General features: G+C 35.1%; 19 protein-coding genes across 33 annotated transcripts; 11 read left to right on the top strand and 8 right to left on the bottom strand.

Annotated features, from left to right (window-relative positions):
* Positions 1–6,009: 6,009 nt before the first annotated feature.
* LOC126975922 (uncharacterized) lies at positions 6,010–9,292 on the top strand. The gene is made up of 5 exons (XM_050824035.1): positions 6,010–6,844; positions 6,929–6,936; positions 7,080–7,157; positions 7,575–7,728; positions 9,105–9,292. Exons 1-5 carry the CDS (start codon positions 6,010–6,012, stop codon positions 9,266–9,268), a joined length of 1,239 nt encoding a protein of 412 aa, XP_050679992.1. The 3' UTR covers positions 9,269–9,292.
* A 2,472-nt stretch (positions 9,293–11,764) lies between these two features.
* Positions 11,765–42,747, top strand: LOC126975864 (calnexin). The gene is made up of 13 exons (XM_050823939.1): positions 11,765–11,983; positions 12,237–12,329; positions 13,726–13,890; positions 14,130–14,279; positions 25,569–25,777; positions 28,558–28,765; positions 29,569–29,689; positions 30,169–30,311; positions 32,299–32,415; positions 33,874–34,014; positions 36,766–36,888; positions 37,897–38,073; positions 39,813–42,747. The coding sequence occupies exons 2-13, from the start codon at positions 12,237–12,239 to the stop codon at positions 39,876–39,878; spliced, it is 1,713 nt and encodes a 570-aa protein (XP_050679896.1). The 5' UTR covers positions 11,765–11,983; the 3' UTR covers positions 39,879–42,747.
* A 1,857-nt stretch (positions 42,748–44,604) lies between these two features.
* LOC126975866 (arylsulfatase I) lies at positions 44,605–61,865 on the top strand. 5 transcript variants are annotated; one of them, XM_050823944.1, is made up of 12 exons: positions 44,605–44,723; positions 48,063–48,222; positions 49,714–49,873; positions 50,167–50,261; positions 50,574–50,641; positions 53,311–53,464; positions 54,380–54,537; positions 55,023–55,171; positions 55,556–55,698; positions 56,058–56,208; positions 56,949–57,065; positions 59,769–61,865. In XM_050823944.1, the coding sequence occupies exons 1-12, from the start codon at positions 44,637–44,639 to the stop codon at positions 59,947–59,949; spliced, it is 1,623 nt and encodes a 540-aa protein (XP_050679901.1). In that variant the 5' UTR covers positions 44,605–44,636; the 3' UTR covers positions 59,950–61,865. The 5 variants fall into 5 exon arrangements, 2 of the variants coding, with proteins under 2 accessions (XP_050679901.1, XP_050679903.1); XR_007731806.1 differs by lacking the exon at positions 59,769–61,865 and having other exon boundaries at positions 55,556–55,694; XR_007731808.1 differs by lacking the exons at positions 56,949–57,065; positions 59,769–61,865 and having other exon boundaries at positions 55,023–55,166; positions 55,556–55,694; positions 56,058–56,206.
* A 654-nt stretch (positions 61,866–62,519) lies between these two features.
* On the bottom strand, positions 62,520–76,433 carry LOC126975867 (uncharacterized). Of its 3 annotated transcripts, XM_050823947.1 has the most exons (9): positions 76,197–76,433; positions 75,810–76,070; positions 71,321–71,597; positions 69,867–70,039; positions 68,521–68,566; positions 68,328–68,430; positions 66,976–67,132; positions 65,160–65,320; positions 62,520–63,756 (listed from the first exon to the last, which is right to left on the bottom strand). In XM_050823947.1, exons 1-9 carry the CDS (start codon positions 76,233–76,235, stop codon positions 63,369–63,371), a joined length of 1,605 nt encoding a protein of 534 aa, XP_050679904.1. In that variant the 5' UTR covers positions 76,236–76,433; the 3' UTR covers positions 62,520–63,368. The 3 variants fall into 3 exon arrangements, with proteins under 3 accessions (XP_050679904.1, XP_050679906.1, XP_050679905.1); XM_050823949.1 differs by lacking the exon at positions 76,197–76,433 and having other exon boundaries at positions 71,321–71,584; positions 75,810–76,186; XM_050823948.1 differs by lacking the exon at positions 76,197–76,433 and having other exon boundaries at positions 75,810–76,183.
* Positions 76,434–79,750: 3,317 nt separating this feature from the next.
* Positions 79,751–87,860, top strand: LOC126975859 (tyrosine-protein phosphatase non-receptor type 11-like). Its single transcript, XM_050823933.1, has 2 exons — positions 79,751–80,069; positions 83,983–87,860. The coding sequence occupies exon 2, from the start codon at positions 84,088–84,090 to the stop codon at positions 85,957–85,959; it is 1,872 nt and encodes a 623-aa protein (XP_050679890.1). The 5' UTR covers positions 79,751–80,069; positions 83,983–84,087; the 3' UTR covers positions 85,960–87,860.
* An 11,670-nt stretch (positions 87,861–99,530) lies between these two features.
* Positions 99,531–101,338, bottom strand: LOC126975882 (protein yippee-like 5). Its single transcript, XM_050823976.1, has 3 exons — positions 101,167–101,338; positions 100,864–101,023; positions 99,531–100,384 (listed from the first exon to the last, which is right to left on the bottom strand). Exons 1-3 carry the CDS (start codon positions 101,282–101,284, stop codon positions 100,312–100,314), a joined length of 351 nt encoding a protein of 116 aa, XP_050679933.1. The 5' UTR covers positions 101,285–101,338; the 3' UTR covers positions 99,531–100,311.
* A 10,612-nt stretch (positions 101,339–111,950) lies between these two features.
* On the top strand, positions 111,951–128,872 carry LOC126975870 (TBC1 domain family member 19). Of its 3 annotated transcripts, XM_050823951.1 has the most exons (12): positions 111,951–112,120; positions 112,204–112,338; positions 116,084–116,258; positions 117,021–117,108; positions 118,105–118,165; positions 120,175–120,280; positions 121,567–121,694; positions 121,985–122,122; positions 123,123–123,285; positions 124,114–124,223; positions 126,254–126,345; positions 126,991–128,872. In XM_050823951.1, the coding sequence occupies exons 1-12, from the start codon at positions 112,019–112,021 to the stop codon at positions 127,244–127,246; spliced, it is 1,554 nt and encodes a 517-aa protein (XP_050679908.1). In that variant the 5' UTR covers positions 111,951–112,018; the 3' UTR covers positions 127,247–128,872. The 3 variants fall into 3 exon arrangements, with proteins under 3 accessions (XP_050679908.1, XP_050679911.1, XP_050679909.1); XM_050823952.1 differs by lacking the exons at positions 111,951–112,120; positions 112,204–112,338; positions 116,084–116,258 and having other exon boundaries at positions 120,161–120,280; XM_050823954.1 differs by lacking the exons at positions 121,567–121,694; positions 121,985–122,122; positions 123,123–123,285; ... (1 more) ...; positions 126,254–126,345; positions 126,991–128,872 and having other exon boundaries at positions 120,161–120,236.
* A 68-nt stretch (positions 128,873–128,940) lies between these two features.
* LOC126975863 (alkylated DNA repair protein alkB homolog 8) lies at positions 128,941–143,796 on the bottom strand. Of its 3 annotated transcripts, XM_050823937.1 has the most exons (9): positions 143,696–143,796; positions 143,515–143,613; positions 143,212–143,446; positions 142,827–143,141; positions 141,494–141,653; positions 134,618–134,858; positions 131,806–131,961; positions 130,032–130,196; positions 128,941–129,397 (listed from the first exon to the last, which is right to left on the bottom strand). In XM_050823937.1, the coding sequence occupies exons 3-9, from the start codon at positions 143,228–143,230 to the stop codon at positions 129,011–129,013; spliced, it is 1,443 nt and encodes a 480-aa protein (XP_050679894.1). In that variant the 5' UTR covers positions 143,231–143,446; positions 143,515–143,613; positions 143,696–143,796; the 3' UTR covers positions 128,941–129,010. The 3 variants fall into 3 exon arrangements, with proteins under 3 accessions (XP_050679894.1, XP_050679893.1, XP_050679895.1); XM_050823936.1 differs by having other exon boundaries at positions 143,525–143,774; XM_050823938.1 differs by lacking the exon at positions 128,941–129,397 and having other exon boundaries at positions 130,032–130,192; positions 143,525–143,777.
* LOC126975872 (acetyl-CoA acetyltransferase, mitochondrial-like) lies at positions 138,463–140,890 on the top strand. The gene is made up of 2 exons (XM_050823956.1): positions 138,463–138,655; positions 139,576–140,890. The coding sequence occupies exons 1-2, from the start codon at positions 138,485–138,487 to the stop codon at positions 140,590–140,592; spliced, it is 1,188 nt and encodes a 395-aa protein (XP_050679913.1). The 5' UTR covers positions 138,463–138,484; the 3' UTR covers positions 140,593–140,890.
* Positions 143,797–146,994: 3,198 nt separating the features above from the next.
* Positions 146,995–148,980, top strand: LOC126975871 (phosphatidylinositol N-acetylglucosaminyltransferase subunit A). The gene is made up of 3 exons (XM_050823955.1): positions 146,995–147,227; positions 147,268–147,304; positions 147,376–148,980. The coding sequence occupies exons 2-3, from the start codon at positions 147,296–147,298 to the stop codon at positions 148,672–148,674; spliced, it is 1,308 nt and encodes a 435-aa protein (XP_050679912.1). The 5' UTR covers positions 146,995–147,227; positions 147,268–147,295; the 3' UTR covers positions 148,675–148,980.
* A 92-nt stretch (positions 148,981–149,072) lies between these two features.
* On the bottom strand, positions 149,073–154,237 carry LOC126975879 (clathrin light chain). 2 transcript variants are annotated; one of them, XM_050823972.1, is made up of 6 exons: positions 153,931–154,237; positions 153,613–153,771; positions 153,261–153,372; positions 151,625–151,636; positions 150,603–150,788; positions 149,073–149,329 (listed from the first exon to the last, which is right to left on the bottom strand). In XM_050823972.1, exons 1-6 carry the CDS (start codon positions 154,091–154,093, stop codon positions 149,323–149,325), a joined length of 639 nt encoding a protein of 212 aa, XP_050679929.1. In that variant the 5' UTR covers positions 154,094–154,237; the 3' UTR covers positions 149,073–149,322. The 2 variants fall into 2 exon arrangements, with proteins under 2 accessions (XP_050679929.1, XP_050679930.1); XM_050823973.1 differs by lacking the exon at positions 151,625–151,636 and having other exon boundaries at positions 153,931–154,234.
* A 1,431-nt stretch (positions 154,238–155,668) lies between these two features.
* On the top strand, positions 155,669–160,797 carry LOC126975878 (growth arrest and DNA damage-inducible proteins-interacting protein 1). The gene is made up of 3 exons (XM_050823970.1): positions 155,669–156,209; positions 157,584–157,819; positions 160,491–160,797. The coding sequence occupies exons 1-3, from the start codon at positions 155,906–155,908 to the stop codon at positions 160,704–160,706; spliced, it is 756 nt and encodes a 251-aa protein (XP_050679927.1). The 5' UTR covers positions 155,669–155,905; the 3' UTR covers positions 160,707–160,797.
* Positions 160,798–162,058: 1,261 nt separating this feature from the next.
* LOC126975858 (protein Cep78 homolog) lies at positions 162,059–173,830 on the bottom strand. The gene is made up of 12 exons (XM_050823932.1): positions 173,471–173,830; positions 173,042–173,229; positions 168,804–168,980; positions 168,163–168,337; positions 167,319–167,494; positions 166,943–167,013; positions 165,509–165,598; positions 165,152–165,300; positions 164,508–164,664; positions 163,928–164,141; positions 163,154–163,252; positions 162,059–162,253 (listed from the first exon to the last, which is right to left on the bottom strand). Exons 1-12 carry the CDS (start codon positions 173,706–173,708, stop codon positions 162,116–162,118), a joined length of 1,872 nt encoding a protein of 623 aa, XP_050679889.1. The 5' UTR covers positions 173,709–173,830; the 3' UTR covers positions 162,059–162,115.
* A 3,048-nt stretch (positions 173,831–176,878) lies between these two features.
* On the bottom strand, positions 176,879–215,494 carry LOC126975865 (1-acylglycerol-3-phosphate O-acyltransferase Pnpla3-like). Of its 3 annotated transcripts, XM_050823941.1 has the most exons (12): positions 215,350–215,452; positions 214,768–215,247; positions 208,821–209,053; positions 208,170–208,358; positions 206,414–206,577; positions 205,782–205,881; positions 205,168–205,343; positions 200,477–200,581; positions 195,761–195,925; positions 186,320–186,449; positions 182,466–182,598; positions 176,879–181,995 (listed from the first exon to the last, which is right to left on the bottom strand). In XM_050823941.1, the coding sequence occupies exons 2-12, from the start codon at positions 214,925–214,927 to the stop codon at positions 181,850–181,852; spliced, it is 1,701 nt and encodes a 566-aa protein (XP_050679898.1). In that variant the 5' UTR covers positions 214,928–215,247; positions 215,350–215,452; the 3' UTR covers positions 176,879–181,849. The 3 variants fall into 3 exon arrangements, with proteins under 3 accessions (XP_050679898.1, XP_050679900.1, XP_050679899.1); XM_050823943.1 differs by lacking the exon at positions 214,768–215,247 and having other exon boundaries at positions 215,350–215,494; XM_050823942.1 differs by lacking the exons at positions 200,477–200,581; positions 215,350–215,452 and having other exon boundaries at positions 214,768–215,340.
* Positions 215,495–216,745: 1,251 nt separating this feature from the next.
* On the top strand, positions 216,746–218,023 carry LOC126975875 (nitric oxide synthase-interacting protein homolog). The gene is made up of 2 exons (XM_050823960.1): positions 216,746–217,553; positions 217,777–218,023. The coding sequence occupies exons 1-2, from the start codon at positions 216,871–216,873 to the stop codon at positions 217,961–217,963; spliced, it is 870 nt and encodes a 289-aa protein (XP_050679917.1). The 5' UTR covers positions 216,746–216,870; the 3' UTR covers positions 217,964–218,023.
* A 3,035-nt stretch (positions 218,024–221,058) lies between these two features.
* On the bottom strand, positions 221,059–229,373 carry LOC126975855 (uncharacterized). Its single transcript, XM_050823929.1, has 8 exons — positions 229,151–229,373; positions 228,685–229,076; positions 228,555–228,611; positions 227,060–227,185; positions 226,714–226,870; positions 226,175–226,294; positions 225,611–225,864; positions 221,059–222,170 (listed from the first exon to the last, which is right to left on the bottom strand). Exons 1-8 carry the CDS (start codon positions 229,232–229,234, stop codon positions 221,141–221,143), a joined length of 2,220 nt encoding a protein of 739 aa, XP_050679886.1. The 5' UTR covers positions 229,235–229,373; the 3' UTR covers positions 221,059–221,140.
* An 873-nt stretch (positions 229,374–230,246) lies between these two features.
* Positions 230,247–231,397, top strand: LOC126975881 (60S ribosomal protein L21). The gene is made up of 3 exons (XM_050823975.1): positions 230,247–230,383; positions 230,587–230,723; positions 231,024–231,397. Exons 2-3 carry the CDS (start codon positions 230,595–230,597, stop codon positions 231,372–231,374), a joined length of 480 nt encoding a protein of 159 aa, XP_050679932.1. The 5' UTR covers positions 230,247–230,383; positions 230,587–230,594; the 3' UTR covers positions 231,375–231,397.
* Positions 231,398–233,770: 2,373 nt separating this feature from the next.
* Positions 233,771–247,672, bottom strand: LOC126975873 (ubiquitin carboxyl-terminal hydrolase 46). Its single transcript, XM_050823957.1, has 8 exons — positions 247,408–247,672; positions 246,902–246,982; positions 245,899–246,115; positions 244,097–244,177; positions 239,490–239,695; positions 238,317–238,574; positions 237,022–237,165; positions 233,771–234,054 (listed from the first exon to the last, which is right to left on the bottom strand). The coding sequence occupies exons 1-8, from the start codon at positions 247,450–247,452 to the stop codon at positions 233,944–233,946; spliced, it is 1,143 nt and encodes a 380-aa protein (XP_050679914.1). The 5' UTR covers positions 247,453–247,672; the 3' UTR covers positions 233,771–233,943.
* Positions 247,673–250,888: 3,216 nt separating this feature from the next.
* Positions 250,889–270,033, top strand: LOC126975874 (calumenin-B). 2 transcript variants are annotated; one of them, XM_050823958.1, is made up of 7 exons: positions 250,889–251,058; positions 251,317–251,537; positions 256,092–256,251; positions 258,562–258,682; positions 260,604–260,725; positions 261,448–261,566; positions 267,300–270,033. In XM_050823958.1, the coding sequence occupies exons 2-7, from the start codon at positions 251,320–251,322 to the stop codon at positions 267,523–267,525; spliced, it is 966 nt and encodes a 321-aa protein (XP_050679915.1). In that variant the 5' UTR covers positions 250,889–251,058; positions 251,317–251,319; the 3' UTR covers positions 267,526–270,033. The 2 variants fall into 2 exon arrangements, with proteins under 2 accessions (XP_050679915.1, XP_050679916.1); XM_050823959.1 differs by lacking the exon at positions 250,889–251,058 and adding an exon at positions 251,067–251,231.
* Positions 270,034–278,547: the final 8,514 nt, after the last annotated feature.

The following is a 278,547-nucleotide window of genomic DNA, read 5'->3' as shown; positions in this document are numbered from 1 at the left end:
GGCTCCCACTGCACCGGACCGCTGGTCCAGCTGTACCAAATCCGACCATGTTTAGACTATAAGTTATGTCGTTTATTTGCATTAGGTACATTATTATATTGTTACTATTTTTATTTATTTTGACATAGTACAGGCTAATATGATTATTGATAGAATAAACAATTATATATATATACAACAACTTAAGAAATATTTTGAGTACTGACCTATTATTAAGAGTGTACACTTCCTTAACTCAGTCGTTAATCTTGTATGGCATTATAGCGTGGGGTTCATGTGGCTCATCTATATTAGACAAACTTAATAAGGCTCAATAACTTAACCTCAAAATTATCTTAAAAAAGAATCGCAGGTTTCCAACGGAAGAGTTATTTAAACTGAGTAAAGTACTAACTCCAAGAAAATTATATGTATGGCAGTTAGCAATATATATGGCAAAATATATTGATGACTTTCCACTTGAGCAAGTTCAGAGTCACCTTAGGCGAAGAAAACAAAGATGTGTGGTTCCACTGCGAACGTCTGGATTCGCAAAAAGACATTTTTCAGCTGCGGCGCCAAAATTATTCAACAACCTCCCTAGCGTTAGGAGGTAACTAATGTAATCCTATGTGCAAAAAAAATTAAAGTTGGATATGAAGAAATATTTGCTAGTCTGCTCTTTTGAAAACTTTAAATGTCTTTATGACAAGATTTGTTGATGCTAATGCTATTTCTATTTATCACGGACACTTTATCATATTTACTATGTACAAGTAACTATACTTCAAACTTCATACAATAACACTGTTGCACTAATATTACTTATATTTTATATATATTATTCTTTTTTTATAACTTTTCTTATTGTTTCTTATATATGTACGATAATCCAAATAAAACTAATAACAATTAAGTTTAGTTAGGTAAATAATTCATAAGATTAAAATTTTAGATTAAATTAGAAAACTTTAATATTTTATTTTTTAACAATTAGGCCGAGGACTTTTGGACAGCCCTAGCACAGGCTTAAGTCTAATTGGGCTGCCAGTTGCAATCACCAGCCTTAAGTTTTAGTCTAACGCTTTGGTCTATAAATTATGGTGTAAATGGTTTTCACTTTTTTAAGTCTCTAAATAAATAAATATATAAATAAAATATATAAAAGAAAGTTACTTGTTACTAGTATTAATGTAAGATTCCCATACAATTTAAGCTCGCACTAAATTTCCGATTATTTTATAAGGTTTAGGGTGACTTGCTGAGCTGAGATTTTATATTTCAAAATGCTGACAGATGCAGCTTCACAAATAAATGATCAATAGTTTCACATGCATTCTGTAAAAATCAGCTATTTTGACATACATTTATACATACATGCATACACATATGGGTATACCTACATATACATTTATTTATTTGGAAACATAAATACAAATCCTAATAATAAACGGTATTAATTATAATACAGACTGTCAGGTCAACGACCCAAGACCCAGCGCATACTTCGCGGGCGAGCGGTAAGCTTACTTCACCCCTTCTGAATCGCCAAGTCTACGATATAACTGCAACTTAAAGAATGTACAAAACTTGAACAATAAAAAGTGTGTGCGTGTGGGAAGTGAGTAAAATTTAACTTGCAAGATTTGATTACAGACAGAAAACGGGACAGGTGAAACCAAATAAAAATGCTCGACTTAATAATAAAAATTTAAAAAACCTGATAAAAAAAAATTAAAAAAAAACAAGACGTACCTTAGGCTCGAACCTGGGACCTTCTGCACAAAAAGCATACGTAATAACCGCTGTTCCACGGCAACTGTATAATGACTAGAGACCGGATTATATGCTACAAAAAATGCCCAAAATATGCATGCAAATATGCATGCAAATATGCAAGTAAAATAGCTAAAATATGCACGAAAGTCCACAAAAAGTGCCAAATTATGCATACAATTAAACAGGAAAAAATAAAAAGTCATATTTAAATATTTTTATTTTATTTTATAAAGGCTTGTACTGACAATCTTATTTGAGAAAAAACCTGTTACAAGATATACCTACTTATGTAACAATGAAATTTAAGATTCACCTTTAAAAATATGTACTACTAAGTACTGTTCTAAATGTTCTGTAGACAAATTGTGTCTACGATCGCTTGATAAATTTTTGTAAGCGGAAAAGGAGCATTCTACGTCTACTGAGGTTATTCGGCAGAATTTAAATTTGAATATGTTTCGGTGTACTATGAAAAGCATCGAAGGATGAGCGAGATCGAGCGTAAATATGCATAATTTTTTTTTTCTAAAATACGCAACTACAGCCGAAAAGGTACTAAATATGCAAAAGCATAAGCAATATGCATTTGCATATAATCCGGTCTCTAGACTAATGACCATGGCGAAATATCTATATACATCTAGTAAGTCTTAGGTTATTTTCGTTACGGAATTTCTGGATTCGGTCTCCACGCTCAAAGCCCACGATACAATGCTATGCAATAGCTTAAAAATGCCTTTATTAATATATAATATAATTAATATTATTTTATCAAGTGAGATTTTATATTTTGACATTATTATTCATCAGAATATAAACACCTAAACTTTTTACAGGTCAGGTCATCATCAGGTTCTTGATTTTTTCTTTTATTCTTATTTATTGATGAAAGAGTAAAATATTCCTGGGATTGCGCCTATTTATTTGACTGATTATTATTTTCATTATTTAATCTATTTATAATTCAGTTAATTGTCCATTCGCACATTTTAAATTTTTCACTCATTAATAAAGAAATTGATAAAAACAAATTGAAGGTTGAAATTTGACGTTGTTATTGAATATTAACAAATATGGCTGTATGGGGTCAAACCCTTTGCTAATCCTAATAATGGAAACGAAAAACAAAAACAAAATTAACGAATGTCAGAAATTTTCTGAAAACTTATAGCTGACCCAGCAAACGTTGTAGTGTCGATATTAAAATCGCAATAAGTAACTGTTGATCGTATTGTTGATGTGTTAAAATAGTAATGAAGTGGTATGTATTTTTTAATGTTGACTCATAATCAAAAAAATTAAAAAAAAAAATGGCGTGGGCTATCCTTAACATTTAGGGGGATGAAAAATAGATGTTGTCCGATTCTCAGACCTACCCAATATGCACTCAAAATTTCATGAGAATCGGTCAAGCCGTTTCGAAGGAGTTTAACTACAAAGACCGCGACATGAGAATTTTATATATTAGATTGCAATTGTAGTAATAGTAGTAATTTGAAATATTTTTAAAACCATTAAATTATAACGGCTTAAAAATTATTTCAATTGACTTTTGTACTGAGCGTTACTTCCGACAGAAAAAAAATCTGACTTAGGTACCCCGAAGTCGCGCCGAAGTTTTACTTCAAAAAAATAACTAATAGTACATCTGGATTCGAACCGGGGTCTTCTGCTTTACACACATATATATATATATATATATATATATATATACATTCCTTTAATATACCTTCCTTATAAGAATCGAATAAGAGTATATAAAGATATATACCTGCCTGTATTTATATATATATACAAGAATTGCTCGTTTAAAGATATATGATAAATGATATCTTTACATAGAAGGTAAACAAATTTATTTTCAAGAAGTAATACAAAATCCCTTCACAGAGTTTGATGAATCCAGGTTTCCAGAGTTCTAGAGTTCAGAATTTCCCTTAAGATGGCAGAAATCTACCTAGAGATAGCGAGAGTGATTCCTTAAATGTAATAAATATATCATACTAGCTGATGCCCGCGATTCTGTCCACGTAGATAAACGTATTTTAAAAATAATAAGTAAATTTGGAATAGAAGATTATCTCATCTCCTATTCCAGTTCCGGTTCCCGCTTTCACTCCCGTTCCCAACTTATTAGATGAATCTTATTTCAAGGAAGATTTCTATTGCAAACTAAACAACTATTGGAATAGTTATTGGTCATCGACGTGAATATCACAATTTCACTCAAATCCCGTCGGAACCATGCCTTTTTCCGGGATAAATGTAGCCTATTTCCTTTCCCAAGATCTAGTCTATCGACTATAAAGTCTACCAAATTTCATCAAAATCGATTCAGTAGCTCCGGCGTATAAGCGTAAAAGAGAAACTTACATACACATTTATAATATTAGTAGGGATTAATTCGAGTAATAAAGTCAAAATTCAAGGGTCTATTACGATAATAGGCGACGAAGCTCGTTTAATTTACTCATTATTGCAAATGATTCTCACACAATACTATGGTAATGGATTGTTATTTTATCATGAGTTAATATCACACGCTGCCATGTAACACATTTAATAAATGAAGGTTAGTTAATTGGCTTTAACATGCAAGTATTGAGTAATCTAGATCGAATAATATTTTTTTAAAAAATAAATAAGAAAATGTATATACGTATGTGTAGTTTTTTTTTTGTAAGTCAGTACCGAGTTAAGAATTTGCAGCTGATGCCTGCCTGCCTGGTTATTTGAAGGATGTTTAAAAAGTCCTGTACTATTTTGGCGTATATTGGTATCAAGTAGTAAGTACATATATATATCGATTTCCGGGAAATAAAAATATTAGAAAAAAGAGTAATAACGTACCTAATTATAAAAGTTTGGACAGTCTGCCTACGGCCATTTTCATTTTTCCGCGCCAACACTCCCATTTCATTATCATTCATGTTACCTGTGAAGGGCGCGCGGGCGGCCAGCGGGCGGGTGTAAAACAACGAAAATTTTGTATTATTAAATACTTAATTAATTATTATATCCAACAAAGCGTCTCTCAACCGCAGGTTCTACTCGAGTTGGACGTGTTTCGTGACTCTAAAAAAGGAAAACTATTAATAATAATAATTAAAATTATATAGAAAAATATATACTTAATTTTTTTTTAAATCATTTAATATTATAATTATTTTATTGTGATTTGGCAAAGTTATGTAGACAGTAATTGTTATACATATCAGACACGATACGCTTTAATATATAGGACTAGTTTTTTTGGATAAGATATGTAATATGTTGTACTTATTAAATAAATAAACTCTCCCTCAGCAATGCAACCCACGCTTAAGCCTCACAACTTACATTTCCTCCTTTACTCTGACTTGGAACCGGCACCATACAAACCCTATAAGACAGAGCAGGATATGGAGGCCGAATTAATAGAATTAATGCAATAAGGCCTATGCCCACGCAATTGATCCAAGTAGATATTATGTTCAATGTAAGATTTTTTCATTAAATCCTAGAACTTTCTAAAATTTCATCATTAGAAACAGATTAAAATAGATTCCAGCAATACTCAACACTCTTATGAGATCCCGTATGAGTTAAGGCGACACTAAATGCCGGCGACCTTGAGCGATGTGAGTTCACGGCTCATATGTAACAAAGCCAATATTTTCAAAATTCTTGCGTCGAAAATTTAACATTTAAACAGGCTCAAACAGTTTAATTGCTTTCAATCCTCATTATTGATTACTAATCTTAATAAATGTACCAACACAAAAAAGTAAAAGCTATAAGAACAACTTTTATGAGAGCAGTATACTAAACAAATGCATCATGCCGAGAAAAAACTTGTTTAACTGCAAACAAAACTGGTAATTCATAATAGCTCTGAAATGTTAATTTTAACTAACAGCAAGCATTAGCAACCTACAAGTGAGACTTAAGGGTATACCCTTAACTTGTAACAGGATAAAGTAGTGTTTATAGCTCCAAATGCTATATTTTCACCACAAAACTTGTCTATAAAACACCTTGTTTGCATGTTTTCTGCTTACTATTCGCCTTTAGGCACTCATTTCTGAAAAAAAAACATTTAATAAAGTACATGAAAGTGCTTCACACACGTCCATCAGCCATTGCTAATATAAATGGTATTCTATTAATAGATTCATCAAGACCCTTTTAAGTTTATTAAATTTTACGCCACATGTAGGTATAACGTATTTTATTTTCCTCAAACACAGTCGCAAATACAATCTAAAAAAAATGCTTCCAACGGAGTATTTATCGGAAGATATTTTAGAAGAAATCTATATTAAAACTTTCGCTCCTTTTCATTACGTTCAATTCATTTTCGGTACCTCTCGGGTAGATATAAGACATAACTTCGCCACGGTACCTAGTGTATTGCAAAGAATCTCTAGCATCGTATGGGCAATCGTAGTGTTCGTGTTATTACAATTTTTTCGGATTCATCATCTTGCAATATTTAATGAATTCTATGGAATATACGTATTGTATACTGTGACTGTAACTTTCTATTACATATTGTTTATAATAAATTTGATCCATGTAAGATTCATAAATTCTAAAGCAAGTCAAATATTTTTCGTAAGACTCCAAAAACTAGACCGTTTTATGAATATCCATAAAAATAAGAAAATCAATAGTTTTTTGTATGAAAGTAACGTGCTTACTGTCATGTTTACATGTATTGTGTTTATAGCGATGTTGTGTTCATCGACATACTATAAAAAGGATAGTTTCGAATACGGACATCTAGGACTTACTTACATGACTTCGATATTCTTATTGGAATGGTTGTATTGTGCGAACATACTTATATATTTTTTTCTGCGAGTGCGTTTTATTAACTCGATCATGGCAAATTATTTGAAGTTAAATGAAAATACGAAAACAACAATGCTAAAAGCTATACATTTCCCAACAAAGGATTTAATGGCTCATTTGGCTTCGTTGACACATGAATTTGAGGCCGATACAGTTGATGTTTACGTTAAGATGCTTTTTGACGCTTTCACACTTTTTCAGGAAAACTATAAATTCCAAGTTAGTTATATATTATTAAACATTTTACTAAGTAATTTCGGTTGATTACGAGGTAGGCGCTGCTTAATTGCCAATATAATATTGTAAAACAAATAAATAAAAAAATATCAAACAGATCTCAGAGTTACTCGATTTGGAGTTGAGAAAAATCCTGCGATATCTCACCATATAGGGGGTTCGAAAATTCTCAATAATGCCTCACGTAATTAATGGACGCTCCCTAATTTTTTTTTTTTACATTTTCAAATAATTCATTTATTTTTCAGATATTAATATTTTTCTGTCAATTTATTGGGATGTCCTTATTTTACTTTCAATTCACAATACTTGCGTTACAAAACAATGTAAGTGCAATTTAAAAATCTGTTACCGATATTTACTACCCACATACTTAGTTACCATTAAAATTGATATATTTTATATCCTAAATTCAAAATGTACAATAATTGAAATAAATTAAATTTGTTAAACGGAAATAAAAATAACAAGTGCGAGTCGAACTCGCCCACCTAGGGTTCCATACAATTTTTTTTTAATTAATTACATTTGTATATTTTTGGGATCTTTTCCCTATAGGTACTTGCAGTATAAAACCGTATTATTTACCAAATACTTTTCAAATTTGAATTTCGTTTAGTGCCGAAATTTATGTTTTTATGCGGCATAAACGGCCGATTCTTATAAATCTGTTTTGTCTTTTGAGGTACGGACACCAAAAATGTTTTTTTGCTACTATTATACTGAGTTGTCTGTTTTCTCAGACATTGGCGTGGGATGAACTTATTTCACAATCGACTATAATTGTATTAGAACTTAATGTTCTAATTATAATGTGTTTCCGATATGAAATATTAAACACAGAGTTGAAGGAAATGAAGCGCTTGTGTGTCAAGATTTTATCTAACAATTTAGAAGGTAATTTTTTTATTATATGGTTAGATGGAAACATTCTACTTTCGTTGAAGTGCTCACACAATGGATAAGATAAATAGATCAAAGAAGACAAAAACTGCTTTTTTAACTTTTCCGAATAGTGCTTTTCCATGATTTCCACCGCCAAGTTCTAGCATTCAGCTCCTACTTACACACCGCAAAGCAATTACCATCTTCACCATCGGAATGGTGCCTAGTCCTCCTCCACAACATGATTCTCAAGAACTATCTTCCTTGTGAGGTGTTTCTGCGAAAAAATTATAAGCGACGTCATTTTAGATTATTTTCTCTAATGACTAAACTTGTAAGGCGCGTAAATCGTTCTTAGATTATTATGATGCCTCTTATGATGGTGCTGTTTAACGTAATCAGCAATAAGTAATAAGTAATCACCGTTACTCGTGCTGGCTTTTACGATCTGTTGGAAAATGATAATTATGACATTTACCATCAATTTGGATCAGTTTTGTTAGGTACCTAAGAGATTTCTCGCGCAACGTGAAAACCGTATTGCCAAATATTCAAATAGAGATATAGGCCCGATGTGTTCTCAGCGTGATTAAAAATTGAAAATTGGATCGTCGATGGTATAGCCATGATTATGCCGACTGTAACAGATTTGCAGAGGTCGGGATCTTCAGTCCGTGTGCAGTTGATAGAAACAGTCGCTTAGGCAATCCTTGCTGTTGAGGATTTCATATTTCTAAAAAGTTGGTCAAGAGTCTCACTTATCGAGGTTTCTCTTCTTCTTTTATCTTCAGTTAGTCGTATCGCATGTCGCCTGTGCATCAATGATATTTATTCCTTGAAAGTTCCCGAAAAGTTTTGCGATACGAAACACGTAATAAAGACATATTACGTGTTTCGTTTCGCACTGAAATCGAAATGAAATCCAAGATGGCCGCCACGCTTCACTATCATTCCAACAATATGGGTGACGTGATTATCGTTTTCTGGAGACAACAAACTTGGCATCATATTTGAAATCCAATGTGGGCGCCACTCATAATAATCAGGAAACTGTCTTGAGGGATCTATTTTGCTGATTCCATTAAGCAAATTATTGATAGTTACCCATCTTTTACGTAAGAGTTAGCAGTTCCATATGTCATTCAAAATTTAATGCGGTATAATATTGTTATTATTTTGCACCATCTCTACTTTGATACCTCTCACAATTGTTGCAGTTACGGTAAGGACTCACTGTAAATGTGACGTAATATTTAGGATAACTGTAGTAAAAAGTAGGTACAAAATAAGTATTTATAGAACAATAAAAGCAGAGATTAACACTAACGATTGCAATTTTGTTTTAATAACTTTAACTGTTTTTAATCAGTATAATGTTTTATTCGCAGGATTGGCTAGGAAAAAGGCAAAACATATTTTAAAAATATTAGAGGAAAGTCCTCTTGTATTCTCTGTCTACGACATGTGGCACATGAATGCTGGCACTTTGATAAATATGATCAACATCGTTACTTCAATGGCAGTGGCTATATTGCAATTTGCTCTTCTTTAAGACAAAATTGTTTTATCTTCACCTATCCTACATTACGTTTTAAGATTTTTAAAATATAATTGTGAAAGTTTTCATGTTTTTGTCACTTAATCTTTCGTTCTTAGAAAACCTCATGGCTTTATAGTTAGTAAGCCATACCTCTAAGGTTTAAGGGTAGCCCTGGTTTTGTATAATGATTATGAATGTTGGTTTCCGAGTTTTCGACATCCATAGTCCAGGCTACAGGTCCTAGTTTGGGGCTAGATAATTTATGTTTGTTAAAAAAAAGACTTCTACCTCTTTGTTTTTGTAGGAACATAATGATTGATAAATAAATTTGCACAATTTGAATCATCTGTATTTGTTTACTTAAATGTATCACTTCGTTTTCATAAATATATCGCGGTTAAGTATACCTAGGCCATATTTCCTGGATCACCTATCCATCTATTTCTATGATTCCTAAACCTGCACACTGCTTTTATAGCATATTAAGCCTTTATAATCTATAGTGTGTCTAGTATTTATTTATACAGTTCATAGTAACCAGTTTGTATTGACTATTTAATTCCGCGGTCTTCCAGTGGGGGCGTCATAAATGGAGCATGGAAATACTTTAAGCCGGCTCAAATTCTAGCACTCTACAAAGCGCAGGTCCGGCCACTTGAAGTATAACTCATCTCTGGTGTGGCGCACCCCGGTATCAGCTCGACCCATTTGACCGCGTGCAACGCAGTGCTGCTTGAATTATTGGGGACCCAGTGCTCTATGAACGGCTGTATTACTTGGCGTTGCGTAGAGACGTCGCTTCATTCAATGTGTGCTTTCTACCACACTTATCACGTATCGCGTTTCGAAGAGTTGTTTCACCCGATTCCTGCCGCTGCACGAAACGCCACAAATTAGGATATCATCCCTACCATCTGGATGTGTGGCGGTCCACAGTGCGGTTTTCAAGGAGCTTTCTTCCACGCACTATAAAGCTGTGGAATGAGCTTCCTTGTGCGGTGTGTCCGGGACGATACGACATGGGTACCTTCAAAAATGCACGTACACCTTCCTCATAAGCCGGCAACGCTCCTGTGATCCCTCTGGTGTTGGAAGAGAATTAGGGTGGCGGTGATCACTTAACACCTGGTGACCTGTACGCTCCTTTGTCCTCCTTTTCCATAAAAAATACTCCTTCTCTATTAAGGCACAATAAAGGTTCTATTATTATCGGTTAGATATGTAAACTTTTAACATACTTATTACAAGCGGACCACTTGCTTCTCAGGCGTATGCTAATACATTATACAGGGTATGTATTGAAGAATATTGCTTGAACGCGAAGCTCGTGAACACCGGAGTTCCTCAACGCTATATTCAATCTACTACACTTTTTCTTCTGCATATTAATTTGGATGGCTCATGCATATAATATTGGTGACGCTGTAAATACCAGCAAGCAGGTCTCTCTTGAGCAATCTTCGCTTTAGGAGGTCGCTGAATGAGGTAATTTGAACATTAAACTAAGCAATCGTAGATTTAAGAATTTAAGGCGCTTATAACTAAAAATCTCATTCGTCGTATCACCGTTCTTCCATAACACTCCCCTTAATGCCTCACCTGGTATTGAAACACTGGGTCTCGAAATCACGAGCGACTGCCAATAACGCGGTTATCTCGGTCAAGTCAAATTGTTTTCGAAGAAGCTGCGGGTCATAAATAGAGCAAGGCATCACTTCAAGCCGGCCCACATTCTAGCGCTCTACAAACTCAAAACGCGCAAGCGTTAGTGTCCTGGGGGTTACAATAAGTTTCATTTTCCCCATTCCGCGACCTTCTCAAGGGATGACTCGAAAACACAAGTTACTTCCGGCACTGATCTACTATTTCCCCAGAAAGAAGATGTTTACGGAATCCCCAGAAATGTCATCTAGCATAGCAACGCTCGTCCAATATATAATTGATATATGTACAGAAGAAACATAGAAGGATATCTCCTTCTGTTGCGTTTGGGAATTCCAGCTTTCGAGGGGTTCAGGCAGGTTGCACACTATTTATGTTGATCAGTCATAAGACATTTCGTCTTACCAGTCGGTGTTTAATTTCTTTTTTCTTATTACAGGTTTTGAACATTTTATTGGTTCGTTCAAATAATATGAAACATGAAAACGTACTCTAGTCCAGAGACTTACTATACAGAAAAACTAATACATATACATCAAAAACGAATAATAGACTAATACAACATAATCCTTAAAGCTTACAAATACAATTTTAAAAGCTTGATGCTCGCTTGATGAATTAAGAAATTTGAAAACACGATTAATCAATTCAACCTTTCCCGCGCCTTTTACTTCTGACATTTATCATGAAATAACATTTGTTGCATGATGATTGGTTGTAATTTAAATGGGTAGCCATTCACAGATTACGGCTTATCAAGACGTATATCAAAACGACCAATGATAATTTTGTACAAAGTGTCAAACTCAAAGACAAGATCCTCTGTTTTAGACTCTAGTTGGCTAGTGGCTCATTGGCTAGTTGCGTTTTTACTTCAACCAAAGTCATATCACGCTCATTTCAATTTTCAGATTTCAAAAGTCGTAATTTTGTATTTTAGGTGACGGTGTCACGGTTATAATAAATTTTGTGATTCAATGAGGCTTTATAGTTTTTCCGGCGAATAATCAGTATAATATCTATGATCATATAAGATAAACACGGGTCTTTGGGGCAATCAACAAGGTATGGTACATGAATAAGAAACTGAACATAGTTACTTCTATATATTAAGTTTTACTTTGTTTTTAATTTCGATCGATTTAATCGAGCGTTTAATTTAATTTCATATACGTATATATTTGAAATAGACCGAAGGAAGAACAATAGTTCATAGGGTGACTGCGTGAATACTGTAAGGGGAAGTTACTGTTTAATTAAATTATGTTTCCGCTTTGTTTTGCTGGTGGTCAAGTTCTATGACTCTTTTATTTTATAGATGGCTCGCATTTGGTCGCTTCGACATTACTTCCTGTTGGCGTTTGCAGTGGTGTATATACAAGCAAATGAAGAGGATGGAATCACAGTTGAGGTTAGGATAGCCTGACCTACATATTACAAAGATCTTAGAATCTATTGAAATTACACTCAAAAGTTATTTATGACATGAAACCAGATTGATTTTGCTGATATTTGGTAGTAATCAATAGTTAAATTCTCACATAATATTTATAGTTTATTATCATAAAGGTTAGCTAATTAAAATCCTACACTACAGCAACATGTAAATATTCATGAAATTTGTTTTAAAAGTGTGGTGGATGCAGACCATAATATATTACTCAAAATGACATTTTTTTATTCATTAGCTATAAAATCAAATGTTATTGTAAATTATTGTATTTTTTTTTTGTATTTTATGGACTGGTATTAATTATAATTGGCAATACATGTCAAGACACATATTTGTTGCTTCTTCACGTAATTTATCATATACTTGTGGGTTGCAGAAGACAATAAATTTGTTAAAAATTACTATCACTGTTTAAATAGAGTAAGATAGCATTTTGGGCTGAAACTTTACAACCTACCAAATATATGTTACCTACTGTGACAATTTGATAAAGATATTTACAATTAGATATCACATTACTTGTTTAATGTAATAATCTTAATGATGACGACCTGAATAGCCGAGTGGTTTGCGGTCCTACCTACTAAGCTAGAGGTCCCGGGTTCGAATCCCAGTAAGTGCAAGCATTTATATAATGAATATGGATGTTTTTTTCCGAGTAATGAATGATTAAATGTATTTATATATGTTTAAGTAAGTATATTGTATTAAATATATCATTGTCTTGCAACCCATAACACAGGCTATATATGCCTAATTTGGGGCAAGATAATTTGTGTAAAAAGTGTGTCAATATTATTATTATTATTATTATCTTAAATATATTGATATATTCATGTTTGCTCCAATAAAATAGCTATTCTTTATGTAGTAGGTTGGGTGTGTATGTGGATAATTTTTCATTGTATAATAATTATTAATATCTTGTTTCTATTCCATTATATTGGTATTTATGAGAAATTATTTGTAACCGAGAATAAAAAATAAAAATAAATCATTTGTGTAAAATAGATAATTACTATAGTTTGTACTACTATAATAAAAAAAACAACACAAACAACAAGTCATTATTAAATTTACTATCGCTACACCATTTAACTGTTTTAATTGCTAACTTTAGCAATACATTAAATATTTGGTTATTATTATTATTATTATACATTAGGTATATTTATAAGATTATCTCAACCTTGAATTAACAGAATAAATTAGCAATAGACACAATGTTTTTTTATTAAAGCAATTATTGACTAAATAAAAAATAAACATCGAAACAGCAGTAAAACTAAAAATTAATATTGTTATTCAGAATTTACTATACATAAATATTAATATAAATTTATTTTACTAACAGACAATTGAAGATGATGTATATCAAACTCCTAACATAGACCCTAAAAAGGTGTACTTGGCGGAACATTTTGATGATGTATCAGCTTTCAATAAGAGATGGGTTAAATCAGAGGCCAAGAAACAGGGGGTGGATGAGAATATTGCTAAATATGATGGTAAATGGGAGGTAAGGTTACCACAATTATACTAACCCCCTTATTCATAATAGTCTGCTAACTTAAAGCATTGCTAATTCTCTCTCTGTCTAATATAGATATAGAAGAACAATAGAAGACTATTGACCTAAGTCAGAATGAGAAAAAACACTCCTTAGTGGCTGTTTTAAGTTAGCTGACCATAATGAATAAGGGGATAATTATTTAACTAAATAACTAAAACCATTTAATTAAATTTAAAACATTACAGATTCAAGCACCTTCCAGAAAATTACTGAAGAATGATCTTGGCCTGGTCTTGACAACGGAGGCTAAGCATGCAGCTATCGCAACACTACTAGACAAGCCGTTTGAGTTTATGGACCGGCCCTTGGTTGTGCAGTATGAAGTTACAATGCAGGTATGTTTTTGTTTCTTTTTGACATTTCATTAGTCTCTATAACCAGGCCCGTCTCACTCTCCATGTATGTATAGAAATCATAAGTACGTACGGCTGCCTCTGCAGAGTAGGCCAGCCAGTAGGGACTCACAAGTGATCAGTGACGTACACGCGAGCTTTGTTTAAAATTACGATTACATACCTATTTATTATTTATTTTTATATAATGACCTTATACTAGGTAGGGAAAGAAGTCAACCCTTATTTCGTCAGAAGAGGTAAGAGTCACGCGATAGAAAGAGAGGTTAACTTCTAGGTGAATAAAAATGTAGGGTGGTAGCGCTTTGCGATCTGAATTACACATTATTGTATGACCGCAAGAGTCCCTATTTCTTTAATTAATTTTGCAGAGTGTGACTTCCGTACTTGTACTATTGTAATATATTCTTTGCCATATTGTATACTTACAGAAAGTTGTTATAAATATACATTTCTAGGCAATTGGTATGGTATGGTACGGGCATAATATTCATTAACAATATAAATATATCATGTGATGCTTGTCAATGATAAAAACCTAAAATAACTAACTAACTTCATTCATGTAGGAATAGGAATGTCAAATGTTTTATTTTCTTTTTACTTCTACCGCCAAGGTTGAGCTTTAATGAGAAGAAGTGGCAAGAAACTATTTGCTCACTCTTTTGAATCAACATTTACACCTTTATCGTTTTACAAATCATTTCAATTACAATATGTGTAAAGTGATTCAACAAAAATACTCAAACGTCAAATAGTCAATGCCTTACACGAGTAAGTCAAAAAAAGAAAATGTAAATTATTTAATACAAAACTAAGAGTTATTGAGTACATTTTATTAGCGTTCATAAAAAAAACAGAACAACTTTAATTTTAAGAACATGAAGCAGTTTCTTGTAACTTGATCATTCTGCCATCACAAGTATATAGCGCCCGTTCACGAGCATGACGCAAGGACCAGCCATCGCCTCCCTCGACCATATTTTAGGGAAGTGAATGACCCCATGTCCCCGCCAATAATTGCAACACTAATATGTACCTATAACGCGAATACTTAGTTATGTCTTTTAAGGACGCGTTCTCAAAACAGAGAGGTATCGAATCGCACCACTACACTGACACCGCTCAAACACATACACGAACTTAAAGTTAATTGCAGGAATCAAATGAATTTGATACTTAAGCAAGTTTTTTTTGGTTTTTTTAAATACCTATGTATTTTTGATAATCGGTTGATGTATTCGTTTAGTAGTTAAATATTAGAACTTTAGATGGCAATTCTATCGCATAACGTCGTATGCAGTAAACGCAGTTTTTTTTAAAACTAAGATGGCCGCCGCGAAAAAATTATGATTTTCGTATCCGAGGTTATCGAGGGTGCAGAAAACGATTTTGGGATCATTTTTGAAATCCAAGATGGCCGCCGCGCAAAATTATGATTTCAACTATATGGGTATCGTATCCGAGGTAATCGAGGGTGCAGAGAACGATTTTGGGATCATTTTTGAAATCCAAGATGGCCGCCGCGCAAAACTATGATTTCAGCAATATGGGTATCGTATCCGAGGTTATCGAGGGTGCAGAGAACGATTTTGGAGTCTTTTTTTAAAATCCATGATGGCTGCTGCGTAAAATTATGATTTCAACATTATGGATATCGAATCCGAGGTTCTCGAGGGCGCACAGAACGAATTTGGGATCACTTTTGAAATACAAGATGGCCGCCGCGCAAAATTATGATTTCAACAATATGGATATCGTATCCAAGGTTTTCGAGAGTGCAGAGAACGAATTTGGGATCATTTTGTATATCCAAATTGGCTGCCGCGCAAAATTATGATTTAAACAATATGGAAATCGGATTCGAGGTTCTCGAGGGTGCAGAGAACGAATTTGGGATCATTTTTGAAGTGAAACTTCTTTGCCCGCATGAGGGTAAAATTGTTACGGATGAAACGGAATAAAGTGTCACGAGTATAAAAGACGTTTTTATCCAAGAAGAGGGGAGGGAGACTGAGTCTGATTGAGATAGAGTGAGAAAATGCGAATGTAGCATGAAGCAGACGGTACTGCTATGAAGTAAAACAACTTCACTACTAGCGTTGTATCATGCAGGTTTAGCGCGCGGCCGCGAGTAAGTAGAACATCTTCCCTACTAGCTTAGTATCGTGCAGGTTTAATGAGTAATAATGAATAGTAAAACATCTAATAATTTCTAATATTGACATAAATCAATTGGTTTAGAGAACAGATTAGGATAATTATTAATATAAACGAGATTTTAAAATTGGTTTTCACAAATAAGTTTCACTTCTGACATGTGTACTTTACACGCACGCCATTTTTGTGTTGTCTGGTGCTTTGGACGTAGCTTCCTCCCCAAGAACACCTCCCCTAAAAGTGGAGTTCAAAAAAATACTGGAGACTTACCTTGTGGGGTATCGTTGGATGGTTTGAAAGTTAGATTCAGGTTTGATACATGACATTTCCTTTGGTCTTTTGAAAATAATGCGGGATTAAGGAAGATATACGTTATGTGATATCTTATACCTTATGATTACAATATCTATTGAAATAACTCTTCTTGACATAATATGGTGGTTATAATTTATAAGAAGGGTAGAGGTTCTTGTGGTTAAAAAGGGGGTGATATTTTTTTGCATGTAGGGTATCATTAGATAGGTCTTTCAAAATCAAATTTTGAGATTTGATTTTTTAATTAGATTGGTGTTGGTAACGGAATGTGTTTTGTAAATATTGTGGGTGAAAAGTCAAAACGTAAATATTTTTATATTAGGGAGTGAAGAATTAATTTAGCATGTGGGATATTGTTAGACAGGCCTTTTAAAAATTAATATAATTTAAGTTTATGAATGAAAAAAAAACCATGAAAATGACACCCATGAAGAGAAGTTGGTAAAATTCATAGGCGTCATCTTGACATTCGATTTTGATCCGATATTCGATGTTGTTGACCCTGAAAACCATGAAAATGACACCCATGAAGAGAAGTTGGTAAATTTCATAGGCGCCATATTGGATTTCAATTTTGACTCGATATTCGTTATTGTTGACCCCGAAAACCATGAAAATGACACCCATGATGAGAAGTTGGTGAATTTCATAGGCGCCATTTTGACCCAATATTCGTTATTGTTGACCCCGAAAACCATGAAAATGACACCCATGATGAGAAGTTGGTGAATTTCATAGGCGCCATTTTGACCCAATATTCGTTATTGTTGACCCCGAAAACCATGAAAATGACACCCATGATGAGAAGTTGGTGAATTTTTCATAGGCTCCATTTTGACCCGATATTCGATATTGTTGACCCTGAAAACCATGAAAATGACACCGATGAAGAGAAGTTGGTAAATTTCATAGGCGCCATCTTGGATTTCGATTTAATATAATATAGACCTTATATTTAGAGATGAACTTATAAATCACTAATTCTACAAAAAAATACAGAAACATATTTTTTTGAAAATCTGACTGCGTACAAAATATGTAAAGTATCAAAGACGGTATTTTACGGACGGAGCTTATAAAAAATATTCATGTCCGTACAGCGATCTTTCCGAGTACGAGCTGCTGCTTACAACCGACACAGTGTCTACCCACGACGGCGGCCGAGTGCAGACTGACGTTGTTTCGTTAGATCTTTCTGTGCAATGCGTACGGAGTGATAAATAAAATAACCCTTAATACCACACTTTAAAGCTCATGCTTATCAGAAAAATATATGAATTTTAAACGATTAATTTTTATTATTTTCTGAGATTATTTATAATATATTTATTAATTTATTTCCCGTGTTTTTGAAAATATTATATGTGCTTTCCTTACGTAATTCTTAAGAGACAAAATTATGTAAGTAGTAGCAGAAAACTTATCCTCAATGAAGCCCCATTTCGTCAATTTTGTGTGAAGAGGTAACGGATAATCGTTTTTACGACATAAAAATATCAAAATTTCAACGCAAATATTTCCCGCTAATTGGAGATAAAGAAGTTATCTATTTGTAGCAATTTTTAGTTTTGTTAGATTTAGTTTCATTTCATCACAAATTCTACCGAAAAATATCTTATTTTTGTCGGATTCGTAAACGCGTCCTTAATCGAAGTTGCGTAGATCTGGTGGTCATGAGACAAATAATAGTAATTCTTTCTTCTGGCTTCCACCATCTCTTTCAATTCATTGTTATTCACCTGTGTGGTCTTCTCTCTTCTGTGGTCGGTCTTTCTTGTGGTTCGTTGTTCAACAAGTTTCCATGACGAAAGCGTTTAAACCAAAATCGCATGGTGCGTTTATTAGCAGACCCCTCTCCAAACAAAGTCGATGATCGAATGTTGCACATTTTTTAAAAGTAGAACTACGTACCATGTGAAAAAAGGATCACTCAAAAATTTCAAACCATGAAGGTTCTATGTCAACTTGAAGTACTTACCTATTACAATAAAAAGGCAATTTCATACTATAACCTCTATTATATTACAAGTGACTTAGTATTGTATATTTCTTCTTGAAAACCTAGTAGTAGATCATATAAAAATACACGAGTATTTATTTCAATTGATATTTCCGCTAGTTATATAGGGTTCGATATTAGATTAATTCGATCCTAAATATGTCGCAAGCGTCATAAAAATTCTTCCATTTTACAATATTTTTATGCTTCCTAAACCCACAGCCATTTTTTAGCCTTGCGCTAATTGGCTTATCGGATGATAACTTAACATGAAGTACGGAGAAACTGCGTTGTGAGTTGTGAAATACATTTTTACTAAATATTATGTACCTACTGTTACTCCAGTACTACATGTATTCGTATTATTTCACGGTTGTTAAGTTTTTAAGATGGTTTTTGTTACAAAATAAAGTATTTTGGACTCAATACAGTGTTTAATTAGGACCGTGTCATAACATCATTACTAGCGAGGTTGTTGGTGTGATTCGGTAATATTCTTGCTTAATTTGTGTCATAAATCAAATCAAATGTTAATTATTTATGTAGGTAAAAAAAATACACTTATGAACGCGCACTTAGCACTATATCCGTAAAGTGGAGGTTTAATTTTAACTTAGTTCTCGTTAATAAAGATTAATGAGAATTCTTTTGAATCAATCTCTACAGCTTCATTCATTTACAAAAAAAATAATTATAACATAGGTTACATAATATATGATATTATATTTATGCAAAAATACTCGTTTCAGATTATCTTAAGTGAAAAAATAATAGTAAAACAAAATCTTTAAAATGTGTTTTAGACTTTATATTGAGAACATTACATCAATTCACACAGACTTAATAAATAAAGATATTATTAAATATATTCTTCTACACTTTTCCTCATCAATTAATTAATTAATTTCGTATTTTTCAAAATGACTTCCTTAGAAGACAGGCGAACTCTAATCGATCTTATCTTTGTATTAAAACTTTTAAATGACAAGATTGACTGTCCTCAGCTTCTGAATAAAATTAATTTTCGTGTCCCTAGTAGATATCCCCGGAAGCAAATTGCTCCGCTAGTTCCACCGGTTCGAAGATGTATGTTTGGAGCGAACTCTCCTATTCCTAGGCTGTGCAAGATGGTAAACATATATAGCGATTACATCGATATTAATTTCACGACTTCTGTCTATACAGTTCGTAAATTATTTGTATGTATGTTTAGTGAATAAAATGTAGTCATAATAATTATGTTTCTTAGTTTTATAATATATATATAATAATCTTAAATAATAATAATTTCAAACAAAATCATTTAACCATTATTACTTGTTAGCGTATATTTTTTTTCCCTTAAACTAATATTTACTTTGTGAAAATTATTAAAGCATGTGGTAGATACCTGTAATTGTTTCTTACATTAAGCACATTATATTTAGTCTATATTATAAATATGTAACGCATCAATGTAAACAAATGTTGGTATTTCTAAATAAATAAATAAATAAAATCAATATACAATATAGTAATACCTAGCTGGTGAAAGATTGGTATCGAACGTAATGCGAACAATGGGTGTCCAGTTCGGTTCCTCGTTGTCTTTTGCTAATTAAGTAATTAATATAGGTGTAGGTGTTTGGATAAAAAGGCATTTATTTTCTCAAAATTGATTCCTTTAGAATTCTTTTTGATGTCATTTCTAATATACGAGATTCTACTACCGCTTCGGAAACAAATGGCGCTCTGAGAGCGAAGAAGCGGCGCAAGAAACTCTCCCAGCTTCCAGCAGGGAAGGACTTAAAGGATTTAATATTTTTTTCCAACAATGCATCAGTGTTGTTATAGGCGGTGATTGGTAGGTGGCCAACAATTGAGCCCATATCCGTCTTTGATAGCTGGCCAGATATTTTTTGAAGTGAATTGCTTTTATACAGATATTCGGGCCGCTCGTTAGTTATATCGTCGGGATATTCGTCGCTCAGTTACACGAGAACCTCCGATTTGTGACTGTTACACGATATATATAAGTATACAGGGTGGAATCTGTGGCATGCTCCCCAATACCAAAACGTAAACAGGTTTCGATTAGTTTTGATTCACCCATAGTATTTAATAGTAGTTGCGAAAGTAATTAATTGATACGCATGAAAATTATATTTTGTTGCCGCGGTAATATTGATTATAACATTCATATCGAGATGCTATAAAATTATTGTGTGAACGGTGGTTTGTTATCCGACGGAATTTATTTGTTAAATATTTCTATCAGCCGAAATAAGATAGGTAAATTTGCTTTTTATGGCAATAAATGAGTACCTAGGAGCACGGACTAGTAAAAAAAGAAGGACTCCGCGCCGTGATATTAGCAAGTGAAGCACTTTTATGCTAGTGTGTGTGCGGTTACGGGGTACCAGTTACACAATTTATTCTCCCTTAATCATATATCTACAAATACTTTTATACTTAGTTTTGTTTTTACACTTTTTCACAACGTACGACGGCATTTTTAAAATATTTTATTGCAACGCAAACTGATCTGTCACGACAAATCTCATTATGGCGGCCGATCGGCTTGTATTAGTGTAAGTGTGTATGCCTGAGGCTATGTATTTACACGTTTACCGGCTTGTTTTGGTGCCTCGCTGTTATGTAAAGTGACACGGAGTCCTTTTTTTACTTGTCCGTGCCTACGAGTAGATTATCTAATAAATCCAAATTATTGTCAAGCTTCATAGCCTACCCATAATAGTTTCGTTATACAATAAAAAACTAACTACAATAAATTGTAATAAAGGTTGGTATAATATATTATGACCCCGATGTGATGTCGACACTGCGCCCGTCACCCTATGACTACACAATACTCGAATAACATAAAAATCAGACACATATAGCAATAAGTGTAGATTATTTTTTATCTTCGGAATGTTTATATTAACCTCGTAATCAGATAGGTGATACTGTAAATATAATTATCGTTCAATACCTCCTCGGTAGCCGGTACGCACGCGAAACCGATTCTGGAGCCCTATTACCAAAATCGAAATACGAAGTTTCGGTTGACGGAACGGATTTTCCTATTACTAATACTATTAGTGTTTCGGATGCGAAGTTCGCGATTAGATATTTTGTCTTTCGTTCACCAGTGGGAGGCTCCTTTGCACAGGATGCCGGATTTATGGGTACCACAACGGCGCCTATTTCTGCCGTGAAGCAGAAATGTGTAAACATTTCTGTGTTTCGGACTGAAGAGCGCCGTAGCTAGTGAAATTCCTGGGCAAATGAGACTTAAAATCTTATGTCTCAAGGTGACGAGCGCAATTTTTCGCAACCGATCAGAATTTTTGGGATTTTCAAGAATCATGAGTGGCACTGCATTGTAATGGGCAGGGCGTATCAATTACCATCATCAAAACGTCATACTCGTCTCGTCCCGTATTTACATAAAAAATACCTTGTTACCAAATTCACTTGACATTTACTTTGTCGTTGTTCACCATTATTATGATCGCAACTACATCTTCACTTTTTATGGTTAAGTCTATGATTCCGAAAAGAAATACGCCTGTACTAGTCGGATCCGATAACTACTGGCAGTCCATAACGGAACGAATTTTTCTACAGTGATAGCACAGTGCAGTGCTCGCAGTGCATATCGGAACATATCCCAGATGTTCCAGATAACAAAAAGCAAAATGTAACGTCGGTGTTTCGTTTGTATGAATACAAATGTATGAATAATGAACGAATAATATGCCGCAGGACAAAGGTGACCTCTACTAGTCTGAGTGGAGATAACAAAATCAGATTCAAATAATTTCAATCTTGAATATCTGCAGAGCGTAGGAATTAACGTACCTCTATGACTTATGAGTATCCCTGTCTCAAATTTCAAATTTATAGAAACCAGACAGAAAAGACAGGACCTCGCTTTGGTATGTAACGTCATAAAAAAGTTATTTAGGTACCGATGGAGTTAATCTATTTGTAGGTCACTAACAAGGTTGTATGTACTACGAGAACGTAATGAACAAAGATAGAAAAAGATATCCTATCTTATCTTATATATATATATATAAAAATGAATTGCTGTTCGTTAGTCTCGCTAAAACTCGAGAACGGCTGGACCGATTTGGCTAATATTGGTCTTGAATTATTTATGGAAGTCCAGAGAAGGTAAAAGGTGAATAAATAGGAATATGCTGCTAAATTAAATAAAAACAAAATTTGTTTTTCCTTTAATGTGTCCATACATAATTTCTATGTGAGAATTTATTGACGCACGGTTTGACAGTTCTGCTGTGAAACAATTTCATTACGACAGCAATGTGCATATTTTACGAAGTAATTTTTGATGTTATGATATATTATTGATAAATTCATATAAAAACATTTTTTTATTTATTATATATACAGAACAACGTCTGTCGGGTCAGCTAGTTATTAAATAAAATAGTGCAATAAAGTTATACTTGGGACATTTTTGTTTTTTTATCCACATAATTATAACAGCCATTCAAATCCGAACTTTAGAACTGGTGCAACTTAGCGAAGTTCTTTGTTTTTTTTTTTAAATAGAATTTCATTACAATTAAACTTCTTAAGTAGCCTGAGGGCGGTTATTATACATCGTTAACATAACTTTGTTCTTAACATAGCGTTGGAAGATATCTTTAAGCTTTTGGACAGGAATGGACTGGGCATCAATATCAACGGCGAATACATCATTCACCTTCGTTTCGCAGACGATATCGTAATCATGGCACAGACCATAGAACACTTAAGCCATATGCTCGATGGCGTCAATACAGCTTCCCAAGGAGTGGGTCACTAAATGAACATGGACTCTTGTCCATGTCGCTCCTACTCCCGTAACAATTGGGAATTGTACTCTCGAAATTGTTGACGAGTACGTCTACCGTGGACAAATAATCCAGTTGGGCTGGTCCAATTTCGGGAAACAGGTCACTCGTCGAATCCAACTCGGATTGGCAGCGTTCGAGAATCTCTATAAAATGTTCTTGTTCCCTGGATCATGGCGATCATTAGGGGACCTCAGCTGTAATTATGTATTACCTAGAACTATAACATATAAGCCATTTCAGGGTCTACCATTAAAAGGAAAAGTCCACCAAACGTTCTCTCTCTCTTTTTTCCTTGGTTTTTAACCCTAGATCAAAATTATTTTCAAGTGAGATTAATATCGTCATTATCTGTGTCTGTCTTGCTTTTTATGATATTTTTTGTAGTGTCTAGTAGAGTACTTAAAAAAGTTCTAAACACTTCTTTATCATATAGGCCGCAAACAGAGACCTAGTATACAAATCCGACAGCAATAAGCGAAAAAAAATCAAAACATTCCGATACAGAATATTTCCTTGCCAAATTTATCACTTTTTAACCGACTTCAAAAAAGGAGCAGGTTCTCAATTCGTCGGTATGTTTTTTTTATGTTTGTTGTATGTGTCATCCAAGAAAGGTTTGTAACTATAATCGTAACTAGAATTAGATTCATTAATTAGATTGTGTAAAAATACGCAATTATTTTTATACCTTTTAGTGCATATTATATGTTCTATGGTTTTGGAAGTGTTTTTGAAGTCGGTTGTTTTTTTGTTAAAATTTTTTTTTAGATTTCGGCCATCTTTTGACAGATATTACTTATTTTATGGTGTATCGTTTTCAAACTTCAATATATAAAGCTTAAAAAAAGTTGTAGGCTACAAATAAATCATTATAGTTTGAAATTAACATTTTCAATCATACCAACACATTCCGTTATAAAAATTTCTCACGTCAGTATTGAGATGTGCTAAAATTTACGAGTGGTATATTGTGGGAATAGCATCCAGAAAAACACGTTCTGGCGGCTGTCCAGCTTTAGGATCGGAAACATTACGCCAGTGTACGGTTGAAGCGCGTCATTCTACGCACATCCATCTTCCTGTCCTGCTAAATATATACAATGACTTTTAAATAGTTTGCAAAACATTCGGAAAAGTTATGGAACGCAATTTATTGAGCGCTTCGAGTCGACACTATATGGGAATATTACATTAAACAAAATGTCACATGTAACACGTTGGTACCTCTTTTTTTATGAAAATAAGGAACGAGACGAGCAGGATGAGGTTGAGTTCAGGCGATGGTAATTGATACGCCTGCCCATTACAATGCAGTGCCGCTCAGGATTCTTGAATAACCCAAAAAAATCTGAGCGGCACTACAATTGCGCTCGTCACCTTGACACATCAGATGTTAAGACTCATTTGCCCAGGTGCCCTTCTGGCCGAAACACAGTAATGTACTGCTTCACGGCAGAAATAAGCGCTATTGTGGTAACCATAATCTAGCTGGCATCCTGTGCAAAGGAGCCTTCCATTGGTAAACGTTGGTACCTTGTATTCCACAAACGGACGATTCGTAAGTTCGATTCTTCTTGCCGAATTTGCAAAGTGGCCGTATGTGGATATCAAGCTAGAAGCGTATTCCCACCCCAAAGATCGGTAATGATTCTCTACGCCCCTTAGTATTGTAGATTTCAATGAACTGCGGTTTCCACTTGATCAAGGGCGTCAATTGCCCGTTTGCCTCTATTATAAATATCAAAAGGAAAAAAAAACCCTTGTTTAAAGGCTTGAATTGGTCTCGTGGTGTTCATGGTGACAAATCAAGTGAGCAGGCGACATATTGTTCGCAAACTTTTACATAAACATTTAACCCGCCCCTCTTGTTAGGCTGACTATAAAAACATTTAATGAAACTATATATTCTTAAGACAAAACAATGTTTGCTATCTTTTGTTGCAGGAAGGGCAGAACTGTGGCGGCGCGTACATAAAGCTGCTCTCGAAGGGCATCAAGAGCAAAGCTGACCTGAAACAGTTCTACGACCAGACGCCGTACACCATCATGTTCGGGCCAGACAAGTGTGGCAACGACAACAAGCTGCACTTTATATTCAGACACAAGAACCCCAAGAACGGGACTATTGAGGAGAAACATGCGAAGAAACCCACGTGAGTGTGGGGCCACCTTTTTATTGAAGTTATACTTCTTAAGTCGCGTTATGGAAAAATGATTAGAGTGAAATTTTAAGATGCGCGCTCATCACTTAATAATTAATATTGATATTGACACACTTTTTACACAAATTATCTTGCCCCAAGTTAGCATATATAGCCTGTGTTATGAGTTACAAGACAATGATATATTTAATACAATATACTTACTTTAACATACATAAATACATTTAAACATCCATGACTCGGAAACAAACATCCATATTCATCATATTAATGCTTGCACCTACCGGGATTTGAATCCGGGACCTCTAGCTTAGTAGGTAGGATCGCTAACCACTCGGCTATACAGTCGTCACTGTAACACTAAAGTAACAGGTTGGAGTTGTTTATTAAAATACGTTTACGTTTTAAACATTACGTTGCACGTGCACTACGACATTTAAAAATAAAAGTTTTCAGAAATTGTTTGACGTTTCGACATTAATTAATATTTTTGGTTTCTTGATCCATTATTAGGCCAGGCAAAGTGTTCTTTTTTATTTATTTGGGATAACAACAGCACTTAAAGTTACAGGTTACAGAATTTACTTATAATAACAGTCATCCACTTAAGATATACTTAAATAATTTGAGCAAAACACGCACAAAGTTAATTATAATGGTTTTCAAGAAGAATGTCTAACATAAATATCTTTGTTAAAATAAATTGTCTTAAAATTAGCAATGTGCCAATGTGACAAAATATTATAACATACATATAGATAAGAGACAATAAAAAGTGTGTGTATACTTATGTATGCACGCAACAAGTTATACTTCTTAAGCGTAACAAAACAAATCCTTAAAATTCGTCGTGCTATTCTACGTTTGTGGAAAGAACCATATTGTAAAAATCGTGATGAAAATTATTGGATACTAGCTGACCCGGCAAACGTTGTTTTGCCATATAAAGTATAATTCACGCGATAGTTTTATAAGTAATAAAATATTGCTTATATATATATTGTACATCATTTTGTTCTATTGTCAATAGTTTTTGCAGCGCACGCAAAAATAGTTTTCGATTTTACACCTTGTGCTACAAAATAGCAATTTTGTTACGGATACCTAACTTTGAAAAAAAAAACATAGCCTATAGCCTTCCTCGATAAATGGACTACCCAACACTGAAAGAATCATTCAAATCGGACCAGTAGTACCAGAGATTAGCGCGTTCAAACAAACACTGCAGCTTTATAATATTAGTATAGATTAACGAATACGGCTGTATTGGCTTGAACCCTTTGCCTGGCCTAATAATGGATGAAGAAACCAAAAAAAAAATAACTAATGCCGCAAACGTCAGAAAATTTCTGTCAACTTTTATTTTTAGATGTAGTTGTGCGCACGCAACGTAATAGTCAAAGTTCATCTTCAATAACATCAAAAAGGTACAAAACCTATTTAAATATTCTTTTACTGTATTTTGGATTGGTCTTGTTACCAAACTCTCTCTCTCTCTCTCTCTATAATAAATAAAAAAATCTCTAAATAAATGAAATAGACACTCAATGTAATTAATTTGTCAGAAATGTGTCAAATGTCATGTACCGTCCAGCGGCTAATACGCCAAAATGGCGGCAGCGTGCCGGTAAGCGGCTTTACTTGGTTACAGGTAAATAAAACCAGATTCGCTTACCGAGCAATTTATTGTCAAATTTTTTTTCGCGGCTGGCTTGTGGCACACAAATTTTTATGGTCGTGAGTAGGGCCTTAATATCTGCTTTTACTCTTGGCTTATGAGTACTCCCCTGTGCGTATGGCCGAAAATAAAGTTGAGATGGCCCGGGTCGGAGAAAGGGGTCACGCAGTGGACGCCACACGTGGTCAGCTACCGAAGCGGCGTTCCAGCTGCTTCTATCGGGATGAAGTTGCCGTAACTTGAGCGCTTGAGCTTTACTTCATATATTACTGCATATTTTGCTCCCTAATACGGTAGAAAACACACACTAATTTAAAAAAGAAAGAATTAGTTTAGTATAGCAATGCCGTGACTCTCATCTAGAACGATTCGAACACGACTCCGGCTCAAGGTGACCCGGGCGGGGCCGTTCGGACAACTTCAGTTACACGCTCGTTTTATATACTGATTAAATATAATCTGTGGCGTCTCCGTCGCTGCACCTATCGCTTGCGCCTACCGGTAATCTTTATCAATGACACTTAAGGTGTGTTGCTATTTGAGATAGGAAGAATGTATAATATTTTTTCAAATCACAATTCATAAGCTAATAAAATATAACTAATTAATAAAAAACGATAATTTATATATAATATTTTAAAATAGACAATGTATAGCGCATCGTTACAGTCAACAATTGTTAATTCTCAATGTTTAGAAGACATATTTTAATAACCAACTTCAACCTGTTACTTTTGTGTTGCAGTGATGCGCGCGCATCTTAAAATTTCATTTGTCATCATATTTTCGTAATGCGCCTAAAGAAGTATAACTTCAAAAATTATATAACATTTACAAAATATTTGATTAATAATAATGAGATAAGCTTGATGATGACAGATATACAAAGTGTATCTGATTGTTTCATCAATATATTCCATTTATATTTATATACTATCTACTTAAAATTACACCGAGTACTTACTACAGAAATTGATGAAGTTGAAATTGGCTTGTTTACTGATCAAAGCTAAAGTATCTCAAATGCTAAACCTAATACTACGGTGACATGTCCATCACAATCAAATTATAAGTGCATTATTTATTTTTGTAGGCTACGTCTAGATGATATCTACAAAGATAAAGAACCACATCTGTATACGCTCGTGGTTCGTCCGGACAACTCATTCACAATATATATCGACAACAAAGAAGCCAACTCTGGCTCCTTGTTGGAGGACTTCACCCCAGCAGTCAACCCTCCAGAGGAGATTGATGATCCCAATGACAAAAAGCCGGAAGATTGGGATGAGAGGGAAAAGGTTTGTTACTAGTATTTCTGTGACTTCACGTATCAGCTCTGGATATTCTTATTTTCTTTACAAAAAAGCACGTCAACACTTTATATAAATCATTATGGTAGACTTAAAATTAAATTATAAATTATTTATGGGACTGACAAAGGATTTGCTAGAATTTTTTGAGGTGGTCGCGAAATAAATATGATTGAAAAACACTGATTTAGAGCATGAATACCCACTGATCAATTGTAGACATAACCTTTGAGTATCTACGCAGCTCTTTGTAGTTTCCTCACAATATTTTAATTTACTGTCAGAGTGCCGAGTTAACTCCCATATTAAGGCGCGGACTGACTAGGATTGTAAACGCTACAACTAACCCAACCCAATAGGCATTTATTTTACTGATTTTATTTTGTTTATTCAAAATTATATTTTATTTATTATAGTTCTAGAAAAGTACTAATTTTATTAAATTCTTTAATAATAGAATGAAAGTATTTGGAGATTTTTTACTTCAAAGATTATTTTTGGGAAGCAACTTCCAAATTTTTTATTGGATATTTATTCTATTCGGTTCAAAATTTTCTTTTAATCCTTCTTTGTTCACTGTATTTTTGAGTCGGAATATTTTCATTGCGTTGTGTTGTTATGTTGTTAGAGAGTATCTGTAAGAAACCAATTTTTATGAATATTGAGGTATGACCGCGCCTTAATTCGGAAAACTGAAAGCCGATGCATCCTGGATGAGAACCAACGTCACTAGTCTTCGCACCACCAACGCGCAATAGCGACACTTATATAAATACTTTATATCATCACAGATTGTGGACCCTACAGCTACCAAGCCCGAGGATTGGGATGAGACTGCACCAGCACAGATTGTGGATCCCAATGCTGTCAAACCCGAAGGATGGCTTGATGATGAACCAGAAATGATACCTGGTAAATCTAATATATATATGTCTGTATGAGCTTTTCTATGTCAATTGGATGTTTCAGTTTAATGGTAACATGCACAACACACAATGTGTTGGTTCATGTTACCATTAAATACAAACCTGTTTTTTTATGGAAAAATTAAAAGAATGGAGGAGGAGTAACGAGCGCACGGGTCACCTGGTGTTAAGTGATCACCGCCGCCCACATTCTCTTGCAACACCAAGCAAGGAAGGTGTACGCGCTTTTTTTAAGGTACCATGTCGTATCGTCCCGGACACCGCACAAAGAAGTTCATTCCACAGCTTTGTAGTACGTGGAAAAAAGCTCGTTGAAAACCGCACTGTGGAGAACCGTCACACATCCAGATGGTAAACCTGTAGCTCTGTTCTTATCACGTAATTAAGTATATCAGCGATAGATTCCGTAGTGCTTAGAAATTCTGTTAAGTCCTGAGACGTTATAAGATGAAAAACAATTTCCAGACCCTGAAGCAGTGAAGCCTTCGGACTGGGAGGACGAGATGGACGGAGAGTGGGAGGCGCCGTTGATAGAAAATCCCAAGTGTAGCAGCGCCCCGGGCTGCGGGGAGTGGAAACCGCCCGTCATTCCTAACCCCAACTACAAGGTGAGACTTACATTTTCTACTACTAACCTCAATACGAGGGCGGCACTGAAAATTTCGAGAATCAAGGAAGTGACACAACATTACTATTTAAAAATGTATTTATTGCTTTTCGAAGTATTCTCCGCGAAATTTGACACATTTATCCATACGATGGAACCAATAATTGAAGCAACCATTCCATTCGGAAGTTGGGGTCTCCAAAATGGCCGTATTCTACTTTTAAAACCATGGAGTTTTCAATTAAAAAGATTTTAATGTGAAAGGAACAGTGGAAATATTCCCGATACTTTTAGTGCAGCCTATGTACCTGGTGTTAAACTTAGATATTTTTTTAGTTACCATTAGATAGAGCCTCTTGCGGCTAGACAACCGATGAAAACAGGCCAGGTTTATTACTTTAGTGTACGTGACAAGCTACACGTAAATAAGTGTATCCACTTCTTATAACATGATTACAATTGCCTAACTTATAATGTACATCATAGATAAACTATGTCCTATATCCTATGTCCTACTCTTGTAATGAGATATCAATCAGATATTTGTTATGTGACATAAAAAAATTACGTTATAGTAAAATTTATTAAATATGTCAATAGCCTGTGGATGATCGCATCATTCCCAATCTATGCTTTATATAGTTTTAAGCAAAATATTTGGAGCATTTAAAAATTTAGTAATATTATTGTTATTAATTATTTAAAATTATTTAGTATTATTAGTATCTCATAGTTATTTGGCAAAGTTATGTACACCGTAATTGTTATACATATCAGACACAATACCCTGTAATATATAAAACTAGTTGGTGAGGATAATATTATGTGTAATGTGGTTGTACTTATTAAATAAATAAAATAAATAAATATGCTTATAGTATGTTCATGTATCATAAAGAATGTATTCCATTTCTATCATAGCAACATTTACCATATATACTTTTTTGAGCAATTCTTTTGAATTTCGTCGATTGATGACACATAATCTGAATAAAACTCTAAGCAATTTTAAATTGAAGATCGGATATTGAGGTAAGAGGTTCCGGGTTCGAATCCCGGTAGGTGCAAACGTATATTAGAAATATAGATATTTGTTTATATTTTATGAATAACGTGCATACAAGCACTTATCATCTAATATATAAAATTCTCGTGTCACGGTGTGCGGGACCGAATTCCTCCGAAACGGCTTGACCGATTCTCATGAAATTTTGAGTGCATATGGGGTAGGTCTGAGAATCGGACAACATCTATTTTTCATCCCCCTAAATGTTAAGGGTGGTCCACACGAATTTTTATTTTTTTATTTTTTTTACATTTTTTTTTAAATTTGTAAAAAATACATACAACTTCAAATTTTCACCCATCTACGATCAACAGTTACTTTAATATAACGCAATACAACGTTTTCAGGGTCAGCTAGTATTATATATATCGTTCTCTTGCATCCATAGTACAGACTGTCTGGTTTGTGGAAAATTTTTCAGGGGGACTGCAGTTGAAAGTCAAGATAGTTTAATAAATTTGTCATATTTTTTTTTCAAATCAAATAAATCTCCCAATATGTAGTATAGTTACAATAGTACAGCAATACTTAATCTTAATATGTTAAAACTACAGTTGGGAGACAGGAGCTCAAACTAAGTAGAACCTGTCATAGCTGTCACTATGAAGTTTAGCGTCATTTATTGTCTTGGTACCTAATAATAATACCACCTGTATTTGCTATAGACAGTTAACAATTTGACAATTTACTGACAGTGACTCCTCTTTTTTTTTGGTATGTGTGGTTTTTTGTTTTTATCTCATGTAAAAGCACTGTTGCAATTTCACGCGTATTAATCCATTAAAAAGTGTTTTATTTAAATGTGTGACATTCGCGTTAATGATATTTTCTTTGATGTGTGTGTCAATATTTTTATATTGAATGCGGCCGTCAATCAAGCGAAGGGCCTCTGAATCGCTGGATAATAGTGCAATGTTTGCAGGGCGTGTGGCGCGCGCCGCTGATCACCAACCCCAACTACCGCGGCAAGTGGAGCCCGCGCCGTATTGCCAACCCGGACTACTTCAAGGACGACCATCCCTTCCGCATGACGCCCATTGTAAGTACCAAAAATATCAGATATTTTTAATACGCTTTATATTAGCTTCACCTGTATGTTTGTATGTTTGTAACCGACTTCTTTGGGCGCGATTTTGACCCACTTTAAACTTCTAGATTTCGTTCAAACTTTGTAGATTTATCGAGGACCGCTGACATTACACTAATTTGATAAAATTATTCAATTTGCAAAATATGATTTTTGTTAATTTATATAATTTTCATCTATAGTCGGTAAGGCAGGAATTGATGTTAAAGTACTTAATAGTTTTAAAAATACGCTTTTATAGAACATTTTACTAAAAAATGAAAAATAAATAATAGTTAAAAAAAACTAAAAAGCACGCTTTATATAAAATTCAACTACAAAATAGAAAATAAATTTAAACTGAAAATGATGTAAATAGTGTAAAAAATTATATTTTATTGTAAAAAAAGCGTGGGGTGCTTTTTAAGATATTATTAAAATAATAATTCTTCTACACCCCACGCTTTTTTTTAAACTATTATTTAACTTGGGATCGCTTATATATCAAAATCTGTCAGCGGGTTCTCACTTTTATGATGGAGAGGCAAGTCCAAAGTCCATATGATGGTAAGAGATATGCCCCTCCCTCTTCTTGAAAACCTAAAGTTCCAAGAAGAACCGCGAATAGAACTCATCACCTTTTAGACATAAAATGGTGAGGTATACATGTGGTGTTGCGAAGCTCTTATCTTCGAGGAATAAAGTCGTTTTTTGAGGTCTGTAAATCACCTTTAGTTACTTTGTGTTTTAATTCAAAATATGTACTTTCATTCAACAGTCCGAAATTGTAATAGTCCATGTTACTTTTGAGCTCAAATGAGAAGTGGTGATTTAATAATAATGATAACTTTCAATATTAATTCTTTTAGATTATTGTTGTGCATGTTAAATGCAAGTTATGGTACGAAGTTTTATTAACTCAAACTGAGTATAATTTCATAGCAAAAATATCTTTTGTCACATGTGAAGAGTGTACCTACTGTACTTATTACTTATACTAGGTAATTGAAAATATATATGGGTAGCTTAAAACTTGCATCTTTATTTAGGCAGCTTGCGAAGTTGAGATCAACTAGTCCCACATTATTATTAAAGTAAATTAACCGTACAGAGACAAAGCTTCATACAACCACGTGAAGTGGTAACATGTTATCATGATCATCATCATCAGATATTGCAACAATATTTTGTTTTGTTTATCTTATCTTTTTGTGACAGTCCTACCAAATAGGTAACAACTTTGCCCGCTCTTAAGAAGCTTAGGCTCTGTACCGTTTATTTACTCATGTGCTACTGGCATAGTGCTAGTCCATCCAAGCTATGCCTATTCTTGAGCAGAGGCGTGGACCGGCCATCGTTAGTCTAGCTATATTTAAGGGTAGGGCACTAGCTGCCATAAACAACAACATGTTCGTTAATCTTTCCCCGCAGACAGCGGTCGGGTTCGAGCTGTGGTCCATGTCTCCGGCGCTGCTGTTCGACAACCTGATCGTTACGGACGACGAGAACTTGGCTGCCGCCTGGGCCGCGCAGACCTTCGCCCTCAAACGAGACAGGATCTCCAGTCAAGCGGTCAGTACTAACATTTAACAACCTTCAACGTACCTACAAATTCAGATATTCCTGCTAATATTTTCGTAGAAAACACATCAATTGTATGGTGAATAATATTTTTATTACCACCATCAATTCGATAGCTGCTTCAGTTGACAATGTTTCGCCGAGGAACTCGACAATTACGACAATTTTCACCTTTCTGAATCTGCAACGCTTTTGTAATATCTCTGGTGTTGCAAGAGAATGTGGTCGGTAGTGATTAATCGTTCTTAAAAAAATATTAAAAATCATGATTTAAGCCGGATCCATAACAGGGGTCGGACCAAAGAAAGCTCCGGAACGAAAGGAAAAGAAAGTGTGCGGCGAGGCGAGTGAAAGAGATTGTTCCATGTGGACAAGACCTAATACAAACATAATGTATGTTTCTATACAGCGTGGAGCTGCAACGGCGACATTTAATAAACATACGAGTAGAGAAAACCTAATAATTCATATGAATGAAATGTATATAATTGAAATTTTGATTCTGATTGAGCTCTTAAGGGTTTTGCATCTAACACTACATAGTTTTTCCATCTTCAATGTTGTCAACTGACTAAGTTTATTTTACATTTTAACCATATTTTTATTAAAAAAAAAGAAGCCTATTCAGTTTGTTGCGCCCGACTTCTCAGGTCTGATTTATACCCTATTTTGAATTCGAATTCTAATATTTTTATTCAAAATAGTATGTGACATCACTTATTGAAAGTCAAAAGCTATCACCCATTCCAAAAAGAATGCCTCAGACCTGACAAGAATGGGCGCAACAAACTCAGCTAAAAATATTTGAATTTGATATTCATGGGTGACAATTTTTAATCTCTGTTATCTTGTTTAATGGTAGCAATAAATGAATTAATATAACATTAATGAATTTGCAGTAGAAGTAAAAGTTCATTAGCACTTTTAGTCTTATCAAAGTTAGTTAGTTTAGTCCTTTAAAATTAATATCTTCAACAAGTATTAAAATTGTTGAAAAAATATAGCAAACGGTGTGGGGACGATTATTGGCCGCGACGAATTACAAGCCGGGTTACTGGGCGTTGTACGCCTTATACTGCGCCATACCGGTCATCGCGTACGTCGTCTACTTGGTCAATCGTTCTAACGAGGTCCTATATCGATATAATCGCTTTGTTAATCTGTATGCTAGAGTATGTCAGACTATCGTAGGCTAGGGCGCAATATAATACCTCCTGTTTGTTTTGTAGCACATTTTTTTTAATTTAGTCCACAAAACTGACTACAATTGTATTAATTGCAAAGTAGTAAATATACAAAAATACTATTTATCAATTGAGTCGACTGGATGTGGACGTCTCTTGCGTGATTAATTGGTACAATAACTACAGCGCAACAAAACACGCTTGATAAAAACAGGACTTATACTAACAGCCACTAACAAGAATTAAAAAAAATATTAACAGATTACTTACTTGGTAACTTATCTACGCACTTAATTTGTTTTTTATTTTGGGTATATTGTCACAGAAGATATCTATGGCATCTCTGTAATAATTTGCAAAAAGTTGCTTTCTATATATACTACATATAGCACTAATAGGCCCTGTGCATTTATTATATCTTGGTCTTCATAGGTAATTACTCATACTTGCTTTATTAACCAGTATGCTAGTATAGAATAGCTTGGGTTTTGTATTATATCTTGTATTTAGTATATTTATGTATTACCAGGCTGCTGGCACATATCGCCCAACATCGCCCGTGTTGTGGGCTGCACAATTTATTTAAGTTCTTTTTGTACTCCTCTACTTTTCTCTGTCATTTATATACCCACGATTAGTTATATAAGTACATACATTACTGAGTCTTTGAAAAACTCTACACTCTATGGCTTAAAAAAGCATTATTTACGGTACTATAAAGTTGCCAAAAAAAGCACCGTTGTTTTGGTGCCACAGATAGGCAAATCTAGGTTGGGTATGTTCATAGACATATTAAGTAATACGCAGTACATACTATATTAGACTAAACATTTTAATGTCAACTTACAAAAAAAAAAACTTATTAATATTATTTGCCAAGATGCTGCTAGGTAGTTTGAAAATTTTTTCGTGTTAGCTGTATGGGTGGATCTTTGCCACTCCTTAAAGGAAAAATGAACCACTCAAAGATAAGTATGTAGAATGTATACAAATAAATTTTCCGCCCATTTAAGCGTCAAATCGAAAACTTGTGATATTTCTTATTTTAAAATAACCTAATCACAGAAAATTTATTTTATGCGAAACGTTGTATAACTAGGTCAAAAAACGCTTGTGGCGTCATTCAGTGTAATGTTCGCACGTTTATTTTTTGACCCTCATCATACAACTGTGGCATAAAATACTGTTAGAAGTCCTGCATAGGTAATTATACTCCCTTTGTTTATTATTACGTTATTACAGATTACTACTTGATAAAACGTTCTAATCCTGTCCTATTTAATTTTACTTGTTTTTCTCATAAAACAGAAAATATAATGTATATGTACAATATATTTACACTTTATGATGACTGTGTAACTTCGATGTATAAACTTTGTACTTAACTATAATTCATATTGCAACTAAATAAATTTCATTTCATTCCTTATTTATTTGCTCACGTGTATGCTAGTACAGAGGCTTAGCAATCTACTAGGTGCAACATCCTCCTGTATACATATTATGTTGTTTGTGCGTGTAGTATTAGTAGTGTGAGTAAGCTAGTAGTGTCTGACAGGAGTCCCTGGTGGAGCGCGGGCTCAAGTTCGCGGGGGAGAACCCCTGGGTGTACGCCGTGGTTATCATCGTGTCCTTCATCATGGTGGGAGTCATCGCCTACATGTGTTGCGGCCCGAGGACCGTGAGTATCTCACACTTTACTCTGTCCACCAGGTATCTCAATACGTACCTAATCTTTTTAACGTTCCTGAGGAGGAAATAAAACAATACTATCCAAATTACAAAGAGCGCCTAGCAAGTCATCCGAACCCATTGGCAGTGGAGTTATTAACTATACACCATTCAAAGACTCAAGCGAAACAGCATCGTCGAATTGAGCTTGATGTAAAGGGAAGAAAGGTCAATGGACCACTGTAAAAGGCATCTATTGTCTCAAAATTGATTCCTTTAGAATTATTTTTGATGTCATTTCTAATATACTAGATACTACTACCGCTTCGGAAACAAATGGCTCTCTGAGAGAGAAGACGCGGCGCATGAAACTCTCCCAGCATTGTTTTTTGCGCTCTTTATAATAAAATATATAATATTGTTCCCACAAGATTTTAGATATCCCAGCCTTGTGGTCATAGTTTGGGGACTGATTGTAGATATTAAAAAAAAACATTCCTAAGCTGTGATTAAGTGTATTTTGTTTCTGTTTTCATAACTGTTCACTTCATACGAACTGCGTATAAACCTCGTCTTCTGTATAGTCTGTTTAATATACGAGTATATCAGCCGTACAAATACACTTGGTATAAGGATATACCTTGCAATGCAAAATGTTGACTATATAGCTGACAACACTATCAATACAATGATAATTCTGAAGTTTTCCTAATATCAAGCAGCCTTGCAAATAAACGCGGTAAACGTTGTACGTCCGAATAAACCAGTCGTAATCAAAATGTCTACTTGTAAACATTTTGCATATTCTTGGCTTGTTCTCAGTTATAAATTTATACCAAATTTATATGTAACGCCGTACATCTTTAACCTCGCTTTAAATATCTCTGTTTTGTGACTGTTTTAAGTATATTATTCAATTAATTAGTTATTTATACCTACACATCTATCGATTTCTAGTACTAAACGTTGGCTCAGCCAGTATGAAGTCTGTGTAAACCAGCAACCATATTGTATACAGCCCGACGTCGACGCCGAGATAAAGAAAACTGACGCGGTGGTCGAGGACGACCCGCACCAGTCTGAGGGCGAGCAGCCGGGGGAGGGAGAGGGACAGGCCGAAGAACAGGAGGAGCGGGAGGGGAAACGTGGCAAGAGTGAGCTGGAAGGAGCCGACAGCGAGACTGAACCCGCTGAGGTTCGTGATTGATTGATAATATGTATTTTTTTTACGGAAAAGGAGGACAAACGAGCCTACGGATCACCTGGTGTTAAGTGATCACCGCCGCCCACATTCTCTTGCAACACCAGAGAAATCACAGGAGCGTTGCTGGCCTTTAAGGAAGGCGTACGCGCTTTTTTTGAAGCTACCCATGTCGTATCATCCCGGAAATTCCACAGCTTTGTAGTAAGTGGAAGAAAACTTGAAAAACCTTGTTATATATTATTGTTTATTAACGTTTACTGTAACGCTGTTGATTTCCAATAAATAAATAAATAAACCGCACTGTGGAGAACCGCCCCACATCCAGATCCAGGTGCGGATAATATCCTAACTCGTGGCGTGTCGTGCGAAGGTGGAATTCGGCGGCAGGAATCAGGTGAAACATGTAGCCGTCGATGGATGATCTGGGGGTTACTTTTCGAGTCAAGTGAAGGCTTACTTGTCTAAGGTCTCCTATTTTACTATGCGGTACGCGGTGTCTGGCGTTAGCGTCCACGTTCAATTCCGTAGCTTCTAACGTCTGGAAAGATAGACAAACCTATATTTTTAATAAAACGCTTTTCGAAGGTATAAAGCTATATAAGTTAAAACGTGTTTTAAGCCTATCGAACGTTCGATAAAATTCCTTATTCTTACTCGTGTGATAAATCTCCCATAACTAATACGTCTTTATAGTACGCTATGTTGCCATTTCATACAAAAAAAAAATAACTAAGATAATGAGGATCTGTCAATGGAAACAGACATATTTTCAATGTCAATGGTTTGTTAGTTGTCAAAATAAGCTCAAACTTCAAAAATCAAAGTTTTGAAGTCTGTCGGTTTTCAATCTATGACGGACGTAGATAGAGTATAAAGGTAGATGACGGATATCCAACAACCTTGAGCGGGAAGCTATTTAACTTCAAATACGAGACCGTTGATCGATGTCGGCCATGTTTTTTTGCGTTCGAGTGCTTAAAATAGGTTTATAGAAGGATCCTAGCTACTACAAGTCACGTCAGCTTTATCGAAGAGATAATGAGCGTTTTAGCTCTAATATGCGATTATGAATACTATTTTTAACAAGCGTATATTACCGATGTTTTAAATCTCCGCTAAGTCATTATGAACAAGACAGTTAGAATATGAAAATCACAGATATGTCTAAACTCCTCTTTGATATAGTTATTTTGATATATTTCATATCTGTTCCTAGGGCTGTCCGGTTTTCATGATATATTGGACAAATTAGTGTCGAAGATAATATCATTTTTATAATATAGGTTTTTTTTAAGTTTTTTCACTAAGTAGTTTTCATTCTAGATACCTACATAAATTTTGTCAGTAACTACGTTATTCCAAATTCTTTCAATAGATATCAAATGTTTGTCTTATTTCAGGAACTAATACCCGAAAAAGATTTTAAAAAGAAAAAAGATTAATTTAATTTTTTTTTTACAAATAAATAAATTTTTATTATGTTTTTATTGTTAGTAGTTTTCTTTCCCTTAGTTAATTATATTTATGTTAAGGTCAACTTGTTTATCATATTATTATGTTTTTCTTCCTCCTACTAAAGGCAACTCTTTGCTTAAAAGGAGACCCTAACACTGATATTGTATATTTTGTATTTTGTTGTAATAAATAAATCTTTGTATTTTTATTTATTAATTGATAATTTAATATAATTTTAATTTAAATTAAACTAACATAATAATTGTCTTTTGCAGCCAAAACAAGTTGACACTGAAGGTGCAGGCGACGGTCAAAGGAAGCGAAAGCCGAGGAAAGAGTAACTTTAATGATGTGTATATGATGTGTATAGCTGACTGGTTGATACTTGAACATAGCATTATATATAGTAATCTGTGCCAGTTTCAGTAACAAGCTATATGAATTGTGTTGTCTGTGTGTATCTCTGTTGTATTGTTTACATGAGTTTAATAGCTAGTATATTGCGAGTTAAAGTGCACGTTACTAGTTACCAGTGGCAGGCTCCTTTGCACAGGATGCCGACTAGATTATGGATACCACAACGGCGCCTATTTCTGCCGTGGAGCAGTAATGTGTAAACATTACTGTGTTTCGGTCTGTAGGGCGCCGTAGCTAGTGATATTACAGGGCAAATGAGACTTAACATCTTATGTCTCAAGGAGACGTCCTGAGCGTCATTGCACTGTAATGGGCAGGGCGTATCAATTACTATCAACTGAACGTCTTGCGTGTCTCGTCCCTTCTCGAGTTCTCTCGTAACTCAACATAAACGAATTGATAGTACCTTATATTGCGTTTTATAATAATATACATTTCAATTTCAGTTGCTAATCACAAAAGATAATTTTTTTTTATCCTTTCTGACAATCAGAAATGTATCCGGGACCAAAATATAAATGTGCCTTTTCAAACCCAGGAACAGACACCCATCAAGGTGTTGACCGCGCGTTGCTTTGCTTCACTTTACCCATTATTTTCTATAAGAATCATATACTAAGATGAGTAAAAAATTGCCATTAGTTGCTAAGCTCATGTAAACCATGCAATAAAGTGACAAGGAATTATGTATGTAGTGTGGTCGTGGTCTTTTACCCCCTTATTCATAATGGTCCGCTAACTTTAAACAGCCGCTAAGGAGTGTTTTTTCTCATTCTGATTTAGGTCAATAGAAGAAGACAGAGTGAGAATTAGCAATGCTTTAAGTTAGCAGACTATTATGAATAAGCGGGTAAGTTTTTACTTGCTAAACAGTTGTTTTAACTAAACATGTTTAATAATAGGGGGAAATAATTTATAATGTCTCAAAATTACTTCTTAACTATCTATTGTCTTAGTTTCGTTTCCAACAATATGATATTCTCAACAACCTTTTTTATTTATCTCTTAAGCAAAGTTAAAATTATAACTGGAGTTTAGTATAAATTTATTTTTCGACATTTAAATTGGATTGGGTTGAGTAAAAGTCTCCATTTACCGTCCGTTGACACGGTTATGACAGGTCACTATTAAAAAATAATAATTTTACCTTAGATTAAGGATTGGTCTCCGCTGCACTCCAACAAGATACCGCAGGCGAAGTCGCAAAATGCGGCAAGTAATACTACGCCCAAGTGGGCGTGCTCGAGCCAGTCTCGAACTATGTCTGACGTTGACGTGCCACATGTTCTGTTTAAACTTTGCTAATAATTGAAACGAAAATGCCGTTGTTGGTTGCGTAGTAAAACTTTGCTAAAATAATGCTACAATAAATAAGAAAGACACTGGGATATCATCAGTAAGTATTTTGTATTTATTAATTTCAATTTAAAATAACACGAAGCGTATGTTGCAAAATTTGAAAAATGCCATTGAGTGTCAAGATGCCACGCACACAAGCATCTAATAGTTGCCGTAATAAAAAGCTTTTGCTGTTAGGTTATGCGGTATCTAGTTGGAGCGCAGCGGAGACCAATCCTTAATCTAACAATTTTACTTTGTTCGTAAATTGTGTTTGTAAGTCGTGTGTAATAATCAGTAGTTGGTATCTCCTAGCGTGTGAGAACTGTGGCGTGGGCTATTAAGTGCTTTGTACATCATCGAGATGTTTTAAATTTATCTGTTTGGTTAGTGGAAATCTAGTGTATTTAAATATCATGATCAACGGGCAGACTGGCTTGCTATTATGTTTAACGTAAGAAATTGACGGTAAATTTATAAAACACGGTTATTGGCTTATGTAAGACTTTCGATGGTAGGTATACTTATGTACCAATATTGTGTACGAAGATGTGTTCCGACGATTAACTCTGTTATCGTATTAACTGTGTTACCAACAGGTTGCAAGTCAGATGCCTAAAATAATTTTGAGCAAATATTTATTTTGTTTTATAAATAAAAGAAAAAATTGAATACACTTTTCTTTTTCCAGGTATAGTGGGTATTATTTTTATTAGCTTCACCTGTATTTATGTTTGTTTGTAACCGACTCATTTGGGCGCGATTTTGACCCACTTTAAACGGCCAGATTTCTTTCAAAACTTTGTAGATTTATCGAGGTCCGATGACACTACATTAATTTGATAATATTATTCCATTTTTCAATTTGCAAAATAAGATTTTGTTAATTTGTATATTTTTTCTTTTATCGTCGATAAGGCAGGAATTGATCTTCATTTTAAATTTCTACCAAAGCGTGTTTGTAATTAAATTCGTATCAATCTTATGGAATGCTAATATTATTTTCAGTGAAATTTGTAATAATGTATAATTTAAATTACCTAGTCCATGTAATTAAAAAAAATTAACAATGATAATAGTGATATATTTTGTTCAATGTTCATATTTGCATAATTTAAGATTATTTTTTTTTTACACTTTAACTACTGGATGGCGATAATGATATTGTAAGCAGGCCGTTATGCCTGCATTTTCCTTAGTTTAATTATTGTTATTTAATTCCAATAAAGAGGTATTATTTTATTCATATGTGTTATTTCAAAGATTTAATAAGTTCGATTTTTATTAATCTGTTATTTTTAATGAACCGCTTGTATTTAAGAAAATTTACTTTTCGTGAAAATATTTAGTACACTAGGCATATTAAATTCTATCTTTAGATATGTATAATACTATGTACTTGTGTGGTGTACAAGATAATGGACTGTAATTTACAATAATAAATAATAAATTATTTATAGATTGTTTGTTTTTTCCTCTCGACCTCTCATCATATTTGTAAAGGAAAATGATCAAGAGTGGGGCTTTTAGGTTTTTAGTAAATTAATGTGTTGTTTACAAGAAGTTGCGAGTTATTTATAAATATTTAAAATCTATTATTGCTCGGTCTAAGGCATTTCTCTTCCGAATGGGTGGTAGGTTCTGTCAATAAGCTATTTCTACATTCAGTTTCAAGCGAGCATAATTAACCGCCAGCTCTTGATATACCTAGGTCTTCAGTTGGTCAACTACCGACAGTACGGCTTTGGCCATGGTCGGTCGGTAGGTGATCTTCTGGTATACCTAACACATAGATGGGCGGCGGCTATTGAAAGCAAGGGGGAAGGCCTGGCAGTTAGCCTGGATATAGCGAAGGCCTTCGTCGGCGATCGTGTAGGTCTGGCCATATATGCAGTATTGCTATTAAATCTGGTCAGGCGCACCCCAGTATGAGCTCGATCCATTTTACCACGTGCGACGCAGAGCAGCTCGAATTGTCGAGGACCCAGTGCTCTGTGAACGGCTGGATCACTCGGCGTTGCGTAGAGACGTCGCTTCAGTGTGTGTCTTCTACCGCATTGTGTGTGTAGAGACGTCGCTTCATTGTGTGTCTTCTACCGCGGGAGTGTTCTGAAGAGCTGTGTAACCTGATTCCCACCGCCGAATTCCACCTTCGCACGACACGCCACAAGTTAGGATATCATCCATATTGAAAACTGCTTAAGTGTTGCAATATTTTTATTGCGAAAATTGCTAAGTTTTCCAAAAATATGTGTCTCTTACCATGCCTGACGTAGGTATAGGTACCAGACGTGGAAGTTCTCTAAAATCACAAATAAAATCAGGACCTGTCAAAGGGGACCACAGAGGGTATGCTCAACATAATATAGTTAAAGTAAGACATACCTACTAATATCAGAAAAACCACCAATGCAACCGTCACTCTAACCTGTGCATTAAAACTAAAATGGAAATAGGCTGGCTGTGTCGCGAGATGTACAGACCAGAGATAGACTGCGAGAGTAACATGGTGAGCAGGCAAGAGAAGCCGAAACCAACCAGATGGGAAGCCAACCTCAGACGGACAGGTGGCCCAAACTGGATAGACGTAGCACACGATAGAGACGCATGGACATCTTTTGGGGGGGGCTTTAGCCAATCCGGGGTCCTTGCTAACTAAATCTACTTACAATATTTAAGAAACTTGGTAAAAGCAAGAAATAAATGGCTTATTTCTTTATATTTAACAACAGTTTCAGAAATATACACACGTACAAACAAAACACATTGTTATATACTTATATGACAGTGCATCAATAAATTACTGCAGATGAAATAACATTAAATGGTAAACCAATTTTATCTTTAGACTTAGATCTAAATCTTTAGATGACAAAGTATAAGTATCCATCCCTACTTTGTGGTACCTACCTACCTACGATATTTTTGTACCTATCTGGCTTATTAGTTTCCGATTGTTGCATTGTGATTGAAATCGATTCAGTTTGACATTATAAGATTTAAAATAATAGCTTACTGCTTTTACTTTCGGTTATTAATTCATTTAGGTATATGTAATGTATATGCTAATATAACATTTCACTTCCTTAGTAATTATCGTGGTATAACTCTACAAAATAAGTTCATTATTGTAAAACGCATCTGCAAAATAATCTTTGAGCTTCCGATATCACTTATGAATATGAGTTGTCTGACAGCCTAACCCGTATTTTTTGATAATGCTCTGACCGCGGACGCATAACCGTCGGCAGCTGACTAACTATAGCCACGTATCTATAGCTATACTTACACTCTATAGAACAGTCAATCAAATACAAATATCAAATAGTTGGTGCGGCGTCGCAATGGTGTTCGGATGGTTGTGTGTTCTGTTGTGTTTGTGTCAGACGAACGCGAAACCTAACATAATATTGATAATCGCTGATGACCTGGTACGTTACTTTATAACGCATTAATTAATAAAAATGAAAACAGTAGTCTTGCTATATTTTATCTTACGTCAGGGATAGGCGCAGAGAAAGTTTCCATAGTATATTATTATATCTATATGTAATAGAAATATTTACACTCAGATCTTTGGAAAATCAGATATTGTTGTTTGTTACGCCTAAGCTACTCACCAGGACATCACGAAATTTTGCAACACGAGAAGGATATACTAATATGGCAGGCGATGCTACGTAATTCAAAACTATGCCATTTTAAATAATCTTATTTCTAAGTAGGTAAATAGTTAGAAATCACGCACAGTACCCTTAATGCAATATTTATTCTAGCGATATAAGCATGCGATAAGCCTCTTACGTTCATTAAGCTATAAGAAAATATTTTTAAAATATTCCCTTCACCTGAAGTGGTTGTCGCGGTCAGAAGTATAAGGGTATTTTAAGCCTGGTTTTTTTATGTGAAGCATCTATTACATAGACCAGTACTCACCAGGACACACCGACCAGTTAGCAGCTGGTTTCCAGTAACGGAAAACGAAATGTCGCTCTCTCTGCTTTCACGTCCCCCGGGTGATCCATGGATTGACGTCATCTTTTAAAAGTTTAGTATAGCAATGATTTAAATTGAAAAAAATTATACTTGAAAAAAAATGATAATGTACTGTGGTAACGCTAGGTTGCTTACATAGGAAGAATAGAACAAATTATAGACTATAGAACGAATATGCAATAATTTTGAAAATTCAAAATGACCGCTGCACACAGTTATCATTGTAAAGTTTTTGGGGTGGAGAGCAACGAATTAGTGATGACTTTGAATTTCAAACCCACGAAAAAGTACTAAATGCACCTTACGAAGTTTTCACCCTAAAAAATGATATTAGACCATATCATAATATTTGGGTATATCAAAGATACCATTGGGTATGCCCAATGGTATCTTTTATATGTAAAATACTACCGGACACATCACGAAACCGTACACTAATGTATGTAACTCTTGCATATAATTGCACATAGGCATAGAAGCTTTCCTGTGCTTAACTTCTGATACTTTTTTGATGTCCAAATAGTATTTAGCACGTAAGTGCGACTGTCCAATGCATTTCGCTGCCTCAAATCGAATAGCAAATCAAACGCCAAATGCGGAACGCCCCAAGGTAAACATAAACATGGCCGCCCCAAGCATACCTGGAGGCGAGAAGTTACTGCAGAAACGATGACTATTGGGAATACCTGGAGTTCCAGAGCGGTGAGGATAGCGGAGCACTGTGGACGGTTCCTCTAGGGAAGTCTGGCCTTTAAAGTAGAACTAATCTCCAACATCACGGTCCATGCCACTTTGCAACAGCAGGTATGAATATCACTAGAGCGTAGGTAGACTTGAGGTCAGTACCTCATGTGTTATCTCAGTAGATAACACGCGGTTTTTGGGGATAGACCCGAAGGGTAACAAATACGGAGCCTATTACTTACACTTCGATGTATGTCCGTCCGTCTCTCTCTCTCTCTCTCTCCCTCTCTTTCTCATACTGTAATAGCACAGAGCAATATTTCCGAGTTCTGTGTTTATTAGATAGGTAAATAAAATCTTGACAGAGTATTTAAATACTACGTAGTTAAATATTATCTTTTCATTGGCCGATTTATTAATGTTTACATTGCGTTCATATAACTTTTATCACTCCACAACAATTTGAATAATATTTTTCAATTAATCGATATTTTTATAATCTGGATCAGTCAAGCCTTGGGTTTAATAAAGTTTAATTACTATGCAAAGTTTCAAAATGATATCAAAACTATTTATATTAATGCTGACGGGTTATATAAATGATTTAGAATCGACTTTGTAATTTTTTTCTATCGAGGTAATTCTATGACATCATGTTTTCACATGAGATAGTCACTAGATCATATCCTGAATTTAAACAGAAGTATAATATATATTTCATCGTCATTGATATAGAATTGTTGATACAGTTCGAAAGAAGCTTCTATGAGAGCTGAAGATTACCGCCTGGCATCCATTTTGTATGATACTCCGATTGTTAGCCTATGTATAGGTATGTATTTGTATAGGAATGTACCTTACTTGTTTTTGTTTTATCTCATAACATCAAGTTTCTTTAAAGTTTATAAACTCACCGCGGTATATCTAGTTAACAAGTACCATAAATTAAACCAGGTTGTCAATGATCCCGCAACCGAATGCGGATATTGTTATTTATAATACGTGCATGAATAATAAATTGCTAACGGCGCGACCCAAATATTTAATATGATCTAGTATGTTTATAATAAGCTAATATAAAATATTATAATATTATGTGCATTTTTCTGATTTGGTTATTATTTTTTGGATTCCTCTTTATTTGGTCTGCTGATATGTTCGATCTTTTGGTAAACAAATTTTAAATTATTAATTTAAACTCTTAAAGAGCCGAATTACGGTTAAAACTTAACTTATATATATTGTGTTATGGGTTCCAAGACAACGATATATTTAATACCATATACTTACTTAAACATACATAAATACATATAAACATTCATGACTCGGAAACAAACATCCATATTCATCATATAAATGCTTGCACCTACCGGGATTCGAACCCGGTACCTCTAGCTTAGTAGGTAGGATCGCTAACTACTCGACTATACAGGTCGTTGATAGACTTGTACTATAAGTACTTATCTTGCTAAAACTTCGTATGAGAATATATTTTCAAAAAATGAAAAAAAAATGCGCTCACGTTGATTGCTTATGGTTTCCGCATTTGCTGTCTCTTTTACCTCCTGGTGTGGAGGTGAAACGGATTAATACACGGTTAACGCACGTTCCCGCATCTACATATACGATCAGGATAAACTTGAATGCAAATCTAATCTTTTATTTAGGTACTTATATTCCAAATTTTTGATTAGAATAAAATAAAAATATACTAAATTTTAAATTAATTTCAAAAGAACAATTATTTCAAGTTTCAAATAGAGGATTCTAGGAGGAGATTCAGAACGTAGGTACTTATATCTAGATTTCGGTTCTATTATTTTCACCTTCCAAGCCTTGTTTTGTATTCCTAGACATGCGTGATAACTTTTGATTTGTCAATGAAGTGTGGGTACAGTAACAATAGATTCGTTTAATTTTTATATCTTGTAGGTACTTATCTTTGTTAGAGATGTTCTTCTGTCTTGCACGCTTTGTTTGTCTCTACGTTAGTAGGTATATTGTGTGTGTGTTTCTATCATTTGTCCGTTACGACACATAAAAATGCAATGTAGAGTCACAGGTGGGAAATTTTTGGTGTTATATTCCAGGGTTGGAACGACATAGGTTTCCATGGCTCCAACGAGCTCAGAACACCAAATATCGACGCGTTGGCCAGCTCCGGTCTATCGCTCCACAACTACTACGTGGCTCCCATCTGTACTCCGTCAAGAGCCTCGCTCATGACAGGCAAATATGGCATCCATACTGGTAATTACTTTCAAAGACAGTTTTCACGTAACGAGTTTTAGATCTACTTCTGGAATGCTTTGTATAAGACGTGTCAATCCGTAATCCGTGTCTTCATGACTGTGCATACAACAGCCAAAATACACTTGGTCACAGATTGTGTATTCGGAGGAATGGCTGGAGTAGTGTAATGTGAACGGGAGAGGAAGTCATTACCCAACGCGTGTAGACCATAACATGATCCAGTTATGAAAATGATTAAAAATGCATTGTCATGGGCACAGGGCAGTAAGCCAATATAAATACTATGGCACATTTTTTTTCATCAAAAATGCTCAAATCTTACATTGACAATCTTTCGGTTGAATTTGAGATAGCAAATTTAGAATTTAATTTTAAACTAACAAGAAAGTTAAATAAAAACGGAGTTTTTTGGGGTCAGATTTAGGGTTATCACTTTTGCGGAAACAAAAAGAACTTTGAACTGGATTTGGTTGATTTCAAGTGCTAGCCGTTGCACAGAAAAAAGTGTTTATAGTAGCATGGGTATGTCTCAAAAATGTATTAGATAGTATTCGAACTAATTGCAACAGTCCAGGGACACAGTACCTATCTAACTACAATATTATCGTCGAGTATATAGGGGGCTACCTTCACCTAAAGTACGTGGGCACGTTATTGAATTATTAATTGAACGATTTTTTCATCAACATCTATTGTTACTCGTATAAGGTCACTTTCGGATAATCTATGAACTGTGACGGCCATCGCGTTTAGTTATTCGATTGTGAAACTATGCTGCAGAAAAACAATAATATTTTAGTAAGTAACCATATCGACAGAATAAAATGAATCCGTAATCCAGATAATTTTATGAAATAGTAAGATAAACGCACTTTCCTTCAGAAGATCAGGTCCTTCTTTACACTCCCTACTCATATATAAAATATCCTATTAAACATAAGTAATTTTGTTACGTGATCAATGAAACGCGGTTACTTTGTAGAACAAGATGAAACACAAAAAGTTTATAATGTTGTTTCCACATTGTGGATTTAATCCTGAAATGACTATGAAGAGACGAACTTTTTAGCATTCTATGAGATTACTGTGTAAGTCCAGCACCAGTGCCCAAGACTTGAGTCTCAGATGTAGGTTTTATGAGCTGCCTGCTGCTTGCTTAGCCAAATTTTGTAAGGAATTTTTAATTGAATATATGTATATATTAATTTTGATTAATATATGTAAATTTTAGCAGTAGTTTGCAGTAATTTTAAATCTTACTAAATATTTATTTAACCTTGCACATTTGTTTGTGTGGTAAAGGTTACTATAACATTAATGACTTTCTTAATGATACCACAGATTGGGAATGGAGCGACCGCCCTCAGGCTATTAAATAATAAGTTTAATTGTACAATGTTACTTTGTAAATGTTACTTTAATTGTAAAACATATTTTTGATGAAAAAAAAATATTTTGAACAAAAATATTTGTATTTGAATTTGTCAGGCATGCAACATGGAGTCATATACGGCATGGAGCCCCGGGGACTTCCACTCTCGGAAACGATACTCCCGCAATATCTTAAGAAAGAAGGATACAGCACACACCTGGTGGGCAAATGGCACCTGGGCAGCTACAAGAAGAAATATCTTCCTTTAAACAGAGGGTAACTAAAATGGTACTTAAATAAAATATGTCGTCTCTATGAACATAAAATGGTCATATGATAACCACTGTCTGTGCATCACATCGTAAGTATCGTGTTAGAGTTATCAGCCTTTAATTCCTTTTGTTCATTTTTTTAACCGTACCAATACTAGTGTCTAATTAGCATTTTCTTTGTATTATGTACATACATCTATAATCTAATTTGAGTGAGTGCTTAGTGAAAGCCAACATAAATCTGGGACTTCGTAGCTCAATTTTGTTTTGTTTTTATTTGAGATGGTTTCGTTGTAGGTTCGACTCGCATCTTGGTTTCTGGACCGGTAAGATCGATATGTACGATCACACCACAGAGGAGAAGGGAGTCTGGGGATTCGACTTCAGACGAGGTATGTGTATTATTTAAGGTTAACGTTTATGGTTAAGAGATCTTAATATGCAGTCAGATTTTTTGAATTGGTCTGTTGGAGAATTATATACCTACTTTTCAAAAATCCTCTCTCAGGAGAAAAGTACCCGTTTAAGTTTGCCTTACACTAGTGAGCCGGCACAGAAATTAACAAGTCAACATGGAATGTCTCATGTATCTAATTATAATGGCGTAAAAACCAGAAAACACTGGATATGTAGCAGTGAATTTTGTATTATTATATATTCTTTGACACAGATTAAATGCCTCGTGCCTCATCTTAATGTTTTAGGATTTGCCGTGGCCCACGATTTGTTCGGTAAATATGCAACCGACGTCTACACAGAGGAAGCAGTAAAGGTTTGTAATTGGTTATAGTAGAGCATGTTAAAATTATTAAGCTGTCAATTATAAGAACAGCCTTGGGTGGGAAGCATACTAATAGGTTGTGTATCGCGGTGTCCCATATAAACGACGATATTTTAACAGTGCAGGATGAAGGTAAAGGATCCATTCTTACGCTGCTTGATTACACTCGTGCCTTTGAGACTATTAATACTTCTCTATTAATTGCAAAACTGACCTATTATGGATGTGTGGCCACATAGCAATAAAATGGTTTACTAGCTATTTATCTGATAGATCACAACAAGTTTATATGAAAAGTAATTGCTCTGGTAACTTCTATCTTTTCTCCTGTAAACCGGGGGGTACCACAAGGATCTATTTTAGGACCGTTGCTATTTATTATATACCTACAGTGCTGACTTTATTAAATCTATAAAATTCTGTAAATATCATTTATACGCGGTTAATCTTCAACTATATACTACTCTTTCAAACCTTGTGGAAAAAAAATGCCGTAGAAAAGATAAATCAGGACTTTGCAAATAGAATTATTCAAACAAAACAAATCTTATAACTATATTTACAATACTAGAACTACCTAAAATTAAAACTATCATTACGTGAAAGCGTACCAAGAATACTGGATAATAAGATAATCAGCACTTGAATCAAATATCGAACTGGTCAGACAGAAATTGTTTCGTTCCTAATCCATATAAGTCATCTTTCTTAATTATAGGCACTCAATTCTAATACAACTAAATGATCACAATCCTTGTTTAAAGATGCGCAAAGGAAATATAGTTCAAGTCAAACAACCCCGAAATTTAGGAGTACAGTTGGATAGTAAACTAAGGTTCGAGGATCACATTATTGAATAGTTATACATTGTTATTATAGTTTAAAAGTTTTTACCAAATTAGTACATATTTATGTGAAGATATTCGTATACATCTATGTGGCTCGCTTATTCTATCAAAACTTAATGACGGTGATCGAGGAATGTTTGCTAGCCCGTACAAAGTTAGTTATGCAGCGAGTACATAATGCTTGTGCTAGGTTTTGTTTTCCAATACCTCACATATCACCATTTATTTACAGTGCCAAGTTATTGAATATGCAATCACGCCGATCACTGCACCTTGCCTGTCTTTGGTATAATCACCGAACAACAGCCATCATATCTCTATGAAAAACTTAAATTCTCCCAACGTAACGTAAGATGTGCTTTATTAATATTTTGTCCCACACACAACACAGCCGCATTTCGTGGTAGTTTTCGGTACACAGCCAAAAAATGCTGGAATAATATACCACCTCCAATCAAAATCTCTTCATATGTCGCTGCTTTGAAAAAAATTCAAACGACACTTGCTAGAAGTTCAGATAAAAAGTTGAGCATCTTGCTCTGTTATTAAGATTTTATTTAACCTGATAAGCACTTACGGGATTTGTAGTTATTTGCTTTTATGTATAGAAACGTCATTGGGTTTCATAGTTGATTTATTGATGCCATAAGAATATATTTTGTTTTAAAGGTCAAAGCTATGACTTACCTATTATTTATTCCAACCTATTGTTATTTTATTTGTAAGAAAAACATTGCCGATTTCTTACCGATGTTATGATATATTGTTATGTTATTTTTATGTTCCTTAAATTGATAAGTAAGTTACTAACAGTTTTTTTTTGTATATATATGTATATAATTTTATTATTTTCATTGCCGCTGTTTATGGTAGCAGTAGACTTCGAGAGTTAAATATATAAATATTAAACTCTCGAAGTCTGTGTCTCGGTGTCTAGAGAATACCAGCGTTTGAATTCCCAACATAATGCTGACTAGACAACATGTTGGTTCTGTATTGACCATATTGTTATTAGTTATAAATAAAACTTCTGTAAAGTTTTTGAACCAAATAAACTTTTTAATTATTAATTATTATTGTTCTCTTTATTATAATTTCATCTTATATTATACATTTATATATATATTACAAATTTATAAAAAACAAAATTACAAATATAAATATAAAAAGTAGAGTCCCGCCGGCGTTGGTTCAGGACAATTCCGCCGGTGCAGGTGGTTAGGGCGACAGACTGAGGAATTTCCGCACGATGGGTGCCGTTCCCAAAATAGCTGCTTGTTATTATTATTATTATTAAAGATATAGGTTGATAGTTCGTAGTCTTTATTAATAAAATATCGCTCGTATTTTTTAATTATATAAGACGAAGCTTGTCACGCACATTTAAGTAGGCAATAAACCCGGCCTGTTTTTATCGGTTGTCTAACAGCAAGAGGCTCTATCTAGACGTATAAATTATCTAAGGTCTAGATAGACTATGATAGCTGAATACGTCGAAAAAAAATGGCGTCGAACTGCCCACGTTTATTTTCAGCAACGCACGCACACTAAAACAATAGTGTAGTTGCTTGTATCTTGCACACTAATGTAATAAAGCTGGCCTGTTTTCATGCGTTGCCTACATCAAGATTCTGTAATTATGTATCTATACCCTGCACTATGGAACATAGAAGGAACCTTGTCATATTACCTAAAGTCTGCATGACGTCAGCATTACAATCGTCAGTATACAAACTGCCTGCCTGGAGATCTCACGGTAATGGCCCCATCTGAACATGCGGAGATGCTATATATTGTTTGTTTTTGTTACAGATAATAAAAAGTCACAACACACTTAACCCACTGTTTCTAATGGTGGCACACTCCGCCGTGCACACTGGTAACCCCTACGAACCTATCCGTGCTCCTGAACCACGCGTCGCTGAGTTTGAGCATATCCAAGATCCTCAACGGCGGAAATTTGCTGGTGAGTGTAAATTCATTTATAGGTCCACCAAACATCAGAGAAACGTAACGACAATCTGACCTAGAAACAAAGTAAATTGATGTTCGTTCCATAGCTTGTACCTAATGACTGGCAGAAAATTAGGGCTATATATTTCACGGGCACAGCATGGCAGGGCAACCAGTCGCCGCTAACAATAAAATATATACAGCTCTATTGAGAGTTACTCACCTGTTGTCCGATTGGTTACGCAACCAATTTGGTGGCGCGACCAGCTCGGATTCGTGCACAGAATTCGCGCCACACCAAGTTGCTATAGAACTGTATGGTGTCTTACTCACACGGCCGCCAGTGATGCTCGCCTCCCATCTCGTTGCATGCAACACGTGTGCCTTGTTGTTTTTTTAATTGCATACGATAGATAATTTCGATACAGAAAAGTATCAAAATTCAATTATCAGATTATTCCGATAGAGTTTTAAAAATGAAATGCTAAGGCTAAATAAGGATGAACCCACTACTGTTTCCTTTTTCGCTTGAACTTTCTTTTTCTACAAACAGCACTAGTGCTATCTCTTGGAGGTACCTTTTGATACCGTCTCAGTGTGGTGTGGTGAATCTGGTGTCTAGATTGGTTGAATGCGCAACCAGTCGCGCCACCGTCATCACGGTGGGTGTCCTTAAACAAACCCAACTGATGAGCTACAATTTGAGAGTAACCTCGTTTGAAACACTGTGTTTTAAAGAATATAAGAAGAAATTTCTTTATTTTTTAATTTAAGGTGCTATCAGCCGTGATAAACCTAAGCTTATCGCGGGTTCAAATAGTTGAGATAATAAGGTGTCAGTCGAGACGGTCTGATTCATCAAATTTTTATTTCCTTCAGCTCTATTTTGTGCATTTATTTATGTTTCGTTTTTTTTTAAATATTTCAGCCGTGGTGAGCAAGATGGATGAATCTGTCGGTGCAATTGTTCAGTCACTTCAGGCTCGTGGCATGTTGCAGGACACCATTATTCTGTTCAGCACAGATAACGGCGGTCCAGCGGCGGGCTTCAACTCTAACGCAGCCTCCAACTATCCTCTTAGAGGAGTACGTTTTTATTTTTGAAAATTCAAATTCACATATTTTTATTCAAAAACGACCCGTTCGAAATAATGTGCCTCAGACCTGAGAAGAACGAGCTGAACAAGAACCTCAGCGGGCTTAAGTACTTATGCAATATGAAACAAACTTTAACATAATGGGGCTTAGAAATTATAGTCTCATAAATTTTCAGTCCTCGATGAAAAAACTAGATTTATTTACATGCTACCAACAACACAGTCCTTAATAGCTATAAGAGGAGAAAGGATGCCATCACAAGAACTCCTTTCCACTCGAAGTAACAATTCTGTCGGTGGTCTTTCCAAAATATACCTACCATAATCGCTGACAAAAGCTAATAATTATATAAAATTACAAAACTTACTCCATTAATAATTTAATAACATTTCTATCGATGTTATATTATTATAAAGTTTACAATGTGTCGTAGAAATGTCAATTATTGAATTATCTAAGCATAATATTATCAGGTAAAGAATACTCTATGGGAAGGCGGCGTTAGAGGGGTGGGTATTCTGTGGAGTCCGTTGTTGGCGAAGATTCCTCGTGTCGCTACCCAGAGGATCCACATCGTGGACTGGCTTCCGACGCTGCTGACTGCGGCTGGCGTTAATGTAAGGTAAACGTTGATCTTATTCGCTTAAACTCTTATTCATAATAGTCAACTTAAAGCATTGCTAATTCTCACTCTGTCTTCTTCTATTGACCTAAGTCAGAATGAGAAAAAACACTCCTTAGCGGCTGTTTAAAGTTAGCGGACCATTATGAATAAGGGGGTTAAAGTGTGCATTATTGGTTTGGCTTTATCCTAAACATTTGAAGATTTTCCTCGGTAATCGTTAGTTGCTGCTTAGTATATTTTATAGTGGGTATAAAAAACGTACAATCTATAATTATTTGGCTAATTTCTGTTTCTATATAAAATTCTAATAATATAAAATATAGCTTATTAGCAACGATGTGCGCCATTTTCTTCTCCAAAAGAAATCGTTATTTTCTTTAGTTCCTTGCTACAACTCGATGGTCTCGATCAATGGGCAACTTTGTCGAATGATTTGAAATCGCAGAGATCAACTGTACTTCACAATATCGATGACATATTCGGCAGCGCTTCGCTCACTGTAGACCAGTGGAAGATACATGTAGGTATGTTTGGACCAAATTCTGTTTCATCAATAGTAATACAAAGTAATGTAAATATAATTTTTCAAACCATTAATTTTGAAATCGGCAGAAATAACAATAACATAACTTTAAGTCGTAAGGTCAAGATTTCATCGTATCTGGTGATAGTGAACACGATTATTAATAATTAAGACTAAAATTTTAAGCTATGCGAATGCCCGCCGAAATAAAAATAGTCGAGAAGACTTTACGTTGTTTACCTTTTCGATTAGTACTCAATTGTCATAAACACCTTCAAGACACTTAAATGGTTTCACATGAAAAGCCTAGTGATATTAGCGATGTGAAATATTTCATCTACATAGTTATGCTTATTTTAGGAACAAACTACAATGGAGCCTGGGACGGTTGGTACGGACCAGAAGAACGCAAGGGCACATACAATGTAGAATCAGTAGTAAATTCAACAGCTGCTAAGGCTATACAGCAATTAAAATTAATGCCCAATCCACAAACCATAATAGAGCTCAGGTAAAAACTATATTAAGTAGTCTCGACGTAGAAACCGATGGTAGGGAAGACCGAGGGTAGTTTGAAACACAGGTGATTTGCACCAGTACCGATTTCAGGGAATTTAAAACCGTTAGCGATTTGGAAACGTCGCTTTTCAATCACATTCTTTTTGTGGCGTAAGTCACGCGGTTGTGGAGCCCTAAGTGAATACTTTTCCGGATTTTTGTCACATGGCACGCAGTTTTTAACGTTTTTTACGATGCCTATAATTTGATAAGGGGTTTGAATTTTGGTTTAAGTTACAAATGTTTCGAACGCTTATTAACTAGAGATTTCGGTGTTAATATATGTTTGGTATTTACTTCCTATTGTGGATTAAATAAAAATTGGGAGGTTTTTCTTATAGAGGAGAACAGCCTGTTTCAACTCTCCTCGATTTCAATTTTATCACACAATTTCCAGCTACAACCTGAACCAAGCTCTTTTCGTATTTGAAAATTTCATTTTAATAAATACCTCCAAATAATAATATATACTATAAGTCGCAAGTGTAAAGAATGGCCTATCGATTTGTACTAATATCATACGATTTCTGTCTGTACTATTTGGTGTATGAAACAAAATGTAAAAATTGTTTCAACTCCCCTCAGTCTCCCCTACATATCTATGGTTATAAAAATCGTGAATTAGATGCATCGACTATTATACCTATAGTTGTGCGCATTGTATTGAAATATATTAGTTGTATTGTTTTACAGAGATGCATCAAAGGTGATGTGTGGTAATGTGGAGCCAATATCATGTAAGCCGTTGATATCGCCGTGTCTCTTCAATATAGAACAAGATCCGTGTGAGAGGAGAAATCTAGCCAGTTTGTAAGTTTAATTTCCTTTTACACATGGACACTTGCACGTTTGTAATGTTTTATTTTATAAGTGATGCGAGCACCAACATGTGATACGCCCTGTCCATTACAATGTAGTGCCGCTCAGGATGATTGAACCCAAAAATTCTGAGCGAAATCCCACTAGCAAGCGGCGCTACGAAACAAAACATATTATCTAATGCTTGCACAGGACACGCACTGCTTCATGACAGACCTGGAATAAAAATCTGGATGACCGAGCTGTGATCGTCCTTGTTGATTCTCCCATGGTAATTATTGATAATGTTAGATTTACCTGACGTAGTTGTTAATGTAAACTTAATCTAAAAAAATGTTTTATCCGTTTATTTAAATGCGTTTTTTTTTTCAAAAATCATAGCTAACATTAAAATCTAGGTCTTATCTAAACATAGAATTTAATCCAAATAATTAGAACTGTTTCACTATAGTAAACTTACGGCACGAGTTAGTCGTTTAATTGTGTAAAATTAAAAATAAGAAGTAGGTACGTGAATTATTATCTTGGCGCGTTGTTGAGTGAAAGTTATTGGCAGACAGACGGAAAACAAAGCCAGTCTAGGTACTGGTTTCATTTGTTGGCAAAACTCCTAATACGATACGAATATCTTTACAAATATCTACCAATATTTCTCTGCCGCGTTCTTCTTGCAATACAATTACGATGTTTTTTTTTTATTATTGTAAGCCTAACTGTGATTAAGATCATCAAACATAAAGTCGATCGCCACCGTCACTTTCTTGCAACACCAGAACAATTACAGCATTCTTGCTGTACGTTAAGGTGCTTTTAGGTAGTCAGTCTTTAACTACAACAACTGAAAGAAAGTTATTCAAAAAGATCACTGCGCTCCTTATCTAGGTCGTGAGGTGATATAGCATAGCTTTTCACGTGATATAATATCGCTGTGGCGGGTTGACAACCTACGCTTCGAGTTCGAATTACGGCGCGGCGGCGTTCCTAATTCGTATTTTTTATGAAAATAAGGGACAAGATAAGTAGGACGTTCAGCTGATGGTAATTAATACGCCCTGCTCATTACAATGCAGTGCCACTCAGGATTATTGAAAAACACAAAAATTCTGATCGGCACTTCCATAGCGCTCGTCATCTAGAAAAATAAGATGTTAAGTCTCATTTGACCAGTAATTTCACTTACTACGGCGCCCTTCAGGCTTAAATACAATAAAGCTTACACATTACTGCTTCACGGCAGAAAAAGGCGCCATTGTGGTACCTACCCAGCAACCTGTGCCAAGGAGCCTCCCACTGGTAATCCGTGATTTTGTCTCTTTTATGTACTGTTATAAAGACAGACACAAAACAGACTTGATCACATTTTAAATAATTGAGATACCTGCTGGAATACAGGCCTTAAAATGTTCGGATGACAGTTGACACAACTCGCTCTTTCCACACCTACGAGCGTTGTAACTTAACCATTAACTTATTACTTATTACGGATACATTGCTCTCACCGCTTAATGACAAGATCTTATCTATCCATAGTTATGTCCAATACAGTTATAGTCCAATGCTATCTGTCAATACGTTATTGAAATGTAAGTAAGCGTAAAAGGATAGATTTGTTAACGTCTAGTAAGTTAAACTAAGGATAGGTAGGTTATTGAAAACGGCCGTTAATCACCAAAGTCGATGGTTAGTAAACTTTGACATTTATCTTTGACAATTTCTGTGCATTCTAAATGTCATTTTTTGTGAGTTTTGGAATCCAAAAATCAAACGTAAAGTCCTCGCTTAACGGCCGTTTTCAATAACCTATCCATCCTAAGTTTAACTTACTAGAGGTAGACAAATCTATCTTTTTACGCTCACTTACATTTCAATAACCTAGATAGGTTTAAGGTAAAGCATTGGACTATAACTATATTGGATATGGATAGATAAGATCTCGTCATTAAACGGTGATAGCAATATATCCGTAACTAGAGATGCGTTATTGAAAACGGCTGTAAATGAAAGATAAATAACTTACCGGAGCTTAGATTTAGGGCTATATTTAACTGATGACACCACGATGACGCGACCGTACTGGTTGTTTCCCGCTACCAACAAAATATATACAGCTCTATAGGAAGTTACTCAAACTGGTGTCCGTTTGGTGGCGCGACCAGCTCGGACGCGTCATGACTCTGGTGTCTAGTGTGGTAGCTTACGGACACTACAGTGGCGCAACTGGTTGTTCTACCATGGTGTTCCGGTGAAATACTGAAATATAGCTCTTTAAACGAGCTATCTTAATCTTTAAACGAACAATTCTTGTAATCTCGGAAACGGCTCCAACAAGGTTTAAAATTTAAAAAAATGTAGTTTTATCCGTATTTTAATGAGAAACAGCTACAATAACATTAGAATATAAAGGTAAATTTCGCCACTATATACAAGACTGTAATAGCTCAGATGTGACATTGGGTGATCCGGAAAGCGGAAAACCCGGGTTCGAATCCAAACGGGTTTTTTTTGTTCAAGTTTTGTACATTCTTAAAAATCCGAGCAAGGCTCGGTCGTCTGGATATTATTAATACTATTTACACTAAGACAATTTACTGATCCTTGAAACCATCGCACACCGACCTCACCCCTCAAGTTCGGCGGCTGAAATTCGTATGTTAGCTATACACACTAAACTAAACTCATTTATTTCTCTTGCAGAGAGTCGGAAGTATTAAACAGGCTTTTAGAAGAATTGGACAAATTAAACCGTACAGCTGTTCCGCCCAACAACAAAGAAATAGATTCCCGCGGCGATCCCAAGTACTGGGGGAGAACGTTCACCAATTTCGGGGACTACACACATCCGACAACGACCTGCTCAACTGACTGTTCCCTATGACCAGAAGCTCTGTGCTACTCTCTATATGTATACAGTATGCATTTTGATTTTTAGTTTATTAAGTCTATATCGTTTGTTACATAGGTTCTAATGTAAAACGGTAAATTCCGTCTGTGAAAAGGCATTTATTTTCTCAAAATTGATTCCTTTACAATTATTTTTGATATCATTTCTAATATATTAGACACTACTACTGCTTCGGAAACAAATGGCGCTCTGAGAGAGAAGAAGCGGCGCAAGAAACTCTCCCATAATTAATTTTTTGATCTCTTTTTAATGAAATATACAATATTGTACTGCCAATGTTATTGCTATAAAATAATCATAATCTAGTCCCAGGCTGTCCGATCACTTAGATATTCAGCTGTGGAGTTCCTACATCCTAATGTACGACAAAGCCATTTTCTAATAAAACTGTTCGATAGCTGGAGTGAACTGTATGTTTAGTTGGTTATAAAAAAAGATGGTGATTCGAATGAGAACCTGTCGGTCAATGCTAGGAAATGGTAAATAGAATACATCACTAACCTTGAACTCCCACTTAATTGCTCTGCTTTGGTTTTCTCGGAGGTGCACGGCACGCAATTGTCAAGACACAAAGGCTATTGGCGCGAGATATCCTGCTTTGGGAGGCATCCGGTGCGCGCGGGGCCGCGGTCGCCATTACATTGCAAGAAAGATGAGGGTATTCAGAAGGATGAATTTAAATCTACCCACCAAACCTTACAATGACTGAACATACCACCCACCGAAATCATTGTGATGATTTCCAATAAAAAATAAAATGATATAAATAAGTACTAAAATAAAACTAAAGAAATAATACTTTGTTATAGCATTAATTTAAGTAAGGAATAGGACAAAGTTTGTTAACTGGTCCTTGGAATTGATTGTTCTTAGAACGTAACTTTACCTTACGAACAATGCCATTAGAGCCTGGATGAACATGTTCTATTATAGCAAGTGGCCAATTACATAATGATATTTGATCATGTTTAATGAGAACTATATCTCCCTCTTTTAGATTAGGAGGTGATTGAAACCATTTTGCTCTCGGTTGTGTACAGTGTTGCTGTTGTTGTTGTTCAATTTTACAAAAAAATGTAGAAAGTTCTTCAAAAGTTAATGCCTTATCTCCGACAGAACGTCTAAGGTGTTTAGCCGACTTTATGCCCGCTTCCCAAAGTCCACGCATGTGCGGTGCAGGATGCTGGAAGGATTAAATTTCCACACGATTTGCTGCTGAGCAGAATAACTATTCATCAAAGTTTATTGGTTATTTTTGTTCCTTACTGAATTACTGGACATCGCTTAAAAGTTTATGTGCGCCAGTAAAGTAAAATGGTCTAATCCGGCCAAGAAAGCATTACACGACAGTGACGATTCTTCTACGACACTTCTAAATGTACTGCTTTTGTGGAAAAGCAAACAAAGAGTACTGAATAAGCCTTCCCTATCTTCGCATTTCTGAGTGAGCTTTCTTTAATATAAAACGGTCCTCCTAAGTCAACTCCAACATGATCAAAGACCTAATCGGATCAACCGGTGCGCGCGGGGCCGCGGTCGCCATTACATTGCAAGAAAGATGATGGTAGATTTAAATGATGAATTTAAATCTACCCTTAACCCTACCTTAAACCAAACCTTACAATGACCGCACAAAAACATTTAAATTTATTAATAGATAATGCCTGAACTGGGCTGGGGTTTTATTATAAAAGTGTATACATTTGCTCTTAAAGCTATATGTATCTTATGTACTCATATTACTTATGATCAAATTAAAGACAGTGACAACTGACAGTGGTTTTATAGTTATTGTCAGCTTCAGGGAACTGGTTCAAGTGCTATAGCAAAAATTGTCGTAAAGAACTGAGCATAATAAATGTGTGAAGAAATCCTTTAAAGAAAGAAACTTTTTTGTCTTTTTATTAACCTTATTATTAAACTATTGTAATTTGCGATGCAATGCATGCGTAATGAAAAACTTTCTTACATATTTTTATTTTCTCACTAGCTGACCCGTCAGACGTTATTTTATACAATATAAATAAAATACTATATTTTATGAATTTTTCAATAATATTTCATTCTTAAAATATGTTCTCTGTTGTTATAATGAAATTACTTCACAGCAGAACTGTCAAACCATGCGTTAATAAATCCTCTCTTATAAAATATGTCCATACAAAACAAATATTGGAAATAAAAATTATTATGGGTTCCAAATTGAAATAAAAACTATCCTATCTCTCAAGTTGTACTAAACTGCACTCCATGAAGTAATTCCCATTTAAATCTGTTCATTACTTTAGGAGTCCATCGCGGACAAACAACGTGTCACGCAATTTATATATATTAAGATATTTTGCATATTATTGATTCCACAAATGATTTAAGTTTTCTTTAGTGTTAATTCCGCCAATATTTGTCTTCAAAACAATTAACACTAAAGAAAACTTAAATCATTTGTGTAATTATGGATTTCCGCAAAGTAACGCCTAATTTAATATTTTTTTTTTTATTATTGGTTCCACTCAAATGATGTTTGAAAGCAATAAATAATAATACACTTTTATAAATATAGTTTATTGCACAAATCACATTAATTTTGGCATGCGGTGATCACATGCAGTCCAAACTCTTGTAGCACCTTCGATAAAACTAAACAACTTATCTGAAATATCTCTGATAGATCGTTTTGATAGACTAATACTTAGATCATTGATACGTCTAGATAGACTATGACAGCTGTGAAAACGTCGAAAAAATTGAATTTAGAACGAACCTCTATTTTGAGAAATTCATGCACACTAACACTAAGTGTCATACAAATCGCGAGTGTAAGACGTAGGTTGTAGTCACGCACACTAAACTAATATTCCTGGTCTGTTTTCATTGGTTGTCTCACAGCAAGAGACTATCTAGACGTAGATATTAACTAAGCACGAATACTAACACGAATGAGTCCAAAAAATAATTGCGAGAACATTAGTTGATATGACGTCATACCCATTTGTAAATTAATTGTAGTTATATTTAGCTGAATATAATATTATCTATTATAACAATTCAAAACATCATAAGGAATAAATGATATCTAAAACTTCTCCCTATTGAAAACCCTTAACCTTCCAAAATCGGGAAGTGCCCTTTGGCACACCATCTTTCATATACACCATTATCGAAAGTGCCATACGGCACACTGTGCCCTGACCAAATTCCGAAGCTCATTTTGTTTATAAGATAGTTTATTTGCATGGTCTTATAGCTTGTTTCAATAATTAATATCTTATATATTCTCTCATATTATCCTAATTATACGAAATCTATTAATAAACGTAAAATAATAAGCATTGACAGGCATACCGCGGCGCGGGGGCACTTGCCGATTAAGGAAGGAATAATTAATTTATAATTTAGATTTTAGGCTGTGCCCTGGCTCTCTTAGATTTAACCCCAGTCCTGCCTCTATCCTCCAACTTCCGTTTTGTTGGTGTTCGACATTCGGAAGCATCGTCATCTAAATTCATAGTCTTTATTGCTTCCCGATGCTCTTGCAGAGCGTCGCGAGTATTTGCGGAAGTATCAGTAACTTTAGGTATAACGCGACTGATACTTGTAGTGTTACGTAAGAATACTCGTTCTTCAGGAGTAAGAGCGTCAGTGACCGGGTCGGGAGCACTTTTTTGTGAAGCGAAACCCTCTGAAGCAAGTTGGTCCACCAGCGGTGAGCTGCCCGTACGGAAAAAGGATGGGAGGACCAACAACAAACAATCGCGTTGTATTTCTTGAGGTGATAAATCACTGTAATAAATGAACAAATATAAACTTAACATATACCTACATCATTTCTTAATTATTAACAATTTGTTATGTTTTTAAAGTGATAACCCTCACTTCTAGGACAAACAAATAAAATTCGAAAACAAAATTTTATGAACGATGCGGCACTATAACCCACGACCGTTCAGTGCGACTACGCTTCTAACTGAGCTAACCGTTCGAGTGACGTATCGTCATAAAATCTTGCATGCTTTGTTCAACTTTCAGGTTGTGGTTTCATCTACAGGATCTACTTTACAGTTGATAACCTGCTCAATCCTTATATTTGTTGAACGTTGAAACGAATGAAACGTTGGATGAGGGCAGCGCAGGACTGATCGTCGTGGAAATCTTTCGGGGAGGCCTTTGTCCAGCAGTGGACATCTTCTGGCGTGATCATGATGATAATACTCGTAAATAATCTTAAACAAATTTTATCATCAAAGGAACATTGTCATGTCAAATTATTATTTTTGCTAAGATTTTTTCGGTGTTATTACAAAAAAAATAAACATGGCTTAGACGCGTATTTTGTAAGACAGTGATCTAACTATAACAACGTCAGACCTTTCGGAGTTTATCTTTTTCTATTACAAAACAGTGTTTAGTTTGTGTTTAAGTAAAACGTCGTTAAGGACAACATCACAAAGTATATTGTCAGGTGTCATCTATCTGTCATCATATAATCTAACGGCCGTTTACAATAACGTTTCTCTAGTTACGGATAGATTGCTATCACATATCCATAGTTATGTCCAATGTAGATTGAGGATATAGTCCAATGCTATCTGTCGATAGGTTAAAGGAAAAGTTAGTAAGCGTTAAAGGATAGATTTGTCTACCACTAGTAAGTTAAAGTAAGGATAGATAGGTTATTGAGAACGGCCGTTAATCTTCCATATGAATATGATCTATCTGTTAGACACACCTTACAAGCTTCGACTCGTGTTTAATCAATAAAAAGCAATATATAACTATATCTGGTCGCTAACTATGGGCCTGATAAGAAAGGTCATTGTCACTCAGAGGGCAATGGAGAGGGCTATGCTCGGAGTTTCCCTGCGAGATCAGAATCAGAAACGAGAAGATCCGTAGGAGAACTCAAGTCACCGACATAGCCCAAATAATTGCGAAGCTGAAGTGGCAGTCAGGCAGGATGACAAGATGAAACGACGATTTCGTCAAGATCCCCGGAATACGTTGGATGAGGGCAACGCAGGACCGATCGTCTTCGGAGATCTTTGGGGGAGGCCTTTGTCCAGCAGTGGACGTCTTCCGGCTGATGATGAAGCAATATCTAAAGATTGTTGAACGGTAAACAACAGAAAGACAACACATGTTTAACCTTTTTGTAATACGTTAAAAATCTCACTAGGAATACTCACTCATCAGTGGGCTGCTGTTGAACAATACCGTGGGAGTACAACAGCTTCATGAGTTTAGTGGCGTTGTTGAGTGTGAAGTCGAACTTGCGGACCAAATCTCGTACGCTGACGGCCTGCACTTGACGGCATATATCCAATGTGCGACGAAATACACATAGGCTCTGCGGTTCGTGAAATTATGAGTGAGTGCGACATTAGCATCGCCCTGCGGTTTTACCTAAATTCATTCTCTGCTACCCCACAACATTGGAAATGAAATATAGTTTATTGTAATATACCAGTGGGGGCTCCTTTGCACAGGATGCCAGCTAGATTATGGGTACCACAACGGCGCCTATTTCTGCCGTGAAGCAGTGATGTGTAAACATTATTGTGTTTAAGTCAGAGAACCGTAGATAGTGAAATTTCTGGACAAATGACACTAAACATACCTATGTCTCAAGGTGCCGCTCAGAATTTTTGGGTTTTTCGAGAATCCTGAGATACTTCATTGGAATAGACGCAGGGCGTATCAATTATGTCACGGTCAAGCCGTTCTTAAGCTAATAAAGGACATACAGACAGACAGTCAAGTATAAAAAAATCGTAGAATCGGTGTCAGAATTTGGGTGATCGTATTGGTAATCGTCAACAAATTGTGATCCACAATTTATAGGGGAGGAGGTACGAGATGCGCTCGGCGTCTTTTGTTATTTATCCAAGGCTTTCGAAAGTGTTGTACATGAAACATTGGTCAGAAAACTTCACCATTACGGTATTATAAATAAAAGATTGAAGATGGTTGGACTCTACTAAAATTGTAGATCACAAAATGGTGGACGTGAATGTCAAGTGGTTCTCAAACATTGGGGGTTCTACAGGGTTCTATTTTAGAACCTTTTCTATTCATGATTTATATTAATGATCTCCCTTATCTAGCTTATAGATATCGAAATGTGTACTTGGCTGATAATACATCACTCATGTTTAAAGTAAAACGTTGTTTAAGAAATTAAAACGATGAAAACGAAGCTCAAAGTTAAACGAGTGAACGATCAAATTGATTGATTCAATCGAATGTACTGTTTAACATCGAGAAACTATAATATATAGATGACACCGCTGTTTTTCTTGGAATACGTTAAATGAACACACATTCTAGCGCTCTACAAAGCGCAGGTCCGGCCACATATGGAGCATTGCTGTCATCTCTGGCCTGGCGCATCACAGTATCAGCTCGATCCATTTAACCGTGTGCAACGCGGAGCAGCTTGAATTGTCGGGGACCCAGTGCTCTGTAAAGGGCTGGATCTCTTGGCGTTGCGTAGAGATGTCGCTTCATTGTGTGTCTTCTACCACATTTATCACGGGGAGTGTTCCGAAGAGCTGTTTCACCTGATTCCTGCTGCCGAATATCTAAAGCTTATCTACCTTCGATTTGATTCCCCCACGACACGTCACAAATTAGGATATCATCCCTACCATCTAGATGTATGGCGGTCCTCCAAAGTGCGGTTTTAAGGGGGTGCTTTCTTCAACGTACTACAAAGCTGCGGAATGAGCTGTTTCCGGGACGATACGAGAAGGGTACCTTTAAAAATAGCGCCTACAAACAAAGGCCGGCAACGCTCCTGTGATTCTTCTGGTGTTGCAAGAGAATATTTGTGTCCTGTCAACTAGGTACAGCACATAAATTGTAGAGTAAGTGCATAAAACAGATGCTCGTCTTGGTGCTTTAGAGCGAAACTAGCGCGGTATAAGTGGAAGGGCGGGGTAGCATCAAATAAGTCGCAGTGCCGTTTAAAACATAAAAATCCAATATTATTTCACTGTATACCTCTCTGTTGCGAGCGCTGAGCGGAACTAGTCTGGCGTCAGTGGGAATGCGCGTTTTATCATTATCGTAGCACTTGATGCAACAATGGTTAGTGGTGGCAGGAACATCTTCGTCCAATATGCCGTAACACACGGCGTGCTGTTTTAACTTGCAGTATCTGCCCGTTAAATTGGCTCACTTTAACTACGTCATTTCTAAAGCTTTTATAAGTATTATTCATTAGCTATTCATCAAAAAATCTAAAATCGGCTGGCCGTATCAGTCGTCACGCCAGCATTAATGAAGTCATCCGCAGGGCATTTGCCGCTCTTAATATACCAGCTGTTTTAGAGCCAAATGGTATTATCCGCTGCGATGGCAAGCGTCCTGATGGAATGACGCTGGTGGCTTGGGCATGGGGAAGGGCGCTGGGGTGTGGTACGCGACTATCGTTGTCACTCTGGCTCCTTCTCATGTCCAAGTTATGTCAGTTGGTGCTGGGGCTGCTGCTTCGACTGCCGAAGACGGCAAGCGTCGCAAATATTATGTTAGTCTCGGCGCGGAGAATGTTCAAAATACTATCTTCGCGCTTCAATAAGGCTACTGGAAACCCAAGCGCTGTAAGCTATCTCGGTCAACAACGTATCAGCCTAGCTATTCAACGCGGAAATGCTGCCAGTATTCTAGGTACACTTCCACGTAATGATAGTTTAAATTTTATGTAGTCATAGTATTTTAAATGTAGTTATAAGATTTGTTTTGTTTGAATAAATAATTATCACTTGGCTGGAACTACTTTAAGCTTTAAGTATATGCTGGGTCCACACTCCAATTACCAACGGCCAAAGCCTTTTAAGAAACAAATGAGGTGTGTAGGGAGAGAAGAAAAGGGCGAGCTTTTGCTTGAATTGGTTCGCTGTTTGTAGGGTTACGTACTTTAAAAGGAAAAAACGGAACCCACATAGGATTACTATTGTCGCATCGTATTGAGTTAAAATCAAAGTTGGAATCATTTATAGGGTACTATGGTGGTATACCAAAAAAAGACAGTCAATTTTGAATTAAGTTAACAGTGTCATGTATATCCAATGGTGTTTATGTATAGAACGTCATTAGGGGTATCGTATGAAAACGTTTCGTTGGCAAAAACTTAAGCAGATTATTAAGAATTTTTACGATGTTTTCGATTTATGACGAAGAATGAAAGAACATTTTCTCTTCATTATAGGTCGGACTCGCACTTGTCTGTGTATGGACAAGGGAAAGGTACCCACATACTATCTTCTTAGTTCCTATGCTTGAATGATACATTGGTGGTTTCAGTTCGCCGTTGTTTTCGCTATATGCTTAAATGTTAATGAAACGAGACTTACTGGCAAGTTAGAAGTTCGGTGAGGGTCATTGATTCATACATCTCGTATTTATTACACGTACAACACACCTCGGTGCCGTACCCTGTGGGCTGCGTCGCAGGCTCTGGACATACAAACAATGAGACAACGGATATTTTACATATTATTGACCTTCATAAGAAAATAAAACGTGTTGGGGCAAAACTAAACTTACCACCAATATTCGAATTGCTCGATAGCATTGCAGGGTCTTCAGAGGCCTGGAAAAACATTGAAATGTTACTAATGAAGCCACTGCACTGGGTGTAATCTTAAGTGTGTGTGACCAGGCCATTATTTATTTATTTATTTAGTTATGAACTACCAACAGAATTACATTAACATTAAACAAGTCTTAGGTGCAAGGGATACACATAATTATATTTATAGGCAGTTACAGCATGTAAAAAGTAAAAGCTAAATAAAGTTATGTAAATGTTAAATTTATACAATGAAAGGTACCAAATACCAAAAATAAAATCACACAACATCACAATTTTAATATCTACGATTCTGCAGCGGTAGATATCAATCTACCGCTGCAGAATCGAATGTCTTAATTAATTTATCTTTAAATTTTTAAGACACTCGTTCTTACATCACTATTACAGATATCAAAAAATCTCTAAACTGATATCGAAAGTACGGTACCTAATCAGTAAAATTACATCAATAACTTTTTAAAAATAAAACGAGAAATATCTAGAATTTAGATCACTCCCATACATTTAGTATAGTGACGAGTTGACGACCCATAGAGCCTAGTGGTTAGTGACCCTGCCTGCTGAGTTAGAAGTCCCGGATTCGAATCCCGGTAGGTTTTTTTATATAAGAGGGGGCAAACGGGCAAGAGGCTCACGGGATGGGAAGAGGTGAGGCTACCGCCCATGGACATCCGAAACAACAGGAGACACCTGCTGTATGCTTTTTTCTTGAAGGTCCCTAAGTCGTATCTGTTCGGAAAAAACCGCAGCCGGTAATTGATTCCACAATGTGGCTGTGCGAGGCAAGAAGTTTCTTGCAAAACACGCGGTTGTGGAATGCCAGACGTCACCATGTTGCGGGTGGTAATTTGCACGTAATATCAATCAATGGTGATGGAATTTGGCTGCTGGAATCAACCAGAACTGCTCCTCTGAGCACTCCACGTGATAAATGCGGTAGAAGATGCAGAGACAACCCAACATCTCTACGCAATGCAATGACAAAGAATCAAGCCGATCGGAGATGGCTTGATCGTCGATGATTCGAGCCGTTTTTTGTTGTATGCGGTCAATTATTGGAAGAAGCTGGTACTAGGGAGCACCCACCCAGAGGTGAGAACAGTACCTTCTCCATGTGAGGCCGAATTTGGGCCTTATTAAGTTGCAGGCGGCGGCTTATAGCAAAGTACAGTTTCGCCTTACTTTTAAATTAACTGAACGCGAAATTTAATATTATTAAATGTGTTTTTTATGTGTGACTGTTGTTATTATGTGCCGGTGAAGGCTGAGATAATAATTAAATTGTGAAATAGCTTACGATAGCCTGGTCACTAGAGTGGACGGCCGCCCTGAAGTAGTTATGCGCGACCAGTCGGTGAAATGGCGTCTCCACGCAGCCCAGCCGAGTGGTCATCGCCAGGGTGAAGGCCAGGGGGTCCTCGGGTTCGGTAGCTTTCTGGTAGCCGGGAGCTTGGTAATCCAATGGCGCGCCTAGTATCAAGTACAAAATGTATTTTTCGCAATATTTTGTAATATGGCTAATAATTTATCTACTGTTAGAGAGTGAAATAAAAATAGTGTATTCTTATGATGACAGGATATAAATGTATAACTTTAGTCTTCCTTAGTCAGTCTTAAACTCGCGTTACACAGCCGAGCGTGACGGCTCAGTCTCATTCAACACCTACAATCAACGAGCGACGTTATTATTCATTATTTAACTGCATATATTAATTTATTAAGTACCCACAGAGACAATTTTGTATTTACAACTGCAGCTGAGAGTATTACATAGGACTACCTACATTGTAAATGTCCTACAGAATCAGTATAAAGTGTAGCTTTAAGATTTTAATTTATTCTTATTCAAGCAAGTTAACAAGCGCTACCGACGTCATGACCTGCAATAAGATATCCCAATTAATAATTACAGTGTATTATATTATGTAAAAAAAAAATTACCTACTTAAAAATTTCACCCTCTTCGTCCTTCTTGCAGTGTTCTATTGTTTGTAAATAAAATAATCACTCTGTAGATAAAGCAACAATACTTGTAGTGTTAATATTGAGGGTATTTGTAAGTTATTTAGTTTGTAATGTTGTTCATAAAATTTCTTAGCACCTAAATGTTTATGCCTTTGTTTTGTTTTTTTTTCTGTATAAATAATATTTGTATGTAGTTTTAAGTTGTTTCATTTTTCTTTAAACATAAGTAATTTAATTTAAGTAGTTAATTAAGTATTAAACTTTAAATTTAAATAATATTATATGTCTTCCGACGACCTTATTGTACACGGTAAAACTCAAGTGAGTTTATGTATGTACAATAATTGTGTTACCTTTAATATGTATTTTGTTAATAAGAAATAAATAAATAAATAACTAAGTCATTATAGTGTTAGTAATGTTATTTTATATAAATATTATCACTGATTAGAAATAACTATAATAGCATATAATATTCAGAACTTTAGTTAACTTGAATCGTGTAATAGTTGGCACTACAGCTGTGCCAACTAGCAGTTTGTAGCATCATCACGGTAGACGGTCGTGCCCTATATAAGCCACAGCGCTATGTTTGAGTATATATACTTATTGTAAATTGGGGAATCTATGCCCTAATTGTCAGTGATTATTGTAATTCTAGGTGGAAACTTTAAAATACAGATATAACAGTTTTATTATGAGCGTTTAAATCACCAACCCCTTCTACACTTATAAGTACCTGTTCTTTACAAGAACATGTTTAAAAAAGTTGATTGCAAAACTTACTATCATTGTAGTACAGCCTTAAGCCGACCTCGTAGTCGGGCCTCATGTCTGGACACGAGCTCATCACAGCGACGCACGACTTGATCAAGAAGTGCGTCTTCTCGCGAATGTTTTGAAAGCTGTACTTGCTGCTGCGCGAGGTATTGTCGCGAAAGTTGGATTGCACGCTCATGGCCGCTCCCTCGTCCTCCTTGTACGTATACTCGAAGATGTGATGCTCTACGAGGCTCTCCAAACTGCTCTCGCCGTCGTAGAAGCACAGCACTAGTTGTTGCAACTGAAATATTTTAGCCTATTTCTCGACTTAGTGCATAATTGGTCGGAGATCTTGTGTTCCCAACATCTTCACATTCTACACTTATATACATTATACATCCTTCATTTGTGATTTCAAACTTGGGGCCGTAAAATCCTCGAATGGCGACCACGTACCGGAAGACGTAGTTCTGGTTTCGGTATTGTTCGCAGAATACACATAATTAATATTCTTTTTAAATGTATAGTTTAACTTTTTTTATCTACACCCATGCTTTAAATCATCTAATAAAGATTCTAAAACAGTTAGCTTATTTACAATACTACGAATACATAAAATTAAAACTATCATTACGTGGAAGCGTACCAAGAATACTGGCAGCATTACCGCGTTGGATAGCAAGGCTGATCCGTTGACCGAAATAGCTGCCAGCGCTTGGGTTTCCAGTAGCCTTATTGAGGCGCGAAGATAGTATTTTGAACATTCTCCGCGCCTCTGGGCCCCACGGGCCAAGTGTCTCGACAAAATGTATAGTTTATACTTTAGATATTATAATTTGTATTTTATTTCTTTTATATATATAACATTTTTTGACCTCAATTAATAAATAAGTAAATAACAAGTTCACATCAGTTTTTAATAAACATAAAAAGCCAAAAAAAGTAAAAAAAATATGTTGAGATTTGCGACCCACGCATAAGAAACCGCTTATCAGTAATCAATAGAGAAAAGAATCAAAGGTCCGTATTCCAGAAGTTTCAATTCGTAGGTAACCACAGTTATGAAGTCTGACAAAATACACAATCACGGATTACCAACGTATTGAGTCGGTTGGAATACGGTCCTAAAATGGAGGCTTGTACTTACAATCACAGCAGTAAGTAAAATAAAGCGAAACCAAACTTTCACCTAAAATTCCACTCTTTAATTGACCTAAATATTTAAATAATTGATTTACGGCCGTTTTCAATAACCTATCTATTCTTGGTTTTACTTACTAGAGGTAGACAAATCTATCCTTTTACGCTTACTTACATTTCAACAACCTATCGACAGATAACATTGGATTATACCTATATTGGACATAACATTAAACGGTGATAGCAATATATCCGTAACTAGAGACACGTTATTGAAAACGGGCTTTAGTGTATTGTGTGGGAGGAGGTGGGAGATATCTTTGCACAGTATCTGACAGCTAGGTGCCATGAAGTAGCGATGGGTCGTCGTATTCCGCGTGAACGAAACTAAACCGTTCATTATCTTTCATCGACTAGTTCAAGTCGTGGACTGTAGTCACTTACCTGTATAAATATGGTATTTAATACTAGACAGGCTGTTCCATATATTTGACGGCAAATTTTTTGTGCCTTTTTGAAGCGCCTCTCGCGAGCGTCCAGAGAACTAATTTTGACGTATAATACAAATGGTATCACTGACTTGTATAAATACCACTGAACAGGCTGTTTCATATATTTGACGGCAATTTTTTTGTGCCTTATTTGAAGCGCCTCTCGCGAGCGTCCAGAGAACTAATTTTGACGCATAATACAAATGGCTGCAAAGGAACGTACAATACTCTGAAGTATTTTTGCATTTTGAATTGATTTCGTTCTCTTTCCATGCTATTACTTTAACGTAATAAAGTAAACATATTTTGTGAATAGTTTCCCAACATCTACCGATGTTTGCTGAGGTTGAGATCACTAGTTTTAGTACCACAGACTCTCGCTACATGGCCAACAGCGCCAAAATTTCGAATATCAAACAGGCACAAAAGCACTTTGACAGCCGCCAGTCCAGTGGTATATAGTAGAGGTCAGTGACTGTAGTTCATTCTTGCTACCAACTTCAATGTAGAATGTAGATTGTTGACGCAAGACAGACTATTACGCGAAAACCGAAACTTTCACCTAAAATTCCACTCTTTAATTGACCTAAATATTTAAATAATTGACTTACGGCCGTTTTCAATAACCTATCTATCCTTAGTATAGCTTACTAGAGGTAGTCAAATCTATCCTTTTACGCTTACTTACATTTCAATAATTTATCGACAGATAGCATTGGACTATTGGCCGTTTTCAATAACGTGTCTCTAGTTACGGATACATTGCTGTCACCGTTTAATGACAAGATCTTATCTATCCATAGTTATGTCCAATATAGTTTGAGTCCAATGCTTTATGTCGATAGATTATTGAAATTTAAGTAAGCGTAAAAGGATAGATTTGTCTACTTCTAGTAAGTTAAACTAAGGATAGGTTATTGAAAACGGTCGTATAACTGTATTGGAAATAACTATAAAACGGCCGTTAGACAATGAATTGAACTAGTCCATTTAAAATACGTGAACTTGTTGATTGAACTGGTCCGCTGGTCCGGTCATTCAACGCCCATCGCTACCATGAAGCAGTAATGCCAATGAATATGTTATACATAAGTATTGTATATCGGTTAGAAGTGCGCCGTAGCTAGTGAAATTAGTGGGCTAATGAGCCTTAACATCTTGTGTAAATGTTACGAGCGCAATTGTGATGTCGCAATGAATTTTGGGTTCAATCATGAATCCAGAACGGCACTGTATTGTAATGGGCAGGGCGTAACACTCAGCAATGTCAAAGAATACATAGGTTATAGTTGCCAACGTACTACGTCTATACAGGATGGTTTTTTGAGAAGGGCTTGTGATGGCCAAGTCGGAAACTACGAAACTTAGAGGGAAGTCGTGAAAGGAGTCATGCCCTCGATTTATAAGAAACCAGAAACTAGGTTTTTACCTAACTAATAAGTTGCTCAAAATGGTATTTGTAGTGCTACCCGCGGCGATGCTCATAACACTGATGTTTCCGAAAATTGTAATTAATAACATCATTAATGTAAATATATTTAAACTCCTGTTTTTAACGCTTTATCCCTAAACATACTCACCATAATATTTTCACTCATACTCAAACCAAAAGAAAAGTCTAACCTCCCCCCTCCCTAATTTGTTAATGGGGGGAAACGCCTACAATTTGGTTCTGGCACTCGCTGCCGCGCGTTGTTTTAACTGTTCTAACATAACCTAACCTAACCAATTTTAATGAATTGTAGTTGATAAAATACTTGTGGTAATGTTATTTGAATACCGCCAAACCAAGTACCATTTCCTCGGCTAACATTAGATTTGACTCTGCATGCTTTTTTACTGCATATAAAAGAGCCCAGTCCTATTGGATGAATATACAATCGTCATTGGTTTTTTATGATAGTTATAATTTTTTTTTCATGGAATCATTCCTTTGCTTTCAGCAAGGGCAAGAGCTTGCTCGCGCGTACCCAATCGCTGATAGGTCCATTATGAATAAAAAGAAATCTAAACAAAAAAGATATGACTTTGAATAATAGTATAAACGATGGTTATGTTGAGAAAATATAGGAAAACAAATAAAAGCATAATAGATAATTATTGCTACTGACATTATGAACTTGAATGCTTCGGAATTATTAACATTTGAGACAATTTAATTAGGAATTGTGATTTTTAGGGTGAAAAATGTTAGGAAGAACATTTTCGGATTTCTAATTATTGGAGTTGAAATTTTAGGTGAACTTTGGCGCACCCAAGTTTTATTCCGTGCAAAAAGAATAAAACAGAAAATTTGGTATTTCCTTTCATTTTTAGTACTATATATCTTAACAAAGATTGATCCTTGTCAGGAGCTCCATTTGTTCAATAATGCAGGATGTAATTTTTTTTGAAAAATAACTTGGGTCGATTTCCGTCTAAAGTTCAAGAAATTCTAAAAAACCATATATGCAGTTATTGGTTTCTTATAAATCGAGGGCATGACTCCTTTCACGACTATCCTCTTAAGTCTCGTAGTTGCCGACTTGGCCATCAATACCTTTCTCAAAAAACCAACCTGTATACGTGCTTTTGTTACTAGCTCATAACCGATAATGTCTATTTTTCAATCAGATTTTTCATATAGAAAGTCCCTACCTACTGTATTTTGTGAGTAACAAAATATGATGAGCGAAGCCATAGAAATCGAAATAAACAAATAATAGATAATAGATTTATTGAACGACGGCGAACACGCAAGATTCTATTCTCTATTGACTCGGCTTATAGAAAACGCATTACCAATAGTTATACTGTTATAATATAAACAGCTCTTTGATGAAGTAGTAGGGCAAATTACTATGAATTTTGTTCTAATATGATAAATGTACAAAGATACTCACATATTTTTTATCAAAAGCTTCAAATGCTTGTGTTAGTGCTGTGCTTAGAAACTGGGCAGACTCATCTGTACATTTTTTCTTTAATATATACAACTTTGCCCCTGCAAATTTTTCCGTCGTAAAACTGTCTTCCGGGAACACATTTCTCAAATATGTTATTGTACTAACAGCCACAGTGGTCAATTGTTTCATAAATATTACAGAGCTTGTATAGTTTTCGGTTATTTGAGTTGGAAACACCTTAGCCCATTCTCTTACTGCCTGAAATTTCGATAAATTATTTATGTATCTAAGAATTTATTTATTTTTTTATTACAATAAGAATCTTTAGTGATTTCTGCAGATTTAACAAAAAATCACTATGTATCCTATAATGAAATACTTCACTTGAGAAGTATGGTTAATAGTATTCATAGCTGTCATCATGGCCGTATAAAAATTGTTAGCAAACACAGTGTAACAGAGTTTTTCACAATTTTAGTCACTGACGCGTATATTAGTATAGAATTTTCCCGCCTTTTATTACATCACCCGTAGTTCGCCATAAAGTTGTTGTTGTTGTAATTCCATTCGTCCTTTCTAGGACAGGCAAAGGTCGGTATCATGCAGCCTATTAAATCGTACTGAATTTTCTGTGCTAATAATGTCTTTTAAAGACAAAGCCTATTCATATATTTTAAAATATTATTTTTGAAGTTATACTTCTTTAGGCGCGTTATGAAAAAGAAGTGAGAGTGAAATTTTAAGATGCGCGCGCATCACTGTAACACAAAAGTAACATTCAAAGAGAATTTAAACACTACGTTCAGTATCATTGATTGAAGTTGGTCCTCAAAATTTCTGACGTTTTCGTCATTCCTTATTTTTTTGGTTTCTTCGTCCATTATTAGGCCAGGCAAAGGGTTCAAGACCATACAGCCGTATTCATTATTTATTAATTAATTGTCAAAGCGACCTTTGCAAGATTTCTACAAAATTATTCTTTCTAAAAACGTAGAATAGCTCGAGGAACAAGTCATTTTAATTATTTCTGCTTCGTTAGGCCAAAGAAGTATAACTTCTTGCGTGCATACATAAGTACACACACAATTTTTTTTTTCATTATAATCGTTATAATGATTCATCTGAATGATTGACAGCAACAACAACTTTCGGATGCGCTTTGTGTTATTTCTTAAATGTAAAGTATGATTTATCGATTCAGTTTGATGTATTAAGCATATACAATGTGACTAAACAATTTTTTAATAACTTGTTGATACTTACTTCAATATTTACTTAACATACAAATAGGCGTTTGATATTTTTTACATTCCACCAGGTGAGCCACTTGCCCGTTTGCCCCCTCTTATATGAGAGAAATATTTAGTGACATAATAATTCTCGAAATATTATTTACTAAAATATTTTACTGGCTAGATTAAAATGACAATGATTCTTTTTTTAATTTTGACACTTACTCGCATAGAGGTACTAACAAATGACGCATTAATATCAATAGATGTCTAGTTTTGATAATTTTACGTAAGAAATTTTAAAAACTATATAAAATGCTGGGTCCTGATGGCACAACATATCAGAACGATGTATCAGTGAAAGACGAAGAAGATACAAGTTTTCAAAAAAGTAAAAGAATACCCATCGAAGGCACTAGTGGCATGGAATTAAATTCTCTAAAGAGTTCGAGGAATTGGAAAAAATCAATAACTAAATTTTTTCGTAACCAACTTCGTTCTACCAGGTCTAATGATGTAAGCTTGTTTTATTATTTAAATACATAATATTTTTACAATGACCAATCAGATTTATATTTAAAAAAATATATAATATTGTTGGTGTGCGTTATTATCATCAAAGTTTGACATTATGATAGAGCCATTTTCACCTTTGGATGCTGCAGCATTTGGTAGGAATCCACAACTCCCACTTTGTCAGGATTTTCAGCCATGTAGTTCCCTTCTATATTGTTTCCGTTTCCCTTTAAACTATCTTTATTTAACTCTGTGTGATAAGTTTTAGCAGCTGGTAAAAGCAATATAATATTAAACAAAATCTTATATTTTTAGGGTGACAGGCCTAGCGGCAGCAACGAAAAATTTGAAGAAAAAAACATAGCTCCTGAGCAGAAATGGCAATCTTTAGGGAAAGTTTTTAGACGACAAAGTTTCGTGGATAACTGGCAGAGATCACCAGGCCAGGCTGGAGAAACGTCGTCACAAAACAAACGCTTTGGTGTTCGTAAAGTTATTTCAAGCTACTTTGGAAAATCCCAAAAGTCATCTACGCCACCTACTGAAAATTAACTTTAGCTAATTAGGAAATTGTGGAAATAAAGATAATTGAAGTGATGTTTGCTTTGTAATTAATCTTGCAACAATTTAATTATTAATCTTACAACAATTTAAATAAAGAAATCTTGCAGTGCTAATAAATAATTATTAGCACTGCAAGATTATGCATTATTGCTTCGTAATATTTTTTTGTCATTTGAAAAACAACGTACAAGTCGTACTTTATAGTAGGCTACAATGCATTTGAACATACCATCATCGAATCAAGTGTCCTATAATTGCATCAATAAATAAAATTGATAATTTTATAAAAACAAATTGAACAATAAAAAAGTGGAATGGAACGGGAATCAACTACCTACCGTTTATAATTTTGGCTCTAGCATTACTTCTAAGTATCTATTTTCATTATTTTGTTACTTCGATCACAGGCTTCATTTAAATAATATAAAAAAAATTGTACTTCGATCTCAGGCTTCATTAAAATAATAATAAAAAATCCAATTCCCTTCTTTAATTTTGAACTTTACCTAAGCATTGCTATAAACGATCACTTATTGTTATATTGACTTTACAAGAAATCAAATTCAGTAGCATTTAAGTCCCGGAGCTTGCACTTGAATGTGTGTCAATCAGAATTAGAATGTATGTTGGTATGCATGCTGCATAGTTCGCACAAGTGCACTGATGCGGAGTGTTTTCCAATAGTGGAAAATGTATATTTAATGCGGCGTAATATACCCCCATGTCGTCATTACATCCGACTGAAAAAAACACCAGTAGATTATTTAAATCTTACTCAGGATATAGTCCTATTGTTAGTAAAGCAACTTGGATCACCGATCTCAAGAACGGTTTGAAATCTATAAATATTAAAGTTATAACGTCAATGCCATCAATATTGGATCACGAAGTATAATAATAATATATATACGATATATTAATCAGTTTAAAAGTAACATTCGAATTTACTTAATTCTAATAATTAGTTTAGAGTTATAACGTGCACGTGCACAACTCACAACTATTATTATTTATTAAGTCCCTGAATCCGGACCATTAAATTGTATTAGTGTACGTGAATTATACATCAATAAAAAGACGTGCCAAAAACTTCTTATATGATGATATTTTAGGTCAGCTTCCTTTTTAAACGTCTGTGCCACAGACTTTTACTCTAACGAGGTCTGTGCTCTTTTGTAAAGAGTACGTTGGGATTTACTTTTTTTATGTGGTGCAGTAGTTCTTTTACTCGTTCTAAAACCTTGTTAATTAATAAAGTTATAATGTCTATCGTGTATGTTTTTAAAATTATATATTGAAATAAGCCTCATTGAATAAGTGTATCTAATATACAGCGGTATACAACGATACAAACAAATTATCTCAATTTTATAGATTTGATATTAAGGCCATTTCTAAGAGCCTTTTTGAACCATTAAACGTAATTAGGTGGCTGACTTCTGATTATTATGAACCCAGAACCATTTTTTTTGGTTCTGTTCGTCCATCTGGACAGGCAAAGGGGTCAAAAGCCCATACAGCCCATACGGCGTTATCTACGTCAATGTCATGTTATTGACTGTTTCTAACTTTGACAGTATACGTTTCTTTTGTCAAACTATCACAGTCAATCTGAATTCTGACGTTACAAAACGAAAGTAGTGCTAGTGACATTTCTAGAGCCTAAACTTATCTGCAGGGTTAAAATTTAATTTCCTTTTTCTTATACACCTCCGTTTTATTTTAATTTTCCGTTTTAGCCTTTTATGAAAAGTATTGTGTTATATTATTATTTCTTTCCACATCTTTATGCACATTATACTTCGGTTGACATCGCGTGAATACGCCCTTGAAAATAGTGATACATACAAAAAGTCTAAAGTCAGCATAGCAACAACACTTCAATACGTTTTATTACTATTTTAAGGAATACAGGATTGGTCACTCCATGTGTGCCTTGTTTGAGGTAAGCACCTACCTCATGACTTCGGTTTGACAGTAAATTTTTAAAAGATGCCTACTAAAAGATTAATTTATCAATTTAATGCAATAATTAACACTCATACCATTGTTTGCTTATTGATATTCAACTAAAACGTACCTATTAATTCTGCTATGTATATTATTTATGTTATATATATATCTCTTGCAGCTTAGTTCATTTGAAGTTATGATTTGATAAGTGCAACTATTTGATTGCTTAGTAAGTCTCTGAGAAAATAACCTGATAAATTTGCATTGTTAGAAAATAACAATTATTTTAAATCATCTTCAGTGCTATGTTACATACCACCTGGTAATTTATGTTGAGTGGCTGTCTTATTTGATTGAAGTTGAATTTTTATAATAACCTGGATTATAATATAGTACTTTATGTAATACTACTTTCCTTGTTGTACACATTATATAGCACAGATGTAATTTACAGTCTATAACCTGCACAACCACAATAATGATTGTTTTTAGAAATTGATCTGAGATGTCTTTCTTTCGTATGTAATAATGTTAAGATTAGGAACAGGTAAACTAGTTGGAAGTATAATTGAATCATACAAATCCTCCATTGTTCATAAATATTGGTAAAATGTTAATTTATATACAATTATTACTAGACTCCAGATTATTGAATGAAATTACAGGTTTTAAAGCCTTTTTTACACTATGTTGTGATAAATTGATCAACTAATGGACAAAACTTTAAGGGCAACACCAATTTTGTTATTTGAGAATCTAATGTTTTGTTTGTTTCTTTATAAAAAGCTGTGATAGAGAACACATCATATTTACTTCAATTTATTATCTTTTATGCATTGTCAAAGGAATTTAAAGATGACCACACAAAAAATAAAGTCATTAAGAACAGATATTTCCTTGAAATAAGTTTATATACTATAGTGTATAGTTATAAAATGAATTGACACATTATAGAAAATAAAATTAGTGTTAACACATCTAAGTTAAGTTAAGACCATTACTATTGAAATATTATAAGAACCTGAACCTATAATAAACAACTAATCAATATATTTATTGATGTAGGTGTTACTTTGCGGAAATCCATAATTATACAAATGATTTGAGTTTTCTTTAGTGTTAATTCCGCCAATATTTGTCCGCCAAAATCTTATGCCAGATTTTGGCGAGACAACACGTCCTGAAGATGCCTCGTGTAGAGGCGAAACACGTGTCAAATTGTTTAAAGACAAATATTAGCGGAATTAACACTAAAGAAAACTCAAATTATTTGTATATTCAATATATTATAATACACATATCCATACAAGAATTACACTTCAAACTGCCCTCATTTGCTTAAATATGTAGTTATAATCACTATAAACATCCATTAATGCAAATTAAACCTTTCTGCCTTAGTTATTCAATTGAATAACATATGACCCACAGTACTAGAATACTTAGGAAAGCTGGTAAGTTAGTGACTAGAGTCATTCCACATAGCACATTATTTCAAAAAAATTGCTTCCGGATGGGCATGAAAATTCACATTAAGACCCCTGATTCATTTAAGTTGTTACCTTTTTCAAGATTTAAAGTATCCTTACACAGTTGGCTTCTTCAAAACACATTTTATTCTATAGAAGAGTTTTTTCACCCCATAGAGTAAAGGATTTTGACATTGCATTCTAAGTGGATTATTCTTATCTTGACTCAAATAAATTTTTAATATTATATCAAATTATAATTTTGTGTAAATATAAAATAAATTAATATATATTGTAATAAAACTTATGCCCAACACCAAGTTTGCATGCTATTGGTAATGGCTAAATAGAAGATACTTTAAGCTATTGTAAGACCAAATTTATACCAACCTATTTAATAGCAAATAAATGAATATGAATAACAAAATGTCAAAAACATACCTGCATTGTAACTTCATACTGCACAGCCAAGGGCCGGTCCATAAACTCAAATGGTTTGTCTAGTAGTGTTGCAAATTTGTACCACCATATTTAATAGCAAATAAATAAATATGAATAAAACTATCTAAAAAAACAATGAAGTTTTACAAGCAAAGTGTTTATTCTATAAACACCTTTGCAAAAAAAATGGGCAATTGATTTACTCGAATAGTTTTAGTATTAACAGTTGTAAAAGAGATTTGATGCAACAAAATAAAGTAAATAGTTTTCTTATATCTTGATTTGTTTTGGTTTTTAAGATGTTACTCATTTTGACAAAAAATAAGGTAACTTCTATTGTCTTTCTCCTTTATTTACTAGAAGTTACAAATAATAAATTAATATGGAGTATGGCCTCCACTGTCTGAAATAACTGCCACAATTCTTTGTGGAATGCTTTGGACATGGTTTTTGTGAGTTCTTGGGGAATATGCTCCTATGTTAGTTCTGTGGAGCTAGGTGTACAGCTCTAACACATTGTTCTATAAAGTCCCATATCTATGGGATTTTCTATTGAGCTATTGACTTCATGGTGGATGCCAACTTCTCTTAAGTATGCATCTACCTCACTCGAGCATTGTGATCCATAAACACAGCAACACTTCCTGTTACAAGTAATGCTGGTTGAACATGAGAAATTAGGAGTTCTGAGTTGTAGTGTTGTGCATTAGAGAGCCATTATGTACCTAACATAACTGTGTATAATCTTCAGTTTTCTTTTTACATCAATTAATGAATATTATAAAAAACCCTTTTTATTTATTAATGAAACATTAATCATCTAAAAACACAGATTGCGAGCAAATACTTGAATTGAATAAAATATTTATAAATAACTTTGAAAATTACTGGCATAAACAATAAAATTTGGAACATTTTATTTTATTTGCCAGTACTTTTTAATGTGTAGACATTTGTAATTGTTTAAATCCTCCTCTACTGTCTTGACTTACCTCTTTTGATAATGTGTAATAAATTCTTGATTATCTTGCCATTTTAATACACTTTTGTCATCTTAAAACTTTTATTGAAGTAGGGTAGCGTTACTTTGCAGAAATCCATAATTATATAAATGATCTGAGTTTTCTTTAGTGTTAATTCCGCCAATATTTGTCCTTAAACAATTCGACACGTGTTTCGCCTCTACACAACACATCCTCAGGACTTGTTGTCTCACCAAAATCTGGCACGAGACAACACGTCCTGAGGATGCCTTAAATGCCCTATTTATATCTTAAAACTTGTACAAATTTGATCGTAGACTTACACATAATATCGTATCAAATAACAGTGGGAGGCACCTTTGCACAGGATGCCGGCTAGATTATGGGTACCACAACGGCGCCTATTTCTGCCGTGAAGCAGTAATGTGTAAACATTACTGTGTTTCGGCCTGAAGGGCGCCGTAGCTAGTGAAATTACTGGGCAAATGAGATTTAAGATCGTATGTCTCAAGGTGACGAGCGCAGTTGTAGTGAATTCCGCTCAGAATTATTTGTTTTCCAAGAAACCTGAGCGGCACTGCATTGTAATGGGCAGGCGTATCAATTACAATCAGCTGAACGTCCTGTTCGTCTTGTCCCTTAGTTTCATAAAAAAAAACCGCCCACAATCTCTTGCAACACCAGAGGAATCACAGGAGCGTTGCCGGCCTTTAAGGAAGGTGTACGCGCTTTTTTTGAAGGTACCCATGTCGTATCGTCCCGGAAACACCGCACAAGGAAGCTCATTCCACAGTTTTGTAGTACGTGGAAGAAAGCTCCTTGAAAACCGCACTGTGGAGGACCGCCACCATCCATTTTTCCACCGGCTTTGCCATTTGCTTGACTCACATCTCTTGTCTCCTAACTGTGACCAAACTCACAACTGATATTGGTGGATAGTTTCAAGGACCATGTTTGACTTAATTGCACACATCCGAATCTAATCTTACATTTAGTTTTCTTATCTTTTCAGATGTTGGTTGATGGTGCAAGGCAATATATAAACAGTGAAGTTAATATATGATAGCTGTGAACTATTGTAAGTTTCCAGATTCTTACTTACTGTATATATATTAAGATGATAACCCGGAGATGGTTCCATCCTTCTTTGAATGGCGTGGACGCAGAAAAACTGCTTTTAGAACGTGGTCGAGACGGTTACTTTATTGCTAGACCAAGTATGAGCAATAAGGGAGACTTTACTTTGTCTGTGAGAAGGGGCACGGAGGTGACTCATATAAAGATACAAAACAATGGTGAGTTTCTTGATCTCTATGGAGGTGAAAAATTTGCCACCTTATCAGAACTTGTTCAATTTTACATGGACAACCAAGGTCAGTTGCGCGAAAAGAATGGCAGCATTATTAGATTAAAAACACCATTGAACTGCGCGGATCCTACTACAGAGCGCTGGTACCACGGGCAGCTGACCGCCAAAGATGCGGAACGCATGATGCTTGAAAATGGCCGCAGTGGATCTTTTCTTGTGAGAGAATCGCAAAGGCAGCCCGGTGATTTTGTGCTCTCTGTGCGAACGAGGGACAGGGTTACACATGTTATAGTAAGGCGAAAGGACAATAAATACGACGTTGGTGGCGGTCTGCAGTTTGATGATCTTGTTAGTCTCGTAGAACATTATCGCAACTACCCTCTGGTCGAGACGACCGGAGACGTCCTCAGACTTATTCAACCATTTAATGCCACTCGCATTCAAGTGCAGCATTTCCACACGCGTGTCAAACAACTTCAAAAGGAAAATGAGGGTCCAATTGAAAGTATGGCTTATAAACAGGGATTTTGGGAAGAATTTGAAACATTACAGATGATGGAGAACTTACAATTGTTCGACCGAATGGAAGGTTCTAAACCAGAGAATATAAGAAAGAATAGATACAAAAACATTATTCCTTTCGACCATACTCGTGTTATCTTGAAAGACATCCCCTCAGACGCTCCACCAGGCTCCGATTATATTAACGCGAATTACATTCGATCTGATTTCATCGATACCACAGCAGACGCACACGATTCGAACGATACTTACGAGAACACTAAACCAAATGGCTCTTCAAAATGTAAAGACAAATCTATTCACACTCCCGTTATTGTTACTGAAGAAACTCCAAGCGAGACAGGGAAAACAAACGGAAACGGAACTTATAAATCACCCAAATTGGATCAATCTGTATTGCGTCCAATTCCGCACCCGATTAACACGTTAGAGAAAAAGAAGAAAAAACTCGTTAATGGTGATCCTGATAGTGTTTACAGCAAACTATATATTGCAACTCAAGGTTGCCTTTCAACAACAATTTATCAGTTCTGGTCAATGATTTGGCAGGAGGATGTACGTATAATAATCATGACGACTAAGGAGATTGAACGCGGCAAAGTGAAATGCGAACGCTACTGGCCTGAACTCAATAAAACAGAAGTTATTAAAAAATATACAATATACAATGAATCGGAATCATCAACTCAAGACTACACATTACGACGATTTCTTGTCACTAAAAAAGATGAGCAGGATGTGAAGAGAACAATTTATCACTTCCACTTTACTGCATGGCCTGATCATGGAGTGCCGTCTGAGCCGGGGCGCGTCTTAAATATTTTGCTGGACGTAAACTTCAGGCTGCAACAAATAATGACTGGACCGGAGCCCCCAGCGCAGGCTGTGGTCTGTGTCCATTGTTCTGCGGGTATTGGTCGGACCGGCACATTTATTGTCATTGATATGTTATTGGACCAAATAAGAAAAGAAGGGTTTGATTGCGAGATAGACGTGCACCGAACTGTCCAGATGGTAAGAGATCAGCGTTCTGGCATGGTGCAGAACGAAGCCCAGTACAAATTTATTTATATGGCGTTGTTAGAATTTATTGAAACAGAAAAGCAGCGGGTTGGATTAGTTGCGCCAGAACCGGCGCCCGATTCACCGCGTATATGATGTAAATATACATTTAGAGTAGGTCATGTTAATGCTATGAAAAGTTTAATTATTCGAAAGTATAAGAAGCTGTCTCATACAGGTCCAAGGCGCTAATATAAAAGAATAATTTGTAGCTATTTGAGGGTATGTTCCGATATGCACTGCACAGTACTATCACTGTAGAAAAATTCGTTCCGCTATGGACTGCCAGTATACTGCCGCAGTCGACTACGGAAATATATGACGTCATAATTCGCCGCCATATTCTACTGTGAGCACTGGCGTTTTCGAGGTAAGGTACTCGCAGTACTTTGATCACGTGATTAGTCAAAACCACTCGAGTGCCTAATGTTTTATAAACAATCCCTACAGTTTAATCCCAAATATTTTTAATTTGACAGTACTCCAACAACAGTTTTTTTAATGAACTAGAAAACTTTAATACACTCATTTGAATGCTGCGTCAACAAATGCGGCTGACAGTATATGGGATTGCGTTCCGTTTTAAACAGTAACCAGTATAACTGGCTATAAAGGAACAGCTTCACAGTATACTAAAATGACGTCACACTGTACAGTGGTCGCAGTGCATATCGGTACATACCCTGAATCTATAGTAGAGATGCTTTGTTTTATGTTAATGTCATAAGTTGATTGATACTTATAATCTAAATAATATGTATTTTCACAATGCTATGTTAAATTTAATACTTATTATTATTATTACTAATACTAAATTACACCTAACAATACTAAAATGGTTAATAGGTAAATCCACTGTAATAATGAATTAGTTATTTAATATGGTGAAGCACTGAATAGTTGTGTAGAGATTGTTTCAAATTAAGCTATTTTATAATGTTTTTATTTTGTTATAAATAAGAATATTAATGAATTCGAAATGCATTATAAATACTTTGTACCTAATACATTACATTAGGAGAGAAGAAGTGTGTCGGTGATTGTTATATAAAATATTGAAACCTGGTGATAAAGTTTCAAATTATTGCTTTAATGAATAATATGAAGTTGTGAGGTTGGCTTCAAAGTGATCTCGAATTGCTTCTTGAATTAGAGAGAGTATATTTTTTTTTATATTTTTTAAAGTCCCGTAACAAGGAGGTAGAAAATAAATTTGTTTATTCCAAGACGTTCAAATTCGACAATTAATAAATACCTCATCTAATAATCCTTAAAATTGTTAATATATAATGTAGTGTTTAGATATATTATATATAGAGCTTTTTATCATAAGTATAGTATTATATAATATTTTTTTATAAAAAAACGATTCGGCGTTTTCAGTAATGGGGTTTCAAATTATTTTATTTTATGCCAAAAGATGTGAATTTTGTTTTGTAAATTTTAGTACCTACTAATTTTTGTTCATTTTGATATTGTTTATTGTATTATGTTTATGTAACTATTTATATCGAAGTTAAATAAGGTGCTGTTAAATAAAACAACACCCAGCTAGGGTGGCGGTGCATTAGAAAGAAATATTTTATTTCTATTAAGTACATATTATAAAGTGGCAATACTTCTGAGTGTTATATGGTGAATATCGCAACTCGCGACCTGTTTGTAAATATTATTTTATTTATTGATATACATAATAAATTGATAACGATTATTGTAATACTAGTGCCTTTCAATAATTTCATTTTATTTGCTATTTAGAAATATTTATAATACACGGATGAAATTAATGTTTAATACCGATAATGTTATATTAAAATTCACTTTTCAATTTAATAAGTTGTTGGGATTTTGTTCACGTGATATTCCAAAATGTAGGAAAGCTGAGCTTGAGTTTTTTAAGTGTAACTCCAATTTTAAATCATTTTTGTTATCGTCAAATGTTATATTATGTTGTGTTATATAATATAATAAATAATAAAATGTGATACATACTGTAATGGTTGTATTTTTTATTTAACAGTTTTCAAAGCAGGTATAATTATGATTATTGTTGGCAATAATCTAATATATAAAATTCTCATGTCGCGGTGTTTGTAGTTAAACTCCTTGGATCGGACAACATCTATTTTTCATCCCCCTAAATGTTAAGGGTGGTCCACGCCTTTTTTTTTTAAATTAGTTTATGAGTCAGCATTAAAAAATACATACCTACACATTAAAATTTTTACTCATCTACGATCAACAGTTACTTTTGTATCGCGATTTTAATATCGGCAATACAACGTTTGCTGGTTCTGATAGTTTATTCTATAAAAAATACATTATTGACTGGAAACTAGCAAATGTTGCTACACAAGCTGCTACACTAATCTACTAACAGCAATCTACGTCTTGTAATTAAAAGTTTTTAGTTCATATAAGTTTCTGTATAGGGTATACAGTACTCGGTAACTGGGGCAAAAGGTATCCACAGTGTATCTCTATCGCGGTCGATCCAGATACATGGTTGGGATCCCTCCGGAATGTGTGGCCTGTCCAGCTCCAGCGGCTACGTTTAATCTGTTGGTCGATTGGGACTTCATGACAGCGTTGCCAAAGATGATCGTTGAAAACTAGGGCCAGTGAATACCGAGAGGATATTGAGAACGCCGCGGTTAAAGTAAATCTGAATTTAAGGAGAGATGGACTTTGTAACGTTTCACACCCATACACCAATACGGTCTTTATATTGATCGTATTTTAATAAATTCAATTATTTTTATTCACAAATTTTTGAACGATGCGGGACTCGATTTTTTTTATCTTTATTCATACCAGGATATGATATCACTTATTGAAAGTAAAAAACCATCCATTAGAAAAACTATGCCTTAGACCTTAGAACGGACGCAAGAAATTAGCGGGCTTCTTTTTTTTTTCATAAAAAATATGGTTACTATGTAATATCGTACCTTATGGTTTTTAAGAGGATAAATACCCTGAATAATCGAACCTCCTTGGAAGCACATGCTTCATTCACCCCAATACTATGATAAGAGAGCATGAATGAAAAGTTCGATGCTAGTGGGACAAGGTAAGTATGTCAGGACTCAGAACCGTGGTAAATGGAATTCTGTAATCCCTAGATAAATTCCTACTCAGTTGGGAGACAAGCGTGATTGTACCTATGAATGTAATCCCAGTTGTGACGAAAAATATTACACGTTATTTGATATCCTCGCGCGTTGAAATGAGAACAAGCCATCTTCCGATGACGTCAGGACCAGACAGGCACTTTAAATATCCCCTTTGCATATCATGCGAAATGTATTCGAAGCAGTAGCAGAAAAAATGTGCCACCTATACGTTATTTTTGTTGGGAATTGGATAAAAATATGTTCGCAAACGTGCAGCTGTCATATTTGTATAATATACCTACTACTCACAATATAATTGATATTTTTGTATCAGGTAGGCTTAAATTCAAAGAACCGCTCATACTACTGACGGCCCGAATTTTTAAAATTTTTTTCACGGTCGTTATTATTAACTACTAAGATCTTCTATCAGAATGAAAACCAAACGTTTTGTTACATTATGCTACGTCCATAATTGAGAAAAAAATATGTTTTTTATTTCAAATATGTAGGGGAGACCGAGGGTAGTTGACAACCATTTTCACATTTTGTGTCATATAGGTACAAAATGCTATAGACAGATATCGTATGATGTTAATACAAATCGATAGGTCATTCTTTACTTTTATTTATTTATAATCGACACACCAACAAGCTATTCTAAACTAAACAAAAATAAGAAAAATATAAAACGAACATTATGAACAGAATAGTTTTCTTACAGGTATGTACAGCTCTGTTGTATTATTAAAGATAATGTTAGTACAAAAAACGCAAAGTAATTTAAAGATTAATAAATGTTAAAAATACACATTATCTCTTATGTTGAATATGAGTAAAGCGAACAGACCATATATATAATTAAAAACTATTATAAATAACACTGTTGCAAAGTCTTTTTAATTGTAGCACCGACATCCCAAACATATCCATGGAGTCTAAATTATTATTAAGGAGCTCATTAAATGATCTCATAGAGCGCTGCAGTGGAGAGTGAAGACCAATATTAGTTCTCGGAATAGCAAGATGAAAGAATTCACGATTAATAAGCCTTGCACCGGGGCGGGGTATATTGAAATCAATTTGTCGTAATATTTCTGGGGCACTAACAATACCATTACATAATTTAAATAAAAATAGCAAATCTTGAATACGACGACGATTTTCGAGAGATTTTAATTTAAAAATATTTAGCCTGTGGCTGTATGGTAAACATGAACCGCTATGTTTTGTGTCTTTGTATACCAGAAATCGAGTAAAAGACCGTTGTATTTTTTCCAACCTATCAACATGAATTTTGTAAAAGGGGTTCCAAATCACACAAGCATATTCCAAATGCGACCGAACAAATGCATTGTATAAACACATGACAGAATTAATCTGTTTAAAATCTTTTGAAGTACGCTTAATAAACCCAACCATTTTCGTCGCCTTTCCAACAACTTCATCTATATGTGGTTTGAATGAAAGTCTAGTGTCAATTAAAATTCCTAGATCTCTGGCAGTATTTACTTCATTGATGGCAAGGTCATTAACGAAATATGTTGTGGATATTACATTTTTCTTCCGCGTGATTTTAATATGAACACATTTATGAGCGTTGAGGATCATTTTGTTACTTCGGACCCAGTCACTAACAGCGTAAAGATCTTCTTGTAACAACGCTCCATCATTATGCGACTTAATTAATCTGTACAACTTTAAATCATCAGTATACAGTACCGCCTTGCTATGATTCACAACCGATATTACGTCATTAATAAAAACGACAAACAGCAAGGCCCTAAGAGAGAACCTTGGGGAACGCCAGAAAATGTGGTGTAACACGTGGAGGTATAACCATTCGTGATGACTCTTTGAGACCTACCACTTAGGTACGACTTAAACCAAGATAATAGGGGGTTAGAGATACCGTAGTTGAAAAGCTTAGTCAGGAGTAGGTTATGGTTACGACTTTATCAAACGCACTACTGAGATCCGTGTAAATGACATCCGTTTGAATACCACTGTCGACGCTTTCAGCTAGGTTATTAACAAAACTCATAAGATTTGTCACAGTAGATTTGCCACCAACAAAACCATGCTGAGTGTTAGAAATAAGTTCTTTAAAATGCCAAATCATTAATTTATGTAGAAATCTTTCAAAGACTTTCGGAAATATAGATAATAGAGAAATGGGGCGATAATTAGAAACATCAGATTTATCTCCTTTCTTAAATATTGGTACGACAGCTAATTTCCACTTAGTGGGAAAAGAAGATGTTAATAAGGAATGTGAAAATATAATTTTTAGTGGAAGGGCTAGTTGTTTTGCACATTTTTTTATGAATATTGGTGGGATACCGTCAGGGCCAGCCCCCTTTGAAGGATCGAGAGACAAAAGGGTTTTAATAATCACGTGTTCATTGATATATATATTACTCAAAGTGGAGTGCCCGTGAGCTGTATTTACACAATCATAAGAGACATTAATAGGGGTACCTTGATAAAGGGAGGAGAAATAACCGGCGAATAGGTTGACTATATCTTCACCTGTGTCAGCCGTCATATTATTGTAACTCATTTTGCTGGGAAGCGATGATGAAGAGCTCTTACGATTTTTGACAAATGACCAAAATCTACGAAGATTACCATGAATACCACTCTCAATATCCCTAATGTATTGTTTGTAACAAGCTTAGCTTAGCTTATCAACTCGGTCTTTAAGAATTTTGTATTCAAACAGATCTCTTGGATTTTTATATTTTTTAAATCGTTTTCTTAATTTTTCCTTTTCGTTTAACATACGAATAAGGGGCTTAGAGAACCAGATGGGAAATTTATAATTCTTATGAATCGACTTAGGTACAGTCTTTCTATAATATTCTGAATAGATTTGTAGAATTGATCCACCATCGTATTGGTATTATCACAATTCTCCAGTTCAGTTTGCCAGTCTACTTTGTCTAATTCAGTAATTACGTAATCATAGTCTGCCTTCCGGAAGCTATAGGTAGCGAAAGGAACTGCTTTTAAGTTCGAGTGGCAGACTATATCAAAATTTATAAGTAGAGACGGGTGATGTATATCAATTTTTGATAAAGGTTCTTCTGGACAACTAACTTTACCCCCCTTAAAATTACAGAGAATTAGGTCAAGAATTCGATCGTTAAAGTTTTTGTGATTAATTTGCATTAGATTATTTTCTGATAAGAAGTCTACAAAACTGTAACCTATGTTGCTATCATAGTTAGAAGGAATTAATTGCGGATATGTTTCGGAGTCGGTGCTCATAGACCATTTCAAAGAGCTAAGATTAAAGTGTAGTAGATTAAATTGTAGTCCCCAATTACATTAGTTTTATTATTAGAAGAGTTTAAAACATTAGAAACACTGTCGAGAAAGTTATCCAATTGTGGTAAAGTTAAGGGAGGCGGTAAATATACACCACAGATGTTGATAAATCTTGAATTTGTATCAGTTCTAACTTTCAATATAATCCAAAGGTCCTCGTTGTCACTTTCCCAAGAAATTTGCCTATATGATGGTATTGATTTGGAAACTGCTATCAAAACCCCGCCGCCATCCTCACGATTTGATTGCGTTTTATTGCGGTCACGTCTGTATATATTGTAATAGGAATTCAATATCTCGCCATCAAAAATAGAATCGTTTAACCATGTTTCCGTTGCAATAATCACGTCATATGTACATTTTAAGCTATTAAAATAGAGGTCGACAAGCTTAGATCTTATTCCTCGAAAGTTTTGGTAGTAAATTGATATATTATTGAGTTTCAGGGTCCCACAATGCAAGTCCATACAAGTTAATTTAATTTGGATAAAGAATCCTCACAAGATATATGAACAATGGGTGACGTGTCGTTCTTTCTCACAAAAATTCTTCCGTTTCTAATCCAAACCCACTTAAAACCTCGCTCACGCGCGAGTATTCGGGTTTGCGAGTGGAGTTCCTTGTAGTATGGTGAGAGGTGTTCAGATAGCCGATACCGGGCCCCCGTAGCCAATACTCTTGGAATTAAGTTTGTTTTCATAATTATTTTTGTTGTAGTTCGCTACTGCAGTAATGACTATATCACGATGCTTAGTGCTGCTTAGTTTTAGTACTATAGAACGAGGTCGGGTATTATTTGGGTCTATCTTTCTGACTCGAGGTATTCCAACGATATCGGATTCTTTAAGCGGGCAGGAAACAACTTTAAAAATTTGTGTTGAGACGTTCAAAAGATTTTCTGATTTACTTTCAGGTAAACCACAGATTTTAATATTGGTTTCTCGATTGTGTTGTTCTATTGAAGCGATACGAGTGGAAAGGTCAGTGACAGTCCGTTTTAGGATAGAATTTTCCTTATCTAGGGAAGAAACTGTGGCGTATGTCGACTTGAGTTCAGCTTTTAGAGTGTCGTATTCCTTTGCAAAAAAGGATATTGATTCCTTTAAGTCTCGTAACTCCGAAAGCTCTCTCCTAAATTCCTCAAGTTGACTGCGCAGTATGTTTGAGATGGAATCCCGTACAGCAATATTAACTTGGCTATTGATGGCTTCAAGTACGGATTTCTCAATCCTCGGCAAAGGCTGAATGCTTTCAAGTGAACGCACGGGTGTGTTAGCGTTGTCTCCTCTGCGTTCAGACGAACGGCAAGAAGGGCATTTCCAGGACGCTTTTGACTGCTTTTTAAAATTGTCCAGAGAAATATTTAAGCAGCTATAGTGGTATTTGAAACTACAATCTCCACAAGACTTAATTCATTCAATAATTAACTCTCTAGGAATAATATTTCCCTTGCCCGCTTCACATTGATGACCCATTTGGAAATCAATAAATATTGTTATATATACCTTTAGTTTTTACAGGTGTGGCGCGTCAATCTTCAATGTCAAGTCCAATTTTGTAATGAGGGTAGATAAAAATTAAATAAAAACCTATGATCTTATTTTCACAGAATTAGTCAGAATATCACTATTTTTCACATCAATAACAATTGTTCAAGTAAAACAATACAGTTATTTCACTTTTATAACGTTTCTGTAGTAAATAAACCACTATTAACATAGAATAGACTTTAAAACTTCGGTAGCACAATAGCATGCATTTGCCAAAAGAAGCCAAGATTTACATTTGTGAATGACTAACATAAATATAATGAAAGCATTAAATATTGTGGTGAATAATCGACTTAACCGTAACAAGTCACCTTGTTTCAACTCCCCTCATACCGAGGTTAGATGAAACTCTATATATCTCTCTGTATTTATTAAAATTAAACTTTTCAAGTACGAAACACACTTTGTTCAGGTTGTAACTCAAAGCTGCGTCACAGACACTTTTCAGTCGCAAAGTTACTTCTTCTGCTGCGAGATTACATATTTCGCGGTTCTCCATAGCCATCGCTCTGTCAGTCTTTCTTTTATAATTATAAAGAAAGAAAGTAGGCATTCTTAAACAAATGCCGCCTATGTTATAACTTATAAATATAATACCTACCCATTTTGAATAAGGGAGTATAATATCACAGCAAATCTGTATTGCCAGCACTTACGCTAGCCAACTTTACAGTGAGAGGGAAAATAAATGTGTAAAGACTGCATAGTGTTTTTCAGATATACCGATTTTCATATCGGAAAACCTCACACCGAAAGGAGCCAGGCTGTATTTTCTAGCTAGAGATTTAAAATTGTCACATAAATATAAATATTGCTGGACAAACTTCGGAAAAGTATTCCTTCGCCGGGATGATAATTCGCAGATTATTACAGTGAACAGTGAGTCTCAAGTACAACAATTACGTAATACATGACTATATATAGAGTTTACTAAAATATTTTTAAGCTACCTATTTCGACTTTACTTAAATTATAATACGTTACTTTTGTTACTTTCAATCCACATTACATACACACCCTTAATACTTACACACAACTTAACTAACACTCAATACTATATTACACTAAATACTGATAGTCTTTATACACGGGCTTTTTATTTAGCATATTGTATAGTTAAATGCCTTATTATTTTTACTCAACAATGTAAATCGGTACTGTCTGGAGGCACTCACATAGCTTTCTCGCACTGCTGCAACTTTGCTATGGAATTTATGGAAGGTTCTAAAATGAATATTATTTTTCTATATACATGTACATTTTATATGCATGTAACCCTTGAAAATAGAGACGCGCTTCTAGGACGTATTATTTATATGACCTTTAATAATGGTTGAGTCCTTAAAAACTATAAAAGAAATAGACACTTTAGAACTAGCGCGGTCTGTTGAGTGTGATCCCATTAAACTTAGTAACTACATAAATGTGAAGCAGAGTGATCTGACTATTGTTTCTCAAAATATACGAAATATCTACTCTAACTTTGACGACTTCTTATTAACTGTGTCTCACTTCAATTTTGATCCAGATATACTTGTTTTAACAGAATGCAGACTGAGTACTAACAAGCCCATACCTCAACTTCCTAATTACGACTCTTACTTCACTACTCAACAACTGAATCAAAATGATGGGGTTACCGTCTATATAAAGTCATCCATAAAAGCTAAAGTAAAGGAGATAAGATTGACACATGCGTCTTGTATACAAATTGATATTTTAAATAACTCATTACTATGTATCTATCGTTCCCCATCAATATCGAACATTGAACCGTTTTTAAATTCGTTATGCTGTCAGCTTAGTAAAATTAAAACAAAAAACAACATAGTTATTACCGGAGACTTGAATATAAATCTTATACCAAAAAACGATCTCTCTCAAGAATACAGGAATAGAGTAAATTATCTCAATACACTCTCAGATTATGGGATACTTCCAGGTCACACGCTGGGAACTAGGGAAAATTCATGCTTGGATCATATTATGTTAAAAATAAATAAACAAAAAATCTCAGCTTTTATCGCCATATTACATACAACTACAACGGACCACTACACTACATTTTTATGCCTGTCTAAAATTAAACATTTTATGAGAGCCAATAAGATAAAAAGTACAATAGACTATGAAAAGGCTCGAAATTATTTACAAGACTTAGGATTACTTGAATTATTTAACTGCACTGATCCGAATGTGTTGAGTGAGCAGCTACTGCAAAAATTATCAGATTCTATAAAAAATAATATTGTAACACTAAAAATACCAAAGAGCAAACGAATTATTAAGCCGTGGATTACTCCCGGTATTCTTAGATGTATAAATAACAGAAATAAATTACAAATGCAGTCAAAACATGATCCTCATAACGAAATATTAAAAATAACATATAGTAGATACAGAAACTATGTAAATAACTTAATAAAAAAACTAAAAAGGCAATACGAAAGAGATCTCATTGCAAAATCTGTCGCTAACAATAAATTACTCTGGAGAAATATAAAAAACATCACATACTCAAGTAAAACTAAATCTAAGAGCACAGAGTTACTAAACACCAAATCTTCACCTTATGAATCAGCAAATTTCGTAAACAAGTTCTTTGCAGACATTGGTAAGCAACTTGCAGAACATATAGATCCTACGCCATTGCACATTTTCAATAATCTAATTAATAATACAGTCACTCAATTAAACTCTTTCGTACTTCTTGAAACAGACCTTAACGAAGTAGATATTGTGTTAAAGAGTCTTAAAACGAACAGTACTCCTGGGTGGGATGGGATCCCAACTAAGTATTTAAAGTATGTAAAGAATGATATTGTACCAATTATAACCCATCTTGCAAATCTTTGCTTTAGTAAGGGAATCTTCCCTTCCTCCTTAAAACAGTCAATTATTACCCCAGTATACAAGAATGGAGACAGAAATGACGTTAATAATTACAGACCTATATCTATCTTGCCTTGCATTTCTAAAATTTTAGAAAAGCTAATAAATTCTCGCCTTCTTAACTTTCTTAACAGATTTAATATAATATCTCCCTCGCAATTTGGATTCAGAAAAGGTATATCCACAGAAGACGCTGTAACTGCGCTATCTTCATTAGTAACCGAACATCTTGATCAAAATTCAAAGTGTATAACAGTATTTCTAGACTTAAAAAAAGCCTTTGACACGGTTTCTGTCCCTATTCTTGTGAACAAGCTGGAAAATATTGGAATCAGAGGTATGCCTTTAACTCTTTTTAAAGATTATCTTTCTCAAAGAAAACAAAAAGTAAAATTAGAACAGTATTCCAGCGAAGCTACAGAGGTAACATATGATGTACCTCAGGGCAGCATATTAGGCCCTACTTTATTCCTAATATATATAAACGAACTGTGCAATCTTACAATCGATAATGCTAAAATTTTTTCGTACGCTGATGATACAGCCGTTGTCTTTTCTGGAAGTACCTGGGCAGATGTAAAAAATAGCGCTGAAAAAGGAATGGCTCAAATTTCTGCTTGGCTGAAGTCTAATTTACTATCATTAAATACTTCTAAAACAAATTATATATGCTTCAGTATTTATAATAATAATCAGCCCGATGGCAACTTTAATCTGAAAGTTCATAACTGTAAACTTAGCAAACATAATAACTGTAACTGTTCCCAAATCAATAAAGTAGATAATTTTTTGAAATTATCTAGCCTCTGATCAAGTATGACTCCTAGATATTTGTATCTAGGAGTCATACTTGATCAGAGGCTCTCCTGGTACCCTCACCTTGAGCAACTGGCTGAAAGAGTCAGAAAATTAATATGGGTTTTTCGCTCGCTGAGGTACGTGGTCCCAAAGAATGACAAATCTGAGAACGATAGTGATTCCTCTAACACTCTGCTAAAGAGAATATATACTGCACTAGTTGAATCCATCCTAACCTACTGCATTCCAGTGTGGGGAGGTGCTGCAAAAATAAAGTTTTTAGACATTGAGCGCTCGCAACGAGCATTGATTAAGGCCATGTATTTCAAACGTTACAGATATTCTACAGAACAACTTTACCTTGAGTGCGGTTTACTCTCTGTGAGGAAACTGTTTCTGAAATATGTTTTAATCAAAAAACATAAAGAAGTACCATATCTCGTAAATAATAAACAAAGTAGGAGGCAACCTAACGTAACTAAAGTCCCTCGAACAAAAACAAAGTTTGCTAGCGCACAATACAATAGTCTCTCAGCTCAAATTTACAATAAAATAAATAAAAAACTACATATCCACTCAAAACAATATAACGATTGTAAAAAAATCGTAGAGAAGTGGTTAAAGTCTCTCGACTATGAGGCAACGGAGATTTTACTTAAACAACTTAAATAATGTACAGAGTAAAATAACTTATCCAATGTTTACATAGATCAGACAGAAAATATTCCACACGCACTTAACATATATACACGCACACAACACTCACAAAAACACACAGTATCGCACGCACACACACACTCACACATAGTTACACATAATTATCATTCATGTTTATAATAATAAAAAGTGACTTACATGTTCGATAAGAATTAAAAATCGTAATTGTAAATCTTTGTCGCTGTAATTGTTAAGGTGTTCAAAGGTAACTTTCCAAATATTTAAATTGTTAATTTATATTCATTTCATAACCTTTTTAAATTTATATTCATTTCATAACTTTATTATTATTTCACCACCATGTCAATAAAACTTTTGTTAAATATAACACATTGCTGAATTGGAAGAGCGGAGACACCTGGTACAGGCATTATTTGCTTAAAAGGTGACTCCGGCCACTAGCTGCTGTAAACTATGATTTTAAGAGAAATAAATTATTATTATTATTATATTATTATTTTTACCTTAGATTATTTATACGTCTAGACAGAGCCTCTTGCTGCTAGACACCCGATGAAAACATGCCAGGTTTATTACAAACGCGTTATTATATATAACAAGGTCCCCTCTTCCAACTAGGAATGTACTTGATTTTCGGTCGCCAAATAGTTGGAATATACTAAAGATAATCTTCAGAACTAAAAGTATTCCTACATCTTCGGGCCGGCAACGCTCCTGTGATTCTTCTGGTATTGCAAGAGAATGTAAGTGGTGGTGATCACTTAACGCTAGGTACCCGTACGCTCGTTTGTCCTCCTCTCCATAAAAAAATAATAAAAGTGAGTAGCTACTTATAATATGTCTACAATATAAACAAATAATATAATGACAGAGATCACTTTTAAATTGTGTGTTCTCCACATCTATCACATCCAATGAGCTATTTGACCTAATACTTGCCATAGAATTCCAGTATACTATATATATACCATCATCCCCAAATAAGGTAAGTGGTGTGCATCCACAGACTCCAAAGTATAGTTCTCTTCTCTTCACCTTACAGCCAAACTGTCCAACACACTTCCTCAATCCATTTCCAGATTGATATGTCATGAGTATCTGCACACCCACTTTTTAAAACCACAAGGCTCATAATATGGTAACACAAGAGCATCGTGGTGACCGAGAGGTAAGCAAAAGTCTTGTTGATCTCCAAGTCAATATCTTTTAGATAGCTCAGATTCAATTCATGATTTGAAACTAATATGTAAAATAATTCAATAAATGTTGCTTAAGTACAAAAGGATGAAGGAATAAAAAATTTATAGAACATTACCATTAAATTTATTTATTTCTAAAGATCCAATATCATAATGTTACTGTGACAATGTATGCCTACATCTTATTATTATATTAATTGCTTCAGTTGTAATTCATCCAATGAATGTATAAATATAAATAACTTTTGCTTCATGTCCCTTTGCCTAAGTCTTAACTGTATTGGGATAAGACTACAGAAAGAGGGCAATCATAGAACAGTCATGGTTTGAACCATTATTCTAGCCATCTTTCAGTATTTGTTAAATTCCAGTTGTTTTATAACAATTTCATTTACTTTTCATATGATTTAATTTTGTTTTTAATAGTGAAACTGATTTGCTTTTTCCATGTAGAACATAATAAGAAGCAATGAATTGACCATCATCAAAAAGAAATATGATTTTTTATTAAGACAGAAAAACACAACACCATTTCATGATATTGCTTTGCTTACAATTTAGACATCAAATAATGTATCTAATACTATATTCGAAATTGCGAGAAGACCTTCACGATATTTAATTAATTAATTGTAACACAATTATATTGAAAGAAGAAGGCAACACTCCTTTTATTATCAGGTTTGAGGCATATTTTATCAAATGGGTAGTAGTTTTTGATGTTGTTCAAATCAAGAAGGGATTTTAAATCCTAATTTGAACATAAGAATTATTTTTGAATTTAGTAGCAATAGAGAAATATGTTTATTATTTGAAGTTATGCCTGCAGGTAGGTATAATATTTATTTATAATATTAAGCAAGGACTAGGAGCTAACATAAGTTATTGGGCAACCTCAATACCCTCTGACTCATTAACTAAAGCTCTCTCTAATATCACTCTTCCTTCCTTGTATCTGTAAAATAAACAAAAACTTCAGGATTTCATAAAAATATAAAATTATAGGACTAATAAAAAATGTGTATAATAACAATAAAAATATTACAATCAATAAATAAGTATAAGTAATACACCTTCCTTAAAGGTCGGCAACACTCCTGTGATTTGTCTGGTGTTGCAAGAGATTGTGGGTGGAGGTGATCACTTAACACCAGGAGTTTGTCCTCCTATTCCATAAAAAAGTGTTTTCACAACACAAAGGGTTATTTATTTATTTATTCAATGAACAAAATTATCTTAATATATATAATAATAGAGACAAACTCGCAAAACCTCTAAGGTTTATGTGCGAGTGGTAAGTCCGCATTACAAAAATTGTTAGTGTTAGTAATTTGATAAGCTTTTGTATTTTAGCCAGAGCATTGAGCAAACTTATAAAATACTATAACACTAACTTGCTAAAACCCACTACCAGTTCTTAGTATTGGTACTTGCCTTTGATTTTCTTCAGTAGCAAATTCATATACCCATCCCAATTTTGTAGAGCAATTTTTGCAAGAAACATCTCGAACCATATGTCTTCCAGTCAACATAACACGATCTTGTACTTCAGAATATACTAGGTTTACTACTTTGTGAAAAAGAAAAGCTCGTCCTGCCGAATATTAATTGAATAGTTATATTAGTCCATGTCTAGACTAATAAATATTTATCGAACTTCTAAAATCCGTTAGTTAAAAAAAGGGCAGTATTATAAAGAAATTAAGTATTTTCAAGAAATCTTTAGGAAGCGCTTACCTGTAGCACCAGTGAATCTAGTGCTTATGAGTTCAGAGCGGTTTGTAAGAACAACATCACACGCTGCACAAGAAAATAACCGTGTACCACCAATATGGTCAAGGAATATTTTCCCCATAGTCTGGTTTTTATTATTTTCTATTTTCAAACAAAGAACCAGCTGTGAGTTGTGACAACATTCATTTTTTTTTAATTTATTAACGGCTTTAGACACAAGTCTTATGCCATATCAACATTCAATGTTTATCAAAACCACAGAGTACCTTTGTTTAAACCAGTTATCAAATTACGTTCCAATTTAGGGAAATCAAACAACTCGTAACAAGATCAAACTAATTGTTGGGAGACGATAAGTCTGCAAAATTTTGACGTTTGGTTAAGTTGTCATCATAAAACATCATTTATCAGAGCATAGATAACCCTCTTTAATAGTAATAGAAATATTAGATTAGATTTGCTAGAACAATATCGATAGCTTCGAGCGAGCTTGTCGTTCAAATGGCGTTGAGGCGCGGCTCCGATTCAGATAACGTTCTAGGGAAATTAGAGGAGAATGCGAATCTAGAGCTAAACGTGCATAGAATCAGAACTTACCCTCAACGATTTTGAAATTGCATGAATTGCACCGTAGAACATTTCATAATTCACTTAATAATTTTTCAATATAGATCAACAAACTCGGAAGCTGACATGGCCGGGAATACAAAGTTTATTTTTCATCGTTATTATGAACTAGCTCGTGAATGCGGACTATCTCGCCATTTTGTAACGTTGTATTTACATTACATACGTTATTTTACATAAACTAATGAAATAAAAATAAACTAATAACATAAAATAATAAAACTAATAAATAATAAAACGTAAACACTTTTGTGCGCGAGCGTAGGCGAGTTTTTTTGCTGTTCATAAAAAATGCATGGCTCGCTCGCGTCACCCGTCGCCCGGCTATCGCCATACCACGGCTGCGCTCGGTAATAGCAACACGTCATTATATTATGTGCAGTGACTTATCACGTTTGCCGTAAAATACCTAGTTATATATTTTTTTTAATCACCGGTTGTCTTAACATAATATAAAAATAAGTTTCAAGGATTATCGTCACCCCGATAGGGTAAGTGTTGGACACGTGTTAATATTATTTGAGTAATTGTAAAACTTTGAAGTAGTTATTTAAAATGTAGTATTTTAGCAAACATTTAATTTTCTTTTCAAAATTAATTATTCTTTCTTTGCTTTCGCTTTCTTTTCTTTTTTTTTATTATTGTAACTCCGTTCTGATTGTGAACAACTACACCTCCTGCTTACGGCTTCACCCTTAATGATAGACACGGACGCACGTGGTTCACAATCAGCGGAGACATAAGAATGTGGTCTTAACTGTGGACATCATTCACAGGGTTCCAGGATAAGATTTTGGAACGTTAAAAGATATAATTCCACCAAGTTCCGGTGATTAGTTACCCGGACACCGAGTATCGGGAATCACCTGTGACACGTCGAGTCATAACCTCCAGCTGAGGGGCCTGCACCGGCGTCTTCAACGTCAGGGGAGTACCGAGCTACAAGGACAAACTAGATCAACCAACAATACACCCTACGACCCTTGCTCAAATTGTATTTTAATTATTTTTAAATAAACATGATTTAAAGGCCGGTACGGGTAGTTTCATTTAAGCCCCCCGTAACCGTAGCATTGGCGCCCAACGTGGGGCGGTTGGTCTAGTTTTTCTGAGTAGAAGTAGTTGTGTGTATGTGTTTTTTTTTTAATTTTTGTAAAACGTTTTTTTTTGGTTGCCAGTAACTAAAGTGTACTCCAAATTCTTTATTTATTTGTGTCAAATTATTCTAAAACATCAATGTGTTAGAATTTATTATTTTAGGTATCATTTAATTACCTACTTGTAATAATAAATGTTACAGCAATAACTACACTTTAAGTGACTCATTTCTTTGTTCAAACTTTGTATAGAAACCGGTCGCTTCGTTATCGCATAAGTACAAAAAATGTTTGTGCTAAGCCGTGTATAGTCGAGCACAAAAGTGCTCGGTTTTAATATTTATTTTTTGTGTTCTGATTTTTTTTTGTTTTAATTGGGTAGTACACATTAGTTACAAATTACTTTTAACGCTTTTTCTGCTTGTTTTCGTAAAGTATATTTTTTTTTCTCAGCTTAATTTTTTTTCTTTATTTGCCAACCATAACGTTGCTTAGTTAATTTTATTTTGTAACGGAACGGAGTAGGGCATTCGTAACCTTGTCCAACATTTATTTTATTGCGGTTTTTAATATTTTTTTTAGTTGATTTTTTTGTATATATTTTTTTTTTATATTGATTTTTTTTTATTATTGATTTTTTTTTTATCTTAAAATATAATGGCGTATCCAGTTAAATTCCTGTCACTGCAAAAATCAGAATTAGAATACGAGGTTCTCATTAGAGGTACTTCTCCTGCTTCCACATTACAAGAGCTCCGAAAGCAGATTTGTAAGCTGGGACCATTATTTCCTTCTGAAGACATTTTAGAAAGCTCATTACCTATTTCTGACGACCTTAAAGGAGCTACTGACGTACTGGCTAAAATCAAATCACTTTTAGAATCACCATTAGATAGGAACTTGTTATTGCGAATCGAGAATCTTTTAAATCACCTTTATCATCGGCTTAACCGTATTACTTATGACAGTAAGACGCAGCAATTATACGAAACTTGCGTAAATGAATTTAAAACATTGTTCAATTTTTATAATTCGGTGAAAGACAATGGAAAGGACAAATTGATAGCGTCATCATCTAAAGCCGACTCTCAACAGTGTGCTTCACCGCTCAATGTAAGCGTCTCGTGTAGTCGAGATCTCACAAATGACGTATTAAAGATAAAATTTGACGGCAAATCATGTGTTCGGTCTTTTATTGAACGCATCACAGAGCTAAGCAAAGCTAGAGATATTCCCAGTGCCAAACTTTTATCTTTAGCAACGGAAATATTTACTGGCGATGCTCTTCATTGGTTCCGTAGTATTCGACATAACATAGCAAGTTGGGAAGAACTTATTTTGCACCTTAAAGCAGACTTCGATAGGGTAGATTATGATTATCGGCTGCTTGCTGAAATACGAGCTAGGACACAGGGTGAAACAGAAAACATCATAGTTTACCTTTCAATTATGTCTGGGCTTTTTTCAAGGTTAACAAAAAATTTGTCTGATGAGGACAAGCTAGAAATTATTCTACATAATATCAGACCTTGTTACGCAGCCACCCTCTCTTCGCATCCTCATATTAAGGACTAGGACACCCTAAAATCTCTGTGTCGCAATTATGAGAATGTCCAAGCTCGTCTTTTAAATTTTCGTGAGCCGCCTACACAGACGTCAGATACCATCGCGCCTGACTTTGCTTACGTTAGACCATCTCAAAATTTTAAAACTAATTTTCAACAATATAAATTTAATAATAATCAAAATACAAATAACAACAGTTCTTTTAAAAATCAAACTAATCATATTATAAAAACTAATGAAAGTAAAATTAATAAAAGTTATATTGCTAATAATAATAATGTACATGCTATACAAACTTCTTCCAGTAAAACCTTTTACTGTCCTAGGTGTCGTAACAATACGCACAATTTACGGCAATGCAAGGCAGATAAAAATAAAATCCTTTGTTTTATTTGTGGACATGATGGTTTTAAGACTCCTGATTGCCCTAATTGCAACAAAGAAAAGCTTAATAGTTCAAAAAACTAATAAGACTGCAGAATCGTATAACCAATCAACGTACTTCTAATTTTGATAAAAATGATTGGCAGAAATGGCTAGAAACCATAAAGTTTTATTACAAAACATATAAAATTAATACAATTCTGCAGCGAGAACCAGTTAATGATTCTAGGCCTTATGCTTCTATAAAAATTAATAAATTAAAATTATTCGGCCTCTTAGATTCTGGATCCGCTGTTACTGTCCTTGGTAACAATAGTTATAAGATGTTGGAAAAAGAGGTGGTCAAAAAATGCCTAGCATTGGATATATGGACCTACCTATTTCCTTCGAAAATGAAATCAACATGATTACCGCTGTTATTGTTCCAGACGTTAAAATTGATGTCATACTAGGGGTTGACTTCTGGCGCAAATTTAATATTTTCCCGAAACATTTTAAAAGCATAACTTTTTCCAATACCCTTATTTCAAACGCAAGTCTTGATTCTGACCTTGCATCCTTCATACAAGCATACGATCATCTGTCGCAGACTGAAAAATCTATAGCAGACAATATTATTGCAAAATTTAATGACATCTCTACCGAGTCTAAAGGTTTGGGCGAGACAAAGTTGATCACTCACCACATTGACACCGGTGATGCACAGCCCATTCGACACCGCTATTATCGGCTCTCTCCCGAAAAACAGCGCATTCTTGTCGAACAGGTCGATCAAATGCTAGGTCTTGACGTTATCGAGCCCTGCGAAAGCGCTTGGTCATCTCCTGTTCTTATAGTAACCAAAAAGAACGGCCAACCTCGTTTTTGTCTCGATAGCCGTAAACTAAACTCTGTAACCAAACGCGACGCGTATAATTTACCTTACGTATCAGAGATTTTAGATAATCTTCGGGATGCTCGTTATTTATCAAGTCTTGACTTATCTAAGGCATTCTGGCAAATCCCAATAGCTACCGAAGAGCGGGACAAAACGGCGTTTTACGTGCCAGGCCGTGGTACTTTCCGTTTCAAACGTACTGCATTCGGACTGACAAATGCACCTGCCACTCAGCAGAGATTAGTTGATTTGCTGTTCAGGGAGTTTGACCTCAAAGTCTTTGCTTATTTAGATGACATTATTATCGTCTCAAATGACTTCAAATCCCACGTTTCTCTTTTACTGCGTGTGGTAGAAAAGTTAAAGCAGGCAAACCTCACCATTAACTTGGAAAAATGCCAGTTCTTTCGGAGTCAACTTAGGTATCTTGGATACGTTGTTGATAGTTGTGGATTACGTACTGATCCAGAGAAAGTGCAAGCTATCCTCACTTACCCGACACCTTCTTGTCGGAAAGATATTAAGCGCTTTCTCGGAACAGCCACATGGTATCGGCGTTTTGTTCCCAACTTTAGCACAATAGCAGGTCCTCTTAATAAGTTGACTTCAAGCAAGAAGGGTTCACCACCATTCATCTGGTCGGCGGAGGCTGATGCAGCTTTTAAGAAGCTGAAGGAATGTTTGGTTTCCGCTCCTGTTCTATCCTGTCCTGACTACAACAAGCCATTTGAGGTGCATACCGATGCCAGTAACTATGGTGTGGGAGCTATGCTAACACAAACCATAGACGGTAAGGAGCACCCCATAGCTTATATGAGCAAGTCGTTGTCAGCGGCAGAGAAAAATTACAGCATTACAGAGCGGGAAACTTTAGCTGTATTAGTTGCTCTTGAACACTGGAGATGTTATTTAGAGAACGGTAGACCGTTCACTGTCTATACAGACCACAGCGCCTTAAAATGGTTCCTGTCTCTAAATAACCCTACGGGTAGGCTAGCTCGCTGGGGTGTTCGACTGTCCGCGTTTAACTTTGAACTTAAGCATCGTCGCGGCGTCGACAATGTCATCCCAGATGCCCTTTCAAGAGCTCTTCCTGTCAATGCAATAAATATTTCAGGATCCTATTCCACAACCACAGATTCTTGGTACAAAAATATTTTTAATAATTGCATTAATAAACCTCAAAATTTACCTAATTTTTTCATTAAAAATAATAGTTTATTTCGGCTTTCTAAAGATAAATATCATAATTTAAATTCAGAATTTTCATGGAAAGAGGTAGTTCCAAGTGAGTTAAGAGATCAAGTAATCAACGAAAACCACTCTGACCCTAAAGCTGGACATCTTGGTGTCTTCAAAATGTACCGTCGACTTGCGTTACGCTATTTCTGGCCAGGCATGCATCAGGATGTAGTGAAATTCGTTGGTTCCTGTACTAAGTGCCTCTCGTACAAAGCTCAGAACCATTTAACATTAGGAGAAATGGGTCGCCCTAAGCAATGTAGCCGACCATTTCAAATGATTTCTATTGACCTAATGGGTCCTCTACCTGTCAGTAGAAAACAACATAGTTATATTTTAGTAGTCACGTGTTGTTTTTCAAAATTTTGTCTGATCTTCCCTTTAAGGGCTGCAACATCTACAGCTGTCACTAAGATTCTAGAAGACTCAGTTATTTTAGTTCACGGAGTCCCTCAAACCATCTTCTTGGACAATGGCAGTCAGTTTATTAGTAAAATCACCGAATCACTTTTTAAACAATATAACATTCCCAATATATTTTATACCCCTAAATACACACCTCAAGTGAACAGTGTCGAACGTTACAACCGGACAATTATAACTTGTATTTCTACATTTGTGGAGGATGACCATCGCACTTGGGACACTTTTATTCCCAAGGTACAGTTCGCTATTAACAATTCGGTGAATGAAGCAACTGGTTTTACCCCTTCATTTTTAGTATTCGGAAGAGAGTTAGTCACCTGTGGTACACACTACGTTGATAACGACCTGGGAGACGAAGTTTTATTTTTACCCAGAGATTTGTATGCTGACAATTTGGGTTGCCTTTCCAATTTATTTGGAGTCGTTCAGGCAAAACTCTGGCATGCACACCTCAAAAACTCGTCACATTATAATCTTCGTAGAAAAGCCTCTGAATTTAACGTAGGGGATATAGTTATGAAACGAGCTTACGTTTTAAGTGACAAGGACAAATATTTTAGTAAAAAGTTAGCACCAAAATTTATTAAATGTCGTGTTTTGGAAAAAAAAATCTCCCTTAGTATATGTTTTAGCAGATATGTCAGGAAAGAATCTAGGTACCTGGCATATCAAAGATTTAAAATTAATAGGATTAAATAAATAATTTAGTTTTTTTTTTACTCAAGAGGATTTTATTTTAATAATAAAATCCTTTCGTAGCGAGGGGGGTATTGTAACGTTGTATTTACATTACATACGTTATTTTACATAAACTAATGAAATAAAAATAAACTAATAACATAAAATAATAAAACTAATAAATAATAAAACGTAAACACTTTTGTGCGCGAGCGTAGGCGAGTTTTTTTGCTGTTCATAAAAAATGCATGGCTCGCTCGCGTCACCCGTCGCCCGGCTATCGCCATACCACGGCTGCGCTCGGTAATAGCAACACGTCATTATATTATGTGCAGTGACTTATCACGTTTGCCGTAAAATACCTAGTTATATAATTTTTTTAATCACCGGTTGTCTTAACATAATATAAAAATAAGTTTCAAGGATTATCGTCACCCCGATAGGGTAAGTGTTGGACACGTGTTAATACTATTTGAGTAATTGTAAAACTTTGAAGTAGTTATTTAAAATGTAGTATTTTAGCAAACATTTTATTTTCTTTTCAAAATTAATTATTCTTTCTTTGCTTTTGCTTTCTTTTCTTTTTTTTTATTATTGTAACTCCGTTCTGATTGTGAACAACTACACCTCCTGCTTACGGCTTCACCCTTAATGATAGACACGGACGCACGTGGTTCACAATCAGCGGAGACATAAGAATGTGGTCTTAACTGTGGACATCATTCACAGGGTTCCAGGATAAGATTTTGGAACGTTAAAAGATATAATTCCACCAAGTTCCGGTGATTAGTTACCCGGACACCGAGTATCGGGAATCACCTGTGACACGTCGAGTCATAACCTCCAGCTGAGGGGCCTGCACCGGCGTCTTCAACGTCAGGGGAGTACCGAGCTACAAGGACAAACTAGATCAACCAACAATACACCCTACGACCCTTGCTCAAATTGTATTTTAATTATTTTTAAATAAACATGATTTAAAGGCCGGTACGGGTAGTTTCATTTAAGCCCCCCGTAACCGTACTGTATATAGGGTGTATTGGAGGCTCCTTTACACAGGATGCCCGACAGATTATGGGTACAACGGCACCTATTTCTCCCGTGAAGCCGTAATATGTAAGCATCTAATAATTTTTACCAGTGGGAGGCTATTTTGCACAGGATGCCGGCTGGATTATGGGTACCACAACGGCGCCTATTTCTGCCGTGAAGCATTCATGTGTAAACATTATTGTGCTTCGGTCTGAAGAGCACCGATTTAATGAGGGTGAGCTGTCACGTTCGTCGATGTTACTCTCGTTTGGATAAAAACTTGGGGCCTTAATTCTGGGTCTGGTCCCCAAGTTGCTTGTCCAGACGCGTTCATGGAATTAGCTCTCTCACTAACCATCTACACAACATCCGATGGATCTATGTCTCAAACTGTAGACAGTTGAAAGAAGCGATATCTGCACTATCGCCTAAACAGACACGATATCGGAATCATGGTGGGCACCCTCGGGTCATACATCACTAAATAAGCGCCTTTCCATAATCGGCATAACGGACAGCTCTAAGTGCAGAGTATGTCTGGCTGAGGACGAAACGGTGACTCACATAATCCTGGAATGTGCAGGAGTAGCCTACCAACAGTCAAAAACTCTTGTCTGGCGCATCCCAGTGTCAGCTCGATCAATCCAGCACCTGGAATTGTCGGGGACCCAGTGCTCTGTGAACGGCTGGATCACTTGGCATTGCGTAGAGACGTTGCTTAATTGTGAGTATTTTACCGAATTTATTACTGGGAGTGTTCCGAAGAGCTGTTTCACCAGATTCCTACTGCCGTTTTCTACCTTCGCACGCCACAAATTAGGATATCATCGTCTCCATCTGGATGTGTGGCGGTCTTCCATAGTGCGGTTTACAAGGAGCTTTCTTTCTACGTACTACAAAGCTGTGAAATGAGCTTCCTTGTGTGGTGTTTCCGTGACGATACGACATTGGTACCTTCAAAAAAAAGCGCGTTTACCTTCCTTAAAGGCCAGCAACGCTCCTGTGATTCCTCTGGTATTGCAAGAGAATGTGGGTGGCGGTGATCACTAAACACCAGGTGACACGTAGGTATGGTCGTTTGTTTCAATAAAAAAATCAATCCAGTGCAAAGCTTCCGAACCTTCAGGTGAATATTAATAATGATCTATTGAAACACGCGCGTGGAGCATACATTGCTTGTTGCTAGATTATCACCCCAGTAGGCTTAGCCAATTCAAGGTTTTTTTTAATTAATTAAATTGCGAGTGTTACACATTTGTTTAAATCAAATATTCTTAAAGGATTAATAGTGTTCCAATCCTGCAAAAGGTCACAAACAATGAAAATGTAACTATATCGCTCGTGAATTTCGAAAATCAAGATAACACAGCGCAATATTATCATTGCAACATTATGAATATCGTTTTATACGTTCCGGGGTTTAGCAGAGATTGAATTTGGGATCAGTTTTGAAATTCGAATTTCCCTTCCGCATAAATTATCATTGCACAATTAATATGGATATTGTTTCCAACTTAGTTAATAATAATAATTACTTTATCACTGCCTCTAATTATTAAGTCACTACTGAGCACAACAATTTGTTTCTCAAAAAAGCATTTTTGATGAGTTTATGGTGGGAACTAGGTAGTTAGGTCTGATATGTTCCCTTCGCGGCATAGTTCGTTCGATACCCTGGAAAGTTAAAAGTTAAATAAGCTGTCAGATTACATTTTGACAAAGTTTTTATAAATAATACTAGCTGACCCAGCAAACGTTGTATTGCCGATATTAAAATCGCGATACAAAAGTAACTGTTGATCGTAGATGGGTAAAAATTTGAAGTTGTATGTATTTTTTAATGCTCACTCATAATCAAACAAATTAAAAAAAATATCAAAAAAATTAAAAAAAATAAATTCGTGTGGACCACCCTTAACATTTAGGGGGATGAAAAATAGATGTTGTCCGATTCTCAGACCTACCCAATATGCACTCAAAATTTCATGAGAATCGGTCAAGCCGTTTCGGAGGAGTTCAATGTTTAACACCATGACACGAGAATTTTATAAATTAGATTTGAAACTGATCAGTGTTAATGCACTAACATCTGTACATATTTGTGAATAAGAACACATAGGGTATGTTCCGATATGCACTGCGAGCACTGCACAGTGCTATCACTGTAGAAAAATTCGTTCCGTTATGGACTGCCAGTATACTGCCGCAGTACCCTAGGGAAGTATATGACGTCATAAATCGCCGCCAAATTCTACTGTGAGCACTGGCGTTTTCGAGGTAAGGCACTCACAGTACTTTGATCACGTGATCAATCAAAACCACTCGAGTGTCTAACCGTTTTATAAATAATACCCAAATATTTTATTTTGATAGTGCTCCAACAACAGTTTTTTTATTGAACTAGAAAACTTTTATACAGTCATTTGAATGCTGCGTCAAAAACAGCATACGGGATTGCGTTCCGTTTTATATAGTAACCAGTATAACTGGCTATAAAGGAACGGCTTCACAGTATACTAAATTGACGTCACACTGTACAGTGGTCACAGTGCATATCGGAACATACCCTAAGTAGATGTGTAGCTACTGTAAGCTTATAGAAACGTAACGAACGGCTAAACAAATTATTACTATTATTTTAATTATCAATTATTATGTTCTCGTGTAAGCGACTATGATTGAGTAAATAGGTATTTAGATCGCGTATTTAAAAAAAACCAGAAGCAGGTGATCATATTTGCCTCACCGTACCTGTTATACATTACCAACCACGTTCCAACCCACAGAGTAGGAAAATAGCATTGATGACATAGTTATTGATTGGTATCTTGTTATTACTATGGCAACAATGTAACATTCTTCCACGAACTAAAACATAAATAAACATCCTTTACAATAATTGGGTATTTAAATTGAAAAATATACAATGGATAATTTAGAAGAAGATGCTATTCATCATACTGCAATTAAATTGGCAGAAGAAATTAAAAACCTATCCATTTACAAATCATTTTATAGCGATGTTCAAGTGAGCATCCTACAATAAGCAAGTAACTAACAATTAATAAATAACTACGATTAATTCAAATTGGATGGCTTTTTTATTTACAGAAATTAGTTTCATGTCCAAATGTCACAAAGGAAGATTTTAGACAAACTTTGCAACAAGCAATGAAGGAAAAGGGTCTTGACACAAAATTAAGAAATACAGTGTTCCACTGGGTGCGAACTCAGAATAAACAGAATGTAAGTTTACACTTGACATAAATATCTGTTTGACACTTGAGATCTTATTCATATTACTGTTAGGAGTTGGGTTCCAGAGATGAGACTAGATAGATCGGTGGGCGCGGTACATGCTGAAAACTTGAAAAAAATGCCGTCCAAGGGATCTTCAGGAGTCGTCTCCAACACCACATCTCTAAGGCATCAATTTTACGGCGGTCTTGAAGTCTAGGGGACCAGGTTTCAGCCCCGTAGAGGAAGATGGAAACACAAGACACCTCACAAGTCGAACCTTGGTTTTGGTGATCCTTCTGTCCTTCCAGATCTTATTGAGCTTCTCTACCGCAGATCTGGTTATAGCACATCGCTTTCGGATTTCCAGCTCGCAACCTCCGGTATTGGAGATAGTAGAACCAAGATAGGTGTAGGTTGGCACCACCTCACAGTTGGCAATGTGTTTAAATTCTACCCTGTTGTTATTTACGCGGTCTACTATCATCATCTTGGTTTTAACTCTGTTGATGGCCAGTCCGAATTCAAAGCTGGTTATTTCCAAACCTTTTCCGACAGATATGCCTTTATCCCAGTCCTCGAGAACAATCCGCATTATGTGCTCGGTGTAAATGTTAAATAGTAAAGGTGAAAGAATACACCCCTGTCGAACGCCACCCTCTGTTTTGAAATTTGTCGAGTCTATTTCGTCCACCCGAACAGCTGCTGTACCATCTATGTATAATCTTTTGACGAGTTGTATCAAATGCAGAGGTACTCCCATTTGTGATGGTACGTGCCAAAGTTTTGTCCATTTAACAGTATCAAATGCTTTCCGAAAATCAACAAAGCAGATGTATAGAGGGGTATTGAACTCCCTAGCTTTCTCTGTGATTTGACGGATCACAAGTATTTGCTCTCGTGTTCCCCTACCTTTAACGAAACCAGCTTGTTCGGGTGCGATTTGATGTGACAAATAGACCTGAAGTCTTGTATTCAAGATGTGAAATAGTACCTTGCTGGCATGGGATATAAGAGAAATCAGTCTATAGTTATTGCATTTTTTCGTAGAGCCTTTCTTATGCAGCGGAATGAATAAGGAATGCGACCATTCTATTGGCTAACACCCTGTTTCCCAAATTTTGCAGCAGATGGTGTGTAAGATCTCAACTCCCGTTTCTCCCATGGCCTTATTGCTCTTAAGACGCAGGACTGCAGCACGTACTTCATCTTTCAATATTGTGACCTATATAGTTTCCTATAATAAAAACGTTTTTTTTAATGTACTGGAACTTTTAAGCGTTCTATTTTTGTACTAAATATAATCAAAATTGAATAGCTAGGCATGACAGCGTGACTTTGCTTGGACTTCCATTCGAACTTTCATCCCCTTTTTCAAACCCACACATGTCAAAATTTAATTTTTTTTTATTTCTTATCAAGTGCCTAAATACAAATTTCATAGTGTCACCTTCGATAGTGACCAACTTCGATACAAAATCGGTTCAGTGGCTTAGTCGTGAAAGCGTAAAACAAACTTACATTCACATTTATAATATAAGTGTGGTTTTAGTAATGTAGGTACACATTCAGCGGTGGATTTACACTAGGGGCAGTTGGGGCAAGTGCCCAGGGCGGCAAAATTTTGAAAGTGTAAGTATTTTTTTTTGATGAGTCTTATCAAGATTGCTCATTATAATTTATTAATTTTGTTTAATCGACCAATTCGCAATTCAAAAAGTCAGACGTGTTTGCCTGTGAAAAAATTGACGTAACATAATTATGAGTCACCCTTAGTGCCAAATTTATAATTGTTAGAAAAAAACAAATATTTATTCATGTTTTTAGAATATATTACATATTATAAAGTTTCTACAAAAAATATGTTATTTTAGTTTTGAAAAATAAAATATATAAGCTATAAGTTTATGTAAAATTCCAGTATTGGGGCGGATTTTTTTCCGGTGCCCAGGGGCGGCATTAAGTTTAAATCCACCCCTGTACACATTTATTTTGTTGGTTTGTCTGTACTACTTCTTTTTAGATACTTTAGATTGGCGAGCTAAAAGGCTACCCATACAGAATACGCCAGTTTTGGGTGATGTCAGCTTTTTTTATGGAATAGGAGGACAAACGAGCGTACATGTCACCTGGTGTTAAGCGATCACCGCCGCCCACATTCTCTTGCAACACCAGTGGAATCACAGGAGCGTTACCAGCCTTTAAGGACGGTGTACGCGCTTTTTTCGAAGGTACTCATGTCGTATCGTCCCGGAAACACCGCACAAGGAAGCTCATTCCACAGATTTGTAGTACGTGTAAGAAAGCTCCTTGAAAACCTCACTGTGGAGGCCCGCTACACATCCAGATGGTGGGGATGATATTCTAACTTATGGCGTGTGCGAAGGTGGAATTCAGCGGCATGAATCAGGTTAAAGCTTTCAGCTTCCCTTGATAACTTCAGCAGCCATTTTTACCACAAACTCGTGCGTACCTCGCCGGGTGGTCGTCGCTCTCTTATGCCTGAAGTAAAGTTTAGGCATACACTTGTTCGGCGAGCTCTGTTTTCATGCGGATCGGATGGCATTTCTCCATCGTGACAATAACTTGTGCTCATGAGTTGGCTCCACTCTAACGCTAATGTTAACCTTTATATATTATACTCATACTAAAAAAGAGTAGACCCGGACACATGGAAGTCAACAGGCCTATTGCTTTAACCTCCTAGCTCTCTAAAATTCAACTGAAAATAATGATTTAGAATTTCATCAATGCGCTTTTTAAATTGGTTACAGTTTCTTTGACTAGGAATAAATACTTGTGCAAGATGTTCTTTAAACTCACTGGATTACTTATTGTGAAAAGTAATAACTCACTTTGTACTTTTCGCAATAAGTAATCCATGGACTCGTATTGCCGTAAATCGATTCCAATTGGACAGTCGCGTATCTGAACCATTGTTGTTATGCTCAACGGGGGTAAGTTTTGTTCTTTTGCCTATTCGAAAATCATGTGCATTTTTACAATCTTTGCATTCTCTTAAATGGATCACAATAGTTTTGAAGAAGTGGTCTTTCATGTTACAAAATGGCCTTGCTAGTTAAGGTTTACTGGTAAGCCTTGGCTTTAATAATTGCTTGTCCATCGGTTATTTTTAATGTTTTTCCATAACTCTTCTATTTAGAGGGAGTCCATAACTTGTATGATTCTTTTTAATATATCAGCTAGGATGAATTTTATGCATTACAGTTTGCTGAAGTTTCTCGAAATTCGTGTTACGTAACTCGTAATGCCTATATTTCTTCTTTTCTTTATGATTCAGGAAGACATCTGACCTAGGTTGTTCGTTTTTCAATTTCGTAGCCATGGTTAATTTTGAATAAGTATAATTTTATGTTTTTTTTAAATTGCTGCATAAAGATGATTGTGTAACAATCTGTCATTGAAAAATCCTTGTCCAGTGTTGACCTGGAGCTCTTGCTGTGGTAATATCATTCGAAGGCGTTTCGTTGGTTTCGTAGGTATTTCGGAAACATAGGTTTTGCAGAAGACTGTGGTCAGGGCTGATTGATGATTGATTATTGATTGTCCACTCGTTTTTCCTCCTTTCCCATAAAAGAAATCGTCTCAAAGTGCTCGTCTGTATAATGTGGTCATGGAGGCATATATTTACTACGAAACTCTTAATCATTCATACTCAGTACTACTGAAGTCATTACAGGCAAAATCTGCAATTCACACCAAATAATATTATAATTTTTATTAACAATTTCAGAAATTGGATCCACTCACATCGCTCACCAAGGCGAGTGTTCAGTGGGAGAAAAGGATACATAAGTCATTAAATTCCATGTGTTCAGATTTAGAGACGTCTTTGGCGAAATTTCGGTTTCAATCTGAGCTTGAAGAATTGGCGGAAAAGTGGAATGAGCTCAGTACCTACAATTTAGGTATTTTTGCTTTAATTAAACATCTTTTATAATTCATATATAACAGACCAGACCCTTACGTTTCGAATCAAGCATCATCAAACCCCGACATTTCTGTTGTTACTTTACGGTATCGTTATCTAAGTAGGAAAGTATTTACCTCGGAGATATGGAGAGTAAAGTCAGAGATTAAATACACAGGCACATACATATACCGAACCTCTCCGATCTAGGTAGGTGTAGTAGGCGCTGATTATAAGACGGCAACCTTCATGCGCTTCTTCTGGCGTTGCATGAAGACATGGGCATACTCACGCATTTGCTTGTCTAGTCGTCAAAAATATACAATATATGCCGGGCTGCAAGAGTTTTTGTTTTTTTTCTTTATGAAAATAAGGAACGAGACGAGCAGGACACCCAGCTGATGGTAATTGATACGCTCTACCCATAACAATGCAGATTCTTGAAAAACTTAAAAAATTCTAGCGGCACTACAATAATTGCGTTCGTCACCTTGAGACATTAGATTTTAAGTCTCATTTGCCCAGTAATTTCACTAGCAACGGAGCCGTTCATTCATTTACACATTACTGTTTCACGGCAGAAATAGGCGCCGTTGTGGTACCCAAAATCTAATCGGAATCCTATGCAAAGGAGCTTCTGAGCTGAGAAATGATGTGATGTGAAGTTTTGAACGATCTCACTTGTTTTCGTAATAAAGGCCTGTATGTGTCCTATACGTAGCGTAAGCTATATGAGCATTATAAATTTGCTTGCTTCCAGATTTATCTAAATACAGACCAGTCTACGCACCGAAAGATTTTTTAGAAGTTCTCATAACATTATCCGGATATGTACCATTTACGAAAGAGTAAGAAACCTTACTTTACAAATTTTTATTTATTCTGAGGGTATGTAAATGTAGATTTACTGCAAATATTTATAGTAGTAGTGTGGTTGTGATCACGATCGAATAAATTTTACGATCAGGTTGGGATTTCACTGAAGAGGCCTGGTAAAAAGTGTCGAAAAATTAGGGAACTATTTCTTGACCGTGGTAAATTGAGTTCTTGTCGTATTCTCCTTTTCCCTTCGACGACACGAGAAGGACATCTCATACAGTAAGATAGAAAGGGAAAGCGAATATATTGTTACTGTGACCGAGTTTAACGCGTGTGCGTGTGTATTGACCAATCAAAATTCGACATGCATTATCGGTCTGTCAGTTCGAGTATACGTCTGTCAATGGGACGACGTATAGCTTACCAGCGATAGAAGTTTGTATGGAAATTGCAATTCACGCGTCCCAATATAAGGCGATAAGAATGACTTATCGGGTATATGGGCACAACTTCAGATTATTGACAGCTAATTACTGACAGTAGAAGGTAGTAATTTATCTCTATCTGTACATAGTATATTGGGAACGGCCGTAAGTCTATTGTCAGGATAATATTTGGCACCCGAAATCAGTTTCAACAGTCTCAGCGCGCAATCAATTGGATCGAACTGGGCTGGACCAAAGCGTGGTCTAAGCCAGTAAGAAACTAATTGAATTGGTATGGTCACCACACAAAAGATGAGAGCCCTCAGGCAGATAGAAGTAATGTTAACGTAATCTATCTTATATATATAAAAGAGAATGTATGTTTGTATGTTCCCTAATAACTCCTAAACTACTCGACCGATCTCAATGAAATCTTTTGTAATAGATTCGTTGAAGCTCAAGGAAGGTTTACATATATAATTTATATGGCAAAACAACGTTTGCCGCCAGGTCAGCTAGTATATTATACTTTTCAATCCTTACGAATTTTCTCTTAAATAAAGAACCTATCACGGATAAATTATTAAGATTATTTTTCAGGGACGAACCGAAATGGGAATTTGCTCATCTACCTCTACAAGTAAAAACACTTGATCAGTTGGTAGGTATGTTAAGCTGCTTATCAAGTTACTCACACCATGTTCTATAAGCCGGGTGGTGAAAGTTCACGATCCTTTCGGAGTACCACATATATTTCAAACTTTTAGGGAATTATTTACCTAAAGAACATATAACCAAAATTCTTTTTCACTTATTTAATGGCCAGACGACTTAACCGTGTTACATTTTATAGCTAATCTCTTATGCTTAGCAGCTTACCAATACTGTACGTATTTGACAATTCGATAGTTGATTAACAAGTGTGTACCTAATTGTAACCGTATATTAGGTTTGAGAATAAGTTACATTTTCATTGTTATTTATTTAATACCGTTTCGTGACCTTTTGCAGGATTTCGTTTTCAGTGGAACCATTTTAATCCTTTAAGAATTTTTAAATTTTTTACTTAAGTAAATGTGTAACACTCGCAATTGAATTAATAAAAAAAAATTGAATTGGCTAAGCCTACTGGAGTGATAATCTAGCAACAAGCAATGTATGGGCTACGCGCGTGTTTTAATAGATCATTATTGACGTAGGTAAATATTGTGCCAAATGCAAAAGATTAGGATATTGGACTATAGGTAGGTACACCTGAAGGTTCGGAGGCTTTACACTCGATGGATTTTTTTATGGAAACAAACGAGAGTACTTACGGGTCATCTGGTGTTAAGTGATCATCGCCGCCCACATTCTCTTGCAACACCAGCGGAATCACAAGAGCGTTGCCGGCCTTTATACGAAGGAAGGTGTACGCGCTTTGTGCTGTGGAATGAGCTCATTCCACAGCTTTGTGGTATGTGGAAGAAAGTTCCTCGAAAACCGCACTGTGGAGGAACGCCACACATCCAGATGGTTGTTATCCGAATTTGTGGCGTGTCGTGCGAAGATGGAATTCGGCTGCAGGATGATGGCAGCGAAAAGGTACCGGATGATCAGAAACGTAACGGAGGAGAGTATTTGGCTGTATCACTCTTGACAAAACCTAATTATGTATGGATATGGCTTTGAACTTGAATGAAAAAACCAATCAGCGGGATGGCCTGTTGAAGAGTAGCCTAAAGTTAAGAATACTTAGTCGAAGGAAGATAATTATTGCTTCTTTTTTCAACAAATCGAGATATTACACTATAGTACCTAACGGTTAAACACCAAAGAACAGTCACTGCTGATTGGTAGGTCTGAACGTGCTAGCCCAGTTTTTGAAAAATTTGCGGATAACGTCTACGCAGTCAAGTTTTCCTTAACCACGACAACGCTTCCTCATATTCTGCAAGGGAACGAATGTGTTTTTGAAAGCTTCTAGAAGCTAGTGCTGCTAGCATAGAACTAATGGCGCATTGACCATAGCTTCAGTCGTACCATAGGTGCGTTCCTCGTAGCATGTGATTTTTTACTTCCAAAAGTTAAATAGAAGCTAAGCTAATACAATTTAAAAGCCCTTAAGAGGCGGTGATTGCGTGCCATAAGGTCATTCAAGACGTCTCTCAGGAAGACTGGAACAACTGAAAGAATGCGAAAGTGTATAAATTGCGAAGGAATATACTTACACCAAAAAACAATCATTATATGTCATAAGCATAATATATTGGAATCATCATTTATCCAGTCATAGTTCAAACAGTTATTTTCAAATAAGGACCCATGTAGTAGTAAAACATTTAAAATCAAACACACCGCCGATTATTGAAATTCTACCCCAAGCCAAAGATAGCGTATTTAAGTAGGTAACAAGTAGTACCTGAAGGTACTGAGGTAAAAAATTTACATAATAATATTGCGCTTAGGCAAAAAATCTATTCTGGATGGGTTGTTAAATAAAGCACAGTTGCAAGCCTCTAAAGAGCCATTGACGTTCTTTCGGAAGTGTAATTGAGAGAGGGAGGCAAAGAAGTAGGTGAACAATTTTACTCACACACTAGCCACTTTTTAGCCACTCACACACCAAAAGTACAATCGTTTTGTACTTCTCTGCGAGCCTTTAAATCGTATATAGATTGTCTGTTTCAGAGAAAAATTTATATAGAATGGTCGAACGGAGAGCCGTTATTAGGAGTCAGTCCGAACATGCCTAGCCAAGTGAACGACTTTCCCACACTGGAAGCCGAGAGAATAGGTAATAGTGTTATCTGATTTACTTAAAGTAGGTCTGGAAAGACAGGTTATAATACTTCCCCATGGAACTTGATTTTAAAATATTATGAGTGGCATTTAGACACAAAATAGACTTTTTAGACTTCACAAATTTCAGTATAATCTGTCCTATTATCCAAGTATGTTAATACTTATTCAACGACCATAATTAATGTAATATCCCGTAATATCGTAGCACTAGGTCATTCAAAACCGAACTTTCGAAACGAGTTTTAAGTACCTAAAGGCAAAGAATATGTTATAGGTGAAGGTAAGCCTAACAGAAAGTGATCCCCATTTGAAACCGATGATAAATAACATGAAACTTTAAATCTGTAAAATTATTAAAACTATTAAAAATCGATTAAACGTCAAATAAATTTTACCATCAATATAATTTGATTAATTTTAAAGGTGGCATTCGGGCTAATGGCTCACCTAGTGGGAACTTCGTAATATATTTTAAATATGAAAGGTCTTGAAACCTAACCTACCTATGCTCTTAGCTTGATTGAATTGTATGTGGTCAGCGATGATTCGTCACAATTCGTCATTCGATCTTAGCGCGTAGAGGAGGCAGCGAAGTGATATCAAATCGAGGCGTTCCGACAAAAGCTAGACATTTTCGCAGTAAACGCACAAGCGTATCTTCTTGGGATTTCACTGAACTTAACTTCCTCCTTCTCCTCCTTAGTCGTTCACTCTTGACTGAGTGGTCGTGGTTGCATGATGAGACTGTAGGTACACACCAAGACGTATCTGTGGTGGATGATGCAGCCCTCGCAATGCGCCTCCACTTGCCACGATCTTCAGCGTTACGAGAACATTGGACTATGGTGGTTTGTGTAGCAGCCTTTATCAGGTCTGTCCAACGCGTAGGTGACCAACCTCGTGACCTGCCTTCCACTCGTCCTTGGACAACGAGTCGTTTCATGGAGTTTTGGTTTCGTGTAACGTGCCCAAAGTACTTGAGGATTCGTATTTGTACAGTCGACGATAATCTCTCCTTCACCTTGAGTTTTTCCAATATCGAAACATTGGTCCGAAACGCAGTCCAAGGAATTCGCAGCAGTCGCCACCAGCACCACATTTCTAGTGCGTCGATTTTGCGTTGGTCTTTCAGGCGCACCGTCCACGTTTCTGCACCATATAAGAAGAAGAAGCTTCTCATCAGGCGAACTAAACTTAGCCAGCCCCGATTCCGAAATTTGATAGCACAATCTTGACTTCAGACACAACTTTATACCGTTCTAACAAATAAATTTATAGGTCTAGGCGAGAGAGTAGCAGCGCTGGGTTATGCTCCGGTCATTCAGGAGTATCTCAAGAGGGGAAGTCCGCAATGTCTGAGAGCGAAGCTGTGGGCACAAGTGCTCGGCGCTGAGGTTTCAGCACAGGTAACATCATCGATATAGCGCGTAATAACTGCCAAAGAGCTTATGCTGTTGTAAGAATAGTCAGAATTCAGGTTTTCAAAACTAAATCGAACTCAAAGTAGATTAGTATGTGAATTATTAGAAGAAAAAATAACGCTCAACCTTTGTACTGGCGAAAAATATCTTAACCAACAACGAGCTCCAATACTAAGACTGGCCGTAAAAGATTCACTCAATACTCGTCTTTTTTCAGTGCAAAAAGATTTCATTGATTGATTCAAGAAAACAATATTCATTGGTGTTTTTTATAGCAAATATCCTACTTCAATCAACTAAAGCGGAGCGTACTGGAGGTGGACCTGATGATAGACAAGCTGATCTTCAAAGACGTCCAACTAACCGCCTCCAACGATGACCAGTACTTCGTTTTCGAAGATCTGCTCTACCAGGTAAACAAATTAATATCACATCCAAAAGGTGCAGTGTTTTGAGAAGACTTATGATAATCAAAAATTACATTGTAATGAGATGTGGTCAGCCGATAACTTTGAGACGGAGAATCTCGACTTTTTTATAAGAAAAAGTTAGGAGACCAACAAAACGTTCACCTAGTACACATACGCTCTACCAATTGTAATGGGCACTAAGTGGCCGAACCAAAAATTCTAAATGACATCACAATTGTGCTCGTCATTGAGACATAAGATGCTAAGTCACATTATCCCAGTAATGCATTAGATGAGGCGCTCTTTAAATTGAAAGATAATATTGCTTGAACATTACTTCACAGGAGAATAAGCCGCCAACTGGTATTGACTAGGAAAAAGAGTTCCTTCTTTGGCATCTAAATACTTCTTCTTATTCTATATACTTCTTGAACGTCAAAGACTGCCACCCATTCGAAAACGTATGCTTCTGACCTGAGAAGAACGGGCGCAAGAAACTCAGCACTTACTAAGGCATAACAACTTTGTTTGTTCCCGGTGATAACATGAATATCACAGTTCCTAGCATATTCACTATGTGCTTATGGGCATACATTACATTATCAAGAATTTATTGAGATGCAACAGTTAAAATGTTTATTTCTTTAAAAAATCTCCTAATGATTCTTTAGGACCTATGTTATAAATAGCGCGAATAGCCTTCTTCTGTAGCACATGTATTACTATGAAAAAAGCTTAGGTAGCACCGTATCGATATCAGTTGATATAGTATGATTTAAATATTTTAAAGACATGTTCATTGACAGTTTTCATAATATCTAAGGCCTGCATTGTGGAAGCTGTGTCACTACGTAATAAACTTTCGCGCATCTTGGTTTCACAGCGGAATGTAAAGAAGAAATCGCTTAATCCAGACGTGAATAATTCTGTTCAAGCAGTGTTCAGGAATGCAGATTTAATATGCGTTAATTTTAAGTCGAGTGTTTGAATATATGAGTAATAGGTGATGCTGTGCTTCTCCCGCGACTGTGAGGTTATGCAGCAGCTCCGAGGGAGTACAGGCACGCCGCTCACGGTCGCGATCAAGGGTCGTCAGACCAGCGCCGACAGCGTCACCGTGTTCCCGCCTAGTGGCATCATACCCTTCCACGGCTTCACCATGTATGGTGAGAACTAAGTAGCTAATCATGTCCGATATTATGTTTATGTATAATTTTTTAGGGGCATTCAATAAATTAAATCACTCTTTAAGGGGGAGGAGGGAGGCTAACCAAATTCGACATAGTGTGCAGGGACAGCGGGGATGAAAAGCTGTGTGACGTCACATGCTAAAATCTAAAATGTTAAAACTCGAAAGTTATATGTAAAGCAAACATTACTAGCTCGATCTTTACTTATAAGGCTTATGTAGGTTTAAGTCGTCGGTGAGTACCAGCCCGCTGTCAAAATTTTAAAAATAGCTATAATCGTTTCGCTATGCACGACAGCAGGGAAAAATTTGTGACATTCTGTGACAAACACGGGAAGGAGGGTTTTTGTTCAAATTTCTTGTGGCGTAATTTCTAGATAGCCCTTATAACTGTGTTGTGTGAATTGTACATAAATCACTCTGGTAAATTTTGCACTCAAGAAATTTTCACTTCAGAGCAACCAAGTTAATCATTGACTGTTTATGTAGGAGTGGGTTTCATTTCTTAGTACTACCCAATTCCTGATACCTAAACTTAATACTGTTCAGAACGGTTCAGTGTCTAAACGAAATTATTGTCGTTACAGTAGGCCAGCTCCAACTTTATAAAACTGTTGACTTTTGTGTTGGAAATTTCGTATTGCCAAAATCTAGATTAGAAACCTCAAGGCAAATTATACGTAAGCGTGGCCTCTGTGGTTACGAACATCTGAGGATGTGCAATAATTGCAGAAAAGAATTATTTCACACCACCTTTACTAGGACGAGGTAGAGTGAAGTGAAATAAAGATGTTCATTATTCCAGCAACCCCGTTCTGCTATCTGTACGATGACCCGGTGCAACTGTACTTTATGTTCCGCGCGTTCTACTTGCGTTACTGGCATCGGCTGCATTACATCTCTACACATCCTCAGGTAAGCTGTTAGAAAGTTTTCATTAGGCTCAGGATCACGCCAACGACGACCCGTTTGGGCGGAGCAATATCCCAAACAACGCGCCCGCAATTGTCCATTATGTCAAACTTATTTGATTTTTTTATAACTTTTAAAACGTTCGCTTATTAGAGAAATAAAATAGCAATTTTCTCTTGTTAGAGCGATATAAATATGACCATTATTTTAAAAGCAGTAGCAAATTTAATGTTAAAGACAGCTTCATTTCAATAATTTTTATTAAATGTTATTTTACGTTGTACAAAATTTTTAAATGTCGGATTAGAGATTACATGTCAGCACCTAACACATATTTTTTACAATCTTCCAGCTTACTCATAGGCCCTCAAAGATGATTATTTCACGATACCAAACGCCTTATGCCATTATCCTTAAACGATTTGACCATTATAAAGGTATGTGAAATAATTGATAATAACTTGATTTTGGGTATCACGCATCTAATCGCTACCAAAAAAATTGAAACCTGCAAACTGATTTATTTTATTTCCGTATTAACGGTTTTTTGATCAGTTTCCACCGTTTTATAAATATTTCTTTATAAATATTACATACAAATTGAAACGCAATCGTAATCTTAAACGTAAATCATAACTGGTTGCGCCACAATTGTCTATTCTCTTTGTTATAATTTTATTTGTTATGGCAAACTATAGTGCCGATAGTTCCTGTAGGAATAGAGTGATACCTATAGACGAGACATGCATTGGTATCTGCGGGCCTACCATGAACTCTTATTGCGATTCAATTGACAACCTAATATCAACTGCTTTGCTATTTCGTACCACGCCGTGATTAGAGCTATCTAATTTAGGTTGACGTCAAATCAACTGAGTAAATCGCAATGATGTCAATTGAATCGCAAACTGATTAAGTTCGTTCATTCATTCGTACCATGAGGTAACATTTCAACTGGATAGCTTATGTGTCAAAGTGAGCGATTCGAAAAATGTTGCTACTTCCTTAGAGGAAAGTGAATCGTGTTGTTAATAACTTTTAATAAATTGTGAAAACATACAGAAAAGGAAAATTTTATTGATGAAAGATGAGATGAGAATACTTGATTGGACTTTTTTGTAAAACAAAATACTGAAAATAATACCGAAAATAAAAATACCTAAGGACAGTAAGGGTTCGGGCTATAGACTGTTCAAGAACTAATTAAAAAAATGTTCTCTGTGCTCCTGTCAAATATAACATCAATGGAGGTGCGTTCATAACTCGTTATTTTTACGAAAACACCTAAGCAAACATTTAATTTGTAATTTAAAGAACTATATAATTTATATTTATATTACTTTTATATAATATGTACAAAAAAGGGCTTAATGTTTTATAATTTGACGATTTTAAAATGTATTTTTAGTAATTTCTACATAAAAAGCCGCTAAAATCATATCATTTTAGGTTTGAAACGCAACGCATATGGTTCGAGTAAGAGAGACAAACTTATGCAACGATTGTAGAGCGTCATCTCTTTCTCACACCGCGGACCACAGACAAATTTATTTCGTTCATTCTTCCTAAACGATCCAAACGCCATCCAGTAAAAGGCACTTCATGATACGAATTTTAGCCATTCAGTTTAGGTACCTAAAATGAACTGCATCGGAATCGCATTACTTATTAAAAGTTGATGGTAGGCCGTCTGATTGGCTAAACTGATGCTATTGCATAATGACTGGTGTAAAGTAATGTGGAAAATATATCAATCAAGGTCACGACTAGCTTTATAAGTTGGTGCTGCTATTATGCGTTATTTTGCTATATCTATGATAATCTACTTACCTACTAATATTATAAATAGGAAATATTTGTTTTTTTTATATAGATATTTATTTTTGTTTGTAACGAATATACCTACCCAAAAATGAATTTTGAATTGTTTGCCTGGAGCTGCCAAAACGGCAGCTAACCCTAGGGTTTCCAGAACATTCCTTTTTCTAGAATATGTAGGGCACATTTCAAAGTTGTCTTTGTTTAATGTCCAGGGTATTGTGTCGTTGTGTTTGCTGTACGAACGACTGTTGGAGTCGAACGAACCGCTTCTGTGGATTCACTTTAGAAATATCAACGTCAATCCGTAAGTTTCACAATATCGTTTTGTACGTTCATGTCAATTCCTGCATAAAGACTTATTTTTTTACAACATAAAAAGCTTACCGCCATAGTCGCACCTATAATTTATGGCCAACTAAACAATGCAAATATTTTGCAATACATAGAAAGAAAAAAGGTGGTGTGGCGAATTTGGTGTCTGTATAGTTCTAGTATCATGTCCATAACACCACGGTGTCCCTGTGAAATATAGCACTTAGGCAAAAAGCGTGAAAACAGGCCAGGTTTATTTACTATATTTATTACTTTAGTGATTTTTTTTATGGAAATAAGGACCGAGTCGAGCAGGAAATTCAGCTAATGGTAATTAATATGCACTGCCCATAACAATGTAGTGCCGCTCAGGATTCGTGAAAAACCCAATAATTCTGAGCGGAACTACAATTGCGCTCGTCACCTGGAGACATAAGATGTTACGTGTACATGACGAGCTACGTCTTACATTCGCGATATACACTGTATGTCACTTTGTTGTGCGTTACTGCAAATAGAGGTTAACAGTTCGTAGCTATTTTTTCGACGTGTTCACAGTGTATGTAGATATATAAATTATCCAAGACATTAATTTTAACAATAGTTTTAATATCAATGTTCTCGGACTATATTTCAGAATAAGAGTTGTGTTCAAGTGGATAATACGTGCGTTTAGCGGTCATCTGCCTCCCGAGCAGCTGCTTCTCCTGTGGGACTCTATCCTGGGCTACGACTGCCTGGAGATCTTGCCGTTACTGTCCCTCGCGATACTCAGCTTCCGCAAGGAGAACATCTTCCAAGTGAACACCCTGCAGAACGTGGACGCCGTGCTTGCCGACCTGTCCACTATCTCAGTGATACCACTACTGCAGCTGGCTTTGATGAAACCCTAATTCATTACCTACAATACTCGCCAAATAGAAAAGGAAAACAGCTGATTAGTAGTGATGGGCCGAATGCGGTTTAAACCGACTACGAACTTCGGCCAAACATTAGGTAAAATCAAAAAGTGTGTGTGTACTTATGTATGCACCCAAGAAGTTATACTTCTTATGCCTAACTAAGCAAAAATCATCAAAATGATTTATTTCTCGTGCTATTTTACGTTTTTAGATAGAACAATTTTGTAAAAATCTTGCAAAACGCCTTTGACAATTAATTATTAAATAATGAATACGGCTCTATGGACTTGAACCCTTTGCCGAATGACGCAAACGTCAGAAAATTTTAGGAACCAACTTCAACCTGTTACTTTTATGTTACAGAGATGCGCGCGCATCTTAAAATTTCACTCTCATAATTTTTTCATAACGCGCCTAAAGAAGTAAAACTTCAAAAATTTTGCCGAATTTCGGTTTTTGTTTACATTTAACATATAACGTGTTCTCAGGTGTTTTAACGAGGTTTAATTTAAGAAATATTTGTATTTTCTTGTTGCAAGTGTTAAAGAGCTTTTTTTATATAACACATTTTTGGGTCAATTATTTTGAATCTAAAAATTTCAGATATTTCGTTTTAAATTTTATTGTAGGTACTTACCGAATAAGCCGAACGCCGAAGTTCTGTTCAAGCTGCCACAGTTTGGTTACACTGAATGTAAAACGAAGTTCGGGCCATCCCTACTAATTTGTGATGAGTCGCGCCAATAAACATTTAGAGGTGCACAGTTCGCCGCTATTTTTCCAACGTGTTCACAGCTGTCACAGTCTATCTAGACGTATAAATTATCTAAGTATAATATGTATTGTGATAGTGGCATTGGAAGTATACATTTTCAGCCGTTCATTGCAGTTTAAGGTTGGACGTACTGTGAAGGTTTAGTATTATCAAATAGTATTCGTTGCCCTTTGGGTATGGAACTCTAAAATAGAAAGACTAAAGGGAATTAAATTAAATATTCCATAAAGATTTTATACTCAGTATAACGTCTACCGACCTCTAGGTATATACGAGTATATCATCTACTCCATTTTTTTAATTTATAAAAAAATATGTCTAAATATGGTTACAAGACAGCATGTTCGCGTTTCCTTTCATTCGACGATGACATGTTTCTTATATGTGTAGTCAAATTAAAGATGTTTTGTTTTGATCTTTAAGAAGCGTCAGTTTTTTTTATATACTATATATCACATATTTAGGTCTTGAACACATGTAAAAAACGATGTCGAAAGAAAACGAGATAAAAGTCTCCTTCTCTTTCACTCTACTCGCATAAGATAAGACAAAGAGTCTTACGATCCAAAGCTTTTTTTTATCCGTCGTTAGCTGTATGTAGACCCGGCTATGGACATAGTTCTTTCACGAAAAAAGTGAACTGTTTATTTCTACATAACGTCATTACAGATTGTTCGCGACAGAAGAGATAGCAAGAGTACCCTCTGTCCTTCTCTACAAATGTTTATGTTTTGATATGTTACTGTTTGTGTTACATAGTTGTCCTCGTGTTATCATTTTGTAGAGATTTATATATATTTTTTTATTTGTACTTGTTTTATTACAATAAAGGATCACAATTATATCGTTTTTATTTATGCCGAACAAATACTCCATTGCGTTTGTTTGGCACATTGAAACAATTTTCAAATCAGCACCAAGTATTTATTATTTCAATATAAAAATATATACATTATTTTTTACACTTTACAGGTTTCTTACTAGGGTTTTGTACAAATAACACACCAATTACCTTCTTCGTAGAAACTTCTATCCACCGCCAGTCCTTCGCTCTCACACAAACTATCCAACTCTCCCTCCTCGAAGACATGATAATACCTGAGAAAGGTTCCTTCGTCGTCGCCCAACTTCTCATTGGTCACTTTCCGGCATTTCCAGGGCACCAGCACGTCGTTGTGTTTGAACTGCGTCCTGTTCTCGTGTACGGGCAGGTTGAGACCGCCGACAGTAGTGACAGTCTGGTCTGAGTGCCCGCTGCGGCAGATGTAGTTGGAGTTGGTTTGGTCCTTGGCCCAGACTGTAACAAGAGCTTTGCCCCCGGAGCGGAGTACACGAGCTATGGTTGCGATCGCCTGTTGTCTTCTTTTCTGTAAGCAGGTAAGCGATACGATTTAGGGGCCTTCAAGTCTAGAGCAGATTTTAAAGCTCCGCATCGCATTTCTTGAGCTTTCCGAGGGGAAAAAAACTTCATCTTTAGCCAACGATTGATAAAATTACAAAGTATTTATCGCTACGTTTATTAAACAACGACGTAGCTTATTTTATAACGAACGCGCCGGTATAAGTAACATGCGTATATTCCTCATAGTTTGTGAAGATTTGTTTATATTGTAACCGGACCCACTCAAGTGCCTGTGAGATGTGCGCGGCCGCAGTTGCGCCATTTTGAATTCTACGTGCGACCCGGTTCAGGGGATATAGCACATTGGAGAATTTGAATTTGAAGAGTACGAGATCTAATGTGGAAAAAAGTCCAATGTGGTAGTCCAAACCGCCTATATAGAGTTTTAGACTCTGGGCCCCTTCGACAAAAAAAAAACTATTACGATCCTACTGAGGGATGAGATGGAATGTCACGTTAGTCTAGACCTGCTAGCAGTCTGGTTGGCAGGAGGGAGGCTCACCTGGCAGGAGGGAGCTCACTTGACAGGAGCGAGCTCACTTGGCAGGAGCGAGGCCCACCTGGCAGGAGGGAGGCTGACCTGGCCGGAGGAAGCTCACCTGGCTGCAGAAGTGGTGCACGACAGCGACACAGATCACGACGTCGGCGCACAGAGCCCGCAGCCCCGCGTGCAGCAGGTCGAGGCGCACGCACTGCGCCGTGGGGACATCGCGCACGTGGCCCAGGCACTCCCACAACAAGCCCTCGCTCCTCTCCCCGGCTATCTGATCCATTGCATATCAAATTTCAATTCTCTGCTCATGTAGGATAAAAATAATATATTATGACACAAGTGAGCTAAGCTGCTCACTATACACGAGGCTGTGGGTTGCAGCCCGAGCTGCAGGCGAGGGCGTAAATCAGTTAACTGGCTAAGTTGCTCACAAATCAAAATATGTAGATGATTGATTACATATTATAGCCATACAGCCTACTTCGGAATTATAAATTTAGTGATAAACTGCATAATATATTTATATAACAAAATTTTTTGTATAATAAATATGATAAAAATAAATGTTTTTTCGTCTTAATTATGGACACACGTATTCCAAAAATGTAAATAGATTTAGCGACATAAAACCTTTTTTACTTAAAAAATATACAAATGCACTCTTGCTTGCTTGTGCTTAACTTTGTAGGGAATATTCTATTATACACTAGTGTATAATATTATGATGCACATGTGTGTTATAGTTCAGGTTATGGCCCTAAGAACGATGTTATAAGGCTGACTTTACGAGCAAGTGTGTTGAAAATACACTTACGGTAAAATGTATAGTTTACGAACCTTACATAGACCAGTCTCTCGTGCATATTTAAGAGAAGTGAACGACCCGCCCCACGACGCCGCTACAAACGCTGACATTTAAGACAACATTAGCACAAATCAAACATTATATTTTGCTTAGTACCTACTTGCAAAGTTGCAACTGATATATCCACCTAATTATGATAACCATGTATCATTGTCAGTACATAAGTATTTAAATATAACATTATATAAAAAGCACGACAGAACTGATAAAAAATTTTAAACTTGTAATTGTCTGCGCGACATCATAATACGAGGGGCACACTGAAATGATCGGGAATAGAATATTGAGTTATATTGAGTTACAATAAAACCGATGATGCTGAACTCAGAAAAAATAACCCGAAACTTCGCATCATCTTACATCACGATAATGCGGGCTCCCATACGGCTCGGAAGACAAATGATTTTTTGAAGCAGGAAAACGTTGAGCTGATGGGCCATCCTCCGTACAGTCCTGAGATTGACCTGAGCCCAAACGATTTCTTTACAATCCCTAGAATGAAATATTTATTACGCGGTCAACGGTTTGAAGACTGAAGAAGAGAGGAAGAAGACAGCTGTAGAAGCCTACAAATCAGCCATTTTGTCAACATCAACTTCAAACTGGAATTACTGTTTTAATGATTGGTTTGCACGAATGGAAAAGTGCATTAAGTTTAACGGAGAATACTTCGAAAAACGATAAAATACAATTTAGCTATACCGTGCATGTGGTTTTTCTTATTCCCGATAATTTCAGTGTGCCCCTCGTACAAACGGTTCTTTTGATTGATGATTTTTATAGTGTCTAGACCAGATTTTACTATGACGTCACAAAGATGGCGAACAGTCCACATTTGAGCGCCCGCGGATTAAATAGTTTAAAGATTTAAATGCAACAATTTTTTTTGAATATAACACTAACAGGTTCATGAATATTAACACTGAACATATACCAGGAAAATTTATTTTATTAATAATTTATATCTATCTATCTCAGTGTCTTTTACAGCTGTAAATCCCCGTTTTGCACCGACCTGTATGATGTCAGATCTGTTGAGGATGTTCTTCCCGTTCCCCGCGCCCAGGTCGAGCACCACAGAGCCGGGCTGCACCTGAGACATGAACTCCACAACCTTCGGCCACGGCTTGTGTCTTGTCTTGCTGAAGTGGCATGCGATTTTTTCGTACACCTAGAAATATATTGATATGCTATGAGCTACTGCATAAAATTATAACAATATTAAAATTAGTGCGCACTTTTACAAAGTTATAAACGATAATGAAATTCTGCAATAGCAGACAATATATTTCTTAATGATACCACAGATTGAGAATGGAGTCATCGCCCTCAGGCTATTAAATAATAAGTTTAATTGTACAATACTACTTTGTAAACATATTTATTCAATGAAAAAAAGAAAAGCCCGCTGAGTTTGTTGCGCCCATTCTTCTCAGGTCTGAGGCATTCATTTTGGAATGGATGGTAGTTTTTTGACTTTCAATAAGTGATGTCACATCCTATTTTGAATAAAAATATTTGAATTTGAATAATAGTAGGTACAATTGCAGAAGGCTCACTCCGCAAAATAAATGAAAGAAATAGGGACTCTTTTTGGGATATAATAAGTTCCAATTTAGATCGCACAGCGCTAATAACCAACATTTATAATCGCGTGACTCTTACTTCTTCTTACGACGTTAGGGTTGTATACTTTAAAAAATAATTTAATCTGAATATTTATTTAATAATAAGAAATAACATCATAATGAAGCCTGGCAAATCCTTGTGTCTACATTTTATTTAAATGAAATTTGTATTGTTAGTACGTATTATGAGTTTATCCTCCTCTTCAATAAAAAAGAAAAAGAAACCTTTTTTTTTATGGAATAGGAGTACAAACGAGCGTACGGGTCACCTGGTGTTAGGTGATCACCGCCGCCCACATTCTCTTGCAACACCAGAGGAATCACAAGAGCGTTGCCGGCCTTTAAGGAAGGTGTACGCGCTTTTTTTGAAGGTACCCATGTCGTATCGTCCCGGAAACACCGCACAAGCAAGCTCGTTCCACAGCTTAGTAGTACGTGGAAGAAAGCTCCTTGAAAACCGCACTGTGGAGGACCGCCACACATCCAGATGGTGGGGATGATATCCTAATTTGTGGCGTGTCGTGCGAAGGTGGAAGGTGGTAGCTTCAGATAACCTAAGTAAACAAAGTGTATATACTTGTAACTCGGGTAAGTTTTCCTCTGATTGGTCGCACTCGTGTATAGTCGATTAGGGCTGTCTTTTCACGAACGAGCGTTAAGTACATTGTTTTTAATGAAAATCAGGGACGACACGAGCCGGATGTTCAGCTGATGGTAATTGATATGCACTACCCATAACAATGCAGCGCTGCTCAGGATTCTTGAAAGACTCAAAAATTCTGAGCGGGACTATAACTGCGCTCGTCACCTTGAGGTCTACTCGCAAAATCGACAACGATACATACGGAACGATACGATAATACTCCGAATATATCCCAACTACCCTACTCTAACAAATGTTCGAATTCCTTATCGTTTATCGTTACCATAGACTAATATTTAGATTTTTTACGATGTTAGTGTGAATGAAATATGTTCAAACCTAAACATTACCTGTGCTACGTCGCTGTTTAGTGTCAAAAGTCAAAACATACTTTAGGCGCTAAGGACCATGCCAGACTCTGCACCACCAATTTGGTATCATTAACACATAAATGTTAAAAAATATGTAATGAATATAATATGACCATTTAAAATTGAATAAATAATACAAAACCCGCGGATAATAAAATGTAAAAAAAAGTAACTCAACCCTTCTCGTCGACTTCCTATTTCTCAGGCGGCCATTTGCATTATTTCTACGCATAAACGATCAACGAAATGACTTATATGACTTAGTAGTAAAAGAATCCTGTTGAATAGTAAATCACATATAATTATTTCAATTATATTTATAAAGTAAGTATGTATATTTTATGGCAAATATATCTATACAACTTGAAACGATATTAGCATCGACAGCCTAGAAGGTGTCGTTGAGATTATCGTAAAAGTGACGTAATGTTTCGTTCGTTCAATCATCGTTTCGACATTGAATACGATGTAACTAAGCTAGCTACGGCGCCCTTCCGACAGAAACACAGTAATGTTTACATAACTGTTTCACGGCAGATGTGGCGCTGTTGTGGTACCTATAATCTAGCCGACCGCCTATGCAAAGGAGCCTCCCCACTGGTAAAAGGTACCTACATGGACGAACGTGACCACAAAATAAAGAGAGAAAATACTTCCTCCTCAAACTCGAATATTTTTATTTAAAATTTTATCACTTATTGAAGGTCAAAAACTACCACCCATTCCAAAAAGTAGGTATGCCTCAGAACTGAGAAGAGCGGGTATAACGCAAGTAACTCAGCGGGTGTTTTTTTTTAATATGGTAACAATGTAATATTGTACAATAGAACCTATTATTAAGTAGCCTGAGGGCGGTCGCTCCATTCCCAATTTGTGGTGGTATCATTAAGAAAGTTAAACAATTTGTTATGTTATTAAAGTGATAACCTTCAATTTTACATAATAAAATTTTAAAACAAAATTTTATGAACGATTTTATGAAGCCACAACCTGAGAGTTGCAAAGCATACAAGATTTTATGACGATACGTCACTCGATCGGTTAGCACATTTGGAAGAGCACTCGCACGGAACGCGAGAGGTGGTGGGTTCGAGTCGCGCATCGTTCATAAAATTTAAGAAATATATGTTTATAGTAACCTCAGTAAAAGTAATTGATTAATGCTTGACTAAAATATACCCTTACTTGATGCACATGTAGCTCCTCTAATTGTGCTGCAACGTCTGTTTCCGAGGTTCGCGAATCACACAGCGTCTCATAGCGACACTCGCACGGGCCCTGCCGGGTTTCTCTGAACGTGAGAGAGACCCTAGTGGCTCTCTCTACTGTGTCGCTCGTGGCCACACGGACTCTTGCTCCGTTCTCAGTTCGCTCTTGGATAACGGGGTCCCAAGTACGGGGCTGAATGCCATGTTGCCAGTCGTATCTACAAGCATTTAATAAACACATAAAACCAATCCCTTTAATAAATAAAGAAATTAATAATAAATATATTTCGTTTATTTCAAAGATTACATATTCATTTTTTAGTCGTTGAGACTTCCCAGTAAGTTGTCTTAGGACACTTGTATTGGGAATATCTCGCAACTTCCTTAGCAGATACATTTTATTTAGTAAACAATATAGAAATAAACAGAAATTATTAAAAACCAAATTTTACAATTTACATTTAATTGTGTATGTGTGTGTGTGTGTGTGTGTGTGTGTGTGTGTGTGAGTGAGTGTGTTCATGTGGGTTTGAATTGGACCTTTAATTGGGTCCATCTATACAATGTGTGTATTTGTCATTACTTTTAGGGACATGAACTATAAAAGAAAATTAACCAGCTGGAAGCGGGTCACTGCTTAGTTCTTATTAAATACATTTCTAATAGTAATTAGGAACATAGTCAATTTCCGCATTGGAAATATTGTGGTTTATGAGATATAGGTAACCTGCTGGAATGCTGATCGACGCAGACATCCTTAGTAAAGACATTCCTATATTTTATATACCATTATTAATAATAAAACTTATACTTAGTCTGGCCATAAAGACTGTTACAATTAAAAATAAACAAAATATTACATTTGAATTTGGAATCTGTCATTTTTATAATATGATTATTCATTGGGTTTTCGCATTTTGGCGCCAATACATTGTACAATAATTTGCGATATTAAAAAGGAGTGGAGTGACAAAGAGAACAAGAGAGAAAAAGAATCGGTGTGACAGAAAAATAAAATACAAAATACCTTGTCAGAGTTTGTTCATATTAAGTTTCCAGAGCTCTACCGCAAAGCCATAAATGCCGTAATTGAGAACACTGATGGGAAACGAAACCACGGAGGGGCCCTACCAGATGAATCAAGTGAAAGGCCTAAATACTATGGACAGGCACCGATGAGGCAGATCAGAAGAAAATGTCAGCACTAGCATACTCAGCCGACGACGACCACGTTACTCAATCATGAGGGAACGATCGCAGACAGCGATAAGTAAGTAGTCAAATAATTGTACTTTCTTAAATTGTTATTTGCAACCGTGTGTTACCTGTTTAGTAATGGTTTTAATAGTAATAGTTATAACTTATATAGTTACTAGCTGACCCGACAGACATTGTTCTGTAGATAATTAACAATACTGTTTTATAGGAATTTGTCAATATTATTTTAAAACATCAAGAATTATTTCGTAAAAAATGCTCCCTGTTGTTATAATGAAATTGTTTCACAGCAGAACTGTCAAACCGTGCGTCACTAACTTCCCTCATAGAAAATATGTCCATACAAAACAAATATTGAAAATAAAAATAATTATGGGTCCCAATTCGAAATAAAAACTATCCTATCTCTCAAGTTGGACTAAACTGCACTCCGTGAAGTAATCCCCATTAAAATCCGTTCATTAATTTAGGAGTATATCGAAGACAAACAACGTGTCACGTTATTTATATATATTAAGATTTGTGTATCTTAAATTAAGCATCTGGTTGGTAAGCGTAAATAAATAAAGATCTATTAAATAAAATTCTCATGTTTGTAGTTAATCTCCTCCGAAACGGCTTTACCGATTTGCATGACCTTTTTTTGTGCATATTGGATAGGTCTGAGAATCGAACATCTATTTTTCATCCCTCTAAATGTTAAGGGTAGTCCACCCCTATTTTTTTTTTATTTTTTGATAAATTATTTTTTTATGATACAACATTAAAAAATACAAACAACCCTTAATTTTCAACCCTCTACGATCAACACCTATTTTTGTATCGCATTTTTATAATATTCTATTCCATCCACAGAGTTCGATAAATTTTATGTATCTACGATATATTCGGTAGGTCTGAGAATCTTAATTATTGAATTTCTTTTTAATTACTTTATATGGAAATACAACGTTTGCTGGGTCAGCTAATAATATAATATTGATACACTTTCATACAAATTATCTTGTCCCAAACTAGACATAGCCTGTGCTATGGGTTGCAAGACAATGATATATTTAATACAAATCCTTACTTAAACATAGATAAATACATATAAACATCCATGATTCAGAAACAAACATCCATATTCATGTATAATGCAGTGTCTGTAGTTATGTACACAGACAGTGTGTATGTAACTTACATAATATAAATGTGTATTTAATCTAACTAGTGACAAATAGATACCTACAACGTGGTATTATCTAAACGATTCATTTTATGTGCATGTGTTAAGTGCACTCCAGTTGCTAGGGTTGTTACTTCAATTGAAACTGGACAAACCTACAAATATGGCGCCCAAACTATATGAGTATCCAAATCTGTGATACACCTAGCTGTCAAGAGGTATGGGCAGATCGGACAGTTTACGAGACTAGAAGGACAGGGTAATAAACGGATAACTGTGACCAGAGATGACCGTTTTGTCAGTGTGCCTATAAACAGATCCTTCAATTCTACTAAGGTAAAACGAAACTCCAATAAGTTCGAGGCATAAAATCTTGAGAAGAAGACAGAAATCAGCTGGAATATACTCACACTTACCTACCAGAGGCCCCCCTCTTGCCACATGCCATCGAGTAGCTCGTTTTGATTACTCGCAATCATGAAAATAGGTAAGACGAATCTTGGAGTCAAGTTCTATTCACGGATGAGTCCAGATTTTGTTTAATGCCAGAATCCAGATAATGATAGAAGGAATATAGTGTGGAGACGCCTGGGAAAGAGGTATACACAGTGCAACATCATTGGAAAAGAGGCATATGGTGGAGGGGAGGTAATGGTATGGGGAGGTATTTGTATGGGGGGACGTAGCGAACTCTGCATAATTAAGAATGGGACATTAACGGCGGCACGATAAACTTGTAATACCATTAGCCCTTTTGATAAAGGATGGTTTTGCTTTTATGCATGATAAAGCACGACTCCATACTGCAGCTTGAGTCTCGTGCCAGAGCTTGGCGAGTTAACATCTCCTGAGGGTGCCTCGTAGAGGCGAAACATGTGTCGGATTGTTTGAAGAATTGGCGGAATTAACATTAAAGAATTATTAAACTCAAATTAAGTCCAACTTATTGGAGTTTCGTTCTTACCTCAGTAGAAGTCAAGGATCTGTTTATAAGCACACTAATAAAACGGTCATCTCTGGTCACAGTTATCAGTTTACGTCCCTGTCCTTCTAGTCTCGTAAACTGTCCGGTCTGCCCTTACCTCTTGACAGCTAGGTGTATCACAGATTTGGATACTCATAAAGTTTGGGGGCCATATTTGTAGGTTTGTCCAGTTTCAATTGAAGTTACAACCCTAGCAACTGGAGTGCACTTAATTGGATAACTTATGAGGAACCAAGATGGTCTTTTTTTTAAATAACGACAGTTCCGCGCGTCAAAATAAAACCTATAGAATTTTGGAGAAAATGCAAAAGAAATAAGTGCGCTCATATTTAAAACAACTGAATGTTCATCCTTAGAGTTAAGAGTTATATAAGCATACCTACGTACGAGAATCAAATGTTAACTGCGTCGTTATACTGTCGTATCAATTACAAATCAGTACATAGATAGATGTTAATTGGACCACATGTAACATGGAGTTCAAATCTGTTTCGATAAATGAAGTTGTGATAGTATCCGCTGTGAGGACGCCTATAGGATCGTTCGGGGGAGCTCTGTCGAGTTTATCAGCGACGAAGCTGGGTGCTATTGCTGTTGAAGCAGCTGTCGAAAGAGCTGGCATACCCAAGGAAGAAATCAAAGAGGTATTTATAGGTATAGCGCTATCGCATGGTATAAGGATCCACTTAGTAATAGTTTGTACGTCTACTGACTGTCGTACCGTTTATATGAAAAAGATATATTCAGACCTCCATAAAAATAGCATAACATAATGAATATAATAATATCATCTGTAACATACACAAATAAAACAGAAAAAAATATTTTATGATTGATGCGGGACTCGAACCCGCGACCTCTCGCGTTCCGTGCGAGCGCTCTTTCCAACAGAGCCAACCGTGCGCAATATTTACATATTAGGAAATTGACTTGAGATGTCGCTCTTGCAAATCTAAATAATTTGTTATGTTGTAACCCTCACTTCTGGAGTTGAGCAGGTTATCAACAGTATAATAGATCCTGTAGACGAAGCCACAACCTGAGAGTTGAATAAAGCATACAAGATTTTATAAACGATACGTCACCTGAACGGTTGGCGCAGTTGGAAAGAGCGCTCACACGGAACGCGAGAGGTCGCGGGTTCGAGTGTCGAACTCTAGGGCGAGGGGAACAAGTCCGGCCTATGTGTCATGGTCGTAAATGAACTGGTTAATCCCTTCATGGAAAACACTGCTTTTATTGGTATAAAACGTTTAACTTAACAGTTATTTTACATATTGGTTCACAAATTGGTTCTAAACGTAGGTGATAGGTACTCATAACTCTCTGAAGGTAATTTTTTACCCTCTCTTTCTCAAGATTAAAAATCGCATAGGTATTAGTGCTCCATCACCTTACAGATATTATATTAAGAATATCTTGTAGAAATATGCTGCTACTGTAAATAATTATATAAAAAGTGGCAGTGACTTCTTTGCCACTTGTACTCATTAAGGCTATCTTATGTAAAAGTAAATATAGGACTTTGACATTCATAAATGTTATTTTCTGATTTATATTTCAGGCTATAATTGGCAACGTGTGCTCCGCGAACCTCGGTCAGGCACCAGCCCGACAAGCAGTAATATTTGCCGGACTGCCGAGCTCTACAATATGCTCCACTATAAACAAGGTATGTTCGTCCGGAATGAAGGCTGTCATCTTCGCAATCCAAACGCTACAAGTTGGCGCCCATGACGTGGTACTAGCTGGAGGAATGGAATCCATGTCCAACATTCCCTTTTACCTAAAAAGAGGTAAAATTCCTTACGGAGGAACAGCACTCCTCGATGGGATTCTTCAGGATGGTTTAACTGACGTGTACAACCAGTACCACATGGGCGACTGCGCTGAGAACGCAGTAAAGAAATTCAATTTTTCGAGAGAAGAGCAGGATGAACATGCCATGAACAGTTACCGGAAGACGGCAGCGGCTTATGAGGCGAACGTGTTTTTTAAAGAACTCGTCGCGGTAAGTGTGCCTCAGAAGAAAGGTCCACCTATTCTAGTCACGGAAGATGAAGAATACAAAAATATAGATTTCGAAAAGTTCACAAAATTATCGCCAGCGTTCCAAAAAGACGGTACAATCACTGCAGGGAATTCGTCTCCATTGAACGACGGCGGGGCTGCCGTTGTTCTAATGACAGCCGAAGCAGCAAATAGGACGAAAACAAAACCACTCGCTAGAGTTATTGGCTATGCAGATGGTGAGAGGGATCCTATCGACTTTACACTAGCTCCGGCTGTAGCAATAACAAATTTACTAGAGAAGACTGGGGTGAACAAACATGATATAGCTCTCTGGGAGATAAACGAGCCATTTAGTATGGTGACGATGGCGAACCAGAGGCTATTAGGAATAGATCCAGCAAAGATCAATATTCATGGTAGTGCAGTAAGCATGGGCCATCCTATTGGAATGTCTGGAACTCGGCTGATAGCTCATTTATGTCATGTCTTGAATAAATGCGAGTTGGGTGTAGCGACAACTTGCAATGGAGGAGGAGGGGCGTCTTGTATCATGATTGAGAAGCTTTAAAATAATCAGTCATTTGATCGACTCATATATGAAATATTTAAATAATTAAATGTTTATGCTATTATTATACCTGACTTCTATTAGGTATTGACTTAGAAATAGAACTACAGAAGTACTTACTTCATTATACAGTTTATTGTGGTACATAAACAAACCTTTTACAATTAGGTAAATGGACAGTAACATAAAGCTAATTATACAAGCTTCAGGCCGCGACTCCGCGAGGCTTCTAATAGTCCGCGCTCCAATCTACACTATATCTTTATAAAGAGGTCTAATATTGTTTGCAAAATTTTATGTTGATTAGTTAAGTCATGAAGGGGCAACTAACGAACTACATCATAATATATGATCACAATTATCTGTGGTTATCAATGACGATAATATTACGGCAATACACATATTACGACACATCATTTGCAGTCTGATATCGGAATGGTAAAAGTGTGCATAAAGACATTGTAAGCACACTTTTCTCCTTTGTCGTGTGTCAACTGTCCAAATTGGGTTCTAAAGTCAACATAGTATGAAACCTGAACTGATTAAATATGTTTAACATTGCTGCTTAGTGTTTGTTGAACATGAATATTTTAAGCAACTGGAATTGGTAAATACGACTAATGTATAGATATAGCAGTCAAAACTTATTACGGTGTAATTTGTGGCATGTCCCTTCCATATTTCGGCTTTATTTTTATGTGTGATTTATTTATATGTATAGAATTCATTTGTGGTAATAATTGTAGGATTTTAAAACAATGTAATATTATTTGACATGCACCAATACTTGGTATTATTAAGGTGTATTTAAATCCAAAAAAATAGTAAATAGTTTTCTAAATTTCTTAAATATTAATCAATAATTTGCATTAACTAAATGGTAAAAATGCATCACACATACCTTGCTTCTCCTTGCATTATAAGCATTGACCTTCTTGGAACAACTATGGGTATGTAACTGCCAGAGTGATGTCTCCAATCCATTACAATTGTCGAGCCCAAAGACAGTGATATTATAGTGTTACCAAAAGGGCTATGTTTATCTACATGTGATGGGATACCTGACAAAGAGTTAATAATAAATATTTATAAATGGAAAATATATATAAAAAATTTATTTAATGCCCACAACTTCATTTCCATGAAATTTCAATTTACACCATATTCTGCCATTATATTATTTAATATGTTTAAGTTAAATACAAGTATATACACCATTATTACAAACAACTAAAAAAACTGGTTTATTGGTGACAATAATTCAGTGAAAATAATAATGATGACAAAAATTATGTCACAAAAATAACAGATCATTAATTAATTAAATTCACAATTTTATGCGTAAAATGCTTTTTATGGTTCCATTTTTGCCATTTGGCTATGGATGGATTTGTCATATCTGTCTGTCTGTATGTCACAGCATTTTTTTTCCGAAACTATAAGAACTATGCTGTTGAAACTTGGTAAGTAGATGTATTCTGTGAACCACATTAAGATTTTCACACCCTAATAAATAAAAAAAACAATAAGTTTTGGGGGTTACAATGCTTAGAACTGAAACTCAAAAAACTTTTCCTTTAAAGATCAACAATCAATGGTACAATGTGACAATTGCCCAACAGAGACCCCAGCCCATTCAAACACTTAGGGATTAAAACAAGTTTTTATTTACAAGCTTAATACAATAGCATATCAAGTTTTAACACACATATGTTTCCATTTAGCTATAAATGTCTTTTTACTACTATTAAAATAGGTAATAAGATGTCAACATTGTTAAGAAGGTAGTAAGCCTTTAGCCTACGCACCTTCTTGGTAAACTAACGTTATAATTGTCAAGTGTTTATGTGTTGACATCTGTCTGAAAAGAATTATGTTTCGATTCCGTATTTGTTTCATATTGTAATTATATTATAAATATAATATACTTGTGTTTACTTCCACATCAGTTCAGTATTCGTTAATAAACATGACTATCCTCAATGAAATGAAAAGGAAAGTAAATAATAGCTGATTGAAATCAATCTTTTGAAACAATTTGTTGTTTTTCTAGTAATAACCCTCACTTCTGCGATTCAATACACACGGAATGCGAAAGGTTGCGGATTCACTTCCAGTATTGTCCATAAATTTTGTTTTAAAATTTAAATTCTGCAATCTTATTAAATCAATCTTTATTAATATTGCCAGTTCTAAACTATTTCTGACAACATTATTTTAATATTAGCACTTACCCTGTCCTGGTTCATATTTATTAACAGTTAATTGATCTGGAATATTTACAATAAGACCTTTTTCTTTTAGTCTCTCCCATAGAATACTACATTCTTCTGGTATTTTATTTTCTAACGGTGCTTTTAAGTCAACATCATTGGTACCATACCGAAATTCAAAGCCATAATGTTTGACATTACGATTTTTTAGATTACACTCATCAACCCAATCAAATAATTTTAAGAATTGTATCTCCTCTTCAATAGAAATAAAGTCATGCAAAATATGTAATTCACTCGGCAAATCTGTTATGTATATTGTTTCATCACTTGGTACTAAAAATATTATTAAAAATTAATATTAAATATTATTAGAACACATTATTACAATATTTAGATACTTTACCTTTTGTCACATAGCTCATATAAATTATTATACCATTTTGAGTTGCTTTACCATTGTACGTATCGAAAAACAATTTTGAATGTTCGATACTACCAAATATTGCAAAAGAATGTGACTCTCCTTTTTCAGCAATATACTTTGAGAGATTAACATTGGGTAACTTTTCCAGTATTATTTCTTGTAGTTCATTTTTTGTAAATCCTGTTGCTTGCCCAACATTGCACAGTACTATTTCCTAAAACAAATATTTTAATATGCAATCGTACGCATAAAATCAAATATTTCAAATGATTCAATAAATACCTTAACTTACTGTTGTAGGTTCATCAATGCATGCAACATTCTTATGTTCTTTTAACCTAACAGCAAACCTCCTGCACTTACGTACTATACGTTTGGCATCTGCATTCATTTTTATAGATCAAATAATATCAATTTAAGTATATATTTTAAACTTTTTAAATCGAATAATAAAAGTAATAACCTAAAAAGTTTGGTCCCTTGGATTCGATCGACTTATTCGATTGTATTCGATAGTCGATACCGATAGACGACTATTTATATTTTTTATTTAATTATTGTCGACATTTTGGCATTTCACTGTTTTGACACAACAGCTGTTTCATTTTTTTTTTAATTAACCCATCCATTATAATCTAACAGCATGTATATTTGTTTCAGGTATAATAAGAAAATAAATCTGTTTTGATTCTGGGCACCGGTCATTACTATAATCACTTATAAAATCGTTTACACCGATCAAATGACACACTCTAAGCTTGTTGGTCTACTGAAACGTGACATTGGCGAGTTGTGGTGCCCCTTCCACAGAAGCCACTAGAAAGAATAGAATAGAATAGAACCCATTATAGGCAGGCTATAGTCGTTTGGCCTTAACAAGTCATAGCCATAGATTTTCTATCCCACAGTCGTAGCAATTAGCAATGCCAATCATCGAACAAGAGATTGCATGTGTCAGTGTGAAATGTTTATATATGCATTGTAAGTGTTGGGTCACTAATGCTGGATATGTATTGTAACCGATCAAAATAGCGACACACCATAAATCAAATCAAATCAAAATAATTTTATTCATGTAGGTCACGGAAATGCCACTTATGAATGGCAAGAAACTCATTGCCACTCTTTCGAAAAAAAAAAATAGATTTTCACCGTTTTACAAATAATTTCAATTACAATATAATATCTACCCAAAATATGATTTTTCTTAGAAAAACATACGTTTTTTTTACTTTACTTCACATTCTTGTGCACAACGCCCACAAAGTAATGAAATTTGTGGCGTTTTTGTCATTTTATATGAACTGCCGGGAAATTTATCTTTTCTTAGTTATTTAAAGTTTTTGCAAAATAATCTCCCGAACTTAAAGGAAGAAGTGCCTGAGGAGGTAAGGGAATCCCATTGGCTACAGAATGCTGGCTGCCCTGCACATTATGGTACAAACGTCCGTAAATTAAATACAAAACAAAATATTTTCGTTGGACGTCAGGAAATCGAGCGGGCCGGATGGCATTTCTCCAATCGTGCTTAGAACGTGTGCCCCTGAGTTGACGCCGGTGCTAACGCGTTTATTCCGGCACTCATATTCAAAAGGCGTAGTCCCTTACTCATGGAAGTCCACCCTTGTCCATCCGATCTAAAAAAAAGGAGACAGTTCGGGTCCGGCAAACTACAGGACTATTGCTATTACCTCCCTGCTCTCCAAAATCACGGAGAGCATAATTAACCACCAGCTCTTGGTATACCTAGAAGATTACCAGTTGATTAACGACCGACAGTACAGCTATCGCCGTGGTCAGTCGGCAGGCGGTCTTCAAGTATACCTAACACATAGATGGGCGGCGGCTATTGAAAGATAGGAGCAAGGCCTGGCAGTTAGCCTGGATATAGCGAAGGCCTTTGATCGTGTATGGCACAAGGTGCTCCTCTCAATACTTCCATCAGTTGGGCTTCCCGAGAGTTTATGCAAGTGGACCTCCAGCTTGTCCAATTTAACCCCCAGAAGACTCAAGTTTGCGCGTTTACCACAAAAAAAACCCATGTCGTATCACCGCTCATCGACAACACTTCCCATAGAGCCTCGCCTAGTATTGGAATACTGGGTCTCAAAATCTCGAGCGATTGCCAATTCCGTGGCCATCTGGAGGGCAAAGCCAGAGCGCGGCAATACTTCAAGCCGGACCACATTCTAGCGCTCTACAAAGCGCAGGTCCGGCCACACTTGGAGCATTGCTATCATCTCGTGTCTGGCACACCGCAGTATCAGCTTGATCCATTTGACCGTGTGCAACGTACAGCAGCTTGAATTGTCGTGAACCCAGTGCTCTGTGAACGGCTGGATCACTTGGCGTTGCGTAGAGACGTCGCTTCATTGTGTCTTCTACCGCATTTATCACGGGGAGTGTTCCGAAAAGCTGTTTAACCTGATTCCTGTCGCTGAATTCCACCTTCGCACGACACGCCACAAGTTAGGATATCATCTCCACCATCTGGATGTGTGGCGGTCCTCCACAGTGGAGCTTCCTTTCACGTACTACAAACGCTTCAAAAACGCGTACACCTTCCTTTAAAGCCGGCAATGCTCCTGTGATTACTCTGGATTTGCAAGAGAATGTGGGCGGTGGTGATCCCTTAGCACCAGGTGACCTGTACGCTCGTTTGTCCGCCTTTTCCATAAAATAACAAAAAAAACAAATTTTAGACTGTTGATCAAAACGCATAGTTGTTTCTATAATGCTACACTTATAATACCTATTTAATATAAACTTTCCAGGCGTAAGTAATATAGTAAATATAGTTTTGAACGCGTACGCAGTCCTTGTTACAAATTCTACGTGTGTAAACGATGAGTATGGAAAACATTGTGAAGAATAAAAAACACAAAAAATATTGTATCAGTATATGAATTATTCCAGAAACTATAAAAAGTGAAGTTGAAAAAGATTACTTTTTGTTAGTTTTTTCTTTGTTTAGATGTAAACATCTAAACATGCATCCCGGGCTCCGGTCCTCGCTATTAAACTATGCGAAACATAGCGACACAAGGCCGCTACTTCACGCCGGTATTCTGTGCGAGTGTGTTAGTTAACCTGGACGAGTCTGTGACTCTCCCACTTCTAAAAAGAAAAATTATAACGCAAAAATATACTTTGTTGATGAGGAACGTAGGGTATGTTTCGATATGCACTGCGACCACTGCAACTGTACAGTGTGACGACAATTTAGTATACTGTGGTGCCGTTCCTTCATAGCCAGTTATACTGGTTACTATTTAAAACGGAACGCAATGCCGTATACTGTCAGCCGCATTTTTTGACGCAGCATTCAAATGAGTGTATTAAAATTATCTAGTTCAAAAAACTTTTGTTGGACTACTGTCAAATTAAAAATATTTCATTAATATTTTAGGCACTCTAGTGGTTTTGACTGATCACGTGATCAAAGTACTCCGAGTACCTTACCTCGAAAATGACGACTGAATGAATTTATGACGTCATATATCTCCTTAGGGTACTGCGGCAGTATACTGGAAGTCCATAACGGAACGATTTTTTCTACAGTGATAGCACTGTGCAGTGCTCGCAGTGAATATCGCAACATACCCGTGGTGTTTAAATTCTCTTTGGTTGATAATTGACATTTGACGATTATTCTTTGATTGACAATTTAACACTTGAAATGGGAAGTAGGAACATTTTATCAAAGAGTATAATAATATCATTTTATGTATGTACCTACATACTATTAAAAGTGCTCAAATAAAAAAAAACTGCGGAATAGTAAAGTCAAATAAAAGTTATAAATATTTATTGGATCACTTAGCGATACTTCTTTGAATAACATAAAACGATGATCGCCTTATGTTAGGGAAAGTGAGGTTTTTAGGGAAAAGGGATGTAAATTCAGAATAGTGAGAATGTTTAAAACATTAAACAAATTAAATATATAAACTTGCAATTCATATGGGCAACCATATGATCTTTCTGATTTTTCTCTTATTTCACAAAAATTCAAATTCTGCTACCCTAATTACAACAAAATTTCAAAAATTAAATACAACTCATGGAAAGTGTAAGTATCTCCATTATAATGAAGTGTTTATAATTTTATTTTGATCATTTAAGTTGATGCTGTTATTTTAGGATCCAGTAATACACCGAACCCGACACATAATATGTATGGCTTCGGACTTCTTCTACCCGAACACAGGTGGTGTAGAAGAACACATATACAACCTATCACAATGTCTTATTAAACGTGGTCATAAAGTAATTGTGATAACTCACTGTTATGGCGAAAGGGTTGGAATACGGTACTTGACAAGTGGTCTTAAAGTATATTATTTACCTATCAAAGTATTTTATTCACAATGTGCTTTGCCTACAATGATTTGTAACATAGCCATTGTTAGGTATATATTAATAAGAGAATGCATTGAAATTGTGCATGGCCATTCTGCATTTAGTGTATTAGCCCATGAAGTTTCCATTATTGGAAAGCTAATGGGCTTAAAAACAGTATTCACAGATCACAGTCTATTTGGATTTGCCGATATGTCAGCAGTACTAACAAATAAATATCTGCAGATGTGTTTGTGTGAGTGTGATCATTGTATTTGTGTGTCCCACACTGGCAAGGAGAACACTGTTCTGAGAGCAAAAGTAAGGGCCCACAAAGTGTCTGTTATACCAAATGCAGTTGATGCATACACATTTACACCAGATCCTAAAAAAAGAGATTCTAATGTTGTCACAATTATAATAGTATCAAGGCTTGTCTATAGAAAAGGAGTGGATTTGATGGCAGCTGTTATTACTGATATGTGTCCAAGGTATCCTAACCTAAGGTTTATAATTGGGGGTGATGGACCAAAAATGTGGTTACTGCAAGAAGTCAGGGAGAGAAAAGGTTTCCAACACTGTGTATCACTTCTTGGTAGTCTCAAGCATTCTGAAGTGAGAGATGTTTTAGTAAAGGGTGATATATTTCTTAATACATCACTCACTGAGGCATACTGTATGGCCATTGTGGAGGCCGCCTCATGCGGTCTGAAGGTTGTTTCTACAAGTGTGGGTGGCATACCTGAAGTGTTGCCAGAAAACATGATTTACTTGACAGAACCAAATATTGACAGCATTGTCAAGGGTGTAGAGCTAGCTATGAATGATTTGAAGAATGGCAAAATTGTTTGCCCATTTGAATGTAATAGGATGGTAAGAAAAATGTACAACTGGATGGACATCTCAAGAAGAACAGAAATAGTCTACAACAGAATTTTAGTTAATACTAACAAACCATTGGGTTTACAACTTAGGAACTACTTAACTTGTGGTGTATGGCCTTTTCTTTTAGTCATAAGTTTAATGTATTTGTTATTGCAGTTAGCTGAACGAGTTTATAAGAGAAAAAATATAGACATTGCTAAAGATTTAAAATTATGACTAAACCATCTATGTGATAGCAATATTGAAGCTATTTATATTAAACCACTTACAAATTATCACATATCAATTTTGATGACCCCTATAGCATGTAGTAGGAGCAATCATTTATTTGATGAATATGAATGTTTGTTTCAAAGTCATGGATGTTTATTTGTATTTATATTGTATTAAATATATCATTGTCTTGCCGCCCATAGTACAGGCTATTGCTAGTTTGGGGCAAGATAACTTGTGTAAGAGTGTTTCTATATCAAACTTGTTAGCTATATTGAGTAAAAAAATAGAATTATTTTTTTCTGTTAACCCTACTTTTATGAGTCGTTTAATAGGTAATAAATGTTTTACTGCATAACTTAATCAGAGAAACATGAAGTACCATCAAAAAATAAAACATGTATGTTGGAATGATTTAATACTAATTGTTAGAATAAAAAAGTTTTCATGTAACATTGCAATGTTAACAATAAGTTTCTTTATCATATTATGAACCAATAACATTCTGTTAGGCAATAAATTTAACATTAAATACTATAATCACTTCTATATATAAATATTTTACTATTATATAAATGAACAATTTATTTAAATAAATGTGATTTCAATTGTATGGTTTAAGAACATTAATTCTTCATATTACTTCTGAGTTCAGGCCCTGAAAATATTCAATAAATTATTAAACAATTTGCAAACAATTAATATAGATAGATAAAGGTGTAATAAATCAAAATATATTTAAATATGTAACAAACAAACAATATAATTCGATTTTAGATGTGACCTATAAAAGTTCATGTAAACTCTTTACTCATGGTCTAAATTATAACTAGCCACTATATTTTACTGGGTGGCTGAGAAGTTGACGTCCAAAGCTAAAATTTGAATTTGGCTCATTTTATTGGCCAATGTTCTGGGAAGTTTTTAAAAATAGTTAGAAGCCATAGCCTGGAGCAGTTATCTTGAACTTACAACTCAATACTAAACTAGTACTGCATTGTCTAAACTATTCATAGTTTCTTATGTGGTTATTGCAACTGTAGTTAATAATTATCAACAATAAAATTAACTAAAAGTGTTCAAAAAAATTAGAAAAAAGTCCTAAGCCACAATTATGTGAAAAAAGCGGATAAAAGGGGAAAAAAATTATTATCTCCTAAACTACGCAAAAACGTAGAACATAGGGGTGATTCGGATACTCATCACCATGAGGCTTACAAATTTTAGTTTTGGACATCAACTTCTCAGCCAACCTGTATAGAGCAAATTGTTGAGAAATTAAAAAAACAAAAGGAGTTTCTCTTAGTAATTCTTACTAAAGTGGTCAAGAGTTAAGGTATAACCACCAAAGTTACGAAGAAGTTTCTTCACTGTCTGATCACAGAATATACATTTTAAATGGTTTTTCTTTCTTCTAAGACTTCAACATAAACAGAGATTTCAAATCTTTTAAAGTGAGTTTATGAGTTATGTTGAACATTAAGGAATAAGTCATCTAAAGATAAATTCTCTTTCATTCTTTGGTTAGTTGCTGAACATGGCAAGAAATGTGTCGCGTTTTCGAGGAACTTCTTGCCTCGTACACCCACTTCGTCGAATTAAATACCAGTTGCTTTTCCCAAACCGATTCAACTTAGGGACTTTAAAGCTTAGAGGATACTCCCAACTTAAAGTCCGGCAACAAATCTCTTGACCACTGCTGTTATGGATCTCCATGTCTGTTGCCTCACTACTTCCTATCACAATATGAATATCATGCCCATTTGCCCCCTCTTATAAAAAAAAAATAAATACACAGAAGAGCATTAAATTATTAATAGTGATACACAGAGTGAAAAAATGTTGTTCACATTATTGAGATAATTTGTTGTAGTGGCCCATAGACAAGTCATTTCAAATCAAAGTATGATAGGAATATAACTATTACTTACACTTTAGGTCGTGGTGGGTAGTTGGGGCGGACACCAGACTGTTTTAGCTGCAGAACAATAGACCTGAGTCGCGCGACATCGCGGCCGCGTCTGGGACCGAAGTCGCACAGTTCCGCGACTCGCGTCCACTCGCTACCGTCTTCTACAGTGCTCTCAGAACCACGGGCGAGAGCCTTTTCGGCATTTCTGATTGCAAATTATCAACATATTATTAGCTGAACCAGGGCAATTTTGTAGTACCAGCTATGAATACAGAAAATGAACCATCCATCCTAAATGTCATGGGAATTGGTTTACTTAACCAATTATAAAAGTATAATAAAACAAGGAACAGATTTTTTTTTTATTGAAATACTTAAAAAAACTTCAGAAACTCTAATATAGACAGTTGCATGATTCAGTCTGACTGGGACAGACAAGAAGGACCATTACCCAATATACATATAGATTTTGGATATTTTGCAACACTAAGCAAGTGTGGTTAACTTAAAAGCTTGCAAGCAAATAAAAACTGGGGACTGGCAACATACATAATATATTGTTGACATTTATCTAATTAAACTATAAACAGTAGTTATTTGTGTGTGTTTCACAAAAATATTCATTAGAATGTTTCTATGAAATACAAATCTTACCACTAATGTTCATTTTAATTTAACACTGTGCTAGACATTGTATAATTGAAAAGAGCACAAAAAAAGAATACTGAGAGGATTTCTTGTGCTGCTTCTTCTCTCTCCGAGCGCCATTTGCTTCCGAAGTGGTAGTAGTTTCTAGTATATTAGCAATGACAACAAAAAGAATTGTAAAGGAATCAATTTTGAGAAAATAAATTCCTTTTAAACATTTCTCAATACTGTTATGTTAGGTGAATCAGAATATTACGTATTTTTGTATGTAGCATAATTTGTTACAAGAACAAACACTCCCACAACCATGTTCCCATTCTAGTATACAAAATCCCAATTTTATACCATCACCTTACAGTTGTTAGTAGAATATATTTTGTGAAAAATACTCACTTAGCAGACTCCCTGAGTGCATAGAAAAGAAAACATATTATGTTATACAATTTACAATAAATAAGTGTATGTAATAGATATAAATAGATAACAGTAAAGCAATTGTGTAGCAAATAAACTGAACTATAGAATACATGCATGTGAAATAAGAATAAAATTATTTTTATAAAATTACTAGCTGACCCCACGGGCATTGTTCTGTTCATATTAAAAAAACACTCTTGAGGGTGGAATTTTGTAAAATTAGCTTAGCTGATCTCTACTTGGCGAAAGGAATATTCCTACCGAATTTCAAGTCTCTATGCCTAATGATTCCAGAGATATCGTGATGAGTGACTATATATGTGGAAATCTCATATATATATATCATATATTAATATTCTCAATACTAAATTTTAAACAACACAATGCACAAATCCTATAGATTTATAAAGCCTACTTGACAGCAGCAATTAGCAGAGATAAAGTAATTGAAATCCGTGTACAACTAAAATTATATTGATAGAAATATTAAGATTATAAGCTATTATTCTTTTATAATATCAAGTTACCCAGAAGGACCACTACATTAATTAGCACAAATTTTGTTATTCATGCACTATACAATAAAAAATTATATTGCAATTGAAACCATGCACGTGAATATTAAAAATTTACTATCAATTGTTACATGCAATTCATCCAGTACATTACTAGATTACATCTACAATAATCTCCCCTATAATGTGGTATCCTTATAACATGTTTTCATATAATGCAATGCCAATTGTACATTTGCCACATACATATTTCTGTACTGTGCAATTTATAATGATTTGTACAGTTCATAATTAGCTTCACACACCTTTATGTGTGTGTCAATTGTGTTATTACAAAATTATGTTATTTCATTAAATTTGTGTATTATAAACCTTAATAAAATAGTAAAACTAGGCAAACAAGGTGAAAAACTTTGTTACGAATTGTGATTATTTATTATTTTGATGAATCATTTAGTCGTAAAAACATGTTATACAGGAATATCCCATATCATGTGTTATATAACACAGGAAAACTAATGCCTTTTTTGGGATAATTAACTGTACTTTATTTTCTGTTTCAGTCAGTTAATTCAACACATAATTATAAGCTATTTATAACTGTATAAATATATAAATACAAAATACAAATATTTATTTATTACAACAAAATACAATCAGTGTTGGGGTCTCCTTTTAAGCAAAGAGTTGCCTGTAGTAGGAGGCCCCGCTCTTCCATAGCAAAAACATAATAATAAGGTGTAATAATAAACAAGTTAACTAACTAAGGGAAAGAAATCTACTAACAATAATAACATACTAAAAATTGATTTATTTGTAATCTAAACTTAATGTGCTGTGTGTGTGTGGGTGTGTGTATGTATGTATGTTAACGAGTGTGTGATTGTATGTAATGGTGAGTGTGTGTTAGTTTGAAAGAAAACTTAAAGATTTAGTACCTAACTATAAAAAATAATTAAAATAAAATATATTTGTATATGACTATGTTATATAACCTGTAGTAGCAGAAAATGTGGTAATCCTATATCCTAGTGGTATGCAAGTTTGACAGTACTGTTATTTGGTTAATTTATTTGATTGAAGAAAAATATAAGTACCTGTTGGCTGCTTTAGTTTTCGCTATTTGTTCCTCATGAGTTTTGTACCAGTCTTCTAATTCTTTCTTTGCAATTTTAAGCATCTCTTGTTTCTTCCTTTCTTCCTCTGCATCTGTAATATATTTTCTTTAAAGAATGTGATGCAGTTGCAATTCTATAGTGCAATCTGACTTACAATAACTAGTTCAATTGGATTCTAGTAAATTTAATATAGGTAATGAATACAGGTTAAATTAAAAATACAGATAAAAGAATTATAATCAAACCAAGAGTCAATTCATCAACTATCCTGCTTAGTTTGTTTTCTCCACCCCAAAAATTTGTATGACTTTCAGTGAAGAGGGGTCTATACCTTTCTCTTCTAGTCTTTTCTTCTGCTCTTCTCTCCACAGTTTGATTTTCTCTGGTTCCTCTCTTTCTTGTCTGAACACTGATGGTGCAGGAGCCGGAGTGGTTGTAGGTTCATCATCCAAGAGACCATTTGCTTCAAATGCTGCTGCACTTGGAACTTCTATAAGTTTAATATATTATTATTATTTAAACCAATAGCCCCTACAACATTTATTGACAGCGTACAGTAATGGTTAGGATAATTTCCTTAAAATGGGAACTTTGTTTTGTTTCTTTTTATAATGATCACATTCATAGTATTAATGTTAATAATATTTACCGACAAAGTCTTCGAAACCATTGGAAGCTGTGGACAAAGCAATGGGGGGCGTAGCAGTTTCTAAGTCATCTTCAAGACCAGCTAATTGGTTTTGTTCTCTAGCTAAAAACTCTGCTGCTGGGTCTACATCTGGTTGCACGAAGTGGTCACCAAAATCATCCATGTTTCTAGGATATAGTAAATCAATAACAATTTATTCGACAAGACTTGTAAGTTATGTTAATTTTTATTGACAAGAATGCAAATTGCAAAAACTGGAAAGTGATTGAATAGTTAATACAAATTTCATAGTCTATTCGACAACTGTTGACAAATGACAATCAGACAGTTAACCACAGCTTAAACAGCTTACAAGTATGACCACATTTGCTGCGTCATACCCGTAAGACGACGGTTACACATTCAGTATGGCATCCGTTCATTCTTCAGTCTTACATAAAACAGATTATGTACGCGCAACATAATGAAAGTATAAGGGCGATTTCTTTTATTTTCGTTCTTTAATGTTTAATTTAAAAGAAAACGTTATCAGTCTTAAGAAAGCACTCATAAAATTTAAAAATAATAAGCAGTTCAGATATAATTGTCGTGTTCGAAAATAAATGAAAGGTCTTCATGAGCATACCTATAAAAAATAATAATCACTATTGCTTTTCTTATAATTTCGTGTTTTTAGAGTTCCGGGCCTCAAAACGGAACCCTTATAGGTTCAGTTTGTTGTCCGTCAATCTGTCTGTTTGTCAAAACCCTTTATCTCGGGAACGCGGAGAGGTATCGAGTTGAAATTAAAATGATATACCTACTCAGGTCTAAAGTCTCTTGAAGCTATGAAAAAAATCTAACTTTTAAGGTAACGTAAAAAAATGCGACCGTTTACACACGTACTAAAAACAAAACTACAAAAAACACGTACCTACAAATTTGTATGGAAACCGCGGTGGGCAAGTCCAACTCACACTAATAATCCGGTTTTTATCACATTATACATTATTATATACTCTTAATTTATTATATTGTTTTCTTAATTCGTATCTATCCATACTTTGTTTATAGATACTGTCATTATGCCTATTAAACGAATGTTGAAAAGCATAAACGCTATAGGGAAAAATTTAAAAATAATGCGTAAAAGAAGGAAATACGAAAATAATATAGTTAAAGTAAAGACAAAAAAGATTTGACGGAAGAAGAAAAAAGAAGCAGTGGCGAACATAAAAACAAAAAGAGAAAAAAATATGATATTTTGAAAGATAGATAACGCCAACTTAAAAAATGTTGTAGAGATTTACTATAATTCAAATAAGTATTTTAAATTCTAATGTTTTGTTAACAAGACTTTGTAATTTCCGTCGTGTTTCATGTTTTTTGTAAACATTATATTATACTTACAATATTTTGGTTATTTGTCAAAGTACTAAGATTTTTGTAGTTTTTAGTATGACAGATTAAACCAAATATATAATTTTTAATGGAAGTTTTGAAATAGCTAAACTACTATCGTGAGTAAAAAAAATTTCATTTTAAAAAGTTACAAAATGGAACTGTAAACATCTCTCTTAAAACAATAAAATAATAATATGTCCGTTAAAAATTAATACTTTGAATTTCTGCTTTTAATAAATATGCATGGGTAATGGCTCTGCCTTTCCAGAAGAAAAAAGTAATAATTTAATGGTTCTGAGCACAGATTACAGAGTTAGATAACTTAAAAAATCTGACATCTGTGTTTCATAATTTCACTTTGAAACATAACCTAAAATAACAAAATCTTATTATTTATATCTAAATATTTGCTTATACTTATGAACTTAATAGTTAGTAGATAAGTTAGTCTTAGTACTAAGGTTCGTTAGAGTAATAGTGTTTTGTGTATATAGTGGTACTGAAAAACTAATAAAAGCGAGAACCTTAAAAAAATCAAAATTTAAGACAATAATTTTAGTTATAAAGTGATATTTAGATTGAAACATTAAATATGAATTTGTGCTTGAGACGAAACCTGTTAAGGCCTAGTCTTAAAAATATATTACGTTCAGCAACTACAACGCCTGAAATAGACACAAGCGATCAAGTTGTAATTGTTGATGATACTGAAGACACACTTGCTAGAGAATTAGAAATAGAGAAAAAGAGAAATATATCTCGTTTAGCTCCTGCCCATTTCAATGTTATGAATAACAGGCGGCCATATGAAGAACCTAAGATCATAGCTCATTTAACTGTCAAATATAACCGAAAAATGTATGGAAAATATGGAATTACAAGTGGTGTGAATCCAAGTAAGTTAATTTTTTTTTGCATTCTTCTCATGTACTTCGAGTACACCACAGTTTTGATAAATGGATTTTTGTTCCTACTATTCTACTGTTGTGTGTGTTGGTAGCAGTAGGTATACAAACTAGAAATTAATGTGAAAATGGCAACATAACAAATATTTAAATTTAAACATTATCAAGCGTGTTTCTTCTGTATAGTATAGTAGACTTCTTACATGCTAAATTTTATCTATCTTTTCCATATTTACTAAAATCAACATATTATATAAAATGATGATACAAATGGTACAAATATTAATTAATTATTATAATTTATTATGCAATTATTTGTGTAAATTTTAATTAATTAATAAATAATACCTGCAGCAGTATTTGATAATTTTTTTGTAGGTTTATTTATGCATTAATAAATAATAGTTATGGTACATCCATTGGGTAAAGGTGGTATTAAAGTATCAAGTAGTATTTTTAATAGGTAGTTGTAACTTATTTTTTCATTCAAGTCAGATAAAAATAACCAAAACAAACAAACAAAAATATCTATAAACAATTTTTCAAGTTTGTGACTATGAGAAACCCAAATAAGTAAATTCATGCATCTTTTCCTGCATTTATTTATTCAGTACACTACTATAGTGTTATTGCAGAATTGAATTTTGCAGAATACATCAATTTGAATTGCACATCTACTACACAACTCAAACGACAAGTTTAAACATGCAGTTCCTATAATTTAACCTTCCGATATTGGCAGTGCCTGAGGGCACTAGATTTTTCAGACACACGAAAAACCGAGAGTGTCGTACATCACATTATTCCTTCACCAAGTTTTGACACTTACTTGTTTATAAGATGGTTTATTTTGGTCTTGGAGCTTGTTTCAATAGCTTTCAGATACATTCACTCAAATCATCAAAATTATTAGCTATCTATTAATACACATTGACAGATCGCTGAGCGAGCCCCTAAATTACGTCTATCTGAGGTGAGGCGGAAAACCGCTCGATTATAGTTTTCCGGAACGGAAAGGTTAACAACATGGCAATACTGGTCCTGGGAGTCTGTGGCGCTAGTGCTATTTGGTTCCAATTACCAATATGTTATTGATTTTTAATATTATATGAATGTTTATTCAACACGGTTATTGTGAAAGAAAACACAGTGAAATTTGTACTAGGTTGATATGATGAAGACTGACTAGGATGTACATGCTCAAAGGAGGGTTAAACCCAAGACTATTTTTAGCAGAATAGGCGCATAATATACTTTGCCAACATCTATGTCAAGTTGTGGCATGTAATAACTTGATTAATACTTAAAATATTTTGCAGTTTAACATGTGCCTAACATATACAGTATTTTATTTTTAATCTCAAGGTATTTGCTGGCCCTCAAAAACAGACATCCAGGAAATACAAGAATATGAGGCTGTTGCATTTCCTTATTCAATACCAGATATGATGCATGCTGCTGCACAGAAGAGAAAAGATGAAATATTGAGGATAGCACAGAGAGACAAAGAAGTGGCTGCTAAGTTTGAAAAGTTAGATCAATGGAAGAAAGAGCTAAATGCTAAGATAGCCAAGAAAGCTGCTGAAGTGGAAGCTGTCAAGGTGAGTTTTTAATTTTATGTTTAAACTCTATCATAATTATTCTCCATCTGAGAGAGTGTTACCTAAACCTAAAATTTGAGAAATTGCTTATATTACTGTAATACATACAAATTATAGGCCTCAAAATAATGATTAATTGCTCAAAGTTTGAAGAGAGTTCTTTATAATCTATATATATATGATTGTTTGAAATTGGAACAAACTTTAACCTTAGAGCAACACGGTCTTTTAAAAGGATCATCCACTGATACAAACCTAAATATTTGTCCTGTCCATACGTCAAAACCAGACCAAAGTAAATGCTTCGATAGAATTGACCACTTACTACTATTGTGTAAGTTGCAGTCTATAGGTAGTCATTGTAACCTGTACAGACTGTTGTATTGCAAGGCTACATGTTGTTAAGAATACTGATCATATCAGGAGGTTCTCAAGGATCTCTACCAAGTCCCCTACTCTTTAATATATCTAATATATAAAATTCTGATGTTGCGGTGTTTGTAGATAAACTTCTTCGAAACTTCTATATTGGGTATTTGACATTTATTTTTCATCCCCCTAAATGTTAAGGGTAGTCCACTGCAATTTTTTTTTAATTTTTTTTAAATCTGTTTTATTATTGATCAGCATTAAAAAATACATACAACTTCAAATTTTCACCCATCTACAATCAACAGTTACTTTTGTATCGCAATTTTAATATCGGCAATACAACGTTTGCTGGGTCAGCTAGTTTTATATATAAATGATTCCTCATGCTTTATTAATTCAATAATAGATCATATTATAATATGCTGATGATATGAAGATAATATCTCTTGTCAGTTCACTTTAATGTGCACATCACTTTCAGGATGAACTCGATAGATTTGAACATTATTGTTTAGATAATAAATAAGATTTAAATGTGATTAATTGTTATATGTAAATTATATCCTAGAAAATTTAATCCCATCACATTTGATTATAAATTATAAAATCATTTCTAAAAAGAGTACACTCAAGTTGCTACCTTCTTCAATGAACACATTAACTTTATCATAAATAAGGCACCCAAATTCTTAGGTTTCATCAAATTCAAAAACTCTTTATTAAGTAGGTCACGGAAATGACAATTATAAATGTCAAAAAACAAAAATATTTTTTCTTATTGAATTTACCTCTACTTCGTAAAGGGTTGAGCTGATGAGAAGAAGTAGCAAGATACTCATTGCCACAACAAGTAAACATTTTAATTGTTTTACAAATCATTTCAATTACAATATATGCAAAGTGACGCAACAAAAATACTGAAATGTCAAAAACTGAAAGGCTTACACAAGTAAGTTAAAAAAGAAAAAAAGTAAATTAATACTTATAAACACAAGAGTTATTGAGTATAGTAGATGCATCAATCCACATATACCGTAAATAAATAGAGGCATTATGTGAGCATTGCATAAAATAAAATATATAATAATTTTAACTTTAAAGGAAATAATAATAAAAAAAAAAAAAAACACATCAAGCAGGTCCCGGTAACAAGATCATCCAGCCACCATCTTGAGTTATGTCTTCCGAATTTAACTCCATTAAAGCCCTAAAAATACTTTTTCTCAAACATGCTTGGAAATTGAGCATTATTCTGACAACCTTCTTCGAGGTAAATCGAAATTGCTGTACTGGCCAAATACAAGTGAACAGTGACCTGCAAAAGTCATATGAAAAACCATATCTGTCCTGGGTTTGGGGCCAAATAAATTACATATTAAAATCATATCTGTAGTGTATATTGTGGATTCCTAAATTGCAGGTTAATTTTGTCCCCTTTTCTTGTTGATATGAGTTTTCCACATAAGCTAGGTGAACACTTAGTTATCTATCGCAAGTGGTGTGAGAAAGTTTAACTTTTGGGCTTATACCTTTTTGCAGAGTGAAAGATATATGGCTGGATTTTGAAGCACTTGCCTTATTTTCCACTTTGTCAACCATGTTTTGGTGGCCTTTAACTGGTTTTGTATTTGGGACCTTACCTGAATCGGGCCCTTTTTGCAGGAGGGGAAGGCATTATCATCACCGAATGTAGCTACGCTCACCTTAAGATAGTTGTCAAAGATTGCTTGTGATGATGTTATACAGGACGGGTCCAAGTACAGATCCTTGTAGCACCCCTGCTAGGATTTTGTGGAATTATGATCTCGGTTGGCCTTGTTTCACTTTAAAGTGTGAAAAAGGTCAACCAGAACAATTAATGTTATAAACCATATTAGGAATAAACCACATTTTCTTTCTGTACAAGGAAATTTTAATTTCAAGTTTGGATTAGCTGTAAATATATAAACAAAAGCAAAAACGTCTCGAAAGTAATTTACCTGTAGACTATTTTATCTTACTTATATCTTATTTATATTAATTGTTGTGCCCGCTACTTTGTTTAGTATGGATTTACATATTATACATAATATCCGTGAACGTGAGCCAGGTTAAACGCCTGTTTATTCCTTAGTATTACAATTTACATAATTATCTGGTGTTTATGAATTGTGCACGTTGTAGACTGATTGAAAAACAACCTGGCTACATGAACTCCAATCTTTGCAAATGTATGTCTACAATCTATAGTTCTGTTAATATGTAATAAAAGAATCTACTTCTATAGTGATAGTAACATTGGAAAAAATTATATTTACAGCAAAAGAAAGAGCGCCTCATAGAAGAAGTACGTAGACACTTCGGATTTAAATTAGATCCCAAAGATGAGAGATTCCAAGAGATGTTGGCAAAGAAAGAAAAGGAACAGAAGAAGAAAGAAAAGCTGGCTCGTCAAGAGGCAAAAGAAAAAATAATGTTTGCCAAGCTACAGCAACAGAATGCCGACTCAGAAAATGCAAGCAAAAAGAGTAATTGATAATGAAATGTAGCAGTAGTGTCTTAGATGAAGTATAAGGTATTGTTTTTCATATAATACGTTCTATAAATTAATAAATGATAACACAGTATGAGTATTTGATTTTTCAAATCTAGAATCTGTAAAAATCTCGCACCAACGTAGTTTTCTTTAAATTTCGGCAATCGGCAATTTCGTAATGAAAACCCCATGTAATATTCATAAACCTCCCCGAACTCGGAATACTGAAATCTAATACAACATCGATACTTTGCTGTCAAAAGTGAAATAAAATGCTTTTTTTACTTATTGCCGCGTTCGTCGACTTTGCTTTTTTTAAACAAATAAAGGGTCCGCTAAACTCACAAAAAATAGAACATTCTTCTAATCACTCAACTAAACTGATTGTTAATTAAAAAACAAACAAACAAAGCTGTGGAATGAGCTTCCTTGTGCGGTGTTTCCGAAACGATGCGACATGGGTACCTTCAAAAAAAGCACGTACACCTTCTTAAAGGCCGGCAACGCTCTTGTGATTCCTCTCGTATTGCAAGAAAATGTGGGCCGCGGTGATCACTTAATACCAGGTGACCCGTACGCTCATTTGTCCTCCTTTTCCATAAACAACACGGGCAAGAGGCTCCCGTGATGGGAAGTTGTGAAAATACCGCCCATAGACATTCGCAATACCAGGAGTCAAGAGATGCGTTGCCGGCGTTTAAGTTGGGGAGTATGCTCTAAGTTAAGGTCCATAAGTCGTTCGGGAATACTGCAGCCGGTAATTTATTCTACAAAGTGGCTGAGCGAAGCAAGAAGTTTCTCGCAAAAACGAGCGGTTAATAATAATCACATGCACTAGTTCTAATCAAAATGGAAATTGGGCTTGAAACTGTAAGTATAGTTTATCAGTTAACGGCCGTTCCCAATATACTATCTACAGATAGAGATAGATTACTACCTTCTACTGTCAGTAATTAGCTGTCAATAATCTGAAGCTTTCCCAATATACCCGATAAGTCATTCTTATCGCCTTTTATTGGGACGCGTGTATTGCTATTTCCATACAAAATTCTATCGCTGGCAAGCTATACGTCGTCCCATTGACAGACGGCGTGTACGGATAAGGTGAGTTACCGTCGATAAGTTTATTAGAACACAAAAGTCAGCGATAGTTACGATTTTTATCTCAAGTAAGAGATAGATTGAATATTTGGAATGGCCATAAAACTGCAAGTTTAGCATTGCTTCAGGTTGCAATTCATGAATTTGTCTATCTGCTTGGTATCTGGAAGAAGAATATTCGAAAACCCCTGAGTGTACTATTCCTGTTTTAAATAAATTATTATAAACAATCTACAATAAAACAATCAGCAGATACTCAACTGTCATCTTGATCACAAAACGTTTAACAAATAAATAATTAAAAAAAATCACGGATCTTCATCTGACGAGGAATAGAGCGCGTCCCTGGGGTTGATGGGTTTCCTTATGCGGGGCGAACAAACTAGAGTATCTGAAGAATCACTCACTACTCTGCTCGGAGAACTAGACCCTTCATGTATATTTTCCTGAAAATAAATTATAGCTCAAACTTCGTTATTATCTGTAGCATAGTCTATGGAATTAGTTTGACTAAAATAAAAATTTGACAGCTACCAGCAAGAAACCGTTCTATATTTTTTAAACATGCTCATCTAAGTGCCAAAAAATATGCCATCGCCTATGGATGCCTATTGATTTAGCCTGGGTAACCGACCATCAATCAAAAGAATTACAATCTAGCTCCTGTGACGTAAGAGTCAATAATAAGGCCTGGCACGCATTGCGAATTTTTAACCGCCCAGAAGTTCTTTGTCGGATTTCGCAATCCGCTGAACTGCGTTAAAAATTCCACAAATTCCAAAATTTTAGTCACATTGTACCCAGTCTAGACGCATGTCTATGGTCAGCAGAAAATAACTAAAAAAGACGACACCAATATTGGATGATGGAAAAATTTACCTTATTTAGAAACCTTTATTTTAACATATTTCATTAAATATAGCGTACCCGACCAAGCTGGTTTAAAAATTTAATAAAATCTCTATTAAATATTTATTTCAATAAAGCAGATTATCTCTAGATATTATAATTTTTATAAATCTATATTGTCTGTGCATATATATTTTTGTGTATCGTAGGAAAGGTATGGCGGCGCATTCAATAAAATTAGGAAAAAAAAAAACAAATTTTTTATATGTTTGAAAATAAATGGGCAAATGTAGTTTCATTAATATTATAAAGCATATATTTTTTGTTTGTTTATTATTTGCTTATTACCTTCGACGTTTAGGGAAATAATTCTTTATTCACATTCACATAATATAATAGCCAGATATTATATGAGGGAACTTGTATCGAAGATTTTATTCGATCGATACATATATTATCTAATATAAAAGAAAATTCACATTTTTCATCTAGCTTACCTTCTTCAAATCCTGCCCTGATAAAATTCCTTTTAAAATGTTTTCTTGTGCGTGCGCATTGTGAGTGTCACCCATTTGCCGTTCTATCATTTGTGGTTTCTGAAAATTTTCATAATTGCTTGAAAAGCAAACTGCTGCTTAAAGACATGTGCACATTGAGAATAAGTAATGTAAGTAATCTACTGTGAACTGTGACGGTTTCTTTGAAACAGTATAGAATATATATTATTCTTCTAATTAGAAATAAGATATCTTCGCTAAGTGACACAAATTTCTCTTTACTACTTCTTGCGAAATTTCATAAATCTATATACTTAGTTTTGATTATTTTTTTTTATAATAATATTGACACACTTTTTACACAAATTATCTTGCCCCAAATTGAGCATAATATAGCCTGTGTTATGGGTTGCAAGACAACGATATATTTAATACAATATACTTAAAAATACATAAATACATATTATAAACATACATAAATACATTTAAACATCCATGACTCGGAAACAAACATCCATATTCATCATATAAATGCTTGCACCAACCGGGATTCGAGCCCGGGACCTCTAGCTTAGTAGGTAGGATCGCTAACCACTCGGCTATACAGGTCGCCGATTTGTCTGTGCGATAGATCTTTTGTTCGTCGAGTTCGACGCGAAACGACGCGACTTAAGAAAAAAATATACTTATACGACGAAATGTTGCTAAAAGAGCTTATTCATTTCTGCTGAATAATTTTATGACTAGGATTTATTAAAGGATATACCAACTGACCACTTTATTTGTCGCCGTGAGGTATTGTATCTCGTTAAGAACGTGCTCAGATTTCGTGGCCTTGTTTTTCCTTCTCTTGTCAGCCAGCTTCATGTGCGAGCTCTTGGCTCTCTTGGGCACGATGCTCACGTGCGGTTCGCTTGCGTCTTCCACTTCACTGACTTCGGGTGATGTTGATGATTTCTCATCAACCTGCTTCTCTTTTGTACATTGCCTGCGATTTATAGCATTTATCATGATCTCGTTGCTCAAAGAGGGAATGGATAATACTCTATAATTGATCCCATACCTCTATATACAAAATGCATTTTCTTTAAAGTATTTAAGAATTACATATTCTATAAGCCTTGAAACGCGTAGGTGGCACGTTTCGGTCTATGAATATTCAACCAACCAACTAAAGTCTAAACGAACGTAAAACAGATATTCCACAGTGTTTTGTATAGGAAACATATTTATTTATTTAAATAAATAAACGTATTCAGAATTTTTTGTGGAAAGTGAAATTAATAGTAAAGTTGCCGAGTTATGTGAGCATTATTTACTTAATAAAGTCGTTTTATAATATTTTATTACTCACCCTTGACACTGGTTATTCTTTATAAAAGCGTATATATCCTTGAACGCCTGCTGTATGTAGGACAGTGTGTTCTGGTCGATGGGCACAGAGCTGGTTGATCCTGAACTGCTCGAAAAGTCGCCGGACCTTGAACTCGCTTGGAATGATTGATCCGAACCTGTGGAACAATCCATCGGGAATTGGTTCCACTAACAATTGCATGGCAAAAGAATACGAAGGAAACACCACACATGGTGGGAAAACAATATATAATTTCCAAGTTTTTTCATCAATGTTTCCATGACAAATCGTACTTGAAGAACCTGGAAGTAATTTGATGCAGTATTTTTATTATTAATACTTGTAAAGAATTAAATCATTCCAATTATCTGTCATGTTTTTATTAGGAGGGGTTTTGCTATAATTGCCACGCTTGGTTGGCGAGTTGGCGATCGCAGTTGATGATGATGAACTCTCGAAAAAAGGCCTTTTTCCAGCAGTGTACGTGTTCCGGCTATTCTTAACATTATCATTTTATTTATATCATAATTGTAATAAAAGACTGAGATGCCCTATCTTCAGATTAGTATCTTTCGATAGTCTTCCAGTGTATGAATCTATTGGTGGTAATTTTAGTAATTCTTGATATATCGCGAGGAAAGTACCGGAAGAGCCAGCCGCGTTAACCCAAAGCTGCATCTGCTGGTGTTTGAGTTCTTTCATCTGCTCCACGAGCTGCTGGTTGAGCTCCTCCAACTGCTGGCGGTGCGATATCTCCTCCTGAAGCTGTTCCTCCAACTCTTCCGCGTAATTCCTGGACATTATCTTAGGTTGAAAAATAAATTCACACAAGAACAAGTATCTTATGCACCTAATAAGAGTAGGTACTTTAAGTTACGGGTCATACTTATTATAGGTATTTTATGGTACCATACCATGCAGTGGAATTCATCTGCAAACTGGAACTACTATAAGAGCATTCAATTGACATGTTAATAATTATTAATAGATATAACACTCACTTTTCTTTCTTGACTACGCCAGATTTATTAGTGAATTTATTCAGCGCAATTCGCATATTCGACGGAGCTCGTTCCTTTACGATTCCGTTTCTGGAAATAAATTTTGGAGATGTATAGACCAAAAGTTGTCAATGAAATCAATTCTATTCAAATAATATAATTGAAATTATTTAAAACCTTAACCTAGATTATCTTGTAGTGGCAAAGGTTTCGCAATTACAAATAGACGTCGATTCAAATTTATCAGTAGGTATCAAATGTAAGGCGAATACTACTTCAAGACACCGTCTGCAACTACAGGTATGCCGGATACCTAAGCAAAAATTTGCGCGGGCGCTCCCCAGAACCAGCTTCTTCCATTTGGCCGTATACGAAAGCGACTTGTATCATCGACCGTGCGTTCTGTGAAACACTTCTTGCCTCGAACAGACACTTTATGGAATCAATTTTAGTATCGCCTGCAGTTTTCTCAAACCGATACGATCTAGGGACCTTCAAGATTAGAGCATGTTCCCCACTTTAAGGCATACATCTCTCGACCCCTGGTGTTGCAGATGTCCATGTAGGGTTGCCTCACAACTTCCCATCACGGGTCTCTTGACCGTTTGCCGCCTCTTATATAAAAAAAAATAAGTGGGAGGAAATTTATAGTGAAATATAGATACTTTCTACCAGTTCAGTTATTAAATAATATCTTTGCTTTTACCCAATGACGTTCTATACATATAGACAATGCACCTCACAAAATCAAAGCCGAAATATGGCACATGCCACAAATGACACCATAATTACCTTCGACTGCTATGTCTATACATTTCTGATTGTGTCCTTTCATCTGTCCCATTCTGACAAGCGGGTCTTGTCAATAATATTGTACCATATTTAATGAAAAAATTTTCGTTTTATTAAATTACTTCCGCTTTTTGCATATCAATCTTATATTTGAGTCGTTAATGTTTAATATATTTTAAGTACTTTTTATAGCACACTTAGGCTTGTTGATGACACACAGTTGACACACGACTAAAGAGAAAAGTGTGCTTACATTGTCTTTAAACACACTTTTGCCGTACCGTTATCAGACTGGGATTGATATGTCCATATGTATAGAACGTCCTTGCTTTTTATTACACTCGAAGGATAAATTAATTCAATTTTTATTTTAGAAAATCATGAAAACAATATAAATTAATAAATCACGGTGTTTAACTAGTTTTCGAAATAATTTTTAAGAACCACAGTCTACAAATTCTGGCTTTAGATTTTGCTCCTACACTTGTTCACAAGTTACAGACTTGTTGATAATAATATCAAAAATAAATCTTCCAAGGAACCCCACAGATCAAAGAAGATCGAAAATGGTGAGCCCAAATATAACAAAGTTGGGAAATATGATCTAAAAACAATTGTCACAATATTTATGTAAGCACTTACTTAGTTGCTACAGATTTAACAGATCTGCCATCCGCTGAAGTGCCACTGTGACTTGACGAGAGCCAGGCGTACTACAAAATAAGCGTCAAATTATTAATCTATTAAATTGTCGCAAAAGATAGAGAGTTTACTGACAGTAAAATATTAAGAAGAAGAGCAGAAAAATATAAAGAACAATATTACACCTAGCACAAATTAATAAATTAAATTTCTAAGTTTTATTTATCAATGTCATAAGAAAGAGAATGTTTGATAATTGGCAGATAAATAAATTCAGTATTAAAAATGTTAATTAGTTGTTTTTCTATGTTATTTAGGAAAAAACAGTAACAGTGATCTCGTTATGTCAAATGCAATAAAGCGGAACATTATTTACCAGATCACTAGGACCTCTCTCGTTGTCTCTTAGAGAAGATCGCAGCTGTGCCAGGTGCTCATTAGATATGGAATTGTGTCGCAAGTCGAGGACCACCAGCGTTGTGTTCGACTTCATTATCTGGAGCGCCGCGTTCCCGGCCTCGTCTGACAACCCACAGTTCTGAAGATCTAAAGCTAAAGGAAAAATACATGTAAAAGTCCACGGACTAGTAAAAAAATAAGGACTCCGTGTTACCTTACATAACCAGCACCAAAACAAGCGGATGAACGTGTAAATACATAGCCCCACGCACACACACTACTACTGGCCGATAGGCGGCCATTATGAGAATTGTCATCGTCTGTGACAGATCAGTTTGCGTCTCAATAAAATATTTTAAAAATGCCGTCGTGTGTTGTGAAAAATTGTATTAACGATACTCTTATAAGTATTTGTGGCCATATATGATTATTAAGGGAGAAAAAAATGTGTAACTAGTATCCCCCGTAACCACACACACGCTAGCATAACTGCTATTATGTTAGCAAGTGCTAATATCACGGCGCGGAGTCCTTCTTTTTTTACTCGTCCGTGGTAAAAGCCATGACAAATTGATCACAACACAACTATCGAGAATGGGTTGAAAATATATTGTGTACCAGAGGGATAGTACCTACCCCTTTAAGTTTTAAGACCCCGGAATTCGTAGTAGCACACGAACATTGAACGTTGTTTCCGAAGTGCCACAGTACTTCTAGAATGTTCGCGTCATGTCTAATGTCAGCAGCTGGCTTCGTAGTGTGTAAACTATTGCTCGCTGTGGCGATGACTTATATTACGCGAATATTGTACAAAGCGAAACCTTTGATCCACAAGTCATCAGCCAACACTTCCAGTATGTTCGCGGCGCCGACGTCACCAATCTGTACGTTACCACACAGCGTAATGCGTCGCAGTCCCGCCATCGTATCCAACTCTGGTAGCCGATACCGTAAGGTATGCACCCAGTTTTCGCTGTAGCGGTGGATCTTTTGATACTAAAACACGAGAGTCATTGGTAGTTAAAATGCAGGTTAGTATAGGTAGTATTTAGGGAAAAAAAATAATCTCCAAAAATTTCTATTATTATAATTGACCCCTTTTTCCCTCTCAAACACACACACACCCTCTCTCCCTCTTATGCATACACACATATTTACCTCTATACTTTCATTTTTATAGCTTTTTAGTCACTGTGTAAGAGTGACTCTTGAGAATCCTGGTGACCAGTAATACAGGTATTTTATTTTCTACCACAGGTAGCAGCAATACGCGACCAAAACTTTAGTATCCCCTGTATTTTTTATGCTTTCGTTGTATTGTAATTTTGGTTGTTGGTGAGAAAATAACGTTATTATTATTATTTAAAAAAAAATTGAGCAAACGAATACATTTATCTGCACGCAATCCGAATTGGATTTTTGGAATTCGATTTAGTAGCTTCAGATAATGGATGGATTTTACCTTAACCAGCTCCGCAATGTAGCCGACGCCTAGTGGCGTGAGTTCGCAGCCGCTCAAGTCCAGGGTGAGGATGTTGGGCAGACAGCGCACGGCGTTGCACACAGCCTGGCAGCCAGCGTCGCCGATGAGGCAGCGTGGCAAGTAGAGATGTTGCAACGAGTTGTTCAATAATATTGTCTGATACAGAGAGACGAACTAAAGTCCGTATACCAGGGGTGTCAATACGCAATCCGTGATTAAGTATATCTTGTCACTTTTATGCAGGGCCAGGAAGACAGTAACAAAACAGATCACTGATTACGTATTGAGATATTATTGGAATACGGACGTAAGTTGAATGATAATCTTGAAAAACACAAAAATTCTAAACGGCACTTCAATTATTGCGCTCGTCACCTTGAGACATAAGATGTTAAGTCTCAATTGCCCAGTAATTTCACTGGCTACGGCGCCCTTCAGACCGAAATACAGTAATGTGTAAACATTACTGTATTTCACGGCAGAAATAGTCGCAGAAACTAGCCGGCATACTGTGCAAAGGAGCCTCCCACAGATGAAAAAAAATACTCACTGGACTAAATTGTCCTCACTCCACTGGAAGAGATCGGTAGGACCTACTATACTACTTCTCCGAAAATAATAATACTTCTCCGAAATCCCGATTATCACGACCAAAGACCTTAACTCTTCACCAAAAGCAGCACATGATATGCTTAAATTACACGTACCAGTATTTTCCACTGATTTGAAATTTAAGTATGTTACAGGTAGCGCTATAATAAAAATCTTCAAATCAATTAACCTAAAAAATACAAAAGACCTATGGGGCCATTCGACTAATATTGTAAAATACATACTTGACATTATAGCACCTTAATTAGCAATAATATTTAATGAATGCATAGATGAGGGTGTGTTCCCTGACCTCATGAAATACAGCAAAGTTATACCTTTGTTTAAATCGGGCAGTTCTTTTGACCCTGCTAATTTCAGACCTATTTCAGTGCTGCCTGTTTTTAGTAAAATTTTTAAAAAACTTTTGCTTCAACATCTACAAATGCATTTTTGTAAATTAATGAACAAACATCAATTTGGTTTCACTAGGGGCTAATCAACAATTAATGCGGGTACTAGACTCATTGAGCACATCTTTGACGCCTGGGAAGAGTCACAAGATGCATTGGGCATTTTTTGTGATTTGCCCAAAGCATTTGACTGCTTCCACCATGAAACTTTACTCCTAAAACTAAAGCATTATGGAGTGAAAAATAGAGCCCTAAATCTGTTAATGCCATATTTAAGCGAAAGAGTTCAGATAGTCGATGTAAATGGCAAACGGTCTTCGGGTAAACCTGTGGGAATAGGTGTTCCACAGGGTTATATTCTCGCTCCTTTCTTGTTTCTTATATATTAGCGATCTACCGTTTGTGGTAGATGATAGCCATGAGATTGTATTGTTTGCTGATGATACTTCACTTATTTTTAAAGTGAAGCGATGTGCAAATATTGATGACAAGGTGCAAAATGCACTCTCAAAGATAGTGCGTTGGTTTGAGACGAATAATGTGCACTTAAACAGTAAAAAAACAAAGTGTTTGCGGTTCATTACACCAAACACAGCGGAGGTACAAACCAACGTACTTATAAATCCCAGAGATTGAAACTTGTGGACACTACGGTCTTCTTGGGTATCACGTTAGATAAAAAGCTTCAGTGGGGTCCACATATTGCCCATCTAGCAGATAGACTCAGCTCTGCGGCATATGCAGTTAGAAAGATTAGAGAGTACACGAATGTTGCGACCGCTAGATTAGTGTACTTCAGTTATTTTCACAGCATCATGACGTACGGTATTTTACTACGGGGTCATGCTGCTGACATTGATATAGTGTTTGCTCTGCAAAAGAGAGCTGTTCGTGCTATATATCAGCTTGATTATAGACAGTCTCTCAAAGAAAAATATAAAGAAATAAATATTATGACTGTTCATTGTCAGTACATTTATGAAAATTTAATATATGTTCACAAAAATCGTCACCTTTTTGCTCTTAATAGTGATTTTCATTATTATAACACTAAAAATAAGGGATTGCTTGAAACTAATTCTAGTAGGCTTCATAAGATACATAATAGCTTTAAGGGTAAATGTATACACTTCTATAATAAAGTCCCAGCCACTGTTCAGGCATTATCTATAAATAAATTTAAATGTTTTATAAAAAAATGGCTCTGTCGTAAATCCTATTACTCCACTGCTGAATATCTAAATGATCGGACAGCCTGGGACTAGATTGTGATTATTTTATAGCGATAGAAATGACTGTACAATATTGTATATATATTATAATTATATTATATTGTATAATATTGCGCTCTATATATATTGTATATATACTAGTCAAAACAAAATAAGGGCCACCACATTTTTACAGTATTCTCATGAATTCTTGAGGTTTAAAGGTTGATCAATGTTTCAGTTGGATAAATTGATTGATTTTTTATTGTAGACAGCATAAAATAATGATGCATTCCATTAAAAAAAGAAATTTGCTCCACTTTTTCTAAAAATTGACATTTTTGCAAAAATAATTAGTGAGGAAAAAAATTCTGTAAAAAAAAAACAAAATGTTTCTTGATTTATGACTTTCCTCAATATCTAGTATACCGTCCTCGATTACTAATGCACTCTTGAAGCCTAGAAGGTACATTCTCCACCAGGTGAACCACTGTTTCTTGAGGAATTTGTTCACAGCTTGATTTCAGAACGTTTATTAGCTGTCTTTCATTGTGCACGGGTTGGTTTGTGCTTTGAACACTGCATTTCAGTAAATCCCACATGTGTTTAATGGGATTTAGATCCGGACTGTTTGCAGGCCAGGCCAACACCTGTATACCAGCCTCCTCTAGGGCTTCTCTGGTGGCCCTAGCTGTATGAGCGCGAGCATTATCGTGCATCAGATAGAATCTTGCGCCGATTCTATGTGCATATGAGACCACATGGGGTCTTATGACCTCCTTGATGTAACGTTGAGCTGTTATTGTGCCTTCGTTTAGAATTACCAGCTCGGTTCTGCCTGACATAGAGATTCCTCCCCATACCATAACATTGGGGCCCCCAAATCTGTCACTTTCATGGATGCAAGCATCCGAAAATCACTCACCTTCACGCCTCCAGACCCTAATGCGACGGTCATCACTAAAAAAATTAACTTTGCACTCATCCGTAAACAATACAGCCCTCCAATCATTCATATCCCACGCCAGATGCTGCCTTGCGAATGATAATCGGTTTGCACGATGTGCACTTGTTAATGGTATCCGCACTACACGTCTCCTGGAGAACTGCTGGTCTTCGTGTAAACGATTTCTAATAGTTTGATCACTAACACGTGTACCGGTCGCCTGCTGCAAACGGTTTTGTAACGAACGGGCTGTTATACAGCGTTATCTACGCGCAGTCAAGCGCACGTAGCGGCCCTCCTGTGCTGTAGTTGCTCGAACTCTGCCAGATCCCCGTCTCCTGGTTAGTCTCCCAGTCTCTTGAAAACGATTCAAAGCATTCTGGATCGCTCGCCGGGAAAAACCCAACTGCAACGCCACAGAACGCTGCGAATGGCCTTCTTGAAGCAATGTTACGGCCCTAGTTACGGTTGGCAAGTCCATATGACTTCGAATTCTCGACATAACTTTTTTAAAATGTTAATTCAGCCACTAGTCAAACGAAACTTACAGTGTTCCTGAGAGAATCGTCAATTTGACTGAGTTGAAATCCGTCTTAAAATCGGGTGGAATCAAGTGGTTGCAATAAATTATCTAAAACTACCCACTTCAAACAATTATGCGGGTGGAATGCTCAAAAAAAGTGTGTAAACAAATAAGGTAACACCACAATAAAGTATCAGCTACTTGAGAATGCATAAAAAATAAATTATCGCTAGCGAGGCCAAAAAAATCAAGTGGCCCTTATTTTGTTTTGACTAGTATATATAGAGCGCAAAAAAAGAATGCTGGGAGAGTTTCTTGCGCCGCTTGTTCTCTCTCAGAGCGCCATTTGTTTCCGAAGCGGTAGTAGTATCTAGTAGTTATTAGAAATGACATCAAAAAGAATTCTAAAGGAATCAATTTTGAGAAAATAAATGCCTTTATGCCTTGATAGCTGCATACTAGTTCTTCCAAACTTGACGTTCTACTATCACTATACTTGTCTAAGATGTTAGTTCAAATAATACTAAACGTACCTCACAAATAGGATTCAAGTACGGTATCTTCATGGGAAGTCCTTCGAGCATCAAAGACGACAGTAACGTGGTATTCACCAGCAGCTGCGAGATAGCTTCCACCAGGTTGTTTAACATAAAGTTGGTCAGAATAACAGATCGCTTGTTTACAGTCTTCGCTAATCGCTCGCAGTCTATTTGTTCCAATACTGTGGTTCACATGTTCAATCATTATTTCGCTTCACTTGGTAAGTATTAAATAATGAAACGGACTATTTGCGGAATTATATATTTGATTCGTATCTAATACTTATTATTTATCATAATGAATGATATTATCAACGGAAATATAAATCTATGTCCATTTTTTAAAACAAGCAGTCGAGAGAGTCTACTTACTCAGTTAACTTATATGAATGTCTACGGAGTATAAATTGGAAGACGACTTACCAGTTTTAACTTGCTGACGACATTTTATCGACACTGAATGAAGGCTGAGATCACAACTCAAAGCATTAAGAATAGGGGGCCAATCAACATACTTTATTCTATCAACTATAAAGTCCAAAACTTTTCCATTTTTAGAAGGTATTACGCTGGTCAACGGGGTGAGGTTTTGCAGTTTACAACATTTTAAATAACACTGATGAAAGATACGACTGCTTTTCACCTCCCCTTTGCCAACCATTGTTTTAAAAATACATGAATTAATAATAATAGCGCCCTTTACTGTATTTCGAAGGTTCCACGCGATTGATAAATAATATTTATTAACAAATATGAGTATACGATGTGATCAGAAATTCCTATGATATGTATGTTTGAAATTAGATCTAATAGACATTGTCATTTATTTTGTAGCTTTGGCATAGTAATTAAAACTATAAAAAGTTTGTAATGCCTTTCTCACTATGGCACGTATTCAAGATGGTATCTCTATATGTTTTCTACGTCAAATCAATTCAAACACATCTATCATATGTCACTAAAAAGTTGTTTGAAAAGTACAACGGATAGTATTTAAAAGTGCTTTTAAACCCACTTGAGACACTCTGATGTAGGGATGAATTTCCGTATCTCATGATTACGCTCCACTATTAAGATAATATTCTAACCCCTTTAACACGTAACTTTGAGTTAACAAAAAATCAATCCGAAATGTTCAACAAAGCTTCAATGTTTCCTTTGGTTCATTCTTTTTGCACAACATCTTCGGCGACGATTATTTACCATCAAGTTGTCCATTTATTCCATCGCCCTACGATCTCAGTAAAAAAGCTTAAATCGTCCTATTATTTTTTGCCCTAAGTGCGAGTGATGATGTGAGTCGGGCTACCGAAATACTTACCCAATTTGTGTGCATTGGATGATTTCAATATTTCAGTATTTACTTTGTCCCAATAAAGCATAGTTACATTTTATATCATACACAAGCAATCTCGCATTTCAAGGTCAATTAAAGATCAAGTGATTCTTAGTCTTTCGGAATGAATATCTCAAATTATTCAGTTTTGTTTTTGAAGGAACATATAAAGTGGAATATAAAACCATAAACCAATTATAGTCACTGAAAATGACATAAAAATGTTCATCTCATATATTTTAAAATGTAACGATTTTCTTCTTCTTTTTCGCGTGCCTCTCCGACCAGCGAAAGTTGGCAGTCAGCTTTGTAATATTAACTTTTTTTTTTTAATTTTAAATTTTCGGTCAATGATTTATTATGACTTTCGTTGTGGGCTTTCTCAACAATAAAGCTATGATAGGCTGCGATTAGCATTTTTTAATGAAGCCCCATCTCGTGCCATTATTTATAAATGGTTTAATGAGTTTAAACGTGGACGTAGCAATCTCAATGATGATCCGCGTGAGGGACGTCCTTTAACAGCGACTACTGAAGATCACATCAGTGCTGTACGACGCATGATAGAGGAACATAAGAGAGTGACCTATCAGCAGATATGGGCAAACCTAGGCATTGGTATGAGTCAAGTTCAAAAAATATTAAACGAACATTCAGGCGGCAGTAAGCGTTCTACCAGTTGGATTCCCCATACTTTAACCGACGACCAGAAACACCTTCGCATGGACTGGTGTCGCCAAATGTTAGAAGTTCAACGGCGGTAATTCAAATGCTGTATTTGACATCGTCACAGGTGATGAAAGCTGGATATTGCTACGAACCCGAATCCAAAAGACAATTAGCTTAGTGAGTGTTTCCTTTCGAGGATCGGCCAACTAAGAAAGAAAGAAGTCAAGGAAAAAAGATCATTGCCTCATTCTTTGATCGGAAAGGTCATTTCGCGACAGTTGTGCTAGAAGATGGAAGGACAGTTACTGCAGACTGGTATGTCAATCGCTGTTTGCCTGTTGCCTTAGAAAAAATTCGACAGCAGAGCACTCGAATCAGGATCCTCCTTCACCACGACAATGCTTCAGCGCAGTCCGCAAAACGGACTGTTGAATATTAGACTATGGCAGGTGTCGAGATAATGAGTCATCCTCCATACAGTCCTGACCTAGCGCCCTGCGACTTTTATTCCCAAGAACTAAAGATAAAATTCGAGGTATTCGCTTTACGAGCCCTGAAGATGCGGTGAAAGCGTACGAAAATGCCATAGAAGAAACTCCTAAGGAAGAATGGGCCCACTGCTTTTCTCAGTGGTTCCATCGAATGCGACGATGTGTAGAGAGGAACGGAGATTACTTCAAAAAACAATAAAAGTATTGGCAACTTTCCACATTAATCTTGCCTGCCTTTTTTGCCTGCTACTGTAATGTCAAAGTCGTCAATCTTATTCTTTGACTAGCTGACCCGGCAAACATTGTTTTGCCCTATAAATTATTTTTAGAGTTTAGTCGTTTCTGGGACATTGCAACAATACTTTTATTTATCTAAAATTAACTTAGCCTAAGTTACTCCTTATTACATCAGCTACCTGCCAATAAAAGTCCCGTCAAAATGAGTCCAGCTATTTCAGAGATTAGCCGGATCAAACAGACAAATATTGTAAAAATGTTTTTTTCGTGTATGTACCCTATATATATTCATATACATGTAGTTAAAAACGGTTATTTCAATATTACAAAGAGACACTCCAATTTTATTTATATGTATCTATAGATATGACCATGAGTTTCGTCTTTGAGATGTTGTAACGGTTTTAACACGACAAAATTGAGTGTATTATAAAACACAATATAATTTATGCATTGTCTTCTATGTTTCGATAGCTTTCAGACACATTCACTGAAATCATCCTAACTATAAGATTTCTTTTACGACACGTTAAATAATAATATTCTTAGTATTTTACGTTTCTTTTCTCTTTCTTCCTCGTACTACAACGCTGTGGAATGAGCTTCCTTGTGCGGTGATTCCGGGACGATACGACATGGGTACCTTCAAAAAAAGCGCGTACACCTTCCTTAGAGGCCGGCAACGCTCCTGTGGTTCTTCTGGTGTTGCAAGAGAATATGGGCGGCGGTGATCACATAACATCAGATGTCCTCCGCTTTTATAAAAAATATGATACTTTCGAGCGTAAAAATCGTTCGGAAATCAACGGAATTGAGTTTTAGAAAGATCGATTTTGCGAAGGGTTAAATTCCGTACAATCTCCGTGTTTTTTGACCTGTTGTATATTAATGAATTGTACATTTCATAATAAATAAATTGAAAAGAAAACTTAATAAATAATAATAGCATTTTCTTGAAGGTAGCAATAAGGTGTGAGTGAGAAAGAATGAAAGAATTTCTCTATCGAATCAGTAGTCGCCGCTGGTTGATGAGAGATATTATAATTAGAATTACTCGATTAATATCTAATTTTAGGTCAAAGTAAATAAAACAATCCAAAATTTCCCAAACTTTTATTTAAAAATTTGTGACATCTTTCACCGCCACTATATAAAATATAAGGTACAGCAATAGACGAATCTGATTATTGGTTATAAAAATATCTATCTAGGTACTAAGGTCACATTTGGTCCATTTTACAATGGTAGCCAAATGGCCAATTTCTTACAACGAAGTAAAATATTACCACGAAACAGTAACAAAAAGGTTTAACACATTTCACTGTAATACTCATCAGGGTCGTAGGATCACAGCCAACAGTACAAACTACAACAAACGTAAATCCTTCTACACCACAGCTGAATATCTAAGTGATCGGACAACCTGGGACTAGATTATGACTTTATAGCAATAGCAATGACAGTACAATATTGTTTCATTAAAAGGAGCGCAAAAAAAGAATGCTGCGAGAGTTTCTTGCGCAGCTTTTTCTCTCTCAGAGCGCCATTTGTTTCCTAAGTAGTAGTATCTAGTATATTAGAAATGACATCAAAAGGAATTTTAAAGGAATCAATGTTGAAAAAATATATGCCCTTTTTGACTTTTACAAAAACAGGTATTGCTCTTATGTTATCTATGCATTACCCGTCGGAAATTTATGTGGATCTTGATGCAATGTATATCCCCCCCCCCCGTCGCATCTCGAACTCTCACGTGCACGTCGCACCCCCTTAAGTACAGTCGGCAACGAAAGCAGACGCAAGCTAACGCGAGCATACTTCCGTTAATTTTGAAGTTAATAAAGTTTATTTGATATCATTGTTGATTGTTAAACTTATTTGTTATACAATGGGTGAAAATTCTTCGTAAACCTAGTAATTACTATAAATATGTACGTTTTTCTCAAGTAATTAAGTCAAATAGCAGGTAAAATAAAATTATGCGGTGATAAAATTGAACTTTTGTAGTGAATTCATATAGATATCTGATTTTGTTGGTGCACCGACATTAAGACATAAATCGACAGGGCTACGGATATTTCCGACGGGATATACAACAGGACTCTTAGCTTCTCGTATCTGTAACTCGAAAAGGCTAATCACGTACGCCGCGTATTAATTTTCGTCGTAATGAAGGAAAATCACAGCTGTTTGGTCTAAAATATTTGCAACGTAATCCTTTTTGTTATCATTCCGCAGCAATAATATATTAACAAAATATCACATAAAATATTGAACTAACACAAACTCTAAACTACAATTTCAACAATAAATACTTTACGATTTTTTTTTAATTTTCTATTACTTTAACTAAGCGACACTAAAACACTGTTATCGTGTGAAATACAACAAAGTAAGATACAACAATATAATAGATTAACTATACATTTTTCACGTTTAAAATAATTCGTGTGGACCACAAGAGAAATTCGTTTTACATTCTGTTCGTTCTGCAAGGTTCTAGAATGTGCTACTAATCAAATTGATTTCCTATGTTTTTATTATATGACCAATACGAAGGATGTAAGTTTTAGATAATAATTTATACGTCTAGAAAGAGGCTAGGCCAGGCTAGGAATATTAGTTTAGTGTGTTAAAATAGAGGTTAGTTCCCGTTACGTTAATTTACTAGCTAAAATAACTTTTGTTTTATTTAAAATTATATTTAGCGTGACGTCACCAAATGGCCCAACGGAAGACCAGCGTTGGTTTTCACACCAGCAAACATGCTGAGTTGAGACCATTTTTGAAATGCATAGGTAGTATTAACCTGTCAAATTTTGTTTGTTTATATTTTGTATCCTTTATAAGTTATATTTTAAGTTATTTGTATATTTATGTGTACTATACGTTTCAAATAGAAAATTTTTCATTTCATAAAGTACAAATGATTTGAGTTTTCTTTCTCAGGTCTACACCTCTACTCTACACTATCTGGCACGAGACTAAGACTCAGTCTCGTGCCAGATTTTGGCGAGACAACACGTTCTGAGGATGCAGTAAAACACGTGTCGAATTGTTTAAAGATAAATATTGGCGGAATTTACACTAAAGTAAACTCAAATCATTTGTATAATTATGGATTTCCGCAAAGTAACGCCTAATTCAATAAATTTTCATTTTATAAAGTCTATTTTTTCGACATTTTCACAGCTGTCATAGTCTAAATGATCTAAGTATGTAAGTCAACTAGTCTTGCATTAAGGCTCGCTTGCTTTAAAGTAGAGGGCAGTAAGTGTTTATAACTAGATCACCTAAGTAATATAGTATAGTGATAATCGTCGTTGATTTAAATGTTTTTAAACTTATCTACTTTACTTCTATACATGTCCAAAAAAAATATATTAGTATCATTTTTTTTTATAAAAACAATTTTATGCAAACCGGCTGGCATGTGATGAGAAGTGGTGATTCAACCGTCCATGGACTCCGCAAAACCAAGAGAAGTGTTACCGACCTTAAGGTATCGGTGCGAGATATTTGCAGCCGGTAAGTGATTCCAAAAATTAGCTGTGGGACGCAAAAAGTTTGTCGCAAAAATCTCGCGGTTGTAGAATGCAAGACGTCAACATGATGCGAGAGGAATTATTGTGGACTTTGACGTCACGGCCGGTCGCGGAATTCGGATACGACTTCCTTTTATTATTTCGTCATTGCATACAATATATATTGAGCCATACAAAATATATTTATCTGGTATATAGATAGAAAAAGAATAAAGAAACAGACGTGAGTTTAAGATAGAAATATAGTTAGAAAATGGAGGACTAAAGAATTTTGTTTTTATCAAAAATCTTATAAGCGCGTAAATTATTTAATATTATTTTTCAATACCGTCAAACTGTTTAATAATAAAAAGTTACAATTCTCTTTTATATATAAAAAATAATAAAATAATATGCTTCAGCCGAAGACTGTATGTTATAATTGCGCATGTGTAAAGCAACACTTTTTTTTTCAGGCACAAAGTTTGACATTAACAACTCCCTACAAAGAGAGCTATTATGATGAACATACATTTAATGCACATAAAATAATATAATATCATGATATGCAGGATGACCTACGTGCACACGAGTATCGTATACTATTTTTCCGATTAAGTTGCGCAAAGTTCGACCGCTATAATTATTTTCAAACATTCCCGCACGGTCACCACATTCCCGCACCCTCAGCTACATTCCTGCACGCTCTTGACAACGTGTGAGAAACTGGTACTTTGCGAACGCAAGTGCATGCGCAAAATCGAACTTTGCGCAAAATAATAGGAAAAATAAATAAATACAAAAGTAGAACGTATCAATATACTTTGTTTTGGATAAAATGTACATTAATCATTATAATTATTTATACAGACTGAGGTGAGAGTAAGGTACTTAATAGTTGAACAAATTTCCCTATAAAAAATGAAATACCGCACTCAATGACTATTTCGTAGGTTAAGCGCAAGCGCCGACAGGTGCGCGTATCTGCCTTCCCGCTTTCACGTCACGTCATGAGTTCATGCGGTGACCACGCGTTGCGTAGTTTTACCTTTAAGTTTACTAAGTAGTCTATTCATATTTATTTATTGTTAATGATTTTTTTTTTCTTCGTATTTAATAACACAAAATTTAAATTCTGTAAATATTGCCTTAACATAACACATTACACCTAATCCCTGTGTATAAACGTAGATTATTTTCGTCTATTATTATAATATATATACGGAATATATAAAGAATAGGGGCTATACATGAATTACTTTAAATATTAGCACCCTTATGGAGCGCTTAGACTCCGACGCAGATGACCAGCAGGACGAATACAATAACGTACACACTAGATAATAGACTTTTATTGCCTTTAACATACCGGGGGTGATCCAGTAATGATGATGAAATGACATGATGAAGAACAGTTATAGAGGTATATTGTGATATAAAAAGTAGTCAAGTGAGCGTAAAATGAATACATAAATTAGTATAATCTATATATACATATATCTATATATAGATTATCTATACTATAATCTTTTGAATACATAAAGGTTTTCCGTACATCTAGCCATCTTTATTTCAGCCGTCTTAAACAGGTCCACATAATATAACGAACGATGGCAAAAGAAAGCTATGGAATGGATGAGAAAAAGTTTTGTTTGACGTAAATTTTTTCTAATGACAATGAAAAGTCGCTTGTCTGTGTAGCGCTTATTATTTTTGGCACAAAATTTTTAATGAAACCTAAAATTCTGTACAAAACGATTTCGATTAACAGTAAAAAAACATTGTATCGTTCATAGAGTAACTATCTATTTGATCTAGCCGCAAAATCAAGAATCATACGATATTTCAACAAACACCTGTTTCGCGTAAATATAGCCCGGATGTCATGGATGTGTGGTTTAGTTAAATAAACCAGCAATTTAGGTTAATTATATAATTCAGAAAAAAAAATCAAAGTATTATTTAATTCTAAAACATAAAAAACAGCTTCTCCTTCCTTCTCTCGTCCTGTCGTCATAATATGATGGTGGATAAGTCCAAAGTTTCAATCTTGAAAAATATGTATTCATTTGAGGTCCCAATACTCAAACATCTTAATAATATTCACTGTCTATTCTTACTCCCTATGTTAGAAAGAGATCGCATTAGACTCGAATGGTCACCAAGTACAGCTTCGACTTTTGTTATGCTTCTCGGTCATTTTATAATTTCTCTAATAATAACTCGTCACATTGGACAACTCTATATATATATATTTGGAAATATATAGAGTTGTTAGTATTACTAGTGCAACAAAGTTTTTTCACTTGACTAATGTAGCTATCATTCTATGTACATATATGTTTGTTTCTTTGTTGCGGTCTAAAGACAAAACGCGTCGGCTAATTTTGAGCATACTTACGTCAATCTAACTGTCTTAATGCTTTGAATATTTTTATTTAAGATATTTTTTCAACGACAAGGCGTACATTATTTTACTTCCAAGGTGCATAACATGAATCGTAGTTACTGTAAGAAACTATGCCGCCTCACTCAGTCTCTGCTGCTACTCGGCGTAAGAGAAGGAGATGGGTCGATCTGCCTCGGGCTGGTCTCCGTCGCTGCTCGACCCGATGGAGTAGGACTTCTTCCGGATCCATTCACTTTCGGGATCCGAGAATATGTTGCGATCCTCAAGGTCTATTTCATCATCTGTGACAAAGGGTTTCTTACAGGTCCTCATATTGAGTAAACAACAACGTTAATTAATTAGCTTATCAGAAGATATAAATGGAAGTAGTAATAAAATATCCTATAAATAAAACTAAAGTGTCGGTAATAAATATGTATTGTTTACTTATAGCAGATATTTTTTTATTATTATAATATTATTTTCATTTATACGTCTAGATAGACTATGACAGCTGTGAAAAAGTCGAAAAAAGTTGAGTTTAGAATAAACCTCTAATTCGAGCGATTCACGCACACTAACACAAACTGTCATACAAATCGTAAAAGACATAGCTTGTCACGCACACTAAACTAATATTCCTGGCCTGTTTTTATCGGTTGTCTAACAGCAAGAGACTCTATCTAGACGTATAAATTGTCTATGGTTCAGACTGAGATCCCCTCGCAGGACGCCTTGAGCGGGTTTTAGTGGATTGAACGAAATACTATACCATCAACGGCGACGAGGTCGGCAGCCCACTCGTCGTTGTCAAACTCCAGCTGCCGGTTGAGGTCGCGCTCGGCAGGCGACTGCACCGCGTCAGTGTCTGCTTCTGTGACGTCGTAGATCTCCGTTAGCTTCATCTGCAACCAGATATCAATAAAATAAGCCAAATAATAGCATAAGTTGTATAAGAAAAACCCTGACCTTCTGAAATTCTGACCGGCACTACAATTGCTCTCGTCACCTTGAGACATAAGATGTTAAGTCTCATTTGCCCAGTAATTTCACTAGCTACGGCGCCCTTCACACCGAAACACAATACTGCTTCAAACAGAAAAAAAACCGCCGTTGAGGTACACATAATCTAGGCGGCATTCTGTGCAAAGGGTTGATGAGACCAAAAAAAATTACCAAAATAATCTTTGTACAGAATTAGATTAAAATTCATATTGATAACTGCTCAATCGATTTCTTATAACAAATGCATCATCATCATCAGCCGAAAGACGTCCACTGCTGGACATAGGGAGGCCCTTAGATCGCCATGACGATCAGTCTTCCGCTGCCCTCGACCAACTTATACCGGCGATCTCAACCTATTCGTCGGTCTATCTTTATAACATCACTAGCTGACGCTGCAAACGTTGTATTGCCGATATTAAAATCGCGATACAAAAGTAACTGTTGATCGTAGATGGGTGAAAATATGAAGTTGTATGTATTTAAAAAAAAAGGCGTGGACCACCCCTAACATTTAGGGGGATGAAAAATAGATGTTGTTTCTCAGACCTACCCAATATGCACTCAAAATTTCATGAATATCGGTCCAGCCGCTTCGAAGGAGTTTAACTACAAACACCGCGACATGAGAATTCTATATAACATAATTTATAACATATGCATTACGATTCAAAATACCGATAACAATGAGTACTCAAACTTGTGTGATGAAACAATGAAAATACCTAGATATAAAAATAGATACATAATATTTCATATGATTTTATAACCACAGACAATAACGACTATGTATGCGAAAAAATATGCATATTAGTTTTTCCATAATTACCCCATTAGTCAGTTATTTATTTCATAATTTGCAAATTATTCAATTTCAGATTAGCAAGTGCACACTGACATAAATTAACATAATTATTAATAATATATTATAAATAATTAGGTATCTTACAATACAATTACTCACAAAGAAACCGCACATACGATACGGTCATAGATCATAATTGACTAAGAGAGCGAAGTACGAAACAATTTTTCAGTGTTGGTCGATAGCTCTTTGTAGCAAATCAAAGGTCGCACAATCAATGTTTACCTCCGTCATTGTAAACAACTTATTAAACATTTATGAAGTAAACAATGTGATTCAAGATTCGCAACATAGTTGAGTATTTAAAAATAAAATACATAAGAAAATCACAGTGAAAAATAACATTATCTCGTAACATTATTTTGAGAACACGGACGAGTAAAAAAATAAGGACTCCTTGTCACCTTACATAACAGTGAGGCACCAAAACAAGCCGGTAAACGTGTGAATACATAGCCCCACGCATACACTTATACTAATACAAGCCGATCGGCCGCCATTATGAGATTTGCAATCGTCTGTGACAGATTAGTTTGCGTCGCAATAAAAAAATTTAAAAATGCCATTGTGCGTTGTGAAAAAGTGTAAAAACAATAATATAAAGGTATTTGTGGATATATCATTGTCTGTCAAAAATTGTGTAACTGGTATATCCTGTAACCGCACACACACTAGCATAAAGGTGCTTCACTTGCTAATATCACGGCGCGGAGTCCATCTTATTTTACTAGTCCGTGTTTGAGAATTGTTATTTCACAGTAAAATGCTCTAGGACAATAAATAGTTTTGTCTTTCAAATATTCAAATTCAAAAAAATCTTTATTCACTCTAAAACTATATAAATTATTTAGTGCAAGTCAGGATGAAGTACAAAAGTTACAATAGCATTCAAATGAGTATAAAATTATTCATTAACAATAAATTTAAAAATATTAATCCCAACTATCTTTATCATTTAAATAATCTTTGACATTATAATAGGCCTTAGATGTTAATTTATTTTTTACGATACATTTAAATTTTTTAAGTGGTAATATTTTAATATCAATTGGAAGTTTATTATAAAATATAACACAGTCCACGTTAAAAGATTTAGCAATTTTACGGAGCCTAGTAGATGGAATTGCGGGTTTATGTTTGTTGCGAGTATTGACATTATGTACATCACTATTCTTTCTAAATTGGTTAATAATATGTTTATGAGCGTACAGAAGGTTCTCGTATACTGGCAGTATACTGTCATAATAAATAATATACTTTCTTTCAATTCTTCCCAACACAGAAGGTCGCGGGGTCGTCACTTGAGATTCATAGAAAATATGTCCCGATCTTACACTTCTAACAACAGCTGGTCACTGATAAGCTGTTTGTCGAGTACTCTTATCACTTTCCTACATTAAAACATATAATAATGTATGTAAGCAAACCATATAACATAATAAAACTAGCTGACCCGGCAAAAGTTGTATTCAATAATTAAAATTTTTGGGGTATAAAATATAGACGACGACCGGTTCTCAGACCTACCAAATATATCGTACATAAAATTTATCATACTACAATAATCATTATATTCGATTGCCATCTTGCAACTCTATTGCGTATCTGTGGATGGAAATAGGTGTTGATCGTAGACGGGTGAAAATTTGAAGTTGTATGTATTTTTTAATGTTGATTCATAATAAAATATAAAATTAAAAAAATGTCAAAAAATATGAAATATATTTAGGGACCCTATATATATTGGGTGACCCTTATCATTTAGGGGAATGAAAAATGGATATTGGCCAATTCTCAGATCTACCCGAGATACACACAAATTTTCAAACAAATTGGTGGCCGTTTCGGACGAGTTTGATTTTTATAGATATGATATGTAGTTAGCATCGATCACAATTTATTTTGTAATATATTTTGTTATTACTAAATTTATCGTGTATACAGCTTCTATCTAAGTTCGTTATGAAGAACGCTTCTTCACAAGTTGCAAGCATGATGTTGGTTGTGGAATGGTGTTACTGAGTTTCTGGTGTTACCAATAACAACCCCAAGGTTATGGCATATGTGGATTGAAGGAAAATCCATGGATTTATTACTCCCCCAACACATGACTTTATCTTGGATGTACGTAAGAACTAAGTTTTCCCAACTTTACTAAATGAATATTGAATGTGAAGTGTCAATAAATAGCTTACTATCTAGCCACACAAGACACGTGACGTTTGACGTAATATAAGAAAGAGGGTAGAAGAAGAAAATAATTCGTTGAAAATTTACAAATACAGAGGTAAGTATAATAATTAACTATCCAGTACTAAATAATTAAATATACAGTTGTGCAATGATATGGGTAATTTATTTATAGGTACAAAATTTATCTATAATATTATATTACAAATGCCGCATCGATATGTTTATCTGAAGGGTTGGGTAAAAATAAAAGCATACAAACACAACTAGGTACTTACGAAATACAAAGAAAAAAAGTATTTCTCTCATTAGAGAGAAATTGTTAAATTTCTACCACAATAATATAAAATAACAGATTTGGGTGAAAAAAGAAGTGTCATGAGTACTCTACGCCTCGGACGTGGATAAAGAAGCTAATGATGGGGGATAAAAGAAGGAAACTAGATTTGTCTTTATAATAAAACATATTATTTCCGCCTACCATCTGAGAATTTTTTAATGAATTTATAAATACTACCACTGTAGAAGTCACATTAGCAGTACAACAATACTGAAGTAACACTTACCTTGTTATCACCGTCTAGATAGTAGTAAGCCAGAAGGGCATCGTTGTGGTTAGTCACGTTGAGGATGTGTTCGAAAGTGTCCGACTCGGAGGGTCCATCGCCGTAGGTAATGCGGAGTTCACTCGCCCTTCTGCCGACAGAAATAACATACAATTCATCCCATGAATATATGCATAAATTTTAAAAATATATTATTCACCTTTAGTCCTCATAATGGTCTGAATAACAATAAAAGCAAACAATTAGTATCTATTATGACAGCAAATGGCTGCCTAGTTAACTGATACGGCGTAGGAGTCTAAGTATGAATTTCCGTCTGTAAGTTCTTTCCTATAACGAACTGAAGCTGCCCTAACAGGTTTTAACTCAAGGATAGATAGGGAGATATAGTTGTGGATATTTAGGGCGAGCAACACAAGCAGAGAAGGTGAATGATGACGTTTATCGTAAGGGCCCATTTAAGCCTACATCTGAGTTAAGTCTTGGTCGCTATTCCACGCGATGAATGGTGAACCTATGAGAGAAAAACTGTAAACACTAGACGTACCTACACAACAAATTCAACAGTCACCCTCGATGTTTCGAGCGATCCTAGCTACGAAGGTTCTCCGACAAAGGAATAATACAGAAGAGCGGCTAATAAGTCGGAGGCATTAGCAACATTAAATTGTCAAAAAATCATGCTATTCCTTTTAATGTGGTTTTTGCGGAAGGGCCACCACAATTTAGCCAAGGTCAGTTTGAGGTAGGCCACCAAGTATTTTGTTTTTATACACCACGATTTTATTTTTAATAAACTTGAGAAACAAATAAATATAATGCGTTTTAGTAAGACTAGAAAATTAAACATTACATACATATTTTATTGTGAGGAGTGTTACGTAGGGTTCAAGGGTTCAAATGAGAGTACGTGTAATTGAGATGATTCAAAGAGGTTGTGATGGTGAGAAAGTAGAAATAGTAGTAGGTAACTATGAAGCATACTAGGACTATATACTATTATTGTTAGAATGAGGATAAGTTTACTAGTGGGAGGCTCCTTAGCACAGGATGCCGGCTAGATTATGGGCGTCTTTTTCCGCCGTGAAGCACTAATGTGAAAGCATTATTGTGTTACGGTCTGAAGGGCGCCGTAGCTAGTGAAATTACTAGGCAAATGAGACTTAACATATTATGTCTCAAGTTGACGAGTGCAGTTGTAGTGGCGCTCAGAATTTTAGAGTTTTTTCAATAATCCTGAGTGGCATTGCATTGTAATAAGCAGGGTGTATCAATTACTATCAGCTGAACGTCCTGCTCGTCTCGTCCGTTATTCTCATTAAAAAAAAGTACTCTATTTTCTATTATCATTTAGGTAAGCCTTTTAAAGAATATAAATGTATTATCTGAATTAGGATTATCAAAGTTGTTATAAAAGGCTTTTAACATGTATCCCAGCGGTGCTATACGGTACCGCATCGAAATTCGAAATCAATATCTTAGGGTGAAACAATGAGTGAATGACTTATAATATTCGTTATATCTATCATATATCATACGATGCATTAAACCTAAGGTCACGTGTTCGCACCCAAGTTTCAGCTATCGGTTATCATAGTATAATTTGCGTCATTTGTGATTATTTCTCTCAATAATAATATCCTCGTGTAAAATCGTAAACAATATGGTGTGTATTAGAGAGGTGGTCGTTAAATCAATAAATTGTTTTTATGAACAGTTTTATATTGGTTAGTGAATTAACTGTTTTTCTTCAACGAAAAAACCTGTTGAAAATACTAAGCTAATAAATTCAATCAACGTCTTCGCCCGTAACTCGCAATAAATGAAGCATAATTCCGACCCTTTTGCACCTATCCCTTTCTCGCGAAAACAGCGTAAGTCAAAACAGTTGACGAAGCTGCAAACGAAAACGTTGACTTGATATTGTATTTAAGGAATAGCTATTACGTATAAATTAAATTTAGCAATGTTATTAATATAATATGAACCTAATAAAAACCTAAATTATTAATAAATTAATTAACCGATTATTATTGAAAACCCGTTGACCATTTAACAGTTGTTTCAACCTGCTGACCATTGACAAAAAACAGTTAAATTAAACTAATTTAAAAACCTTCAATGACACACCTCTAGTGTATTATGAGATGTTTGCGGTAAAAGTCAAAAAGGTATAGGTAATAAATAATTTACACAAATCGGTATATTTACTACTTACTAGCCAAGTCAATGACCACTGGTGACTGAAATATCGCTATCAGTTGAATTATTGTTCGCAAAATGTTAATCAAATTGTTGTTGTTAAGCAAACACGAAGTGACCCCAGAGCCGTTCCCAATATTCAGTCTATCTCTTACTTGAGATAAAAATCGTAACTATCGTTGACTTTTCTGTCCCAACAAACTTATCGACGGTAACTCACCCTATCCGTAGACGCTATCTGTCAATGGGACGACGTATAGCTTACCAGCGATAGAAGTTTGTATGGAAATTACAATTCACGCGTGCCAATATAAGGCGATAAGAATGACTTATCGGGTACATTGGGACAGCTAATTACTGACAGTAGGAGGTAGTAATTTATCTCTATCTGTAGATAGTATATTGGGAACTGCCTTTAGTCAATTAATGTCAAAAGCTTCATACAAAATTACCACTTTTCGTTTATTTTTTATTCCTCTTGTCCTTTGCGATTTTTTTCAATTTTCCGTTTTGCAGCATTTAGTGGAGTAGCATAAGTAGAAATATTCAAATCAGTCAGCAAATTAGTTTTATATAATAACAATTATTGTATGAATTGTCATATGTAACGAAATATCGTTGACAGCATTATTTGTATTACGAATATATAGGTGTTTCTAAGTCAAAAAAATAAGGTTCCCGATAAGTAATCACCAACATATCATATACCTAAGCTATGCTCTCACGTCCCGCGCGCCCGCAGACACTGTTTTGGCGCCAAACCCGGCGCGGCCACTTGAGACGCTATAGCCACTTGTGTTTACATTAGCCGAGGCATCATTACGCAGTTTATGTTACGGGTTGCTAGATAACCAAGCTTGGTAATTGTAAACAAAAAACGTTTTTTGTGATAGATTCCTGCTGTGAATCAGTGTTGTTATGGATATATAATTTCGGATCCGGATATAGATATTGGTAAAATATAATATCGGTTTCGGTTACGGTTATGGATATTAAATTATTTCGGATTATCCGATAGTTTCGGTTACGGATATTATTTTTTTAAGGAAATGAAAAATGAAATACAAATAAGATTATATTCGACTTTAATTGTACCTTGTGTAAAGTATAACCCGTACGAATTAGCTGTGCACCTCGCGCTGTGACGTCATTAGGTAGCGGGAGAGTGTGTGTGTGTCGCATTCCAGCGGAGTGCACAGGTAATTTGTAGTATTTAGTTAGACTTCCGCTCTATCCGAAACTATCCAAAACTTTTATTTCGGATTCGGTTACGGTTACGGATATTTTTTTATTTCAGATATCCGTTAGTTTCGTTTAAGGGTATGGATATCCATAACGACACTGATGTGAATGACGCCGCTCTTTCAGAGTTGTACGAGGAATTGTGACTACTTTGCTAAACAAAATAAAAATATTGCAATTGAATTCTTTGTATTATTTTTACTTAAATGGAAACTTTATAATATGGTCTTACGATTTAATTAAAAAGAAAAAACAATTTCACAAAATAAAGTTCCCGTTGTATGCTAAAGAATTTTTCTTTAGCATACAAGGCCGCCGCCTGCTAAATTCAAATATATCATAATATATATAAATTACGTGACACGTTGTTTGTCCGCTATGGACTCCCTAAACTAATGAACGGATTTTAATGGGGATTACTTCATCGAGTGCAGTTTTGTCCAACTTGAGAGATAGGATAGTTTTTATTTCGATTTGAGACCCCTAATTATTTTAAATTCCAATATTTGTTTTGTATGGACATAATTTCTATGAGAGAATTTATTGACGCACGGTTTGACAGTTCTGCTGTGAAACAATTTCATTGTAGTTAACAACAGGGAGCAATGATGTTCTGTACATAATATAGAACGTCATTGACAGGGAGCATATTTTACAAAATAATACTTGGTGTTATGAAATATTATTGACAAATACATAAAAAAAAAACAGTATTTTTTATTATGCACAGAACAACGTCTGTCGGATCAGCTAGTACTAATATATTTTGTCTTCAAAAGCTCTGCGATTTGTTTTATGGCTCTTAGAACCAAGATCGAACACCGAAACACGCTGAATCTTATGGTATAAGTATTATAGACGACCTGTATAGCCGAGTGGTTAGCGATCCTACCTAAGCTAGAGGTCCCGGGTTCGAATCCCGGTAGGTGCAAGCATTTATATGATGAATATGGATGTTTGTTTCCGAGTATTGGAGTTTAAATGTATTTATATGAATTTATGTATGTTTAAGTAAGTATATTGTATTAAATATGTCATTGTCTTGTAACCCATAACACAGGCTATATATGCTTAACTTGGGGCAAGATAATTTGTGTAAAAAAAGTGTCAATATTATTATTATTATATTATAAGTATTATTTTGTTCGGTGCATAATTTTCGCAGTATAACCGAAGGAAAAAACCGACTCTATATAGTTGCAATGAGAATACACGCGCGTTGAAATGTGCCATAAAGAGCCACCATTCAGTGTTCGATATCCACAGTACGTTACTAATTGCACAAAACAAACAACACTATCGAGAATGATATGAACAAAGGCGGTTCCCAATTAATATGCCCGCATCGAACAACAAGAAATGTGATATCGTATCGGCGTACGTCCATCATGTCGTCGTAACTGTGCCAACTTATCGTGTTGCTGTGACCAGCTGTGCGCGTGACGACATCAGGCGCTGGACAAAAGACTCAGGGTACGTTTTCGAATAACAAAGATCAAAATAAAATTATAAAAAAAAAACAGGCTGCATTTTGGAATGGTTAGGGAATAATTTAGCACGAATTGATTTTTTTATCAGTAGAAAAGTACTAGCATTTATGTGATTAAATACAATATTCATTGCTTTAACTGACGCATGGAACCAGGGCTGTGATCTGCCACCGATTGGTACTACAGAGCTTGGTATAAAAATATCCCTGCCCTGCATCGGCTACTGCAACGGCGCAGGCACTGGGATCATCCAAAGGGAAACAAACCTTGCCCCGAGGGTAGAATGCAAAAGTATTTGTAGTACCTTGAGCTATCGTGTTCGCAACAACATATTTACGAATAATAATTAATCCGCCTTATATAATATGTTTTTGTTACAATATGAAGGTTATAATCGTTAGATTATTATATTCATATTACTCAATAACGTTTGATGTTATATCTCTAAGAAATCACAATCAATACCGAACACTCTCGAATCAAGATTATGGAGGCTAATAGAATATACATAATAATATATACAAGGATATATTAAACTTTTGCACTTCACAATTGATTTAAAGGAACTGTTTATTTTTTTTATGGTAACATCGAGGGTTTTATATGGGATTAATTAAACGAGTGTAGGTATCACACAGCTGATCGCTATGGTTCAGCCGTACCAAATCCGATCATGTGTTTGGGCTATAAAAATGGTAGCCCCCGCCTCACCCCGTGGTATGTCACAGCTAGGCCCTGACTTATTTATTCTTCCAGTAAACTAAAGTCGTTTCAAAACGATTTCATAGTCTTCATCTATTCCGTCTCTTTCTCACACAGTTATCTTACTTTCACACAGGGTTCGTCTATTACGGCAGTAACTTTTCTTATGGTCACATCGACGCGGCATGGATATATGATTTTATATGGGATTAATTAAAAGAGTGTAGGTATCACACAGCTGAAGCTACCAGACAGCTTTGTTACAGCCGAACCAAATCCGATCATGTTTGGGCTATAAAAATAGAACCCCCGCCTCACCCCGTGGTATGTCACAGCAAGCGCCGGCGGAGTCCTCGGCATGCCTTTGCCAACTGCAGTACTTACGTCACGGTATCCCGCCGCTGGAGTCCGTGGCGCGTTTTTCAATGCCTTGGAACGAAATCCGTTTCGATGCCACGGAATCATTTTAACGCAATTTTTTATCGTATCTATACCTATACGTTTGAATGTTCATTGATAAACATTTGAATCCCTTGCCATGCCTTCCAGATCTGCGCAGGCCTTAAGAGTAAGCAGAAAGCACGCAAACATGGTGTTTTTAGACAAGTTTTGTGGTGAAAGTATAGCATTTCGAGCTATGAAGTATGAACCCTACTTAATACTGTTACACATATCCTTAAGTCTTATTTGTAGGTTGCTAATGCTTGCTGTTGGTTATAGTTAACACTGCCGAGCCTTTTTGAACTACCACATTTCATTATAGTTAAACAAGTTTTTTGGCATGGCGTGACGCATTTTTTTGGTACTTCTCTCAGAAAAGTTATTCTTATAGCTTGTACTTTTTTGTGTAGGTTCATTTATTCAGATTAGTAGTGAATTACGAGGATTGTAAGCATATAAACTGTTTTCCACACAAGAATTTTGAAAATATTGGCTTTGATACATAGATGGCGGGTCGGCAGCCGTGAACTCATATCGCTCAAGGTCGCTCGCATTTAGTGTCGCCTTAAGTCTCACTTGCCCAGTAATTTCACTAGCTACTACTGCTTCACGCCAGAAATATCTTTGTAATATTTGTAGTATAAATATTTTTATTCAAAGTAGTACTATACGATATCACTTATTGAAAGTCAAAAACTACCACCCATACGAAAGAAACTCAGCGGGCTTTTAAAAAAAGTAATTTACGTTATAGTAAAATTTTACCACACAAACGTTTATCACAAGTCTTTTGAATTTCGTAATAATAAAATGAATCAACTCGGTCAACAAACTTTTATCCTTATGACATTGAGATGGAGCACACTATCCAATGTCGCCAGCCATGTCCCGGTAGTAATACAATCTTGCGATAAAGGTTTTACATTACATTGATATAAAGTATACGGAAAAAACAATGACTCTAAAATTATAATTTTCCATCTTCCAATTGATTTCTTCGCATATAATGTTCGTATCAACTTTTAGTGCTATCGGATTGGTTTAACGAATCACATCCACGTTATATACCGTCCATTTTATTTGTAAAAGTTTAACGCTTTGACTTATTCAAAATATACGTAATACCAGAGACATGAAGCGAAATTATTAGCACTACATGGCTTTACGCTACGGGTGACACCCCTGTCGTATGGCAGATCAAGCAACTCCACACTTAGTGCGAGACTTGTGACTCGGGTGTAGGTTTTTTGACCCCCTTTAGATGTACATCGGTCCTCACCTTAACTGCTCAATTTGGTAAGAACCGCTTAGTTCAACTTTAGATGTTCAGTCTAGAGAAGAACTAACCGCAGTTCCCGGCAGATAATTGAGAATATAGATACGAGTTTGCATATATTTAAAATTATTTTGAGTATTTAACACTACTTTGTATTTATTGATATAATTTTATACATAAAAGTTTTCATTCCCTTATAAAGTCAGAATAACGTAAACAATTTTTTTTTACCACCTCGATGAAAAGCTCACGTATAGTCCCAGGTACGATGGAGAAAAGTGGCCCAATCTCTCCCGGCAAGACGACTTTTGTCCCTAGTACCAGGGACTAATAGCGAGCTTTTTATATCCAGGTGGGAAAAAAACGTATACACAAAACACCACGTGAGATAAGTAGGACATTGCCACCCGCAATTGTCAATATTCCGCAGGTGAGAATGACTACTTTTCTCCCTTGCTCACCAATTAATATACTGTTTTTGCAGTGTCATTCATACTATACGAGCTATTATTATAAATGCCGCTAGTGTGTACGGAGCTTTATGCTTATTACTTAGTATTCTTGACAACAGCCGTGTGGAATAGTTAGTATCTCATACATAGATGCAATTAAATAGTGATACGGTTATCGTTGTATTGTGAAGGTCAAAGCGATTAGATTATCAGATTTTAAATACGTCAACCCGGACTCAGCTGTTAATAATTATCATGACATTAATATAAGCATGGACGAAATTGTATGCTTTATATGCTGCGTAAACATTAACCCCCTTATTCATAATGGTCCGCTAACTTTAAACAGCCGCTAAGGAGTGTTTTTTCTCATTCTGACTTAGGTCAATAGAAGAAGACAGAGTGCGAATTAGCAATGCTTTAAGTTAACAGACTATTATGAATAAGGGGATTAATTAAAAACCGTGCAAGCGCCAAAATCGCTAGCCATAAAGGACGAAGATTACCGAATCCAGCCGAGCGGTTTGTACCTATGCTCGGGGCGGGAGGGGATTGGAAGGAAGTATACTCAACATATGTTCAAATATACTACTGCTTGGTGAAACAAGACGACCTCATAAATACACAGTATTTTTAAGTTGAACAAGAATTTCATTTTTGCAACAACCAAATTTATGTGTAGACTAATGTAGACATTAATTAACATACCATTGTTTAATGATTATAATTATAGTAATGTAACTCTGAAATCGCGAAAGTCAACTTACCCAGATAAACCCTTTAGGGGTTTTCGTGGTATGCAGATGTTGAAATTTTAATGTATGATTTTTTTGAACAATAAATGTATAAAAATATGTTTTGTATAACAATGCGTTCAGAATGTTATTGCGCCAGCCATAATACTTAAAATTCATACATTTAAAACGAAGCGGGGGAAAAAAGCGACCACCTAAAGTGCTCTTAATTACATGTCACATATTATGCTCGGCCCTCCAACGAGACCATACAATACAAAAAAAAAACTGCGACCTGCGATGGAAGAATTATGTTGAAAATCAGAAAAATTCAAAAGATTAGAAGTGACAGCATTAGGAAAAGGACAAAAATTATAGATGCTTTTGAGTACGCTGTAACACAAAAGTGGCGCCGGGCAGGTCAAGTGGCGAAATTCATGGACAAAATATGGACAGTAGAAACGACAATTTGGGAAGGACGATCTGGCAAAAGAAAAAGAGGCCGCCCAAGATGGGTAGATGAAATAATATAAATGTTATTATTAAATATAGAAAGCAGGAAAAGAATGGAGAGGAAAAGCATAGAAGAGGGATACATGGAGTAAGCTGGATGAGGTCTATACCCAGAGTGGGGTTCCAATAACATAACTTTTATATTATACGCGTAGTCTTAAGATAATATTATGTATTCAAAGATTCTTGGAATCAATAAAAGGCTTATTATTTTTATGCTCAGGTAAACTGCGCTCCACTTTCATGCACAAACACAGTCGGCAATTCCGCCGCATGTCACTGTGTACCCTTGTAAAACTTCGCTTCAATCCACAAGGAGCCCTATGCTATAAGGATCTAAAATGTCATGTCCTTTGTCTGTTGTTCGAAGCTATTCCGTTTTTGCTTACCGTTTGTCGAGTCGGTATTCGTCGTGGTCCATAGTCATCTTGTAGTAGACACGTGCCACTTCGGAGCGGTCGTGCGCAGAGTACAGGAATGCGTGAAGTTGCGCCAACACCCGCCAGCTAAGCCGCCACAGGGACTTGCTCATCTTCGGCGTGCAAGCTACGAATCTAAATGAAATTTATAAGTTTTAGTTATCATGGCTCATCTTACTGTTTATTTTTTTATTTACTAAGCAAATGCGCAAACAGAATATTTAAAACATAGCACATCTGGCGTGTAGATCCTACCTACCTACGCACACTTATTGTAGTGAATGTTGTGCGTGGCAGAAGAAGGCGTTGATTGGTAGAATGAAATCTTTCGTGTCGGTGACAGAAAAATATCTGACTCACTCTGTTTTAGGGAGTGTGGTATGCTCAATCGCAATGATTATTTGTAATAACTAAAATAAACAATCAATAGGATTGGCAGTGAATAATATTTTTTCAATACTATATTATTATTTAAATGTAAAAAATAGCGGATACTAAATAATGAATGGTATATGCAAGAGAAACGAAAAAAGAGTTCTACGAACACAAATGGGCCCTTAATAGATAAGAGCTAAAATGTTAAACACCTTTACTACTTATTTAATTAAAATAATAATGACAAAAAAAACTGTTTTTTGACCTTTAAAATTCTGCTTTTGGAAAAGATTATAATTTTCATAGGGTATATTATATTCAGTATTTGCTAAAAAATAAAAAAAATTGTTCTAATCAGAAGTTTTATATTATGATAGGTACCTAAATTTATTACTTTTAAATTGTTCATTTTGGTAGAAAGGAAGAGTATTGTGAAAACGTAACAGCATGCAACTATTCGAAACAATGTTATCAACGTTTCAGAACTACGTATTACAAAATTGAAGTGCGCATTGGAAAACTTTATCCAAACCGGCTTTATCAAACAACATAAATTGTACATATTATTACAAACGCAACAAATAATATCGGCAACGTACTAACTCAGTATTTTATTTGATTTTTGAAGTGAAACTTCTTTAGAATCGTTGTGATTTGAAAATCGATGAAACGAAACAGCGAGACGATAGAGACACAAACAGGTAAATGTATAGGATTCAGCGGGCGAGAGAATGAGATAGAATACATTAAACGTTCTCGGTCTCTAAAAATGATTTACCTTAATATATTCTGACGTCATGAGCGCGACGTACTACATACACAGCAAACTTCCATTCATCATCACTTACGGCCGTTCCCAATATAATTTCTACAGATAGAGATAAATTACTACCTTCTACTGTCAGTAATTAGCTGTCAATAATCTGAAGCTGTCCCAATATACCCGATAAGTCATTCTTATCGCCTTATATTGGGACGCGTAAATTGAAATTTCCATACAAACTTCTATCGCTGGTAAGCTATACGTCGTCCCATTGACAGACAGCGTGTAAGGTGAGTTACCGTCGATAAGTTTATTGGAACAGAAAAGTCAATGATAGTTACGATTTTTATCTCAAGTAAGAGATAGACTGAATATTGGGAACGGCCGTTAAAAACATAATGTCACTTTACTAATTATATTACTAAAATATTATTTCAGATAAAAACTTAATTAATCCAATATTAAAACTTAATTGACTTAATAAATCAAATTATTGCTATGACACTAGAATAAATTGTAGTAATGGCAGCCGTGATTAAAGATAATACTTTAAAATATTCAGTGGAAATATTAATAAAATATTTATGTATGTATACGAAAACATGACGCAGGCAAAACGAGTTAATGATCGTGACCTCCCGGATCATTTGATATAAAGTTTTTGCACTGTTTATCTGTCAAAAATAAAATTAATGTACAAATAATCTATAGTAATCTTATTACATACGATAATACGAGTAATGCATGGCAATAAATTAGAAATTAATTGTAAAACTTTGGCGTCTACGTTTAATAAACAATATATCCTATTATATGGAAATATCTTTAGTGTAATTTGTATATGTTAACTTTATTAAGAGGTGAAGTACTATTATTCTATATACAGTTTAAATTTACATACACGTCAAGTGATTTTCTTTGGTCCGAGACGGTATACCAAACAGTTCCTTCTTTACTCTGGAGTTTGGACAGTCTCCTTGTGACTAAGGATCAAATACGATACTCTATTTACATTTTGTCAATATTAGAGTTACAAGACCAAAAAATTACATACTTCCTAATTCATAACTATTCTTTTCCTTCTGTAAGCAAATTTCAAACCAATTAAAAGCTTTTTATAAAACTTTCGAGAATACTATTCTACATTAAAAACATACTCGAAAGACTTGAAAGACACTTATATTGATCCATTTCTATGTAAAAAAATTCTTTAAAAATGTAAATTAGAAAAAGAAAAAGATACAAACATTACTATGTACCATGGACAAAATTAATTCATAAGCCACTTTGCTGATAATTCTTTTAAAATCATAATAACATTTCGGTTTATATTTGCACAAACAAGATTGCATAACAATTGGTGGACTTTCACCCCCTTATTCATGATGGTCCGCTAACTTTAAACAGCCGCTAAGGAATGTTTTTTTTCATTCTGACTTAGGTCAATAGAAGAAGACAGAGTGAGAATTAGCAATGCTTTAAGTTAGCAGACTATTATGAATAAGGGGGTAAGTGTGTGGGGGTAAACTGATAGTTATAATAACAGTTTCTTAGGAATTTTATGTTGAAGCGAATTTTCGACCTACATGTTTATAATTACTGTAGAAATTTGACATTAAGGTGGATTCAATTTCGTCGATATTACTTTAATAATAGGTTTTACCAGATAGGTGGGGACCACAGCGCCTCCTTTTTCTGCCGTGAAGCAGTAATGTTCAAGCATTATTGTGTTTAGCTTTGAAGGGCGCCCAAGCTAGTGATACTACTGGGTTTATGAGAATTAACATCACATATCACAAAGTGATGATTGAGATATCGCACAGACATTTGGGTTCAAACACCACTGTGACTATTTCTCATAAAACAAAGCCAGCCTCCAAAGCAAGGTTCACACAATTTAATTTTGCAGTAACATCATTATCTGCAATTAGATAATTCATTAGAAAAACAGGAAGTGATATGAAGTGTGGGCCACGTTATCAACAGGCAGGGTTTTAATGTACATTATTGATAATTAGCTTTTCAACGATGTATTTACTTAGAGCATCTGTGATATTAAACTGCACCGCGGGCTCTTTTTAGAAAAAACCAAAATTTAGGATTTAGCGTTATTGAGGTTTTTTAAAGTTTATGTATATCTATGTTAATATACAAACATTTAAAACATAATTATTACTATTAAACTCATTGCTAATGAATACTTGTAAAAGGTTTTAAATTTCAGCCAAACTGCAAGGTTAAATTTTAGTTGTCAAGCGGTATGAGTCGCTTTTCTACCCACCATTTGAGCGAATCAATATTAATTGCCTTTAACAAGAGTTTAGTACGCAATGTCGGTACATAAGCTTATTTTGGTCCTCCGAGCCGGTTCAATGTGAGTATTTGAAAAACCTTTATTGTGTGTGAGCTATCGCTGTAATACTAATAACTAAGTCGTAACCGTACTTAAACCAAAATAATCTTGACCTCAAAAATGAAATACGTCATCACAGAAACGAACAACAACCGATGTATCGTGATAGCGATTTGGTGATATCACGAAATGTTACACCATTCGGAGATACGCATTTAAACTGACGGTAATAAATAGATTAACATGTTGAATATTTCTTGCTCAATATGAGTAAATGTATTGTGATAGGGTCAAATAAATGATTGTTTGATTTCGTTTGCGTTTGTCGATGTTATATCATCGATAACTAAAATTAACTACATTCACAAATGTGAGCAGTTTTCGGCATAACTTTGTGACTGTCAGCAGAAAAAACAAAACTTCATTGACGTCTGATATGAAAACGTCGGAAAAAGCATACATATAGAGAGAGATGAATAAAGTTGTTAACTATTATCTATCTATTTACACTTTAAGCCACCGCCCGCAACTACATAAGTCACATATGCTGCCTCGCATGGCGTACATACTGTTCAACTCTGGGCAGGGTCTCTCTCCCTGGTACAAGCTTCTTACATTTAACCGCTTAGAACGAAGAGGCACGAATAATCGATGATAAAGTCATTTCCTAAAGGAGTGATTTATAGGTGAGCAGATACATAGGTATCTCTGCGTCGTCTACCAACAGTAGAATTCTACCAAGTACCGCCGATGTCAAAATGAAACAATTCACTCGCATCAAGTCTATGTCTGTTATTCCAATAGAAACTCCTTGCCTTTCACAGCCTTTGAGGAATCATTCTGAATTCCTTATATGCCTTCAAACTTAAAGTATAATATTCCCACTTCAAATGCCGGCAACGAATCTCCCGAATGTCCAAGTCCGGCTTGTTTTTACTATCCACCAGGTGAGCAACTTGCTGTTGGCAAATTAAACAAAATAGTTACCCAAGAAAATCTACTTTGCAATACTATACTGCCAGCACAAATGACGTACATTACTTACCATATCGCTGCAGGACTAAACAAATCCAGGAGAAACACACCTAGAATCGGCTAATGAACGAACACTCCCCTCAAGCATTTCATTATCAGCAAACAAGCTGACACACACACACAGACACACATGACCTCCACCAGCGACGGAAACACTAACCTAGATATGGTATTGTTGTGTCGGACACACCTCTTTCTAACCACGCGGACATTGCCCACCACTGCGAACTGATGCGAATGCGACTCTACCTTATCACCGACACAGCTAAAAACCGATAATTAATTAATGATACATTTGTTTTAGACCCAAGGTTTAATTTTGACATGGGTACCGTCAAAACTTGTGCGTATACCTACTACCTACCTTAAAAGCTCTTGTGATTCCTCTGGTGTAGTAAGAGAGTATCGGCGGTATACATCTCATACTTACGACCTTGTGAAGGGTCGTTTTTCCTCCTTTCCATAATAAAAAATTATACAGTTGTCTTAAAAATGCTAGGCAATTTGAGCATTATTTAGACAACCTCCTTAGAGCTAAATCGAAATTGCTGTACCTACTGCCAAATACATGCGAGCAGCCGACGACAAAACTGTATTTCTTTTTCATGAAAATAAGCGACGAGACGAGCAGGACGTTCGGCTGATGGCGATTGATACGCCCTGCCCATTACAATACAGTGCCGTTCAGGATTATTGAAAAACCCATAAATTCTGAGCGGCACTATATTTGCGCTCATCACCTTGAGACATAAAATGTTAAGTCTCATTTACCCAGTAATTTCACTAGCTACGGCGCCCTTCAGACCGAAACACAACAATGTTTACTCATTACTGCTTCACGACAGAAATAGGCGTCGTTGTGGTACCCATAATCTAGTCTAGGCTGTGCAAAGGATCTTCCCACTGGTATATAAAAATGGAACGAAATTTTACATCGAATCATGGCAACCAAGGAGGTAACATATCTTAAAGGTTTCATTTAAATTTCAAACTGGCTTGCAAATGGTAAGATAGGTATACTTATAAAAAAAATTGTGTGTTTAAAGTACACATGTCAGAAGTGAAACTTCTTTGGAAAACTATTTTATATTAATTATCCTAATCTGTTCTCTAAACCAAATGTTTTTTGTCAATATAAGTAATTATTAGATGTTCTACTTGCTTGCGGCCATGCGCTAAACCTGCACGATACAACGCTAGTAGTGAAGATGTTCTACTTTTTCGCGGCCGCGTGCTAAACCTGCACGATACAACGCTAGGAGTGAAGATGTTCTACTTACTCGCATCGCACCTCGGATACGATATCAATATTGTTGAAATCATAATTTTGCGCGACGGCCATCTTGGATTTCAATAATGATCCCACATTCGTTCTCTGCACCACCGAGAACCTCGAATACGATATCCATATTGTTGAAATCGTAATTTTGCGCGGCGCCCATCTTGTATTTAAAAAAACCAAAACGGCGCGTAACCGTGACGATTTGCTATAAAATTTCTTTCATATGTCGATAAAGAAGTTTCACTTCAAAGAAGGGAAAAGGTATTTTTTATTATTCTTCGTCATAAATCGAAAACTATATCATCATCATAAAAACTATTAAAAATATTTTTAAGCCTATACGAATGAGCCGTTTCAGACGATATCCCACATGATACGGTAAACTTAATTCAATTGAATTTTGGCCGCACGCCGTTCCTCCGTCCGTTTTTTATGATTTAATTACAAAATAGTGTTTACTTGCCAAATTTCACAGTTCTAGGTCAACGGAAAATCGAAATACAAAATTGCAAAGATTACTTCAGAGCGGCAAACAAAACGCAGCAGTGCATAGTACCTGTTAAGTGTTGTAAGATATACGACTTAAAATAACAATCGATTATGATTTCTCGTTTGTCCATCATGTTGAAACCGACATTGTATAGGTTTATTATATCTTTATCTCTATCTATCTATATATATGATAAAAACAGAGATTTGGTCATTCCCTAAGTGAGTTGTTCAAATCACGGAAGATGTTAAAATAACAACAGAATTTTATCATTTCTCTAAACAAATCTGGTGATTTGATCAAATACCAGAATTGATTCCGTGAAATGACGAAAAAAACATGACAGTTCTTGTTTTGGTAGCGTCCGCGCACGCTAGTCAATAAACCTATTGGGATAATGTTAGAGCGGCGGCAAGATAAGGAAATACCGTATGGACTCTAGAAATGACAGAAGAGGCTATAACAGCAATTGAACAATTTAAATCAGCTGCAGTAATGAAAGTAAAGAGAACAAACATATTACTACGGAAATAAATATGATGTAATAGTAAGTAGGTACTACAAAATATTTAATTTTGAAAAGAAAGTGTTCTTCTGACTCTGTGGTTAAAATAGTGCCTCCAGATGAATATTATGTTATACTTAGTGAGACTCACCAATCGACGGGCCACGGCGGCAGAGATAAAATGCTGTAAAATTTAAATCCACAAATTTAATTCCCACTTCTGTTTTATTGAAATTTTTGAAACTGTGTACGGTGTGTCAATACTAAAAAGAAATTCCCAAGAAAAGGTATCGTTGTTTGTACAATTGTATCTAGTGATTTTAACCACCGCGGTCAGGCTGATTAACTTACAGTCAATACCCGACAAAAGTTATAAATGGCTTTTACATTACCAGGATCACGCAACAAAATTCAGTTTTCTCCGACTAATGATTTCAAAAAGAGCGGCTGAAGTAGCAATCGTAAAAATTTTCCTGGAAATTGGTTGTCCTCATATTCTACAACGTTGCTTAAATGATAAAAAATATGTCTAAGTCTTACCGGATAATTCTTTTAAAATATACCAAAGAATAGATTTTTTGTCATTTCACGGAACCAATTCTGGTATTTGATCAAATCACTAGATTTGTTTAGAGAAATGATAAAATTCTGTTGTTATTTTAAAATCATCCGTGATTCGATCAAATCACCTAGAGAATTGACAAAATCTCTATTTTTATCATATCCCTGCGACATATATATAATGAAAATGGTCTTTGTTTGAAGATCAATCACGCCTAAAACACTGATGGTATCGACATGAAACTACCACCATTCGATGCGAAATTTAACCTAGATGGTTTATGGAACTCGTCGAATGTTAAAACGCCATTTAAGTTTATATTACTCTCTCTACACGTCTCGTCCCTTATTTTCATAAAAAAAAACCTTCTACTGTAGACCTATTGTAATGAAGCGGACTTGTCAATGGACGAGTATCGCACAAGCCAAATTCATTCGAGATATATGTCGTCCTAGACAGAGTTTGAACTCATCGCACGACGAGAACGCATTATTACGATCGTGACCTCTTCGGGCGACACCTTATAATTCATTTTTATTTTTTACTTTTTAGTTAATTACCTCGATTTAAAGCAAGCATATTTAGAAGTCGGCAATTTTTTGTAAACACATATTGTTATTAGCGATAATATACACACGCCCAAATAACAAAATAAAATTCATAATAGTTCAACAAACATATAATTGGCTAGTACACAACGTTTTGTCAACAAAGCAATCCCTATCGCGCATTTAAATAAAATAATAAGCATAGTAAACATTTAACTGTATCTCTCGTTTGTGACACCAATAACATATAAATACTCTTTATCAATTAAATAGTGTCCGAGTTTGTAATAAAGGACTACATAAACTAATTGTGCTAGACCGATAACCTTAGAAATATTTTTTTAACGGAATCGAGCGCAGGAAACCCAAGAAACACCACGACAGGAATTATGGAACTTTTCTATCACAAATAAAATTTGAAGACAAAATATTATGAACGATGTGAGACTCAAACCTGCGACCTCTCGCGTTCCGTGCGAGTGCTCTTCCAACTGAGCTAACTGTTCGAGTAAGTATCGTTGATATAATCTTGTATATTTTGTTCAACTCTCAGGTTGTGGCTTAATCTACAGGATCTTCTTTACTTATAGTTGATAACCTGCTCAACCCCAATATTTGCATATTAGGAAATTGACTTGAGATGTCGCTCTTGCAAATCTAAACAATTTGTTATGTTTTAGCCACAACCTGAGAGTTGAACAAAGCATACAAGATTTTGTGACGATACGTCACTCGAACGGTTAGCTCAGTTGGAAGAGCACTCGCACGGAACGCGAGAGGTCGTAGGTTCGAGTCCAGCATCGTTCATAAAATTTTGTTTTCAAATTTTATTTGTGTATTAATCCTAGAAGTGGGGGTTATCACTTTGAAAACTTTTCTATCGTATCATGGAGCGTGCTTAACTGAACAAGGTCTTCAAGAAACTTAGCACTTGACAATGGCATCTTTCTTCCAGTTTACGAGGCCGATTATGACGATTCTATCTAACAAGGGGCTCTTATTCGCCCATAAGAACTCATTGTTACGCGGTTGACCGTAACAGTGGAATAATGGTCGTACCGTATACCCCAGTGGTTAATGACCCTGCCTACTGAGCTAGAGGTCCCGGGTTCGAATCCAGGTAGGTGCAGAAATTTATATAATGAATATGAATGTTTGTTTCCGAGTCATGGATATTTATTTGTATTTATGTATGTTTAAGTAAGTATATTGTATTAAATATATAGTTGTCTTGTACAGCTTGGTGCAAGATAATTTGTGTAAGAGTGTGTCACTTTTGTCAAAAACAATCGATGTAGAGAGGATTAGATAATGAAGTGAGAAAGGTCGGCCTTCAGCCTAAATTGAATTAAAAGGAAAGTATTATTTAGAAACAAGAATAAAAAGAGCTAAAAGAGAAGAGGAATATTTTGTTGTACAACAATCCCAAGTGTGAAGGAGGGTCTCATACGTCAAAGTACTCACTTGGTGAATGTAGCGTAGAGCAGGTCGACTGGCAACGTGTACGGCAGGGCTAGAAGGGAGACGTATCGCACGGCGCGTCGCTGAAGCACCCAGTTGACGAGGCCGCTGTTGGCAGACTCTATGGCGTTTTGGAAGATAGTCATGACAGTGTCCGGCAGATCATCTACCAACGCATCCTGCACATAAAACCAAATCATTTTCGATGTTTCTTATAAACTGTATTAACTGATCATAAAATAAAATTAAGAATTATTGAGTGAAAAAAAAAACGAAGAAGGTATTCAACAAAATATTCCAATCTATTTATTTTACGGATATTTTACGGTAAAAATATAAATTTGTGCTATATCAACCGTTAAAAATAAAATGTGGATGATTATTAAAAAATAATCTTGCTTGAAAGATCACCACCGTCGCACCCCGCGCCCCCCGCCTTGTCCAGCCGCGCACTACGAGCTCAAATCCGCAGAATGAGACGGGACGTTATCGCGAACCTAGTCGGTACCCACACCGATAATGCTTCAGAAAAACCGTAACAACAAATAGGTTGAGAATGTCTCACGAAAGTTAAAAAAATTGAATCTTGCTTTATTGAAATCGCTGGAAACACATACCTCTCTATGAGCCTTGCACTCCTCACATTCGGGATCATAATCGTATGGTGTGTCGTTGAGAACATCTTGTAATTGGTATGTAGTCTGTACCGCGAGGCACCTGTTAAGTAAATGCATTTATATCTTATAAACATACAAACACAATATCATAAAATGTTTCGCCTGAATCTGCCGCCGAATTCCACCATCGCACGACACGCCACAAATTAGGATATCATCCCCACTATCTGGATGTGTGGCGGTCCTCCACAGTGCGGTTTTCAATGAGCTTTCTTCCACGTACTACTAAGCTGTCGAATGAGCTTCCTTATGCGGTGTTTCCGGGACGATACGACATGGGTAGCTTCAAAAAAATGCGTACACCTTCCTTAAAGGCCGTCAATGCTCCTGTCATTCCTCTGGTGTTGCAAGAGAATGTGGTCGGTGGTGATCACTTAACACCAAGTGACCCGTACGCTCGTTTGTCCTCCTTTTCCTTAAAAAAAAATCAGCCAATAGAATTTTGAGTTTTTAATCCTGAGCTCATTGTATTGTACAGGCCGCAGGGCGTATAACTAAGCATCAGAACGTCTTGCTCGTCTCACTTGACTTCCTAACATATGAAAATAAAAGTGTAAAATATTAGTTCTCACCTTGTGCAGGTAATCATATTGTTTCGGTGGAGAAATCTCAGCGCATCATCGAAGCCCTGCTTGCACATGTTGCTAAGTACTTCGGGCTTCGGCGGGAACAAGATTCGGGCAAAACGGTTCATGTTCTGCTTGGATAGCTCTATGCTGGTGTTTGCCAGGTTCACCTATTTAAAATTTTAGTATAATGTCCAGCTATATGTTTTTGTTTCTATCACAATGAGTGCGAATTAATATAATTTGATACATTTCAAAATATTTATAGAAACAAGGACAAAATGCAACAAATCCGCGAAAAAATTGAGACGTAGATAACGCGTGTCTAATGAATTCTGATGTCATAGATTCACCTAACTCTGGTCACCCTGTTACGTTTAAAATTGACACCACTTTTGAAAATATTTAAAATGTAGTTACGACACAGGTGATGAACTGGGAATTAACAACAAAACAGTTTTGGCCCATTTGTAAAAAGCTAGGTACACAAAAAAGCTCGATATTAGGATACCACACGAGCTGAAATAAATTTAGTGAACCATGTTAGGGACATTTGCGATTTTTTATAGAGACGCAATGGAAGCTGAAATTAACTTTGGCCACATCTCCAGAAATGAAGGATCGATTGAGCGGTTGGTAGCGCAGGACCTGGTGGAGGGGAAAAGAGCGAGATGCTGGAAGGACCCACGCGATGGACGGATTTAATCAAAGCAGTGACCCACAGAAATGTGATGAATTGCTCCTGCAATACTATAAACCGCCAAAAGTAGAAAGAAGACCAACGACGACTAATGTCGCATTATCTTACTGGCCACGACCAGCCTGACAAAGTGAATGATTGAGTAGAAGAATTGAAAAAGTGAGTCACGTACGACAAGAACGTCCGAAAATTTCTTGGTCAAAGGTCTGTCAGGTAACAGAGACTATGGCAAAACCCAGGTTAACTCGCAATAAGTTAATGCTGTGTGTATTATAGTGGGATTGAAAGGGTATTGTTAATTATGAGTTTTTACCGCAGGACAGCACCATCAATTTAAATCTTTACTATTACTTACTGATGAGAATAAAGCAAGAAGTTGGGAGAAAGCGGAATTGGTCAATAGAAAAGGTGTGTCTTTCATCATGTAACGCGGAAAACCACAAAATTCTTCAGCCACTGACCAAAAACTAAAAGAGTTTAGCTTGAAGGTGTTAATGCATACGCTATAAAGACAGATTTACACCTGTTTCGGTCTTTTCACAATTCTTTAAGCAGTGTCTTAAGTTAACATTAAGAGAGGGCTGCTAAAACTATTAGTCGCTTTTATCCCAAAAATTCCACAGCAATGGGATCATTACATACAAGTTTGAAAATGACACAAGTAAGTAATATACTAAATGTTTTTCAATGACAAGGGACGAGACAAGGACGTAAGCTGATGGTAATTGATACGCCCTGCACATTACAATACAGTGCGGCTCAGGATTCAAAGACCCAAAAATTCTGAGCGGCACTACAATTGCCCCAAGCCCCTTTATTATGCATTTTCACAGAATCTGAACAATTATGACATAACAATTTTCGGTCCTGTTAATTCGATACGAAACATTAGATATTGAGTAGAATCTTCATTTTCTTACACCTTTCTAAGAGTCCAGCAACGTTCCTGTGAATTTACAAGAAAAATTGGGCTGCGGTGATCACTTAACGTCAGATGACCCGTATAGTGGTCCTAATCTTCAATAAACTAGGAACAGTTATGCCTACTAAATTAATACTCACGTGAAACAATTGCGAGCTAAGATCCCTGGGGCAGATATCGCTCTCGCCACAGAACGGGCTGACCGTTATCGTGTTCTCATCCAGGACGGGCAGGTTGTCGCTGAAGCCGCCATCCATGTACCGAATACCGTGGAAGCGGGGAGGCAACATGCCGGAGAATACCGGCACAAAACATGTCGCGAGGAGAGCCTGTACATTATAAATTGCATTAAACTCCAACACAAAAAAGAAAACTCTTTATTACTATTTATCATACTTATTAATATATACATAATAGTAAATGTTAATTTCTTTATAGTGGTAAACCTAGCCGAGAGAAAACCATTGCTTTGGTTTAAAGACCTTAGTGATTTTTTTTTCGAATCTAGTTGTGCATACTTTTGAATAAACTTGGAGTATTTAATGGATTTAAGCTTCTTTTGACAGTTACCGTAAACGATAAGAATGAATTTTTCATAATGTGTACATGCAATTTAAAAACTATGTTTGTCGATAAATCTTGGTCAACTGACAACTTTTGCTAACTATTTATTCAGATATGTTATAGAAGTGTTTTAAATATTGTTTATAAATATGTGTTTTTAATTGAACATAATAATATTGTGGTGGATATAAAATACATATTTGCGTCGTTACATAAATATATCTTACCTGCAACAAATCTTCTCTAGTTGCAAATTCCGATACAATAATGTTCTTGCCGTCGTATACCCTTGTGAGTGATATATGTAATCTGCCACTGACAATTTTATGTGCGTCTAGCGGCAGATGCTTTTCCATTCCAGCTAAGAGTACATTTTGTATGTTGAACGAGGGACTGAAAGGCCCCAGGGACCCTGCCCTCGCTTCACCAACTATCCTCAAGACATCACTTGTGATCTCTCCTAAAACAATTCAAATCAATAAATTATAAGTATTTAGTATAATATTATTGAATGTTATTTGTCTACACAGTGTTACATTTGGTGTTACAATAGTGAATTAAAGTGTCTTAATTCAAAATTTTCGTTGTTTGTCGCCGCCCACACACCCTTTGCAGGTAAGGGAATGAAATGGGTGTGTGGGTGGGGAAAAATAAAAATGACCGCTGGCAGAGCTGTCCAAACTTTTATAATTGGGTAAGTTGTGACTCTTTTTTTCACTTTTTTTTAATGTGCTTATTTCCTAAGAATCAATTAGTATAAGTTCTCACTACTTTATAAAAATATACGCCTTAAGATATAGTGCACGATTTCTTAACACCCTGTATAGAAAGTGGAAACCAATGAATAATCTACAGTTCAGTTAAATTAATCGACCCACCTTGGAAAAAGGTTTGTAATTCGTGTTTATATGTTTATATACATTTATGTGTACTTAATATATTTGTTACATCAGAATAACTAATAAATTTGGAAATAAATTATTTTAGGTGAGACACATTTGTAATAACAAATGATGAAGTCCATGAAAAAGTTTATAGGCACACAGAGCAAATTTGTTGTTTTTAATAACCAACTAAGCAAATGCCTACAGAAAGATATTTTATAGGTAAAATAAAATTGATGAACAAGAACAAAAAATGGCACAGAGGATTCTCTATGATAATTAAGTAGCCAGGTATTCAACGGGGATAAGTGATAGTTAAGGGATCTTAAGTGAAGTTTAGTGAAGGAATGAAATGATACTATCATACTGATCTGGCGACGTACCCGCATTTTCGGCGTCATAATGAAGCCATATTATGTTATCCTTGCCATGTTAAGGCTTATTAAAATTGTCGTGAGAGTGCATCTCATATGTATTTATTATCTGCATTAGAAATTCGCATCCTGAATTAAGGGTTGAGGGGTGGAGGACGGGGAAGGGTTTTATTTTTATTGAACTTTTTTAATTTGATGTTATCTTAAGTTACGAACGAAGATTTCCTTTGAACAATGATCATCTACAACAAATTTTGAGACTAAAGCGAGACTGTGCGTCTCCGACGCTGCTTAAAGGGCAGTCCCTCCGCCCTTGCGTAACTAGGCACGGACATGCATGGTGACCTATGCAGCTTCTTATTTTTGGACGAATCCAGCCTCAGTCACTCTGGTTGTACGGCTACAAATGCCTAGATTTAGCGGGAGAGGGCTGCCTACCCTTCGCTCCTCCGGCTTTTATAAAAAAAACGGTGAAAGTAGTGGTCCACTGAATAGCTTCTATGACAGTGTACTGATAGAAAAAATAGTCATTGAAATAACACAAAAAAAACAAAAGTTATTTTCTTATATTTCTGGTAATTTTCCTGCCTTATACCTTATTATGTTATTGGATTACACAAAAAAGGTGATAAATGTAATATCAAAAAATTATAGGCCCGTATCAATTTTAAGCATATTTCCTAAGATATTCGAAAAAAATATTTGTCCAATTTTAACCAGACATCTGGAGAACGTTATGTCGAATGGACAGCATGGTTTCCGTAGACGCAGGTCAACTCTAAGTAACCTTCTTGGTTATGTAACGGATCAACAACAACAACAATAGGGCGTAGACAACAAAGCTGAGATTGATTGCATATACACAGATTTTTCCAGCGCTTTTGATAAAGTGAACCATGAAATACTTCTTTCAAAATTAAAATTCTATGGGATTTATGGTAAACTATTAAATTTGTTACAATCTTATTTAAAAGACAGAAGGCAGGGGGTCACTGCAAATGGTTACACTTCACATACCTTTTTTCCTAAATCAGGCGTTCCTCACGCTTTTATAAATTATATTTTGGATCAAATAACATCTAGTAAATGTTCTATGTTCGCAGACGACTTAAAAATTTATAAAGAAATTAAGTCTCAGAATGACATAAGACTTCTTCAAACTGACCTGGACAATATTTGCAACTGGTGTAATGTAAACAAAATGATACTAAATCCGAAAAAATGTATACATATCAAGATCACTCGAAATAGAACTGAGACTGTATCATCTTGCGTCGTTAATAATGTTCCTTTGGAACAGGCGTCATCAGTTCGTGATCTTGGTATAGTTCTAGACAAAAAAACTAAATTTTATAAATCATAATGATAGCATCATACTTAAGTCTTGGAAAATTCTGGGTTTTATTAAGCGTACTTGCAAAGATTTCAGAAATCCATTTGCAATTGTGTGTCTTTACAATGCATTGGTACGAAGTGCACTTGAATACGTTTCACCGGTTTGGAATCCCCCATATAATGTCCATATTGATAGATTAGAGCGTATTCAACGTAATTTCACTCGCTTTCTAGCTTCTAAAGACAAAACCTGCCCTTATCGTGCAAACTATAAACCAAGACTGGACCATTTCAATATGAATTCGTTGGAGATAAGACGAAAAATAACTGATGTGTCTACTTTACATAAAATTATACATGGTAGAATCATATCCCCAGAATGTCTTATAAATGTAAATCTTACAGTCCCTAGAAATAGACCAAGATTCCCTGTTAAAAATATTTTCAGCCCAACAATCAGCAGATCTAATATAGGTAAAAACGCCCCCTTAAACAGAATTATGAGCTCTTATAACGATGTCACTGCAAAAAATGGTAATATAGATATTTTTCATATGACTAATATCAATAAATTTAAAACCGACTGCATTAAAAGATTAAGATCTTAGTTATGTAAGTTAAATATAAGAAATAAACTAATGTATTGTTGTATAGTTATAAATTTTATAAATCTCTTTTTTTAAAGTAGTAATAGTTTTAAGTCATTTAATATAATCATTTTTGTTTAACTCTTCATTTCTTTAATTTTAATTGTTCAACTTTGTTACTCTTTTCGCACTATTGCAAATGTTGTTTACACCTGTAAAGACATGTCATATTGTACTATCCCTTGTGTACTTGCTAAAATTTTAATTTTATAATGATATGTTGTTGGTGTAACTATCAATATAAATAAAAATTAAAATAAGTCATAAATGTGTGGACATGATTGTCCTTAACAACACTAGTATGCTGGGTACCTAAGCTATTTGTTTTTATTATTTACAATAATAAAATTTATTATTATAACTGTTCAAACACTATATGCTCTGCATGTCCTTCATGTTGTTTAAAAGGGTAACTAGCCTTAAACACAATCCATATAAATCTAAATTTGAGATGTGAATTTAAAAGCCTACATTATAATTTTATTTCTCGGAAAATATTGAAGCTACATGAAATGGCAAAATCGAAAAAACACATAGATAATAACACCACATACAAAATAGATCCTGTTTAAGTGGTCTATTTCAATACCTTTAAATTTTTCTGTTTTATTTACACATTTTTATAACTAAGTACAAGATAACATTATTTCAATTAATTTATTATTGTATACAATAATCTGTTTAAAATAAAACTGTACAGATAAAACAAAATAAGATAGATAAATAAGATACATAACTTCATGAAATTTTTACAAGTACAAAATAATATATGGAAACCAATAAAAATATTTTGTACATATAGTGTTTATTTCACGAGATCTCCAGTAAATTAACTTATATCAAGTAAAAATGGTACATATAGATCACTCATGGTTTGATCATACTTAGTATTGTTATTGCTGTTTCCAAAATATTAGATATAAAAGTATATTTTCAAAAAGTATGTTCACTACAAACTTGTAAGTAGTTTTATATTTCAGTATACTATCTACAGATAGAGATAAATTATTACCTTCTACTGTCAGTAACTAGATGTCAATAATCTCAAGCTGTCCCAATATACCTGATAAGTCATTCTAATCGCCTTATATTGGGATGTGTGTATTGCAATTACCATACAAACTTCTATCGCTGGTAAGCTATACATCGTCCCATTGACAGACAGTGTGTACAGATAAGGTGAGTTACTGTCAATAAGATTATTGGGACAGAAAAGTCAATGACAGTTACGATCTTTATCTCATGTAAGTGATAGACTGAATATTATAAAGAGGTCAAACTGAAATACAAACTTATTCAAATGTCATTTACTCAAAATGTTTTTGCAGTAATAAGTAACAACATAATGTAAAAGTAGAGAGCTGCATCCATATAATGTTGTTTTACCAAAGTATAGTCTATTTTTTTTAAATAGAAGTACAATGAAGTGTAAAGGTCATCTGATGGTAAGTTTCTAAGTGTAAGTTTTTATCACAACCACCCACTCTTGCAACATTGGAAGAATGACAGGATTTTTTTTACATCTGGATCTAGTATCTAGACTTAAAAGGCATAAAAGGCATTTATTTTCTCTAAATTGATTCCTTTAGAATTCTTTTTGATGTTATTTCTTATACTACTAGATACTACTACCGCTTCGGAAACAAATGGCGCTCTGAGAGAGAAGAAGCGGCGCAAGAAACTCTCCCAGCATTCTTTTTTTATGCGCTCTTTTCAATAAAAATATACAATATTGTACAGTCGCTATAAAATAATCACAATCTAGTCCCAGGCTGTCCGATCATTTAGATATTCAGCAGTGGAGTAATAGGATTTACGACAGAGCCATTTTTTTTATAAAACATTTAAATTTATTTATAGATAATGCCTGAACAGTGGCTGGGACTTTATTGTAGAAGTGTATACATTTACCCTTAAAGCTATTATGTATCTTATGAAGCCTACTAAAATTAGTTACAAGCAATCCCTTATTTACTTACAACCCAACATATGTTTTTAACACATATTTTATCAAGTAAATTACTGTATTGTAATGTATTTAAGTAATTTTGTATCATCAATTTTGTTTTACTCTTCATTTTTTAATTTTATTATGTTTAATTGTTCAACTTTGTTATTCTTTTTGGACTATTGTAAATGTTGTTTACACATGTCATATTGTACTATCCCTTGTGTACTTGCTAAAATTTTAATTACATAATGATGTGTTGTTGGTGTAACTATCTAAATAAATATAATATATATATCTAATAAATATATAAATAAACTATACTTGAAAAGGGGTGCACTTAGGGGTAGATATAACTAGTGGTTTTTATGGTAATAATTATATCTATTTGATTATTATAGTTTAGTTCAATACTTAAGGTATATAACACTCGTCAACTATTATATTAATAGTTCTAATGGTGAGTATGTGGATCTCTACAATTAATTGGTTAAAATGGTTACTCAGACTTTGCATTGCTCAATGAACTAATTAATTAAATTTTTATGGTAAGGTACAGCTCTTCAGCTGTTACAAAACAGTTTTTGGTGAAATAAACATGCTCCAACTGACACAAATCGTACATTTTCTGTTGTTATTCTAGTAATCACTCCAATAATTTTCTAACATTCAATCATTATAAATATTATTTAGCTTTTATACCCATATACTTTTAATAATATATTGAATATTGTGATGTTATTTGTCAAGCAAATAATTATTTTATTTTATTTAAACTTCCAATCCTAAGTACCGCATGTCTTGTTTTGTTTCTTGTAATATATATTAAACATTGAATAATATTGAATGTTATTATGCTATATAAGATCACCAAGAAACAAAAAACCATTTTGTTCAAAAGTACCAGTATTGATAAAGCTATATTTATTGCGTTTTTAATTCTAGTATTACTCAACTAGTTGCACATTCAAAAATAATAATTTTACCTATAGGCAGGTCACAAAGTAAACAGCAAGCAGATACTGCACCAAAAGATGCGCCAGATATCTTGCCTAACAACAATTGTGGAGCATATTTCTTCAGGCACACCGAAACACCAACGTGATATATTCCGAGAAAACCACAACCAGCAAACGATAAGTTCATTATTATACTGAAACACTATCCAAAGTGATCCACCTATCCAATATTAACACGGGCACCAATTAATAGTAAACAAAATCGGAAGTTTAAATAATATGAACACAAACAAGAAAACACTCAAGTGAAATTCACTATGAACATATGGCTAGGCACAAGCACGACCGTCACTCAACGAATACTCGTTTATTATGATATAATCCAAAAACAATTTAATGAAAATGATTAATGATAACGAGTAAATAAGATAAGCATAAACAGCAGGCAATAAGTACCCAGTGGATAGTTCACAGTGGGCGAAATACAAAGGCGAGAGTGCGAACTACCTACGGAATACCAATAATAATTATTGTGAATGATGTATTCTCATTGATCACTGATAATAAAGATGTTATTTTAACTCGTATCATTTCAGCTATTTAAATTACCTCATTTACTTAAGACGTTACATACTGAGTTTTAACTTTTATGTGTCTATGTTTAATTGTTTAATAAGTTACTCAAATCTCAAAAGATTAATCTATTTGATAACGCTATTCATTTATATTTAGTATTTACTATTTACATTTAAGAAATAAGATTACTTGAAAGCCAATGCATGACATTTGATAGTTGAAAAAGTCGTGAAAAAACTTACATCCTCTTTGTCCGTTTAGATTCTTTTTTTAGATTCCTTAAGATTATAGCCACTGTCATAAAGAAACGGCAAGTAAGTTACAATATCAGCTTCGGCTGACAAGGGGTACCCTTGTCACTCACCAAACTATCCGTAACCGATTGCAAGAAGACCAGCGAATGTCAATACGACGAGTTATTTGGATTCGTTTAACCAGAGTTCAATGTGCAGTCCGATTTAGATTCTCCATCATCGTCAGTATTTGAACTAGAGGATCATTGGGGCAAGGTGCTTTTTACAAACGAGTTCATAGTCAATTTTTTTTCGTGCACTCAGCTCTACCTACCCAAACTGTACTAGTGGAGTCTCATATGAGGTATTACCATGGCCAGCTAACATTCCGGATTTAAATCCAATCGAGCATGTGTGGGACCAACCAACAGCAGCTGATTGACGCTTTAAAATTTGCCTGGGAGGAGATTCCAGATGAATACGGGAGGAATGTGATCCAGAATATGTCTCTGTAGTGCCTTGCTAAGAGGAAAACATACTCATTACTAAAAAGAAGAAAAGGACACTGTTTGTCTCTTTTCGGTGATTTTCATTTGTTCATGTTTTCTATTCAAAATAGCCAATTTAATTATGAAGTTATAAAGAAATTCATGCCTAATATTGTAAGTAATTGTTAGCCATTGTAAGCAATAACATTATTTTGTAGTTACATTAGTTATACAATGTTTTTACAGTTTTCGTGTTACAGCATATTAATTATTAAAAATAGTTTGTTTATTAGTTATTACTTTATATCTGTTATAAAGTATGTGTATATGTAACAAAAAGCTAGTAATTGTATTATTATCCACACCATGATGAATTAGATATATATCGCAATAGGATGTTAGCTTAGAATATTGTATTCTAAGGATGTGAATATGAAAGAATGATATGCTACGCGATCTTGGAATATTTTCTTACTGACACACTTACTGATTATAAATCAAAATAATCTTCACAATTTAATAAATGCTAATTGTCGTATAAACATCAGGGTTTCACCATCAAATTTTGATAATAATTCGAATGTAAAACATTTTTAAACATGATGTGAACGAGCAAGTTAGGTGACTTGATTTCTGAACTCAGAACGCTTCTGTTTATAAATTATTAAGTCATTGTCATAATAACTTACTACTTGCCATGGTATTTATTTGACACTTGTGAAAGTAGAATGTTGATGTTTGTAATACATATTTTAACATTACGAAATTAATATTATTTTCTCGGATTTATTGTCGTAAAATATATATTTTTAATATTTCGACATAATATTTAAATGACTCGTCATGCTAGAAACTGCACAGCCGGTGCTGTGTACACATATCACGAAAAGAAAAAAGACGCTGCGGCGTCTGGGTATGGTACACAAAGCGAGCGAGTTGGAAAAGATTCAGTAAAAAGTTTCGACTGCTGTAATTTGACTCTACAACCTTGTAGGTATCCAGTAGTGACAAAGGATGGTTATTTATTTGACAAGGAAGCTATACTGGAATACATTATAGCAAAGAAAAATGAATACACACGGAATCTGAAAAAATACGAGAAACAACTAAAAAAGGAAGAAGAGGAGAAGAGGGAGTTAGCAACTGCTGAAAAAGAGGCTAACTTAATTAAATTCATGAATAGGGAGAAGAATATAACAAATACAGCAAAAGCAGCCACTGCACCATCAACTAGTTCAGTTTCTAACCTTGCCAATGGTAAAAATAAAGAGTTGCCAAGTTTCTGGGTGCCATCACAACTACCCGACGCTAAGATTTCGAAATTGCAAAAGCCGGATCCAACCATTTACTGTCCAATCAGTGGAAAGCCATTGAAAATGAAAGATCTAATAGAAATTAAATGGACTTTAGTAAATGACCCAGATGATAAGAAATCCCTCATTGCTAAGGAGAACAGATACATGTGTCCTGTAACACATGACATACTAAGTAATGCTGTGCCTTGTGCAGTTATCAGGTATTATGCCATTATTACATCATTGAAATTTATTGTCATGCAAGTGAACCTCATAATAACAAACTAGGGTAAACATGGTTAGTTCATGCTAATGCACTAAGTAAACAGTCTAATCATAAGGTAGAAATATATTTATAGTATTAATTATTATCCATTAATATTTCTGACAAACTGTACTTATTGAGTGTAGATTGAAAAAGTTTCATTCAGTGATTGTTTTCAGAACGACTGGTCATGTGGTAACAATGGAATGTATTAAGAAAATAATAAAAAAGGATTGGCTCCACCCTCTAACTGGTGATAAATTAAAAGAAAAAGATATTATAGTGTTGCAGCGAGGAGGTACAGGATATGCATCAACCAATCAAAATCTAGAGGCTAAGAATGAGAGGCCAGTGTTGCAAGCATAGTAAAATTCGGATTTATAGGTGTTGTACTATATTAATGATATATATTATTTTATAAGAAAATATTTTTTATTTCTAATAACCATTAACCAAATAAAACCCATCCTATGTTTTGTAAATCCCTAATTTATCTCTTTGCATACACTTATATTTGCATTTCAATATGCCAATGAATGAAAAATGGGCTATTTTATAACCTAGGCCATAATCATTAAGAGAAAAAATTAAAGAAATAAACATTTTGTCTGTTGCCTGTCAATATATTCTTGTTAATGTTCTACGTGTTCATAAGCATATTAAGGAATTTGCTAGAAACTGTGACAATCATAATGGGAAAATGAGGAACAAACATAATCTTATGCCTACTACTTGGTTAAGTCAAGTGAGTAAGTCTTTTATGGGGCGATGTATATGCTTTTAAAATATGATCCCAGAAAATTTACAAACAAACGTGTTATGAAATTTAAAAGAATTGTCTTCACAGGTCTGAGGCAGTCCTATTTTGAAAGGATGGTAATTTTTGATGTTTAATAAATGATTTTTAATAAAAATATTTGATATTCATATTTACCAAACAATGAATCTGCACTTAAACATGATATTTTTGTAGTGAAACTTCTTTAGAATCATTGTGATTTGAAACTCGATGAAACGAAAAAGCGAGATGATTAAGGCGCCGTTGCCTAGCTATTATTTATATTATCGGAGGTTCTTATGGGTGCAGAGAACGAGTTTGGGATCATTTTTGAAGCCAAGATGGCCGCCGCGCAAAATTATGATAACAACAAGGTTATCGTATCTGAGGTTCTCGAGGTTGCAGACAACGAATTTGGGATCATTTTTAAATCCAAGACGGCCGCCTCGCAAAATTATGATTTCAACAATACGGATATCGTATTTGAGGGTGCAGAGAACGAATACGGATCATTTTCGAAATCCATGTTGGCTGCCGCGCAAAATTATGATTTCAAATATATGGATATCGTATCCGTGAATCTCGAGGGTGCAGAGAACGAATTTGGGTTCATTTTTGAAATCCAAGATGGCCGCCGCGCAAAATTATGATTTCAACAAAGGATATCATATCCGAGGTTGCAGAGAACGAATTTGGGATCATGTATGAAATCCAAGATGGCCGCCGCGCATTAATATGATTTCAACAATATGAATGTCGTATGAGGCTCTCGAGGGTGCAGAGAACGAATCTGGTATCATATTTAAAAAACTAAGAAGAATTACTTAAAGAATTACACTGAAATGTTTAGAACCTTAAAAAATAAGCTTTGAAAATGTAACCCTGTCAATATAATATACGCTGGTTAAAAACCTTCGTCTTGAGACTCTTTGGTATTTGAGATGAGAATATTGTAAAATATTCTCCCTTCCGAATATAGCTTCCCGAAAGCTGCCCATCCGAGTTGTATTCGACGACTGAAGCTTTCGCGAAATTGGACTGCCCAACTGGAATTGTTTGTCCAAATGGACGTACTCGTCCACAATTTCGAGAACAATTCCCAAATGTTAAGGGTAGGTGCGACATGGACCTCTTTGTCTTGTCCATGCTAATTTTGAGATGTAGTCCTTGGGAAGCTGTATTGATGCTATCGAATTTGCCCCACTATCAACTTATCGCCGCTACGTTTGCCCAGTTTTGCGTTGAAGTTGGTCTCTAAAGTGTGGATTGCTGTTGAGATGTCTTCATAAATGGACTCCACCCCCTCGTCAGAGCGTAAAACTGAATGAGTTTCAACGAATGCCGTTCAGTAATTTCCAAGTATTATGAACGCTACACTCGTCGACAGAATTCCCAAATAGGTATGGTTGGTAATAAAAGACTTCTGGACGGGGAACCTGACACCACTCTAGGAATTGGATATCGTGTCCGTAATTTAAGATTATCGAGCCCTCACCCTGTCTTCGGACTTTAGATAACTCCATGACATCCCATCGTAGTCTGCTCAGCGCTTCCTCCAGTTTCTCCAACTTCTCTTTGGTTCACAGTGTCTTGAGATTATATGTTGCCAGGGCCAATGGTCTTCGTTTGTAGCTATTGTATATTGTAGCCTTGCCAAACCCGGACGTTCTTAGCACCCCCTGCCCCGTCGCTTATGTAGCTTCTACAGTGGCCACCACTATAGCGAGGGCGCCGGGGCCTTTTAGTGTCAGTAATGTTTTTGGGTTTTGCCATAATCGCAGTAGACGTTGATGCTCCATCGGAAAGATGTTGCTGCCCATCCTCCTAATGTATTGTATCCCTAAGTCGCCTCTCCTCTTACGAGACCCACGGGAGAAGATTGGGTGGTGCTATTCTGGTGCGACTGTTATGATCCCGAAAACAGTCTCAGTCGGTGTTTCCTTCCGAGGAGTTACCAACTAAAGTGAGAAGAGGTCAAAATCGTGGGAGAAAGATGAATTGCTCGTTCTTCGGAAAGACCGGTCATTGCCTACGCGGTAATTGTTTTATAGAACCGAAAAAAAAGTTACTTCAGGTTGGTACACTAACAATTGTTTGCCACTTGTCTGGAAAAGTTCTGAAGAAACTACCTCGCAGTAGGATCCTTCTTCGCGACGGCAACGCCTAGTCGCATAGCACCTGGCGAACGATAGATTATTTGCGCTGTCACGCGTGGAATAAAATAAATAAGTTAACTAAAAATAAATAATTTTAGGAAAACGTTTTATGGACACCCAGGCAGCTGTGGTTGCATTTCACAATGCCGTGGAAGAGGGAACCTTGGACGAGTATTCAATGTTTTTTCTCAGTGGTCCCGTTTTCATTTTGAAAAGTTAATAAAACTTATAACTTGCAAGTTTAATCAGTTTTTTATTCGTTATTATTATTGCTTTTTGATAAACTAAAATTTCTGGCGGTGGGGGTAATGTTAAATTCGTAAAGATACTTATTTGAAGATGTTGGATCCTTCATACATCACGCCCAGTTAGTTGTTTTTTCAGCATGGCGACACGATAGAAGTTACATAACGTACCGATTGTTGGGAACATTTATAAATACATAATATAACATTTAAAGCTAAAATACAATACCTACGTTTTGATTTAGAACTGTAGAATGGACATGAATAAAACTTCAGTGGGAATAAAATTATCAATTTTTCTTATTTCCTATCTTACAGAATTATAATTATACAAAATTATGCTATCTTTACCAAAAAATTTAGATCAACTACTAAATAATAAATCTAGTTGGAAATCATTTACAGAACTATTCCTAGCAGAGTCATCAGGAAATGACAAGCAAGTGTTTCCTAAAGAATCAAAAAAGTTTAATTCAGAAACTTGGCTTAACAATGAATTATTTGAAGCCATTTGACTGTCGGTTGCTATGTTCTCTAATGGTTTGTGAGTATCATTAATATGGTTTAAATCTGACTGCAATAAATTATTTGATTTAAGGAAGTCTGTTGATTCATTCAATAAAGTTTCAGCTGAATGTGTTTCACTTTGTACATATTTCATGGGCCAATCTTTTGTAGTATCAAATCCAATCTCATTTAAATTGTCACATGATGTAATATTTTCCATTATTGTGTTGTTTTGTTCTGGAATATCTGTTTCCATAATATTATTATCTTGATTTCCTGCCATGATTCCATTCTCTTGACTTATCAGAGGTTTAATCTCTTGAATATTAAATTTCAGTATTTTATCAGGATTGATTTGAAATCTAGTAAAATGTGTTGGTTTCGTAGTTGGTTTTATAGGCGATGACCGAATATCAAAGTGTGTACTGTGAAATTTTATATGTGGTGGTTTCTTAAAGTTTTCTATATTAATATCTTGTTCCATCTCTCCATCTGTTTTTTTGGCTACTTTATCAGACTTATTTTGATTTATATTAATATCAGTCTTTTGGGTATTGCTAAAAAAGGCAGCAATGTCTTCATCTTTAAGCTGGGTTGGTAATTCAGATTGTGCTGTTAATTTAATTTTTTTATTATTTGTATAAAGTCTTGGTTTTCCTCCCTGTTCAATTCGTTTGCCCACCGTGGTCCATTTTTTATTCATATTTATTTGTGCACAATTATCTATCAGTGGTGATGTTATGTTATCATTGTTATTATTTGCAACTTGTGTACTTTGATTTGTATGATTTAATGGTTGGCTGTGTAAACAATGTCCATCCTTATCCTTTACACAGTCTAAAGCATCTAAATTGAAAATATATTTACCGGGATCCAGTCCTAGTACCCTGAAAAAAAACATTATCTAATTAAATTTTCCATAGCTTTGTTTAATTTTTTTTTACAATGTAAATAAGTGAAGCTACCAAATGAATTTAAGTGTTATATGCTCTAACAGAAGGAGTGATTCACAACTACAATATTTGTTAAGGAAACAATCCAAGAAACAGCTAAAATATCTGATTTAGAAGGTACAGGTATTCCTTATTTTCTGGAGTAGAATTGGGTTTTTGAAAAAAAAAAATTGTTTTTGTGATAAATGGAAAGGTCATAAATAAGTTTTATAACAAAACTTTTTTTTTTTCACAATAATTCAAAAGTTATTTCAAAATAAAAATTTATTTTTCAATCCTGTCAGATATATAGAGTCTGAGTCCTGAGTCATAATATTAGTTTTCACTCATTGCAGTTGATAGAAAAATAATAAATACAGTGTTTTGATCTATTTAATTTTGTTGTCATTGTTAAATATTTAAATTTATTTTAAAAATTTCAAAAAATTATGTACGAATACTACAAAAACAACTCCTGACAATTTTTTTTAAATGTTCCCCAAGATGACAAACGTCGAAATAAATGGTTTCAAGCAGTGCACTGTGATAATCCCAAAACCTAATCCATTTTTTTTTGTTGTGTAGATCATTTCGATGTAAGTATTTCTTAATACCATTGTTATTAATTAGCACCTCTAATATCAACATTAGGAATATTATCAGACTTTGCCTTAATAGATCCTTTATCACACATAGATAATCGCAACCAATTAACAACTCTTATTTTAGCAATAAATTTTCAATATTATTGTCTAGTCACGTGTAATAGCCGTAAACTCTGTACTGTTATGAAATAGCTAGAACATTATGACGTCACAACTATGGTGACCAATCATGGCGCGTTTATAGTCACGTGATTTTTATTTAAATTTCATCAATTTTTATATTTTATAATTAATTGAAAAAATATTATTTGAATCTTTTTGCATTAAATATCAATATTGTTAATAATAAAGTTTTACAATACATAAAAAAAATCAATAATTTATTTTTTTTCAACACCCAATTCTGATAAACTAATACCTATATTCTCTCGCAACTCCGGTGGAATCTCAGGAATGTTGCCGGTATTTAAGATAGATAAAGGCATTCCTGAAGGTTGGATACCTTCAAGCAATGCCATATCTAACCTCAAGCAAAGCTTTTGGGTTTTCCTTTTAATGTAAACAAAAAGTGTAAAAATTTACACTGAAAAACAAACACACTAAATTTTGACACAGGTTATTTTATTTATATTTATGTATGTATATTTTTTTAAACCGAGACGATGGTTTTTCTATGTGTCATGTGTGAATGAGCTGTGGTGCTTGGACGATCATGTTATCAGAATCACTGTTTCAAATTTTTAAAATTATAATTATTACATATATTTATAGTTCTATATATATTTTTATCTTCTGTATAATACAATATTTCTATTGCCTATTTCTGCCGTGAAGCAGTAATGTGTAAACATTACTGTGTTTCGGTCTGAAGGGCGCCGTAGCTAGTGAAATTACTGGGCAAACGAGACTTAACATCTTATGTCTTAAGGTGACGAGCGCAATTGTAGTGCCGCTCAAAATTTTTGGGCTTTTCAAGAATCCTGAGCGGCACTGCATTGTAATGGGCAGGGCGTATCAATTACCACCATCTGAACGTCCTGCTCGTCTCGTCCCGTATTTTCATAAAAAAAAAACAATAATTCTACAGATTCTTTATTTATGTAAATTTTTTTTATTAAGTAGTAAGTCAGTAATCAGTATTTGATTTTAATTCAAATGTAATTTATTTATTTATTTTCATGTAATCTACAGCGTCACAATTTATGTACAATATAATTACATTATTAAGTATAAAAATAAGGCCAAAACTGATTACAGTATATAAGTATTAAACAAAAGAAGTAACATTTTATGATTTAAACAAGCCAGAATAAGATAAAATATTTACAATTACTATAATAAGCTACTTAGAAAATAAGCTTTACAAAATAAGGTTACAGGAGTGTGTGTGCGTGTATGTAAGGTTGTGTGTAGTGTATGTGTGTGTGTGTGTTTGAATAATCATTGCAGTCGATGTATATTTCTTATTTCTTTTTTTAGCTGTACTTTGGACAAGCAAAACATATCTAAATTAAAATAAGCTTTATTGTAGGTGAGAGCCAGATGTTGCAGAACAGAGTTTTGTGTGTAGTTGGTGTTAGCTTTTGGTACAGCCAGAAGGTGCATGTGACGAGTTCTAAATTTTAGGACGTTCAATGAATAACTCGCTAATTACCATTTAGGATTGCTTGCAATAGCAGCATATCGTTTAGCTTTCTTCGATTCTCTAAAGTGTCAATTTCGTAGTGCTTACAAGCTTCTTCATAGCATGAAAAGTTTTTAAATTGCTTGAACGCTAGATACTTTAGGAATTGCTTTTGTATGGATTCAATCCTTTGTTTGTGTATGATGTAGTAAGGTGACCAGATGTTACTTGCATACTCAAGTGCACTGCGAACATAACTGAAGTACAGACTTTTTATGCACTCTATGTTGCTGAAATTACTAGTTGCGCGTTTGATGAATCCCAGCTGCTTATATGCTTTATCTGCTACGATATTAACCTGGTCGTTCATAGAAAGCTTAGTATCAATTTTGACTCCCAAGTCTCTAACTGAGCTCACTTTAGATATTGATCCGCCGTTTATCTTGTAATCGAAATGTATTGGTTTTACTTTACGTGTCAATGTTATGTAGTGGCATTTTTTAACGTTAACGACAATCCTAGGCAATAGGCATTATACAAAAGCGGGCCAAGGATAGAGCCTTGTGGCACACCTGATGGTATTGACACGAAGTCGCTTCTGGCGCTACCCGTCACAACAGCCTGCATACGATTCGTGATATATGAGGTGAACCATCTGTGCAGATTCCCACAAATTCCGAGTGCATTTAACTTCTGGAGTAATATTATGTGATCCACACGGCCAAATGCTTTTTCAAAGTCTGTGTAGATCACATCTACCTGATACCTCTCATCCATGCACTTTAATACGTAATCGGTGAATACCGCCAAGTTAGTCACGGTGGAACGATCCTTCATAAAACCATGTTGTTTGAAGGGGATAGACCTAGTAATTGGGGGTTTAAAATAGTGACTCTTGACTTCTAGGATTAAACATACAAATTTGATTTGTACCAAAATTTATGGATAATTCAGGACTCGAACGCGCCCCTCTCGGCCAGCTATCTGTTGGATGATGCGGGAATTTTGGTACAAATTAATTTTGTGAATGTATCCTGTTATGCACCTATACAAGCAGGCTTTGTTTAGATTGGGGCAAGATAATTTTTTGTAAAAGTGTGTCAATATTATTATTACTTTCACACTGGACTACCTTAAAAGTACAGTGAAGTCTATATAAATATTACCTTCCAATGTCCTCATTAATTGTGCTCGGCTCTCCTTTACTTAATCCATCAGTTCTCAACAAACATGGAATCAGGGACTTAATTGTATCAATAAGCTGCTGCAATTGTTGAATAAATATACTGGCTTTATCTTGCTTGCAGCTGGTCTTTATGATTGCAAGAAGACATTGAAAGAGATTTGAGTGACATTTTCCTGGTGCATGTGTGGGATCACTTTCATAATGCCTTTGTAGACTATAGAGACTGTTAAATATCTGAAATTAATGTTACATTATTATTATTTATCAAATTTAGGGTTATGTTCATTTCTATTCATGTTTATCCATAAATTATAATGTTATTTAAAAAAAAAATCTATAGTTACACAGATTAATTATCTGTTCATATTTAACTGTAGAGACTAATTTATTTAAAGAGTTCTTTCAGAACTGGTTCACATATTTACTGAAAATTCTCAGAACTACAAAACCACAAAGAAGGGAGCAACCAATTATTATGATTAAATACTACTGACCAACAGGCTTTTTGTTTTTATCTGTCATAAAGTGATATAGGAAAACTTACTGAAGAACATTGATAACAACTTAATACAGTCCTATTTTTTTTTGTTGATTTGTGCAAGTCCTCTTCAGGCAATATACTTTTAGGTAGTCTTATGGTTCTCCCACTTTTTGTCACCTTTACCTAAAAAAAATAGTGGTATATTAACAAACAAACCCTTCTCTCTCTCATAGCGCCATTTGTTTCCAAAGTGGTAGTAGTGTCTAGTATATTAGAAATGACATCAAAAAGAATTCTAAAGGAATCAATTTTGAGAAAAAAAATGCCTTTTTAACATATTATGCTATAATATGGCAACATTATACATTATATTAACACACATATCAGGATAATTTAATATCCTGTGGTACTTTAATATACAAAATCACCTAGCATTCAAATTATATGGTTGAACACTGAGATAAAAATTGATGATTAATTAAAAATATTATTTATGATTCATAAGTCATAATTTAAATACAAATTGATGACATTAACTTTTCCTTATAAATACAAATTAATTATATTTATGAATTGATTCTTAAGTATAATTAAAATTTCACCTCATTTTGGACTAGGGTGGGATCATCTTCTTTCAAATTTTTTTTATACTCCTTCTTATCTTGTTTTTTTATAGTATTTCTTTTACTTTCCACTTTTTTTGATTTAACAATGGCTTTATTTGTACCAATTACTGATATGTCCTTGGGTGGAACAACTCTGCAAATTTTAAGTTTAAAATAATTAATTGCAATATTTTAGATAGACAATAAATCTATGAAGTCTTTGTGGCGAATTAGTACAAAAAGCAGAAAAATTTGTATGAATATGCCATGTTTCACTAACTCCCCAAAAAAATAAAAAAGATTCATATTTGCAAAGGCATGTTGTTATCCGAATTAAACTTACTTATATACAACTTTTGTACTTGTAGCAGGATCATATTTTTGGTCTTTTGCCATGATTTTCGGGTTATTATATATGTTTATAGCATGATTAACTATTTTCATTTGTTCATCACTTAGCTCATTTAGGCTGAAACATAATCAAGACACTAATTAAGTCTAAAAATTATTAAGAAATATCTGCAGTTGCAATAAATATTGGTATAATTAATAATATATGGTAACTTAAATTAATTTATTTAAGTTACCATAGCCACTCCTTTGAGTAACATAGGGAAACTTCTCGATAATTTCAGCTTCTCAATTGCAGTTGGTTTACGCCTGGGTATCCCTAGAACAATTGCCAATGTAGACAGCCTTGGTAACCATGACTTATCTTGCCGCCTTAAACTACGTCTTGTGTCGGGCCTTTACTACCGTCAACATGCTAGCTATCGTAGCGCCGAATGGAATTTCACGTGATGATGGTAAGAGGCCTGATGGCATGACGTTGATTCCTTGGAGTCGTGGAAAGCCATTGGTGTGGGATGCGACTTGTGTGGACATGCTAGCCCCCTCTCATATTGAACATTCATCTAGAGCGGGAGGTGCAGCGGCGGAAACTGCGGAAAACCTAAAGCGGAGGAAATATGCATCACTCGGTGATGGATACATATTTGTTTCCTTTGGGGTGGAGACGATGGGTCCTTGGGGTTCATCGGCACAAAAACTCATAAAAGAGCTATCCAGGCGTCTAACTGATTTAACAGGTGACCCAAGATCTGGTATGTACCTCTGTCAAAGGATAAGTTTGGCTATACAAATGGGTAATGTTGCCAGCTTTATGGGCACCTTACCTGCAGATAGCAAATTTAATATTTTCTATTCGTAATTAATTAATTTTATTAGATTATTTAAGTTTTATTTTATTATTTTTTATATAAATAGCGTTATTAATTATTAAGTCATATTATTATTAATATAATTATATTTTTTAATAATTAAATTATAAATAAAATGTATATATATGTAAAGAGTGTATATAAAAATCCTATTTTGAAAAAAAAACAAAAAAATTTAAGTTTGAAATTCAATGTTTTATAAATTCACACAACTTTTATTGTATGTGTTAATTGTAAATAGCCAATCATAAAGAAAGGTGACCACTCTATTCCATTAGAGTTCTTTTAAACACACACCAATTCAATATTAAATAATTTAGGCAATTAATGTGCTACTCATAAAAGTTAACAAGGCATATGGTGGGAAAAGCAATGAAAGCTTAATTCTTGTTAACATTTGACACTTAATTAGACTATTGTTAATTAAATAACAATCTAAACTTAGCAGTGTCTTAGAAGTCTCCAAAACCCAATGATGTGTGAGCCTTTGAAACCGATAACATATTTTACAAATACAAAATACTAGTAAATTGTTTCCACCAACATTTAAATATGTGTGTATTGTATTTGTACTTAATTATAAAATATTACAACATAATATACATTGAATAAACATACCTGTGATATGTTTCTCCTAACTTAATTAATTGCACCGATTTGATTGGCTTTGTATTACTAAAAACAAAATAATAAATTAATAACAAAACAATTTAAACACTATTTTCATATATTAAAGACAATAACATACTTTTCTTTTGGTTTCAATTTAGGGAGTACTTGACTAGTCTTTGATTTCTGATGACCTTGCCTTAATATTGGTTTGATAATTTTACTACAGACAGCTGTTTTCGACGAATGAACCAGGCTATTATTCGAATTTGTAATAAATACTGGATTGAAAACAACGTTTTTTGTTGTAGTTGCATTGATTTTTATTGTGTTGGTTTTATTTTGGCTTTGGGCTAAAACAAAATTCGCTAGTTTTAAGCCATTTCCAACATTGTTGATTAAATTTGGTTGTTGTTTATTGTTCTGTTGTATGTTTAGGTTATCTTCCAATTTTCCGCTATTTTCATAGAACTCCTTGAGTTTAGCACTGACCGGCCTTTCATCACTTTGTGAAGCGACAATTGATGCTGGCTGTAAATATCAACAGTCCACTATAAAATCATTGTAAGAAAGATTATCACAATCATGCGGTGTAAATAATTTACCTGTTCAATGGATGGTGCTTCAACAAAATAAATGGGTGTGTATTGACGTGAATCCAAAAGAATTGTTTCAAGGTGTGTATTCATCCTTAATGTTGAATAAAAACATTACAAGAAAACTAAATCAGTTTAATAACTGCAGTTAACAAAATATTTACCAATTACGACAAGAAACAAACAACTTTTTTTTATTAGATTTCATGGCCCTGGTAGGCAGCGAGATGTTTAAGTATTTTTAATTTTTATTTCATTTATCTCACCCGGGCCAGGCAAGGGTTTTCGGTCGAACAGCCTTATCAATTGCAGATATATACGGAGACTAAATTTAATTGAATCTGTAATGGAAGATTAAGATTTTCATATTGTAGGTGAATAGCAAAATACAGTGTACTACGTTAAAAGTATTAAATTAGATCACAAATAATAACCTATTGTTAAATAGTAAATAATCCAATTTTATTCGATCTCAACTACAGCAAAATATGTGAAACAAACAGAGGTTATGGTAATAAAGAATTTGTAGATTCTGAGACTGTTTTTCTTGGATAGATTACCATAAATAGTAAACTACATTGGGAGTCCACTGTATATCAGTAACTTAGCAACTAGATTGAGTTCTGCAGCTTTTGCCGTTATAAAGATAGTAGACTGATATGAATACAGTTCGTTGATTTTGTGAGGAAATGCTGCAAATGTTCACAGTATTTTTATGCTCCAAAAGAGACTTGCTACGGGATCATTCAAGTTCATCCTAGCCCGAAGGCTTACTATAGTATAGTAGATTGTGTAGAGGTTAATGATGCATGGTTCTGGTCTTTTAAAATTGTATAATATTATATTAGTTGTTGCATTTAACATTTATCAAGTGTATTATGTTATGTTATTGTCGCTTGCTATGGTGAATAATTAAATTTCTATTTCTAACATCCGTGATTCGGAAACAAACATTATTATTCATCATCTAAATGTTTGACCCATAGCGGAATAGTCACTAACCACTCGGCTATAAAAACGGTCTATTGAAAATAATTCTTCAAATTATTTTAGTAGTTATCTTCTTATTATTTATTGGGTATTATTACTGAACGAAGAGTTTAAATTCTCTTTGGACATATCCATAGGGCATAGGTGTAACAATTTTAATTATTGATCGTACGAACGTAGTGGTTAAATTCTCTTTGGTATAACCTAATTTTTTGGGATCCTTTTCCTATATCACAGCGCTGTCAAGCTGAGGTGATTATTATATTTAATTATTTAATAAATATTATTAACGTTACTAATATCTTATAAAAATTGCGATAAGGCTACTAAATTGTTAATTCACAAGAAATCTAATTGTATACATCTATTGCTGAAAGTTCCACTTGATAAGTTATTAACGAAGTTTTCGGCCACGTGCGGATATCTAAAACAAGAAAGGTGAATTTATTTTTCAGATAACAAAATGACTAACTCCAAGGGTTATCGCCGCGGAACTAGGGATTTGTTTGCCCGAAGATTCCGTACTCATGGAACTATCCCGCTGTCGACGTATATGAAAGTGTACAAAGTTGGCGATATTGTTGATATCAGGGTAAGCTGACAAATAGACTAGCAATTACGAATTCAGATTTTATTTTTCAACCATGATACCTTTAACAATACCTTTTTTATTGTTACAAATAAAATGCTGATTGCCAATTGCCTTAACAGAATATTGAAGGATATGTCATAATATGATTCTTTTAAAATTTAACAACTGATACGAATTAATATCATTCAAATGTAAAGTATAGTTGATATATCTAAACTATGATAATGTTAATCTGTTATTTAGTATTAACTATAAGTATTGTTTAGTTTAAAGAAGTAATGAATTTATTTTACTTTATAGGGAAATGGTGCAGTTCAAAAGGGTATGCCACACAAAGTATACCACGGAAAAACTGGCCGTGTATATAATGTAACTGCCCATGCTCTTGGTGTTATTGTAAACAAGAGGGTTCGTGGAAGAATCATTCCTAAGAGAATTAACATCAGAATTGAACATGTAAAGCACTCCAAATGCAGGGAGGACTTTCTTAAGCGTGTTAAGGAAAATGAGAGGTTATTGAAAGATGCCAAGGCAGCCAACAAGACTGTCAATCTCAAAAGACAACCAAAACCCCCAAGAGCTGCCTGTATTGTTAATGGAGCTGAGAAACCAATGCTTCTTGCTCCAATCCCGTACGAGTTCGTAGCTTAAAAGAATAAACTATTTATAAGTAATCTTTATTTTTATTTGAATTACCTCTATTATCATAATATACATAATAGACTTTAATAGCAAGTGAAATGGCTATGTTGATTAGGGGTACTTTGGGCCCAACATCTATTTCTTACAAAAAAAAAGTAAGAAGTGTATAAATAGTAAGTGGTGTTATATTTTGGTTTTAAAACTAGTTGTCAATGTTATTAATTATAGGTATACAAATTTATTGAAACTTATATCACAGAATAATTAACAGTACAAACTTAGAGGCAGATAACTTTATGTAAAACTTGCAATTTGTGTTTGCAGGCATGTAGGACTGCTTCGATAGATTAGTACATTTCTTCAACTTTTATCAACAAAAATTGTTTTCTTACAGGGTTGTCAGTGCCTGAGTTACAGTATAATAATAAAAATTTCTAAATAATTTATTTGCGCCGATCTTCAAGCAGATTGTTAGCCAGCCTTTCTTGGGCTATCTAAAAATTTTCCGATGCTGTTAATTGTACCGTGATACACCTAAAGCAATTGCTTATTTCTATGGGCTAATTCATTGCTCAAACTCAAATCTAGTAGGTGTCATGTAAAATATACGTTTTTTGGGTTTTAGTATTTAACTCAGGTCTGAATTCTAGAGTAGGTTACTTTTATTTTTATGGACACCCATTTACACAAATTATCTTGCCCCAAACTAGGCATAGCCTGTACAAGACAACGATATATTTAATACAATATACTTACTTAAACATACATATAAACACATCCATGGCTCGGAAACAAACATCCATATTCATCATATAAATGATTGCACCTACCGGGATTCGAACCCGGGACCTCTAGCTTAGTAGTCAGGGTCACTAACCATTCGGCTATATGGGTCGTCAAATTTTATAAACAATTCTATTGAATGCATAGGTACACACATGACTTCATTTTGCGTCACGGATTTACGAATTCATGAGGGCGCATACAACATGAATATCGAACTACAAAATGTGGTTCTCAAAGAATTTATTTCCAAGGTGGAATGTTCACGTGTCCTGGATCGTAAGTTGCTGAGTATTGTAAGTTGCTGCTGCTCCTTATACGCCGATGATGCATGAGCTATACCAGTATACACAGTGTACTGGATCAACTTATGTTGCGTACTGTCAAGAATTTTTGTACCTAGTTTCGTATTCATGGTAAACATTTGTTTAGCAACAGTTGACCACCGTTGTTGGTGAATGGCAAGAATGCTGCTGGATTTTTTTGTTTTTGTTTAAATCAAATGGGTTGTCCACACACGCCATTCTGCGTTAAAATGTTGCCTGAGAAAGTAGTGTTGTTGTGTTCTCTGTAAAGTGTGGGGCAGACTATCCCCGCACTTTCTTCTGCATATCTGTGTGGCGGTCCTCCACAGTGCGGTTTTAAGGAGCTTTCTTCTACGTACTACAAAGCTGTGGAATAAGCTTCCTTGTGCGGTGTTTCCGGGACGATACGACATGGGTACCTTCAAAAAAAGCGCGTACACCTTCCTTAAAGGCCGCGACGCTTCTGTAATTCCTCTGGTGTTGACTAGAGAATATGGGCGGCGGTGATCACTTAACACCAGGTGACCCGTACGCTCGTTTGTCCTCCTTTTCCATAAAAAAAACTGATGTTAGCGCTCCCCGGGCGTCAACTCTGCAACATGGCGTGATCAACTCCGCAACACAAGTTTTGCCCGCAATATTTTGATAGCAACTCGGCAACATGTATATGCAACCATCTTGCCAAACAAATGTTTACCATGAATACGAGGCTTAATTATAACACCACAGAACTTTACAATTCGCATCCAATGTCAAATGCTTCAATTCGTGGAGTTTTGTGGGCGATTCAACCATACGTAATTGCAAAATTATGCACAGATTACTCTCAGTAAAATGGATGTATGCATCTAGACGTAGTTCATTTTGAGCTAGTTTAGTGACAAACCTAAATGTCATAGGTTTGTCACTAAACTACGAATACACACTGAATCCAGAAAGCGATTTTTTTTATATGAAATTAAGGGACGAGACGAGGTAATGGATACGCCCTGCCCATTTCACTGCAGTGCCGCTCTGGATTCTTGAAAAAACCCCAAAAAATCGGAGCGGCACTACACCTACGCTCGTCATCTTGAGACATAAGATGTTACGTCTCATTTGCCCAGTAATTTCACTAGCTACGGCGCCCTTCAGACCGAAACACAGTAATGCTGACACATTACTGCATCACGGCAGAAATAGGCGCCGCTGTGGTACCCATAATCTAGCCGGCATCCTGTGCAAAGGAGCCTCCCACTGGTATTATTATTATATACAGCTTTAAGAAAGGTGTGGTGACACCACAAACATTTCAGGAAGAAAAATAAAATAAGCAAATTAAATTCACAATTTTTTATTTTGTAATGAATTGTAAATATTTACAGTGAATGATGTCGAATAAGAATAATTAAATAATATAATTTTTATGCCGTTCCAACGTTAACAAACTGGGCATATCAACATGTTTTATCGAACCTATATAAAATAATTTATATTGATTTTAAAGAAATTTAACAACTAGCATCTCTAGATTGGTAAAACAATATATAACCCGTCTCAGACGACTTTTGTAAATCCGAAGTTAGGCCGTAGAAGTCTTCTATCGCAGACGCCTCGATTTTCTAAAATGGAAAATTTCATATTTAGTTATTATTTAAAATAATTTTAAACTTTCTAGCTTCTTATATAATTACTAGTGGACCCAACAGACGTTGTCCTGTACACACGTCTTAAATTTGCAAAATCTGTCCAGCCGTTAAGAGTTCTTATTTATATGGACGGAGAGAATTATATTATATGGACGGAATTGAGAATCTAAACCAATCTCAAATTCACTGAAACAAACAAAAAAATCATCAAAATCGGTCCGGCCGTTTAGGAGGTAGTTTAATTGTGAATCTAAACCATTCTCGAATCCACCTGAAGACACACACCAATCTCAAATTCACTGGAACACACAAAAATATCATCAAAATCGGTCCAGCCGTTTAGGAGGTAGTTCAATTGTGAATCTAAACCATCCTCGAATCCCCTTGAACTCACACAAAAAATTTCATCCAAATCGGTCCAGCCGTCTAGGAGGAGTTCAGTGACATACACACTCACAGAAGAATTATATATATAAAGATAACTTAAGATAATTTATACGTCTAGATAGTCTCTTGCTGTTAGACAACCGATAAAAACTTTAGGTTAGTTCTAAACTCAATTATTTCAACGTTTTCAGTCGTCATAGTCTAAAGGCATAAAAGGCATTTTTTTTCTCAAAATTGATTCCTTTTGATGTCAATTCTAATATACTACCGCTTCGGAAACAAATGGCGCTCTGAGAGTGAAGCGGAAGAAACTCTCCCAGCTTTTTTTTTGCGTTGTTTTTAATCAAATATACAATATTGTATTGTCATTGCTATTGCTATAAAATAATCATAATCTAGTCCCAGGCTGTCGGATCACTTAGATATTCAGATGGAGTAGTAGGATTTACAACAGAGCCATTTTTTAATAAAAAATTTAAATTTATTTATAGATAATGCCTGAACAGTGGCTGGGACTTTATTAAAAAAGTGTACACATTTACCCTTAAAGCTATTATGTATCTATCTAGACGTATAATGATATAAGCATATAGCCTTACTAGCGGACGTTTTCAAAGGCCAGAATGGCTTGGGCTCTCGAGACTGTGAGACATGACATGCAGTTAGTAAATGAATCTAATATCTGTATAACGGTCATTGCTGAATCTTAACTCGCTAAGGGCTCATTCGCACCTTGAAATGAAACAATAGCACTTTTTTCCCAGCGTAATGGCGATCTACTATTTAAATACAATAAGCCACTTTTTTGCCTGCTCAAAGAGTCATCTTCGAGAGCCCGAAATTGAAGTAAAATGACTTTACATCAAACTCTCCATTCATGAAATCTTTTACACAGATTTGTGATGTCATGTCTCTTAAGCCTGGTGAACTGCAGGCCACCCCTTCCGCTCAAAGACTTGGCTAGCTCGTTGACATGGGTTGTAAGTTTCTCCGCGTATTTCAGGCTAGTTTGGGCTATTTCTTGCCAGACAATAATACACAGTGGGATACTGAATATGGTTCTCGATGTTTTGCTCTGAAATATTTCTAGTATTTCGATATTACTATTACTGGCAGTCCCCCACAGCTGCATACCGTATATCCATATTGGTTTGAGTATTGTTTTATAAATAAGCAATTCATTGTTGTCTTTTGTGAGTGAGGACAAATTAGCCAATTAAGATTGCGTTGTTTTCCGTAAAGCTGTTTTCTTTTAGTCCAAATTGGTTTTTGCCATGTCAATCTTCTGTCTAAGTGCATTCTGTCTAAATACTTTGAGTTGTCTTCTAGTGGTATCTTATTATTCGGGGCAAGTTTCTCTCCTGAGGGTATTAGGTGAGCTGACTTACTTTTATTCTCACTGTATAACATGTCAACGCTTTTTATGCAATTCTTTTTAATATAAAGGACCTGAGTAAAGTTAGACCTTGGGTTAAATTGTATTCTATGGTATATCTTGTCTTTCAAACATCATAGTTGCGTTTGAGTAATACATAGACCAAGTATAGTAACTAGACATCGGTTTGGTGTGGCCAACATGAGACAGATAATATCCTATATATATAGGTACATAATATAACACAAGTGTTCTTTCACTATCACTTTTACTTTGTAAGACACAACATCGCACCATATTTCCTTCGATTCAACTTAAAATTGCCACTGATGTTGAATAAATAGTGAATATTTCACACGTTTCACAACAATAATGGCTTTTTTTTATAGACTCAATTAAAAGTGATCGAAATATCGGTGCAGCGCTGTCAAGTTTGTTTAGCACACCAGGTGTACTGACCTTGACCTACACGCATTGCGAAACATCTAAATATAAAAAATCTAATCTCATTTCTTTATATAAGACTCGCATAAGTTTTTTTTACCTGTGTGAGTGAGACGGAAGCTATCAATTACTCTTGTTACTATACTTGTTCTATGGAGTAATAATATTTATTGAACAGAAGTATGAGGTAATAGTTATTTATGCAACTGTTGTGTAATAAGGGGTAATAAAACACGAATGTGGATTTATCTCACGAGGCGAAGTAATTTACATTTTGTATAGTGCAATTATTAAAATTCACTTGAATGTTATGTTCTTTTGCAGCGTTTTAAATATCCGGCGGTATGCTGTCAAAACTTGAATCGCTGATTTTTTTCAATAAAAATGGCGGGGTTTCGAATAACCTACTTTTTTTTACGGCGCGCCACGTTCTGGTAGTGTGGAACGCGCGTAAACGAAAATGTTCTTTTTTAAATTCATACAGATACCACGCATCGAGCAATAAGAATGTGGCTGTATGTTGAAACTCTTTGCGCATGACGGGATCGAAAAAAAAAACAAGGAGTGTTGTTATGAAATTCAGTACAACATTACAACACTCGTTTGGAAGATGTAATGGTTATTACGATATTGAGTGTAATAACGTTGGTAATAAGCTAACTGTTTCAGAATCTTTAATAGAGGATTTAAAGCATGGGTGTAGATAAACATAATAAAGTGTATCTGATACATACATCAACCATATCATCATCAAACAGCAGCCAGAAGCCGTGGCTCTTCACAATGGAGATGTAGTGTCCCCTGTTGGGTCCGGACCCGCAGTGAACCACCACAGCTACCAGGTCGTACAGCCGGTCTGGATTCACCGCGTCATCGGACTGAAATTTTTAGCACAATACTAAAATTAGCGGAAAATTATATTAACAATACTAAACAGCCATGTTTATGACGACCATATAGTTCAGTTGTTAGTGAAACTACCCACTAAGTTATCTCACTTTTATATGATGGATGTTTAAGTATTTATATCTTATTAAATATATCGACGTCTTCTCTCTCTAGTTCTTTTTTTATTTTTTATTTGTATACAATCATTATGATTGCCCCTATAGTATGGCAATGCCTACTTTCATGGAGCAAGGTATTTTTGTGTAAAAGTTTGCCAATATTATTTAACATAAATTATGGGGATAACGTCAGATGTAAAATAAACATTTTGTCATCATAGTGTGAAAAAGATGCAAGGCCAAACCATCGGTATCGTTGTATCGTGGGAAACCACATATATTATATGAATGTACACGCTGTAAGCAGTTTTGTGCCACGTAACTCAGATCGTATTGCTATTACGAAAAATAATAATTTAATTTGGTAAAATAAAGGTTTGCTGAGTTTCTTGCGCCTATTCATCTCTGGTACAACTTTTCGAATGGACTGTAGATTCTTAATTTCACATGATTAAGTAAAATCAAACATTGAAAAAACTTTTGTTATGGGTAGATTTGGTATATCCCACCTATTTGGAAATAATTATCTACTTTTGTAGATTCAACATACCATTTGATATGTTTTTAAAGTGATAACCCTCACTTTTGGGATTAATACATAAATAAAATTTGAAAAACAAATTTTTATGAACGTTGCGGGACTCGAACCCACGACCTGTGGCGTTCCGTGCCAGTACTCTAACCAACTGAGCTAACCGTTCGAGTGACGCATCGTCATAAAATCTTGTATGCTTTGTTTAACTCTCAGATTGTGGCTTCATCTACAGGATCCACTTTACAGCTGATAACCTGCTCAACCCCAATATTTGCATATTAGGAAATTAACTTGAGATACAAGATTTTATGACGATACGTCACTCAAACGGTTACCTCAGTTGGTAAGAGCACTGGCACGAAACGCCAGAGGTCGAGGGTTCGAGTCCCGCATCGTACATAAAATTTTGTTTTTCAAATTTTATTTGTGTATCAACATACCATGTTTCTGCCACCAGTTCTGCTTTATTATCCAATTGGGAACTCACCGTGTTAAACAGTCTCAACTCCAGCGGGAACACTACTCGGTGTGACACCTTGATGTGCCGGTTGTACTGCTCCATATACTTGAAACGCTTCAGGTGCAGCGCCAGAATGAGGGGCAGCTTCTTCACCCTCATCCGTTTCTGCGCCTCCTGGTAGCTGCTGCAGTGGTCGCATTTGAACTTGTTGTCGTTGCACAGGGTTTCTGTGTCGCTGAAGCACTTTAGGCAGTGCGTGATGCTGGTGTTTTGGTCGACGTCTACCTAAAGAGAATTAGTAACATTTAATTTTTTTATTTATTTAAATGTTAAGCTCCGCCAATATTCGTATCCAAATAATTCGACACATGTTTCGCTTCTGCACGTGGCACCCTCAGGAGATGTTGACACGCCAAACGAGACTGACGAATATTGGCGGTATCAAAACTCAAAACATTTGGATAGTTATGGATTTCCGCAAAATAACGCCGACTTCAATAAATTTTCTCCAATATAGAGTTAAATTATGTTCTTTCGGCAGTGTTTTAAAATCAATAAGAAATTGGTATTTAATGAAGTCAGCACATATTAATTTCTGAGTGCAGAGAACCAAAGAGGAAATCACTATGGGAGGATCGCCAAACTTGGAGCACAATTCAGGACCGTGTGGCAGTCGTGGAAGTTAACTCGAAGGATTAAGCTGGACGTATTCTAGTCCAACGACTGTTGCTGTACGGATGCGAGATGTTAAAATCAATTATTGAATGAAATTCGATAAATATGAATATATCGACGTTAATCTACTTGTTTCCGCTTTATCTAAAATCACCACAAAACATCGAACCACATCAACCAAACAAATAGATGATCTTAACGCGTCTAAAACCTTTTTGCTTTGTTTACCTTTATCACGATTTGTCTGTTTGAAAAGTCTTTGACTTTGTAAGTTATCTATATTCACAAGCTTAGAGCGCTATTGCACTACGTCCGATCCGAATCTGGTGTATCCTTAGAACTATTTCTAACGTTTGACGGTAGTTCGTAAACTACCATAGAAATAGTTCTACGACTACTTCGGACCGTGTTTTCACGGGTACGGGTGGGATTCGGATAGGACGAGAGCGAAAGCGCTCGATAAATAGATCAAAATATAGTTTTTTCTGCAAAATGGTAACAGTAGCGATATATAAATATAAAAACCTGTAGATCAAAGAAGTGTTCATCCTTGCTGCTAACAGTTTCACAGTTGAGACACCTGGTCTCGCTGGTGAGCGTGCCCTGGAAGATCTCGTGAACCCAGGTGGGTTCCGTGCTGTGCGGCAGGGTACCGTTGCAGGTCACGTTGGTCCCGTTGTCGCCGGAGCCTGGGGTCTTTTGTACTTTTAGCGTGCTCTGATTGCGTTCCGCTGAAATGGTTTCTCTATTTCAATCACTGAACGACAACAGCAAGCTGATAGGAATTTGTGTGGTATTAAAGATAGGTACGAGTCGCTGTCTCAAAATAGAATGAGTTCGAGATAAGCCAACATCAATAATTGATATACATGAAAATATATAAAATCTTCAGTGAATCATGTTAATATCTTCGAAAAATATTTTTTCCTATAAACATTTTTTTGAACGTGTTCTTTAAGTAACAGTTATGTGTTACATTTTCGAGTTCTTCTTTTAGTGATTATATTAAATGCGACAATATTTCCAAAGGCCATAACGAGTATTGCCGATACTTCACCACTCGTGCCAAACGGTACTAGATCCAACACCAATTTTCTATTTGAAGGCCTTTTCTATTAAGTACGCATAACCTGTGTGAGGAAGGAAGGTCTTTCCAACGAGAACGAATGCTGTGTATCTATTAAACATAAATACAGTAGTCGAAAACTTATTTTATAATAATAAATCTTGTATTTTATGCCCCATATAACGCGGGATGATTTTTGTGAAATTATAATGCTTAAAATTGCCTTCGCCTGTGTGTCAATTGTGTTATTTGTGTAGATATTAAAACCTTAATAAAATAGTAAAACTAGGCAAGCAATTGGAAATACTTGTTACGAATTGTGATTAATTATTATTATTAATACGAATTACGGGGTCGTAAAAGCGTTATACGGGATTACCTGTATTTGAAGGTAGTTTTATATTTGCACGTTGCACATTAAACTTGTAAACAATATACATGAAGCAATTTCGACACTTGTTATCGTTACAAGAAGATTGAAAACGTCTTGTTAGCGCATTTGAGAGAACAGTTGACTGTCACTATGGAGCCCCCGGTTCATTTCTCGCCCACCACGTACCAGCGTATTCCACTTTAAAATTCATATTACTTATATACGTTTATTTGACGCTTTATACGATTCATGATTGGTGAATAATAGAACTCTGAGATTACAGATCACATACCAGTAGATGACCCGTATGTTAACAAGAAAGTGACTGTGAAATAAGCCAGTAATAGTTTTTCAAACGAGAGTTTGAACTCTGGATTCAGTGATAATGAATTCGAAACCAAACACTACAGTAATAATTCCCAAACCTTTCGTAGAGCAGCAGAAAGAGGTTTACTAGGATTTTTTTTTAAATAATATTGATACACTTTTTACAAAAATTATCTTGCCCCAAATTAAGCACATATAGCCTGTGTTATGGGTTGCAAGACAACGATATATTTAATACAATATACTTACTTAAACATACATAAATACATATAAACATACATAAATACATTTAAACATCCATGACTCGGAAACAAACATCCATATTCATCATATAAATACTTGCACCTACCGGGATTCGAACCCGGGACCTCTAGCTTAGTAGGTTGGATTGCTATACACTCGGCTATACTGGTCCTCATATAGAATTGACCTCTTAGTTGGCGCGGGTTAGGAACGGGTACAATGAATGACAGAAGAATAACTCACTGCTACTCAAGAAATGTCAACAAAAGCAGAGAAAGAAATAGTTTAGATGGTGCTAGGGTGGCCTGTCAATAACATAGACGGAGAAATGTACTTTGTTAGCTTACAGTGGCAAGATTTTCCTTCCACGAGAGGCGTACTACTTGCTAGCTCTAACAGAAAAAAGTAGTAGATCTATATATATAAAAATGAATTGCTGTTCGTTAGTCTCGCTAAAACTCGAGAACGGCTGGACCGATTTGGCTAATTTTGTTCTTGAATTATTTGTGGAAGTCCAGAGAAAGTTTAAAAGGTGAATAAATAGGCAAATGCAGCTAAATTAAATAAAAACAACAAATTTGTTTTTCCTTTGATGTGTGACATAATTTCTATGAGAGAATTTATTGACGCATGGTTTGACAGTTCTGCTGTGAAACAATTTCATTACGACAACAGGGTGGATATTTTACGAAGTAATTTTTGATGTTATGATATATTATTGAAAAATTCATATAAAAACATTATTTTATTTATTATATACAGAACAACGTCTGTCGGGTCAGCTAGTAATTAATAAATTCGTCACTTGAAGAGTAATGTTGGGCAGAAAATAAAGGTCTATATTATCAACTATTTCTGTAACCGCTTACATATAAGCAAGAATATCGGTATCGGTATGTTTGCTTGTATTAAAATTGATATGAACTGTACCTATGTAGAAAATAATTCTATTAAGTAATAAACAAGGGCCTCAATTAGGCGTGAAAACAGAAAATGATTAAATAGATAACATGACAATGGGTCATTAATAATATTGTATAGTGTGAGTTGAATATAGAAACAATGTTAAAAAGGTTGCGTCGAAGGTCGAATTTTCACGAGGGCATAGAATGCGATAGTGTCCACCTTCGCACGACGCGCCACAAGTTAGGATAGCATCCCCACCATCTGGATGTGTGGCGGTCCTCCACAGTGCGGTTTTCAAGGAGCTTTCTTCCACGTACTACAAAGCTGTGGAATGAGCTTCCTTGTGCGGTGTTTCCGGGACGATATGACATGGGTACCTTCAAAAAAAGCGCGTACACCTTCCTTAAAGGCCGGCAACGCTCTTGTGATTCTTCTGGTGTTGCAAGAGAATGTGGGCGGCGGTGATCACTTAGCACGAGGTGACCCGTACGCTCGTTTGTCCTCCTATTCCATAAAAAGAAAGTTACCGGTGTAAAGAATACTCTACTTTACATACCAGGCTGTTTTGTAAACAATTTGTCTGTTGTTGTTTATTATTGCATATTGCAGACAATGGTTGAGATCATTTGAGAATAATCCTTATGGGTGTATAAAGACGCAATTCATTGATTCATTCAGTCATTGAACGATAAGTGGACATTCAGTGTGATATCTATTATAATGCGATACAACTATTAGTGTTATTGGTGACACGGTTCCCAAGTTAGGGGATTTCCTCCCAAATTTAGAGGAAAAAATGTGGGATGGGATTCTTATAACTTCAAATATTTTTTTTTAATTCAAATTAAGCAAAATAAAGGTGTAATAGTATAGGCCCTGGGATAATATAATCTAGCGAATCATATTGATTTTTATCCATACCGCCTTACCGACATCTAGTGCGATTGCTTGATCGTAAGAGTGCAGAGTTGAATAAAAAGCGATTATGATTTTAAAAAAACAGAATCTGAAGATGATTTGATGATGATTTTAAATAAAGAATTTAAGAAAATGATGTTGCTAGGGCTAGGGAGATAATTTTTTGAGAGTTGGGAACACTGATTGTTGATCCGTATTAGTGTGTAATGAGATATTGTTACCTAGTAAGATCACCCGCCCGGCCGTGACCAGACCTAGGGTGGACAGGGCTACGGTTTTACGGCTGACAATGTGGTCGTATTGTTGCCGTATCGGCTCCAGCAGTTGATGGCCTGACATTAGCGGAGATGAACGTCGAGGAAAAAGCAGTCATTGCTTATTTATATTTTACCCAACAAAAAAAGTATTGGGTTCATCCTATTTTAAAAACACGTTTAAGTAATGGCCCAACGGAATCCAACGTTGGTTTTCAAACCAGCAAACATGCTGAGTTGGGACGATTTTTTGGATCGTATATAGTAGAAATGTTTCAGTCTTTTTGTTTTTTGCTTATCAATCTTGAGTTTATTTTTATTTTATATCTTTTGTATTTGTACATACTAGTTATACGTTTCAAAATAAAAAAAATCTTTCTTTCTTAATGGCATATGTTTTTCACTTTTTATTACAATCTTCGTCAACACGAACAAAAGTTTTTCAATAGTTCTCAACTCGTTCTTTTATTTCTCCGTCGTCTTCGCTTCCACCATAACTCGGTAATTTATCCCTCTCGCGATCTATCTATAAATGTGATAATATACGGGCCGAAGTATTTTATTGACTACTGTGTAATAAATTATTTGGGAAATACCCGTTTTTCCGAACCCTGTTTTCTGTCCTGACATGTAACAATATTATATGATAGATACATAATTAACTTTCTTCTTTACAAGCTCTTTTTGAACTACAAAATATCCGAATGTTTTGCCTATCTCATAAAGAGTTGAATAGACATATAAATTCAAAAACCTAAAACACATTTTTATGTGGTAGGCTAGGTACGAACTTTGGCTCGGTGGTTAGAGTAAATGGTTCTGCCTATTGCATTACTCCTTTTTTGAATTCAGAAGATAGCAGAGATCCCGTTAGTCATTGGCCTTACTTTATACATAAAAATGCCAAGTTGTCATTTACCTATTTCATCATTGACACTACAATGTTTGGATGTTCAAACAATTAGTTTATTTTATCAATGTTATTTCTGTGACTCCAGTATATGCATGGCAAACATTTAATAAAAATATAACATAAAACCCTTACCTAGTATAATTTCATTGATGTGGTTTATTAGGAAATTTAAAAACTCATGTGCATCTTGCTGCATATAATTATCAAACTCTTCTGCAACAAAAAAAATAGTTTTTAAGTACACAATGCATAGTTATAAAATAATTGCAAGGAGTTGCTTCTAATTAAAATTTAAGATTATTATTGCTTTAGTAAGGTCAGTTCGGTGAAGACGGTCTATCGATGAATACTGCCTAGAAAGAAATACGACGAATTCTGAATAGCTACAAAAGAGCCAAGAGCGCTCATGGATACATTATCTCACCAACTACCTACACAACACCCGATGGATGAATGTCTCAAGCTGTAGACAGTCGAATGAAGCAATATGCACTGTAGCACAGACTACACGAAGACTTAACAGACATGACATCTATATAATGGTGGCCACCCTAATGGGTCACCCGGACAGTCACTGACACAATCCTGGAATGTGTGGGGGTGGCCAACCAACAGGCAAAAACCTTAACTAATATGAGGTCGCTCCAGGAAGCCTGCGAACACCCCAGAAATGTTCTGAAACTCTGAAAGGAGCTGAGCTAGTTGAAGTAACTAGTTGTTTAATTGCGGAAACAGGAGCCACCATTCTATAGCTACAAAGATGGCAGCATAATGTACGAAAACATAAAACTATTCACTAACTACAATAAATTGACATAGATGGCACTTATATAACGCACTTAGAGAAAAAATTACATTTGAAATTTTTGAAATTTAGTCTGGTTTGTCAACTTCCATTGAGTTGATATCATGCTATTAAAAAATTATGGTGCTTTTTCTTTAGTTTTATTCGGATCTCTGCCGCTCTATGTACATTAAGGAGTTATTTATTTATCTAAATATGACAAGAATAGAACAGTGAACATATAACCTCAAAATGTAACAGTGGGGAAGTCTTTCTAGTTTTTGGAGGCGAGGATCGGCAGACTTCGCGGTTTTCAGATGTTGTAAACGTTTTCCGCCTAAGAGTATTTTTAAATAAAATAAGTGCCATTGTCCCCCACATTCAACCTTGGCTTTAATTGATTATTATTTTATAACTACAAAAACTATTAACAACAGTGCTTTTAATTTCAATTGACTTCCAATAAAGAAGGAGACACTCAATTCAGCACAATTTTTCTTTAAGTACACCAATTTCTCCAGCAGTTCTGGACTTTTTTTTTTATTTAAAAAAAATGCGGGTTCAGGCACTACACTGACGGTCTCAATTATCTATATAAGAAATATTATATTTTAATTTAAAGCTGATCTACTTACCAAAGGAAACATTTTGATTTTTGAGGAGAAAGTATATTTTATCCCTGAATGACTTACCCAACAAACTCTTTTTCATGATGTTAGCCACATTTCAATTAAAATTTGTCATTAAATATTAAACTGCTATCAAAATACACACACATTGAAAATGTCTACATTCACATAAATCATCTATCTATAGAAATTTTTTCCACTAAACAGCCTCACCCAACATGATAGTGTTTTTGTTACAAACAGTTCATGTTTAGGTAAGTTTCTTAGATTTGTTTAATAGTATTCTAATTATTTAATCACCTATACATCTAAATATATAGAAAAACTGGTCTAAAATGTTTTAGAAGTGGCCAAGTTTGTTCAATGACTGAAAATTTTAATGTGTACTACCATCTTCGCCGAACTGACCTTATTATATTATTATAAATATGACTTTGGCTATGATTATTGCTATCTCAAATTGCATTCATAAGTTAACAACACTGTTAAATATAATAATTCATAATAAACCTATATATTACCTTTCTCTTTCCTTAACCTAGCGATAAACTTTTTAGGTGCAATAGAGCCTACTTTCTTCTTCTGAGTTGCAATACTATAAAATAAATCTGCTAGGCATGTCAACAGGGTCTCCTTTGTTCTTTTATTCTTTGCCTTGTATTCCAAAACCTTCTCTCTGAATGGACGGCAAAAATATAACGCTTGAAGCACTGAATTACTGTAGCAAGTGTTCCCAAACTGTTGAAAAAAAAAATATGGTAAGGTAAAATATTCATATACTCATAAATATTGTTAAAAGTAAAAAAATCCAATAATAATCAAGGTTTCATGGTTTGTAAGCTATGAAGGAGTGACTAAACCACATTTTTGTGAACACATGGCAAAACAATTGTCAATGTGTATCATGTATGTAATATGTAGAAGGTGGTAAAGACACTGTGTTCCCATAACCTAGGATGGATCGTCCCTTCAGCAAGACTGAGCTGGGCCATATACCTTGATCCACACAAGCATATCTGACAACTAACAATACTGACTTCATCTAAAGAAGACTGTCTGTCATCTTATCTTTGATCATAAACCTATTAACAGCCGTTTTCAATAACCTATCTACCCTTAGTTTAACTTACGGATACATTGCTGTCATTTAGTGACAAGATCTTATCTATCCGTAGTTATGTCCAATGCAGTTATAGTCCAATGATATCTGTCAATAGGTTATTGAAATGTAAGTAAGTGTAAAAGGATAGATTTGTCTATGTCTAGTAACTTAAACTAAGGATAGATAGGTTATTCAAAACGGCTGTAAATTAATGATGAATAAACTCATAAATTATCCACTATGATGTCATACGCTTATTAAATCTTATGTGTCAACAAAAAAACTACAACTCACATTTGTCACAAATCACAACAAAATTTTTGATTTGTCACATACATAAAATTTAAATTCCTTCCTGTAAAATACATATTAAAATAGATACACTCAGTGCTGAAATTTTATTGAATTAAAATTGTACTTACATTAACTAAACCAAAATAATGTTCATTTGGTGGGAACTGCTCAGAACCAATGTCTCTTTCTAGCTGTGATATGTTTGCGCCCTGAAATTGAATTTTAATCACTATCAAAATTGAATGGAAATTATACACACTCACGCCTTGTTCCCGTCAGGGTAAATTAAAAAAAAAGACATTTGAATACCAGCAGATGGCTGTATTATATGTAAATAAATTTCAACCAGCAAGAAAAATCTGATAAGACAAAAAATATAATACATGAATTGTTGACATAAGGAAGACTTGTGTTTGAGACATATTATGTTATCGGGAATTGATTTAAAATGCTAGAAATGCTGGAAACTGGGCAAAAATTACTATTTAGTCGGCTTTTTCAACCCATGATCAACCCTGGTAATGATATATACTAATTTATGCTTTAGAAAAAACTAATTAGTAATTTTTGTGAGCATAGGATACGTGTTATTAACAAATTTTATGATGTATTTAGTAAAAAAGCAAATTGTAACCATTCTCTGTTGGAAATTAAGGCCGAGATCCTGACATATTGACATTTGCAATCCTGTTTAAGTCTTCGGATAGGAGTAATTAAGAATATTTTTGTCTTGCAATCAAGCCATATTATTAGTTAGGTTACTTCATCAACCATAATAATTTTGCAGCCATCACTACTGTATAAACTTTAAAAAAAATTACTGCTAAATGCTAACGCAAATCGCAAGTAGTAAGTTCTAACTTGTAAGTTTTCACAAATTGCAATTAGAATTAGTCAAATGCGATTTGACTGAAGATTGACATTGAAAACTGAAAAGTGGACCAAAGAGAAACAGAACAATAGTATTCTGTGAACAGGACTATGGTAAACTTGTCTCGGGCACAAATGTCTGTGGGAGCAATTGTAAACAAGCTTATATTATAGAGAAGTAACAATAAGTTGAGCTTTTTAGTTATTATTTATTTTTTGTATAACACTGGCTTGATTTTTCTAACCTTACACGAAACGCAATGCACTGAAAAGAAACAGGCATATCTCACCTTGTCTGTCTTGAAATGTAAAACAATAACTTTGAGCCATTTTATTTTTATTTAATTTTAATCACCAGTCTGTCGTACATTGCGTGTGTGAATAAAGTAATATTTAAAAGCGAAAGTTAGTGTATTTATTTTGTTTGTTTCCAAAAACCCATTTAATCCTAAATTACATGGCTTGCTTTGCTTATGGCTGTAAAAGCCGTAGCACTAAGAAATCAGATGAAGTTGGGATTTTGTCATTTCAAAGGTTCTTGTTTTGAGCTATTTTGATTTATGAGTTATAAAATATTGGATTTTGAAGTAACTTTGTGAAACGCTTATGTTTATGCTTTTCGTATATATACTGCGTGAATCAGAAACGATATAACATCCTATTCATAAAGTATCGGAACGTATATGTTTTAATAAATAAAAAAAAAGAAAGCCCCTTTCTTTCCAATAAAAATATAAAGCTAAAAGAAAGAGGTACATCACACATGATACACGTAGAAGTTGGTAGATAGGTTTTGCAGCAACACCACTAAAGGAAGCGTTCAACGTGCTTTCCTTCCCTTTCAATACGTTAGAACACGAAATCACTGCAATCCAAATGGTCCATCACGATGAACTGATTAGCACGACAGCAGGAAGAAATCTAAAGTCTACAATTACTTATTTTGGTAAATATCCCTTGACATTGGGATTATGATTAAGGTGTATGCACAATACCGAACCACACAAGAGCGAATAATACATAGGTATGCACTTGGTTGTGTTTATGTATATCACACATTTTGTTTACTTCCTTTTATTGCCTAGCAAATAAACAAAATAAGGAACTACATAACATTACAAAGTTTCAAGCCTGTATTCCTGAAGGGTTAGGCACAGGTGTATTTTCCACCCATGGTTCACCCACTATGTTTATTTCCCATACAATAGGGGGCGAGCCTTCACATTTCTAAACTGCGGGTTGCTACTGAGAAAATAACGAAAAACCAAACAAATATTTTGGCCCGGTCCGGAAACGGAATACCTACCTATTACTAAAATGAGGACGGTTAAAGATATCCATTTTTGACTAAAATGATCCGTGAACAACAATTCCTTAATAGGACCCTATTAGAATTATCTTTATTCGGTAATATTTTTATGTTAAGAAGGGACGAGATATCTGGATACAGCGGATGGTAATTGATACGTCCTGCCTATTACAATGCAGTACCACTCAAGAGTTTTAAAAAAATCCAAAAATGCTGAGTGAAACTACAATTGTGCAATGCGTACCACAACTGCGCTTATTGCCGTGAAGCAGTAATGAGTAAGTAGCAAATGTTATAGCCATTATAAAATATATGCTAAACTGTTTTGGTTCCATATTATCGTGCAGTCACAAATTCGTTATCGATGCGATGAAGATCGTAATATAAAGTTGATATTACTGCTTCTTATCAAATAGATTTCATTACCCGAAATAACTATAACCTGCCCTTCTTATGGTATATTATGAAAACCGATAATATTACTTAATTTTTTTTGTTCAGGTTTCAGGCGGATGAAAAATTGAAAGATGTATTGATATCTATAGAGAAACAATTGGTAGCCTTTAAAGCTAGGCTCAGCTCGTAGCATTTTGTAGGTGAATTGTTATTTGTAGGGCAAGAAAAGTTCGTTGCAGAGACGACGTGCTGACCATATTCAAAAGTTATCGTAATTATTTCTTAAATGTAAAATCTAAGATAAATAGCTCTTGTTACCCTGCTAAAAGTAAACGCTATATAGCATTTCTAAGTTTATTTTTTTGTATTTTTTCTTAATTACAGTTTAGTTATTATTTCACCGGAAAGTCTCATGTAAATTGGTTCAGTCGTTACAGATATTACCCGGACTAAATTACCTATCATATTACACAACTTTTCACACACTATATATTATTTTTGTATACCTATCTGGATCAGTTATATTTTTTCTGCCCTAAATATTACCGATTTTCCTTTTTTGATAGTTTGATATCCATCCGTGTACTAATAATGTGTAGTAACTAATGAATGTTGTCTGTAAATAAAAAAAAATGTTGTGTGTACAAAGTACACATGTCAGAAGTGAAATTTCCTTGGAAAATTAATTTTTAAATTTCATTTATATTAATTATCTTAATCTGTTCTAACCCAAATGTTTTTTGCCAATATTCGTAATTATTAGATGATCTACCTAGCGGCCACGCGCTAAACCTGCGCGATACAACGATAGTAGGGCAGATGTTCTACTTTTTCACGGCCACGTGCAAAGCCTTCACGATACAACGCTAGGAGTGAAGATGTTCTACTTACTCATATCCGTGCGCTAAGCCTGAACGCTCGTGAACCTCGGATTCGATGTCCATATTGTTGAAATCATAAATTTAGGCGTTGGCCATCTTGGATTTCTAAAATGATGCAAAATTCGTTCTCTGCACCCTCGAGAACCTCGAATTCGACATTCATAATGTTGAAATCATAAATTTGCGCGGTGGCCATTTGGATTTCAGAAATGATCCCAAATTCGTTCTCTGCACCCTCGAGAACCTCGGATTCGATATCAATATTGTTGAAATCATAATTTCGCGCGGTGGCTATCTTGGATTAAAAAAAAACAAAATGAGGCGTAACCGAAAATCGTAACGATTTGCTTTAAAATTTCTCTCATACGTCGATACAGAAGTTTTAACTTCAATAGTATTTATGTAATATTTGTATCTATTCATTTACCTTTTTTTATTTCATCCTTATTAAATATCAAAATTTTCGTATTATGTTTTTACGCAATTCGTCCCTACCTTGGAATAACTTAAAAGTACTTCGATGTAGAAAATGCAAGAAAACTTCTAATAATAAAAGAAAACTTGAAGCCGGCGGATGCATGAATTGTGCTAGCTAAAATCTCCAAAAAGGAGTAGAATTAAAAAAAAATACTTTGCTGTCAAGTGCTGTCGTGTCAAGCGTCAATCGAACTTTGTGAATTGCTTTGCCTACAGAAAATTAGAAATAGAGAAGCCGGCAGCAAATGCAACGGCGTACGATCAACGATAGGAGTGACGGGAATCGGGAACCAACAGGATTTCAATACGTGTACAACTGTAAAGTTTGATGACGTGGCTATTAACTTAGGCGGTTCGTTATTTTATTTCTGACAAAGTTATTGTTTCTGTTTTACCAAAATATGAAATCATAATCGTAATACATAAATAATTAAGGCCCACAGCGGCCCCCATTTAGCAAAACCTACCTATTACCTACGTGCTGGAAGAATAAAATAAAAACAAGCTTCTTTATTCATAGCAACTGTAATGATATTTGACGTATCTTTAATTTTCTTATAATAATTGCAATTCAATATCATTGTCTACTATGATCGTATTTCTCTTGCAGAAAATGCTGACTACACTCTATATTGCACTAGCTATAACAGCTGTATATGCTGGTGTCCCAAATCCTGAAGAAACTAAAAGGTTGATGGACCATCTTTCTGATGCAGAGCATTACAGAAATGAACATCACAATAAACAATTTGATCATGATGCGTTTCTGGGTGAAGACCAGGCCAAATCATTTGACCAATTACCACCAGAAGAAAGCAAAAGAAGATTGGGGTAAGTTTAGAAAATAAATTTCAACTTAGAATTATGTTTTGTGTTCGGTTTTTGTACTTCATTTTGTATATGTTTATCAAGTAATATAAGATTTCACAGTCTCAAGTTAAATCCTTGTTAAATGTTTTAGTATAATAAAGTTTTACCATATTTTAGAAAATTTGTTGAAGTAGGCGTTACTTTGCGGAAATCCATAATTATACAAATGATTTAAGTTTTCTTTAGTGTTAATGCCAAAATCCTTTTGGCGAGACAACACATCCTGAGGATGACTCATGTAGAGGCGAAACATGTGACGAAATGTTCAAAAACAAATATTGGCAGAATTAACACTAAAGAAAACTTAAATCATTTGTATATATATTTTTACTATTTTTATAAATTTTTCAAAACCTTACACTAACCTCAACAGTAATTGTATCTTCTTTTTCAATTTAACTAGATTTAAGGGTATCTTAGGGTGGAATCTAGTCTGTATAATTCCTTAACATTTTGACGAATATTTAAAAAATCTTATAACATGAAAGCATAAACTGAAGGTCATTTAATTGTTTTTAATGTTCAGTTGGAGTTATTATATGCAGACTGAGGCAAATAAATTTTTAAGCAATTTATTTGATACTCTTGTGATTTCTCTGGTGATACCAGAGAGTATGGGTTGTAGTAATCACATACCATCAGCTTATATGTATGCTTGTTTATCTTCCTCTTACAATTAAAAATCTTACCATATTGTATAGTACAAGACCCAGTATCTACCAATTAAACAGAGGGACATTGAGTAGTAGGTTGTAAATATAATATAAATATTCTAAAAATTATATTCATTAACAATCCACTAATAAAATATGTAGATGCTTATAAAGAGAGTTAATTTCACATATACTTAACTATTTACTACCAATAATTACTTTACCATCAAGTGTTCATCCGAGAAGTGTTCATGTAAGCTCCGTAGACTGGTTTGTGATAGGTTGACTTAGATTATTTCATACAAAATATTAATATGTATTGAATATTTTAAAATTTAAGCCTGAATGTGTAGTGCTATATCCAAATGTTGGAAATGTCATATTAATAATAATAATTGTTATCACTCAGTACATAAGAACACAAACCATTCAAATTCACAGCTTGTGTCTATTTTTTAACAATTGTGTCAATAGTTCCATGATATTTATTAAGAGCAGTGACATCACACAAGTGGATTTAGTTAACAAAGCAATTTGACCATTCTATAAGACTCACACCAGACTACAACAAATAATGGCTAATTTTCGAAGCGATTTTAACCAATACAGCATTAATCCTTATCTAATTAAACACCTTAAATACTTTGTTGATTTAACATAGATCTATATGGCCAGTAACAGCATATGATTTAAACGAATATTTTCGAGATATTACAGATGACATAGGCTATATATTTTATAGCCGTGCGAAGCCGGAGTGGGCCGTTAGTAATTGATTTATGTAGTTGAATTATGCCTTTTTTCATGAATATGGTTAATTCGTTCTACCAGTGTGTTCATTTAATGGTGCCATTGTAAAGCTGTTGTGCTTAAGTATTCAGTATGCTCGAGTGAAAAACTTCGGAATCTTTATAGCACCACTAATTTGTCTGTTTGTACATCTAACTCTAGGCAAATCATACTAGTGAGTAATTGTTTGTTTTAATTCGAATTCTCACAAATATATATAATAAGTTTTAGATCTGCTGCATGTCCCTCGACACACGCGATACTAACTTAAGGCGGACAATTTCGCGGGCAAAATATCGTATTTTTATAAGGCTGTCAAAAAGCTAGGGGCTAGTTTATGGATACCACAACGGCGCCTATTTCTGCCGTGTAGCAGTAATGTGTAAACGTTACTGTGTTCCGGTCTGAAGAGCGCCGTAGCTAGTGAAATTACTGGGCAAATGAGACTTAACATGTTATGTCTCAAGGTGACGAGCGCAATTATTGTAGTGCCGCTCAAAATTGTTGGGTTTTTCAAGAATCCTGAGAGGCACTGCATTTTAATGGGCAAGGCGTATCAATTATATAAAAAAAGCTCCCTTCTTTTCTCTTCTATTTGCTTTCAGTTTGTAAATTTAAATATGTTTTGATATTGATATTTTGTTGTGGTTTTTGGTTTTGATATTTGATAATATCGAATATGTTTTATTTCCCTCATAGGTATAGATATAAAGCACTATGTATCAGAAGAAAGTGAAATTCCAGTACTTGGGCGCCCTCGAATTCGTCTCGTGTGTAAGCGCGTAGTATACATAACTCTCTCTCTTTGGTGAACGGTACATATCATTCCATAGTATACTCGTATCAAAACATCTCTTAAGATTCCTATCCTTTGATTAAGATGTTATCAGCGAGGGCGATGTTAGCACAAGCTATTTGGGTTAGTTAAACTAGGCTAGTGTGTGTGAGTGTAACAAGTAGTTCATTCTCGTCTATTAATAAGTTGCGAGAGAATTTTATTGGGTGGTAATGATGTCAGATACAACAAGCCTGAACAATGTTATGTTTTCTCTAATTCTGTTGCTTCATTGTTATATGAATTTATTGATTTTACTAGCGGCTACTCGTGACATTTGCCTGCATAGATTGAAAGGCATAAAAAGGCATTTATTTTTTTCTCAAAATTGATTCCTTTAGAATTATTTTTTGATGTCATTTCTAATAACTACTAGATATTATCGATCTAATAACTACTAGATTTCCAACACAATTAGATTTTGTTAATATAATAATAATAATATAAGCCTTTATTCAGACAAGTTATACAAAGTGCTTAACTGAACCTAGAATATTTATATTTAAAATGAAATGAAGCGTCCTTCAACAATCTTGTCTGTTTGCTTATTGTTGGCAAAGACCTCCAATTTCCTCCATAAACGTCAACCCCTGCAGTTCCTGACCATCTGCCAGCTTCCACAGTTCTTATTTGGTCCACCCATCTTTGGAAAGGTCTACCCCTTTTCCTTTTCAAGTGACTCAGATATTGTTAACGTGTCTGGTAACCCTAATATGTTTTTTTAAATGGATGTTACTCCTTATAACATGACTTATCAGCTACTCGGAAGTCCTATTTTGCTTCAGCCGTTTGGGAAATTTACCGTAACTAACACGAAAATTATGAAAATTGGTATAAATATAAAATTGTGAAATTATATAAATACCATATGAACAAAACACACTTCAATTTACTTAGATTTTTTTTTGGGGCTCATTCATGTTTTCTTGTTAAGTTATTATATTATATAAAATAAAAATGTTTAAATTTTAGCAAATAGGCCAGATTAGCCATAGCTAGTGAAATTACTGAGTATCGAGACTTTACATCTTATGTCTCAAGGTGACGAGCGCAGCTGTAGTGCCGCTCTGAATTTTTGGGGATTTTCAAGAATCCTGAGCGGCACTGCATTGTAATGGGCGGGGCGTATCACATACCATCAGCTGAACGTCCTGCTCGTCTCGTCACATATTTTCATAAAAAAAATATTACCATTTTTTAAAAGTTACAAAACAATGACGTAATGATTTTAGTATTAACAATTAAAAGCATATTTATAACGTATACAGTTAATGACTTGATTCGAGGATAACTTGGATCTTCAATTAATATAAATCATATATGTATACGTTGAGAATATTTTTTCTTACTTCAATGCATATATTTATTAAACTAGATTCTTGATTTATATTTAATAATCTGATTATAACTTACGTAGGATACTCTGAAATTACTTAAATCATTAGTACAAATAACTTTGTGCTATCCATGGCATATTAACCTATAGGGCCTCGTGTAAAACTTTTATGGGATTGTTATGTATGTAATAAACTATCCTTAATATTATATCAATTGGCAGTTAATACTCTCGCTGATTTCATGACATTTTTTAACCTACTTCAATTTGTAGGAGTTCCTTGAAAATATTCGTATAATTTTTGCTGTTACGAGCAAACATTATTGTGTTTCGGTTTGAAGGGCGTTGTAACAAGTGAAAGTACAGGCTTAATGAGACTTAAAATTTTACGTCTCACAGTGACTAGCGCAGTTGCAATGCCGTTCAGAACTAAGGGTTTAACCGCGAATCCTAAATGGCACTGCAGTGAAATGGACAGGGCGTATCATCTTACCATCAGCAGCATTTATTCTCGTAAATAATAACTTTGGCCTTGTATACCAAAACAATAATCGACACATATTGTATCATTTATATATTGTATCAGAAGAAATAGATTTTTTCATTTGAAGGAGGTGATTTTTTCATTTGGGTGCTGCTTTTAATACCAAAAAGAAGAAAATTAATTATAGTTGAAAAAACGAAAAACACGCTTCAAAAATAGAAGATAATTTGTAAAAAACTAAATCCTAATCCTAAATTTATACATAATATAGTCAATTTAAGTCCAATCCTCTTTAACAAGCACTTGTTAACCCGATAAACTATTGTATCTATTAAAATTGTGTCTGTTTTAAATTTGATACATTATTATCAGTTATCTCAGTCCAACGACCCTGTTTATGATAGCGGCGTGTTTCCAGAATGATCGTGGACAAGATCGACGCCGACAAAGATGGCTTCGTGTCGCTTGTCGAGCTCAAGGATTGGATCCGGTACACGCAGAAGAGGTACATCGTGGAGGACGTCGAGAACCATTGGAAGCAGCACAACCCGAATAATGAGGACTTGATCTCGTGGGAGGTCGGTTACTTTCATATCCAGGCGTTGTGTATTTTCTGTGTTACGGCCGTTTTCAATAATCTATCTATCCTTAATTTAACTTACGGATACATTGCTGTTATCGTTTAATGACAAGATCTTATCTATCCATAGTTATGTTCAATATAGTTATAGTCCAATGCTATCTGTCAATTGAAATGTAAGTAAGCGTAAAAGGATAGATTTGTCTACGTCTAGTATGTTAAACTAAGGATATATAGGTTATTGAAAAACTCTTGTTAGTCATGCGCGACTAACGGCCGAATTGTTAGGATATTTGGACGTAGTTAAACAGAAAGGACTCAAAACATAATCTTTCATACAGATATCCAAAAAAAACCGTTTCCGTGCACATTTTTAAAACAGGTTTTCACTACATGACAGATTCGACCTTCAGGGGTACGATGGCATACATAACTCGATTTTGACCAAAGTGTGGTTTGAGTCCTTTCTGCTTAACTACGTCAATATAATTGTAGTAGCTTCATTCTATTCCATTTCTTGATTTTGGCATTTCGAAAACGACATTTTTTGTCTCTTTATTTTTGGGTAAGTATTTGTATGATTGTGTAGGTAGGCTTTTATGTGTAGTGAATCAGGGTAAGTTCGGGATATAGGGTAAATCCGGATAATTCACAACGTATCTATTGGCGCAGACTGCTGACTGAAGAGAGAGTCAGAAGAAGATTGCGATCCCACTATGTTTAGAAGTTATTTAAATTATCCTGACTTACCTACCCTACATATGAAGTTACCCTGATGAACTTAACTATGTGGGTTTGGAAATTAAGATCGAATAAAATGCAGTGTCAGGATTTGATGATGACATTAAAATCTAGATCCTGTTAATATTGAAGACTCAAGTTTGCGCGTTTACCACTAAAAAAGCCCATTTGTCGTATCACCGCTCTTCGAGAACACTTCTCTTAAAGCCGCGCCTAGTATCGGATTACTGGGTCTCGAAATCTCGAGCGATTGCCAATTCCGTGGCCATCTGGAGGGCAAAGCCAAATTGGCTTCGAAGAAGCTGGGCGTCATCAATAGAGCACGGCAATATTTCAAGCCGGCCCACATACTAGCGCTCTACAAAGCGCAGGTCCGGCCACACATGGAGTATTGCTGTCATCTCTGGTCTGGCGCACCCCAGTATCAGCTCGATCCATTTGACCGCGTGCAACGCAGAGCAGCTCGAATTGTCGGGGACCCAGTGCTCTGTGAAAGGCTGGATCACTTGGCGTTGCGTAGAGACGTCGCTTCATTGTGTGTCTTCTACCGCATTTATCACGGGGAGTGTTCCGAAGAGCTGTTTAACCTGATTCCTGCCGCCGAATTCCACCTTCGCACGACACGCCACAAGTTAGGATATCATCCTCACCATCTGGATGTGTGGCGGTCCTCCACAGTGCGGTTTTCAAGGAGCTTTCTTCCACGTACTACAAAGCTGTGGAATGAGCTTCGTTGTGCGGTGTTTCCGGGACAATACGACATGGGTACCTTCAAAAAAAGCGCGTACACCTTCCTTTAAGGCCGGCAACGCTCTTGTGATTCCTCTGGTGTTGCAAGAGAATGTGGGCGGCGGTGATCACTTAACACCAGGTGACCCGTACGCTCGTTTGTCCTCCTATTCCATAAAAAAAAATATTACCTAAATCAATTCAGAATCAATTTATTCATGTAGGTCAAGGAAATGACACTTATGTCAAAAGGTTTCTTTTCTTTTTATATTTACCATCACTTCGGAAAAGGTTGAGCTTTAATAAGAAGAAGTTGTACAAATAAGTACAGCTCCCATCATTTAACAAATCATTTCCATTACAATATGTATATGTAAAGTGATGCAACAAAAATTAAATAAGAATTGATCATCTTTCTTATTTAAAGAGCGCCCTCCCATTATCTAGGTGGATATTTTGTTAATACGTGAATATCTCTTAATTATTCAATTAATTCATTAATCAATTAATCAAATCAATTAATCGATTCCGATTCGATCAAAATTTCCTTAGTTTCAATGTTCTTGGACCGTTACTAGCCTAAATTTCTCCTTATAATTTGTTATGCTTTTAAAGTGATAACACTACAAATAAAATTTGAAAGCATACAAGATTTTATGACGATACGTCACTCGAACTGTTGGCTCAGTTGGAAGAGCACTCGCACGGAACGCGAGAAGTCGTATGTTCGAGTCCCGCATCGTTCATAATTTTTTTATATCTGTATTATATGGCTATCGGCTTGTGAAAGTCCAGCCATTATCCGTCCGATTAAAGAATATATTGATTTGTTTTTCAGAATTATAAAAAAGATGTGTACGGATTTATGGATGAAATGACAGACAGCGAGAAGAAGAGTAAGGAAGGGGCCACTTATAAGAACCTGTTGAAACGAGACCGTAGGAGATGGCAGTATGCTGGTGAGTTGTGAGAGCGCTCTGTCCCACTTTGTGCGTGTTTAGTTAGGAAGACAAATAAGATACAATATTGCGCTGTCGTAATATTTATAATCTTATAGAACTTTTTGGAAAATCAATTGATTTTTTAAGCTATTGCATAGCTTCTATCGCCTTGAGCGTGGAGACCGAATCCAGAAATTCCGTAACGAAAATAACCTAACACTTACTTACTAGATCTATATAGATATTTCGCCACGCTCATTACAGTTGCCGTGGAACAGCGGTTATCACGTATGCTTTTTGTGCAGAAAGTCCCAGCTTCGAGCCTGGAGTTACGTCTTGATTTTTTTTAATTTCTTTATTTTTTTTATCACGTTTTTTTAATTTTTATTATTATGATAAGCATTTTTATTTAGTTTCACCTGTCCCGTTGTCTGTCTGTAATCAAATCTTGCAAATAAAATTTTACTCACTTCCCGTTTGCTTTTTTTTTAATTAATTTTATCAAAAAAAATACTGCTTAAATAAAATAAATAATTATAATTGCATAAGTTGATAAATGCTATGCAATAGCTTTACCGCGGCAGTCCCCGAGTGCCACACGTCTTTTTTTTTATGAAAATAAGGGACGAGGCGAGCAGGACGTTCAGCTGATTGAAATTGATACACCTTGCCCATTACAATGCAGTGCCACTCTCTTGAAAAACCCAAAAATTCTGAGCGGCACTATAATTGCTCCTTGAAACCTACCTTCCTCCTACCTTGAAACATAATATCTTAAGTCTCATTTGCCCAGTAATTTCACTAGCTACGGCGCCCTTCAGATCAAAATACAGTTAATGTTTACACATTACTGCTTCACGGTAGAATTAGGCGCCGTTGTGGTACCCATAAACTAGCTGGCATCCTATGCAAAGGAGCCTCTCACTGGTAAATCCAATATGAATAATAATAATAATAATTAAAATGTTTATTAGGTGTTTACAGATATATTTTAATTCTTATTTTAATAACAATATGGCCATTAAATAACCAAAATGTTGTCTAGTTAGCATTATGTTGGGAATTTTACTTGTCAACACTGGTATTCTCTAGAAGAAGCCAGAAATTGAGAGTTAAATATTTAATAATTAACATAGATATCCAATCCGCCAAGTCAAAAACATTGGCAATAAAAAATAATAAAATGAGTATTCATAATCGCATATTAGAGCTAAAACGCTCATTATCTCTTCGATAAAGCTGACGTGACTTATAGTAGCTAGGACCCTTCTATAAACCTATTTTAAGCACTCGAACTCAAAAAAACATGGCCGACATCGATCAGCTGTTCGTTATATAATGTGATAAATAGCTTCCCGCTCAAAGTTTTTGGATATCCGTCATAGATTGACAATCGGCAGACTTCAAAACTTTGATTTTTTAAGTTTGAAATTATTTTGACATCGACTTTTGATAACTGACAAACCAATGACATTGAAAAGATGTCTGTTTCCATTGACAGTTCCTCATTAAATTAGTTAAAATCATGTTGTTGTCATCATTTGTACGAAATGGCAACATTGCGTACTTTAGAGACATATTAGTTATGGGAGATTTATCTAACGAATATGAATAAATAATTTTATCGAACGTTCGATAGGCTTAAAACACTAACTAATAGGTATAGCTTTATACCTTCGAAAAGCGGTTTATTATGAATAAGGCAGTTATAATATATATAGATAAATAATATTCCCATACTAATCCTTTGTATTTTATCTATTTTACACCAATGTTTCTAGCAAATTGATATATTTAGGAAAATTTACCTATTCAGTTAATTAAAATTAAAGTGTAACAAAGAAAATTGAGTATTATTAAATGTTAATTTTGACTAATATTTGGTGTACCACAAATATTGTATGACTTGTAACAATTTGCATTACTCATCCCAATTCAGATGGAGATCAGGACGATTCCCTGAACCGAACCGAGTTTGGAGCATTCTTGCATCCAGAGGATCATCCAGGAATGAGGGAGGTTGTTGTGTTGGAGACGCTTGAGGATATTGATGTAGATAAGGTATGAAGACTTGCCTCATTTATTAGAAGTATTTTATGAAGTAGGAGGGTCACCTGATGGTAAGCGATCAGCACTGCTCATACTCTCTAAGATCAGAGGATCACAGGACTGTTGCCAGCATTTTTGGCAGGTGTACCGCTTTTTAAAGTATCCATTTCGCATCGACCTCTAACAACAGATGTCCATATATATGAAGAGAGTATTTCTGCACGTCGGGCATATCGCTAGACAACTTGCAGTGAATCTATTGAAGTTCATAGTCACTGGAAAAACGGCAGAGAATAGATCTAGAGTTGGAAGGAGTAGAGAGAAGGAGTTGGACATGAAGCGACCAAACGCCGTGAGCGATGTTAATGAAATTGGTGATGCTGATGATGACTCTATAATTCTCAAGCTCAGGAAATAAAATTTAATATCTAAAATTTTCATGACTAAGAATAATAAATGTGTGAGAAAATCCAAAAAAACAATTATTTTGTTGAATTGTATGCTCGTTTGTCCTCCTTTTTCATAAAAAAAATGCAGTATAATGAACCGTCAGTCCTTGGCCTATCTAAAGGATCTCGGGGCGTAACAGGCAGTTCGTTGTTGGTTATTTCTTGCACCTGAATCCCGTACAGGAGTCCCCCAAGGTACCGGAAGTGAGATTGAATGGAATGAATAAGTTTGAGCCATATATGTTGTTCCTGTTATAGAGTGGTGATTATTATTTATGTTGACAGGACGGCAAGTTGTCACTAGAAGAGTACATTGGAGACATGTACAAGCCAGAGGAAGGTGAGAGTGTGGATGAAGAGCCCGACTGGGTCAAGCAGGAGCGGGAACAGTTCACCGGATACAGGTGATAAATAAGAAACTGTCATTATTAATACAAAAATTGTCATCACGACATTTTTTTTCACACATTCTCAAAGTAAAGCAAAAATACAAACTATTTTTTTTTATGGAATAGGAGGACAAACGAGCGTACGGGTCACCTGGTGTTAAGTGATCACCGCCGCCCACACTCTCTTGCAACACCAGAGGAATCACAGGAGCGTTGTCGGCCTTTAAGGAAGGTGTACGCGCTTTTCTTGAAGATGCCCATGTCGTATCGTCCCGGAAACACCTAAAGTAACTAAGTATAACAGTGCATATCGGAACATACCCTTAAACTAGTGCAAATTCAATAATATTTTTTCATTAAGTACTCAGTCTAAATTTAACAAAAGTGATTGTAAACATAGTGTTTCATTTTGTAGCACATTGTCTATTGTTATTTACATGACTAACAGTGAATCCGTGGAGATATTGTGTTTTAACACCGAAAAATTTCGTACAACAAAATTAAATTTACCTTGAAATTTTAAATAATTATATAAACAAAAGCATTTCAATACAAAACAATTACCGAATTGACAAGTGAAAACTGTCATCGGTCATCCAAAATTCACAAACGTCAAAGTGTTTTTTTTTATGGCTACTGGGACCTTTAGTCAAAAATAACGCATAGGCATTACGGACTACAGTCTGTCAAGTGGAGTTACGAACTTTTTTTTTTTTTTGCCACAACGACTACATTAGTGAGACCAGCAACGCAATTAATTATTACTACGCTAGGTAATAAATTTATAATCTTATTACTTAAAGCAAGATGAACGTTATACGCTCACCTGGAGGGACGAATTCGCAGTCGCAACCGGACCTATCGATAATAGAATAGATGATAATACTAATGAATCACCGCCCTCTCCCGCATCAAGTATAACTTTTCGTAAAAGGAAATTTGCCTACATCGACCAAAACAATAGTTGTATTTGTAAGATGGAGATACAAACGGTTCGTGACGAGATATTGAGCATGAAATACATATTAGAAAAATTTACAGCCGTGCAGGAAAACACCTTAAAAACCATCAGTTCGAGTATTTCGGAAATAAAGGATGAATTAAACAGTATCAAGATATCCAACTCCAGCTTGATGGCAGAGCAAAATAACATCAAAACAAAGGTCCAAGAGTTGGAAAATAAACTTGACTTGAATGATCACAAATACCATGCTATTGAACATCAATTAAACACATTAAAAAACTCAGCTAGCACATCACAATGCACAAATGACATGCAATCGGCTGAACATTATCTACGAGGGAGCTACAAGATCGCAGCAAACGTGCAAACAATATTATCATGGCCGGACATAGAATCCAAGAATACCGACATCAAAGCACGATTATCTGATGATGAATCAAGATTAAGGGATATACTTTCCCGAGTCATTAAAGACTGCCCAAATCCCATTAAAATATCCCGGCTTGGCAAATATGACTCAAACAAAACGAGGAGTATTAAGATCTACTACGACTCACAGTTTACTCCCAAACAGCTACTACGAAACAAGGAGAAACTACCTGATGGTATAAAAATATACTCAGATCAAACACCACAGCAACAAAACTACCTCAAGAAACTAAAACTAGAGCTAGAAAAACGTTTGGGTCAAGGTGAAACTACCTTGATAATAAAATATATAAATGGAGTTCCCACTATCATTCAAGATCTAACAAAAAACTAATTAAAAATAACTCTAATTCAAATAATACTTCTTACGAAATTATAACTAATTATAGCGACCTCACGGCTCACAAAAGTCGACTAAATTTTTTCTATGCCAATGCACGAAGCATATGCAAAAAAGGAAAACTAGAAGAACTCAAATGTACCCTCCAGGCTTTGCCTACAAAAACCCATATCATCCTCCTAACTGAAACTTGGATAAAATCTCTTGATCAAGCACAAGGACTACAATTAAAAAATTATACGCACTATTACAACTATAGACATGACAAAATAGGAGGAGGAGTCTCACTTTACGTTCATAATGACTTGGAACATAGTTTGATAATGTCCTTATACAAAAATGGTAATAATTATTTATGGGTCCGATTACAGAACTACGCTTTAGACGTAGGAGTAATATATTATCCCGGAGACACAGACTTTAAAAGTTTCTTGGAGGACTATGAATCACAATTGCTCCAATCCAAAAATGCTATGGTTTTTGGAGACTTCAACACCAACCTATTAGAATCAAATACATCAGTAAAGCTATATAAAGAACTGGTTTACGAATCTGGTTATAAAATTCTAAATAAAGTTGAAACTAATTATTTTACTAGGTCCAATGTAACCAAACAATCAATATTAGACCAAGTTAGCACAAATCTGAAACATGACCATTTCCACGTATCACTTATAAACTCTTCCATGTCAGATCACCGGCAAATGTATGTAGAAATGAAAAAGTTTAAAGCTCCAAAGAAACGAAAACTGAAATATAAAGCTATAAATTATAAGAAGCTATACAATGCAGTAGAGGAAGCTAACTTGGACCAACACCAATCTTTCACATCTCTTTTAAATGAAATAAACCAACAAGTGGAGGCAAGAAAGGAATATAAAACTAGATTTCTTAACTTACCAAAAGAGGAATAGATAACGAGAAATGTTATAAATAGTATTCAAGAGAGAAATCTACGTTGGACTGCATTACAAGCTGATCCTGAAAATGAAGAGTTAGTCGATGAATATAAGAAACAAAGACCCTTGACAGCCATTGCAATAAGGAATACAAAGGATAGTTACTATTATAAGGAGTTCCAGAAATGCGTTAAAAAGCCAAAAAAAATGTGGAATTTGATCAACGATCTTAGTAAAAACAATCTTAAAACTGTGATAACTCCCTCAAAGCTTGTCATCAACTCTAAATTAATAACGATTCTATAGAAATTTGTGAAGAATTTAACTGTGTGAAAATACTTTTCAACAATCGGCACAATTCTGGCAAATAAAATTCCATCTCACTCTCATTACACGCAAAAAAACACTACGTCTTGCTCAAGTGCAGACACCACAAAGCCATCACTTTTCTCCCTTTGAGCCTTGTAGTGTAGATGAAGTCAACCAAATAATTGATCAGCTTGACCCAAATTGTAGTACTGATGTAGATGGTCTTACTACAAAAATGCTAAAATGCATCAAATCGCTCGTAGCCCAACCACTAGTTAAATGTTTTAATCATCTCATGCTTATCGGCATCTTTCCTGATAGTCTGAAAATTGCGAAAGTTTGTCCTATCTATAAATCTGGCTCAAAATCGGAACCGGGAAATTATCGACCTATATCTGTTCTGCACGTACTATCTAAAATATTAGAAAGAATACTCCATAAACGATTACAAAACTATCTTAACTCAATAGACTTTCTCTCCAAACATCAATATGGTTTCAGATCACAATCCAGTACAGTATCTGCTACTATAGACTTAGTTACTAAAATAAAAACAAACATGGACCAAAAAAATATAGCTCTAGGGATTTTCATCGACTTAAAAAAAGCATTTGATACTGTCAGCCACACACTTTTACTACAGAAATTAGCAAATCTGGGTATCACAGGAATAGCTCTAAAAATTTTTAAATCATATTTGAGTTAACGACAGCAAATTGTCAAAATAAATAATCATCAAAGTAAGCCTTTATCACCTTTATACGGGGTGCCTCAAGGCTCAATCTTAGGACCCCTTTTATACTTAATTTATGTCAACAACATTCATGAAATAGGTTTGCACGGACAGATTACGCTTTATGCTGATGACACTTGCCTTTTTTACTTTGGAAAATCAATTAATGAACTTGTTTCTTTGGCACAGGCCGATCTTAATACTATTTTTCAATACTTTCAAAGTAACCTTTTAAGTATAAACATATCTAAAACCTCGTACATCATCTTTAAAGCAAAAAACAAAACTATTCCTCCTTTCACACATTTAAGAATAAATAATCAACAAATCGAAGAAAAAAGAGAAGAGAAATATCTAGGCCTCATTTTGGTCAGTGATATGGCATGGATTCCACATATCGATAAAGTAAGAACAAAATTATCATCTCTAATTGGGATGTTGCGAAACATTGTCAGATCTATTCCACGCCGTGTCCGATTTACAATTTACAACTCACTAGTTAAACCAAACCTATTGTATCTCATAGAAATATGGGGCTGCACTGCAAAGTCGAAATTAGTTAAACTACAGACAACACAAAATAAACTAGTAAAGCTACTGTTTCATTATCCCTACTTAACTTCAACTGAAAAAATCTACACAGAAACAAAAATTATGACAATCAGACAATTATACACACACACTACATGCGTACTCATTTACAAGGTTTTAAATAAAAAAATTCACATTAACACATCCTTCTTTAAAAAAAGGAATTTAACCAGAACTGTTACACGAAGGGCTAGTCATATTGAGCTGCCAATGGTGAGAAGTAATTATGGAAAACAGACAATAACCTTTGAGGGAGTTCAGATATATAACAACCTGCCCACAGAAATAAGAAATGCCAAAACATAGACTTCTTTTAAAGCGAGCCTTCAAAGGCACATACTCAATAATTATGAAATGTTTCAATAACATATGTAGGTTGTTTTATGTCTTATCTGTTTGCCTAACATTGAATTGCATTCTGTACCCACCATAATCATTGTTTTACTTTACTTTGTAAAATATTAATTTCTCATGTAAGTGACAATAGGTCTTAATGAGAATAAAGTTATTTAAACCTAACACCGCACAAGGAAGCTCATTCCACAGCTTCGTAGTGCGAGGAAGAAAGCTCCTTGAAAACCGCACTGTGGAGGACCGCCACACATCCAGATGGTGGGGATGATATCGTAACTTGTGGCGTGTCGTGCGAAGGTGAAAACAAACTAAAAAACAAAAGAGAGCTAAAATACAAACCAAAATCAAATAAATCTTTTTATTGCAAGTGACATTATTACAGAAAGATGTACAATATACAGCAAGACAATTGTGACACCCTGCGAGGGTCCAGCAACGTTTTAAATTCTAGGCTTCTACTCAAATCGGCAGTGCCCCAGGGCACAAGATTTTTCAGATACATCAAATCCGAGTGTGCCGTACGGCACCCTACTCTCTCAACGAGTTCTAACCCTTATTTTGTTTATGTAATGGTTTATTTTGCAGGGTTTTATAGCTTGTTTCAATAGCTTTCTGATACATTCACTCAAATCATCCTACCAATGGTAGGCACCTTTGCACAGGATGCCGGCTAGATTATGGGTACCACAACGGTGCCTATTTCTGCCGTGAAGCAGTAATGTGTAAACATTACTGTGTTTCGGTCTGAAGGGCGCCGTCTACGGCTATTATCTATAGTGAAATTACTGGGAAAATGAGACTTGACATCTTATGTCTCAACGTGTAGTGGCACTCAGAATTTTTGGGTTTTCAAGAATGCAGAAAATCAAGAAGGCAGGGCGTATCAATTACCATCAGCTGAACGTCCTGCTTGTCTCGTCCCTTATTTTCTAAAAAATATCCTAATTATAAGCAATCTATTGCTACACATAAAATATTACGCATTGACAGAATGCTGCGCGACCCCAAAATCGCGCCGATCTATAGCCGGCTTATAGCCATTGTAATAGAATTGGTGTTAAATGTTTTTTGGAATATGTCTCGTGACCCTTGCGAATTGAATATTAATAATTCCATTATTTAATTCCAGAGACACTAACAAGGATGGGTTCATGGATGAGAAAGAGGTGATGGACTGGATAGCGCCTCCCGAGTTCGACCACGCGGACGCTGAGGCACGCCACCTGGTGTTCGAAGCAGACACCGACGCGGATGAGAAGTTGACCAAGGACGAGATACTTGACAAATACGACCTGTTCGTGGGCTCGCAAGCCACCGACTTCGGTGAGGCACTGGCCAGACACGACGAATTCTAAAAATGCAAACATTTTACAAAATAACGCCATCTATTGGTGGATTTCGTAACATTAATAAAGCGCCATCTTAGTCGTTTAATGATGATACTAAAAACGCAATGTTGTGGCGCTTATTTATAATAATAAAAAAAAACGGTTATTTAACTGAACGCTATTTTACTATGAAGCTTACTGCAGTTTTTAGAAATAACGCTAATAATTTGTCTGCCAGAGATTTGAGGAGATTTAAAAGAAATTGAAATAGTTTAAGAAATTTTAAATTTAGCATATTAATTGTTTATTCGGATTGGTTAAATGAGATTTCGACAGTAATAAGAGTATAAAACAGCCTTTGATCTTGAATAAAATGTATAATAATTTTAAGTATTTTTACATTTAAAACGAATAAAAAAATATACATATTTAATTTTTGTAAGATTTTTTGCTCCAGTTTAATCTGGTATTAGGGCAGTGACGTCAGCACGGAATGACATTTTGTTCGAGTGCAAAAACAGAAAGGTTACGGATTATTGGAATTTGTTTGTTCCAAAGTGCAGCTCCTATTTTAATTTTATTATAAAACGGGCCATTTTTTATAATTACTAACATATTATTAAAAGTTTTATCTTTGAAATGTATTTTGCACATTATTTGATTAAACCAAACATTACCATTTCAAGCACTGCCATAATTAAAGTTTTATATTAATAAATATAAAGTATTAAATATATAGCATGACTAGTAGTAAGACACTAACGATTCAAATTCAAATATTTTTATTCAAACAGTCACAGAAACACATTCAGACCTGAGAAGAATAGGCGCAACAAACTCAACGAGCGTTTTTTTTTTCATCGATATAATATGCTTACAAAGTAATATTGAGTAGAACAGAATGGAAACACTTTATTAGCAATAAAAAAACACTCACACAAAAACACGATAATTTACAATATTAATTAAAATCTTAGAATTCTAAATTAAATAACCTAACAAATATTATAAAAAATTAAAAATAAATAAATAAAAATAACAGTGTGAGCGTGATTCCCTGCTAAAAGGAGCTGACTCAGTATATTGTACAATTTATCTTATTATTAACAGCCTGAGGGCGGTCGCTCCATTACCACTCTGTGGTATCATTGAGAAAGTCATTTATATTATAGTAACCTTTACCACACAAACGTTTTTTAACAGTTCTTTCGAATAACGTAATACTTTTGTTTTGAACATTTTCTGGGATCTTGTTGTAAAAGCATATACATCGCCCCACCAAAGACTAACTCGACTTAGCCAAGTAGTGGGCATTATACGTTTATATCTGTTACTGGTGATAACATTATGGTTATGAACCGTAGTAGTACTAATAGTTACCTAAGTAGTGTGCTCAGTACTCGATTCTCGTTTTAATTATGTATCAAGTGAGGATACATTTCCGACGCTGATAGGTGTGTTCGCGAGGTGTATCTATACCTATTGGTGCCCCAGTCGCGGGGCAAAAACGAATACAATGTATAATTAGCACTAGATTGTCTAGGCCATAGGTTCTCAACGTGGGCGATAACGCCCCCTTGTGGGCGTTTGAGACTTTCGAGGGGGCAGTAGTAAGTAAGACCCAGAGAAAATCAGGGAGCATTGAGATGGCGCAGATGGGGCGTGGGTAGATTAAAAAGTATAGTCTAAAAAGGAAAGAAAATACACGAAAATACTCTAGAACAAAACATATTCTCAAAGTGGGCGGTGAGCAAAATAAGGTTGAGAAACTATGGTCTAGGCTACTTAGAAATTCCTGTTTTAAGTTATCAAAAATTACTCCACTATGTGTAGGTGACTTAAAATATCTAATTGTAGGAAAGAAACGACGGAACAAAATTATGGTCTTACTGTATATCGGTGGAACAAATCTAGAGCTAGTTATTCATTGCATTCATTTTTGCACAGCGACGGTGGCACAATGGCTAGGTTTATAGACACACGTCCGCGAGACATGAAAAAGCACCGCTGTCGTCTCAACCTGCAACCGGTCATCGCACTGCGTTGCTGACTCGTTCCGACTCGTTACCATTTAGTGTAAGCGCAAGCGCCGACAGGTCCGTGTATGGATGAAGTACAAATTTGTATCGTTAGTGTCTCTCATGTCATGCTGTATAATTTCTTCAGTTGATATACAGATTTTTTTTAACTTCTGTTAGTTTATGATGTTGTAAGAATAATTATTTTGCCAATGTGTTGCCATAAAAAGTCATTTAAGAATCTCCAGACAATTACGATCGCTTGGTGATAAAGATGGCAATAAACTTACATTGTTAGATAATTAAGTAGATTTAGTGTTAAACCAAAGCTAATATTCCTTGAATCTGTGAGAATCTTTGTAATATTTTTTAAGTACTTCCATTGTATTTTAACGCATTTAATGTATTTTAAGATGGGGAAATATTTTAACTAAAATAATATAATGTATTTACTACTAATAAATGTAGTTTGTGGCAATTTTGCTTTTATTTTTTTTAATAAATGTGATCAAATTGAGCTTTCATTTTTATTTTTCTCTATTGAATTATCGTTTTAATATGTTGAAAAATTACAAAATATTAAGTAAAATATTTTGAATCCACATAAATCTGACTTACAAAATGCGATAAGTTAATCGCAATTAAAAGTCGTGATCTACCATTACTACTACCAGACAAGATCGAGCTCAATGTTCCCGTTGTCAAAAAGTAGTAGAGGCAAGGAGTATCATCTGTGTATATGAAAAAGTGTCCGTAAAAATGCATTAAATTAGGGTGGCGCTACAGTAGCATAAGGATAAATCTTAAAAGAAGCGCCAAATTTAAAATAATACTAATCACTCAAGGGGCACGTTTCCCTATAATAATTCTGTAAGGTTATATTTACTACATTATTTTGTGCAACGTAAGTTGTTGAAATTGTCGATAATTAACTACTTTATTCGACGATAATATTATTTTTTTAACTCTTCATACTTCGATTCGTTTGCAATTGCTAAATTCACCATACTTCATACCATACCTACCACCAGCGCCATTGTGGAAGCTTTTTGGATTGTTATTTACTTACAGCATAAACTGGACACTATTTCATTCATCCTCTCTACCATAAGAGATGATTCTCCTTGCTTTTACCATTTAAAAATCATTTGACGTGTCAGGACCACAAGATTCGAAAAATACCATTATATATACACTCATGGACAAATTTAGCGGAACGTAAAAATATTGTTTTTTCTTTTTGTGGTGATTGTGCGTACTATACTGGACACAAACATAAAAAAATCGATAATAAATAACTTATTACAGACTAACGGCTGTTCCCAATATTCAGTATCTCCGGTTGCGGCCTACTTGCGATAAAAATCGTAACTATCGTTGACTTTACTGTCCCAATAAACTTATCGACGGCAACTCACCTTTCCGTACACACTGTCTGTCAATAGGAGGATGTATACCTTACCAGCGACAGAAGAAGCGATAAGAATGACTTATCGGGTATATTGGGACAGCTTCGGATTATTGACAGCTAATTACTGACAGTAGAAGGTAGTAATTTTCTCTCTATCTGTAGATAGTATATTGGGAACCGCCGTAATAGAATAGTAGTTGTTAATTTAGCACGACTCTATAATTATATACCTACTAACTGACTCGACAGACGTTGTTTTGAAATTATTTAAATACTTATAATACTAATTTATTTAAATAATTTATTTAATAATTATAAATAAAATACTGTTTTATGAATTTGTCAATGATATTTCATAACATCAAGAATTATTCCGTAAATTATGCGCCTTTTATTGATATTGTTTCACAGCAGAACAGCTGTCAAACCGTGAGCCAATAAATTCTCTCATCGAAAATATGTCCATACAAAACAAATATTGGAAATAAAAATAATTATGAGTCCCAAATCGAAATAAAAACTATCCTATCTCTCAAGTTGCACAAAACTGCATGAATTAATCCTCATTAAAATCCCATTAGGTTTGGAGTTCGCTGGAAACAAACATCAGGACAACAATAACAAACAAGAAAGACTAATAAGGTAGGTATATGAACAAGTAGTTTACGTAACTGCTGGTAATGTCATATTCGACTCTCGTGTTCCAGACATAAGATCGAGATTCCCATACGCGGGAATTGTAAGTTCGATCGAATTTTATGACTAGCGAAACTTCGACGTGACCTTTGTAATAATATTTTTAATATTGTAATCCAGTACCTACTTATTGAAATATTACAATACGCTTTCATAATTGGAAATAATTCCAGAAAAACGTTCCTGACCACAATCATGTCGAAATTGAGTTAAGAACACAAAACTCTGTCATGTGATTCATATTAACGAACTGACAAACAAATGGCAGCCCTACTGTCACTCTGACGTTATGACTTAGTATCCCAACCCACATGTATGGAATACACTAATATTTATAAAACTTTAAACACGAATTCCTTGTGAAGTTTGTGGCTGGGAACGTTTTTCAGAAACTACGTCCAATTATTCAAATATAAATTGTTTAGTTTATTTCTTTGTGAATAAATTTAAACGTACCTATATTCTTACTCATGATTAACACTTACTTTATTTGTAATAGGGGGTGATAAAAAGATTTGTTCACCTCGAGAACAACACCTCTATCTCTTATTGTGCTTTTTTTTATTTATTTTTTTATTTTTATTGAATAGGAGGACAAACGAGCGTACGGGTCACCTGGTGTTAAGTGATCACCGTCGCCCACAATCTCTTGCAACACCAGAGGAACCACAAGAGCGTTGCCGGCCTTTTTGTATGCGCTTTTTTTGAAGGTACCCATGTCGTATCGTCCCGGAAACACCGCACAAGGAAGCTCATTCAACAGCTTTGTAGTACGTGCAAGAAAGCTCCTTGAAAACCGCACTGTGGAGGACCGCCACACATCCAGATGGTGGGTGGGTGCTCTGGATTTCACTTTAAAGATCACCCTTATACATGTTGTTAACTCCGTTGATAATTAAAAGGCATAAAGGCGCTATTTCGTAGCAGTTCTTCCAATTCGTTTATTTAACACCAGATGTTTTCAATTCGGTTCGCTGAGGAGTTAGCTTACTAGGCTTTTTAACGATTTTTGACTCCAAAGTTTATTTTTGGGAAGCAACTTCCAAATTTTTTATTGGATATTTATATCAAATTATATATAAATATTCTATTCGGTTCAAAATTTTCATTAAATCGTTCTTTGTGCACTGTATTTTTTGCGTTGGAATATTTTCATTGCGTTATGTAATCGACTGTCCAAGAAATACATTTTTGTGGATATTGAGGTATGATCGCGCCTTAAGAATTCTGGACAGACCAAACAGGTGGAAATCTACTTATACTTGTGTGTACGATACTTGTGTGTATGTACCGTTACCTTTTTATTACAATTCGTCATTCAAATCCAATTAAATTTATATGCAGCATAACTTAAAAGTTATATTAATCGTCATATTTTCACTACTATAACCACTAATTAAGAACCCCAATCTTCCGTCATTCCTGTATAGTGTGAAATGAAGTGCGCCCGTCTGGCAACACTTAACGTTGATCGTTCCATTTCACGTTTCACGTTTGACATGAACGTTTACGTTTTACTCCCGCCTCACAGAACATGTCGACTAACAAGTGGATGCCGTGGTATATTCACTGACGATGTTTGAGCATTATTTAATAAAAAGCAACTGTAAGTACCTACTACTGCTTGTTTTGGTTCAACGAATATCTGTGAAGTCTAAAAGCTTATTATAAAGAGTGGATAAGCGTAACGTGCTCAAATATTCAAAGTTTGAAAGCGTACTCGGGGTACTGTTTTGCAATTTATTAAAATCCTTGCAATAATGTGATAATTTGTGTTATACAGGTGGTATAAACAGCATTCTTTTTTCAAACAGTTGCCGGGTTGAAGCAAATTGCAATATCACTCCTTCGAGAGCGCGTCAAAATGGGGGCGCTTTTGTGGTTCGATATTGTTAGGTATATAATGCTCATAATATTATCTTTCTAAAATAAAACTATAAGGGTTACTTTCACTCGAAGTCTTCGTCAGAAATATATCTTTTTCTACTCTTCTCCTTTTCAGCGATTTTCCTTCTTTATCCTTTATTGAGTCTTTGAAAAAGTCTGATACTTTTAGGCCTAAAAAAGCATTATTAGTATTTTAATGTCGCCAATAAAGCACAGTTTTTTTTATCCACAGACATTTAAATCTAGGTTCAGGTATGGTAGGTTCACAGAAATAATAGGTGATACGTAGATACATAGATATTGTGGTAGAAAATATATTACATATTATATAATATTTCCATGTTTAAATCATAAGACTAGCAACACTATTAAAATTAGAATGTCAACAACAAAACAAACATGTGTGCAATTTACATGTGATAGAAGTGAAACCTCTAAAAATGATGATGAATTTTATTATAATAATGATGAAAAATCTCTGCAAATGTATAATACATCCACGTATACAAAACACCACGGTTTTTGTGATGCCTTTTCTCAAGCTTTCTACTACGCATACGCGCACAAACACGTACAACGCTGAGGCCCGTAATAATAATTTTAAGATGTGCATTGTGCGTGAATCTCTAAGCTGCATGTTGCTAGGATGACACGTGATTTCAACCGCTATGAAAGACATTACTGTCACCGCTACTATATTTATGTTCTCTGGTGTCTGTGTATATGTATATGTAATATCGGTCGTGCACATGACGTCAGAATATATTAAGGTATACTCGCATCATACATAAGATAATCTCTTCTTCAACTATGATCGCCAAAACACTGTTTAATGCTCCCTTTTCATTTTCTACCACGTTAAATCTTATGAATTTATGTGTTTGTCTCTTTTTCTGTCATGTTTTCGCTTCAAAAACTTATTATTATAATTTTCCAAGATGCAGGTAATCTGCAATTTTCACATTTACAGCGTTGGCTGAATGGGTGTACCGTTGCCATTCCTTGAAGTAAAAATAAAATCACTCACCAGAAACATATTGTACAAAACATTTCCCGCCAATTTAAGTGGCAACTCGAGAACTTGAGGTATTTTTGTTTAATTTTTGCTTCATTTCAAATTACCTAGTCGACGAAAAAATATTGTATGCGACGTTGTATAACTAGTTCAAAAAACGCTCGTGGCGTCATTAATTGCAACCAACACCACTCACTTTTTTGACCCTTCTTATTGATGTCAACTGTTGCACTATAAATAATTTGTTTTAATCATTAGTCCGCTTTCTTGTCAGGCGCCAATTAACACTTTTGTGATCAGGCTGTACAATCATTGCTAAGCACCCGATGTCCATCAGTGCGGTCTGCATATCAGAAACCTTAATAGTTTACTAAAATTGATATAATATGATAATAATAATAAAAGCCTTTATTAACAATCTATAAATAAGTGCAGTTACATTTCTAATCTTGAATCTACTATTTTTTTTTAATTAAATAATTTTAATAGGACGATTGTCCATTAAATTGATTGTCGATTGTGATTTGACGACCTGTATAGCCGAGTGGTTAGCGATCCTACCTACTAAGCTAGAGGTCCCGGGTTCGAATTCCGGTGGGTGCAAGCATTTATATGATGAATATGGATGTTTGTTTCCGAGTCATGGATGTTTAAATGTATTTATGTATGTTTATATGAATCTATGTATGTTTAAGTAAGTATATTGTATTAAATTTAACGTTGTCTTGTAACCCATAACACAGGCTATATATGCTTAATTTGGGGCAAGATAATTTGTGTAAAAAGTGTGGCAATATTATTTATAGGTAGGTGTTAATATTGTCTCTATAAAAATAATAATACCTTAGATCATATATACGTAGATAGATTGCGACAGTTGTGAAAAGGTAGGAAAAAATTGAGATTGACAGTTAACCTCTATTTTGAGCAATGCCTTCACATTAACACAAAGTGACATTTTAATCGCGAGTGTAAGACGCAGCTTGTCACGCAAAATGAAGTAATAGACCTGGCAGCAAGAGGCTCGATCTAGACGTATAAATTATGTAAGAAAAATACCAAAGAAGTAAAGAATAGGTATGTTGTATAGTGTTATACTGTACGAAGCACGTTACATATTGTTGTACGAAGATCAATGACATTCTAGAACATCATTGAAGAATGTGGATCGTTACTCAAAGGGTATAATCGACAAGCCATTTTCTATTGTTATTTTCTTCTCGCGGACTCAACCGACAATAGGTCGGATAAACGTACCTACCTTGACGTATCACAGAGTTTTGGGTTCTCTGCTACTACCTACCAGTTGTCGAATTCCACCACCGGACTTAACGTCCAAATGTAATGAGAAACTACCCGCATCATGATGATGTATTGGAATTCTACAACAGCGTGTTTGCTAGGAGCTTCTTGCCTCACACTTTGTGGAATATTGATGCCGACAATTCTGACTACCCCCAATTTAAAGACCGGCAACGCATCTCTTCTCCCGACCGTGGGTAGGCAATATGCCCATCGATATGGATACGCAATATCCCCATGGATGTGGATAGGCAATATCGCCATGGATATCGATAGGTAATATCCCCGTAGATATAGATAGACGATTGCCTCACCATTTTTTTTATGATTACAAGGGACGAGACGAGCAGGACGTTGAGCTGGTGGTAATTAATACGCCCTACCCATTACAATTCAGTGCCGCTCAGGATTCTTGAAAACCCCAAAAATTCTAAGCGGCACTACGATTGCGCTCGTCACCTTGAGACATAAGATTTTAAGTCTCATTTGAACAATAATTTCACTAGCTTCAGCGCCCTTCAGATCGAAACACAGTAATGTTTACACATTACTGCTCCACGGCAGAAATAGGCGCCGTTGTGGTACCCATGATCTAGCCGGCTTCCTGTGCAAAGGAACCTCCCACTGGTACACTCCACTTCCCATCAGCCTCCTCCTCATGTATTAATAGCGAATATGTGCTTATGTTTTTCAGCATTTTTGAATATAGATTATTTGAGTGAGTCAGTTTGAAATAACACTCCTACTTAATTTACTTCAATTTTTAATTGTTACCGTTTCCTCCATCAAGTCTATATGTTACAATGAAAACATAATACGAAATACAGAAGAGTTGTTTCATATTTTTGCATACTTCACAACGGTAATGTCTCGTTCATATAAGAAAGGGAATTTGTATGATAATTTTCATTTTGCATTCACTTGGGTTATTCTTCTTCGCGTCTCGTTGTGGATAGCGCTCCGGGGAAATTCACTGTTGTGTCACATATTATTGGTGTCAAAGATATTGGAGCACTGGATAAGATTGGGATGTATGAAAGAAAAATTTAAAGATCAAATTTATTGTAGTGAAGTTATAGTTCTTTAGGAAAAATGATGATAGTGAAATTTTAAGATGCGCGCGATTCACTGTAACACAAAAATAACAGGGTTCCTAAAATTTAGTGACGTTTGCGACATTCGTTATTTTTTTTAATTTCTTCGTACATTATTAGGACAGGCAAAGGGTTTAATCCCATACAGCCGTATACGTTATTGAATAATTAATTGTCAAAGCCATCATTACAAGATTTTTACAATATTGCTCTTTCTACAAACGTAGAACAGCAGGAGGAATAAATAATTTTAAGGATTTTTGCTTTGATACCCAAAGATATATAACTTAACATACATAAGTACACATACACTTTTTTTAACTCTATATATATACATTTGTGACAAATAACTGATAAATTCTCTATTTTTAATAACAATCTGTCAAGGGTCAATAACATAATATTCATAGTACGTAACAATTATGATAATAAAATCTTACACAGTTAATTATACATCTAGATAGACTCTGACAGCTATGAACAGTTCGAAAAAATAGCGCTGAACTGTTAAGTTTATTCAGCAATGCGAACACACTAAAACAAAATGATTGACGTATCGCGAGTGTAAGACATACCTGTCATGAACACAACCAGGCCTGTTGTCATGCCTGACAGCAAAAGACTCTATCTAGATGTAAAAATAATCAAAAAAGTAAATGTTTGGCTTCTAAATATTCGACGGAAAAAGATACTGGTCAGTTATAGTCATATGCAAATTATGTGGCAGCCTTTAAAATATTTTTTTAATGTTGGGAAAGTATCAAACGGCTTTGTGTGTTTAGTTTGTAAAATCGTAATTTATTCGGTAGAATTATAATTATTTTGTATTTTAATTTTCTCGTAAGTATTAGTAGTAGTTATATGGTTAAGACCATAATATATCCCTTGGAAAAAGTCTTATTCCACTACTTGGTTATGCTCCTAAAGATTACATTCTCAGTGTTTATGTTTTGATATGTGACAACTGATTAGAAAATACGTCTCACGAAAAGAAGGATACCGATACTAGCGAGTAAAAAAGTGTGTATTCTACACTACAAATTCTGTGGCAGCCTTTAAAATCTTTTTTTTCGAAGACATTTAAGAAAATTATACAGAGATATCTGTGTTCAATTTTAAAATAATTGATGTTGGCAATGTATTTGGTTAAATTATTATAAATTGTTTTTTTAACGTCGTAGCCAACGAACCGCCATTCACAAAAAAAAGTCTTGAGGGGCATTAATATGATCTCTATAACTTGTACTTTAGCCCTTATTTTATCCCCTGGAGGGTGAAATTTCTAAAGAATAACCGTTGTTCTGCGTTGATGAATCAATCAGAACAATTTATGTGTAGGTGTTAGCGAGGTTGAAAGCGTCTATGCTCGTCCCTTTTTTTATATAAGAGGGGGCAAACGGGCAAGAGGCTCACGGAATGGGGAGAGGCGAGGCAACTGCCCATGGACATCCGTAACAAGAGGTGTCAAGAAATGCGTTGCCGGCCTTTAAGGTGGGGGTATGCTTTTTATTTGAAGGTCTCTAAGTCGTATCTGTTCGGGAAAACCGCAGTCGGTAATGGATTCCTACGAGTAAAAGGAGCTGTGCAAAGCTATAAATTTGCCGAATGTCAACGTGTTGCGGGTCG

Source organism: Leptidea sinapis, chromosome 38, assembly GCF_905404315.1.
Source record: "Leptidea sinapis chromosome 38, ilLepSina1.1, whole genome shotgun sequence".
In the NCBI taxonomy this organism is placed as follows: Eukaryota; Metazoa; Arthropoda; class Insecta; order Lepidoptera; family Pieridae; genus Leptidea; species Leptidea sinapis.
This window is presented reverse-complemented; position numbering and strand designations above follow the sequence as displayed.

Bases quoted from the DNA above. Each gene is read 5' to 3' on its own strand.
- LOC126975859 (XM_050823933.1), top strand. From the start codon at position 84,088: ATGATAACCCGGAGATGGTTCCATCCTTCTTTGAATGGCGTGGACGCA.
- LOC126975858 (XM_050823932.1), bottom strand. From the start codon at position 173,708: ATGGTTGGCAAAGGGGAGGTGAAAAGCAGTCGTATCTTTCATCAGTGT. The intron at 165,301-165,508 runs GTGAGTGTTATA...GATAATGTCCAG, and splicing joins GGCGTAGTCAAGAAAGAAAA to GAATTACGCGGAAGAGTTGG. The intron at 164,142-164,507 runs GTGAGTAATAAA...TATAAATCGCAG, and splicing joins AAGAATAACCAGTGTCAAGG to GCAATGTACAAAAGAGAAGC.
- LOC126975881 (XM_050823975.1), top strand. From the start codon at position 230,595: ATGACTAACTCCAAGGGTTATCGCCGCGGAACTAGGGATTTGTTTGCC. The intron at 230,724-231,023 runs GTAAGCTGACAA...TTTACTTTATAG, and splicing joins GCGATATTGTTGATATCAGG to GGAAATGGTGCAGTTCAAAA.
- LOC126975875 (XM_050823960.1), top strand. From the start codon at position 216,871: ATGACTCGTCATGCTAGAAACTGCACAGCCGGTGCTGTGTACACATAT. The intron at 217,554-217,776 runs GTATTATGCCAT...GATTGTTTTCAG, and splicing joins GTGCCTTGTGCAGTTATCAG to AACGACTGGTCATGTGGTAA.
- LOC126975866 (XM_050823944.1), top strand. From the start codon at position 44,637: ATGGTGTTCGGATGGTTGTGTGTTCTGTTGTGTTTGTGTCAGACGAAC. The intron at 49,874-50,166 runs GTAACTAAAATG...GTTTCGTTGTAG, and splicing joins TATCTTCCTTTAAACAGAGG to GTTCGACTCGCATCTTGGTT. The intron at 57,066-59,768 runs GTAAGTTTAATT...TTTCTCTTGCAG, and splicing joins AGGAGAAATCTAGCCAGTTT to AGAGTCGGAAGTATTAAACA.
- LOC126975870 (XM_050823951.1), top strand. From the start codon at position 112,019: ATGGATAATTTAGAAGAAGATGCTATTCATCATACTGCAATTAAATTG. The intron at 118,166-120,174 runs GTAGGTATGTTA...TGTCTGTTTCAG, and splicing joins TAAAAACACTTGATCAGTTG to AGAAAAATTTATATAGAATG. The intron at 126,346-126,990 runs GTAAGTTTCACA...ACTATATTTCAG, and splicing joins AGAAATATCAACGTCAATCC to AATAAGAGTTGTGTTCAAGT.
- LOC126975867 (XM_050823947.1), bottom strand. From the start codon at position 76,235: ATGATGACAGCTATGAATACTATTAACCATACTTCTCAA. The intron at 68,431-68,520 runs GTAAGTTTAGTT...TTGTATGTCCAG, and splicing joins GAGCAATTCGAATATTGGTG to AGCCTGCGACGCAGCCCACA. The intron at 65,321-66,975 runs GTATACAGTGAA...CACGAACCGCAG, and splicing joins TCAGCGCTCGCAACAGAGAG to AGCCTATGTGTATTTCGTCG.
- LOC126975874 (XM_050823958.1), top strand. From the start codon at position 251,320: ATGCTGACTACACTCTATATTGCACTAGCTATAACAGCTGTATATGCT. The intron at 251,538-256,091 runs GTAAGTTTAGAA...GCGTGTTTCCAG, and splicing joins GAAAGCAAAAGAAGATTGGG to AATGATCGTGGACAAGATCG. The intron at 256,252-258,561 runs GTCGGTTACTTT...TTTGTTTTTCAG, and splicing joins AGGACTTGATCTCGTGGGAG to AATTATAAAAAAGATGTGTA.
- LOC126975864 (XM_050823939.1), top strand. From the start codon at position 12,237: ATGGCTCGCATTTGGTCGCTTCGACATTACTTCCTGTTGGCGTTTGCA. The intron at 29,690-30,168 runs GTAAATCTAATA...AACAATTTCCAG, and splicing joins TGAACCAGAAATGATACCTG to ACCCTGAAGCAGTGAAGCCT. The intron at 38,074-39,812 runs GTTCGTGATTGA...TGTCTTTTGCAG, and splicing joins GCGAGACTGAACCCGCTGAG to CCAAAACAAGTTGACACTGA.
- LOC126975872 (XM_050823956.1), top strand. From the start codon at position 138,485: ATGGAGTTCAAATCTGTTTCGATAAATGAAGTTGTGATAGTATCCGCT. The intron at 138,656-139,575 runs GTATTTATAGGT...TTTATATTTCAG, and splicing joins CCAAGGAAGAAATCAAAGAG to GCTATAATTGGCAACGTGTG.
- LOC126975863 (XM_050823936.1), bottom strand. From the start codon at position 143,623: ATGAATGCAGATGCCAAACGTATAGTACGTAAGTGCAGGAGGTTTGCT. The intron at 131,962-134,617 runs GTAAGGGTATAT...ATATATTTCTAG, and splicing joins AGGAGCTACATGTGCATCAA to GTGTACGAAAAAATCGCATG. The intron at 130,197-131,805 runs GTCGGTGCAAAA...GCAATGGATCAG, and splicing joins ACAGATCTGACATCATACAG to ATAGCCGGGGAGAGGAGCGA.
- LOC126975865 (XM_050823941.1), bottom strand. From the start codon at position 214,927: ATGAACTTATCGTTTGCTGGTTGTGGTTTTCTCGGAATATATCACGTT. The intron at 209,054-214,767 runs GTAAAATTATTA...GAATTGTTTTAG, and splicing joins ACTTTGTGACCTGCCTATAG to GAGAGATCACAAGTGATGTC. The intron at 205,344-205,781 runs GTATGTGTTTCC...TTTTATGTGCAG, and splicing joins AGTGCAAGGCTCATAGAGAG to GATGCGTTGGTAGATGATCT.
- LOC126975873 (XM_050823957.1), bottom strand. From the start codon at position 247,452: ATGTCAATATGTCAGGATCTCGGCCTTAATTTCCAACAGAGAATG. The intron at 244,178-245,898 runs GTAATATATAGG...TTTTTGTTGCAG, and splicing joins TAGGTTAAGGAAAGAGAAAG to AAGAGTTTGATAATTATATG. The intron at 239,696-244,096 runs GTAAGGGTTTTA...AAACCATTTCAG, and splicing joins CATCAATGAAATTATACTAG to CGGAACGCAATCAGAGCACG.
- LOC126975855 (XM_050823929.1), bottom strand. From the start codon at position 229,234: ATGAATACACACCTTGAAACAATTCTTTTGGATTCACGTCAATACACA. The intron at 228,612-228,684 runs GTATGTTATTGT...TTTTGTTTTTAG, and splicing joins AAATTGAAACCAAAAGAAAA to TAATACAAAGCCAATCAAAT. The intron at 226,295-226,713 runs GTGAAATTTTAA...TATTTTTTTTAG, and splicing joins CCACCCTAGTCCAAAATGAG to GTAAAGGTGACAAAAAGTGG.
- LOC126975878 (XM_050823970.1), top strand. From the start codon at position 155,906: ATGAATTTGTGCTTGAGACGAAACCTGTTAAGGCCTAGTCTTAAAAAT. The intron at 156,210-157,583 runs GTAAGTTAATTT...TTTAATCTCAAG, and splicing joins TACAAGTGGTGTGAATCCAA to GTATTTGCTGGCCCTCAAAA. The intron at 157,820-160,490 runs GTGAGTTTTTAA...TTATATTTACAG, and splicing joins CTGAAGTGGAAGCTGTCAAG to CAAAAGAAAGAGCGCCTCAT.
- LOC126975879 (XM_050823972.1), bottom strand. From the start codon at position 154,093: ATGGATGATTTTGGTGACCACTTCGTGCAACCAGATGTAGACCCAGCA. The intron at 153,772-153,930 runs GTAAATATTATT...TTAAACTTATAG, and splicing joins TGGTTTCGAAGACTTTGTCG to AAGTTCCAAGTGCAGCAGCA. The intron at 153,373-153,612 runs GTATAGACCCCT...AATATATTACAG, and splicing joins GAAAAGACTAGAAGAGAAAG to ATGCAGAGGAAGAAAGGAAG.
- LOC126975922 (XM_050824035.1), top strand. From the start codon at position 6,010: ATGCTTCCAACGGAGTATTTATCGGAAGATATTTTAGAAGAAATCTAT. The intron at 7,158-7,574 runs GTAAGTGCAATT...CTGTTTTCTCAG, and splicing joins TACTTGCGTTACAAAACAAT to ACATTGGCGTGGGATGAACT. The intron at 7,729-9,104 runs GTAATTTTTTTA...TTTTATTCGCAG, and splicing joins TTTATCTAACAATTTAGAAG to GATTGGCTAGGAAAAAGGCA.
- LOC126975882 (XM_050823976.1), bottom strand. From the start codon at position 101,284: ATGGGGAAAATATTCCTTGACCATATTGGTGGTACACGGTTATTTTCT. The intron at 101,024-101,166 runs GTAAGCGCTTCC...AATATTCGGCAG, and splicing joins TAGATTCACTGGTGCTACAG to GACGAGCTTTTCTTTTTCAC. The intron at 100,385-100,863 runs GCAAGTACCAAT...TTTATTTTACAG, and splicing joins GCTACTGAAGAAAATCAAAG to ATACAAGGAAGGAAGAGTGA.